This window comes from Vulpes lagopus, chromosome 14 (genome assembly GCF_018345385.1).
Source record: "Vulpes lagopus strain Blue_001 chromosome 14, ASM1834538v1, whole genome shotgun sequence".
NCBI classification, from domain to species: Eukaryota; Metazoa; Chordata; class Mammalia; order Carnivora; family Canidae; genus Vulpes; species Vulpes lagopus.
Window position 1 is genome coordinate 9086231 of NC_054837.1, and position 277006 is coordinate 9363236.

General features: G+C 51.0%; 13 protein-coding genes and 1 long non-coding RNA gene across 28 annotated transcripts in view; 7 read left to right on the plus strand and 7 right to left on the minus strand.

The window, feature by feature from the left end:
* Nucleotides 1–12475: 12475 nt before the first annotated feature.
* On the plus strand, nt 12476–85774 carry MED15 (mediator complex subunit 15). 4 transcript variants are annotated; one of them, XM_041728874.1, is made up of 20 exons: nt 12476–12620; nt 39500–39587; nt 53763–53814; nt 55554–55583; nt 57382–57594; nt 65131–65375; nt 66477–66806; nt 68599–68727; nt 73889–73982; nt 75948–75963; nt 76121–76148; nt 80822–80958; nt 81062–81189; nt 81343–81477; nt 81560–81623; nt 82497–82563; nt 83067–83227; nt 83330–83496; nt 83989–84087; nt 84751–85774. In XM_041728874.1, exons 1-20 carry the CDS (start codon nt 12553–12555, stop codon nt 84885–84887), a joined length of 2388 nt encoding a protein of 795 aa, XP_041584808.1. In that variant the 5' UTR covers nt 12476–12552; the 3' UTR covers nt 84888–85774. The 4 variants fall into 4 exon arrangements, 3 of the variants coding, with proteins under 3 accessions (XP_041584808.1, XP_041584806.1, XP_041584807.1); XR_005983774.1 differs by lacking the exons at nt 73889–73982; nt 75948–75963; nt 76121–76148 and having other exon boundaries at nt 83330–83895; nt 84751–84787; XM_041728872.1 differs by lacking the exons at nt 73889–73982; nt 75948–75963; nt 76121–76148.
* A 719-nt stretch (nt 85775–86493) lies between these two features.
* LOC121475745 (coiled-coil domain-containing protein 74B-like) lies at nt 86494–112503 on the minus strand. The gene is made up of 9 exons (XM_041729285.1): nt 112400–112503; nt 92394–92593; nt 91761–92174; nt 90437–90478; nt 88319–88499; nt 87392–87569; nt 87239–87318; nt 87079–87150; nt 86494–86924 (listed from the first exon to the last, which is right to left on the minus strand). Exons 1-9 carry the CDS (start codon nt 112501–112503, stop codon nt 86786–86788), a joined length of 1410 nt encoding a protein of 469 aa, XP_041585219.1. The 3' UTR covers nt 86494–86785.
* Nucleotides 112504–113869: 1366 nt separating this feature from the next.
* SMPD4 (sphingomyelin phosphodiesterase 4) lies at nt 113870–135187 on the minus strand. 3 transcript variants are annotated; one of them, XM_041728841.1, is made up of 20 exons: nt 135032–135187; nt 131908–131991; nt 130388–130474; nt 129646–129788; nt 129426–129501; nt 128791–128899; nt 128630–128682; nt 127958–128109; nt 125339–125471; nt 124818–124889; nt 121552–121638; nt 118896–119041; nt 118261–118351; nt 117740–117840; nt 117137–117300; nt 116518–116723; nt 115949–116182; nt 115630–115761; nt 115349–115477; nt 113870–115235 (listed from the first exon to the last, which is right to left on the minus strand). In XM_041728841.1, the coding sequence occupies exons 1-20, from the start codon at nt 135104–135106 to the stop codon at nt 114906–114908; spliced, it is 2604 nt and encodes an 867-aa protein (XP_041584775.1). In that variant the 5' UTR covers nt 135107–135187; the 3' UTR covers nt 113870–114905. The 3 variants fall into 3 exon arrangements, with proteins under 3 accessions (XP_041584775.1, XP_041584776.1, XP_041584777.1); XM_041728842.1 differs by lacking the exon at nt 121552–121638; XM_041728843.1 differs by lacking the exons at nt 130388–130474; nt 131908–131991; nt 135032–135187 and having other exon boundaries at nt 129642–129775.
* Nucleotides 135188–136032: 845 nt separating this feature from the next.
* Nucleotides 136033–143204, plus strand: MZT2B (mitotic spindle organizing protein 2B). Of its 2 annotated transcripts, XM_041728845.1 has the most exons (4): nt 136033–136274; nt 136464–136612; nt 137548–137727; nt 142942–143204. In XM_041728845.1, the coding sequence occupies exons 1-4, from the start codon at nt 136111–136113 to the stop codon at nt 143097–143099; spliced, it is 651 nt and encodes a 216-aa protein (XP_041584779.1). In that variant the 5' UTR covers nt 136033–136110; the 3' UTR covers nt 143100–143204. The 2 variants fall into 2 exon arrangements, with proteins under 2 accessions (XP_041584779.1, XP_041584778.1); XM_041728844.1 differs by lacking the exon at nt 137548–137727 and having other exon boundaries at nt 136042–136274.
* Nucleotides 143205–144784: 1580 nt separating this feature from the next.
* Nucleotides 144785–155814, minus strand: LOC121475654 (tubulin alpha-3 chain). Its single transcript, XM_041729132.1, has 5 exons — nt 155650–155814; nt 148609–148831; nt 147567–147715; nt 146556–147236; nt 144785–145167 (listed from the first exon to the last, which is right to left on the minus strand). Exons 1-5 carry the CDS (start codon nt 155650–155652, stop codon nt 144871–144873), a joined length of 1353 nt encoding a protein of 450 aa, XP_041585066.1. The 5' UTR covers nt 155653–155814; the 3' UTR covers nt 144785–144870.
* A 16694-nt stretch (nt 155815–172508) lies between these two features.
* SLC7A4 (solute carrier family 7 member 4) lies at nt 172509–176368 on the plus strand. Of its 2 annotated transcripts, none has more exons than XM_041729558.1 (5): nt 172509–172569; nt 173301–174332; nt 174768–175405; nt 175625–175733; nt 175835–176368. In XM_041729558.1, exons 2-5 carry the CDS (start codon nt 173351–173353, stop codon nt 176011–176013), a joined length of 1908 nt encoding a protein of 635 aa, XP_041585492.1. In that variant the 5' UTR covers nt 172509–172569; nt 173301–173350; the 3' UTR covers nt 176014–176368. The 2 variants fall into 2 exon arrangements, with proteins under 2 accessions (XP_041585492.1, XP_041585493.1); XM_041729559.1 differs by having other exon boundaries at nt 172536–172592.
* A 676-nt stretch (nt 176369–177044) lies between these two features.
* On the minus strand, nt 177045–188621 carry P2RX6 (purinergic receptor P2X 6). Of its 3 annotated transcripts, none has more exons than XM_041729562.1 (12): nt 188514–188598; nt 187570–187720; nt 186167–186238; nt 182102–182177; nt 181827–181920; nt 181671–181751; nt 181429–181570; nt 181232–181341; nt 179339–179432; nt 179188–179253; nt 178926–179003; nt 177045–178839 (listed from the first exon to the last, which is right to left on the minus strand). In XM_041729562.1, the coding sequence occupies exons 1-12, from the start codon at nt 188567–188569 to the stop codon at nt 178672–178674; spliced, it is 1188 nt and encodes a 395-aa protein (XP_041585496.1). In that variant the 5' UTR covers nt 188570–188598; the 3' UTR covers nt 177045–178671. The 3 variants fall into 3 exon arrangements, with proteins under 3 accessions (XP_041585496.1, XP_041585495.1, XP_041585494.1); XM_041729560.1 differs by having other exon boundaries at nt 177046–178839; nt 188436–188621; XM_041729561.1 differs by lacking the exon at nt 181827–181920 and having other exon boundaries at nt 181671–181803; nt 188436–188621.
* An 890-nt stretch (nt 188622–189511) lies between these two features.
* LRRC74B (leucine rich repeat containing 74B) lies at nt 189512–203724 on the plus strand. Its single transcript, XM_041729287.1, has 9 exons — nt 189512–189662; nt 190558–190700; nt 191128–191260; nt 192218–192424; nt 197230–197339; nt 198302–198417; nt 199587–199665; nt 201250–201345; nt 203569–203724. The coding sequence occupies exons 1-9, from the start codon at nt 189512–189514 to the stop codon at nt 203722–203724; spliced, it is 1191 nt and encodes a 396-aa protein (XP_041585221.1).
* An 8611-nt stretch (nt 203725–212335) lies between these two features.
* Nucleotides 212336–216316, plus strand: LOC121475457 (tubulin alpha-3 chain-like). Its single transcript, XM_041728752.1, has 4 exons — nt 212336–212492; nt 213386–213534; nt 213865–214545; nt 215934–216316. The coding sequence occupies exons 1-4, from the start codon at nt 212372–212374 to the stop codon at nt 216228–216230; spliced, it is 1248 nt and encodes a 415-aa protein (XP_041584686.1). The 5' UTR covers nt 212336–212371; the 3' UTR covers nt 216231–216316.
* A 687-nt stretch (nt 216317–217003) lies between these two features.
* THAP7 (THAP domain containing 7) lies at nt 217004–219776 on the plus strand. 2 transcript variants are annotated; one of them, XM_041728750.1, is made up of 5 exons: nt 217004–217487; nt 217660–217861; nt 218103–218258; nt 218752–218892; nt 219090–219776. In XM_041728750.1, exons 1-5 carry the CDS (start codon nt 217061–217063, stop codon nt 219652–219654), a joined length of 1491 nt encoding a protein of 496 aa, XP_041584684.1. In that variant the 5' UTR covers nt 217004–217060; the 3' UTR covers nt 219655–219776. The 2 variants fall into 2 exon arrangements, with proteins under 2 accessions (XP_041584684.1, XP_041584685.1); XM_041728751.1 differs by having other exon boundaries at nt 217450–217487; nt 217660–217739.
* A 719-nt stretch (nt 219777–220495) lies between these two features.
* LZTR1 (leucine zipper like transcription regulator 1) lies at nt 220496–237691 on the minus strand. Of its 2 annotated transcripts, none has more exons than XM_041728749.1 (21): nt 237368–237691; nt 236808–236870; nt 233867–233923; nt 232080–232159; nt 231550–231658; nt 230958–231041; nt 229885–229942; nt 229000–229139; nt 226848–227049; nt 226319–226474; nt 226092–226202; nt 225753–225845; nt 225487–225582; nt 225240–225405; nt 224873–225042; nt 224277–224388; nt 223361–223487; nt 223124–223273; nt 222356–222461; nt 222188–222268; nt 220496–221969 (listed from the first exon to the last, which is right to left on the minus strand). In XM_041728749.1, the coding sequence occupies exons 1-21, from the start codon at nt 237565–237567 to the stop codon at nt 221853–221855; spliced, it is 2478 nt and encodes an 825-aa protein (XP_041584683.1). In that variant the 5' UTR covers nt 237568–237691; the 3' UTR covers nt 220496–221852. The 2 variants fall into 2 exon arrangements, with proteins under 2 accessions (XP_041584683.1, XP_041584682.1); XM_041728748.1 differs by having other exon boundaries at nt 224277–224433; nt 237368–237683.
* Nucleotides 237692–238515: 824 nt separating this feature from the next.
* On the minus strand, nt 238516–258291 carry AIFM3 (apoptosis inducing factor mitochondria associated 3). 4 transcript variants are annotated; one of them, XM_041728887.1, is made up of 21 exons: nt 257982–258291; nt 250407–250580; nt 245972–246185; nt 245603–245712; nt 245306–245415; nt 245175–245219; nt 244853–244949; nt 244664–244776; nt 244290–244376; nt 243782–243873; nt 243541–243671; nt 243318–243433; nt 243153–243224; nt 243004–243067; nt 242384–242460; nt 242165–242282; nt 240842–240940; nt 240423–240498; nt 239784–239888; nt 239110–239130; nt 238516–238882 (listed from the first exon to the last, which is right to left on the minus strand). In XM_041728887.1, exons 1-21 carry the CDS (start codon nt 258133–258135, stop codon nt 238843–238845), a joined length of 2115 nt encoding a protein of 704 aa, XP_041584821.1. In that variant the 5' UTR covers nt 258136–258291; the 3' UTR covers nt 238516–238842. The 4 variants fall into 4 exon arrangements, with proteins under 4 accessions (XP_041584821.1, XP_041584823.1, XP_041584824.1 ...); XM_041728889.1 differs by lacking the exon at nt 257982–258291 and adding an exon at nt 252926–252985; XM_041728890.1 differs by lacking the exon at nt 257982–258291 and adding an exon at nt 251082–251142.
* LOC121475543 lies at nt 257639–259672 on the plus strand. The gene is made up of 3 exons (XR_005983775.1): nt 257639–257730; nt 259127–259193; nt 259532–259672. It is a non-coding gene; the product is annotated as an uncharacterized LOC121475543 (long non-coding RNA).
* CRKL (CRK like proto-oncogene, adaptor protein) overlaps nt 259632–277006 on the minus strand; it is a 37411-nt gene continuing 20036 nt past the window's right edge. Inside the window, exon 3 of the mRNA XM_041728891.1 lies at nt 259632–263300. Within this exon, the coding sequence (XP_041584825.1) occupies nt 263166–263300 (135 nt within the window). The 3' untranslated portion in view covers nt 259632–263165. The remainder of the gene's footprint in view (nt 263301–277006) is intronic.

Genomic DNA, 277006 nt, shown 5'->3' on the forward strand with positions numbered 1-277006 from the left:
TCCTCCTTCTTTCTCTCGTTTCCTCTCTCCCAAATTTCCTCCCTCACTCATCCCTTCCATCCACTTCCTTCATTTCTTTCCTCCTCATTACCGCTCACTCATTCTCTCATTCATTCCCTCACTCACTCATTCCGCCCTCCCTCACGATCCCTTTAGCTCCCGGAGCGTCTGCTGATCGCCTGCCCTCTGCTGGGTGTTGGGGAGAAGAGATTGGACCCTGCCAGCGGGAACGGGTGTTCCTGTTTACCGAGACTCTGGAATAAATCCAATTCCCATTCCAAAAGGCTGGACCCAGCAGTCCGCCGGGAGGCTCTTAGCATTTATTTTTCTACGCCTCACCTGCAAGAGGATCTTGTCCTCCGAGGCTCACCTGTAATTGCCGTGTCCAGAGGTTCCAGCCAGCAGAGCCTCTTGGTAGATAAAAATCGGGATGTCCTACACTGATGTTTATGGGGCGTTATGGGGGGGGGGGGGGCTGTGGGGGAAAGATGTGGCTAAGCATGGCTCGTGGTTAAAAGGGGATACAGGAATGTAGGAAAGGAAGAAAGTAAATGAAAGAAGTAAATGAAAGCAGTGGCTCTGCGGTTTGGCACCGCCTTCGGCCCAGGGCGTGATCCTGGAGACCTGGGATCGAGTCCCACATCCGGCTCCCTGCATGGAGCCTGCTTCTCCCTCTGCCTGTGTCTCTGCCTCTCTCTCTCTCTCTCTCTCTCTCTTTCATAAATAAATTAAAAATCTTAAAAAAAAAAAAAAAAAAGGAAGAGAAGCACTGTTCTGGCTGAGCCTAACGTCTAAACAATGGCCAGGAGAGTAGGACCAGACTCTGGGATCAGGGGTTCCCAATGGGAATGGGCTTCTGGGAAGACTTTCTGGAGGAGGTGAGCCCCTAGCAACCTAACAGATGAGAACTTTTGGGGAGTGGGAGAAGCATTACAGGAACGGGAGTGTCAGCAAAGGCACGGAGACGAGATCCCGTGAAGTGAATAGTCTGGAAACTACCAGAAGTTTCTGAGTCTGAAGAGAAAACTGGAAATGACCCTACCTCTGGAGGTGCAGGTGGATGTGGCCCTGAGGGCAGCCTTCAGTGAGGCCATGGGTTGCAGACTCTGGACTAGAGAGTAGGAGGAGGCTGAGTATGGGGGCAGCAGTGAAGCTACAACCTCTGGTGAGCAGGGAGTGGGGACAGGGAGGTGCTGGCTGAAAACCTGGGAAGGAGGCAAGTTCTCCACTACTACACATGAGTAATGGGTGAGGAAGAGTGAACCCATGAGATGGTGGAGAACAATGAGACTACACCCATCACAAGGAGATTGGAGGAAGAGCAGGTTTGGAGGAAGACAAGGCTCACTTTGGCCCCAGGAAGGGTAAAGAGACTGCAGATGTCCAGCTGAGGACTTTTCAGGCTGGAGGTAAAATCATGGACATATCATACACTTTAGCCAGAGGTGATTCACTGAGCCAGAACAAGTATGAAAAAAAGAGAGTAAGTCGAGGGCAGAGCACAAGGTGTACTGGTGTTCCAAGGGACACCCAGAAAGCAAGAACCCATAGAGGAGACAGGGGAGGAATAATCTCAAAGGTCCAATGGGGCTAGGTATGAGGGTGGCCTCAGTGGGGAGAAGAGGCAAAGCCCCTGGATCTACTCCAGGGAGGCCTTTCCTTGCAGTGGCGGAAGGCAGCCTGCAGGGACTGAGCTATGAAAGGAGGGGAGGACAAGAAGACTGCAAGGGTGGGTCTGGGCTCTGAGATGAGGACAGATGGGACCACAACTTGAGAGACCAAAGAGATCACCTTCAGGATGGAGAGAGGAGCTAGAGGGTGAAGAGGATGAGGATGAGTGAAGGGGAGAAGGCCAGGAGCAAAGTAGAGTAAGGCCAAGCCTTGTCTTCTTGGAGCTAGAGGGACCATCATCTCAAAATATACCCGATCAAGTCAGTGGCTCCCCCACTGGAAAATTCTGGAGGAGGGGAGTGTCAAGGGAAGAGAAAACCCCAGAAGCTGTGGTGTGCAGGATAATCTGGTGTCCTCCCATGGATGTGTTTGCTTTCTAGGAGATCCCTGAGGGTACGAACTTCCACCCAGTCCTCCATGGCTATATTCCCAGAACCTAGAACAGAGCTACCACTGAATAGGTTCTAAGAAAAATAAGTGGAGGGAATCGGGAGAAAAATAAGAGGCTGAGAAACTGGTTAAAGAACTGATACAGGAAAAAAAAAAAAAAAAAGAACTGATACAGGGCAGCGCCCCCCCCCCCCCCCCCCCCCCCCCCCCCCCCCCTCGTGGCGCAGCGGTTTAGCGCCGCCTGCAGCCCGGGGTGTGATCCTGAAGACCCGGGATCAAGTCCCACGTCAGGCTCCCTGCATGGAGCCTGCTTCTCCCTCTGCCTGTGTCTCTGCCTCTCTCTCTCTGTCTCTCATGAATAAATTAATTAATTAATTAAATAAAGAACTGATACAGATGATGGAAAACTTTCTTTTTTTTTTTAAATTTAGCATAGTTTAGCTAATAATTTTCTTTCTTTTTCTTTTTAAATTTTTATTTATTTATGATAGTCACAGAGAGAGAGAGAGGCAGAGACACAGGCAGAGGGAGAAGCAGGCTCCATGCACCGGGAGCCCGATGTGGGATTCGATCCTGGGTCTCCAGGATCGCGCCCTGGGCCAAAGGCAGGCACCAAACCGCTGCGCCACCCAGGGATCCCGATGGAAAACTTTCTAAACTTCAACCCAATGAAAGATATTTCAAAAGAAAAGCCAAACACACTTGTCTGCTACACAATTTGGTCGCAGACATCCTAAACAAAAAATAATTGATGAAACATTTGCAACAAACTTGAGAGCAAGTGTCAAGTACTATATAAAAAATTCATACAAGGGGTACCTGGGTGGCTTAGTCTGTTAAGCATCTGCCTCTGGCTCAGGTCATGATCTTGGATCATGGATTTGATCCTCATTGGGCTTCCTGCCCAGCAGGGGGTCTGGTTCTCCCTCTCCCTCTGCCCCTCCTCCCTGCTTGTGCTCCCCCCCAAATAAATAAATATAATCTTTTTAATTTTTTTAAAGATTTATTTATTTATTCATGAGAGACACAGAGAGTGAGAGGCAAAGACATAGACAGAGGGAGAAGGCTTGGGGGGAGTCCCCTGATGTGGGAATCCATCCTGAACCCAGGATCATACCCTGAGTTAAAGGCAGATGCCCAACTGCTGAGCCACCCAGGTGTCCCAACAAAATCTTTTTTTTTAATTATTTATTTGTTCATGAGAGACATAGAGAGGCAAAGACATAGGCAGAGAGAGAAGCAGGCTCCTTAAGGGGAGCCCGATGAAGGACTCGATCCTGGTACTTCAGGACCACACTTGGATCTCAAGGCAGACACAACTGCTGAGCCACCCAGGCACCCCAATAAATGAAATCTTTTTAAAAATTTCATACAAAACGATAAAAATACTAAGATTCCAATGGTTAGGTGGGAAATGGACATAAATGGATAATATTCTAAAGAGAATAAACAAATTTAATACCTTCAAGAATCATCAACATCAAGGAAAGTGAAAAAAAAAAAAGCAAATGATACAATATATCAGTGAATATCGTTGCAACATATATAGCAGATAAAAGATTATTACCCAGAATATATAAAGAACTTCTAAAAATCGATAATTAATCAATGGGCTAAATGTCTGGTAACAGATATTTACTAGAAACTCACAGAAAAGGGCAGCTCTGGTGGCTCAGCGGTTTAGCGCCGCCTTCGGCTGGGGGCATGATCCTGGGGACCCGGGATCGAGTCCCGCGTTGGGCTCCCTGCACGGCTCCTGCTTCTTCCTCTGCCTGTGTCTCTGCCTCTCTCTCTTTCTCCTCTCTGTGTATTCTAATGAATAAATAAATAAAATCTTAAAAAAAAAAAAAAAGAAACTCACAGAAAAGGAAGTCCCAGTGGATATAAACAAAAGAAGTCAAGTTCAATCTCATTAGCCATCCGGAAACGCAAATAATACAGCACATTTTCATACATTGTTAAAGGAAAAAAATCATTCTGCGACTTGTTAAAACAGGAAGGAAGACTATTCAGGAAGACTATTGCAACAGGGGTATGCCAAGGGAGAGAGAGATTAGGCTGAGCTGTGAATACAACAAAGACAGTTTGGAATTTGTAGGAAAGAGCTGACTGAGGGGATCAGTAGATGTAAAATTACTAATAACAGACATCAAGGGAGGGAGATTTTTGCTAAATTGGCCTATCAGGCTTATCATAGCTGGAGGATGAAGAATTTGACTGGGTATCAAAGGTGGGGGATGCTCCCTGAACTGATTTAGTAGAATTCTTTGCTAAGACTAAACTAGACAGGCCAGGGCAGCCCGGGTGGCGCAGCGGTTTAGCGTCACCTGCAGTCTGGGGTGTGATCCTGGAGATCCAGGATTGAGTCCCATATCAGGCTCCTGCATGGAGCCTACTTCTCCCTCTGCCTGTGTCTCTGCCTCTCTCTCTCTCTCTGTGTGTCTCTCATGAATAAATAAATAAAATCTTAAAAAAAAAACCTTTCCTTTAAAAAATAAAAATAAAAATAAAAATAAACTAGACAGGCCAACATTGAAGCTTGGTTAAGAAGAGAGCTCAGAGGAGCCCGACTAAAGTTTGGTCAAGGAGAGAGCCTTTGTCAACATGAGCACAGCAAATATAAATAAGATGAGATCTAGTGTTGGTTGATGAGGGTGAGAATGTACATACATTGCTGATGAGAACGTAAATCAGAACAGCTAATTTGGAGCGTACAGTGTTTTTTAAAATATATCTGCAAATTCTTTGACTCTCCTCCCTTCTCAAAAGGTAAAGCTGAATCTTCCTTCCTCTTCCTCTGGACTTAGTGACTGTGTCTTCTAAGGACTAAAATGAGGCAGAAGAAAAAGCCTGTGGCTTTCAAGGCCAGGCCATAAAAGATGTTGTTGCAGCTTCTGTCTTGCTCAATCTGCAGGAAGTGAGCCACCATGTCAGGAAGACACACAACCAGTCCTAAAGAGAGACCTCCATGGAACTGAGACCTCTGTCAAAGCCAGCACCCACTTGCCAGCCACGCATGAGCTGCATTGGAGGCAGATCCTCCAGTCTTGGCCAGGCCTTAGTCTTCTGAAGTCCCACATCTGTCTGGAATCTCAAGAGAGACTGAACCAGAGACCTAGTTAAACCTCTCCTGAATTGCTGACCCATAAAAACTGTGAAAGATAATAAATGTTGATTACTGTTGTTTTAAGATGCTTGAATGTGGAGTAATTTGTTAGGCAGCAGCGTTAGATAACTAACCCCTACAACAACTGGCAGTAGCTATTAACATTTAAATAAAATGTAAAGTGTTTCTCTGCAAACCAATGATTCCCCTTCTGGGTGTCTATATTGGAGAAATACTGCCAGAGGGAGGCAAGACAGCATGGCGGAGAATGTTTATTGCAGCATGTTTTCAATTGTGAAAAAGCAGAATCAAAGTGAATGTCCATAAATAAACCATGGTGCATTGTTATTGTGGAATAACCTGCAGCAGGTGATCTAGGGGTGTGTAGCAATAACTTCTATTAAGTGACAAGGACAAACTGTGGAAAGATCCATATCCTATCATTTATTCAGAAAACAACCATCGTTTTGAGGACTAAAGCCATCCTAAACTTTAGTTCACTGTCTCCAACAAGATGACTTCTTATTAGGCCATACCAGGTGAACGAGACTTTATCCAGAAGAATGAAGTTGCAATAATTGTATTGTTTCTTTCAGGAACTTCCTGACAATCCATTTATCTGAACAACAGATTACTCAACGAGCCACCATTAGAAGGAATGGTCCCATGTCGGAACAAAAGATAGCTCAAGATAAGGTATCTTCAAGCCTGTTGACTCTTCAGGGCTGCATCCAAACCTTGCCAGCTGAGTCCATCACTCCTGAACTATTATTTATCAAGAGTTCTGCCCAATTCTAATCAGGCTGCAACATTGAAAGGCCTACCTCCCCTTTTATAAGTGCAGTTGACCTTTAAGCAACTGGATTTGAAACGGACAGATGCACTTACATGTCAATTTTTTAGAGTAGAGTAGAAAATGTATTTTCTCTTATGATTTTTAAATTTTTTAAATTAATTAATTAGTCAATTTTTAAAAAGTAGACTCCACACCCAACATGGGGCTTGAACTCACAACCTGAGATCAAGAGTTGCATGCTCTGCCGACTGAGCCAGCCAGGCACCTACTCTTATGATGTTCTTAATATCATTTTCTTTTCTCTAGCCTACTTTGTTATAATAATAAGGTATATAGGAGATCCCTGGGTGGCTCAGCAGTTTAGCACCTGCCTTCGGCCCAGGGTGTAATCCTGGAGTCTCAGGATCGAGTCCCGCATTGGGCTCCCTGCATGGAGCCTGCTTCTTCCTCTGCCTGTGTCTCTGCCTCTCTCTCTCTCTCTCTCTCTCTCTCTGCCTCTCATGAATAAATAAACAAAATCTTTAAAAAAAAGAATAAGGTATATAATAAGTATAATATACCAAGTATGTATTAATTGACCTTGGTTTTGGTAGGAGTCCCGGTCAACAGTAGGCTGTCAGTAGTTACTCAAAAATTAAATGCGGATTTTCAACTGTGCAGAAGTTGGCACCTTTAAGGCCTGAGTTGTTCAAGGGTCCACTGTATAAACATCCTGCCTTTGACCTCCTTCCCCCCACCAACAATTCCACTCTCACACACACAAACACACAATTAACAGTAATTTCTTAATGTCACCAAGTAGTCAAGTGATCACATTTCCCAATTACTCTACACATGTTCTCCTTTGTCGCTTTTTTTGGGGGGGGTTGTTTTTTCATTTCTAATTTTTTAAAAAGATTTATTTATTTATTCATGATAGACATAGAGAGAGAGAGAAAGAGAGAGAGGCAGAGACACAGGAGGAGGGAGAAGCAGGCTCCATGCAGGGAGCCTGACATGGGACTTGATCCCAGGACTCCAGGATCACACCCTGGGCCAAAGGCAGGCGCTAAATCGCTGAGCCACCCAGGGATCCCCTAATTTCTAATTATTTAAAAATAGGTTCCATGCCCAACATCGTGCCCAACATCAAGCCCAACATCAAGCCCAATGTAGGGTTTGAACTCATGATCCTGAGATCAATACTTGAGCTGAGATCAAAAGTCAGACACTGGGCAGTCCTGGTGGCTTAGTGGTTTAGCGCCACCTTCAGCCCAAGGTGTCATCCTGGAGACCTTGAATCGGTTCCGCATCAGGCTCCCTGCATGGAACCTGCTTCTCCCTCTGCCTGTCTCTCTCTCTCTTTCTGTGTGTGTCTCTAATAAATAAATAAAAGATTAAAAAAAAAAAAAAGTCAGACACTGAACCGACTGAGCTATCCAGGCACCCTTTAGGGTTTGTCTTTGTTTTGTTGTTGCTTTTTGAAGTTTCTTCGAATCAAGATCCAAACTGCATACAGCTGGGAGACCTTGAAAGTCTCTTTTAATCTTCAGGTTCCCTTCCATCTCGTGTTTTTCTTCTTGTTGAAGAAACCAGGTCTTTTGATCCGTAGCTTCACCCAGACTGAATTTTGTAGTCTATAATGTGATGACTGTTGGCAGGTATGCAAAGTGCTCCCTTCTTAGAAAAAAGGTGAAAAACTGTAAAAGTTATGTGATAGGCCCTTAAGGAAAATTTCATACTTCAAGGGAGTACTATGCATTGTATAGAATACACCCTTTTCACCTATCAGATTCCAGTCTTGCCCTAGCTGATTTACAACCGTACAATGTAGATAATAGCAATGCAAAAATAATTCTTGTCCATAGACATGCAAATCATGCCAGGTGGAGACTCAACTGGATTTTCTTCCTCCACTGTAGGAGAGGCCAGTTTTGTCTCATTTACATTTTCATTGCAATATTCCCCAATACTAAAAAAACTAATAAGATGTTACCAGCTTGCTTGCTTGCTTGCTTGCTTTTAAGATTTATGATTTATTTATTTACTGATTGGTTGACCCAGTTAGTAAAGCATCTGCCTTTGACTCGGGTCATGATCCCAGGGTCCTAGGATCAAGCCCCATGTCAGGCTCCCTATGTCAGTCTCCTGGGAGAGCTTGCTTCTCCCTCTCCTCCCTACTTGTGCTCTCTCTCTCTGTCTCTCTCTCTTAAATAAATAAATAAATAAATAAATAAATAAATAAATAAATCTTTTATTAAAAAAGAGATTTTATTTACTTGAGAAAGAGCATGAGCAGGAGAGGCAGGGGGAGAGGGAGGGGAGAATCTCGAGCAGACTTTGCTGAGCATGGAGGCCAACAAGGGGCTTGATCTTATGACCCTGAGATCAAGGCCCAGAGATCACAACCTGACCCAGAACAGAGTTGGACGCTTAATCGCCTACATCACCCAGGCACTCCTGTTATCAGATTTCTGTTCAATGAGTTAATATCTGCATGAAAGTTATGATTTTACCTACTTTATTTTTTTTTTATTTTACCTACTTTATAAAAAAGATTTTACTTATTTATTTTACAGAGCAAGATGGAGAGAGGGAAGGAGCAGAGGGAAACAAACAAGTGGACTCTGTACTGAGTGTGGAGCCAGACTGGGGGCTTGATCCCACAACCCTGAGATCATGAGCTGAGCCAAAATCAAGAGTTGACTGCCTAACTGACTGAGCCACTCAGGTGCCCCAATTTTATCTATTTAAAAAAATCTCTTTTAATATGTGTAATATTTGAAATTCCATCAAATGTAAGAGCTTTCAAATATAAGTCCCTAGAACTCAGGACCCATGTCTAGTGCCTGGGCTGAGGAAATCTTCTGAAACTCTAACAGAGATCTGTGCATAAAGATATTTGTTATATCTTGCCTGTAATAGGAAATCAAACATCCAGAATCTAAATGTCCAAGAACAAGGGAACAAGTAAGATGTGACAGATTTCATAGATTGGTATAGGATACTATTATTAAAATTATATTTTAGGGGTGCCTGGGTGGCTCAATCGGTTAAGGATCCAACTCGATTTCAGCACAGGTCACGATCGCAGGGTGTTGAGATGAAGCCCCACATAGGGCTCTGCGCTCAGCATGGAATCTGCTTAAGATTCTCTTTCTCCCTCTGCCTCTGCCCCTCCTCCTGCTTGGGCTCTCTCTCTCTCTCTCAATAAATAAAATCTTTTTAAAAAATGCATTTTACACTGGTTACAGTTGGTCCTACATAGACTTGCCCATGATGTGGTTTTACAATATAAATTATAACTAAAATTCCAGTTACTAAAGGGTTGTTAATACTTGGGGATATGCTTATGGTATGATGTTAGGTTTACAGTACAGGATCAAATGGCATCTACACCATGACTTGTATTTTTTAAACTAAAGGGTGGGTAGGAAAAGATGGAAAATTTATCAAAATATAAATGGTGGCAGCCTCTGAATGATGGGATTTATAATGTTTGGTCCTTTCTCAAGTTTCCATGTATTGCTTTTAGGAGAAATAATCACCACTGCTCCCTACACACACACCGGCCCTGCCATCCACACACAGAATCGATTGCAGGCTCTATGCTAAACATAGTAGAGGGGTTATATTGAGCAGGTGCTGGGGTGGAAGAGGGTGGGGCACAAATGATCACCTTTCATGGACTTGATTACCAAAGCAAGGAGTGGAATCAGAAGGAGTCCTCATGTGAGTTTGAAGGGAGACAGAGACGGAGGCTCAAAGAGCATGTGCAAGGCTCCCTAGAGGGAAAGAAGTTCATCTGCCCCAGATGCTTCCAGCTCCCAGCTCCTGCAGGGCCCAGAATGATATTCACAAAATGTGTGACTAGTGGATCACTAGTGGATCCACGGCAAGGTAGCCTGCAAGAACCAGGAGGACAGAGACTTAATCACTCTCAAGTCTTGTAGGATACAGGTCAAGCATGGGCTTGGCTTCAGCTTCCTCCATCATTCATCCTCAGGATCTAAACCATCCACTTTCACACTGGGGCCCCAGGGAAGGGGGAAGGTCTATAGGTGTTGAGAGAGTGCAGGTCCATTTCAGGATCCATCTTCTCTTGGTCGTCCTGTTTCCCTAGGCTAAGAGGTCTGTGGCTGTCTCTACCTCCTCTCCTTCCTTTGGCACCCATTCGGATTCTAACCAAAGACCATTGCTATATGAGTTACCACCTCTGGGCCCCAAACAAAGGGACAAGTAGAAATAGAGCTCTGGAGCAAACATTAAAGGGGGTAGAACTTAATTTTATCCCAATGATAAACTCTTGACAGGCCCCAGCCTCTGTCTGTCTGTGAATCTGTGTCTGTGGCTCTATCAGCCTTCCAAAACCAGAGTGCAGAGGGGAAGAGATGTCCTGGGGACCCTATTGGGTTGGACATGATATGAAGTCCACCCTTTTCTTTCAGAGCTCCAGGGAGTCTCATTTGCCAAAGGGTTTGACATTGAGGACAGATTTTGCCAGTGAGATTATGAGACCAATAAATTGATGAACAGAATGTGCAGAGCCAAGGATCTAAATAACAAAATGCATTTGAAGCCCATATACAATATAGGATACACTGCAATCATATCATTGGGAAGGTATTTAGAAAAGTGTTTAGATATCAACCTAAAATGTGCAAGTTGGCTCAATTGGTAGAGTATGTGACTCTTGCTCTCAGGATTGTGAGATCAAACCCTATGGTGAGTGTGAAGTCTACTTTTAAAAAAAAGTTTAAAATGTGCAAGAGAGTGGTGATGGTTGTACAACCTTATGAGTATGTGAACAATACTAAGAAAGACTGAATTGCACACTTATTTTTTTAAAGATTTTATTCATTTATTCATGAGAGACACAGAGAGAGAGGCAGAGACATAGGCAGAGGGAAAAGCAGGCTCCATGCTGAAAGCCCGACATAAGACTCCATCCTGGGTCCCCAGGATCACGCCCTGAGTTGAAGGCAGACACTCAACCACTGAGTCACCCAGGCATCCCTGAATTGTATACTTTAAAGAGGTAAATTATATCCCAGTTTTTAAAAATGTGCAAGAGGAATATAGATAGGGTGATCAATCATGCCTTTTGACCTGAGATGCAGGACTTTCAGAGATAAAACCCAGAGAGTCCTATGCAAACCAGGACAAGTTGATCATCCTAAGTACAGAGTTTTTAAAACGTATTTTTAAGAGAATGAACAAAAAGTTTGAAGATCATGAAAAGCTCTCAACACAAGGCCTGAAACCCTATGGGCAAGAGGGGCCCCTCTGGGGAACCTGCTCACATTCTCTCTCCCAGTGCTCCACACTGCAGCCCCCTACCCCAAGCTCCTGCCTGGGACACAGAGACAAAGGGTGTTCATAGCCTAGCCTGGGCCTGGCACTTCACAGACACCAGTCGGTGCCCACTCACACTCTTTGAGGCCCATGTTGGTGACTGCTCACTTGGCACTTGGGAACCATCTAGGTTTATGATTTTTGCCACCTACCCCCCACCCCAAAACGCCTGAGGCACAGACAAGGGCCACATAGATTCCATCCAGCAGAACTCTGATAATCCTCAAAGTATCCTTGGCTCCTCCCACCCCCTCATATCCCACCTCCAGCTCACTTGCCTCCACCTCCACCCAACAAGTTTGTGTGCCGTCAGGCCTCAAGCAAGGATCTGGACTGTGCTCAAACGAGGACGTGGCTGTTGGGCCAAGCAAGATTGCCCATGTCCAGAATTTTTTTTTAAGATTTCGTTTACTCATGAGAGACACACACAGAGAGGCAGAGACACAGGCAGAGGGAGAAGCAGGTTCCATGCGGGGAGCCTGATGTGGGACTCCATCCCGGGTCCCCAGGATCACGCCCTGGACCGTAGGCTTTGCTAAACCACTGAGCCACCTGGAGCTGCCCCAAGTCCGGAATTAAATAAATGTGGCTTAGGCTCCTTTTATCACCACCCCTTACAAAATACAGTGGGATATGAGATTCCAAAAGGCTAGCAGAAAGAAGCAGTGACCGAAGTCTATGTGGTCACACTTTGGATGTGGCACTGTAAGGTAGTGGTGGAAAGCAGAGCCCAGATCACTTTGGCGTAGTACTTGGGCCACAGTAGGTGCTGCGAAATATGTGATAAATAAACAATCTCCATAGCATCCGCTGTAGACTTGCCAGCAGCTTGGCCGAAGGGTGCAGATCTCGTGCTGGTGGTGAGGCCAGCACAGAGTATGGGTCACAAGAGATTCAGGTGGCCAGGGTAGGCCGGCTGCAGGGAGTACCGGGAGTACTATGCAGCCATGGCTCTTCCACACCGGGTCGGGTTAGCCCCGAGCACCTGGAATTCCCGTCCCGCGCGGTAGGGGCGCTAGAGGAGGGGCCATGGTTTGGGGTACGCGGGAGGCCGGCCGCTGAGAAGTCGCCCTGGGCCGTTCCGAAACTCCATTTCCCACAGGCCCGTGCGCGCAACTCCATTTCCCACAATCCCCGTTCGGCTTCCGGCGCGGCGGAGGCGACTCCGACGGCTTCCGGGTTTGGGCCTGGCGCTGCGGTAGAGGCGGCGGCGGCGGAGGAGCGGGACGCGGGCGGTGGGAGCGGAGGGACCGGTATGGACGTTTCGGGGCAGGAGACCGATTGGCGGAGCGCCGCCTTCCGGCAGAAGTTGGTCAGTCAAATGTGAGTAGGGGCTGGGCTAGAGGGCGAAATCTCCGGACCTTCCCCCCTTAGCCCTCCCGCGCGCGGAGGGCGAGGCCCGGGTGGGATTCGCGGGAGACCTAGGGCGGCCGGACCCGCTGGGGCCTGGGGGTTCCGAGAGCCGAAGGTTCCCGGGGCTCGCGTGAGTCCAGGGCGCGGCTGAGCTCTCGGCTGTCCTTTCCATTCTTGGCTGATATGGACTCTTCGTTAGCTTTCCCGGGGCCAAACTCTGCAAACCCAGCGAGTTCTGGCTTATGAGTCATCGTCCTGAGCGTTCTCATTCGTCATTTGTGTGCTTTGGTTGCAGACTTTCCCCTGCTTTGAATCACACTGAATTCGAAAAAGGAAGGGGGCAGCCCGTGGCGGCTTTAGCAGATCTGGTGTTTTGTGACTCGTCTTTAAGAAAAGCACATCAGAGTGAGAGAAAGAGATTGCAGGGGGTGGGTGGAAGATGAGGTTGGGAAGCTAGTGCTTGGGGCTGTGGGTGGTGGGGGATGGAGAATCTTAAGGGTAACCTGCCTCCCCCGCGCCCCAGTCCCGCCCCAGTGTGGATTTTGCTAATGGTGGCAGGAAGAGGCTGTCAGGAAGCGACCGTCGTTTGGGAGGAGGGAGTGAAGAGCTGGGGTTAATACCTTTTCCCCCACAGTTGCAGCTGCTGAACCCCTCAATGCAGGGGCTGCCACTGCGCCCTAGGCTTCACCTAGTGGAACTCCAGCTCCTCACCACCCACTGCTTGTTTCGTTCAGCAGTATTTTACTGAGCTTACTGGTGTTGTGCTAGCTACAAATTTGCCTAAGACAGCCCCTGCCTGCCCTCTGGGAACGCACTACTATAAAGAAGCAGTTGCAGTGCGGTCTTTCTCCTAGGAAGACCTAGGACAGTTTGAGTAGGGCAGAAGCAGCCTTCTGGAGTAGGTGGCAAATAGACTGTGCCCTAAAAAGACAAGTAGGAGTGTGAAAGGCCATCATTCCAAGCTGAGTAGTGGAGAAGTATGAACTCTCACTGCATTGGAGGATATTGCTATAGGCTGAATTCTGGGGATTGAGGAGTAACGAGGTTCAGGAGATGGTAATGGAATGAGGGTGAGCAGGTGCTGACATGTTAGCGGTGGGAGTGCTGTGCTAAGGAGTTGAGCCTGTATTTGGCATGAGGCCTGCTTTGAGGTAGTGAAATGCCAGAGTTGGGAAGATTCCCGGAGTCTCTGGAGATGGATCAAGAACAGAAGAGAGAGGCCAGTTAGGCCATTTTGAGTTTTGAACTCTTGGGGTTTGAGGACCTGTCATTTTTCATCCTTGTGTTCCTACTGCTAGATCACTGCCTGTCACATTGCTCCATAAAATGGTTGTGGAATGACTTAGTAAGAGAGTATAAAAGCCTGTACTAGACAGTGGTGGAAACTGAAAGAGGAAGATCATTCCAGAGAAAAGGGAGAGCAAGCATAGACAGTCCTTGATGACTAAACTGAATGCTGGGGGGGAGGGCGCAAGGGGTTGGGGAATGCAGCAGCGTGGAAGGAAGGAAGTGGGATGGAATGCTGGGAAGCCTCTTAGTACAGTGGAAGGCGTGGGGACTGTAGAGTTAGTGGCTCTGGGCACTGCTATGGAATAGTCTGGGGGCAATTCTGCAGATATTGCAGAATCAGTGAAGTGTTTTGTTTTGTTTGGGGGAGTTGATCCCCTGGAGTTGTCTATAGATGAAATCATGAGGGATGGCCCACTTCAGGGCTCCGGCAAGAAAAGCCCTTAGGGCAAAGATTTTTCTTTGGGAAGACCTTAGAACCAGAACCATAGAACCAGAAGACTGAGTTGCCATCAAAGGAAATTGGGGGGTTGGGGAGAGTCAGAGGGCAGGAGGGTAATTGAAGAGTCTCTGGGTATCAAGGACTGCCTGGATACTTCATAATTCAGCTTCCTTCTGCTTTTAGGCAAGCTGTATTCTTTCCTTTATTTGCCAGATTGCTGCTTGTGTATTAGTTTTTCTCTTGCTGCTGTAACAAATTACCACATCTATAGTGGCTTAAAACAACACACATTTATTACTTGGCAGTTTCTGTAGATGTAAGCTCTAGGTGGACTCAGCTGAGTCTTCTGCCTAGGGTCTAGCAAGGCTGAAGTCAAGATGTTGGTTAGGTGTGCATTTCTTCCTAGAGGCTCTGTGGTAGAATTTGCTTCCAAGCCCATTTAGGTTGTTGGCCAGATTCATTCAATGCAGTTGTAGGACTAAGGTGTTCTCGGACCTTACTATTTAGTCTTCATTCCTAGAGGTGGCCTGCATTCGTTCGGTCTCATACTTTCTATGTGGCCCCCTCCAACAGGGGGTGGGTTTTTCTATTGCATCTTTCTGACTTCAGCCAAGAACATTCTCTAGTAAAGACTCAGGTTAGATTGGGTCCACTCAGATAATCCAGGATGATGTCCGTATTTTATTTATTTATTTTTAAAGATTTTACTATTTATTTAACAGAGAGAGAGAGCACAAGCAGGGGGAATGGCAGGCAGAAGGAGAGGCAGAAGCAGGCCTCCTTCAGAGCAGTGAGTCTGGTGCGGGGCTGATCCCAGGACCCCGGGATCACGACTTGAGCTGAAGGCAGGCGCTTAGCCAACTAAGCCACCCAGGCACCCTGATGTTCCTATTTAAAGTCTATAATTTGGGGTCCCTGGGTGGCGCAGCGGTTTAGCGCCTGCCTTTGGTCCAGGGCGCGATCCTGGAGACCGGGATCGAATCCCACATCGGGCTTCCGGTGCATGGAGCCTGCTTCTCCCTCTGCCTGTGTCTCTGCCTCTCTCTCTCTCTCTGTGCGACTATCGTAAAAAATTAAAAAAAAAAAAAGTCTATAATTTTATTATAGCTGGAAAGTCCCTTCTGCCATGTAACCTAGCATGTTGACGGGTTTCAGGGATTAGGGCATAGGCATCTTTGGGGAGCCCTTTGAAACTGCTGCAGTTTCAAAGATTGTCTGCCTGACACCATGTGGTGCTCTCAGTTCTCGGGTTTGTCTATTTTCTCCCCAGGATTCGCTTGGAAGAGTCATGATTCTTGGTGCCTTGATTTGTTATGTTCACAGGGTTAAGTCTGACTTCTTCTGGTGTTTATGCTGTTGTTTGAAGGTGGATATCTTGTATAGATGAGTGAGGAAGTAAAGCATAGTGAAGAACTGAGGAGTTTCAGCAGAAGGAAAAGCATCTGATAGCTGGTTCACTGTCTCCACTTGGCTCTTGAGTATCTATTAAGAGAACAGTGCTTCAGATCATGGGGCTGATAATCTAGTCTCTTGGCTACTATGAGAAAAAAGTGATTTTGATTTGGGGCTGGTTAGGAGAGCTCTTGTGTGGACTCTCTAGTATAGCCTCTTAGCCTTTTACTGCCTCTGCCACATCTGGACCCATTCTGGACTGCTCCTTCCCCCTTGCTCTCTGCTGCCCTGCTGAAAACCTGTCTGTGAATTTCTCAGCATTAGAACAAGATTCCAGATGGCCTACTCTCCCAGCTCCTCACCATGGCCTGGCCTAGCCACCTCTTAATCCCCTCAGTTTGCTCCAGCCTCTCTGACCTTTAAGCTTTTTGAACATTCCAGGTTCTTTTTTGTTGTTGTTCTCTCTCTCTCTCTCTCTCTTTTTTTTTTGGTTCTCTTTATTTTTATTTTTTTAAAAGATTTTATTTGTTTATTCATGAGAGGCAGAGAGAGAGAGAGAGGCAGAGACACATGCAGAGGGAGAAGCAGGCTCCATGTAGGAAGCCTGATGTGGGACTCAATCCCGGGTCTCCAGAATCAGGCCCTGGGCCGAAGGTGACGCTAAACGACTGAGCCACCTGGGCTGCCCGGTTCTCTCTTTTTAAACAAGTTATTATGAAGTATTTAGGGTATTCAGCAATGGGTGGACTTCCCTCCACTACATTTATGACCAGTTTCTTTTCCTTTAATTTAGATGTTTGCTTAAATACTAAATACTCCAGATCCTTCTCTGCCTACCCTGCCTAAATTGGGTCACTCTCACTGATATGTTGGATCTCAGCCGTTTGTAGTTTCCCGTGGGCCCCAGTCCCAAGAAGCATGGCACCTGGCATATAAAACACGTGTTGAAGTGTGCAAGAGGAAGTATTTTTCTGAGGGCTGTGTGTGCCGCCCTCTCATACTACAGTGGTCTTCTCTACCTGTGCCAGGATGCATTGTGAAGCTCTGCAACCACCCCACCCCCAACTTACTCCACTTGTTACCAAGTGACCATGGGCAGAGTACCTAACCGTTCTGGATCATCTCCCTCACCTATGAAATGGCTAGAGTCTGTTAGCCCAGTCTGTCCATTAGCCCAGTCCATAGCCCAGTCTATCTCACAGGGAAGATGGGGGGGAAAAAATGAAAAGACTTCCATCGAAGCCCTAGCAGATGCCTCCTCCCTAGGTTCTTGCAGGAGTAGGAGCCTTGGAAGGTGAAGGTAAAACCCCCAAGCCTGGGTAAGGGAATTGGTGACACTTGAAGGAGCCTGTGGGGAGGGTAGTTGTGACACTGTTGGTGAGTTCAAATCATCTCTTCATTGAACGTCCACTCTCCCTACAGCACATGGGAGGATGCCCCCCTTAGAATTCTCAGCCTGGCTTTTGTGGGCCTAGGGCTTTCCTGGGGGATTGCTGGGTTAGTGTTGAACACGTGTCTGGTATGTGGGATCCTAGAGAACAAGCATGTATCTGTAGTAGCCGGCACTATGCCTGACAGGGTAGGTAAGTAGTGAATGAAAGGACTTCGTCAATCAATTCTTCCCCTTCTTTTAAATTTTTCTGCCATCTTATTCTTTAGACTTTTATGCCTCCCACCTCTCAGAACAGCAGATTGCACATATAGACGTGAAATAAATAAATGTCTGTTGAGCTGAACAGATTGCAGAGGGGAGGAGATCTGGGGGTGGGGAAGGGCAGTGTGTATCAGGGCTTTACTCGAGTGCCAGGAGATCAGGGAGCGCGGAGCAGATTCAGGCCAGACAGGTCAACCACCTCTTCTGGTGAAGGAGAAAGGAGATGTGAGCTCCAGGCTGGGACCTAGGAGATACAGAGCTATCTGCTTGGACCATAAGAAGAAAGTTGAGTACTATTTAGCCAGAAACATAATGAAACAAAGCAAAAAAGTCCATGAGGAACAAAGAGCAAACAACTGAACAGCAACTTCCAAAGGCCTGGAGAGGCCTTAGGACGGGTGGGGAGTGCCCTGAAACTTGCATGTCTCGATTCGGCCTGTGGGTTATGTTCTATCCTCCAAGCAGAAGCGAGGGCGTCTCGGCTGAGCCTTGACTATGGCTTATTCCACTTAGGCTTCCCAACAGCCCTGTGCCCTCCTGGTGTGATTCTGGCCTTTATTCTCCAGTGGGGAAGGTCCTGAGCCCCGCTGCTTTCTTCATAGCCTGGTTGGTATCTAAACAACCAGGCTGGCTTGCAGGCTTCTGTGTATAAGCCACCACTATGTCCATTCCCGGAGGCCAGGGGCCTGTCTCTCTGACCACCTCCAAGCCTGACTTCCCCTGATGGCAATCAGGAAGTGATTGTGGAGCCATTGACTTCAGAGTCCTGAACCTTGGCCCTACTGCCTCTTGACCAGGAGTGACAGTGACCTGAGGGGTTGTGGGCCCTCATCTGCTCTGGGGTCAAGGCTTTCTTAATAGCAGCAACAACAGCAGCTGATATGAATCCCCACTGCAGGAGTTGACTATGTTAGCTCATTGACTTCCCGCTTGCGTTGTTAGTCGATGCATTTGTTACTTCCATTTTTAAGATGAAGAAACTGAGGTGTAGAGGAGAAGTCACTGCTGCTTCTAGTTAGCTCTGCATGTTACGAATGAATGCTTGCGGAACCAAAGCAGGACAAGAGAGGCAAACTGCCTTTTAATTTTTGAAAGAGAGGTCCTGCTTTTTAGGCGTAGCAGAGAGATGGCAGCTGGAAGGTGACCAAAGCCAGGTGCTGGCGGGCATCCTGTTGGCAATTTTAGCAACTCCTCGTGGGTCAGTGGGACCCAAACAGTAGCAGAAGGGCCAGCCAGCAAGCCTCCAATGATCTTTGGCCTTCACACAGGCTATAGCTAGGCTCCCAGCAGAGCAGTGAGTCTGGTGCGGGGCTGATCCCAGGACCCCGGGATCACGACTTGAGCTGAAGGCAGGCGCTTAGCCAACTAAGCCACCCAGGCACCCTGATGTTCCTATTTAAAGTCTATAATTTGGGGTCCCTGGGTGGCGCAGCGGTTTAGCGCCTGCCTTTGGTCCAGGGCGCGATCCTGGAGACCGGGATCGAATCCCACATCGGGCTTCCGGTGCATGGAGCCTGCTTCTCCCTCTGCCTGTGTCTCTGCCTCTCTCTCTCTCTCTGTGCGACTATCGTAAAAAATTAAAAAAAAAAAAGTCTATAATTTTATTATAGCTGGAAAGTCCCTTCTGCCATGTAACCTAGCATGTTGACGGGTTTCAGGGATTAGGGCATAGGCATCTTTGGGGAGCCCTTTGAAACTGCTGCAGTTTCAAAGATTGTCTGCCTGACACCATGTGGTGCTCTCAGTTCTCGGGTTTGTCTATTTTCTCCCCAGGATTCGCTTGGAAGAGTCATGATTCTTGGTGCCTTGATTTGTTATGTTCACAGGGTTAAGTCTGACTTCTTCTGGTGTTTATGCTGTTGTTTGAAGGTGGATATCTTGTATAGATGAGTGAGGAAGTAAAGCATAGTGAAGAACTGAGGAGTTTCAGCAGAAGGAAAAGCATCTGATAGCTGGTTCACTGTCTCCACTTGGCTCTTGAGTATCTATTAAGAGAACAGTGCTTCAGATCATGGGGCTGATAATCTAGTCTCTTGGCTACTATGAGAAAAAAGTGATTTTGATTTGGGGCTGGTTAGGAGAGCTCTTGTGTGGACTCTCTAGTATAGCCTCTTAGCCTTTTACTGCCTCTGCCACATCTGGACCCATTCTGGACTGCTCCTTCCCCCTTGCTCTCTGCTGCCCTGCTGAAAACCTGTCTGTGAATTTCTCAGCATTAGAACAAGATTCCAGATGGCCTACTCTCCCAGCTCCTCACCATGGCCTGGCCTAGCCACCTCTTAATCCCCTCAGTTTGCTCCAGCCTCTCTGACCTTTAAGCTTTTTGAACATTCCAGGTTCTTTTTTGTTGTTGTTCTCTCTCTCTCTCTCTCTCTTTTTTTTTTTGGTTCTCTTTATTTTTATTTTTTTAAAAGATTTTATTTATTTATTCATGAGAGGCAGAGAGAGAGAGAGAGGCAGAGACACATGCAGAGGGAGAAGCAGGCTCCATGTAGGAAGCCTGATGTGGGACTCAATCCCGGGTCTCCAGAATCAGGCCCTGGGCCGAAGGTGACGCTAAACGACTGAGCCACCTGGGCTGCCCGGTTCTCTCTTTTTAAACAAGTTATTATGAAGTATTTAGGGTATTCAGCAATGGGTGGACTTCCCTCCACTACATTTATGACCAGTTTCTTTTCCTTTAATTTAGATGTTTGCTTAAATACTAAATACTCCAGATCCTTCTCTGCCTACCCTGCCTAAATTGGGTCACTCTCACTGATATGTTGGATCTCAGCCGTTTGTAGTTTCCCGTGGGCCCCAGTCCCAAGAAGCATGGCACCTGGCATATAAAACACGTGTTGAAGTGTGCAAGAGGAAGTATTTTTCTGAGGGCTGTGTGTGCCGCCCTCTCATACTACAGTGGTCTTCTCTACCTGTGCCAGGATGCATTGTGAAGCTCTGCAACCACCCCACCCCCAACTTACTCCACTTGTTACCAAGTGACCATGGGCAGAGTACCTAACCGTTCTGGATCATCTCCCTCACCTATGAAATGGCTAGAGTCTGTTAGCCCAGTCTGTCCATTAGCCCAGTCCATAGCCCAGTCTATCTCACAGGGAAGATGGGGGGGAAAAAATGAAAAGACTTCCATCGAAGCCCTAGCAGATGCCTCCTCCCTAGGTTCTTGCAGGAGTAGGAGCCTTGGAAGGTGAAGGTAAAACCCCCAAGCCTGGGTAAGGGAATTGGTGACACTTGAAGGAGCCTGTGGGGAGGGTAGTTGTGACACTGTTGGTGAGTTCAAATCATCTCTTCATTGAACGTCCACTCTCCCTACAGCACATGGGAGGATGCCCCCCTTAGAATTCTCAGCCTGGCTTTTGTGGGCCTAGGGCTTTCCTGGGGGATTGCTGGGTTAGTGTTGAACACGTGTCTGGTATGTGGGATCCTAGAGAACAAGCATGTATCTGTAGTAGCCGGCACTATGCCTGACAGGGTAGGTAAGTAGTGAATGAAAGGACTTCGTCAATCAATTCTTCCCCTTCTTTTAAATTTTTCTGCCATCTTATTCTTTAGACTTTTATGCCTCCCACCTCTCAGAACAGCAGATTGCACATATAGACGTGAAATAAATAAATGTCTGTTGAGCTGAACAGATTGCAGAGGGGAGGAGATCTGGGGGTGGGGAAGGGCAGTGTGTATCAGGGCTTTACTCGAGTGCCAGGAGATCAGGGAGCGCGGAGCAGATTCAGGCCAGACAGGTCAACCACCTCTTCTGGTGAAGGAGAAAGGAGATGTGAGCTCCAGGCTGGGACCTAGGAGATACAGAGCTATCTGCTTGGACCATAAGAAGAAAGTTGAGTACTATTTAGCCAGAAACATAATGAAACAAAGCAAAAAAGTCCATGAGGAACAAAGAGCAAACAACTGAACAGCAACTTCCAAAGGCCTGGAGAGGCCTTAGGACGGGTGGGGAGTGCCCTGAAACTTGCATGTCTCGATTCGGCCTGTGGGTTATGTTCTATCCTCCAAGCAGAAGCGAGGGCGTCTCGGCTGAGCCTTGACTATGGCTTATTCCACTTAGGCTTCCCAACAGCCCTGTGCCCTCCTGGTGTGATTCTGGCCTTTATTCTCCAGTGGGGAAGGTCCTGAGCCCCGCTGCTTTCTTCATAGCCTGGTTGGTATCTAAACAACCAGGCTGGCTTGCAGGCTTCTGTGTATAAGCCACCACTATGTCCATTCCCGGAGGCCAGGGGCCTGTCTCTCTGACCACCTCCAAGCCTGACTTCCCCTGATGGCAATCAGGAAGTGATTGTGGAGCCATTGACTTCAGAGTCCTGAACCTTGGCCCTACTGCCTCTTGACCAGGAGTGACAGTGACCTGAGGGGTTGTGGGCCCTCATCTGCTCTGGGGTCAAGGCTTTCTTAATAGCAGCAACAACAGCAGCTGATATGAATCCCCACTGCAGGAGTTGACTATGTTAGCTCATTGACTTCCCGCTTGCGTTGTTAGTCGATGCATTTGTTACTTCCATTTTTAAGATGAAGAAACTGAGGTGTAGAGGAGAAGTCACTGCTGCTTCTAGTTAGCTCTGCATGTTACGAATGAATGCTTGCGGAACCAAAGCAGGACAAGAGAGGCAAACTGCCTTTTAATTTTTGAAAGAGAGGTCCTGCTTTTTAGGCGTAGCAGAGAGATGGCAGCTGGAAGGTGACCAAAGCCAGGTGCTGGCGGGCATCCTGTTGGCAATTTTAGCAACTCCTCGTGGGTCAGTGGGACCCAAACAGTAGCAGAAGGGCCAGCCAGCAAGCCTCCAATGATCTTTGGCCTTCACACAGGCTATAGCTAGGCTCCCAGCCTCACCAGCTCCGTTTTGTAAGAGACCTCACCCATCCATCACACCTACAGCCCTTATATCCATTCCTGACCAGAAGTCTTCCAACTCTTGCTGCCATTTATGACAAGGTGGCTGTGGTTAGTCCAGGCTCCATGTGAGACATTCCCTTGTTGTCACATGATCATCTCCCTGCCACTGTCATGCAGGGCAAGGGAGTGCCCTTTAAAGCATTCCTCAGGGGATCCCTGGGTGGCGCAGCGGTTTAGCGCCTGCCTTTGGCTCAGGGCGCGATCCTGGAGACCCGGGATCGAATCCCATGTCAAGCTCCCGGTGCATGGAGCCTGCTTCTCCCTCTGCCTGTGTCTCTGCCTCTGTCTGTCTCTCTCTTTCTCTGTGTGACTATCATAAATAAATAAAAATTAAAAAAAAAATAAAGCATTCCTCAGGGCAATAATGTCGGTTACATACCAGAGGGTGCATTTTTTTTTTTTGAGGAATAATAATGAACTTTTAAAAATTCGAAATGGAAAGTTTAAATCCTAAAACCAAGTAGCATAGTTTATTTTTTAAAAATTAAAAAAAAAAATAAATAAAAATAAAAAAAATAAAAATAAAAATTTTAAAAGAGTTTATTTATTCACAAGAGACACAGAGAGAGAGAGGGGCAGAGAGACACAGGCAGAGGGAGGAGAAGCAGGCTCTATGCAGGGAGCCCGATGTGGGACTCCATCCCAGGACTCTGGGATTGTGCCCTGAGCCAAAGGCAAATGCTCAGCCTTAACCTAGGCGCCCCCAAGTAGCATAAGGACCCCATGCCACATTCAGCTTCAGGCTATCGATTCTTGCTTCTTGGACTCCACCCCCTGCCCTCAGTTATGTTGATGGTGGGAATGTTTGAGTGGCTGCCCACTGCCTTGGGTTCAAATCTCAGTTTGACTCCCTCCTCCAGGGTCTATACTGGGCTGCCTGTGGTTTCTCAGAGGAGCCCAGCTCTTTCTTGGCCCTGGCTGTTCTGCATCCTTTTTGTTCCCCTGCATGAGACCAATCCCTCCCATGGTGGAACATTGCAGTCCCATCCTGCTCACCCTTCCAGGACACCAGGCCACCTGCTGCCTCCCTCCTCTTCACACGCTCTGTGAAGAGTTACCAGTTTGTGCTTGAATTGCTTGAACACTCGTTTCCCCCAGTCTGAACCCCTCATGGGGATTCCTGCATCTCCAAGAGTGCCGTGGTGCATGGATTCCCAAGCACCACCAGAGAGAGCCCTGCTATGGCTTTGTGGTGATAGTGGGCTAACCTGATGCGTGCTCGCCTCAGAGTTGGAAAAAGTCTTTTTTCTTTCTTTCTTTCTTTTCTTTTTTTTTAAGTTTTATTAATTTAAGTACTCCCAACACCTAAAGTGGGGCTCTAACTTATGACTCTGAGATCAAGAGTCTCATGCTCCAGTGATGCAGACACAAATAAGTACAGGAAACACGGGAAGTCTGAAGGAGGTGAGTGGACAATCAGCATCCACATCCCGGTGGTGACACTGTACACTATAGTTACACAAATGTTATATTTGGGAGAAATTGGGCGAAGTTTACAAAGGATCTCTGTGTTACTTCTTATAACTGCATGTGAATCTACTGTTACTTCAGTAAAGTTTTTAATAAAAAAAAAAAAGTCTCATGCTCTTCTGACTGAGCTAGCAAGGTACCCCAAGATTCGATTTGATTTAATTGACTGAATTTTAAGTAGGTTCCACACGGTACAGGGCTTGAACTCACTACTTGGAGGTAAGACCTCTGCTGAGATCAAGAGTTGGACACTCCACCAACTAAACCACCCAAGTGCCCCTTATTTTTTAAGTAATCTGTAGACACAGCGTGGGGCTTGACCTTATTTAGAACTCCAAGATCAGGAGTCATGTGCTCTTCTGCCAGAGTCAGCCAGGTGGCCCCCCAAGTTGGAGAAAATCTTAACACCAATCATGGGAAGATGCAGGCAAACGGATATCCTCACAAGCTGCTGCTGGAAGCACATAAATGAGGCCATTTTTCTGAAGGCCATTTGGCAATACTCTTTATTCCAGTAAGCTTAAAATGTCTACTTCCTTAGGCATTTCCTCCAAGGCAAAATGCAGGAGAGTATTCAAAGCCTGTTGGCAGTGAGGGTGCTCATGTCCACATCAAGTCAGAAGAGGAATGGGGGAGATAAGACAGCAGTGGAGCTGGGTTAGATTTGTTCTAGGAGCTAGGGATGGTAGATTTAGGGCTGCTGTTAAAAATGACATGGGAATCAGGCATCTGGGTGGCTCAGTTAGTTAAGCCTCCGACTCTTGACTGTGGCCCAGGTCATTATCTTGGGGTCCTGAAAGTGAGACCGGTGTCAGGCTCCCTGCTTGGCAGGGAGTCTGATTGAGTTTCTCTCCCTCTGCCCTTCCCCCTATCATGCTCACCCTCTGTGTGTGTGTCTCTCTCTCTCCAAAATAAATCCGTCTTCCAAAAAAAAAAAAAAAAAAATGACATGAGAGGGACACTTGGCTGGCTCAGTTGGTGAAGCATGTGACTCTTGTTCTCAGAGTTGTAAATTGAAGCCCCACTTTGGGTGTAGTGATTACTTAAAAATAAAATCTTTTTTTTTTTTTTTTTTAAGATTTTATTTATTTATTTGTGAGAGACACACAGAGAGAGGTAGAGATACAGGCAGAGAAAGAAGCAAGCTCCCTGCAAGGAGCCTGATGTGGGACCCGATCCCCGGGCCCCAGGATCACAACCCAAGCCGAAGGCAGACTGCCAACCGCTGAGCCACTCAGGTGCCCCTTAAAAATAAAATCTTAAAAAGAATATGACATGGGAGGTGTTCCATAGCCCTTTGATAATGAGAAGAGCAGGTTAGCAAGTAGGACATGTGGTCCAGAGTGTGTTTTCTTTTTTTAATTAAAGATTTTATTTATTTGAGAGAGAGGGAGCACAAATAGGCAGAGGGGAAGAGGGAGAGGGAGAAGCAGACTCCCCGCTGAGCAGGGAGCCCAACTCAGGGCTCTGTCTCAGGACCCCAGGATCATGATCTGAGCTGCAGGCAGTCACTTAACCTACTGAGTCATCCAGTTACCCTGCAGTGAGTTTTGTTAAATAGATGTTGTTAGCTGATTATCTGAGTAATTTTCATTTTCTTTGTAGCTTTCAGTACGTGTGTATTTTTGTTAACAATAAATATATATTCCTTTTGTAGTCAAAAGTCTTTTGAAGAAGGGGTGGACCCTGTCTGCACATGAGGAGGAGGGAGCCATGGTCATAGATAGCTACCATAAGGTGGAAAATCACATTCTGACGTTGGGGTGGGTGTCCTCTCACCAGGGCCCTGAATGCCACCACAGTCTTCCTAAGATGATTATTTCCTTTCTACCCCTGCTAAGAAGCATTCTTCTTTCAAACTGAAACTGTCCTTCCAGATGGCCTTCCCTCTGTGCTGGTATGAGAGCCCTAGCCAGATGCTCCCTCCTCCATGCCAGGCCTTCTGGTTTCACTCTTCTCTGTTCTTTTCCCCATTGGAGGTTTGGCCTTGGCCTCATCCCCTCTTTATGAGCCCTGATGGCTCAACCCATGGCAATTCTTTCTCTTGAGTTTGTAGGGTCTACATTGAGTGCATCCTACATGCACTGAACAGAAGAATTCTTTTTTGCTATTTTTATACTCATTATAATTTTTTTTTGCCTTGCCAACGGTATTCTAAATTCCTTGAGTGTAGGTCCTGATCTTATACCTCTACATCTCATTGAGCAACTGGCATGGTGCCTTGACTTAGATATGAGGTGCATAATAATAGCAGAGAGGGTGGTGGAAAACAGTGCTGGCTTCTTTTCTGATGGCCTTCCAGAGCTTTCTTTCATCAGTGCCCCTCAACATTGAACCACTTCTCATTTGGAGCTTTTTTTTTTTTTAATTGGAAACATTTAAAAACAGGGAGTCCATGACGGTTACGAGGTGGTTCTTTTTTTAACAGGTAAATAATTGAGGACCCAGTCCTGGAGAGCAAAGAAGATACACTAGAATCCCAGGTGTAATGATCTGGAAACCCACCCTGTGAGGGAGAAACTCCCTTCTACTTTAAAACAACTCTCTTGCTAACCTGGTGGGGGTTAATAAAGATCCCTGATTGAATGACCTCAAGTATCTTGAGGTGGAATGGCCATTACTGAGGGCAGTGACTCCTTGGAGAAGACATTGGACCTCTGGAAGTCTCCATTCTCTTACTTTGAGCTTTTTATTTTGAGAATATTTCAAACATACAGAGTTGTAAGGATAGTACAGAGTGCTCAGTACACCCTTCCCTCAGACTTACCCATTCTTTCATTTATACACATTCTAGTGCTCGAGCTTGATGAATAGCAACTGACTTCTGTCTTGCTCCCTCCTCCTTCTGGACCATGTTTCATCTTACTTAGCCTTTGGCCCCACAGGCTTCTGTAAGTTCTCTGCCTGGGAATCTGCTGGAGGGGTGGGGGGCATGTAGGGAACCAGAGTGGCCCAGCTGCCGGTTAGCCTTTGAGCTGAGCCACTTGCGTCTGGTCCAGGAGAGGGACAGGCAGGTGAGGTACATCCAGGCTGGAGGCCTGGACCAAAACTCCACCCCTTCCACACTCCCAGAGGCTCTAGCGGTGTGGATGGGGTGCTTGTTGGTTAACAAGTGGCTTATCCGCATCCCTGCTTATCCTTTTCTGCTCCCCACCCCTTTCCAACTTTGTTTCAGTCCTCATCAGAAGTGAGGTTTGAGGAAGTGATCTGGTTACGGTTTTGGATGGTGCTTCTGTTATAAAGTAGAAAAAAATGCCAGATTTGCCCTGAGAGGCTCTGATGGATCACCCTGAGCCCTCCAAAAGCTACGGGTCTGCTTTGATTCATGTTGGGGAGGATTCAAGTCAGTGAAAGTACAGAGGGAAACCTGTGCTCTGTACTCAGAATTCAGTCACAAGGCTGTTCCAGTCCAAACCTGGGGATGGGGCTGGGGCGTAGCAGCTCTGGTTGTCTCACATGGTGTGTGGTTTTTTGTTTTATTTATTTATTTATTTATTTATTTATTTATTTATTTATTTATTTATTTATTTATTTTAGAGCGCTCTTGTGTGGACAAACACATGGGGGTGGGGAGCCGAGGGAGAGCAGCAGATTCCCCTCTGAGCACATGGAGGCTGATGTGAGTCTAGATCTTAGGACCCTGAAATCACGACCTGAACCGAAATCGAGAGGCAGAGGCTTAGCTGACAGCCACCCAGGCGCCCTGGTGCTTCTTTACATTGAAGTATAACGGATGAATGTTTACATGTGTAAATGACCCATAGCCATAGCTCAAGCCTGCATCTGGAACAGGCCTGGCACGTAGCACCTCCTCCCTGTGTGCTTCAGCCACTGTGGATTCTGCTCCTACTCTTTTGGCTTCTGGGCCATGGAGACATGTGTTCTTAAATTTCCTGTCTTGGAGTCATACTGTGTCTGCCATCTTTCATTCAGCATGATGTCTGTGATGGGTGATCATCCTATGGGTAGCAGTTCTTATTTATGCCATGTGTTATTCATCTGTTACTTGACTGCAGGTTACTTTTCTGCCCTATGCTTGATGGACATTGGAGTTAATTCCAGTTGTTGGTTATGTGAAGATAGTCCCAGGGATATTCAGGGGAATGTCTTCTGATGGGTATATGCTGGATGCTCTCTGGGGTGATCATCCAGGCTAGGTTGAGGGGTGTGGCCTGAATTCAGCATTACTGTGGTCTGCCAAACAGTTTTCCCAGGTTGGTATGTACCCATTTACATTCCCACCAGCCATGTAGAGGAGTTCCCCTTGTCAGACATCCTTGCCAACATCTGGCATTGTCAAGGAACCACCTTTATAACAAGCACCCTTGTTGATCCTGAAAGCACACTCAAATTTGAGACCTACTCGGTGCCATGGCAATGGGAATGGAGGGAGGGTGATTTAGGAGGGAGAGAGTCTGTAAAGAAAGAAGCTTTGTAATTTGATGACTATGTGTGTGTACACGCAGGAGGAAGGGAGGAGAAAGATACAGGTATGCACCCCTGAGGGAGACGGGCTGTGATTCTGTGCTGCTTCTGAAGGGTGGGGTACAAGGTGATGGATGTGTGGAGTATGCGAGGGTGTCAGCCCTTCCAAGGAGAGAGTCCAGCAGCCAGTGGGTGGTGCAGGGAGCAAACTGGAAGAGCAGTCAGCTGCAGGAGCGAAGTGGGTGGGGGCCGCAGAGGAGGCTGAGCAGAAAGCCCTGGCTGTGGCTCTGGTGGGCAGAGCAGATGTGTGGAGAGACTGGGGTAAGGTGGTGTGGGCACAGGAAGCTAGTCCCAGCAGCTTGGGCCTGCCTCTGTCACTGTGTTCAGGACCAGTGTATACAGTACTTATTCCCTTTCTGATAACATTGTAGAGGATTTCAAAACAGGAATGTGTTTTCTATAATCTCTCTGCCCAGAAAAAAAAAAAAATCTCTCTGCCCAGAGATGGCCATTGGTGACAATTTGATTTTTGACCTCCAGTCCTATTTCTGTGGGTAATACCTTGATATGTATATATCTTAAAATATGTAAATGCATGTATATACCAGTATTTTTAAACTTTTTCTTAAAGATTTTATTTATTCATTCATGAGAGACACGGAGAGAGAGAGAGAGGCAGAGACACAAGCAGAGAGAGAAGCAGATTTCATGCAGGGAGCCTGATGTAGGACTTGATCCCAGGACCCCAGGATTGCACGCTGGGCCGAAGGCAGATGCTCAACTGCTGAGCCACCTAGGCATCCCAATACCAGTGTTTTTTAAGTGGAGTTAGACTCAAGTTCAATTTGAGTTTTGGCTTTTTCACAGCTCAGATTGTGTTTGTCTCTTGGGGGATGACTCTGGCCTGGCCCTGTGTTCCTATGTCCCTGTTTCATACAGGGCATGGACATAGCAAGGCTTCTGGCCAGTGGGACTTTTCCCATAGTTAGGCTTTGTCTAGGTAGTGAGGGACTGGACTGACCTCTGGTGTGGGAGCAGATTTCTTAAAACTTTTATTGGTTACTGCCCTTCAGAGGCCCTAGCTTCTCGATGCCAAGAAGCCTCTGCAGCCAGGGTGACTCACAGTGTGTGGTCCCTCCCTGTGTGACAGCCAAGATGGCCTCCCATTGGGGCACTCTTGGGAGTAAGCCTCCTCCAGGGTCCTCTGAATAGCCATCCCACATGCTTGACATGAGCATTTTATTTACTATCTTGTTAAAAGTTACATTGTAGCCTTTCCCAAACATTCACAGAAATAGAGATAGAAGAATGGTCTCTCAGGTACTTTGAGAGTTAGCAACTTATGGCCCGTTTCACCCATCCGTCTCCACCCCCTCCTGGACTGTTTTCAATCACATTCCAGACACCATATGATTTCAACTGCCAGACCTTGAGTGCAGATCTCTAGAAGATAGGGCTTTTCTCTCCCCCAGATATCACAAAGTCATATGAGATAAGCATTTTAATAAATTCTTTGGGTTGGCAGAGAGCATCTTCCCTGTGTGGTTGCCTGCCGGTGAGTGGGATGTGCTGGGGGCTGGAATTGGGGGAGCTGGCATTGTCCCAGGCCTGGAGCCCAAAGGCCAGCACCTGAACAGGAGTCCCAAGGCCTCTGCAGCTCTCCCGGTCCTGTGGGGAGCAGACCGGCAGATTGCAGTAGATGACAAAGCTCCTGTAGTCTTCTCAACAAGCTCAAATAACAACGTGTCCTTTTAAGGGCAACAGTATTCTCTTTAATAGTTCTTCCATTGATCTAGTTTGTTGGGGATTGAGAAATCTTAAGAGTAGGATTTGGAGAGCTTGATCAAACAAACCAAGAGGAATGTGAAAAGAAACTGCTTTCAGTCTCTTGTGTTTGTGTGATTAAGAAATTTCTTTCCACAAGACTAAAATACTCTTTCCTACATGTAGGTGGCTGGTTAAATTCTGAAATACTTATTTTTATCTGGTTAGAAAACACTTTCTATTTCTTCAAAAAGTCAGAGAACCAGAATGCAGAAGGGTGCCGGCCAAGACAAGGAAGCATTTGCAGTCTGGGATACAGTTTGGCCAACATGCTAACGGCTACCTGTGATGTCAAGAAGGCCAGGTGTTTGCACTGGTTACTGTTGGGGATTGAGCAATTGATGTCTAGTCATTTCCTGCCTCTGAGCTGAAAGTACCTGGGGTCCTGGGGCAGTAAATCGCCACTGCTAACTGCACAACCAAGAGGAGGGGAGGCTCAGGAGGCTGCTCTGGAGCTTTCTAAGGACTCGGTGAAGGTTGGAAGACCCACGAACAGTCCTTCACTGGTGGGGGACAGGGAATGGGCTTTTCCAGCTGGATGGGAGGATGTGGGGGTTGCCTGAGTCTGGAATTTTTTTTTTTTTTTAAGTAATCTCTATGTCTCACATGGGGTTTGAACTCATGACCCTGAGATCAAGTCTTGATGCTCTACCACTGAGCCAGGCAGGCACTGCTAGGAGACTTTCATTAACAGTTGGAGTTCACTGAGTATTTCTCCATGGCAGAGTCTGTAGCACACTTTTCATGTGCATTTTTCATTTAATTTTAATTTTAATTTTTAAAGATTATTTTTTACTTATTTGAGAGAGACCGTGCACAAGCAAGGGAGCAGCAGAGGGAGAAGGAGAAGCAGGCCTTCTGCTGAGTGGGGAGCCCGATGCTGGCTCAATCCAGGACTTTAGATCATGACCCAATCCGAAGGCAGACGCTTAATTGCCTGAGCTATCCAGGCACCCCATCATTTAACTTTTAATTCTTATTTTATTAAAGTAATGCATGCACATGAATTTTAAAAGTCAAGGAATGGTAAAAAACAAACAACAAACAAAAGAACCCAACAAACCAGGCCTCCAGGGTGGCTTAGTGGGTTAAGTATCCGATTCTTGGTTTCTGCTCAGATCATGATCTCAGGGTCATGGGATCGAGCCCCATGTCAAGAGCCCTGCATCAGGCTTTGTGCTCAGTGGGGAGTCTGCTTGGCATTCTCTTCCCCTCCCTCTGTACCTCCCCCAGCTTTCTCTCTCAAATAAATAAAATCTTCAAAAACAGAACAAAAAACTCTGCAAGAAACCATGATGGGCCCCCTCTCACTGAGAACTCCCCTGTGACTCCACTCTTTCTTCTGGCATGTGCCTGGGATTCTGAGTAATGTGCACATGCTGCGGTCTTGGGGCGTCACATTTATGAGTTTCATGAATTATGTATTGACTTTCTCTGTAGCTCCCTTTACACAGCCATTATCTCTGCCGCTCCCTTGTTCTACCAGTATGTTACCTCCTGGGCAACTCTGTAAGGAATACTTATGTTTTATGCCTGCACAGATGATACTCTGCAGACAACCATTGTAGCATACTGTGACAAGTTTTTGGTTTTTAGTTTTTCTGGAGAATAAAATAGTCTTCTTAAAAATGTGCCCAGTTTTCTGTGTACCCATGGCTGACTCTTCCCATACCTTCCTGTCACCTCTCAGTATAGTTATCCCCACGCTAAGCACTGCCAGGCTCTGCTCCAGCTTTTTCCCTGGACTTCTGGAACTCTTGGGGCACAGGCAAGAGGCAGTGCTAGTCTCTCAAGTTGCACGGCTCCAGTGCTAGGTTTCTTGTTTTCTTTATCCTGTAGCGTGGTTTTTACGGGTTTTTTTGTTTGTGTTTTTTTTTTGGTTTGGTTTGGTTTGGTTACTCCTTCATTCCACTGGCTTCTAGAGAAAGAACTCCATTTCTGGAGACCATGTCCATTTGGATGCACATGGGCTTCTAGGTGGGAAGTACTTTCTTGAGGACGGAGAAGTGCATCCTGCAGCTTTCTTGTTTCTGGTGGTGCTGCTGTGCGGGCCCAGCACTTCTCCCAGCGAGCTTCAGGGCCATGTGCCTCACTCCCAGAATTCCTGTTGAGTACTTCAGGGAAAGTTTCTTCAAGTCATATCACAGGGAGCCACATTTCCTCTGCTCTCTGTTCTCCCTCTCTCCCCTGCGTCTGAATGTTGGCCCCTCGATCTCCTCCTCTAATTTTTCCTTTATCTCCTGTATCCATCTCTTTGTCTTTTTGCTGTACCCTCTGGGAGATTTCTTCAATTTTATCTCTGACCTTTCATTGCTGACATGCTTACATGCTTTTATTTCTAAGAACTCTTTGCTTTTCTCTCTCTCTCTCTCTCTTTTTTTGGTACTCTGATTTCCTGTTTAGTGGATGCAATGTCTTATCTCCTTGGAAAATAAAGATAGGTTTTTGACGTTTTTTTCTTGTGGGGTCTTCACCATGTGAGGTTGTCTGGGAGCCCTTAGTTGGTGGCTCACTCTAAGAGAAGGCCATGGGGAAGATAGGTGGACGCTCTGAGCATGAGGGGCATGCCCACTGCCAGCTTCCCCGGAGGTTCATTTAGCTTCAGGTTCTGGGTCTTTCCACCAGAACATGGTCTTCCAAACACTGGGCTGTAGGGTGAAGGCCTGGGTGCCACACTGGAGGAGGCCACAGGTGGGCAGAGGAGCAGGCGGATGGGCCTCAGCATTTAGTTGGATCTACACACTCAGAGGCCACACCGTCTGCTTCCTTCATTATCCTCCCTGTGCCTTCTCAGCTGGCTGGGTTGACCCCTTCCCAGTCCAGTGATTCTCCATTTTACGCTTTTCCAGAGAATAAATCTCCGATGTCTACTAGTGTGGAAGTGGTTACCCAGCAGTTTGAAGTGGAGGAGGACTTTCACTTAGGAACCTTTCCATTTACCCTTGGTCCCTAAGTGCCTGCAACACCCCGTCCAGAGCCTTGTGGAGATCTGGGGCTATCACTGACTTGGCTCCCAGCTCTCCTCGCCGTCCCTTAGGACTCTGCTTTCTTGGTCAGCTTGCTGTGTCTCACCACTGGGCCATCAGCTTTCCAGATTCTAAAATCCTGTTGTTGGAGCCATCACTCCTGTCCTTCCTGGCTTTGTGAGTTTGTGTTAAAGAAAAACAAAATCCCCCCTTTTCCGTAGCTTTAGTGGGGTTTTGCGATGGAACAAAATTAGACATGCAGATTCAGTTTCTTATGCCAGCCTGGAGGTTCATATCTCATTTAATTTTATTTTTAAATGAAATTGTTATAGGGAACATATTTATTTAGACTGTGGCTTAAGCTAGCTTAATTTAAGTCAAAGCTGTGTTTCCTGCTCAGGGGCAGTGTAGTGATTTGTTTTCCTTCTGGTCTGTCTGCATTTCCTGGCCCTTCTGGGGGCAGGCTCACAGGATTCCTTGACTGTAGGGCAGGGCAGAAGCTTCGGGATGAGCCCCAACCATGTGCAGTGCTTGGACCCAGCTGTCATTCAGAGAGGGTGAAACAGTGTTCTCTTGTCCTGGCCTGCACTGTGCCGCAAGTCCTGGAGGCTACCCCCAAACGTACAGGGTCATTGCATAGGAATGGCGCTGCCCCGAGTACCTGATAGGGAAGCAGGGGTGCCAGAGCTTTGCTGCTCGGACCTCAGCAATGGTCTTGAGCTGCCAAGGGCCTGGAGTATCAGGGGCACTTTTTCCTTATCTCTGGTAGATAGATGGTTGGTAAAAATGTGGTGGGAATCTTTTTCAACTTAGCAAGATCTTTTTCCCTATGTGGTATCTACTTTTGATGGTGTGCTGAGGAAGGCTTTCATTATGTAACTCTTCTGTTGTTGTCAGCTACTTTTATGACTGGGGCTTTTCCACATACAGGGTGAAGGGTCACCCATGCAAGCTGCAAGGTCCTGTCCCAGGTGGCTGAACAGACTCTGCACACACAGGTGCCACTTCATCTGGAGGCTTCTCTTATAGGGTGGGGGTGAGGCGGGGCTGGTAAAACTCCTGCCCCATGAAAGGTCAGTTGGCTAATGGGTGTGTGGTTCTCAAATGAGGAGGTGCTTCTCTGGGCAGAACAAAAACCTCACACAGATGGATGGGCCTCCTGTCTACCTGAAGCTAGGAGGGTGAGTCTGACAGAGAGGAAAGAACCTTCCTGCTTTAGGCAGCAGCAGGAGAGCAGACGGAACTCACTGTCTGCGAATGCGAGCACATGGTTAGCACTGGAAAAGGAGGCTGAGCCTGGAGAAGGGGCGGTGGTAAGGAGGGTGCTGTCAGGAAAGGTGGGAAGGTCCCTGGCTGTGAACCAGTATCCTCTGGAAGGGAGAGCGAGGGGAGGGTCAGCAGGGAAGGCTGCCGAATGCTGCTCATCAGCATACCTGTGCTGTGCTGGAAAGGACAGGCCTTTCCTGAGAAGTGTGTAGCCCCCTGGGGCTGCAGAGCTGGGCACCCTGGGGGCACGCTTCCAGGTGGCTCAGCCTCAAGGGGACAGCAGCTCTGCCTGAGGGAGCTGCACGCAGTCACTGCTGTCATCTGCTAGGAAGGGGGCGACACCAGCGTCATTGAACATTGGAGGTATTTTGGGATGCAATCTTCCTGCGCAGTTAGGCAGACTGTTCTCTGATTTCTGTAACACACCCTAGTGCTTCCTGTGTGCCAAGTGCCTGACGTCATTAACTACTATGATCCTCAGACCAGCCCCATGAGGTGAGGATGCATAGGACCCACGAGGTGATGCCTTAATCAGGGTCGCTGGCTTGGGAGTGGAGTGGCGAGGGGCAGGCTGGAATGTTAGCACACCTGGAACTTACATCCATGTCCACCTTCCCAGGACACACCGTTTGCTAGTTTTTTGGCTTTATCCTTTACTGATTCAGATTACAAAGACTAGGAACCAGCTCCAGTTGGCAAATTAAGTTTCCTAATTTGGTGACAGGGAAGAGGTGAACCAGCAGAGCATGCCGGATAGTAGACAGGCACTGTGCAGGCTGTGCCAAGGCTGGGCCTGTCCTCACACCCTGGGCTCTTCTGTGCACCTCCCTTCATCCTGCCACAGCCCTTTGAAGAGAGCTCCTTCATAAAGAGCATGTGTGTGGGGGATGGAGCGCCTTTCCCAAGACCCAGAGCTGGCGAGTGTCCAGGTCGGAATTTGAGCCCTGGTCTGTGTGAGGTCTGTGTGATTCCAGAGCCCAGCCTCTTCTTCTGTCTACTTCCTGCAGGTCCAGTGCTCAGCACTTCCCGCCCATTCCGGCACATACCTTTCCCATCACCCTGGCCTCTGCTGCCTGGATGTGCTCGTTCAAGGCTCAGTTTCCCCTGTACCTGCCACATGGATTCTCGGTTCTGCACGTCATGTCCCATCAAAATGCATGGCATTACCACTTCTTGTGTTAAAAATAGCCACTTATTTGTCTGGTGCTGATTACCGCCTCCTGCGTATCAGTCCCTGCTCTCAAGGCATTCATAGGACAGCAGGGCCGACCAACTGGGAGCCAGCAGTTCCCATAGGAGGTGCCACGGGTGTGACCTGTAAGTCTGCTTACAGTTTCTGTGAGGCAGAAGGTGAGGAGCCCAGTTGGAGGGCCCACCGGACAGGCTGGTGGGATGGTTGGGCATCAACACGCTTGGCAGTAAGCCCCTAGGAGGGTGATGAGGGAGTGGGCTCCACAGCCACCTGCCTTGCTGGTGAGGAGCGAGGCCCTTGAGGCAGGTGGGGACATAACCTGCGCCACTTCGCACTCCCACGGGTAGTCACATGGCTTGGGACACTACAAGTGGTAGGGGTGGGACCTGGAGACAGAGGCCCATCAGGAAGGACCACCACAAATGCAGTGAGAGGTGGAGTAAGGAGTTAAACTTTAAGGAACAGAGATCAGAATTGGGAAGTAAAGAGGGGGTACCCAGGTTTCCAGTGTGGGCAATTGGTGGACACACAGCTGAGGTCATAGGCCAAGTCTAGACAGGCAGGGCCTCCTTCAGCCTCCTGGTGGTGGTTCACAGGGCCTGTGGAATGGATCTGGTCCTTCCCCAGGAGACTCCAGTCTAAACCAGATACCAGTTGAACCCTAACCAGCCCAGTGTAGCCATGGCTACCAGGAAGAAGCTGCACCAGGGGAGCTGCAGAGCCCAGCTTGAAGCAAGGGGCTGCCTGAGCCAGTGTCAGCCATCCGGCCATCTTCTCGGGGCTGGGTACACCCAGGCCATAGCCACCAGACAGGCCCCTCTGTTACGGTATTGGCGCCTCCCTGGCAGCCTCCGGTTTGGGGGCAACTGCCTTGGTATTGGAACTGTGGGAGGATAGCCAATTAGCGTCCACCCTTGTAAGCTGACCCTGGTTTTGCCCCCTGACCTCCCCTGACTGGGCAGGCTCTTGTATTCCTGGCACTGACCTCAGGCTTGCTTGTGTGTGGGCACAGCTCACTAGGACTTGCTGGTTCTTCTAAGTTGTTTCCCTGAAGCTGTAACCATCACCCTGTCCTCTTGTGTGCTAGTTTACCTTTGTTTAGTAATGGTTGCTGGAAGGGTCTTGTTTTCTGGAGACAAAGGCTGAGGAGTGGCCATCCAGGTCCAGCTGCTCCTGTAGGCATCCTGGGGACAGAACAGAGGGGGTTGGGAAAGCAGCGGCTCCTGCATCTGTGCAGGGGCTGCCTGAATGTGGGGCTGGGACCCACGACAGGCTCATGCAGTGGGCATGCTGATCCTTGGTACAGAGGGAGGGAGGGCCACCATCCCTAAGCACTGATGAGAGAAGCTGTTTCCTGTGCAGTTAGAACCAGTTAATGGATGGCGCTGCTGACAAGATGCTGAGCCGGCTAAAAAGGAAAGACGGGGCCTCCTTCGGGGAAAATGTTGGATGGTAACAGAGAGCAGAACTGCCTGGTTTCTTTTTTGCCTCATCTTCTATTTGGTGGAGCATGATCTGCAGACTGGAAGCAGGAGCAAAAAACATTTTTTAAGCTATGACTTGCAGAACTGAAAACAGTGGCCAGGGCGCCTGTTCATTCTTCAGCCAACAAACATGCAGGGCCTGTTGGGGCAGGCGTTGTGTGCGGCAGTGGAAGAGACCCGTATGTGACACGGGCACGGCACTGCCTTGCAGGGCCCTGGCACCGGCTGGAGAGCAGCCTACCTCCTTGTCTCCATAGCTGCGCAACTCCTTCGGGGACATTTATCCCAGTTCTGTTGCCTCGTGTGAAGGTGTGCATTTTGCCTGGTCAAGACAGGCCAGTTTCTGGCCTCCTGTGTGGACAGGGTTCCTCAGGCTCTTTCAGTCACCTAGCAGCCAGTGCCGCCACTGTCCGTGTCATCTGTGATGTTGCTGGCCCAGGACAGGGCAGGGCCCCTCCTCCAGCACATCCTGGGGCATCTGGTGCCTTTGGCCAGGCAAGGTCCCCCCCACCTCAAAGCTATTAAAGCTCGTGTCTGTGTCTCGTCTTTGGGGTTGTGCCAGGTGTCTTTGCTTTGGTCAGGGTTCGCGGGGGCCTGTGGGGCCTGCGAGTCCGCTGACTCCATCACAGTGGCCAGCCACACAGTGGCCAGCCGGCAGCTTGGGGAAGACTGCTTTTAGCCAGCAGGAGCCTGCCTAAGCCCTCAGGGATTGCTCACCTTGGGCACAGGGCCCATCTGCATAACTGAGTCCTTTCTCAGAGCCCTCAGCCCCCCCTCTGTCCTTTTGTGCTTCACATCTTGGCTCCTGGTTCTTCGCTCGACTCATGACCTCTCCACTTCCCCTCAGCCTCCATCACGTCCCCCTGGCCAGCAGTTGCCCTCTTGGCCGTGTCCACTGTTCTTTCCTCCGTTGGTCTGCCGCTTTGTGGCCCTCAGCCCTGGCAAGCCTCCATGACAGGTTTGCCTCACACTGCTCTTGGGAGGTGGGCCAGGGACAGGTATGGCCTGGGGGGGCACAGGTGAGGTACCTTCTGAAAGCAGGTGGGCTCAGTCACTTTTTTTACTGGAAACGCTCAGTGACTTAGAGCCTAACCAGGTGACAACTCTCGATCTCTGTGTGTGGACGCCTGCCTCACGCTGCTTAGGTCCTCCAGGCTTGCCTGCCTTGCTTCCCACGAGTTGGATCCCAAGTTGTCCTCCTGCATTGTTCCATTTGTCCCGCTCTTATGGCCCAGGTCACACTGCCCCTCCTGCCTGTGTCTGGTCCCTCCTGGCTGCCTTGCCAACAGGAACTTGTTGCTGCTGCTTTGCCTCGGTGCAGCTTGGGGAAGCAGACGGGTAGACGCTGCTCTCATGTGTTTAATGAGTTATCCAGCAATGTGGTGGGTCAGCATCATTTTATGCCTCTTTACACATTGATAGAGATTTGTTCAAGCTTTAGCACCTAGCCTCCATTCTGGACTTTTTTAAGGATCACAAACACGATCATGCAGCCCCATGTGCACATTCTTTAAGTACCCTGGGGTTGGTTGGTTCATTTGTTTGGAGTGGTCAGAAGGCTGTCTAGCACCAGCTGGACCCAAGCCTGACATGTCCCTTTTTAACAGACGCACACATGTTCTTAGCTTTGTGTTTGGTGGGGTGTCCCCTGCCATTCACGGTGAGCTCAGGCTTGATGTGCATGGCTCCATCCTAGCAGAGCATCAGCCGGTGAAAACCTGTGATAGCCTTCTATCTCTGGTTGGACATGTTTTGGCAAATATGTTTTTTGTTTGTTTTGGTTTGGTTTTTAAGATTTTATTTAGAGAGGGTGTGGACAGGAAGAGAGAAAGTGTGAGCATCTCAAGGATATTCCATGCTGTGGGTAGAGTCCAACCTCACAGCCCTGAGACCATGACCTGAGCTGAAATCAAGAGGCAGATGGTTAACCGACTGGGCCACTCAGGTGCCTGCTGGCAAATGTGTTTTTAAGTAGTTTCCACATTTGTGGGGTTTATCTCCTTGGTCCTACTTGGAGAACCTGCACACCCCACATAAGGACCTTTGCCTTGGCAGGGACTGAGAGTTGACTTTGCATGGCCCCTTCATTTTACAGAGGAGGAGACTGGAGCCAGGGTCCCACTGTCCTTAATGCCAGAGCTGGGGGGAGGGGACCCAGGCCGCTCAGAGGGTAGGAAATAGAGGATGCTGGCGGCTTCTCAGCCATCTGAGTACACCTGATTGTGTGCTGGTTGTGAACGACTTCTAGGGCCTGGCCCCTCTCATCCTTCGTGTGGGGGGGTAGCTGTTTTGCTTTGTGGTGTCTGCCTTTTCTGTTTCTTCCTTCTCATGGCTCTTCCTTCTTACCTTGCTCAGCTTGCCTTTTATTGCTTTGCTGAGAGTCCCTCCTTAAATGTCTCTCGTAGGCCTTAGCCAGGCTGTTGTACTGGGGGACAGTGGCTCTTCCACCCAGGGGCAGCTGCTGAGCAGGGCCTGCTGGCCAGGAACCCTGTAAGCAGACTACAGTTATGTGTCAACATCTCTTCTTCTTCTGTGTTACAGTGAGGATGCCATGAGAAAAGCCGGTGTGGCCCACAGTAAATCCAGCAAGGATATGGAGAGCCATGTGTTCCTGAAGGCCAAGACCCGGGTAAGGCCCTGGTGGTTGGAGCCCCCAGCAGAGTTCAGAGGCTTTAGGAAGGGGAGGGTGCGAGGCAGACTCTGGAAGCTCTCTGCCTGCGGAGTAGGGGTGGGGTGGCTGGTCACTGATTGACCATGGGTGCTGTCAGCCTTACCTGTAGCATTGCTGTGGATCTTCCCACATGTCCACGCTACAGTTATAGGGAGGGTACTTGGAGGGACATGTAGGATACAGGCCCAGCCTCTGACCACAACCCTATTGCCAACACCCTCCATTCATGGTCAGCTCCCAGGAATCTTGTAGTGTGCTCACAGTGGTCCCAGCTGCTCCTCTGAGTAAGAATGCTGCCCATGGGTCCCTGACATGTGGGCTCAGAAGCATTCCTGTTCTGTTGTGTTAAGTGCTAAAGGTGATGCTTGTGGAGATTGAGGCCTTGAGCTAGGACCTAGGCCTAGGGATGTCACAAGTGGAGCAGTTGGGAAGGATTTCCGCTGTGTGAGTTCTTATCCTGGGCCTGGTGCCGTGGGCTTTTCATGTGACCATCTTGTCTCATCCTTTCATTGGAGTGTTCTCCCCAGGGCAGAGCTGTTTTAGTAGAAATGAAGCAGAACAGGCACAAGGAAGCCAGCGGCTTGTCTAGGGTTACCCAGCTTGTGCAAGGAGGGACTGATGCCAGGGGCTTTTGTTCTGCATCGCGCCTGCCCTGCCTCCCTTGCAAATCTGACTGTGCAGACCCTCCGCTGCACTAGATCTGCTCTGAGCACTTTGTGCCTGAGTTTGGTTTTGGGAGTTCTAGGACATCGTTGGATGTCAAGAATTAAAAGCAGATCCTATTTATGCCCCTTGATGGGATACTGGTTTGGACAAACTAATTGTCAAGACATACAGACGTCAGTTTAGGAAATGGTCTGAGTGTTTATATGAGGTGAACATTTTTCAAAACGGAAAGATAGAGATTACCAGCCAGAAAAAGCAGTTTCCAGACCAGAAACCATCTGTATGATCTGGTCTTAGAGGTTAGAGCACACAAGTATGTATTGGTGACCACATATAAGGAAGAGCTCTGAGCACTGAGGCACAGGGGGGTCTGCACTCTGGTTATGCATAATGAACTTTGTTTTAATAACTTCACTGAGATTTATTTCATGTACAGCACAATTCACTCATTTAAAGTATACAGTTCAGAGGTCTTAAGGATATTCACAGAGTTGTACAGCCATCACCACAATCTGAATTTTAGAACATTTTCTTTTCTTTTTTTTAAAGATTTTGTTTATTTATTCATAGAGACACAGGAAGAGAGAGAGAGAGAGAGAGAGAGAGAGAGAGAGAGAGAGAGGCAGAGACACAGACAGAGGGAGAAGCAGGCTCCATGCAGGAAGCCTGACATGGGACTCGATCCTGGGTCTCCAGGATCACACCCCAGGCTGCAGACGGTGCTAAACCGCTGCACCACCAGGGCTGCCCTAGAACATTTCCTTTTCTTTTCTTTTCTTTTCTTTTCTTTTCTTTTCTTTTCTTTTCTTTTCTTTTCTTTTCTTTTCTTTCTTCTCTTCTCTTCTCTTTCTTTTCTTCTTTTCTTTTCTTTCTTCCTAGAACATTCTCTAAAAGAAACTCCATACCCATTGGCTGGCACTCCCCATTTTCCCCGTGGCCATACGCCACTACTTACCTGCTTTGCATTGCTATGAGTTTGCCTTTTTTGAACTTCTCATATAAATGCAGCCTTATTGTGTATGGATTCTTTCACTTAGCATAATATTTTTCAAGTTTCATCATGGACCATTTTGTAGCATGTACTTTTATTCCTTTTTATTGCTTAATAATATTCTGTTGTATGGATATACTACATTTTATTTATCTGTTCATTAGTTGATGGTCGGTTGGATTGCTTCTACTTTTTGGCCATTACCAATAATGCTGCTGTGAACATTTGTGTACAAGGGGTTGCCTGGCCGGCTCAATTGGTAGAGCATGTGACTCTTGATCTCAGGGTTGTGAATTTGAGCCCCATGCTGGGCATAGAGATTACTTAAAATCTTAAAAACAAAAACAAAAACAACATGCATGTAGAAGCTTTCCTATGGACATAAAGTTTTTGTTTCTCTTGAGTAGATATCTGGGAGTAGAATTGCAGAATCATTTGGTAGCATAACATTGCCACACCATTTTTTTTTTAATTTTTTTTTAATTTTTTTATTTATTTATGATAGTCACACAGGGAGAGAGAGAGAGAGAGGCAGAGACACAGGCAGAGGGAGAAGCAGGCTCCATGCACCGGAAGCCCGACGTGGGATTCGATCCCGGGTCTCCAGGATCGCGCCCTGGGCCAAAGGCAGGCGCCAAACCACTGCGCCACCCAGGGATCCCCTTGCCACACCATTTTTGAAAGCAATTATGTCATTTTACATTCCCACCAACAGGGTCTGAGATTACAGTTTCTCCACATCCTTATCAACACTTGTTATTGTTTGTCTCTTTTATATTTATTTTTGAGATTTTATTTATTGGAGAGAGTGTGCAGGAGCAGGGGGGAAGGGCAGAGGGAGAAGCAGACCTCTGGCTGAGCAGGAAGCATGATATGGGACTCCATCCCAGGACCTTGGGATCATGACCTGAGCCGAGGGTAGATGCTTAGCCAACTGAGCCACCCATGCATGCTGTGTTTTTTATTATAGCTGTCATGAAGTAGTATTTCATAAAAATTGTGGTTTTGATTTGTATTTCCTAGTGACTAATGATATTGAACATCTTTTCGTGTGTTTGTTGGCCATTTGTATATTTTCTTTGGAGAAATGTTTATTCAGATCCTTTGCCCATTTTAAAATTGAGTTCTTGGGGTACAGGGTGGCTCAGTGATTGAGTGGCTGCCTTTGGCTCAGGTCATGATCCTAAGGTCCTGGGATCAAGTTCCGCATCAGGCTCCTTGCAGGGAGCCTGCCTCTCCCTCTGCCTATGTCTCTGCCTCTCTCTCTGTGTCTCTCATGAATAAATAAATAAAATCTTTAAAAAAAAATAATTTTTTTAATTGATTGTAAGAGTTTTTAATGTGTCTTGGATATAATTCTCTTATTAGATGTAGAATTTGGATTGGGAGGATTAGATGTTATTACTGGTTTTGTTAGTTTGTATTAGAATTTAAAGAACGTTGATGAGGGCTTATTGAACTAGTTCAACTTTTGAAATGCAGAACTTGTTGGTTCAGTATTGTTTATTATCTGTTGTTTGATAAGGAACTCCCCTAAAACTTAATGACCTAAAGCAGTAAATTGTTTCTCTTGATTCTGTGGGTCAGCAGTTGGGACAATTGGAGTTGCCTGCCTGACCATTCTGCTGGTCTCCTGTGTGACCTTGCATGCAGCTATAATCAGCAGGCAGCTGTGCTGACTTGGAAGGTCCATAAAGGCTTCACTCACATATCTGCACATCAGTTTTCCCGGCATGGCCTCCCCGTGGTGTCTCCAGCCTGGACTTCCTTAACTGCATGGCAGCTGGCTTCTGAGGAGGAGGAGGTGGAAGCTACTAGTCCTCAGAAATCCTAGAACATCATTCTGACACAGCAGATCTTAAGGGCAGTGGGAATCGCCTTTTTTTTTTTTTTTAAGCTTTTATTTCTAAGCAATCTCTACACCCAGTGTGGGGCTCCGACCCAAAGCCCCAAGATCAAGAATTGCACACTCTACCGAGCCAGCCAGGTGCCCCTCACCTCTGCGTTTGATGTGAGCAGTGGCCTGTTTTTACAGGGAAGCCAGTGATTGTTGGTCGCCCTCTTGAAGATTGGCTATCACAAACACTCTCCTATCTGGGGAATAAGCCTTCCAGCCCAAAGGGGGCATGGGGCAGTACAACAGCCTCCTCACCGTCTTAGCCTCTGCTTCACTGTAGCCCATACTTTAGACCTTAATGACTACAGTCCCATTTCCTTTGATCAAGCTGTTTCTAAATCCCTAACTCCCAAGAGGAGGCCCCAATTATTTGGAAGAGAAGTATTTTTTTTAACAGGTGTTGGAAATTTCTTTTCTTTCTTTCTTTTCTTTCTTTCTTTCTTCTTTTTTTCAGAGACAGACATACTGCTTGGGTATTGTCATCTGATGCCCAGCTTTTTACTACTGTTTAGGCTCTTCATAGCACTGGATACCAGTCAGTGCAGTAAGGCCTTTCTGTAAGGGCTGGTCAGATGGCAGCCCGGGTACTCTTCTTACCTGCCCCTCCCACCGGAGACTCCATCAGAACAACTGTGAAAGAATTGAAAAAGTGGGACCCTAGAGCAGGGGCAGGGATGGGGAAGAGTAATTTATCTGTTTCTGGAGTCTAGGAGGGTCTGGGAGGTATAAGAGGCCACAGAGAAGAGGCTCACCTCTAGGGGAGTCCTGGCAAGCTGGCAGATCCAGAGGTGTCCACCTCGAAGGAAACTGGGGTGTTAATGGGCATCTCAGGCTGCCTGGTGTGTACCCCAAGGCCCTGTTCTATACGCTTTGTGTGTGAGCTCATGTGATCCTACATAAGCTCTATGAGGCAAATATAGTATCACTCTCCCCAGTTTCAGAAGAGGCGGCTCTGGCATACAGATGTTAGTTAACTTACCCAGGAGGTCACAGATCTGGGTAGAAGTAGAGCTGGGAATGGAACCCAGATGGGCTGATATCACCACACTCTTAACCACTTCTCTTACTGCCTCCCATCTGTCAAAGCAAAAAATACCCAAACAGCCATTTTAATTCCTTAGCACCTTTAATTCCTACAGATAGGACTACTCTGCCTAAAGGAGGCTGATGGAAGTAAAAATAATTTTTGTGCCTGAGGATAGTGGGTTATTGTGAGAATAGTGACTCCAAACATTTGAACCAGCCTTTCAAGATTCAGGAAAATTTGGCATCTACTGGATGAGAGCACAGTCGGGTCCCAGAAGCTCTGTGTCAGTGCTTATAGCAGCAGTGTGTGGTGATGGTTACTAAAATTGGGTGCATTTCTAAACATTTGCTTATTACTTGGTTGTTTTTATTTTTTTTTATTTTTTTTTTAATTTTTATTTATTTATGATAGTCACAGAGAGAGAGAGAGAGAGAGAGGCAGAGACACAGGCAGAGGGAGAAGCAGGCCCCATGCAGGGAGCCTGACGTGGGATTCGATCCCGGGTCTCCAGGATCGCGCCCTGGGCCAAAGGCAGGCGCCAAACCGCTGCGCCACCCAGGGATCCCACTTGGTTGTTTTTATATTAAACATGTAAGTTAAACACTCATCTGTTCTTTTGCATTTAATATAGTATTATGCAAAAGTAATATATGTTTCCGGTTTACAGCATAGAAAGGACTAGTACAGAACTAAACCCCCACTGGAAGGCAAGTGAAACATAGGGACCAGGGAGGCTGCGAGCATCAGAAGTGGGAAGCTTCCTTAGGACCAATCAAAGAGGAGGGCCTGAGCTGAGCAGCCAGTCAGCTGGAATAAATAGGAAAAAGCATAGCCTGGAAAATAGGGTCAGGGCCAGCTGTGCTCCCAGAAAGGGAAGAAGAGCATGTCTACGTACACCTGATAAAAGGAGGTGTTTTCCTACCTTCAGCCTTTTTAAGAGACCTCACAGGGTGAGAGTCTGGCTTTGACTGAATCTGAATATACCTTCTGCTCTCCCTGTTTAATCGAGTGTGGCTGTGGGACCCCGCCAAGAATTCAGGCATTAGAAGCACGTCTTAGAGCTGAGAAAAGAACAGCTGTGTACACTGAAAAATGTGAATACATGAAAAGACTGGCATTCTCTTTCTTTTAAAGTAAGCTCTACATGGGGCCTGAACTTAGGACCCTGAGATCAAGAGTTGTATGCTCCACCAACTGAGGTAGCCAGGCACCCTAAGACTAGCATTTTCTTTTTCTTTTTCTTTTTTTTTCTTTTCTTTTCTTTTCTTTTCTTTTCTTTTCTTTTCTTTTCTTTTCTTTTCTTTTCTTTCCTTTCCTTTCCTTTTCTCTTTTCTCTTTTCTCTTTTCTCTTTTCTCTTTTCTTTTCTTTTCTTTTCTTCTTCTTCTTCTTTTTTTTTTTTTTAGATTTTACTTATTGATTCATGAGAGAGGCAGAGGGAGAAGCAGGCTCCTTGCGGGGAGCCCGATGCAGGACTTGATCCCAGGGCCCCAGAATCACGCCCTGAGCCAAAGGAAGATGCTCAACCTTTGAGCCACCCAGGCTTCTCAAGACTAGCATTTTCTTAACAATTGCTGAGATCTGCCAGGAAAGTTGAGCTGGGTGCAGCTAGTTCATGAAGAAGGTTCAGTAGGCAGTACTCCTTTCTCTATTCTGTTTAAATGTGTGACAGTCTGGACTCTTGCACCATCCTTAGTTTACATACTGGTTCAGAAGCTTCACTGTCAGTTCTCATTATTTGGTTTTCACCAACTATGTTTGTTGTAGCATGTAGTAAGGCTGAAAGAAGTGCATAATTTTATCTAGCCCTTGTGATATTTTCTCCCATTTACCTGTGAAGAAACTGAAATGTAGGGCAAGTCACTGGTAGCATGCAGAGCTAGCTTGCTTGTTTACTTGCATTTTTTTCTGTGGGTTTTTTTGGGGGGGGGGATGGGGAATGGTTTAAGTAGGCTCCACCACACCTAGCATATAAGGCTTGAATTCATGATCCTGACATCAAGAGTTGCATGCTCAACGGACTGAGCGAGACAGTTACCTCTCTGTCTTGTTTATTTATTTATTTTTAAGATTTTATTTATTTATTCATGAGAGACAGAGAGAGGCAGAGACACAGGCAGAGGGAGAAGCAGGCTCCATGCAGTGAGCCTGACAGGGGACTCGATCCTACCACCCCAGGACCACACCCTGGGCTGAAGGGAGGTGCCCAACCACTGAGCCACCCAGGCATTCCTGTCTTTTTTTTTTTTTTTTTTTTTTTAATTTAAGCTGGGTAAGAAGAGCACTGGCATTTGTCTTATTATTCATTTTTTGTATGTCTAGGGTATTTTAGAATATGTAAAAATAGAATGTTAAAATACATGACTCCCAATGGGATACATATCAAAGGCCTCCTGTTACCAAGAACACTGGGTCTGGAGCAGCTGCTCAGGGATTTGATACATTTTTCAATATATGAGGAAGACTTTCAAATAGACTTTGTAGAAATTGCCTAAGGAAATTCAAAGGACCCGGAATACTCAAAACACTCTTAGAAAAGGAAACAATCACGAATGAAGAAAAAAAAAAAAGAAAGGAAACAATCAGAAAACTCTTACTTGCGAATTTTTAAATGTACTACAAAGCTACTGTAATCAAGACCATGTCATACTAGCAGAAGGATGAACATACAAATCAATAAGGTAGAATTGTGAATCTACAAATAAACCTTTGTGTTTACTGCTAATGATTTTTTTTTTAACATAGGTGCTAAAAGATTTCAGTGGGGAAAAATAGTGTTTTCAACAAATGGTGCTGGGACAACCTGATTACCATATATAAAATACTGAGGTTGGATCTCATCTTCACACCATATACAAAAATTAATTCAGAATGGATCAAAGACTTATATTTAAGAGCTAAAGCTTCTATTTCTTAGAAGAAAATGTAGGGATCCCTGGGTGGCGCAGCGGTTTGGCGCCTGCTTTTGGCCCAGGGCGCGATCCTGGAGATCCGGGATCGAATCCTACATCAGGCTCCCAGTGCATGGAGCCTGCTTCTCCCTCTGCCTGTGTCTCTGCCTCTCTCTCTTTCTCTCTCTGTGACTATCATAAATAAATTTAAAAAAACATTAAAAAAAAAAAAAAAGAAAATGTAAGCATAGATCTTTGTGACCTTGGATTAGGCAACAGTTTCTGACATGTGACATCAAAAGCACAAGCAAAAAAAGAAAACCTAGGTTAGTTTGACTCATCAAAATTTAAACTATTAAAAAGAATTAAAAACTGTTGTGCATCAGAGGACACCATCAAGAGTGAAAAGACAACCCATGGAATAGGGACTGGTATCCAGAGTATATAAAGAACTTCTTGGGATCCCTGGGTGGCGCAGTGGTTTGGCACCTGCCTTTGGCCCAGGGCACGATCCTGGAGACCTGGGATTGAATCCCACGTCGGGCTCCTGGTGCATGGAGCCTGCTTCTCCCTCTGCCTGTGTCTCTGCCTCTCTCTCTATCTCTCTGTGACTATCATAAATAAATAAAAATTAAAAAAAAAAAAAGAACTTCTCCAACTCAACAATAACAACAAAAAACCCAATTTAAAAAAAGGGGGATAAAGGACTCTAACAGACATATCTCCAAAGAAGACATACAGATGGCCAAGAAATACATGAAAAGCTGCTCAAGGTCACTAGTCATTAGGGAAATGCAAATCAAAATCACAGTGGACATACAACTTCACACTCATGGCTGGAGACATTGGAACCTCCTATGTTGCTAGAAGGAATGTAAAATGGTGCAGTCACTATGGAAACATTGTGATGATTCCTCAAAAAATTAAACAGTTATCAAATGCACACGAAACTTGTACATAGGGCACCTAGGTGGTTCAGTGGTTGAGTGCCTGCCTTCTGCTTGGAGCGTGATCCTGGAGGCCTGGATCGAGTCTCACATCGGGCTCCCTGCATGGAGCCTGCTTCTCCCTCTGCCTGTGTCTCTGCCTCTCTCTCTGTGTCTCTCATGAATAAATAAATAAAATCTTTAAAAAAAAAAAAAAGGTGGTATATCCATACAATGGAATGTGTTATGACCATATAAAGGATTAAAATGCTGACATATTTCTGTAACACAAATCAGTCTTGAAAATATCATGCTAAATGTAATAAAACAGTCATAATGGTCCATATATCACTTGATTGCATTTGTGTGAAATGCCCAGAGTAGGCACATCTACAGGGACAATGTATTAGTTTCCTATAGCTACTGTAACACAGATTAGCAGACTTTGGAGGCTCCAGTCTCCGGGCTTATGGCTTTGGCCTCTTGGCCCAAAACTCTACCCTTGTGGTCATCTTTCCTTTTTTTGAAGAGTAGCATGTTTGCAGCTGAGTCATTTTATCAGCCTGTTTCCTGCCTATAGAATTTTGGGAGTCTAACACCCTTCTTTGATTCCATCCAGTCTCTTTCCTTTTCAGGCCAAACTGGCAGTGTTCCTGCTGGTATAACACGCATACGCCTTCATGGGTCTCCCATGTATGTGACAGGATTCACACCATTAGAAAAGGGATTTCTTCACTGACCTTTCGTGTATGATTTCATCCCTGTCCTTGGCTTCTGTGAGATGACTGAAGGGATTCATGAATACTGCCCTCATTCCCTTTGGCAGTAGCAAAGTTTGTGTCCAGCCACACCCTGGCCTTTTCTCTAAGAATGCACCTTCCTAACAGTGAATCCCCTCAGTTTAGCTTTTTTTTTTTTTTAAGATTTGGATAGCCTCAGAGTTTCCCAAACCATCCAAGTCCAGGTTCCTTTTTTGCTTAATAGTGTTTTCCTCAGTTTGTTTTCTCTCTCTTCTCATATTTTACTCTGACCAGCAAGAAGAAGCCAGGCCAGATCTTCCAAAATTTTGCTTGAAAGTGTACTCAGACAAATATCCAAATTCATTGCTTACAAGTTCTGCCTTCCACACAACTAGGATACAATTCAGCCAACTTCCTATCACTAGACTACAAGGATTCTCTCTGCTTCAGTTTCCAATGACATGTTCCTCATTTCCTCTGAGCCCTTTCCAGAAGCACCTGTAACATTCATCTTTCTACTAACGTTCTGGTTTTAAGGAGCTTCCTCACTTCCTTTGAGTCCTAAGTGGCAGAGGCTTTAGCCTGTGTGTTTCTACCAACAGTGACCCCTGTTGCCTGACTCCCTCCTTTTTGCCTCTTATTTCTTGTGGACTGGGTGTTAGATGGGAAGAGCCCAGGGTGCAGTGGTGTCGAGCAGTAATATGTCTGAGGTGGTGCCCTGTATTCATATTCCCCACAAGACCACAATTGGCCAGGGGTTTAGAGAGTGACAACCTCACTCTTCTCCTAAAAAGTTCCCCATCCACTTCTCATCTGATGGTTCCACTGTTTAACTGAGGATCACAAAATGGTAATTGTCCTTAATTCTATCTTTCCTTACGCATTTATTAGAAGGAATTTTTCTGCATAGAAGGGTTTTCTATCATCAGCCAAGGCTTCTTGGTTGCTTGAAACACAGCCTATTCTGAATGACCAGGAATGCTTTCCTCTCCATCATCCCTCTGTAGCCCAAGGGCTTGATACCCTTGGTTACCTCCAGGGGCGATCAGTAGGGCTTGAGGATGGGAGTGAGGGTGGTTCTTTCCCTGTGAGTATTATGAGCTTGGGGCTCTTGTGCCTTAGTACACTGCACTGGTTCATTTTGATGCTTCCATGGTCCCCTTCCTCACCAGGGGCAGCCCCCAAGCACCCTCCTGTCCCTTTTAGGGCCCCTTATCACGACTCTATTCATCTTTTGCAGCTTACTTGTGTCTTGGTCCCAGAATGGGCCGTTCATCTGTGGAGCCCTGGTTCCTTTTTGAGGGTGAACTGGTATTTCGAGCATGCAGTGTGGACCCTGGTGCTAATGGCTTCTGCACCTTTTTTGTGAAGAGAGCTAAGAAGTAATATATTTTTGTAATAACAGCAGCAACCTCAAAAACCCCATAATTTCACACTGATATTTCCCATTCCAATTTAACCTTACAGGGTTTCACTTTCATTTTAAACGTGTATCTTTTCTCTTAGTATAAATACCTTGGCTTCTAATATTATTAGCATAATTACTTGCTCTATTCTAAGATATTTTTGGGGGGCGCCTGGCTGACTCAGAGGAGCATGCAGCTCTTGATCTCGGGGTTGTGAGTTCGAGTCCCAGGATGGCTATAGAGATTACTAAAAAAAAGCAAATAGACTTTAAAAAATGGAACGAAATACTTTTGAAATAAACAGACTAATATTACCACTAATATTGGGTAACAGATAATAACAAAATGTGGAATGAAGTTTAAGATTTCTTTGCAGCTCTGTTAGTCCTTAAAGTGCATCCCTTCCACTAAGGATGTGCAGGTTTTTGTTTGCTTTTTTTGTTTCTTTAAATAACCACTCAAAATAATTCTTTTCGCTATATAATTCTGAAACCTGCCTGATAGTTGGCTTATACATTTCAGTTTATTTTGAATTTTTTAGGAATTGCACTTTTTTCTTTTGGCTTGTTAGTTTTATGTTCAATTTGGTTAAAAAAAAAAAAAAGTACCTGCTTCCAATGTGAAAACCATAAAACAATGTGTGAAGTCTCATTTCCAGCCCAACCCCTGGTATCTCTGGGGTAACTTTTTATCTCCGATTTTGGTTTATCCTTCCAACATTTCTTTTTGCAGATACAAGTGCATATATGTATTCAGATTCCCCATGTCTTAGACAAAAGGTAGTGTACAGTGTGTAGTGTATGGTGCCTGGAATTTTATATGGAGCCTGTGTGTGTCCCTGCTCCTGCTGCTCCCCCCACGTCTGTGTGGGGAGGCATCCTTCACTCTTGTCATTGGGCCTTCATGCTAGACTTGCACAGGTCAAGCAAGGGTTTAAACTACAAAGCTTTCCCCCACACATTTCTGTCGTCTCATATGCAAACCAGATACCACGCATCTGCCTCAGTAGGTGGTTGGGCAGATTAAATGCATTGATAAATGTAAAGGTTTTGAGCTGTGCTTGGCACCACATTAAGTGCCACAGTGTTAGCTCTTACTACTTGGTCTGGGAATATCCAGCCTCATGTCATAGCCATGACACTTAGATTTTTTTTTAAGATTATTTATTTATGTAATCATGAGAGACACAGAGGCAAAGACATAGACTGAGGGAGAAGCAGGCTTCTTGGAGGGAGCCCAGTGCGGGACTCGATCTCTAGACCCTAGGATCACGCCCTGACCTGAAGGCAGATGCTCAACCGCTGAGCTACCCAGGCATCCCAACACTTAGATTTTTGATGTTGAGTGAGGGAGATGGTAAAAACTGAGTGAAGCTAAGGGACGTCACATGCTATTCAGGCCTTTCTCTGGAGTAGTCCCAGAGAGGAGGGGTGCCTGGGAGCAGAGCCTAGGAATTCCCACAGTGGGGCAGGCCAGTCAGGACTTCTGAGTTAAGAACCAAGGGAATAAAGCAGCCTGTCCTAGGAGACAATGAAAGGTGCAGTCTCAGACTGCAGGGTCTTCTGAGAGAGGAACACTGGCAGCAGATGTGCAGCACTCAGCTCCCAGTGGTTCCTGGGTGGCCTGGCTGGTCATTGTGAGAATCTTGGCAATGTATTTAACCTGCAGGAAAACCTCGTGGCCGCTGTGTAACTAACTGCTTCCGGTGCCCGTGTCTCCTGTCGGGTAGCCACACCTCTCCGTCCTTTCCCTGTCCCCCAGGCCTCATCATGCTGGTCTGGTCTGGTCCCCAGAGCCTCCACTCTACCCACCTGGCAGCGGGGTGGCCTCAGCTGGGAGCAAACCACGCTGGCCATCCAGCTCTGGGCCAGGAACTGCAGCAGGGCTCTGAGCACCCAGTCCTGGTTCTGTATTAAAGACTTTGGGGACACACCCCTGAACCCCATTTTTATTGTATCTTTCGTCTGTTGAAAGTATCTGGTTGGTTTTTCAACATATTTCCTCATTTTATTTTTTATGGAATTAGAGAAAACTACAGATTCTTTTAAGGTATCCCCAATTTAACAGCTGGCCCATGGCCTTAACAAGACATCTTCTTACCCTTGTACTTGGCCACCTCATTTCCTGAGCTTCCTTTGCCCCCCACACCCCACCCTTCCTTGCTTCCTATTCACCACACAGCTGTTCCTCAAGGACCGGCTTCACAGGTGATCCACAGGCAGGAGCCCCAACACCAGGGGGCGCCATTCACCCCTAGATGTTTTCTCTCCTATCAGAAATTGGTGGGGGCAGTTGGAAATTGGGAGTGTTGACAAATACCTGCTAAGTGTCCCTTTGCTCCAGCAGAGGCTCACTGTCTCTCCGTACCTATCCCCTTTGCACGTGCTTGTCATCCCAGCTTTGCCTTTCCCAGGCCTATTCCCCTCGTGTTTGTCTCTGCTGGTTCCCTGAGCCAAAACAGAGCGGTCGGGTGAAATTTGGAGATAGATGAGGAGTAATGAAGATTTAGAAAGTGCCTATATTTTTATATTCTCCTGAGACCACTTTTCCCTGAAGGTGTTTCTTTTGACACTAGGTTTACTGTTTGTTCTTGGACTCACAGGCCTGTGTCCCCGGGGTAGTAGCACAGCAGGTGGTGTGGCCAGGTCCTGGGTTGTATGGGTGTCATCCCATCTGTCTGTTGTTGAGTGGACTCTCAATGCTGCAGTGACTTAGGAAGGAGGGTTGTGGGAGCAAGCCATAGAGCAAAGGCTTTGCCCATTCTGGGATGCCTTGCTGGCGTTTCAAGGAGGGGAAGGATGATACAGCATCTCTGAAATAAGATTTTAATTCAGCCTTCATTGACCACAGGACAAACTCAACAGTGATGACTTCCCCAAAACCCCTGGGAGTGGGTGTCCTTGATTGCAAAGGGGACAGTCGGTAAAGGCAGGCCCTGCTGTGCAGTTCCAGCAGCCAGGCAGCCGAGAAGAAGAAGAAGGCCCTCAGCAGTGGCCTTCACCTGCCACCCTTGCGTGACACTGTGCCCTCTCCCTTGCCTGTGCAGTAAATTCCGATTAACGCAGATCTCCGAAAGGCACAGCCAGGGGCGTACATCCAGATTTGCATGCAAGCACGTCAGCAGTGAAAGAGCAACAGGCCCAGTATTAAAAGCGAAAGTACTTGGATACAAATAGTGCAAAGACAAAAGCAGCCCACCCATGTCTACTGCTGATGTGCCTTGTGACCTCAGGCTGGCCCCTCGTCCCCTCTGGACCGCTGCCCCCTCTGTGAGAGGAGGGGTCCCTGAGCTGGCTGGCAGCCCTCTCAGTCGAGCATTTACCCCAGCGTGGAAGGAGCAGCAGTTTGACGCCTCTCGGTATCCCTCTTGGCTTTTTTGTTTCTTTGTGCTTTTTTTGTTGGCCTGCTGTAGCTGAGCGCTGACAGCTCTTCTCTGAGAGAGATTCCAGAGGACGCCGAGCCAGGCGGGCTAAGAGCCTTTGAGGAAGAACCCTGTGCTCCGCGACACAGCAGCGCAGGGGGGTGGGAAGGGCCATCACACAGCTTTACTTCTTCATCTGGGATTAAAATGCTTCCTGTTTTTACTTTTAGGATGAATACCTTTCTCTGGTGGCCAGGCTCATTATCCATTTTCGAGACATTCGTAAGTAAAAATTTATATTTCTGGGTGTTTTTGATGGCCAGGAGAGGTTGGGCCTTTCTTGGGGCGGTGGGGGCTTTCTTGGCCACAGTTCCTGTGGCAGAATGTCTGTAAAAAAAAAAAAAAAGCTCCTGTTTTCTGGGAAGTTTGATATTGCTTTGCATTTGATTCCATTTCCCATCCTCTCAAAGCCTCAACCTCAAAAATGCTGATTTTGGCATAATGGAAATGTTAGCCTTCAAGTGGTCTGGACTATTTTTGCTTGTCCATGAACATCTCCTTTTTCAAAAGACTGTTGCCTTTGTCTCTAGGCAGTTCTTAAATAAGCCGGGTTTATCCTGGAAAAGAAACTTCCTTCCCTAGGAGTTGGTTTATTGACCCCTGGGGGTCTAACCTAAATGTGGCTCCTGTGTCAGACTGGAGCTTCAAGTCTTGCCTCTGGCTCCCTGCCTGCTGAGGGTCGCCCATCGCCTACTGCATTCCAGCCCCTCTGATTCACAGGGTCCTGCTGGGGTTGCTGGGGTCCTGTCAGCCCAGCCTGGGGGCATCAGTGGCTCTTGAGAAGTATGTGTCCTTGCAGACTGGGCTCAGGAGTCTTGGTGGTCTTGTGTGTTATGCATAAGCCTGGAGGACACTTGAGTATTCCTGGATGGTCACAGTGTTTAAAAGAAACCAGGTTGGCGGGGCCCTCTGGGGTTTCAGTCAACAGCGCCTCCTGCCGGCCTGGCTACAGTTGTGTGACCACAAGAGATGGGTTCCTCTTGACACAGCCTGTCTTTGGAGCACACACTTGGCGGTCCAGTGGCTTCTGTCTGGACTTGTAGAGGTGGCTACAGTTTTAGTCAGTACTCTCAGACAAAAGGAGATGTTGGGAACCCCAGAGCCCCTGTGTGGTCCATAGGTATTACATTTTTCCATACTGACTTTTTACTAGAATGACAGCTGGATGAACTTGATTCTACTCTCTTTGCCATGTTTGGGAAGGTCCTATGGTGTTTAGAACAAATTGCCAGAACTAGGAGCCTGAGGAATGAGCAGCCTGGATGAGACACCTTGATTTGTCGTGGCAAGTGGCTCGGCTTGTCAGGGCTGGGCTGTCTAGGCCTGTTTGGGAAGTGGCTCTGGTATAGGTGTACACAGCCTTGGGGGCCAGGCATATCCCCTGCCTGCTACCGGCTTGTCCCTCACCCAGTGAGGAAGGCCCTAGTGCAGCACGTACCCCCTGGTACTAGGGGCAGCTATAGATCTGACTTCTAGCCAACCTTGGACAGACTCACTTTCCCCATGGAGAAAGTGGGGCTGCTGCCTCACCAGAACAAGCTGAAAAAGGAGGTGTCATGGCAGTCTTGGCACCGTTCCAGGCCCATCGCGGATCCCTACAGCTCTCATGTTTGTTGCTCGGGGCCCCACTGAGAGACCCTGCACTCAGGAAGGACAGAGAGCCAGATTAGGCCCACAGCAAGCTTCTGCCTGGGAGGCAGTTCTCCGAGGCCCTGGATTGACCGTGAGCTGTTCTAGACCCTCTTCCCTCAGACCCCCGTAAGTGTCACTTTTGCCCGGAGTGGACACACATGTACACACGCACGCACGCACACACACACGCTCAAGGTATCTTTTATCTTTTGTTTAATTTCAGCAAATGACCTCTAGGCAAATGCCTCCAAAGCTGACTTACTGTGGAAATATGTGGTTATATAAAACTTTGTTTACTTTGTTTTTTGTTTCTGTTTTTTTAAACACAGATAACAAAAAATCTCAAGCTTCTGTCAGTGGTAAGAGTTTATCCTGTTTGAATTAAAGTTTTATTCTAACCTTGGGTTTGGGGCTGCAAGAATGCAATTGCGGATGCTTGCATGCGCCTGGGTTAAGCTGTCATTAGAGGAGAAAGTTCACAGAAAGAACTCTGGCTGGCCATGAGAATAGAGCCACGCCCAGCCCTCCTCCATGCTTCCTCTTTCCTGGCTGGCTGAAGAGACCTCACCATCCCTTATCACTCAAATACTGTTTTTGTCCAGCGAAAAGATAATTAAAAACTCACATAGTTATGGAGACATTATCTAAAATTTTGAGCTATCTGGAAGAGAATTATCATGGTATATTTACTATAATAATCTGTAGTAGTATTTTTTTTCTTTTTTTTTTTTTTGTAGTAGTATTTTTTAGAGAGTAGCTATGAGTTCATTTCCTCGAGGGACAAAGTTTCTTTGTAAGTTAAGAATTATTATCTTTTTAATTTCAAGACTTTATCATGTGGGAACTGTTGATGTGTGCTGGTGTTGCTGACCAAGCTGCCAGTGAAGGGGTTTAGCAAATCCCTGATGGCCAGCTGAGCTCTGATCTGTTAGGAAGGGAGCCAGCTTGGCATGCTGTTTGTCTCACTGCAGCAGTACAGCTGTAAATGCTGGGTGCCCAAGCTTGCATCGACAGAGCTGGCTATGCCTCTCTGGGTCCAGCCTCCTTGCTGGGCTCTCTCGGCACATGCAGAGATTATCAGCCAGTCAGGGCTGGGTGGGATCAAGAGTGTATGGCCAGGAAAATGTCTGGGTTCTTGGCATTGGAGTGTGGGCTCCTTCAGCCCCCAGTTTTGTTCAGGGTACACTGGCTGGGCCATACCTGTCTCTAGGTAGTTGTTTGCCTTGAGTTTCCACTGTTGCGACAAGAGTCTTGGGCAACTTGTTCCACATCATGGCATTGCTCACTGCGGATGATTGCTCACCGCTCAGGAGCGGACCCCACTGCCTACTGGCAATTGTCAGTGTGCCTCATGGCCCTCTGTGGACCCTTTCCACATGCCTCCTGCACACTTTAGCTTGTTTTGGTGTGATGTCCTGAAAACTCCATAGCAGGGGGTCCTGCACAGACTTAGCAGAGGTGGGCTTCTGGTGTGCGCGGAGACTTGTAACTTCCCTGGAAGAACATCTGTCTATGCCCCCTCAATTCTCTAGCCCACAGGCTCTTTCTTACTATGAAGAAGGACCTGCTGTCCTTTTTTTTTTTTTTTTTTTTAAAGATTTATTTATTTATTTATGATGGGGGGGGTGGCGCAGAGGGAGAAGCAGGCTCCATGCTGGGAGCCCGACGTGGGACTCGATCCCGGGACTACAGGATCGCGCCCTAGGCCAAAGGCAGGCGCCAAACCGCCGAGCCACCCAGGGATCCCCAGGACCCGCTGTCCTTTGTTGTCTTTGGTGTTCCAGCTGTGTCTCATCCAGCAGGAAGGGTATATAGCCAGGAGGGGTGGGAGCTGCTACATGTCTTCAAGGATTTGTTTGTCCCACAACATCAGGACCTTGGCACAGGCCAGACTAGGGTTTTAGATGCATTCCCTACCCAAGAGGGCTCACGATCCAAGAGCAGTGACACACACACACTGGCATTTTGGCCTCTGGGATGTGGTGGGCAATTGGGGGCCCAGAGGCTCCCAGGACTCTGGCCTTTCACTGCTTGGGGCTTTGAGGGAGTCATGCCTGGAGGTGGGAGGAAGTGTGTGCTCTGTGAGGCCTCATAGCTTTCAGAGCTTTGCGGTTCAGCAGGCACTTGGCTGAGACGCTTGCCCTTGTGTTCCCACAGACCCTATGAATGCGCTACAGAGCCTGACTGGTGGGCCAGCTGCAGGAGCAGCTGGAATTGGCATGCCTTCTCGGGGCCCAGGACAGTCTCTGGGCGGGATGGGTGGCCTTGGCACCATGGGGCAGCCGATGCCCCTCTCAGGGCAGCCACCCCCCGGCACCTCAGGGATGGCCCCGCACGGCATGGCTGTTGTATCTACAGCAGCACCACAGAGTGAGTACCATGCTTCTTAGAGAACCTGCCACTTTCTTTGCAGACAATGTGCATTTTATTCCTTTGCTTAGGATGGTATTGAGGAAAGCTTGGAGAAACTCCAAGTAGCTCTGTCTTTTTATCTTTGTTATATATGGGGGGAACAAAGTTCCAAACCTTCTTCAGGCTATCAGAAGGTAAGTGACACCGAGGCCCTCCTACCCCTGGGCAGGAGTGGAGGACTCAGAGGAGATTGGGATAGTCTGGGATTCAGTCCAAGGAGTTGTGTTTTGTAACTGAAGTAATTATGTCTCAGGCTATTCTCAGCCATAAAGCAGTGCTGTCAGCACCTGCACAACCCCCTAGAAGACACCTATCTCAGGAGCCATCCCTTCCATCGTTGCCCTTGCCCCTTGACCAGGCATCCCTGAACGAGATGCCTTGGCCTCTTGGTGCTTCTCTGCAGGACCCGGTCCCTCATCCCATCCATGTAGCTCCTCCAGCTGGTAGTGGGTATGTGGTGCAGGTCTCCCTCTCCCTTCTAGGGCCTGTTTTACTGGACCTTTGATTTTCACAAACAGTGATTCAGCATGCAGAGTGTACTTCAGTACTGTGAGGTGCTTTGGTACTTTTTCCCCCTTTGTATTAATTTTTGTGTGTGTTTTTCAAAATAGTTTAAGAGTCACAGGAAGTTGCGGAATGGCACAGAGAGTGCACACATGCCCTTCACCCAGCTTCCCCAGTGCTAACCTCTTAGTTCATTGTCAAACTGAGAAATGAACGTTGGGACAGTCCTGCCAACTCAAGTGGCCTTTTTTCAGACATCATCAGTTCTTACGTGCATGCTTACCCACAAGCTGACGTGGGTATAGTTCGTGAGGTTTGTAATGCGTGGTATGACCACCACAGTCAGCATGCAGCACCTTTCCATCATCTCTTAATAATTCCTCCTCCCTCCGGCTTCAGGCCCTGGCAACTGCTAATCTGTTCCCCAGCACTATAATTACATCACTTTGCAAATGTTACATCGATGGAATTACACATTTGACATTTTGAGACTGGCTTTTTTTTCACACAGTGTAATGCCTTTGAGATTCTCTAGGTTGCAACAGTAAATCATTCCTGTTCATTGCTAAGTTGTATTCCATGGAAGGGATGTTCCACAGTTTACTTATCCATTGCCCCGAAGAACTTTGAGTGGTTTCCAGGTTTGGGCTGTTACAAATAAAGCTGCTGTGACCATGGTTCATGAACAGGTTGTAACATTTCGATGTATTTTTCTCATGAATCCCTCATAGTAACCCTCCAAAGAGAGCAGCGTCCCTACATCTGCTTTGCCCACAAGAGCTGGGGTCGAACCCAAGCTGCCTGATCCGAGCACCCCTGCTTTTTGTTTTTGTTTGAGTTTCCTGTGGAAGTGTCACTTTGCTCTTCACAGAGGCCATGTGCAGCCTCATTCCCGTCCACTCCTGCCCTGGAACCCCCCCCATCCCCAGGCATCCCCTTCCTTCTCAGATCATCATTCTCTTCTCCTTACTGATGTCTTGCCATCTGACACTCAGCTCGTGTTCTTCATCTCCAGCTCCTTTGTCCCCTCTTGTCTTGTCAGTGTATCTGACATGCATGCAGGGCGGCTCATGGAAGGGTGCCCTGGAGAAGTACCACATCTGGCTCTTTTTTTTTTTTTTTTTCTGTTATGCTCTGCTTGAACTTCTTTTTTTATCACACTTTTATTTTTTATAATAAAAAATAGTTTTAAAGTGTATGAATTTAGAATGCTAGCATTATTTGCCTTGTTGTCTCACTCCTAAGACTTTATCAGTTCAGTGGCAAAGCTTGGGCATCTTGCCCATACCCTCCCTCCCCCCGCCCAGTTTGACCTTGACCCACATCCTGTTTTCAGCTTCTGAGGGACCTGGTCTTCTGTGTAGGTTGATGTGGGTTCTCTACTTCCATGTCCTACTGCTGCCTGTCAGAGTCCTCCCTTTCCGCCTCGGACCGCTTGCCTGCCTGGTCTGTGAAATAGTGGTTGTGGCCTTATGGACATTTGTTATTCCTTTCGGACAGTTTCTCCGAATGCCACTATGGGATTAAGGCAGCTTCAGGGCAGGGCCAGAGGTTTTGCAAGGGTTCTTAAAGAATAGCCCGGGACACACTGTGGTAGTCTCTGGTGACCTGGATTCGTCATGGAAACAGACCACTGACCGTAGGTGAGGCTGGGGGGCTTGAATACAGCATTAGAAGGGAGACCTACTTTTCACTCTACATTTCTGTTCCTCAGTGAGTTTTATATCATGTGTCTGTAAAACCAACTTTAAAAACAAGGCCTATTTCTGGCTGTTTGACAGACTGGATGCTGAGGAACCATCGTCCTTCTAGCCAAGTAGATCTAGCTGCAATTTGGATTGTAGGACCAGTGGAAGGTAGAAGCATTTGCCTGCTGTGCCTTGGCCCACTGCAAGATTGGATAAAGCAAGCCTGGAATCCCTATGGGTAGTGGGATTTGTGCTGGGGCCTTTGGCATACCTCAGTCCCCCAGAAGGAAGAGCAGATTGGAGGACAGTGCCTAGTTTAGCCCTGTGGGAATTGCAGATTAAGGTCAAGCATTGAGCACACAATCAAAGACCAGGCCTGAAAGGAAGTAGAGGCACCAGGAGAAGGAATAGGAACAATGAACAGATGTGGAGATGCCCAGGGACCACACATAGAACCACTGTTAGCTATGGGTGTGGCCTGATTAAAGAAATAAAGGATGGAATTCCAGATGAACAGGCACTATAATGGCTGGTAGAGTGGCCAAGCAGTTTTGAGAACAAACCAGGGAAAACTTGTAGAAATGAGAAATAAAATTATTGAAACTAAAAAGTGGAAATGAATGAACAACAGTTTAGATACAATTAAAGAAAGAATTTGTGCACTGGAGGCAACATTTGAAGACACTATCTAAAATGTAGTCCAGAGGGGTCCCTGGGTGGCGCAGCGGTTTGGCGCCTGCCTTTGGCCCAGGGCGCGGTCCTGGACACCCGGGATCGAATCCCACGTCGGGCTCCCGGTGCATGGAGCCTGCTTCTCCCTCTCCCTCTGCCTGTGTCTCTGTCTCTCTCTCTCTCACTGTGTGCCTATCATAAATAATAAATAAAAATTAAAAAATAAATAAATAAAATGTAGTCCAGAGAAGAGGACATGGAAAATAGGAGGGTGAGAAATGCAGAGGATAAGGAGTACCTGGGTAGCTCAATCGTTTAAACGTTTAAGTCGTTTAAGACGTGAGATCATGCACATCATGCATGATCTCAGGGTTGTGAGATGGAGCTCCACGCTGGGCGTGGAGCCTGCTAAGATTCTCTGCCTCATCTCCAAAAAGAAATGCAGAGGATAAAATTAGAGTCTAACAACTAATAAAACGACCGAGTAGTGAGAACAGAAGCACACCAGTCTGTGAGGAGCTGGTGGCTAAAAACCCCATGGCCCCAAGCAGGATAAATAAGGCATCTCTGCCTTAACCAATTTTCGGGAAATCACAGAACACTAAAGGCCAGAGGAATACCTTAGAAATAGCCAGTTGCTAGAAATGAGCAAGAAATAAACTCAGTGGACTTGGTGATGGTATCAAGAAGAGAGAAGGAGGTTGGTGGAGCCCAGGGGATAGAGCTACCGACCTTAGTCATGTGCCAGCAAAACTCCCAAGGACTAGAGGGAAGCAGACATTTTAGATAAAAACAAAGTCCAAGAGACCCTCACTAAAAGGTTTTTTATTTGCTCACCCTTTCCTCTTATTTCTCAGACTGTCCTTCCTATGATGCCAGATGTAAAGTGATGGAAGAAACTTTTTTTTTTTTTTTTTTAAATTCATGAGAGAGAGAGAGGCAGAGACACAGGCAGAGGGAGAAGCAGGCTCCATGGAGGGAGCCCAATGTGGGACTCGATTCCAGGTCTCCAGGATCAGGCCCTGCACTGAAGGCGGCACTAAACCGCTGAGCCACCTGGGCCGCCCAAAGAAACAATTTTTATGTGAGGTAGCCAGTGTGTGTAAATCTAAGCAGTGATTCTCATCTATTTTGTACCCTGAGGGATATTTGGCAGTATTTGGAGACATTTTGGATGTCACAACTGTGGGAGCACTACTGGCATCTAGCGTAGAGGCCAGAGATACTGGTAAACCTCTTAAATGCGCAGGACAGCCCCCTACAACCTAGACTTCTCTATCCCAAAATTTTGGTCAACACAAGGTTGAAAATCCCTGGTGTAAACAAAAATCACCTCTATAAAATAATAATGCTCCCAGCTATAACTATACAGATGTGCTACAGTCCAAGCACTATTTTGAGTGTTTTACCTACAACAGATTTTTATTTATTTATGTATTTATATATGTATGTATGTATTTAAAATACCGTATTTATTTATTCATGAGAGACAGGGAGAGGCAGAGACACAGGCACTGGGAGAAGCAGGCTCCCTGTGGGAAACCTGATGCGAGACTTGATCCCAGGACTCCAGTATCAATGCCCTGAGCTAGGCAATGCTCAACCGTTGAACCACCTAAGCGTCCCCTATAACAGATTCTTAATTCTTAGTTCAGTGTGTGAAGTTACTGTTATTTTCTCTTCCACTGAGGTACAGAGCAGTGACAGAGTTGGGGCTGGAGTCCAGGCAGTCTGGGTCAGAGGCTGTACCCCAGCCATTATCCCTTCCTGCCTTCTTTTTAAAAAATTAATTAATTATTGATTTTTTTTAAAGTTTTATTTGAAAAAAAAAAAGTTTTATTTGAGGAGGGGGAGAGCACAAGTTGGGGGAGGCAGGCAGAGGGAGTGGGAGAAGCAGACTCCACCGCTGATCAGGGAGCCTGAGACGATGCAGGGCTGCATCCAAGACCCCAGGATCAAGATCAGAGCAGAAGGCAGACACTTAACCAACTGAGCCACTCTGGCACTCTGTCCTGCCTCTTAATGTAAGTGTGCTATATGGGTGTAAGAAGATAAACAGTGACCAAACTAAATGGAAGTCAGGAAGTGTATCCCAAGTACAGATACCAAGTCTATCATGTGCATGTGAAACCTATTTTAAAAAATAGTGTTCTGAGGTTTTTATATTTGGAAAGAGGTTAAAATATGGGTAAATTTTATACTTTGGTAAGTTAAATATGCATGATGAAATTGAAAAAATAATTGCTTTTAAAAAAGAAAAAAGGGATCCCTGGGTGGCGCAGCGGTTCGGCGCGTGCCTTTGGCCCAGGGCGCGATCCTGGAGACCCGGGATCGAATCCCACATCGGGCTCCCGGTGCATGGAGCCTGCTTCTCCCTCTGCCTGTGTCTCTGCCTCTCTCTCTCTCTCTGTGTGACTATCATAAATAAATAATAAAAAATTTAAAAAAAAAATAAAAAGTAATTGCTAAAACAATAGAAATAGTTTGTAAATCCCAAACCAGTACAAAAAAGTGTAATAAAAAACCAAAAATCCAAACAACATGCAAAATTCAGCTCAATCATCCAACAAAAATATAATTCGGAGGGACTTACATGGTCTAGTCGGTGGAGTGTGTGACTCTTAAATCTCAAGGTTCGATCTCTGCATTTGGTGTAGAGATTACTTAAAAATAAAAATCTCTAAATAAATAAAGATGTAAATATACATATGTAATTCAGAAAAAGAAGGAAAAAATTGTCAGTTATACCTCAAAAAGCTGGGAAAAAAAGTGGGAGGGAAAGAAGCTTAGGAAAGAGAAGTCATACAAATAAGTTGAGAAATACAAGCAATCACAATATATGTGAATGTGTTGACAAAACTTTCCTGCTAAAAGATAGGAAATGTGAGATTGTAAATGAAAGGCAACGCTACAGCTATATTGTCTTTACAAGAAACCCACCTAGAATATAAGACACAAAAAGATTTTAAAATGAAAGGTGTGTTGGACAGCTCCTCCTCTCAGTTATTGATAGTTAAGCAGACAAGAGGGGGTGCATCTAGCAAAGATTTGAACAGCATCATCATCTAGGCATGTGGATGGAACAAATACAAGAATAAACCATAAAACAAGCCTCAACACTCTCACAGTAGTGCTGCCGTACACATAATGTCTCCTCGCTGTCAAACAGAAGTCTGTAACGAAAAGAGAAATTTAAAAATTCATACAGCAGCAGAATGGCTAAAATAACACTCCCAAATGCTGGCAAGGATGAGAAGAAACCAGATCACTCGTACATTGCTGGTGGGAATGTAAAATGGTTCAGCTTCTTTAAAAATTAAACATACAACCCTGCAGTCACACTCTTGGTCATCTATCCCAGAGACATGAAAACTTAAATTCCCACCAAAACCTGTATTTGAGTGTTTGTGGCAGCATTATGATAGCCCAAATCTGTGATCACTCCCAAATGTCCTTTATGGTATGAATGGTTGAACAGAGATACCTGTATCATGAAATACAACTTGGCAGTGGAAAGGAAAGAGCTACTGATACTCATTGCATCCTAGATGATCTTCAGGGATTCATGCTAAATGAAAAAGGCGGTCATCCTAGAAAGCCCCCATTTACGTAACATTTTTGAAATGACAAAATACTAGAAACTGAAGACACCTTAGTGATTGCCCAGGGTACTGAAGGAAGTGACACCAAGTGGTGCTGGGGGATCCCTGTGATGTTGGAACTTTCAGTATCTTTGACTCTGATGGTGACTGAATACCACCCCGGTGAGGAAGTTGTACAGAACTTAACACACCAAAAAAAAAAAAAAAAAAAAAAAAAACTTAACACACACAAATGAGCATACATTCTGATTGTGTCATTATGTTATAATTTTGCAGAATGGCACTGTTTGGGGAAACTGGGCAAAGTGTACAAAGGATCTCTGGATTATTTCTCTTTTTCTAAAATAACAAATTTTTGAAATTATAGTTCACATACTTGTGGTTCACCCATTTAAAGTGCAACGTTCAGTGATTTTTAAATGTGTTCACAGAGTTGGGCAACCATCACCACAATCAATTTTAGAACATTTTCATCACCCCAAAAGAAACTGGACCACAGAAAATCCTGCAAATGTTTGTTGATATCAGCATGATTCATAACCACCAAAAGGTGGAAACAGCCCAGAGGTCCATCAGCTGATGGGTGGATAAACGTAATATAGCAAATCCTTACTGTGGAATACTATTCGGCAATAAAAAGAAATGAACTGCGACTGCAACATGGGTGAACCTTGTAAATATTGCCCTCAATGAAAGAAGCCAGTCACAAAAAGCCACATGCTGTGAGATTCCATTGATAAGAGGTGCCCAGAATTGGCAACTCCGCAGAGAGACCGAGAGGAGCTCTGTGGTTGCCAGAGGCTGGGCCTCTTGGCCATTCCAAAGACGGAATTGGCCCTTTTCTTTCCTCTCTCTTGTCAGAGAGAAATTCAGAGTAATAAATTCCATAATCAATGCAGACAGTGTCCCCGGTGCCTCCGTTGGTCTCTCCTACATGGAGTGTGGAGCTCCAGCGCCTGTGGGCGCCGCGGGCCATGGGCCCGCCCTCCCCGCATGGCGCACCGCCTGACTGGCTGCTCTGCCTCCAGCCCAGCTGCAGCTCCAGCAGGTGGCGCTGCAGCAGCAGCAGCAGCAGTTCCAGCAGCAGCAGGTGGCGCTGCAGCAGCAGCAACAGCAACAGCAGCAGCAACAGCAGCAGCAGCAGTTCCAGGCCCAGCAGAATGCCATGCAGCAGCAGTTCCAGGCGGTGGTGCAGCAGCAGCAGCAGCTCCAGCAGCAGCAGCAGCAGCAGCAGCAACACCTGATTAAATTGCATCATCAAAACCAGCAGCAGGTACTAGGTGCCCCGGCTCCATGCTCAGCCTCCCCCATCTGTGGCCCTGGAGCCGTGGACACACGCCAGCCACAGTTCTGGGTGTGGGGACCCGGAGGTGGCCACAGCTCCTCCTGATGCCCAGTGCCCGGGCTTCCTCCTCTGGGGGCTTCCCGCAGAGCCCAGGGCAGGGAGGAGAAAGAGGCCCCAACTTGTCAGGCGGGCACTGGGATGGTACAAGGATGGCCTCTCCATCAGGCTTCATGTCTGGCCGTGGGCCTACTGTGTGCCAGGGAAGGGAGGGGACGCTGGATCCATGGAGGCTTCTGGGTATAAGCGATTCGTGTAGGCATTAACCGAAGCAAGAAGTGAGAAGAGCACTCCAAGGCACAGGGATGCCTGAGCCATCCTATGAGCATGTTTCTGTTGAGTACTTGCATGCCTCCTGTTTTGTCTGAATGGTTTGGTGTCTGGACACAGCTCTAACTGAACCTCCTGTCTCCCACGGGGAAACAGCAGTGTCACATTAGAAGCCCTGCTTAGAAGAAACTGTTTTCTTCCTCCTGTGGTTGGTAGGCAGCATCTAGACATATTAAGCATCCATCGTCAGGTCTGCTCTTGGTTGAGGGAGGAAAGGCCTGAGGGGACCTCTCCACTTGCCCACCCTCCACAGGCCTGGGCTTACTGCCTCTGTTTCCCAGCAGCCACCCTCCTGGGTCTCAGAGGCCCCCTCCCCCAGAGCTGACTATGATCCTCAGTCCCAGTTTTCCTCCTCATCCTGGAAAATGGACATTGACTATCTCCCCCAGGCTCACACTGTTGCCCACTCTAGTGACTAGACAAGCAGCTGTGGGGAGGCCGCAGAGGTCTGCAGCCACCTGAGCATTTACCCCAGCTTCCATGGGGCTGCACCTCTATATAACCCTTCCAAAGCCCTCTGGATCCTTCCCTTCATTCTCTCAGGCTCAGGCATGGCCAGTGCCCGGTGGCCAGGGCACGGCCACACATTTGGTATGTCTTCAGTGTCCTGTGAGGGCAGCGCGGGCAGGTTCCTCAGGGCCGAGGCTGACACAGGGCCCAGAAGTGGGTGAGGTGACTGAGTCTGGCTCCTTCTGCCCGTAGATACAGCAGCAGCAACAGCAGCTACAGCGGATGGCACAGCTGCAGCTGCAGCAGCAGCAACAGCAGCAGCAACAAGCTTTGCAGGCCCAGCCACCACTCCAGCAACCACCAATGCAGCAGCCCCAGCCTCCCCCCTCCCAGACTCTGCCCCAGCAGCTACAGCCCATGCACCACCCACAGCACCACCAGCCACCACCGCAGCCCCAACAGCCACCAGTTGCTCAGAACCAGCCATCTCAGCTCCCGCCGCAGTCACAGACCCAGCCTCTGGTGTCACAGGCTCCGGCCCTCCCTGGACAGATGCTGTATGCCCAGCCTCAGCTGAAACTCGTGAGTATCTGTGGCTTATGGAGGGGCTACAGCCCTTCTCTGGGTGTACATATGGCCAGCAGCTGTTTCTGGGGGTTCGAGGCTAGAGCAGGGTGTGTCCTCTTCAAGCATTGGGATGTCAGTGGCCCTCCCCATGCTGGCCTCAGCATCAAGCTTGGCAAGGGAGTGTGTATACCAAGAGCTGCCGTACTCTGCACAGAGGCGCCCTTGCTGCTGGGCAGCAGTGTTCTCCTGAGCAGCCGTTCAGTGTTCTCCTGAGGGCCTGATTTCAGCAGCAGCCATGGCATTTTAAGACTGGGTGGTCAGGTGGACAGCAGTATGCATGTTCTCGCTGTGAAGGTGGGTGTGTAGCCTCATTGAGTGTCCACAGTGGTCTGCCAACTGCTCGGAATCAGGTTCTGTCATTACCATGGTTTTGAAGAAGAGTATTAATGGAAAATAGTATCATTGTCAGTTTTTTTTAAGATTTTATATATGTATTTATTTATTTTTTAAAGATTTTTATTTATTCATGAGAGACACAGAGAGAGAGAGAAAGAGAGAGGCAGAAACATAGGCAGAAGGAGAAGCAGGCTCCATGCAGGGAGCCCAGTGTGGGACTCGATCCCGGGACTCCAGGATCATGCCCTTGGCCGAAGGCAGGCGCTCAACTGCTGAGCCATCCAGGTGTCCCAAAGATTTGATTTACTTATTTGATACAGAGTGAGAACACAAAGTAGGGGGAGCTGCAGGCAGAAGGTGAGGGAGAAGCAGGCTCTCCACTGAGCAGGGACCTGGAATTGGGGCTCCATCCCAGGAACCCGTTATCATGACCTCAGCTAAAGGCAAATGCTTAACTGACTGAGCCACCCAGGTGCCCCTCATGGTTAACACATTATTTTGTCTTTTTTTTTTTAAGATTTTATTTATTTATTCATGAGAGAGAGAGAGAGAGAGAGAGGCAGAGACACAGGCAGAGGGAGAAGCAGGCTCCATGCAGGGAGCCCAATGTGGGACTCGATCCCGGGTCTCCAGGATCAGCGCTGAGCTGAAGGCGGCACTAAACTGCTGAGCCACCCGGGCTGTCCCATTATTTTCAGTCGTATGCATCTCTGTACAAAGCAAAGCCAGTCAGTGATATACCGAGGACACAATATTGTCATCAAGTCAGGGAGAACTGTATCAGGGGGCTCTTTTAATAGTTTTTTTTGTTTTTTGTTTTTTGTTTTTTGTTTTTTGCTTATTTCCTTGGTTTTTATGGGCTTTTCTTGTTTTGGTTCGTTGAGTGTGGAGAGGGGATGGGCCATGCTTGAACTGAGTAGTAGGCAAATGGGAGGCCCACATGGCCTGGCTGGAAGCCTGGGGAGGGTCATGAGCAGCAAGGCATGATCCCACCTGTCACCTGGGGACCACCAGCCCTGGTCTCATTCGAAGAGCGGGGGCTCTCGTAGACCCTCAGAGTGCTTGGCCCAGAAGTCCAGTAGGCTGGGCTGTGCACTCGGCCTTGGGAGCCACCTCTTAGCTCACAGCCCTAGAGGGTAGTGGTGGCTGTCTGGTGACACCTCAGTGGGAGGGCTATGCCACTTATCATAGCCAGGGGACGTGGGCTCAACCCAGAGGTAGGCTGGTGTGGGGCATTGCTAATGAGCTGTAGGATAAGGTGAGGCCAGCATGGTGTCACCATAGCCAGTGAAGTCATGATGATCCCATCCCTTCTTATGAAGAGCTTCAAGCCTTAGAGCTCCCACAGAGGTGGCGGGTGTCTGCCCTCTGCCCTGGGCAGCTCCAGTAGTGCTCTCCCTTCCTCCCTCAGGTCCGGGCTCCGATGGTGGTGCAGCAGCAGCAGGTGCAGCCCCAGGTGCAGCCGGTGCAGCCCCAGGTGCAGCCGCAGGCAGCAGTCCCAACAGCGCAGGCCTCCCAGATCGTGGGCTCCGGAGTACAGGTGAGGGCTTCCGGAGTCACTGGCTGCTGCCTATCCACCTGTGCACAGAGCCGGACTGTAGACACCACATACATTGGGAGTCCTGCTTGGGTCACGGGTAGTCTGGGAACCAGTCCTTGGTGTCCTCAATGGGGCGATCTCACCTTGGTCACATCTGAGTCCCCCCCACCTCTCTTCAGACCCCCTTCATCTTCCCTTTCCCTCTTTCTCTGAGAACACATGTTGGGAGAGGATAGCACTGTGGTCTCAGGCTCGCCCGGGCTCAGAGTGTAGGGCTGGCGGTTGGTGTACAGCGGGGTTCTGGAAATGGAAGAGCACCGGAATGATGGCGCCTGGCTCCAGCGGACTGCACAGGCTCATTCTGCGACACCTCGTTCAGCTGGCTGCCAGGGCTTGCTCTCTCTGCTGAGAAGTGTGGCGGAGGCCCGTCATGCCCACCTTCTGTATATTGGATGTTGATGGGACAGAGTAGGCCTTGCCCAGCCTTTCTTAGTAGAAGCCAGATTCTCGTTGGCATTTGGGGTTTGAGATCGGGCCTCGTGATTTTCCCACAGACACCCCTCACCCCATCCTACCGGTGCCGAGGAGAGGAGACATCTAGTCTGGGGCCTTGGTTCTTTCTGTCTTCACCTGGCACTGGGGACACTGACTTGGAAGAGAGTGTTGACTTTAGACAGAACACAGGTGCTAGGTGAAGTGCCACCTATCCAGGTGCCGCCTGAGCTGGGCTGCCACCACCACCTTGCTGCGTTCCTGCCCCACTCCTTACCTGTGAGTCAGCCGAGCACCCTGTTGGGTACGCAGCACATGTCAAGCACTCCCGGGATGCTGTATGTTCTATTAGTGCTTGATGATATGTCACCAGAAAGGCTCAAGATCGGCCCTATCTAGCCCTAGCCATGTCACTCCAGTCCATGGGAAGCTGCCTGAGAAGTGTGCTGGCAGAGGGACCTGAGGTATTGGCAGGGGTGAAGCCCTAAAGCAGATGTGCTCTGTACACCCAGTACCCTGCTCTGAACCCATGGGTGGGGCTGTTTTTCCTGGCTGTTATCGTGCTCTCTGCTTCTGCTGGAGGACCAAGCCCAGCCAAGTATGGGAGCTTAACTGTGGGCTCAGTCACCTCTAGAGTAACCTTGATATGTAACCTTCTTCCTCCCTCAGTGGAACTTGGAGGGCTGCTAAAGGAGAACTAAGGTGGGCCCAGGACTCTTCTTTCTACATAGGGACCCTGGGAAACTTGGGGGACTCTGATAGCTGGGGAGGATGAAGGGGGGTCATCACTTGAGTGTCTGTGAGTGGGTTGCTTTTAGGAGGCATGCGTCTTTTTCAGGAGTGATGTCCATTTCTCTCTCATGTATCACAGTTCAGCCTTGGGGAGTGGGTGAGAGGCTCTGTCCTGTGTTGCGTGGCCATGTGGTGGGATCTCCAGGTATTGGCAGTGGAAGGAGCTTGCTTGCTTTTTTCTTTTTTTTTTTTTATTCATAAGAGACACACAGAGGGAGAGGCAGAGACACAGGCAGAGAGAGAAGCAGGCTCCATGCAGGGAGCCCGATGTGGGGCTTGATCCCCGGTCTCCAGAATCAGGCCCTGGGCCAAAGCTCAGGCACTAGGCCACCCAGGTGTCCCATGGAGGAAGCTTTCTTAAAGCCCAGCCATGCACAGTACACATTTGTGCTGTGCCTCTCAGCCCAGATGCCACACCTCAAGAGCTTCTGCTGCTGATCTGCTGGTTTGTCTCTGGGCTCAGGCCTGCCTTGCTGCATTGTTGTAGTAGCGGTAGGGTCCCTGGGGTATGACAGGCCTTCCTAGGAGTGTCTCTGGATTCACAGCCTTCCTTTGCAGCCTGGGTTGGCACAGTGGACAAGACAAGGTTACAGATATTCTAATCCAAAAACTTTATTTACATATTATTGTTTTTTTAAGTAGGCTCCACGCCCAGTGTGAGGCTTGAACTCCCGACCCTGAGATCAAGAGTCACATGCTCTACCAGCTGAGCCAGCCAGGCGCCGTAACCCCAAAACTTTTTTTAGTTTAAGATTTTATTTATTTAGAGAGAGAGTATGCACACGCAAGCAGGAGGAGGGGCAGCGGGAGAAAGAGAAAGTGAATCCCAAGCAGGCATCATGTCCAGTGCAGAGCCCGACACAAGGCTCCATCTCATGACTCCAAAATCATGACCTGAGCTGAAACCAAGAGTCAGATGCCTAACTGACTGAGCTACCCAGGTGCCCCCTTGACCCAAAAACTTTAAAAAATATCTGGTAACTATAGAAGATAGGAAGCTGAGAGACATATAAATAAGGAAAACTGTTCTAGCACAGGGCGGTTTGGCTTTTTTTTTTTTTTTTTTTTTCTGTTCTCTTACTAGTTGAGGTCACAGGGTATATACATAGGATTTTATGTTCGCTGCTTTCCTATTCACATTACAACAGAAGTAAACCATTCTGTAAGGCTCCATGCCCAACATGGGATTTGAACTCACAACCCTGAGATCAAGAGTCACGTGCTCTACCAACTGAGCCAGCCAGGTGCCCCTCTCTTATGATTGAGATCTGCTTATGATTAAAATGCCTCAGTCAGTGCTGTTGTACAGTTGTGTGCACATACACACACGAGTGCTTTCTGCTGTCCTTAAGGATGGTTTTGTCCTTGGACCCTGAAATTATTTCTAGTTTTTTACTGTTACTGATAAAGTACATCCTGATGCATGGCCAGGTTCTGGTGGTTCTGTGAAAGACGTGCTGGGGGAAGAGGGTCCGAGCACGCAGCCCTCCATGCCTCATCTCTCAAGGGTGCCCTCCCAGATAAAGCAGGAAAGAGGTGCCCCATCACGCTTACCAGTGCTGTAACCCTGATGGGTCACTAGGGCTCTGAGCCTGGGGTGAAGTTTAGTATTTTGGGTGTTCCAAGAAAATTGGTGAGCCCTGAGCTCACATACCAGGCTCTGTTTCATCTGACATTACTTGTGTAAATGAAAGGTGATGTCATCGTCCCCCATAGTGGGATTTACTAGAATATGACAGGAGAGCTGCACTAACTTCCTTTTCTCTCCTAAACTTTATCTGTGACTGTAGATAAACCCAGAATAGAAGGTCTCTCCATTTCCAAAAATGCCTGGACTTTTGTCTCTTAACCCTCTATTCTGTTAGTATATGAAAACTCCTAAGTACAATTCTCAAGTTACAAAGAATTGTCCTCAAAGGCACACTTCCCTGATGTGTGTGCATGTGACCCAGCTGCTGTACAGTGACTTTGCACTGAGCTTGTTGAACTTCTCGAACCTCTGTCTCCTCTTCCCAGGCCATGTTGCCCAGTGACCTGTGTGGGAACGGGCATTTAGCCCGTGGGATGGAGTTTGAATTCCTTTCTGGGTAGGTGTGTGTTGGGAGGTAGTGAATATAGATGTTTGTGAAAAAAGGGAGGAGTTGCTGGTTGTTGGCTGCATGGCTCATCTGATCCAGTAAACACTACCGATGTGTTTTCTATTAGGATTTGTGGGTTAAAAGAAAATGAACTTTCCCCCTCGGGAGTTCTCAGTTACAAGAAAAACAGTCAGTAGCAGATTAGATTTAAGCTTTTCATTCCTTATTACTTTTGTTTCTTCTGGAAAAGTTTTCCACCTCTCTCATACCACCTGACTGATTTCTCAAGGCCTTTCCTCCTCTGGAAGGAGCACTGTTGAGCTGCCGGTGGGCTCCTCTCAGTGCATGCTGGTTGTAAATGGACACTGTTCACTGCTGTGCCAGCTGACCACAGGCTGAGAGCCAATCCCAAGGACACTTGCTTTCAGCCCCACTCTCATTCGGGCAGTGCGCCTCCCAGGGGAGGACAGGCATGTGACCCCGAGTACCCTGTGATCACACACACCCCATCAGTGCCCCCATGTTGTGTCTGACAGGCTGGTGGGCTCTATGGGACTGTGCCCGAGTTTTGGCAGACCCTGGGAGAGTGGCTTCCTGGCCTCCTACCCTGGCAGATTCTTTGTTACATGGCTGTAGGAGCATCCAAGCCCAGCAGGTTGGCACCTGCCACTGCTTGTGTCACCCCCGGTGCCTGCTGCATGTGACCAGTGGGTGTGAATGTGAACACGCATGTGATACCAGAGGCCTCTTGGAAGAGCAGGCCTTTCTTCTGCTCCAGAGCCCTGTCCCTGGTATACCTGCCATAGGGACTGAATGGCCGTCCGTGCCGCCCTGGTCTCAGGGACTAACTCCATAAGCCTCCTATGTCAGAGGTTTTGGTTTTTCACTGATCAGTTCTTCCTCCTGAACTTCGTTGTAGTTTAGCTTAGTTTCATCCTAACACTATGAGTGCATGCAGACACTGCTCTCTAGGGACCAGGCACGGGCTCCATTCCCTGACTCAGCCCAGGGCAAGGGCGGCCAGCCCTCAGGAGAGCACCGGGTTCCTGTCAGCACAAGCCAGGCCCAGTCCTACAGTGGTGCTCAGCCTGGCTCACTGCCTTTAGGCTTCTAGGAGTACATGTGGATGAGGAGAGCAGTTCCAGGGCATGCTGGAGTTCTGAAGTCTGCAGTCATCTTGTATGCTTAGGACAGACCTGACCCCATCCTTGTAGAGATGTACCTGGGAGATACAGAGTGCCAGGCTTCCCTTGCCCACCTTGCCACAACTGTAGTTACAGAAGGAAACCAGTTCCCTGGAAGCTGAGCAGAGGCCTGAGGAGAGGCGGATGGTTTGAGTTCGGGCCCTCAGAGGCATTTTAATCAGACATGTGCTCCTAAGAAGGAAAGGTGCCATGAGGGGTCTTTTGTGCACACTTCTTCTGTTTTAACGACAGTTGACTTCTCACAACGACTTTGGTGGAGTACTGTCTTTCACAGTCTGTCCCTAGAGCCTGGTCTCCCAGAACCACCACCCATGGCCCCTGAGGTCTAACCCTGAGGGCTCTGTGGGCCCAAAAACAGATCAGGTTTGTTGAAGGAGTGCCGCCAACAAGGCAGCATTCATGGAGGCTCCTGTGGACCCATGATGCCTACCTGGGCCTTGATGCTGTGGGCTGGGACATTTAGGCCAGGCTGCTCTGAGCCCCAAACACCCCTCACCCATGGGCACTCCTTGTCTCAGAGGCTGCACACGCCTCTCCACCAGCCCACACACTGTTTCTTTTTTGGGATCACTTTGTTTTCCCTCTGTTCTCAAGATCACCACAGCCTTGGCCCAACGTGGGATACAAGTAGGAGCCCAATTCCCACTCCCCACCCCTCAGCTGCCATCCAGTCAAACCTTCAGTGCAGGTATATGCAGCACTGCCCAGGGGCCCCAGAGAACTCAGGGTCCATGAGCGCCTTTGTGAGGCACGTCGTAATCACCAGTGACTTCCTTCACCATGATTCTCAGAGTGACCAACTTCACGTGAGCCAAACTTAGCATGTGTTTCTTGGGGGTATATGAGTAAATACCTGGGTTTATTTTCATTTCAGTACTATGGATAGTTCTAGTATTTTCATTTGCAGAGAAGATGGGAGCTAACTTTCTTCTGAAAAAGTCTGATGTTTTAGAGGTGCCTGGCTGGCTCAGCTGGTAGATGGACATGTGACTCTTGATCTCAGGGTCATAGTTCAAGCCCTGCACTGAGGGGTAGAGTTTACTTAAAAAAATTTAAAAGTTTAGTGTTTAAAAAAAAAAAAAAGTTTAGTGTTTTAGATAGTTATGGTGGTGTCTTTTTTGTACTTAAATGAAACAGTAGCTAGAGTTTTGCTATCTTGAGCTGTGCTGTTGACACTGTATAGCCATCAGCCATATGTAGGTATTTACATTTAAATTAGTTAAAATTACATAAAACTAAAAATTCAGTTCCTTAAGTTGAAATTCAATTGCATATCAAGTGCCCAGGGGAACCTGGCACCATGGCACCATGAGGAAGCCAGTGGCTACGATATTGGACAGCACAGATTATAGACCAAGTCAGTCTGTTATGGTGGAAAGTTCTCTAGTACCGGGCTGTTCTAGAATTTATTGTGTCGAGTATAGGATTTCCTATACGCACTTTTTCCTGGGTATGTAAAAACCTCATGTACATCACACTTTTTCAGAGAGATGAATTCCTGGCTCTCTGTTACTGTATGACATCTGGAATTCTTCCCTGGTGTGGTCGTTTGTTTAACAAATTGTCGTGATGTGCATTCCATGGGCCAAGCCTTTTTCTAGGACTCTGAGAGTAAAAGAGTAAGAAGGTTCCCTTGTCTGATGGGCTTGGGCTTTCCATTTTAGTGGGTTTGCTGGGAAAACCTCAGATTTGCCAAAACTGTAAAATGCCATCTCTCTTGTAAGGCAGGTGCATCTGTAACCCTGGCACACAATCCTGCCCTCCCCCGATGGGCCGTGCGCAGGGGCTGCCAGTCCAGGCCCTGCACCACACCACCATACACCACTGAAACAGTGGCAGGGGACTTCCTGAAGCCAAGGCATTGCTATTTGGCGATATGGTCTATTGTCACCCTTTCTGCCTTCTGACCCCTAAGAGTTGCCCCAAATGTGCCAGTAGCAATTCCTTACTGAATGGAGTGTGAGTTCTTTGGCATTGGCCTCCATTTTGGTAGTCATTGCACAGTGGGAGGCAGAAGTGGCTGGAATCTGCTGGTAAAAAGCCCATTTGACAGTCGCTCGCTAGAGAGCAAGTTTGTGTGGCAGGAAAGTGGGCCCATAACCAAGGTGGCACGGAGGGCTCAGTGGAGCAGGCCCAGCTCCGCATTACCTAAGGCTGCACAGAGTCCTCTGCAACTCCTGGCTTGGGGCTCCATCCCTTGGTGCATCAAGGCGCCCTCAGCCCCGTTACCCACACACCTGTCACTAGCGAGTGTCCCCATCCTGGTCCCTTTGATTCTCAGCTCCGATGGCCTTGAGCAGCTTGTTTTCCTTTCCTGCAGCCTCTGGCTTGGTATCCATTGGGTCGACAGGTTGGGTGTTGGGTGTGAGGGAATGACCATGGCATCAACATGCAAGGCTGATTTTTTTATAAGAACAGAAGTCCCTAACATTTTGAGTATGTGCTACATGGTAGGCCTTGAATTACTTTTGTCTGTGGACTTGTTTGTTCTCACTGCAGCAGGTCACAGGTCACGCATTTAGGAGAACTCCCCATAGTCACCCCCTCAGCAGTGCTAAGTATCAACTGTTGGACCCCCAGCAGTGCTTGAGGCCAGAGGAGCCACCAACCCCTGTAAAATGGGCCAAGACACTCAGTGAAACCCTCGGCTCAGGCTCCGCAGCTTCCCTGTTCCCACCCTGGCCTCTCAGCAGGGTCCTGGCTTCTTCTTTTTTTTTTTTAAAAGATTTTTATTTATTTATTCATAGAGACACAGAGAGGCGGAGACTACAGGCAGAGGGAGAAGCAGGCTCCATGCAGGGAGCCCAATGTGGGACTCGATCCCAGATCCCTGGGATCAGGCCCTGGGCTGAAGGTGGCGCTAAACCGCTGAGCCACCCCGGCTGCCCAGGGTCCTGGCTTCTGAGCACAAACCTGCTCCCTGACACCACCCTCCACCTTGGGCATTTGGCCAGCCACAGACCTGGTTCCAGACTTGGTGTGCAGCTGCTCTTGTGTCTGTGTCTTTCTAATCTTGCCCCTCCAAAGCAAAGCTAGCTTATTCCGGAAATGCATCATTACAACATAGCCAGTGCTGCCCCTGCCATCCAGCAGGTGCCCCAGCAGAACTCTCGGCTGCTGGCAGCTCCAGGCCCTGGCATGAGGTGCTCAGTGCCCACAGTGCCTGTCCTCTTTGTTCCTTCCTTGGGGTAACAAACCAGGTTCAGAAAAACAGGCAGGATAGAAGGTCTGCTCTGTCAGCCCCTCATGAGGCAGGGCTCTCATCTCAGCCACTTCTGTGCCCCCAGCGTGGCCACAACTCTGCAGTGTGTCCCATGGCTGCATCTTCATATTGAGGGTGGGGAGCATTTCATGACTCCAACACCCACAACAGAGCAGGATTCTGTGCTGGACACATGCTGGACACAGTGCCCCTCGCAGGAGTCCAGGGGTGACATGGGGTCCCTGGCAGTGTAAGCTAGTGGCGTCACAGTGGGGTCCATATTCCTCTGCTCTGAAGAGTGACTCCTGGGGACATGTCATGTACAGGGGCCAGGAGTATGGGCAGTCCCAGGGAGGTCTGGTGGGCGTGGGTGGTCCCAAGGAGGCTAGAGGGTATGGTGCCACCAGCCCTCCCGGAGGTTTCTCCGTAGCACTTAGCTCCCCAAACGAGGCTTGCTGCCCCACTGCCCAGCAACCTGGCCCTGCCAGCCACCTTTGTCCAGCTGTGTCCCCTCTGCTTGAACCTTGCCTTCCTCTCCTCCTCCCTTCAGGCCGTTTATTGTGTGTAGGGTCTCTTCCCAGACACTTGTCCTTGCTCGCTAGGAAAGTAGATGGTCCTAAGATGCTTGGACTCCTCTGCTAGTCATGTGACCTCAAGCAAGTCCCTTTCCTTGTAACTCCCACTTCCTACATGTGATATGCAGGTGACAGCAGGCAGGCACTCAGAGCTCCCTCCCCTGGGAGGTGCAGCATTAGCGTCACCGACATGCGCTAGGCACGGTGACAAACATGCCTATGCCTCTGGCAGAACATGCCCAGAGAGGGAAAATGTAGAGCTAGGGCTGCGTTCTCCCCTCTGGAGGGCTTGGTATTTCGCTGAAAGGGGCATAGTCCTCTTGCTCCCCTCTGCCCTAGAAGCTAGGTAGACAGGATGTAAACCTGAAGACTGGGGCAGGGGAGGGTGTTCTCTCTTGTTAGCCGCCTTGGTAAACCATTTCTTTCTTTTTTTTTTTTTTTAATTTTTTTTTTTTTTAATTTATTTATGATAGTCACAGAGAGATAGAGAGAGAGGCAGAGACACAGGCAGAGGGAGAAGCAGGCTCCATGCACTGGGAGCCCGACGTGGGATTCGATCCCGGGTCTCCAGGATCGCGCCCTGGGCCAAAGGCAGGCGCCAAACCACTGCGCCACCCAGGGATCCCCAACCATTTCTTTCTTGACAGAGGCCTTTGGCTTGCCGCTCCTCGTCTTCTTTTTTTTTTTTTTTTTTTAATTTTTTTTATTTATTTATGATAGTCACAGAGAGATAGAGAGAGAGGCAGAGACACAGGCAGAGGGAGAAGCAGGCTCCATGCACCGGGAGCCCGACGTGGGATTCGATCCCAGGTCTCCAGGATCGCGCCCTGGGCCAAAGGCAGGCGCCAAACCGCTGCGCCACCCAGGGATCCCCGCTCCTCGTCTTCTATGTGTCTGTGGCTTCTCGGGATTTGGGAGGCCTGGGAGCGTGGGCTGTCTTAGGAGGGGATCGAAGGCCTGGGAAGGGGAATATGTTCGCTGCCAACTGAGTCAGGCGTTTTTCCAGAGGAGTTGTCAGGTGTTAAGAGATCTGGACTGCCTGTGGAAGGCTAGGGGTTTCCTGTGGCGGCCTGGAGAGTGGCTGCGGGGAGCTCGTGGCTGGATACAAGAGGCAGGCTTGGGGGAGGAAGCAGAAGCGCTGAACATGGCCCCCCAGCCTGGGCAGGCTGTTCCGGTTTGTGTCTTGTGGACTCTGTCTCATGCCCAGGAAGCCATGCGTGCTTGGTGGCTCCATGGAACCTAGAAGCAGAGCGTGTGGGGAAAGATTCCTGGGGTCGGAGTGCTGAGGGTGTCTTTTAAAATACAGCTTCAGGGATCCCTGTGTGGCGCAGTGGTTTGGCGCCTGCCTTTGGCCCAGGGCGCGATCCTGCAGACCCAGGATCGAATCCCACATCAGGCTCCTGGTGCATGGAGCCTGCTTCTCCCTCTGCCTGTGTCTCTGCCTCTCTTTCTCTCTCTGACTATCATAAATAAATAAAAATTTAAAAAAAAAATTAAAATACAGCTTCATGGGCAGCCCGGGTGGCTCAGCGGCTTAGCGCCGCCTTCAGCCCAGGGCGTGATCCTGGAGACCTGGGATCGAGTCCCACATTGGGCTCCGTGCATGGAGCCTGCTTCTCCCTCTGCCTGTCTGTCTGTCTCTCTCTCTCTCTCTCTCTCTCTCTCTCATTTTCTCTCTCTCTCATGAATAAGTAAATAAAATCCTAAAAAAATAAAGTACAGCTTCGGATATTTAGGTGGGAAGTGAACTGTGTGGTGGCCCTCCCGTTGCGGTGGCTTTACACTGGCCTTGCGCTGGCCATGATGCCCTCAGGCACCTCATTTCCCTTCAGAGAAGCCTCATCTCCCTTCAGACTACAGACAAGAGCCAAACACCTTCTAGAAGGGACACCTGCTGGAGCAGTAGCTAAAGCTGAGGCTCTTCCCTGGGGCAGGTGGGGGCAGGTGGGGCCCGCGCCATCCAGAGGGAGGCCAGGTGAGGAGGTTTACACTCAGGAAGAGGGCACATCAAGAGGCAGCTTCAGGGAGCACAGGGCAGTGTGTGGCAGCAGGTCGGGGTGAGGGAAAGGGGAGGTGATGGCGGGGGCTTCATAGGAAACCACACCCAGGAAAGTTCCTGGCCTAGCAGGCCAGGCCCAGGGTGTGGGGCCCAGGGCCTGTACTTCTCCCTCGGCACTGTCTGCTGCTCGGCATGGGCTCTTCCAAGATGGCCTGTTCACCTTCCTAGTCCTGGGAGTTCATCGCTACTTGAGTGGATTCCGGAACCTCTTTTTTAGAGCAGGGGTCATGCTGCCTGCCCTGGGCCTCCTGGTAGCCCAGCACTGTGAAACGCACATCCCACCTAGGAGAAGCCTGCTGCACTTGGTTCAACTCAGCAGCTAGGCTGCCCCAGGGCCCATCTCTGCCCTCGCTAGCAGCATGAATCACCTGGGACCATTTGCTTCACTTGGTAGAACAACTAGGCCCACCAGTTAGGGGCTTGAGCTTGCATGTTCCTGCCCATCCACTCCCTGGCTGGGTGCCTGGTCACAGGTGGTGGGACAGCTCATCCTGTTTGCCCATGGACTGGTGGGCCAGCGGCTTGTCTGGTGCCACTCTGACCCAGCTGTTAAAAGTGTGATAACGTAGCCTCCATACCCTCTGCCACGCCAGCATCCCGTGCAGCTTTGTCCTGCACACTCGGTGGGAGTGGAACGGTGCTTCTTGTTGGGAGTTTGGCCCAGTGGCACTGGGAGAAAGGCCAGGGCCCTCTCCCCAGCCAGCAGAATGGGCAGGCAAGGAGGGTGGGCATCCTGTTTTTCTGGTAGGATCTGTGTTCTTACAAATTTTCTTTTTTGTTCCCTGATTCGAGGACCAAGAGACTAGCAACCCCCAGAGTGAGCCTAACCCAGTCCCCCAAGCAGCATGGCAGAGGAGTGTATGGGAGGGAGCTATGAAACCATGGCTCCAGTGTCTGGAGTGCCCTGAGAGAAGCACCAGAGTGGGTCTGTAGAACCGGACGGTCCCAGAGTTGGGTGTGGGGGTTGTGGGCTGAGCCCCAGGAAGCAGGCTCTAAGGGGACATGCAGCATATGGGAGCTTGGCTAGGGTGTGGGAGAAGCCACCGCTGCTGACCCTTGGAAGCTCTGAAGTGGGCAAGGCCTGTGGGTTGGTCCTGGCTGGGCCCTTATTACGCCCTCACCACGTCCTGGGCGAGGCAGCTGTTTGGGGCTCACTCTGCCAGTCCAGACCGGAGGTCCTCAGGCCACACATGCTGGCAAGGCCTGACACAGGGCCGCTTTGCTCCCATTAAACATGAGACACAGCCTCCCACTCTGGCCTGAGGGCTGAGGGGGCTCGTGGAAGCACGGAGGAAGGTGGTCCCATCTGTCACAGGCCGGGAAGGTCAGGTGGCACCATCCAAGGCCATAGGTCTTCTGTGGCTCCCACACCTGACAGCCAGAAACACGGGGATGTCCTGTCCCAACCCAGAAGCCTGTGGACTTCATGGTCTCCCTGCCAAGGAACAAGGGCTACCCAGCCTGGCCTTCCTGCCAGTACCTCAGTCGTTGTGGACTCATGCGTGTGGATCCTCGGGGTGGGGGGCTGTGCGCACATTTGTATTCATGGGGCAGGGTGTGCGGGTGAGGCTGAGAGGGTGACGGGGCTTCCGTGTGCAGACGATGTCTGTGAGCCTGGGCTGGGGGTGGGAGCAAGGCTGCAGCAGGAGGGAAAGTGACGGGTAAGCACGCTGAGCCCCCTCCACTTCCAGGTCAGCCAGAACAGCCTCACCATGCTGTCCTCGCCGTCACCAGGCCAGCAGGTCCAGACCCCACAGTCGATGCCCCCTCCCCCACAGCCGTCCCCACAGCCTGGCCAGCCCAGCTCCCAGCCCAACTCCAATGTCAGGTAGGCTCGGCCGGGTGGGGGGGGGAGCTCCCCACCTGGCTCCCAGGGCGAGCCTCACCTCGTGCTCCAGCTCACAGGTGCACTGGCTTTTGCTTTGCTGCAGCTCCGGCCCTGCCCCTTCCCCTAGTAGCTTCCTGCCGAGCCCCTCCCCGCAGCCCTCCCAGAGTCCAGTGACGGCGCGCACCCCACAGAACTTCAGCGTCCCCTCCCCGGGACCTTTAAACACCCCCGGTAAGTCGGGCCTGGGGTGGGTGTGGCATGAGGACCAGAACCCCTCGTGTAACCCACACATAGCCCTGCAGGTTGAGGTGCTGAGGCTCTAGATCCCCCACCTAGAGAGTTTGCAGAAAGCCCGGCCTTTGCTCACCACGTTGTATCCTGCAGTGAATCCCAGCTCCGTCATGAGCCCAGCTGGCTCCAGCCAGGCCGAGGAGCAGCAGTACCTGGACAAGCTGAAGCAGCTGTCCAAGTACATCGAGCCCCTCCGCCGGATGATCAACAAGATCGATAAGAACGAAGGTGCGGCTGGACTGAGGCCTGGGTGCAGCGGGGTGGGGGGAACACCCTAGGTGCGTGTCTTAGTGGCCCCTCTCTGTCCCAGACAGAAAAAAGGACCTGAGTAAGATGAAGAGCCTTCTGGATATCCTGACGGACCCCTCTAAACGGTGAGCTTTGCCCCCCAGGCTCCTGGGGGAAGGACGGTGCTGGGCCCGTGGCTGGCTGCTTGGTTGGCCCAGCCTCAGACAGGCATTTGGTGGTGACATGGAGTTTAGAAAAGGGGCCCTGGGGCTCCACTTAGATGTGTCTGCTGGGGCTCCAAACCCCTGGCCCCCTACCTTTGCCCTGCCCCTGACTTACCAATGGCCTTGGGCAAGTGACTCCATCTCAGGTACTCCCTCTGCACAAAGGGGCTCACCTGAGTTGGCTGGGAAAATGAAACAAGAGGATGTTGAGAAGCACTTGTAAGACAGTGGAGCACCAGCTTCTCAACATGGCACACACACCCCCGCGCCTGCCTGCCAGTTGCAGGGCTGCTGTGAGCACCAGAGTTTGGTCAGCGCTACAGAACTGCATGTGGACTGGCCTTTGGGTTACATCCCTATCCCTGCCTCAGCTTAGGCTCTGCTCCCATCTAGAGGATCTCGCTTTCATTTACTGGGCAAAATGCTGGAAACTGCAGAACTAGGCCTCTCAGATCTGGATTGCCCTCCAGACCCTCTTGGATTGATACTTCATTGGGATTATAGTGCTGGGGGGCAGGGGCCTGACCTCTGTCCCTCTCCGCTGATCCATTGCATTTATGCCCTAATCTGCCAGCCAGGACTGAGCAGGCCTGGGGACTGAACCATCTTGCCTTATGCTACAGATCTAGGAATAGCTAGTCAGTGGCTAGGGCTCCTGTGGAGGGTTCTGGTGGCCAAGGCTGGCTCCATCCCCACCAGGGGAAACCGGGCAGGCAGTGCTTGGGACCAGCACTCGAGAGCCACCAGTGCCCCATCCTCGAGCAAGAGGGTCAGCCACATCCCCTGTCCCCCCAGGTGCCCCCTGAAAACACTGCAGAAGTGTGAGATTGCCCTGGAGAAGCTCAAGAATGACATGGCCGTGGTGAGTGAGGCGCCATGGCCTGGTGGTGGTCACAGAGCCACAGGCATCTCTGGGGGGAACAGGGCTCACCCCACAGCAACTCAGAACCACACGCTGGGAGAAGCCTTCACAGCCAGGGGGCACACCACCCAGCCTGGGAACCTTGCCCAGGAGGCTTCTTCTAGGTCAGGTCTGCTGTGGGGGAGGAGAGTACGTGTGGGAACATGGGAGAAGTCACCCTCCCGCTGTAATCTGTGGGTGTTTCCTCCATGCCCCAGGTTCACATCTCTACCATCATGTTTCTATCCGCCCTGCCCACCAGAAGGCCGAGCCCTGGGGGGAGGGGACCTCTGGGGAAGGTCAAGGCCGTAGAAGGCAGGAGAATGCATCCAGGGTCAGCTGTATTTGTCTCCAGGGGGCAGAGGTTATGGGGAAGCCATGAAGTCTGGCTGTGAGGATGAGGACCTTGGGGTCTGGAAAGCCTCCTCGAGAGTGGGCTGCTTGACCCCACTGTCCTGTCGCAGCCCACACCACCGCCGCCTCCGGTGCCACCGACCAAACAACAGTACCTGTGCCAGCCACTCCTTGATGCCGTCCTGGCCAATATCCGCTCACCTGTCTTTAACCATTCCCTGTACCGCACATTCGTGCCGGCCATGACCGCCATCCACGGCCCACCCATCACGTACGTACAGCCCGGGGCTCGGCCTCGTTCTGGGTGGTGGGCGGCGGGCCATGGGCCACAGGCCACAGCCTAGCGGCGTGTGACCACAGCTGCCTCCTCCAGAGCCCCAGTGGTGTGCACCCGGAAGCGTAGGTTTGAAGACGATGAGCGGCAGAGCATCCCCAACGTGCTCCAGGGGGAGGTGGCCAGATTAGACCCGAAGTTCTTGGTGAATTTGGACCCTTCTCACTGCAGTAACAACGGCACTGTCCACCTGATATGCAAGTTGGGTGCGTACCAGGGGGGCGGGGCCGGTGCTGCGGGAGAGTGAATCCGGAACTCCAGCCCCCAGGCTCTGCCGCTGCCCCCAGCCCCAGAGCAGACCCAGCCCAGGCCCACGTGCTCCATCGGGACATGAACTGGGCCTGCCCGGATAGGCACACTCCCACCCTACCCGGGGGCCCACCATCCCCGCATCCTCCTGGATCCTCACACATACCTGGCCTGGGATGTGCCCTGAGCGCTGAGCCCTGAGCCCATGCACTCCCCTCTCACCGGCCTGCCAGGGAAGCCCCCTCACTCCCACGCGGATAAGGCTCACTTGCCTGAGGCCCTAGGGAGATGTGGAAGCCTGGGAGTCAGAGTGATCTCCAGACTTCACAGCAAGCCTCAGCAGGACCTCCTGGGATGTAAGAGTCCTGATTGGAATAGGGCTGTGAGGCAGGGCGGCTTGGGGTCTGGGGCCTGGGGCCAGGTCACAGACGCAGCCACGTGTGTTGCAGATGACAAGGACCTCCCAAGTGTGCCACCGCTGGAGCTCAGTGTGCCTGCCGACTACCCTGCCCAGAGCCCGCTGTGGATTGACCGGCAGTGGCAGTACGGTGGGTGAGCCCAGAAAAGAGCCGTGGCAAGGCTTTATGGCTGCGGTCTAAGGGCCCTGGCAGGTGGGGGTCACTCTGGGCGACCAGGGTTTCCTCTGTGCCCCCGCAGCTGAGGGCCCTCCTGCCTTTTCCTGGCTGCCCACTTAGAGAGAGGGGGTCCCTGTACCTATCATGTTCTTCTGTCCATCTTGCATCTGCAGGGCAGCCATGCTTAGTGGGTAAGGGGTAAGCAGGCCCGGCCCCCCCACCCCACCCCCTGTGGGCCTCTGCAAGGCTGATGCAGGAGCACAGAAGGAGCTAGGTCTCATGGGGACCCATCTGGGTGACACAGCTTCAGACTCGAGGTCCAGAGAGAGCCCTGTTGATGGGGGCCAGTGCCTCTGCAGCGCAGAGCTGGTGCATAGGGCTGAGATCCCAAGGCTCTGAGAGAAAAGTCCTGGGCTCCAGACCTGTGCACATTCTAGCTCTTTACTGACTCATGAGCCTGGGAGGGGAGCCTGTCGGCCACCCCACTGTGTGTGGGAGATGGCCTCCCTGGTCACATTGGCCAGGCAGATTGCCCCAGACGCCAGCCCTGTGACTGCGGGGCAATCTGTTCCTAGAGAGCAGCCGTGCAGCCTGGGGCCGGGTTTGCAGTGCTCACGGCCCGCTGCTCTGTTGCAGATGCCAACCCCTTCCTGCAGTCCGTGCACCGGTGCATGACCTCGAGGCTGCTGCAGCTCCCCGACAAGCACTCGGTCACAGCCCTGCTCAACACCTGGGCGCAGAGCATCCACCAGGCCTGCCTCTCAGCCGCCTAGCCACCCACCTGCTCGGGGACCACGGGGATAGCCGGCAGCCGTGTCAGGGCTGCAGAGGACATGCACCTCGTGTTGGACATTTCTAGGTGTTGGCTCCCTTAGAGAGCCTGGGCTTAGATTAGCTTTCCTGCTTTTATCTTCTGCCTTGGGGACCCGCCAATCATTCTCCCACACTTGTACATGCCTGGGGCAGGTGGCTGTGGAGCTGGCGACATCAGCGGTGGGGTTGGGACTTCCACTGCGGAGTCGGACATGCCACCAGCCCTGTGCGCTCCTCCTCGGGCTGCTGTCCCCTTGGCCTCTCCAAGGCCCATGTCCTTCCTCAGTAGCACGGGGGAGAACTCAGGGTCTTGTTAGAGCCTCTTGTGTGTGTGCCAGAAAATACTTCTTGTTTCTGTGGGGGAACGTGGAGGGCATAGGAAACTCTGTAAACACACACAGAATTCTCTGGTCACGGTTTTGGGTTCAGACCCTGCCACCATTGGCCTGTGGGACATGCCACAGGGAAGCTCCTGGATCCAAGGGCACTGGCTGCATCTCAGAGGGAAGGTCGGCCTGCAGGCCGTTGTGAATCCCCTGCCATCGCCTGGGCCTTATACCTCATGGCATTCTCCCTTTAAGCCATGGGGGTCTGCTCAGCACTGTGGGTGTGCCTGGGTTGCAGGGGCACCTGGGTGGATCCTGTACCTGGCACTGTGCCCACTCAGTGGGCACTTGGGCCTGCTCTTGGGTCAGGGTGGTGTCCTGGGGACCTGGCGTCCTCAGAGCCACTCCAGAGAGCGAAGGCTCCCTGAGAGGGCATCGGCCCTCTGGTGAGGAGAGGTTTCCCCTTTTCTATGTGCACTACCGTGTCATCTGTGGTTCTTATAATAAATTTATTATTCCTGTGTTTGTCATGAATCAGTCACTATGTCCCCTCCCTTCCGAAGGAGGGGGGACCACTGTCCAGTGAGGAATGCTGTTGGGGCTGAGCCGGGTTCCCCTCCTGGGAGGTGGCCATGGACGGCCAGATCTTAGTTCATCCCTTTCTGAGAGTGTCAGTGCCTCACCCTGGCTCACCCCCGGGTTTCTGGCCAAGTTCTGCCTGAAGCGAGAAGAGGCAGAGATTAGCCTGAGGAAACGGCCAGTGGCACCAGGAGCACTGGCCTGCCAGGGGAGGGTGGAGGCCAAACTGACTGCATCTACACCCCCCAGGAAGCTGCGGTTGTGGCGAGTGAGGGGTGGTGAGGACCTCAACAGGATGGGGTGGGAAAGTCACAGGGTGGGCCTAGTGTCCTGGAGAGGCGCACTGTCCTGTGGCTGTGGCCCTCCACAGCGGAAGGCAAGCTCAGCAGAATGGCTCATCAGCTGTGTGTGTCAGTGTGGGGGCCGGATGGTGCCGATGGGGGTGGGTGCCTAGCCCTGTGCCCAGGGACAGGAAGCGCCCCCTGCCCCGAGGAGGGGAGGAGGGAGAGCACGCTGCACCTGCCCTTGTCTACTTGTCTGGTTGCAGGGCAGCCACCAGGCCCTGGATGAGCCCTGGTGAACCCCCCCGGGCACCCCCACCCCCCACCGCCGCAGGGAGCAGAGCAAGGGGCGCAGGGCTGTGATGCCGACAGCAATGAGGGATGAGACGCACAAGTGGAGCTATATTTCAGTCTTCCAACAGGTAGGGTAATATGAATCTCATAACATGTTTTCATGTGAACGCAGAATAGCAAAATACTGAGCAAGAAACTAAACAGTTTCTCAGTTCCGAGACCAAGTCCTTTAGCTGCCATGAGTTTTATCTGGAATTTCGCTTGGTCTAAACGCATTAGAAGTCTTTGGTAATGCTATGCAGAGAGGGTTAGCATCTCCAGCTGGGGTCATGGGCTTGGCCGTGACCTGCCGCACAGACGCACACCGTGCCGCTGGCCTCAGAGCACCGAGCGGTGCAGCCGCCGGCTCCGCACCACCTGCAGCCTTTTCTGCCGCTCAGCGAAGCTGCTCTTCAGGTTCTGCTTCAGCGTGGGCAGCACGGAGCGCTCTGCCACAGGCATCGGGCTTAGAATCAGGCTGTTAGGGCGGAGGGATGTCACTGCAGGTGCCCTCGGGGCAGGAGCTGAGCCGTGGCTGGCAGTGTGGCCCCAGGTGAGGCCCTGGGCTGGCCCAGCCCCTGCCATACTGGGCTCAGAGGCCACCCCACCCTCCCCCTGCTGGTGGGACTCACCATTTCATGGGGACGCCCTTGGTGGGGACCTTGGGGAGCTGCGTGGCTCCCAGATGAGGGGCCTCCTGGTCCCTGGGGAAGGAGTCAGCATTGAGCCCCAGAGAAGCAAATCGGGATGGGATGGGATGGGATGGGGTTGGGGCCGCGCCGGGTCACTCACTTCGGAGAGCTGGGCCCAGCCTCCTCTGGGGCAGCCTTGGGCCTCTGCTTCCCTTCCAGGATGGTCTTGAGGTGCTGCAACTGGAAGGCAGGGAGAAGAGGGGCAGTGGGCAGGACCCACAGAGGCACTGGGGCCCCACGGCCCGAGCCTCACCTCTTGGGCCTGCAGGAGGTTGGCGTTCCACAGCTGGCGGATAACCACCTCACACTGCTGAAGCGTGGTGGGCTTGCGCAGGTACGGCGGCAGGCCCATCATGGGGGGCTGCTTGCCCTTGTGCTGGCCACCTGCTGCGGAGGTGGCCACTGCATTGAAGGTCTCCACTTCTTCATCTCTGGAACAGTCACTGCAGCAGCTCAGAGCCAGCCTCCAGGATTGGTCTCACCACCCACCACCTCTCTTCCGGGCAGCACCCGCACCAGTGTGTCCACACCGCCTCCTTGGGGCCTGGTTCCCTTCTGCTGACCGAGGTGCCCCTGGCACCACTGGGGGGCTCCAGTGCCAGCTGCGACCTGGGCCCGTCCCCTCCTCCCTTCTCAAGCTGCGCCGCTGCCCTCAATCCTAACCCCACATCTGCGGGGCTGGTTGAGTGAGAATCTAAGGATGGGGTGCATCTAAGGAAGCCTGCCCTGCAGGTTGTACTACCCATGGGGCAACGGGGTCTCCATTTTGGATGCAAAGTCCAGGCTCCTTGCTGCGCTCCAGGGAAGTCCCAGAAACTCAGATGTCAGCCCTGGTCTTGCTCCAGCCTGCTGGCTCCCTGTGCCTTGCAGAGGCCAAGCACACTTGCCAGGGTGAGCCCAAGAACCCGACCTACTGTTCTCTTGGTGAAAAGCCAAGTGAGTTTGTCTCGTTTTTGTGAGAAAATGGTTTCGGGGCTGCTGCTGGCACCATCGTGTGGGCTCAGGGCAGCACAGGGACCTTGCAGACTCCCAAGGGAGAGGGGGAGGGCAGTGCCCACCAGATGGGCAAGCCTGGAGCGAGTATGCTTTCACTCAGGATACTGGCCCATTTGGAAAGGCAGAGCGGCTGGCTGGTTGCGGAATGTGCACTTCCTCCCGTGGGGTCCAGGCGAGCCCTTACTTGGCCGGCCCCTGCATCCCTGGGCCTTTGTCCAGCTTGCCGTTGTGCAGCAGGGCAGCAGCTGGGCTCTCCTCTTCCAGGTCCATCTTCTGGGGAACATTAGCTTTCGAGTCCCGCTTCTTGGAGGAGGCAAGCTGGGGCCGGGCCTTGCCTTGAGAGTTGGCTGCAGCCAGGGCAGTCACTGTGGGCATCAAGCACCAGAACCTGAGTCCTCAGGATCAGCTGTGTGTGCCCCAGGAGTGCCCACCCCCTCCCTCAGTTTCCCCTTGTAAAGGAGAGAAAACCAAGCCCCCAGTGGGGGGCTGCTGGGAGACCCAAAGGGGAGGCCTGAGGGCCTGTGGGTGGTGCCTGCTGGCTGTGATAGAAGCAGGCCCCCCACACCTAGACCAGGTCAGGCTCCCAGGCCTCGGGAAGGCCAGGGCCGGGGGTGGCCCTACAGATGTTACCGGACTCTGAAGCAGCACCCCATTTTGGGCAAAATGACACTGAGTGAGAGGTCTAGGACCTGACCTGCACAGGTTTCTTGCCCTGCAGAAAGAGCTGGGGCTGCTCCTGTCAGGATGCCTGGCCTCAGAAGGCAGAGTGGGGAGAGGGGTGATGGGCTCCCTCGGGAGCCTGCTTGGGGGGGGGACACGAACAGGGCTTCCATTAGGCCACCTGTGTGCTGCCACTCCCCGGATGACCACTGAGGGAGGCTCAGGGGCCCCTCTGTGTTTTGGGGTGTATCTGCCATAGGACCTTGTGCCCCATGTCGACACTCCCTTGGTAGCCAAGCCCGCCGAGTTTTTGTAGCCTCTCTCTGGCCAGACCGCAGTCCTGTCACACCCCGCCTCAGCCCACTCTGGCTACTGGGTCACCCTCCTTGGCTCCCTTCAGCCATCCCTTAACCCCTGAGTCCACAGGGCCTGGCAGAGGTGCTCCCAGGCTGTTTGTCCAGCAGAAGACTGCTAGGGGTTTTCAGTGCCCAGGGCCCCCATGGGGCATGCGCCCCTCCCGTGACGCTGAGCTCATGGAAGGTGCCGGCATGCTCACTTGACAACGTCGAATTTGAGACGGACTTGATGGACTGAAAGCTGGAGTTGGAAAAGCTGCTTGTGGGAGATTCTCGCACAAGGTCAGCTGGGGATGGCAGGAGTGCCACTTCCATCCTGGCGCCCCCAGACCACTTTGCGGCCCTTCCCCTCTCCTGGCCCTGCTGGCCTGTGTGTTCACGCAGAGCCCACCCCCCGTTCTGGTGAGGCAGAGCCAGGGTGGGGGAGAGGAGATTTTTTGAAGGGCCATCCAGAAAGCAGTGGGCTTGGGCCCAAAGAAGCAGGCCCTGAAGGAGAATAACCTCTTCTGATGTCCCACTGGGCACCACTAGCACCGCAGGACTGGGACCACTAACAAGCCCTGCCACTTGCTGAGGACAGCTCCCTGAAACTACTCTAGCCCTGTCAGAGGAGGGCTACCACCCCATTCTCTGTGTCCCCCAGGAAGAGAGCCCAAGACTGGGGCATTCCAGGCTAGCACCACTCAGACTTGATCCTAAAGGGAAGTGGGGAGAGCAGGCCCAAGACAACCTGAGTCTCCCCGGGCTGGGCTGGGGACAGGCCAAGTGGGCTACTGTCCGGATGAGGAAGGGCCTTGGTAAGTGGCTATAGGTTTCTGCGTCACCACTTCCTTCCCCAGCCTTCTTGGTCACCTCGGAAGGACTGTGCCCAGAGCCATCCGTGCCAGGAAGTGATGGACCAGAGGCACGGGGCTGGGGCTGCCCAGTGCTTGCCAGCGTTTCAGTGACAGCCTGGGGCCTGCCACAGCAGCAATCCAAGTAAGATAATCCAGAGCACCAAGGCTCGGAGGTGGAAGGATCTGGGCAGCCCCCACCCCTAGCTCTCTGCCTGCTTCCCTACTGTGCAGACCTCAGGCCCTGGGACCTCCGAGAGCCCCACCTGCTGTGCTTGGGTGAACACCCAAACCATGGCTGGGGGCAGTGGCGTCCGTCCAGATCCCCCGGGGCCCCTTCCCACTGGGATAGCACATAGGCAGTACATCTACCTGGGTGGACACAAGCGCTCTGGAGGGGCTGCTCCCGACATCAGTAACTTCCCATCAGGCACCCGAGGGCCTCATTCTTACCTTTCTTTGGCTTCTGATTCATTATTAGCTTGTAATGAAGATCTGAAAGCAAACATATGCTCTGATCATTTTTGAAGCTGCTGCCACTTTGAGAGAAGAGGTCTACTCTGCCCTGTGCACGCCCTTCCTGCTGAACCCCTGAGAGACTTCACACATGACCTTGGCAGTCAAGACCCTGCCCATGGGCCAAGACTTTGCCCTGGGTACCCTAAGGTGACAGCCACCCTGAGCCAGAGCCCTTGGGTATGAGCCTTGCCGGAAGTCCATCCATCTGCCCATGATATCTGTCAGGCACCCTCTGCTAGGTGGGGCCCCAGCTCCAGGATGACCCAGCCCTCCAGGAGCCCCTAGCCATGGATGAGCAGATGTGGTCAGAGCAATGATCAAGTGACACCCAGGCCATGGGCTGGCCACACCCAGCCTAGGCTTCAGGGAGGGACAGGTGGGACTCGAGATTCCTTATGTCAAGAGGGGGAGGCCTGACATAACGGATACCCCTTTATCTCATAGTTAGCACTCCATGTAATGGCAGCAGGAGAAAGGTGGGGAGAAACTGAGGCAGGACTAGGTGTATGGGGGGAGGAGTTCCAGCTAAAATATAAGGGAGAAGAGACAGCGAAGCAGAGTAAAAGGCCTCAAATTCCACTTCAGGCCTAGCCCAGGTGGTGAGGAGCCACCAGGCGCACAAAGTTAGGAAGGCTGGGCCTGAGGAGACACATGGGCCCAGCAGATGTTGGGGAGGGGCTGGATGGGGCTGACACGTGTCTGCCTTTGATTCCAGTGCGTTTAGTTTGTGAAAATCATTGAGCTGTATACTCCGCTTTTTATGTCCATAAAGAGCCTTTTTAGGGGCCCCTGAGTGACTCAGTTAAGCATCTGCCTTTAGCTCAAGTCATGATCCCAAGGTCCTGAGATGGAGCCCCCACATCAGGCTCTCTGCGCGGTGGGGAGTCTGCTGCTCCCCCTCCCCCTGCCTGCCGCTCCCTCTGCTTGGGAGCTGGGCGCGCGCTCCCTCTTTAGAATTAAAAACAAAAAACTGTTTTACAAGAGGCGGTCCTGCCTTGCTTAGAGACAGCCTGTGCCAGGGCCTCCTGTGGGAAATGCCACAAGCAGGCTGCCCGCCGGAGGGTGGGCCGGAGGTGGGCCGGCCCGGCGCCCCGCACTACGACCCGGGCTGCGGCCGGTGGGGGCAAGGAGTCCGCGCCCGCGTGGCGGGACCCGAGGGGGCTTACTGCCCTGTTCCAGAGGCCACGCGTGTCTCTGTGCGGAGGCACCGGGGGCGGCAGGGCCACGTCTGCCTGGGGCCCCGGGCGCCGGGACTCACCCTTGTTCTCCCGCTTGAGGTACTCGATCTCCTCGTGGAGCCTGACCAGCGTGTCGGAGTGCTGCTGCTGCAGAAACTGCAGGCTCTTTTCCAGGTCCAGGACGCGCTTCTGCGCCTCGCTGAGCCCAGCCTGAGCGCCGTGCTGGCCGGGGGGCTGCAGGGCCGCGGGCGGGCGCGGGCGCGACGCGCCCCGGGAGCCCGAGGTCCCGGAGCTGGAGGGCCGCTGCCCCGCCGTCGCCCCGACGCTCATGTAGCCACAGCCGCCGCACGCCCACTCTGTGGCTGGGCTGCCCCGGCCTGGCGCCGCGTCGCCGTGGAAACGGGCGCGAGCGCCGGGGCGGGGCGTTCGCGGGGGCGGGGCGTTCGTGGGGGCGGGGCCTGCACCAAGTCCCGCCCCCGCCCGAGTACCCGGACCTAAAAGGCCCCTGTGACTTGAGGTCCGACGGCCGTGCGCTTTTACAGAAGGTCGTACCGTCCGCTTTTGTACGCTCGTTTGGGTCACTTCCTGAACAGATGCCACGGATCACAGGTGCAACAGTCAAAGAGGTAGAGTTTCCACTTCCAGTAACGCTAGAACCCTCTGCTTATGAAACGCGGACGGAACAGACGAACGCCCCGGAGAGCAAGCAGGACGGAAAGTGGCGGAAGGCAGCTCCCCGAAGAAGGGCCGCTCTCCCCTGAGCGCCCTGGCTGAGGGGACCGAGGACGAGGGCAGCTGGAGCCGGGGGGGGGCTGGGAGGCTGGGAGCCCGGGCGGCCGAGGAGCTGAAGCTGTAAACTGGAGGTTTGCGGCTGGCCTCAGCCGCCCCGCGGAGTCCGGGGAACCGCAAAGAGCTGGAAGGCCAAAGCCAAGAAGAGAGTCACTGGCCACCTACCAGTCCCAGCGGAGACCCAGCTTGGAGTCTGACAGAGGAGCCTGGTTTTCTTTGTAAATGCCTCAGTTTTCCTTCTAAACTCCAAACAGGCCACACCTTGGGAATGGAGACTATGTTCTAGAAGTGACACTTGCTCTAGAACTCAGGGCAACATCAAAATATATCCGCCCTCACAAAACTCAAAGTCCAGCCTCCACAAGTATTTGGTGATGTTCCAGTAATTCAACCACCTAGAGAACAAAACTCAACACTTAAGAGAATTATTTTTTAAAGATTTTATGTACTTATTCAAGAGAGAGAGAGAGAGAGGCAGAGACACAGGCAGAGGGAGAAGCAGGCTCCATGCAGGGAGCCCAGTGCAGGACTCGATCCCGGATCCGGGATAAACCCTGAGCCAAAGGCAGATGCTCAACCACTGAGCAACCCAGACATCTCTTTTTTCTTTTCTAAAGATTTTATTTATTCATGAGAGACGGAGAGGCAGAGGCAGAGACACAGGCAGAGGGAGAAGCAGGCTCCGTGCAGGGAGCCGACGTGGAACTCGGTCCCGGGACACCAGGATCAGGCCCTGGGCCGAAGGCAGGCGCTCAACCGCTGAACCCCCAGGCGTCCCTCTTCAGAGAATTATAACAGAACCCAGAGTCTCTGTGTCACATTATCCATGATGTCTGATATACAATAATAAATAATGGGCATGCAAAGAAACAGACAAATGTGACTGAGTCAAGAGAAAAAATTCAAAAGAAAGAAAAGAAAAAATTCAGATTCTATCAACAGGAATAGATCTGCCAATAATTCTAGATAATAAAATTTATAGGAAAGTACTTTATAATAAATTTTAAAATCTACAGAAAAAAGATGGCTGTAGTAATTGAAATCGTGGAGAATTTTTTATTTTTAATATTTTACGTATTTATTCATGAGACACACAGAGAGGAGAGAGAGAGGCAGAGACACAGGCAGAGGGAGAAGCAGGCTCCATGCAGGGAGCTCCACGTGGGACTCGATCCTTGGTCTCCAGGATCATGTCCTGGGCTGAAGGTGGCGCTAAACCGCTGAGCCACCTGGGCTGCCCAAAATCATGGAGAATTTTTTAAATGATTGACAAAGTATTGAGGGGGAAAAGGAAATCTCAGAATTAAAAATGTATCTGGACTTCTGGTTTCCTGGACAGCCGTTGGAAACCATCACTTCCATCCACACAGGAAAAAAAAAAATAGCTGACCTGGGTGCCTGGGTGGCTCAGCGGGTTAAGTATCTGCCTGATCCCCAGGCCCTGGGATTGAGCCCCTGGTTGGGTTCCATGCTCAGCAGGAAGCTCCCTCTCTCTCTGCAGCTCCCACTGCCTGTGCGTTCTCTCCCTCTCTCTCTATCTCTCTCTCTCCAAGAAAGAAAGAAAATAGCTGACCAAGCTGAAAAGCAACAGCTCTCCCTGGATCCATCAGAGAACTGAGATCACAGGACAAACTACTGCCCCCAAATTGGAGCCACAGGCAGATGGAAAAAGAATTGCAACTCACTGGAGCAGAAAACTCTGTAGGAACCACTGCTGGAGGGGCGGGGGGGGGGGATATAAACTAATTGACAAATTGCTGATGTGGCTCAGAGTGGACAAGGTTGAAAGTTTAAAAAAAAAAGTTCAAGGTTGGGGGGGTCCAATCTTAAGAGGCCCTCGCACCTTTGTGACTTTAACCTTCAGGCGTCCTCCAGATTCTCACGGGGAAGAATGGGGGGAAAATCCCCTTGTGATCCCAGCAGGAGGAGGGTGAAGGAGCCAGTCTGAAATATTGTTCAGAGTATTCTGTTCCTCTTTACATGATTTGCCTTCAAAAGAAAAAAGGGGGAAAAAAAAGAAAAAAGGGTGGCCCCAAATGCCAAACCGGACCTGGAGGAAAAGAAACACATCTCTAGCACCCTTTAGCCATCCCCTCTCTCCACACCTTCCACATCAGTGGGGCTCCTGTGTAAAAATGAGATACACGTGAAAGAAATGCCCATCTCAGACCCAATTTAAGAAGTTTCTAGGAAAAGCTAAGGATAACAAGGAAGACAAATTGAGGGCACCAGAAGAATATTTTGCCTCTGACACCTATGGCTAGAGGAAACAGCAAACATGAACTAAACCCTAGCAAGATAAATATAGAATTTCACACTAAGGGTCTGTTTACCTCAGTTTTTTCCACACAAACAGAGTTGCATCATGTCCAACTTTCAACAAAAAAAAATTACAGGGCATAGTAAAAGAGGAAGAACACAGTTTGAAGAGACAGCAAGCGTCAGAACTAGACTTGGATCTGGTAGAGATGTTGGAATTACTCTAGTGGGAATTTTTTAAAGATTTTATTTATTTATTTGAGAGAGGGTGAGAACCAGAGAAATCACAGAGAGAGATGGAGAAGCAGATTCACCGCTGAGTAGAGAGCCTGATGCGGGGGCTCGATCCCTGGACTCTGGGATCATGACCTGAGCCAAAGGCTTAACTGACTGAGCCACCCAGGTGCCTCCAGATTGGAAATTTTAAAAAACTATAATGAATATGTTAATGACTCTAATGGGGAAAGTAGACAATATGAAAGAACAGATGGGTAATGTAAGCAGAGAGATGGAAACTCTAAAAATAAAAACGAAATGTGAGAAATCAAAAACACTGTAACAGAAGTGAAGGGGGTGCCTGGATGGCTCAGTCTGCCTTCAGCTCAGGCCATGATCCCCTGTTGGGGGCCCTGCTCAGTGAGGAGTCTGCTTCTCCCTCTGCCCCTGCCCCTGCTCGTGTTTTCTCTCCTCCTCCCTCCTCCTCCCCCAAATAGATGAATGAAAATCTTAAAAAGTAATAATAATAAGTGAAGAATGCCTTTGATGGGCTCATCAGTAGACTGGAAATGGCCAAGAAAAGAATCAATCGGCTTAAAGATATGTCAAGAGAAACTGCCAAAACTGAAATGTAAAGAGAAGCGTGAATGAAAACAGAATATCCTAAAATTCTGTGATTATTACAAAAGGTGTAGCATATGCATACTGGGAATACCAGAAGTTGAAGAGAGAAAGGTACAAAAGAAATATTTAAAGCCATAATGACTGATAATTTAAAAAAAAAATAATGAAAGACAACAGATTACAGATCCAGAAAGCTCAGTGGACAGAATAAACACAAAAAATCTAGTCTCAGGGATATCATACTCCAACTGAAGAAAATTAAAGAGAGAGAAAATCTTGAAAGAACCCAAGGAGAAGAAAACAAACCCTCATCTGTTAAGAAGCAAAGATAGAATTACATTGGACCTCTCCTCAGAAACCATGCAAGTGGTAAGAGAGCGGAAGACGATATTCCATGTGGAAAGAAAAAAACCACAAACCTGGAGTACTGGATCAAGCTACATTTTCCTTTCAAAGTAAAGGAGAAATAATAAAGACTTTCTCAGACAAACAAAGATTGAGAAGCTTTGTTGCCAGTAGCTCTGCTTTGTAAGAAATGTTAAAAGAAATTCTTCAGAAAGGAGAGAAATGACGTAGGTGAGAAATGTCTCTACATAAAGAAAAGAGCTCTTTAGAGAAGGAATACATGAAGGTAAAAAAGAAAATTCTTTTTCATATCCTTAAGACTTTATTTTTGTATTTTTTAAGTGCCTCCACACACAACGTGGGGCTCAAACTCATGACCCCAAGATCAAGAGTCACATGCGCCACCAACTGAGCCAGCCAGGCGCCCCTTCTTTTTCATACTCTTAATTAATCTAACAGATAACAGTTTGTTTCATCATAGCAACAATGCGTTTGGTAATTATAGCTTATAAATAAGTGAAATGAAGGACAGCAATATTATCAGTGATGGGAGGGAGAAATTGGAAATATTCTCAAGTCTTGAACTACCATGAAGTGGTATGGTGTTATTCTTTTTTTTTTTTTTTAAGATTTAATTTTTTAATTTATTCATAGAGACACAGAATGAGAGAGAGGCAGACACACAGGCAGAGGGAGAAGCAGGCTCCATGCAGGGAGCCCGATGTGGGACTCGATCCTGGGACTCCAGGATCACACCCTGAGCCGAAGGCAGATGCTCAACCGCTGAGCCACCCAGGTGTCCCGGTATGGTGTTATTCTAAAGAGAATTTGGGGGGCACTTGGGTGGCTCAGCAGTTGAGCGTCTGTCTGCCTTTGGCTCAGCTCGTGATCCTGGGCTCCTAGGATCGAGTCCCACATCGGGATCCCCACAGGCAGCCTGCTTCTCCCTCTGCCTGTGTCTCTGCCTCTCTCTCTCTGGGTCTCTCCGAGCTGAAGGCAGATGCTCAACCGCTGAGCTACCCAGGCGTCCCATAAATAAAATCTAAAAAAAAAAAAAAAAAAAAAAAAGGAGTCAATTCTCCAAGAAGAGTTATTATAACTGTACTCCAGCGAGTCTTACAGTTAGCACACTGGGTGCTTGGTGACTTAAAGCCTTTGGTCCCTAACAGAACTAATTTACTTTCTTTGAGATTTGTGGACTACTGGCCTTGGGGAATAAGGGACCAGAACAGGGGACATTCCCAGGCCACAGAGGTCAGCAAGTCTGTTTGAAGCCCCCTTAGCTTTCTCATTAGCACAGCAGTCTTTTAGAGAAATGTTTTTCCTTTTATTTATTTTTTTATGACTTTATTTATTTATTCATGAGAAACCAAGAGAGGGGGGGGGGGGAGAGAGAGAGGCAGAGACACAGGCAGAGGGAGAAGCAGGCTCCATGCAGGGAGCCCGATGTGGGACTCGATCCCAGGTCTCCAGGATCATGCCCTGGGCCAAAGGTGTTGCTAAACCGCTGAGCCACCCGGGCTGCCCGGTTTTTTTCCTTTTAAAGGTCATACAAATGACCTTACTGACCTCCCTTTGCACATCGGTAGACCTTGCCCTCCTTTGCAGAGAGAACAGAGTACTGTTGCACAACCCCTAGGTACCAAGGAACCAGACCTTGCACAACCTCGGAGCACTGAGATAACCCTGTAGCCGACATCATCAAGGCTGCATAGACTCAAAGAAATGTCACAGACCACTTGCGCTCCGGTAACTGATAAAAACCCCTTTCAAAATCTCTGGACCAAGCAGAGAAGTCGGAATTGACCTTTGGACAAGAGTCCACATTCTCCCCAGGTGGCCAGCCTCCTGAATAAAGCTCATATTTCTTCCCAATCACAACTCTTGAAGAACAAAAACAAACCTCTCTTGAGTATTGGTCTTTCCGGTGATGGGCAACTGAACTTGGGGTTCGGTAACAATGCCAATGTTTAATATGTATGAGCCTAACAATAGGACAGCAAAATAGGTGAGGCAAAAACTAGAAAGAACTTCAAGGAGAAGTCAATGAGCCCAGTCTTCTGGTTGGAGATTTCAATGCCTATCAGTAGTGGACAGATCCAGCAGGCGGAAAGTTAGTAAGGACGTAGTTGAACTCAACAGCACCATAAATCAGCTCACTGACACTGATAGGATACCTCATCCAACAACAGCAGATACTCATTCTTCTCAAGTTTATATCTAACATTCACCAAGACAGACCCCATTCTGGGCTATAAAATACTCCTTAACGGGGCACCTGGGTGGCTCAGTCGGTTTAGCATCTGGCTTTAGCTCAGGTCGTGATCCTGGGGTCCTGGGATCGAGTTCCGCCTCCGGCTCCCTGCTCAACAGGGAGTCTGCTTCTCCCTCTCCCTCTGCCCCTCCCCCCTGCTCATGCCCGCACATGCTCACACTCTCACTCTCTCGCTGTCTCTCAAATAAATAAACTTTTAAAAAATCTTTTAAAAATACTCCTTTACAAACTTAAAAGGATATAAATCATACAACGTATGCCTTCAGACCACAAAGGAATTAAACAACAGATCAGTAACAGAAAGATAGCTGGCAAATACAAAATACTTGGAGATGAAACAGCTTTCTTCTAAATGACACACTGGTCAACAAAGAAGTCTCGAGTGAGACTTTTAAGATATTTTGAAATAAATGAAAATGAAAATACAAAGAAAAAAGAAAATGAAAATACAACTTAGTGGAACTTGGATGCAGTTAAAGCACCTCACAGAGGGAAATTTATAGTACAGAATACATAAAATATTTTTAAATGGTTTTTAACCTTCAGTTAGGGAAGATCTTCTTAAATGAGATCCGAAATATAGAAATCATAACAAAAAGACTGTTAATTCTGACTTTATAAAAATTTCGTGCACCTCAAAATTAAAAGACAAATAACACTTAGAAAAAATATTTTCAACATATATAACAGAGAAAAAAATTAATATGTAGAATACATCACTGATTCCTACATGTTAAGAGGCAAATAATATAATAACAGATAAAATTTAACCCCATAAAGTGATTGAGGAACAAATGAATGAAATTATGTTCAAGAGAAGCTATAAAAGAAATGGTATCAGGCACCTGAGAAAAGTTACTTCTTATTAAAGCAACACAAGCAACACAAACAGTTGACCGATTTAACATTACATTTTTTTTAACAAGGCAAAAGGGAAAGTCATTGTGGAACAGAGTTTTCCTTATCTGGCAAAGTAAACACATTCCTCTTCAGAAACAAATTTCTTTGGGACCAAATTGGAGGGATTTAGCATTTTGGTTGTTTGAATGCGAAACATTGATTTATTGAATAGAATGGATAATGTCTTCAAGGGTGCTTTTCCTAAGAGACAAGCAAGCCAGATGGTGTTCATTTTATCCTTTTTCCTTTTAAATTTATATATTCCTTTAGTAAAATTAATAGATAATAAAGATCTTTTAAAATCTACTATTACAGGGACACCTGGGTGGCCCAGCAGTTGAGCACCTGCCTTTGGCCCAGGGCGTGATCCTTGAGTCCCGGGATCGAGTCCCACATTGAGCTCTCTGAATGGAGCCTGCTTCTCCCTCTGCCTGGGTCTCTGCCCCCTCCCCCCTGTCTCTCATGAAAAAATAAATAAAATCTTTTAAAAAAAATCTACTGTTACAGATGGGCGCCTGGGTGGCTAAGTCGATTAAACATTTGACTCTTGATCTCAGCTCAGATCTTGATCTCAGGGTTGTGAGTTCAAGCTCCCACACTGAGCTCCATTCTAGCCGTGGAGCCTACTTTAAAAAAAAAAAAAAATCTGTTACAGAAAGTCTTCGCCTTCCCTGCCACTACTCACAACTCCCCAGACATAAACACCACATATCTGGGGGGCTCTTTTTTCTCCATGGCTTTCCATGACGTGCTTAGCTACCATTTCTTGATTTATCAAAATGAGCCACATTCACCAGCTCCCTGTTCTAAATAGATGAGGATTTAACTCACTTATGTCACCAATACCACGTTCTAATGTGATCCTATTGTTGTTCTTACTTCCTCTCTTATTTATATGTGTAATCTTACACCTTCATTTTTGGTTTTACCTTACTTTACAGCAAATGAAGTGTGGCCGTGGGCACGTGAAAGCCATTGGCATGTTGCCAATGCCTCTGTTTGACATTCACCCGTCTCACTATGTTTCCCATCACTCTAAAGCTTGCCCAATAGTATGGTGGATTAGACTTTTGAAGATTTGGGTATGGTGCCAGCGGGGTGGAATCACTTCGTGGAGCTGGCATGATGTGCTGTGAGATGCAGGGCATGCTCTGAAGTAGGGACTAATGTATAGTGAAATTTCCCCATAGGAAAGATATCCAAAGATGTCAGGAATCCAGGGGTAGAAAGGGGAGTAGCTCCTTTCACTGTGACTAATCTGACCAACAAAGTTTTGGCTTCCCATCCCCACAACTTTGGGTCTTGCTGGTTTAGAGGTCTTAGTTCCCAGGGATGGGAAGGGACACACTGGTTCCACTGAACAGAAAGCTGAGACTGCCACCTGGTGACTTTGCCAGGCAAAGAAGAGGGTTGCTGTACTGGTCTTGGTGATCAAGAGTAAACTGGTTTGCTACTCCACAATGGGGACAGAGAAGAATACCTAGCACCCAGGAGGTTCTCGTGGTAATCTTACTTAGTACTCCCACAATCCGTGGCAAAAGTTATGGAAAACTCTAGCAAACCTAAAACAGGCAGGACCATGTAAGGCATAGAAACTTCAGGAATAAATATCTAGGTCACAGGGACGCCTGGGTGGCTCAGCGGTTAAGCGTCTGCCTTCCGGCTCAGGGCATGATGCTGGAGTCCTGGGGATGGAGTCCCACATTGGGCTCCCCGCATGGAGCCTGCTTCTCCCTCTGCCTGTGCCTCTGCCTTTCTCTGTGTGTCTCTTATGAATAAATAAAATCTTAAAAAAATAAAGGAGAGCAGAATCAGAAAATAGAGGAACATCTTTCAGAGATAGATAAAGGGGAACTTTGGTTTCCTCTTTGGATGTGGCTGTAGGAAGGATAGGTGAATCATACAACGTGGAAACATGGTGTTCTGAATATCTTTACTAAGAAGTGAAATGTAAAAAAGGAGTTGTTTGGATGCTGAGCTGGCCAAGGGGTAGATTGTGCTGGGCTGGTTGTTAGCTCCACCACCATTCATTTTTAAGGCTAATTAGAACTATATTTTCCAGAATCTCCTTTCCCATGTTTTTTTTTTTTTAAGATTTTATTTATTTATGAGAGAGGGGGCAGGGAGGGACAAGCACACTCTTTGCTTAGCATGGAGCCAGACACGGGGCTCAATCTCAGAACCCGAGACCATGACCTGAGCAGAAACCAAGAGTCAGACGCTTAACCAACTGAGCCATCCAGGCTCCCCTCCCATATGGTTTTGGAGTAGAGTAGGCCAGAGAGGAAGTTGTATGAGATTTGGAAGACTGTGAATCAGTCACAGGCAAGTGTGTGGTTAAACAAGAGATTCACAGCGGCTTCCTGGGGCACTCTCTATCACTGAATTCTCACATGATCAGTAGAAGCTTCTCAGAGATTCTGAAGAACCCCAGTGCTTCAGGCTGAGATCTTTAGCATAGCTCCTTTGCGCTTGGAGACAGCTCCCATGACCTCTGCTCCTTTGGCTCTTCCAACACTCATGGAAGTTCCTAATTCTATATTAAATTCCTTTCACATTCAGAATACATAACGGTCCCAACAGATGCAAGATTTAAAAATCTTCCTGAGAAAAGAACAGATTGCTTACAAAAAACGAGAAATCAGCACGGCACTGAATATAAGTGGCCACATTGGAAACTAGAATAAAGGGCAGCTCGGGTGGCTCAGCAATTCAGCGCCGCCATCGGCCCAGGGTGTGATCCTGGAGACCTGGGATCGAGTCCCACACCGGGCTCCCTGCATGGAGCCTGCTTCTCCCTCTGCCTGTGTCTCTGCTCTCTCTGTGTCCCTCATGAATAAATAAATAAAATCTTTTTTTAAAAAAGAAACTAGAATAGAGCAAAGCTTTCAAAATTTGAAGGGAAATTGATTTCCAGGTCAGAATTCTCTATCCAGCCCGAGTGTTCGATAGGGTAAAATAAAGACATTTTTAGACATGCAAACTTTCAAAATTTTACTTTTTTGTCCATTTTTCCCAGGATGCTAACTAGAGGATATGCAACATCAAAATTAGCAAATGGAGGGAAGAGACACCTGAGTGGCTCAGTGGTTGAGCTCTGGACAAGATCCTGGGGTCCTGGAATCGAGTCCCACATCGCCCTCTGCCTGTGTCTCTGCCTCTTTCTCTGTGTCTCTCATGAATAAATGAATAAAATCTTTAAAAAAAAAGGAAATGGGAAAATAATCAAACAAAAACAAGAAACAGAAAAAGAATCTAGAAAACAAGGAAGCCAATGCAGGAGAGAGGTGCCAAGAATTTAAGGGTTGATGGTGGAGGGAATCCTAGCATGGCCATGGTGCGAGAGGCCTGGAGACCAGTTAGCCAGACTGGGCATGAGGACTGAAAGCTACAGAAGGGAGGTGGCCAAGGGGTAAAGGAAATGGAGTCAGCAGTTCATCTGATGTGTTTGTTTACATTGGGGCATCCTTCCATTCTATGGGAAACTTTAGGAAGATTTAGTAATAGTACTTAGAAAATGAAGCAAATGGGATCCCTGGGTGGCGCAGCGGTTTAACGCCTGCCTTTGGCCCAGGGCGCGATCCTGGAGACCCGGAATCAAGTCCCACGTCGGGCTCCTGGTGCATGGAGCCTGCTTCTCCCTCTGCCTGTGTCGCCGCCTCTCTCTCTCTCTCTCTCTGTGCGACTATCATAAAAAAATAAAAATTAAAAAAAAAAAAGAAAATGAAGCAAATGAACCATTGAGAGTCATTGGTGGACCAATGACTAACTCCTGGAAGAACAACATATATAAGAAGGGAATACAATTGTGCTATAAACACAGCTCATCAGTGAACAGTGTTTACATCATCCCAGTAATGTCAATACTAAATATCAATTTCACCAAAAATTATTACACACTGGAGGAGAGGGTCCTGTGGGAGTGTAGGGGAAGATGAGGAGGTGAGTGGATATTTTTGTAAGGGTGATAGTTTTTTTTTAAGAGTGATAATTTCTAATGTTCCATCAAAAGGTCTGTAAAGAATATTTAAATTAAGGAAGAACTAGATATTAAAGAACATTATTTAGAAATATAGAGACAGGGGGGATCCCTGGGTGGCTCAGCGGTTTGGCACTTGCCTTTGGCCCAGGGCGTGATCCTGGAGTCCCGGGATCGAGTCCCACATCGGCCTCCTGCATGGAGCCTGCTTCTCCCTCTGCCTGTGTCTCTGCCCCTCTCTCTCTCTCTGTCTCTATCATAAATAAATAAATCTTAAAAAAAAAAAAAAAGAATAAGGCAAACGGTCCTTTAAAAAAATAAAAAGAAATATAGAGACAGGGATGCCTGGCAGAGCATGCAACTCTTGATCTCAGGGTCATGAGTTTGAGCCCCATGATGGGGTCAGAGATTACGTTAAAAAAATAAAATAGGGGCACCTGGGTGGCTCAGTCGGTTAAGTGGCTGCCTTCAGCTCAGGTCATGATCCCAGGATCCTGGGATCAAGCCCTGCATCAGGCTCTTGGCTCAACAGGGAGTCTGCTTCTCCCTTCCCTCTCACTGTCTTTCAAATAAATAAATAAAATCTTTAAAAAAAATAAAATAAAATAAAATAAGTATGGAGATAAATATCAGAAGAAATAGTTGAAAGAGTTGAAAGGATTGCTTCCAGAAGGCTGGACTGCTATTTTTTCCCTATAATCTGAGGGGACTATTTGACTCTTTTTTTAATTAAAAATTTTTTTAAATTAAAATTCCAATATAATTAATATACAGTATTATATTAGCTTTAGATATACAATATAGTGATTCAACAATCTTATACGCTACTCAGTGCTCATTACAAGAAGTGTATTTTTTTTAAAGATCTTATTTATTTATTAGAAACAGAAAGAGAGAGGCAGAGACACAAGCAGAGGGAGAAGCAGGCTCCATGCAGGGAGCCCGGCGGGACTCGATCCCAGGTCTCCAGGATCACACCCTGGGCTGAAGGCAGCACTAAACCACTAAGCCATTGGGCCGCCCCAAAAAGTGTATTCTTAATCCCCTTCACCTAGTTCACCGATCCCCCCATCCCCCTCCCTCTAGTGACCACCAGTTTGTTCTTTGTATTTAAGAGTCTGTTTTTTGTCTCTTTTTTCCTTTGTTCACTTCTTTTGTTTCTTAAATTCCACAAATGAGTGAAATCATAAGGTATTTGCCTTTACTATTTGACTTTTATATTGCTTTGATAAAAAAATAAATAAAAATCAGACTTCAGAGGAAAATGTAAGAAAAAATGAACACCGTAGTAGAAAAAAGTAGGCAAGGATAATTAGGCAATTCACAAAACACAAAGGATGGATTGACATGAGAAAACATTAAACATTACACTAAACGGTTAGAGAAATGAAAATATGCACAATAATAATATATGGGTTTTCCCACCAGATTATGTTTTTAAAAATATTTTATTTATTTGAGGGAGAGAATGAGCAGAGGGCCTGGAGGGGTAGAGGGAGAAGCAGACTCCCTGACGGCAGATGCTTAATCGACTGAGCCACCCAGGCGCCCCGGAGATTTTTTTTTTTTAAGATTTTATTTATTTATTCATGAGAGAGACAGAGAGAGGGACAGAGACATAGGCAGAGGGAGAAGCAGACCTCCGGCAGGGAGCCCAACATGGGACTCGATCCCAGGACCCCAAGATCACACCCTGAGCCAAAGGCAGATGCTCAACCGCTGAGCCACCCAGCGCCCCAGAGATTTTTTTTTAAAACTTACTTCTTTTTTTAAACTTACCTTGTTTTCTCAGTAAATTGGAAACGTAATAACACTAGCCTGACAGGATTTATTTCAAGGGTGCCGGGAAATAATGCAGGAGATCTCTAAACACGTTACCTGAATACAAAGGAATGAAAGATAAGAAAGCTACCTCCATGTGGCAAGCCCGAGATATGGCTGAAAAGATAGTGGCAATTTTCCCATTTGACATTCTTTTATAAAAAATAAATAAGTAGGCAGCCCTGTACACACACATCTGTTCTCCATCCGTCTCCCTGCTGACACCGGGAAGGGTATGTATCGTGCACACTGGACTCTTGTCCTCAGAGGCTGGAAAGGCACTGGGTCTTGTTTCAGGATGGCCCCACATCCTGCTTTGTCTGAAACAGTCCCAGTTTATGCCTGCTTCCTGGGGGTAATTACAGCGGCAGCTACTTTTATTCTCAAAGTGGTCTCACTTGGATGAGAAATTACATGGTTGCCATAGTCCTAGTTCCCTAGATTGCAGGGATTCATCTAGGCTAAAATACAGGACAAGATGCTTTAGGTCCCCTGTGGGAAGAGGGTGAAGTTGTTAGGCCATGTGTATTTTTACAGATTGGAATATATATATATATATTTATTTATTTATTTATGAGAGACACAGAGAAAGAGAGGCAGAGACACAGGCAGAGGGAGAAGAAGGCTCCATGCAGGGAGCCCGACGTGGGACTTGATCCAGGGTCTCCAGGATCACGCCCTGGCCCGCAGGCGGCGCTAAACCGCTGCGCCAAGGAGGCTGCCCCACTCTACAGTAAATGTGAGGGTAAAACTTACAACCCCGATATCAAGAGTTGCATGCTCTACCGACTGCGCCAGCCGGGCACCCCACTCATATCCTACTCTTGACGGGAAGTCTTACTGATAATATAAATAGTCACATAAACACATTCCTTGTGAGATATATATATATATATATATCATAACCTATGTTTAAAAAAATGTATGTATTAGTTATATATATTACATACTGTATTCTTACAATAAAGTAAATAACAAACATGTTAGCAGGAAAATCATGAGGAAGGGGCACCTGCCTGGCTCAGTCAGGAGAGCATGTGACTCTTGGTCTTGGGGTGGTGAGTTCGAGCCCTACATTGGGTGTAGAGCTTACTTATAAATAAAATCTTTAAGAAAGAAATCATAAGGAAGATATTATACATTCACTGTGCGGTATTTATAAAAAAAAATCCACATATAAGTGGACCCACACAGTTCAAACCAGTGTTGTTCAAGGATTAGCAGTACTTCACTAAGCTACCAATGCACTGGAAAATGGGAGAGTGTCACCAACACACTAGAAACAGATAAATTAGTGAAAGAGAAAACACAGGCAGCGTCACATTTATACAGCAATGAGTCTGGAAGGAACCTTATCCAAAATAGGTGTGAGAGAACTTCTGCAAAAGTGGAGGATGTAGGGACGCCTGGGTGCCTCAGCGGTTGAGTGTCTGCCTTTGGCTCAGGGAGTGATCCCGGGGTCCTGGGATCGAGCCCCACATCGGGCTCCCTGCAGGGAGCCTGCTTCTCCCTCTGCCTGTGTCTGTGACTCTCTCTGTGTGTCTCTCATGAATAAATAAATAAAAATCTTTTTTAAAAAGTGGAGGATGTATATTCCCAAGGGGGATAAAACATGCCTTGAGAGGCTCCAGGGAGAATACCTGGGTGATTAGTTAGGGCAGTGCTCTTAGAACAGCTTGGCTAGGGATGGAGAGGTCAGTAAGTACCCTGATGGCTGACAAACCCCTTATCTGTAACCTACCAGCATCACTTCTCTAACATTAGCATATTGCCTTCTCCCCCAGAGTTGTTGTCAGCAAGCTGCATCCACAAATAAGGATCCTTAAAAACACAGAGATACAGAGAATCACCCCGTATTTGAGGAAACACGCCATGAAAGTAGAGAGGCAATAAAAAGAATGAACACACCAGGAAACAGAGCTAATAGAGCAACCAGGAAAAGATTACAAAATAAGTATATTAACATCTTCAAAAGTATTCCAAAGGCTGTTTGTGTTCATGAGAAAGAAATAAAACTCCCTGCAAATCAGCAGCAGTTCACCTTCCTCCACCATGACCGCCTCCTTCTGCTTCTGCTGCTGCCCCTGGCCCAGCTCGAGTGTTCAGTGGGTCCCCAGTGGTACTCAGTGTAGCACACGCTCTACTTCCTGCGACGGACGCTGTGCGCACCCTGGCAAACATAAGTCCCCAGGAAAGAGTCAGGAGGCAGAGCAATCTCTTCAAAGTAATGTTCAATGGCATTAGCCCCCTCATAAAACTAAAAATTAGCTTCCCGGTGCTCCAGAGATGAACACCAAGGTGCTAACATGGGCTTTAGGGTCTGTGTAAGGCAGCTCCTCTCTACCTCTTGGTTTGCTCCAGGCTTCTTCTCGTTCTCTCTGCCCCTCACGCTCCCTCTTGGGCCACCTTGGCCTGCGTCTTCTACCTAAAACACATCCCCCCTTTCTTCAGCGAAGTGAGACATACTCTTCCTTCAAACCTTAGGTCAGTCATACTTGAGGGAAAAAATGGGGCTTTTTGACCTCCACGGTTGGGTCAGATCTTCCTATTATTTGCTTAAGTGTATCTACTTTTGGAGCATTTAGCAAAGTTTCACTTTCATGTTTATCTTTCTGACTCTGAACTTTTGGAGGCTGGATACGGGGTCCGGTATTGTTCACCATCATATCCCAGCACTTGCTAGGGTACCTGGATACTTGTTGAGTGAAGTAAAAAGGAACACTCCAAAAAAAAAAAAAAAAAAGGAACACTCCAAGATTTCTGTACAATAAAATTCACAGAGTACAATCTCAGAGTTAAAACACCTAGGATTTGACTTGTTCCATAGTTTATTTTTTTTAAATAATTTTTTTAAATTTTTATTTATTTATGATAGTCACACAGAGAGAGAGGCAGAGACACAGGCAGAGGGAGAAGCAGGCTCCATGCACTGGGAGCCCAACGTGGGATTCGATCCCGGGTCTCCAGGATCGCGCCCTGGGCCAAAGGCAGGCGCCAAACCGCTGCGCCACCCAGGGATCCCTGTTCCATAGTTTGAAAAATAGTTTTACTGAGATATAATTCACGTACCTACAGTTCATCCACTTAAAAGTCTATTCAATTTTTTTGTATATTCACAAAGTTGTGCAAACATTATTATAATCTAATTTTAATGATTTTAAAACAATCTTTTAAAGATTTTAGATCGATCAATAGATGATAGATAGATAGATGATAAATAGATAGATAAATAGATAGATAGATGATAGATAGATAGCAAGCATCGGGGGGTGGGTGGAGAGTAAGAAGGAGAGACAAAATTCAGGCAGCCTCCCTGCTGATCATGGAGCCCAACACAAGGCTCGATCCCAGGGCCCTGAGATCATGACCTGAGCCGAATTCAAGAATTGGGCGCTCAAACAACTGAGCCACCCAGACCCCCATAAACAATTTTTTAAAGTTTTTATTTAAATAATCTCCGTACCCTACATAGGGGTTGAACTCACAACCCCAAGATCAAGATTTGCTTACTCTTTTGGCTGAGCTAGCCAAGCATCCCAAGAATCTAATTTTGGAACATTTTTGTTCTTCCAAAGAAAATCTGTGTCCATTAACTGTCCCTCCTCATCGTCTTTGGACCAGTCCTGAGTAACCAGTAACCTGTTTTCTGTCTCCAGAGGTCTGTCTTCTGGACATTCCATAGGAATAAAATCTCACAGGGGGGTCAGAGCCAGTTAAGCATCTGCCTTTGGCTCAGGTCGTGATCCCAGCGTCCTGGGATTGAGCCCCACATTAGGCTCCCTGCTCAGCAAGAAGTCTGCTTTTCCCTCTCTCTCTCTCCCCTCCCCCCTGCTTGTGCGCGCTCTCTCTCTCTCTCTCTCTCAAATAAATACATAATACCTTAAATTAAGAAAAGAAATAGAACCTCAAAATATGTGGTCTTTTGTGAATGGCTTTTTTTTTTTAAATTATTTATTCATAGATACAGAGAGAAAGAGGTAGAGACACAGGCAGAGGGAGAAGCAGGCTCCATGTAGGGAGCCCAACCTGGGACTTGATCCCGGGCCTCCAGGATCACACCCCAGGCTGCAGGCACCAATCTCTGCACCACCGGGGCTGCCCATGAGTGGCTTCTTTCACTTAGCATCATGTTCTCAAGATTTACTCACGGGCACCTGGCTGGCTAAGTAGAGCTTGAGACTCTTGAACTTGAGGTTGTGAGTTTGAAACCCACATTGAGTATAGAATTTACTAAATAAATTAGAAAAAAAGATGTACTTATATTGTAGTATTAGTACTTCGTTCCTTTTTATGGCTAAATAACATTCCACCGTGTGGATATACTGCATTTTGTTTCTCCATTCATCACTTGGTGGACATTTGGGTTATTTCTGCTTTGGGGCTAATGTGAATAACGCTGCCTTGAACATTAGTGTATACTTTTTGTGTGGACTTGTGTTTTCATTTCTCTTCAGTTATATACCTAGGAGCAGAATTGCCGGGCCATATGTTTCCTTTTTGAGGAATTGCCAAAAAACATTGTACTATTTTATGTTCTCACCAGCAAAGCGTGAGCACTCCAGCTTCTCCACATGTCACCAACTCTTATGATTGTCTTTTTGATTATAGTTGTCCTGGAGCCTGTGAAGTAGTATCTTCTTGTGGTTTTGATTTGCATTTCCCTAATGACTACCAGTGCTGAGTGTCTTTTCTTGTGCTTAGTGGCCATTTGTATATCTTCTTTGGAGAAATACCTGTTCAAGTCCCTCACCCATCTTTATTTTGGATTATTTACCTTTTTGTTCAATTTTAAGAACTCTTTGTGTATTCTAAATAGAAGCGCTTTATCAGATATATGATTTGGAAATAGTTTCTCCCATTCTGTAGGCTGTCTTCACTTTGAAAGTGTCATTTTTTCAATACCAAATTTTTAAATTTGGATAAAATCCATTTCATCTACTTTTTCTTTTGATATTTATGCTTTCGGTGTCATATCTAAAGTACTATTGACTAATGCAAAGTTGTGAAGATTTACTTCTCTGTTTTCTCCTAATAGTTTTATGATTTTTAGGTCTTCTATCTGGGTTTATGATCTGAATGATTGGACGAGTCCCTTCCAGTGCAGTGATCATGCTTTTTTTTTTTTTTTTTAAGATTTATTTATTTATTTATTTATTTATTTATTTATTTATTATTTTTGATAGACATAGAGAGAGAGGCAGAGACACAGGAGGAGGGAGAAGCAGGCTCCATGCCCAGAGCCGGACGTGGGACTCGATCCCGGGACTCCAGGATCGCGCTCTGGGCCAAAGGCAGGCACCAAACCGCTAAGCCATCCAGGGATCCCCCTGATCATGCTTTTCCCCAGTGATTTTTGTTCAACCTTAGAGTGAAGAGTTCCTCCCCCCCCCCCCAATCCTTTTCTACTCACATACAAATTAACTCACCCAAGTCACTCATGTTGTGATTCCTGAGGTGTTAGGGTCTGGATGTGTACCTAATAGGTACAGTATTGTTGGGGTGCCTGAGTGGCTCAGTCTGTTAAGCATTCCACTATTGATTTTGGTTCAGGTCATGATCTCAGGGTGGTGAGATGGAGCTCTGTGCTGTGCATGGAGTCTCCTTGAGCTTCTCTCTCACCCTCTCCCTCTGCCTCTCTTTCAAAAAAAAATTAATTTGTCGAATGTATTCATTGGGCAGCTGCTATGCATTTGCATGGTACTGGAGCCAGAAAGATGAGTAAAAATGTAAGATTTGTCCCTAAGAAGCAAACTGGCTGGAGATTCATTTAGAAGTATTTATCCAGCACCTCAAAGTGTCCAGCACCAAGCAAGTGATAAAGAAATCCCTCTTTACTTTTATTTTTTTTTAATTTTATTTATTTATGATAGTCACACACACACACACACACACACACACACACACACAGAGAGAGAGAGAGAGAGAGGCAGAGACATAGGCAGAGGGAGAAGCAGGCTCCATGCAGGGAGCCCGACGTGGGACTCAATCCCGGGTCTCCAGGATTGCGCCCTGGGCCAAAGGCAGGCGCGAAACCGCTGCGCCACCCAGGGATCCCCCTCTTTACTTTTATTTGCTGAATGGTGGTGATGAGTACCGAGGAGGGCACTAAATCCACGCCAGGGGTGGGGAGTGGAGGCAAGGCAAGCTCTCCTAGAGGAGCTGATCATGGATGGTCTCCGGGCCGGGTGGGAGCCGGCTGAGGGAGGAGGTGGACCACGCCGACCTTCTGGAGACCGGGCCTGAGGAGCAGATTGCACACGTGAGCAGTGAGCGCCAGGCTGTGTGGTGGACACAGCGCTCCTCCCACCCGGAAGGTAGGGCACAGGAAGCAAGTTCCAGGCTGTCTGGGGCCATCCCAGGCAGGAGGCGCACTTCAGCCACTTTACTGCACCTTCAACAATGAGATTTCAGATGCACAGAGTCCGAGCCGTCCCCACCGTGTTCTGTCAGCCACAAGACGCACGTGTCCATTGTGGGAAGTCCACAGTTACCCGGGAGGTTTGGGCCGCTTTTCACCTGAGAATCACAAGAAGTAAGTGCTTTTTGTGTACACAGCGAGAAATGCCATGTCAGCACTCAGGTGGCACAGGTGCCGTGTGGCAGGTCCCATAGGTCCCATTCTCCCTGGAGTGGCTGTTCTCCGAGAGGTGAACGCAGCTAGAGGCAGGTGAAGGGAGAAAGTGAAAGCGATCGTCCAGTTGACTGACCTTCACCTCCCCCACTGCCCATTGGTGCTGGGTGCGGTGGGCCCCAGCTCTCCCGAGTGCCAGCCTTACGCGATTGCTGGAAGGCACTTGCTCCCTTCTCTGGCTTGTGTTCTTCTGACTTAAGGCAGTAGTGACTCACAGGGGCACCTGGGTGGCTCAGCCGGGTAACCGTCCGACTCTTGGTTTTGACTCAGGTCGCGATCTCAGGGTCCTGGGATTGATCCCCACGGCGGGCTCCCCGCCCACTGGAGGGTCTGCTTCTCTCTCCCCCCGCGTCCCCTGCTTGTGTGCACACCCACTCTCTCTCAAATAAATCAAATCTTAAAAAAAAAAAAGCAGTGGTGACTCGTGGATATTAAAGTCACTGCCTGTTCTCATAGCTGGAAGATCAGTTGGGACAAAGTAGGAATTCTTCAGGGAGAGGTTGGGAAATAATTTGATCTATTTTGGTCACTAGATGTTTTGAGAAAACTGTGCTAGGAATTCCGGTTTTCACAGTCAAAAAAAGCTCGCTAAATTTTCAAAGTGAGAGCTACATGAGTCCGCTCTCGCCTCTATCGATAACGTCAGGGTTATCACTGATGGCTGGGCATCCAGAGGGTCTGCTCTACTCTCGGACAACAGAGGGAAAGACCTAGATTCCTCCTGAATCCAGAACCTCTGTCCCTGGTCACTTACACGGAGCATCAGAGCCTGAGCTCCTGGGCTCAGCGGTGGGGCTGGCTGATGCCTGGGGGTCTGATGGATTTGGTCTTGAAAGGCAGTGGGACAGCATGGGCTCCGGGCAGCAGCTGCCCAACTCACCCAAGGGGCTGGCGAGTCTCAGATGGCAGGAGGCCGAGCAAAGCGTCCAGGACATCATGCAGCTGTGCTTCCTGTGCTGAATGCCACCAGAGGGCCCGGGCCATGTGTCTGGATTTGGCCCTCTGGTGGGAGTTGGGGTGGTGGCCAGCGGTAGAGAGGTGAGCGCAGCAGTTGCAGGGACAAGCCAGTTAGCAGGTGAGGCTCCAGGGGGCAGGAAGCTCATCTGACCACCACCCCCCCCCGCCCCCAGCCAAGCCAGGCCCTGCAGCCTCTACCCCTGGGTGTCACTTACCCTTTCCTTGCACTACAGACAGAACTGCTGTCCCCGAGGCCCCTATTCCCCCAGGTGTGACCCCAGGGCTTCTCTGCGGGCACCTCTGCTCTTGTCCCTGTCCTTTCTCAACTGTGCAGCGAGAGTTCTTTACAAACTAACTGGGAGTCACTGTGAAGGTGTGGTCCCCACTGCCCTCACCTGGAAGAGCAGCTCCCCAGCTCGAGTGGGAGCCACCGAGCACTAAGGCTGCCTGCCCTCCCTGACGTCACCTCCCAGACCCTGCCCATTGGAACCGACCCCTCCTTGACCTTCATTATGACTTCTGGACTGGGCTTTACAAGTCCCGCGGCAATGGGAGGCCCACCTGTTTCCTCCGGGTCCCCAGCACAGTGCAGGGGACACATGAGTAGAGTGTTTGCTTTCTAGGCTGTAGGAGAATGTTTTCGGGTGAAAAAAGGGCACATGAGAAACGTGGATGAGGGAAGCCACGGAAAAGCAGAGGGACACCCCATCCTCGTGGACAGGGTGGACATCCATCAGGGGAAGCCATGAAGGAGGCACTGTAGGGAAAGGGTGCCACTGACCTCTAACCCCAGACCATCACCTCAGGGGGCTCACTTCCCTTTTTTCCACCTAATGAATCCGGGAACAAAAGCCACTCACCTGTTAGTGTTGGACTTCTAGAAATGATGACGTGTTATTTCCATCAAATTTGACAAAAGCAACTATCCTGCCTAGGGACAGGGGGACATGAAACACTCACACCGGGCAAGCAAGATGCCACATAGGCCTGGCAGGTGCACAGTTCAGTTCCCAGCTGCACACACAAGCCTCTGAGCTTCCAGAAGTCACAAGTTCGATTCATTCCAGAGTTGCTTTTCGTACTAAGGCCAATTCTGATACACTGAATAGGAGGCAAAATTCTCGAAGCTTAGACCCTGCTTGGGCCTGTGCTGGCTGAGGCTGACTCTGGGCCTGGTTCCCCGAGCTCTAGGGAGCCTGCGCCTTTCCCACTTCATCGTTTAGGTCTGCCTTGGTCTGTTGCTGCTGGAAATAAACCCATTCACTGTCCTCGCCAGTGGACAGTTGGTGCCTCCTCAGTGGCCAATGTCATCTGCTGCCATCCCCAACCTTTTGGGTGATGTGCACCTGTAAGGGCAACTGCGCTGGAGGCCGAGCCCCAGCACCAGACAAGCCAGGAGCAAAACAGGTTTATTCAGATCTGTGGTCAGTTACAAAGTTGGTTTGATTTTTGGTCACGCGCCCCAGAATGCGTATTCTCAGTTTACATCAAAACACAAAACTCGACATTTACAGTTTGAAAACTTAAAAACAAAGGCTTTGTTTAAAATCACTGTTGAGACATTCTCTCTGGTGCATCACCCATATGACAGACCAAATTGCTCGAGACCCTACGGGGACGACTTCTGACAGCGAACATGTAATTGAACGTTTAAACGTCATCAAAATGTCAGGGCCTTTGCACTTGAGTTTATTGAAAATACAAAAAAACGCCTGTGACCATCTTTGGTTGCAGACTAGATGATGCTGACTCCCACGCCCCCGCCATGTCCCTGCCACGCCCCCTCCATCCACGGGGCATGCAGGCCTGTCCTGGACTAGGCAGTGAGGCTGGGGTGCCACCAAGCAATGTGCTTAATGGCTTGGGGGCGAGGAGGGAGGCGGGGGTGAAGCAGCGTCCCACTGAGCAGCTGTGTTCCCGGAGGATCTTTTCTCGGAATGGGATGACCCAGCCTCAGAATGGCTGGGCACGCGTGGAGAATGACCCTCACTTTACCAAACGCGATGGCAGCATCTCGCTTTAAAGTCAGGAATCAGAACCACCCTCCAATGTTCTCAGGAACCTCTACGGTTTTGGGAGCAGAGGGTGAGCTACTGTCCTACTGTCGCCAGGGAGCACTGACTCCCAAGCTTCATACGGCTCCACCCAGGATGGTCAGAGCACAGAAGGCCCTCAAGAGCCACGTCACCGCAGCCCGAGGGCCAAGGGCAGCAGGGGGAGGGGGAGCAGTGGCTGGGTCCAGGGTAGCCCCCCGAGACTAACAGGCCCTCTGATACCACTCCCTTCCCTGTCCGGCCTGGACCACAGCCTTCCTGTCTTAGCTTCTTACATATGGCTCTGTGGCTGTAGGAAAACACCCCGGAGCTCAAAGGTGGCCTCCTGGGCTCAAGGGAGGGGCTGTGCGGCCCTCTTGCTGGCTTGGCCACGGCTCAGAGCTGGTGCAGCTTGCTCCGCTCGGTCAGCAGCGTCATGGCCACCGCGTAGAGGAGGTAGCCCAGCATGAGGAGCAGGGCACAGGGCAGGGGCCCGATACAGAACAGGGAGGCCACGAAGAAGGCCAGGAGCAGTGAGAGCAGCGTCCGGTAGCTGCCCAGGAAGCGCAGGCTGAGCCTGGGGCCCCGGGCACGGCTGGCCGCACTCTCCCGCGCCACGGGACTCAGCAAGTGCCTGCCCGTCACCCCAGGCTCCGTGAGGTGGTATCGACAAAAGCTGCCAAGGAAGTCGGCCCGGGAACACAGGGCTGCCATCTGGCCTGCAAACTGGGGCACAGACAGAGGCGTGAGGAGTGGGCGCGGGCAAGGCCACATGCCACCCCGCCGCTCCCTGAGGGTGGCCGGACCGGAAGTGGGATGGCCCTCTGGCCGGCACTTACCCTGCAGTTGATGGCGGACGACAGCCGGAAGAGCATGCGGACCAGGCTGGCGATCTCATAGCTCCGGATGGGCTGCAGCTCCAAGTCACCCTGGTACTCAATGTCAAACCTGCGCAGCCCGTTGATGATCTAGACGCAGCAAAAGAGGCAAGCCGCAGGGGAGACCCGAGCCGAGTAGGCAGGCCCGCAAACACCAGTGCAGATGCATCAGGGGGGTTTCTGCTGCGCGAGCTCCTGGGACAATGGGGGACAGGAGGGGCCCCCCAGGACATGGACCTTACCTGGTACCGGCCCAGGGGTGTGAGGATGAGCCCGTCCTCTCCCACAATGCAATCTGGAAGCTGCTTCTTCCCGTTCTCATCTTGTGTCGTCCCCAAGGCAAGTGTGAGCTGGGCGAGCTGGGCCTCACTGAGCTGTTAGGGAGGAAGCACCGCGGTTTTCCACTACCTGCTTTCACTTCCAGGTGAAGGGAGGAGACGGGGCCACACTCTGGGCCTCTAACAGCAGGGGGCCCAACAAGACATCGCAGGAACAGGTTCCACCTCCCACAATCCGGGTGGGGAGGGAACACCAGGGAGGGGACAGCCCCACTGCTCGTACCCGGAACATCTGGCACAGGTACTCCAGGGCCTTCTCTAGGTACTCGTCTGTCTTGCGGACACTGTCCTGCCCCATTTCATCCAGGTCGTTGGCTGGGTAGGAGCCATTCGTGTCTGTGGAGCAGAAGCCCAGCCACGACAGGAAGGGGTGGCCGGGCGTGCTCTCCCCACATTGGTCAGAGATGGACTTGGCGGTCTGCTTGGCCTGCGTGATGAGCTGAGCCAGGCGCAGGACCTGTGGGGTACATGGACAGGTCAGCCGGCTCAGGGGGGCCACTTCATGCCACCCAGCCAGCTAGACACGGGTAGGCGGGCCTGGGGAAGTCCGACAGGCCAGGAGGGGGGCGGACGTTTTTTAAGACCAAAACATGCATATTCTGAACGTGAAAGCTTTCCAACAAACGCTGCCTTTATCAGAAAAACCTTAGACCTCAATGAAAAAAGGCAGGAGTAGAGCAGCGTCCAAGCAACACCTACCTTCCCTCTGCCTGAAAGGCACATGCCCTCCCCGGCTCTACTGTTCCTACAGCTTCAAGACGGCCATGTGGCCCCAGGGGAGCCCCAACTCACCAGCGTCCGGACCTCGGGCCCAAACATCGGGGTGTACTTGCAGTCCTGGCCCTCCAGGCTGTACACGTGGCTCTTCACCCGGAAAGAGGTGTCGGTGACGGCCGGTGGCCACGAGGACAGGAAGCTGCCAGTGAAGGTGGGAGCCGTGAAGAGTCGGTGCTGGCGGTGCGGGATGACAAGCTCTGGCTCCAGGAACAGCTGCTCCCCTGGAAAGCAGGAGACGAATCTGCCTTCAGCTTCCAGGGCATGAACTACCTAGTCACTGCTGGCAGGCTTTCTGGGCTCCTGCGGAGGCTTTCGAGGGGCAGGGGCCCAGCTCCTGATGCCCCCAGAGCCCCTGCCAGTCTCAATGGGTAGGCCAGAGAAGCTAACACCAGACAATGTCATCTCAGACATGACACGAACTGAGACCACTTTCCAATGCCACCAGGGTGCTCTGTCTCCCTCCAGCACTCCCCCCACGGGGAAGGCACAGTGCAGCCAGGCCCCGACCTCTACCCCACCACTGTCCACCAGGAGTCGCCATGCCACCTTCACCAGGCCACCAGTAGCCTGTGAGGCACACGCAGGGTCTGTGGGTCCCTCTCTAAGTGCTGCTTCCCACTGACTACGGACTTACCTTTCTGGATCATTTCAGCCAGGTTAGGCTGGGCAAAGACTTTGGCCACTCGGAACACCATGAGTGCGTTCTTGGGGCTGACCAGGTCGGTGCGGAGTGCGCGGCTCAGGAAGCCCACAAAGAGCTTGGTGTACATCAGCAGGTTCTCCTGCACAAAAGGTGCCCTGGGGGCCGGGCCATGCATCAGGGGCCACACCTCCCACCACGTCCCCACTCTTCCCTGTGTTTGACTCTACCCAGCCATGATATAGTGGTGGCTGAGGGCCCAAGGAAGTGGGGGAAAACTAGGCCTCCTGCGGACCACACAATCCTCCACAGGATGAGCCCCTCCCCAGAAGACAGGGCCTCTGTGGCAGAGGCTGGCCCGGCAGCAGAGGCTATAGGCAGAGAGCACTAGTGAAGGAGGGTGGAGGGTGTCAAGGGCAGTTTGGGGGTGGGGAGTGTGAACGTACATCTAAGCAGACAAGAAGGGCAAGGGGACAGTGCAGAGTCATCAGCTGTTTCCATGGGAGGTCAATCCCAGGCAACGCAGCACAGTCGAGGGGCAGCTCGTGCCCACCCCGAAGCAGGCCCCCCCAGGGAGGACAGCGTGCCAGGGCTCACCATCTCTCTGACACACACCGGGCCTGGCAGTCGCTGCTCGGGGCCGGCTTCTCAGGTGCATACCTCCAGGGCTGCAGGTAGCTCAGCCACATCTCCAGAACCTGGTGAGATACACATGTCCAGAAGGCCTGGTGGCTGGTACTCTGGTGGGCTGTGGGGCTGGGGCTTTGGGCCAAATCCTGGGGTGGCCTGGAGCCCAGCTTCCAGGAGGCAGCTCAGGTGAGCAGGGGTAAGCCTAACTGGGGGAACACAGAATGCTTCCATGGCTGAGCGAGGCAGGTGCAGCTTGGTGAGGCTGGGAACCCACCCAGTGTGGACACCTGGGTTCCAAGTCAGGGTGGACAGAGCTTTTCTGTACCTGAGGGTTGGCTTTGGAAACTCAAACGAGCAGAACGTGACCCTCAAGGCTTCCCCACCAGGCCTTTGCACTAACAGCTGAATCTTGCCTGTGTCCGCCCCATGGGACCTCCCTTACCAGGCACACAGAGGGCAAAGGCAAAGAAGGCGGGGCTGACACTCACAGCTCTGAATGACGCGTCCAGGGGCCAGTGGCCGAAGCAGTGCTGCAGGAAGAGGTAGAGCTTCTGCTGGACAAACCTCGGGACGGCGGCCCTGCAGGGGACAGGGGGAGAGGATATCCTCTTTGGTGAGCCCAGTGGCTCCTATTTGCAAGGGCCAGCTCTGCCAGGGTGAGCAGTGGGTACCCCCGGGAAGTAAGGCTTGTTTTGGGCCCCATTTCTCAGAAGAAGAAACCAAAGTTCAGAGAGGTTAGGTAAGGTCCCAACCACACACAGCACACTTGTGGATGATCTACTGAGGCTTCTGTGACCACCTCTGCTTGGCTTGCCACACACAAGTCACCTGCTCTGCTGGCCCCATTTGGCCTAGGAATCAGGCCACCATCCCAGCCCTTCTTATAGAGGGAGAGAAGGGGCAGAGGAAGAGGAGCCAGTTTGGCTCTTTCTGCCAGGCCTGGAAGGAAAGGCGGTGGCAACCAGGTGGCCCTACCCACCTGTGGGGCCAGAGTGGGGGTGGGGAGATAAACCCAAGAGGGGTCAAGATGATTTCCCACCTGCCCACCCTGCAGAGACCTCACATGCCATCTCTCACAACAGAGGGACAGGTCACTATGGCCTGTGCACAGCCCTGTACCCACCGTTTGAACTCCTCCAGAGGGCTGGTGGCATGGGAATGGGCAGAGGGAGAGACCTGCTCGGGCTTCAGGCTGTTGGAAAAGGCGTGCAGGTGCTTTAGCAGCAGGCGCACCACTAGCACATGCTCCTCGGTGGGTGTGAACGACTCCTAATGTTGGGCGGGGGGGGGGAAGTGGCGTGAGGGCCCAGGCAAGTCTGGGGTGAAGCCCCCAGGTAGGGCCATGTCCCACCCACACCATTTCTCCCTGCAGGATGCCCGGGCCACCCCCAGGGCCCTCCCCATGCCTTGCACCAGCAGATCTGCCTTGCTCGCGGGCTCTGAGACCTGCTAAGAGCACTGAAGCCTGCACAGGGTAACCCTGGGACAGCTTCCTAAAACAGACCTGTGGGCTTCCCGGGCCATTGCCACCCAAGTCCTCAGGGGTCCCCAGCTGCTGGTCAGCCAGAGGAGCAGCAGCAGGAGGCACACCAGGCCAGTATCCCACCCTGGATCGGGATTCCGGGTTTCCTGCCTGCCTCCCGGGTGTGTGGAGACAGCTCTCTGGGGCCCATGGCTTTCCCTTTCAGGTACAAACACTCCCCGGTCCTCCTGCTGCGACCCCCCCTTTCCCATCAGCTTCCCGTTCTGGACACAACCAGCTGGGGGCTTGACCCAGGGTGGCCTTTCTCTTTTGCTAACAGACCTGTGGTCAGCACAACCCCTAAGACAAGAGCACTCTCAATCTTGTGGGCTGAAACTCCGATTCATAAAGTTCACGTAGGATCTTTAAGACCCAGACTGGAGAGGACAGCTTATCTACTGGCTGTTCTGTGATGGAGAATAGGGCCGGGGCTCCTGAGTGGCAGGGAATGGCACTGGCAGGCCCCACTGCCCATCAGCTCCCAGCCCTTGGGTGCCCATACACACTCCTCTCCCCACACTCACCCCCAAGGCCTCTGAGGCCTCCACAGACTTGATGGAGGAGCTTTCGGAAGCCTAGTCGAAATACTGAGCAACGCTGAGGCTGGCACAGGCCATGCCTCCTGGCACAGCCCAGGGACCCAGCCCCAGCCTCGCCACCGCCCACGAACTGTCCTCTCGGCTATCCCCACCATGGATCTGCCTCCGCGGGCCCAGGCACACATCCCACGGCTCCGTACACACGGACAGGGAGCTATGGGGCCTTGTGAGGACATGTACTGCTGCTTTTCAGTACACTTAAGTTTTTGTGTGACGAATTTGCATCGTTTGAAGGAAAAGATATTTTCACAGTAATGAAATTTCAGAAAGCACTGATGCCAGGCTGTAACTGCCCCTCAGGAGCCTCCCTCTTTCTCATTCCTGGTCCCTCACCGACCCTACCACTGTCTCCCTGACAGAGGACAGGGCATCCGTGCTGAACTGGAACTGTGCCCCCTCCTGTGCACAGGCCCTTTCCATCACACTGGAAGCCCCTTGGGCTATCTTCCTGTGGGTGGGGGTGGGGGTAGGAAGAAGCCAGACCTTCCCTCTGACACCCACCCCCTCAAGCCAAATCCCCATAGGAGCCTGACCACCGCTGTACATGGCCTCCTCCAGCTGCGTGCCCTGGAGGGACACGTTCCCAAAGCCTGTGGCATTTCTCCCAGGGCCCCGACCTTCTCATCTAAGCAACCCCTCCTGCTGAGGACGTTTCTCCAGGGATCCTGCTCTTAGCCAAGTAAGACCTTCCCCAACACAGACTGGAGGGGTAACCATCTCTGTGCTCAGGCCAGCCCTGCCAGCCTTCCTGAACCATTCTCTTCCTTCCTCCCCTCCTCTCAGCAGTTGCTGCTTCTGGGTGGGACCCCTGTGTGCGCTCACCACCCCATCCCACCAAAGCGGACTTCTCATCCTCTGCTCAAATATCAGATTAAGGGTTGTTGTGGGCTTCCACTGAGGGGGAACTGGACGATCCCTGACCTCGAGCACGAATCTAGACGCAGGCTTTCTGCCCAGACCTTGGTGGCATTCATCTCATGAATCTATGACCCACCAGACTCCATCAGCCCTAATAGCCTGCAGGTCTGAACTCCCCCTACCAACCTCAAAACCGTCCACACCGGTCATGTCGACCTAAGCAGACCAGTCTTTATGAGGCTCTCATCCACTCCTGCCTGCCTCTGGAGGAGCGCACAAGTCCACACAAGGCCCAGCATGCTCAGGAATCGACAGCATCTCTAGGCCAAGCCCTTGTCCTCTCCGCCCCTTGGCCTCACACAGGCTTGGGGTCGGCAGAACCACGCAACCACGAGCCCTGGGCCTCCCTGTGCTCGGTCAGTTCCTGAGCACCAGGCCTGCACTGCCAGGTGAGTGAGGCCACTGCAAAGGCCTTGCTGTTCCCACTCCCTCAAACCGGGGCCAAGAGCAGAAACTCCCAAGAGCTTGCAAACTCCAGCTGGCTTAGGGTTTGGCCAGGAAGATCTGGTGGCCCTACACCCCACAGCTGGGCCAGTCTGCCAAGCTGAAGGCCAAGCCACGCTGAAGACTGATGCTTGCCACCATCCCACACACACACTGGCTTGCTCTGTTTGGAACTGGTCTGAGTCACCCCAGCCGGCCCCCCGCCGGCCCCTCGCTTTACCACTGCACTGCCATGCGCTCCATGGCTCACACCACAGGGCAGGGGTGAAACGGAACAATACGAGAGCGGCCAGTACTTGGTAGGCGTGGAGGGCCTGGAGGCTGGGTTGGGCAGGGCTGTGGAGGGCGCTGGAGACACTGAGTCGGTAGTGCAGAACCTCCAGCTGAGAGACAACAAAACAGAGAAGCCGAGAAGAGGCAGGGAGGGCAGAGGGCAGGGGACAGGAGGGGAGAGACCAGGGAGGGGACAGCAGGGAGAGAGAGACAAAAGTGAGCCCAGAAATAAGGAGAGAAAACAAAAAACAAAAACAAAAACAAAAGCACATCAGTGACAATCCACACAATCAGAGCCCCGCAGCCTCAGGCCAGTGGGACACCACCCTCTCAGCCGCCCTGACAGGCCCGCCTGATGGGCAGACCAGAGTCAGGCCCAAGGACTGCTCTTTCACCTGCCGGGCAGAGAGACAGACAGACACTCAAGGTCACCTGGACAGCCTCCTCCGTGTCACTGGGGCCTGAAGGGCTCTCTAGCACCCCGAGGTAGGCCCGACTCGCTCTCCTGCCAGAGGGTCCTGCCCTCCCCTGACCCTGAACACTCTGTGTGCAGCATGTGCATGCTGCAGCCCGCCAGGATCGCAGGGGCCTTGCTGGGACACACTGCTAGCCACCGAGGCCCTGAAGGCCCCAAGGCTCAGAAAAGAAACTTTTGAGGAACCAGTTTAATGGAGAACTCTGCTCACAGAAGAAAACACGTAATTTATTGGACTTCCCCTGGTTATTCCAAACAGAAATTTACCAAATTGATATATGATGTGATCAGTTCTTAGGTATCAAAGTCCAGTCAGCGGCCCCTCCTGAATGGTTCTCTCTGTGGGGGCTGATTCCCAGGGTGGCGCAGAGGCTTAGCAAGGCTCAACCCCCCAGGCCTGATGCCCTCCACACTCTGCATTCTGTAAATCGTTAAAGGTGGCACAAACACTCATGGGTTTGAATTCTGGGAGACCCACCTCACCAGGACTCCCCAACTCCAGATACACAGAGCCCTTCACCAGTCCCAACAGGCCCCAAGATATTGGCCATGGCCACATACATCCAGAGGCAGTTGGAACCCTGAGGCTGGGACAGCCTGGGACATGGGGGATGACGGCTGAGTTGGCACAACTGTCCACCCCCCCTCCACCCTCTGTACCCCCTGCAGTGACAAAGCCTGCTAAAGTAGTCCCCTTCAGCCAAGCACAGCCCAGATCCGGCCCTGGCACACATCCTGCCCTGGGAGGGCCATGCCTCCCACTGAGTACCATGCTTCACACAGGAGAGGTCAGAATGCGTGTGCCAGACTTGAGGAGACAGGCACAGCTAGAGACACGCAGAGCAAGGACAGGAAGGAACACAGCAAGTTGTCCGCCCTTCAAGGTCTTCCTCTGAGCCAGACCCGGGGCTCAGCTACAGCTCAGTGGGAATCAGGGAACACGTGGTTCCCCTCCTGGGTGCCTGCCCAGCCTACAGGAAAGCAGGGCAGGCCCCATAGTGGCCGGAGTGTGCAGTCTTTAGCGACCACCTGCCTCTCCAGAAGCCCTGCTCAGTAAGCTAGGGTGGAGCAGAGGCCCAGGCTCTGCAGAGCAAGCATCCACCCAGGGGATGCATTAAAGCACTGTGGGACTTCTCAGAGCTGCACTTCCTGCATCTCTAATATCAGGAAAAGAGTGACCCCAAAACTAGGATTCCACATGGCAGCACAGGCCTGGGTAAATGTAAGGAGCCTCGGATAAAGGAGACCTCCATGGTTGTCTTTCTCCACTTCCCACACACCAGGTTTTCTGAGGTTTCATTTTCAGCCTCAATAGGAGGCCAAAAAACAAATAAAAACTCCAAAACCCTCTCTGGGTGTTTGGTGGGGTTTCCTGGTTGTCCCCTGACCATCACCAATCATTCTGAGCAGCTTTGATCCACCTTGTGGTCTGGCCAAGAGGAAGCAAACGTGGGGAAGAAGGGGACGCTCCCCCCACCCCCCGCTCTGGCAGGTACAGCCCACCACTCCTCACAGGTGACAGGCAGATCTACTAAAAATTACAGTGAATGTGCTCCCACTGTCTCAGAAGACAGAATGAGCAAAGTAGCCTCTGCAAGACCAGCCACATGCACAGGGGCTGAGGGAGCCCCCCAGCACCACAGGGGAAAGCCTGGCCCCCTGACCCCCGTGCACCAGCCAGGAACATGCAGCAAGTCCACTCTGGAAGCAGGAATGGCAGTGCAGGTGATCAGTGACTCGAGAGGCCCAAGATGGAGTCCTGGCTTTCCCTCTGTCCCATGTGGTGCCAAGGACAGAGATCTGGGGTACTCTGTACTTTAAGAGAACAGCAGTTGGGGGCTATTCCCCAAACTGGTAATCAGCAGAGTACCGAAGGTGAGCTGGCTGCTGAGACTCTGCAACAGGAAAACAACTGCTACTTGCTGGAATCACAGAGGGAAAGTCACAGCCCACCCTTACGAATTTCAACCCACAGAGTCTTAATTTAAGAACTCTCTCAAGAACTTGCTCTGGCTTCGACAAAAGCAAAGTCTAAGAAGCAACACAGAAGCACACAAAAGCGCACAGAAGCCACGGATCGCACAGTTGGTTACAAGCCAATGCTGCCCTCAGCAGGGCCTGGGTTCATGTGTTTCAGGTTGTTTCATAGAGTGTGAATCTAGGCGCCCACCCTGCCTCTCATTAAGCGAACAGAGCTGTTCTACCCTGACGAGTCCAGTGGGCTGCCAGCCCAAGCGATAGCAACCCAGGGAAGGTTTCAGGGACACAGCTGCAAATGAGCATGCTGCCCTGTGAGGGAAGGTTAGGAGAGGAGGAAATAGGCCAGGCCACATGCAGGAAGGCACCAGATCCCACCCACTGCACAAGGGGCTGCCTGCTGCGGCTCCAGAGGAGGTGGAGGGCAGCGTGGACGCCCAGGTGAGCAAAGTCTGCCAGGGGCCACCTCGGCAGGAGAGCAGGAGGCACTGTGACAGTAGAGGGGACAGCCCCAGCTGTGACTCCCAGAGGCATCTGCAACTCTCCTGCCCCCAGAGCACGAGCACCACAACCTCATCCATTCCAGCTGCCGGGAAGCAGGCTCTTGAAGTAGCATGGGGAGGACCCCAGAGAGGACAGGCCTCCGGCTCTCATGGTGAAAGCCCACCACAGAACAAAACCCACCTGCTGTCCAGCACTGGAGTAAGGGGTGATGGGGAGTTTCTGCTTCCCACAATCCAGCCCTTGAAAACTAGCTGAGATCAAGGACAAGAAGTAGCAGGCAGACCAGGCACACCAGGGCCAGAGCAGATGGAACAAAAAAGTGCAGCAACGTACCTTAGCGTGAGGGGACTGCATTTTTTGGTACATCTCCAAGGAATAATGATGAAGCCACATTTCAACAAAAACCTGCAAGAGAGCACTGGATGGTCAAATGATTTTCATCTAGGGTGGTGTGAACAACAACAAAAAAAACCCCAACCTCTGGGGCAGGGGATTAATATCCAAATGATGGTGGTCACAGGAAATCTCTCCAGCAATGAGGGAGCGGGAAGATGTGGGGGTGGGACAAGCTTTCCTATGGATCCACTGGACACTAAGCAGCACTCGGTCATGAGAAAGTCAGAACTTGATGGACAGGGAATCCTAAGATGAAAAGCACTGCCGACGACATACGTTAGACAGGTGGCCATGTTTCTTCCAGTCTCGGATTTCTACATGGCACAGCAGGAAAATACCAACAATTTTGAAGCCCTCTCAGGCTGAGGACAGTGTTTAGGCCTCTGTCCCCTGGGGGCAGAAGGCAACCGGGCAGTTTATTTTCAAACAGAAGATGAGAAGGGCCTCCTCACTCTCACCTGGAGTAGAGTTTCAGACCTCCAGATCTCATGGGAGGCGGGGTCTGCGTTCACAGATGTCTGGTGAGAGACGTGTCGCTTCAGGAGGCTGGTGTGGTGGAGGCCATAGGAAGCAAAGGGGATGGCTGGTGTCCTGAAGGACACACAGAAACAAACAGGCCTTTGTTAGGGGCTCCTGATGGCACAACCAGAGGCAATCCGAATGTGAACACTGGGTGGCAAGAGTAGCCATTACACCTGCTGAATCACAGGATGGACCCCGTATCCATATGGATATACACAACCAATGAACGGGAAAAGTCTTCCCTACCGCAGCGTGCACTGATCAATGTAAGGGAGGAAAGCAGAAAACCACCCTTAGGCAACCATCCTATTAATAACTGATTTAGCCAATGATCATCAAGGGACACTAATACCAATAATTACATAGTCTTAACCTTTCTTCCCAACAAACCCCTCCTGCTAATTAACTTAGGCACAAAGAACCCATTTAATCTCACAGTAGGAAAAGCTGGCCAACCAACACCCCTCCACTCCCCCAGCCAGTGATCAAAACAGTATCACCAGCATACAGACTCCATAGCCGCTGGGCCTAATTGCTAAGAAACACCAGAGACACTCAAGATAAAGGCATTTTGCAAACCTCCGGGTTGCAAGCTTCCAAGGTGTCAAGGTCAGGAAAGACATGGGAAGACTGAGGGACTGTTCCATACTGTAGGGGGACCAGAGACAACCACACACAGCGAGCAAGCCTGCAATGGATCCCAGCAGGGGAGCAGACATGGGTGGGGTAGCTAGTGCAGCTCGAGGGAGTCTAAGGATGAGATAGTGGCCTGGCTGCAGTACTAATTTCCTGATTTGGATAAAAGTGCAGTGGCTGGGGGATCCCTGAGTGGTTCAGCAGTTTGGCGCCTGCCTTTGGCCTAGGGCGCGTGGAGTCCCAGGATCGCATAACCCAAGTCAGGCTCCCGGCATGGGGCCTGCTTCTCCCTCCTCCTGCGTCTCTGCCTCTCTCTCTCTCTCTCTCTCTCTCTCTCTCTCATAAATAAATAAATAAATCTTTAAAAAAAAAAAAAAAGTGCAGTGGCTGTGTAGGAGAATGCATTTGCTTTTAGGAAATACACTCCAAAACATTAAGAAATAACAGGCATTGTATCATAATCCACTCAAATAGCCAAGAAAAAATACATACAGAGAAATAGTAAAATGATTTAGGTACACCTAGGTAGCTCAGCAGTTTAGCGCCTGCCTTGGCCCAGGGTGTGATCCTGGAGTCCCTGGATGGAGTCCCACTTCGGGCTCCCTGCGGGGAGCCTGCTTCTACCTCTGCCTGTGTCTCTGCCTCTCTCTCTCTGTGTCTCTCATGAATAAATAAAAAGATCTTTAAAAAAATAAACAAAATGATTTAAAAATGAAGACGAAGCCCCCATGGAAGTTGTTTGTTATTCACGGCAAGTTTTCTTTATACTTTAGGTTCTATGTTAAAATAAGCCAACAAAACTGGACCCAGGAAACAGCTTGGCGGCTGAAACGTGTCTCTGAGACGGCATGAACCTGACCAGTCCGGCTCCTTCTTGGCCGTAGCATTACCAATGCCTGGATCCCTCTCCCCACTGCCATGCCCCCACCTCCCCCTCTAGTCCCCTCTCCTTGGGGGTATCTGTACACACACATTGAGTCCTGGGTCATGGCACAGCATATGCCAGCAGCTGTGGGGCAGACTATGCCTACCTCCCAGGGACAAAGGTGCATGAGCTGAGGACGGTGAGGAGCACAGGTGGCAGCTCCCGGGGTAGGAGCGTCTCCTGCAGGGATACGGCCAATTGACCCCTGGCTGAAGGCCTCCCAAGACCTCAGTTCACCTTTGGGTTGAAGCTGGCTGCACACTCCCCCTTCCTGCATGGTCCAGCCACAGCCCAGCCTATTTGGATTGGCACAAAAGGATATTTACCCCAGGGCCTCTGGCTCAGGCCAAGACCTGGTCCTGCAGCCTACACAGATCCCTCCGGTTCTTTTTTTTTTTTTTTTTTTAATATTTTATTTATTCAAGAGAGAGAGACAGGCAGAGGGTGAAGCAGGCCCCATGCAGGGAGCCCGACGTGGGACTTGATCCCGGGTCTCCAGGATCAGGCCCTAGGCTGAAGGTGGCACTAAACCGCTGAGCCACCCAGGCTGCCCCATCCCTCTGATTCTTATTCTTCCACATGTCAGCCCTGCAGTGGCTTGCCTACAGGCCCTTTCTCTCCAGCACCACCAGCCCAGTGGCATCAGTCAGCTCTGGAAACACAGCTTCAAGCCACTACTTCAGTGTGGGGCTTGGATGTCACACGTAGGGAGGGCTGCCATGGGCAGAACACAGTCCACTCTCAAACCAAAGCCAGGCCTCATCCATGTGGCTGTAAGACCTGCTCACTGAAAACCCAGACACAGACATTCTCCTTACCCCCTGCCCTCCAGTCTGTGCCAGGTAGCTGGGGTTGGGGGATCTCAGGCATAAGAAAAGTTGGAGCAACTTGAACAAAAGTGGTACTACTGTCCCACGAGCAATGCCCGCTGACCAGGCTACTCCCTCATGGAATGGCTACCCCAAGCCAAGCCAGGGCAGCCAGAGAGCCTTACCTGGGAGCTGGTGAGGGACTGGGCCCCCCGGGACTGGAGGAGAGTTGGGGGAGCACACTGCCTTCTGTGGGTAGGAACCAGGACAGGTACCTGTCCACGAGGATGAAATAGGCACAGTCTGAAGTTCGGATGTGGAGGGCCCCAGGGAGTGGCTGGAAAAGCAAATCTGTATTGGTGTGTGACTCTGGGTGCCGCCCCTGGCTGCTGACCCCAGCAAGTGCAGGGCTCAGATCAATGCACACGAGCCCTGGGACATGGGCCATATGCCAGAGGTTAGACCAGAGGCACCCCAGGGCAGTACTAGGAGACAAGTTCCCACCACAGGGGGCCTGACTAGACCCCAGAGTCCTTTTCAGCATGCAAACTTCCTGGGCACCTCTTCCCTGCCCCATGCCCAGCAAGCACTTCCTGCAGGAAGCTAAATCAATTACCACCCGGGGCCCGGATCACCCCACGTTGCCTGTCAAGTCTGCACAAGTTCGTCATCCCCACTAAGTGAGGATGGCCTGAAGAATAAAGGCTGGAGGAGGAAGCAGAGGAGGAGCTGGAGAAATGAGGTGGGAAGGGAAAAGAAGTGGAAGATAAAGGAAGTCCTAGGTTGTAGCACCACCCATCGTGGGGTGGGGGTGGGGGGCTTTGATCAAAAGCTGCTCAGGGTCATCCCTTTTATACCTTTTGGGTGATGAGGCTCAAAGCAAAGAAGAACATGTAGTATTCGAACGGGTCTGATGGCAGCATCAGGAGGCAAACAGGTCTGGTTACTGGGCCACCCCCAGCACTGTGTCCCACCCACTCAAGGCCTCCCCACCCCTGTGGGCACTGACAAAGGATACTGAGGGCCAAGTTTAGGCCAAGGCCCCCTGTTGTGGGGAACTGGACCTTGTTGTGGTACAGAGGGCTGTCGGGGAGTACGCGCTCCTGGATGGATGCCTTCACAGGGCCCTGTGGAGACAGGGCACTGGGCTTGTGGGCAGGCTCCAGCAGGGCACTCCCATGCTGTGTGGAGGCCACCAGCACAGGGACCCTGCCTGGGGGAGCAGTGCTGTCTTCCGGGTAGCACTGGAGCAACAGGGCCTCCACTCAGAATGGCTCGCGTTATCCTCAGGAAGACCCTCAATCAGCAAAGGCAGGAGCTCTGGGAGTTTCTGAGCCTCGTCAAGCACTTCACATTCCCCATCTTCTTTGCTTCTCATACCCACCCAACACGTCACCCCTCAATTTGCCTCTAAAGGACTGGAAACTCAGAAAAATAGAGCAACTGGTTACACAGCCCTGCCTGCCACTCAGCCAGGCACAAACCAGGCTGTGTGGTGCTTTCTCCATGGGCAGAGTTTGGAATTATGCCTCCTGGGCCCTGAGCAGACCGCAGTGCTCTCCTGCCCCCCGAGCCCTGCCCAGCCCCCATCACCATAGCCGCTATGCCGGGCACTCTGCCCCGAGCACGACTCTCACTCCACTGCTTACTTACAGGCAGGTAGGAGACGGGAAAGTCAAATTTATAGTCTTCGGCCTGAAGCTTATAAACCAACTTCATCATTGGGCCACTGAACATGAAATTAAACCGATAAAAACAGGACAATGAACTGTAAACCATTTTGCTGTTTCTTAACTTTGAAAAATACAGCACTTTAAGAATGGGATCACCATGAGGAAACATCTAGCCCCTCTTAGGTGAAAAACCTACCTACCCAGGGTCTAGAAATTCCATTGCAATGCTGTACTCCACAGGATTCACGCGTCCCTGTAGGCAGCGGAGGTTCCAGCCGACAAGGACACCGTCTAGGCTGCCGAAAATGCTCTCCACCAGCCATGGGAAGATGGTGTGCAGTTCCTGAAACAGTGTGCAGGGGAAGCTTTGGGCAGGCTTGCTGAGGACCAGTACCCACTGCCAGGCTGCATAGGCCTCCTGCCCAGTCCTGCCCTATAGCACAAGTTCCCCATCTCCTTCACTCAGTGTATACACATGAACTGGAAATTTCCAGGGTAAGAATATTTGTCCAGGTTGGCTTCCTGGATTTATACCTACTACTTGATAATTCTGGGTGTGATATAAATAAAATATATTTTTTCAGTATGAAAACCAGGATTTCTCAATCTTTTGGGCTGGACACGTCTTTCGGGGAGTTCTCTGGGAAAGTTACCAGCATGACTGGCCTCTACCCACTTGATGCCAGTAACACCTTCCCCTATGTGACAACCAAAAATGTCTCTAGGCATTGCTAAGTGTCCCATGTAGGACAGAAGTACCTGCAGCTGAGAATCCTTGGTCTACATATTGGTATTTTTAAATGTGTCTATAAATGTGATAGTCACAATACTGGGTCAGACCTCTGTGCGGGACAGTGCTCAGAATTGGGAACCTGGGGCTATAAGAATGTTTTTCAAAGAGTATATGAGATATGCCCCAAAGAGATGCTAGCAGAACAGTACCTTTGCTGGAAAATCCTCGATGACTTTAACCAAGTCTTGGCACCGCTGTGCAAAGGGCTTATTTATAGAGTCAGCTTTCAGGCTAGCCTACAAGAAAGAACAAACCGAAAAAGTCATGAGCATATTCACTTGGCAGCTTCTGCGGTTATTCTGGCTCAAACCAAAACAAACTCAAATGATAGGTAGGAGTCAGACACTGCATGGGCCTGGTTCCCCAGCATCTGATGTGTCAGGTCATGCATGTGTCGGTGGCCTAAAGAATGCAACTAGGAGAGCAGGGGTCCTTTGCTCTCTAAATATTCAACAATCAGGATTCTTCCCTGCACCCTCTGTCAGGCACCCCCAGTTACAGCAGGGCACTGCAAATTTTCATGACAGAAGTGACTTCCACCCAATCCAGAAGGAGGGGGCCAGCTCCAGGGTCAGCCTCACAGCAGAGGACCTTATTGTATATGGCATCCCTCACAGACCAGAGTACTCACTGAGTATGTACACATGAACTGGAAATTTTCCTGTGATGACACCACTGTGATCATCAGTGAGGATGCTCAACAAAATAAGGGTGACAGCAGAAACCCTCTTAACCAAGCTGTCCTTTATTCCTTTGGTAACAAGCCAATGAATTCATTACCTTAAGAAATAAGGCAGCCTAGAAATAACAAATGGCTTTAACCAAATGTCAACATGAATCATGAAGGTGATGGGCAGGCCAAGGAACATTCAGGACAAGAATGAAGGAAATCTACCCAAGGTCAGAGGTGTGGATTAACATCTGGAGAAAATGCCAGAATTTGAACCAAGAGGGCTTTGCCCAATGATATCTAAGCCCTTAGCCACCTCTAAATGAGGGCAGTGTCTCAAATCAGAAGTAAATATCTGGGCTGTTGCAGCCACACACTGTGGGAAGGCTCCCCCATGCCTGGCCTCTCTACCCACTCGATGCCAGGAGCACCTCATATGTTGGCTCGAGAGGGTACACCAAAGTAGGATGTCCTTCTGAATAAATGTTTACAGAAAGTATCTTCTGGGAACTAAAACTAGGAATCCTCACCATGGCTATCTGCCTCACACCTAACTTCCCAGTGTCATGTTTCATACCGAGAGTGTAGTCCTGGTGCCCCCAGGGCAGCAGTGTCCTGCCTTCACGGATGACAGTTAAGATTAGAATATCCCATTGAGTATGTAAAGACTTACAAGACATGAAAATTCTGATATATATCCTTTCACATGCTCCTCCACATGCCCAGGAAGTAGTGAAAATGGCATTTGAACCAACTTATCTTGTAGGTGAGAAACTCATCTTATAAATGAGAAAGCAGGGCTCAGAGGTTGAGTAAACCCATGTCCTGCACTGGTATGGGGCAGAGTCAAGTCTAAGGATTCTAACCCCCAGGCCAACTTCCTTCACATCCCCTCAAAAAACCACCAGCAGAAGGTTCAAGCCAGGGGAAAGCACTCACAAGTCCCTGAGCTGCAGAACTATCATCACGCTGACACTCCCACAGGCAGCCAGTACTTACCAGCAGGAAGCTGGGCTGCTGCAGGTGAGGGAACGCCATAGCAGCCTCCTGGCAGCTGGTGAAAACGGCCGTCTTAGGAAACCACTGTTTAAAAACAAAGGCGACATCTCAACATCTGCCATTCAACAGAATACTATATTGCCTCACAATGTCCAGGGGAGTTATGTGTATAACTCAACACACACTGCACTGTCCAGTTTCACGTTTTATAGAAATGCCAGTCAGATGCAGTCCATGGCAACCAGCTTCAGAGCTAAGTGTGCGGTGGCAAATCCTTGGTAACGCTTGTACGGCACTTGTTAGGTGCCACACCTGTTCTAAAGACCCTCCATATATTTCCTCATTTAATCCTCAGGGGTAGGCAAAATTGTAAAGATAGCCTTTCCAGAATCCTATCCTTGGGTATTCAATCAAACACTCATCTAGGTATTATGAAGGAATTCTGCAGATGTGACTGAAGTCTCAAGGGGGTGGACCATAGGTACAGAGCGGTTCCAGCTGCCAGCCAGAAAGGAAATGGGGACCTTAGTTCCAGAACCCGAAGGAAGGAGATTCTGCTGGTAACTTGAATACGCTTAGAAAAAAATTCTTTCTGAGGGCTTCTGGGTAAGAGCAAAGCCAACCAACACTTTGATTTTAGTCTTGTGATATCTTAGGCAGAGAACCCAGCAGAGCCTGCCCAGACTTCTGGACTATTTAACTGTGAGATAAGAGTGGATACGGTTTTAAGCTGCTAAGTTTGTTGAGGAAGAACTGAAAATATATCCTCCGGGTGCATGAGTGGCTCAGTGGTTGAGTATTTGCCTTTGGCTCAGGTCATGATCCCAGGGTCATGAGATCAGGTCCCGTGTTAAGCTCCCAGCAAGGAGCCTGCTTCTCCCTTTGCCTGTGTCTCTCATGAATGAATAAATAAAATCTTTAAAAAAAAAAAAAGAAAGGGGGCACCTGACTGGCTCGATCGATTAAGCGTCTGCCTTCAGCTCAGGTCATGATCTCAGGGTCCTGGGATCAAGCCCCACATGAGACTCCCTGCTCGGTGGAGAGCCTGCTTCTCCCTCTCTCTCTGACCCTCTTCCCTACTGCGCTTGCTCTCTGTCTCAAATAAATAAATAAAATCTTTAAAAAAAATAAAAAATAAATGTAAAGAAGGAAGGAAGGAAGGAAGGAGGGAAGGGAGGAAGGAAGGGAGGAAGAAAGGAAGGAAGGAAGGGAAAGAAAGAAAGAGAAAAAGAGAGAGAGAGAGAGAGAAAGAAAGAAAGAAAGAAAAAGAAAGATAGCTTGATCCCTGGGTGGCTCAGTGGAAAGAAAGAAAGAAAAAGAAAGAAAGAAAGATCGATCGATCGATCCCTGGGTGGCTCAGCGGTTTGGCGCCTGCCTTCAGCCCAGGGTGTGATCCTGGGGTCCCAGGATCGAGTTCCACACTGAGTCCCACATCCCCTGCATGGAGCCTGCTTCTCCCTCTGCCTGTGTCTCTACCTCACTCTCTCTGTGTCTCTCTTGAATAAATAAAATCCTTAAAAAAAATTGAGAGAGAGAGAAAGAAAGAAAAAAATATATCCTCACAACAATCCTGCAACGTCAATACAGATAAAGAAGTAGAGGCAGAGAGGAGGTAAATCACTTGCCCTCACTCAGTTGGTAAATGGCAGGACCGGGCAGCCTGGGTGACTCCACGGTTTAGAGCCGCTTTCAGCCCAGGGCGTGATCCTGGAGACCCAGGATGGAGTCCCACGTCGGGCTCCCTGCATGGGGCCTGCTTCACCCTCTGCCTGTGTCTCTGACTCTTTCTCTGTCTCTCATGAATGAATAAATAAATAAAATCTTAAAATAAATAAATAAATGGCAGGGCCAATATTCTAATGCACAGACCTCCTAAGACAACTCCTACCGAGACAGGTGGGTAAGTCTCCTGAATGTCACCTGTGCTCTGTGAGGATGAATGGAGGGGATGAGCAAGCTCAGTTGTGGGAGGTTGTTTTCTTTCTTTTTCTTTCGTGGGAGGTTTTGAAGAAGTCATCAGAAAATTAGGAGCAACTCTCTAGATTCCTATCTCTCTGCCCACCTAGGTCAGAAACTGAAAATAATCCAGATGTGGACTGAACAGAAAGGGAGCCTGACACTGCTCTGCCCACAGCATGAGTAAGGGTGCTGAGGCGGTAAATGGAAGTGTATGTGGATGAGGAAAGACCAGGTGCAAGGAGGCTGTGAGGCAGTGGAGGAGTTGACAGATGTGCATCTCTGCCTCTTGGCAATAAAAACACCTCCCGGGTTTTTCCAATTCTTAATAGTATTGGCTATCAAATCCAGTTTTAAAGACCTAAGAGGCCTCAATACTGAACCAGGAGAACACTGCGATTAAAATGACCAAAGCAAAATGATCAGAACAGCATAAAATCCTGGCCTGTTTCCAAGGGCAGAGCTTTGGCGATGCTGAGGTGCGAGGGCCTCCTTGCTCAGAGGCAGCCTGCACTGGCAGCCGCCGAAGGCCTGAGGCCCAGAAGAATCTTTCGGAGGGCGGGCAGCGTCTCCTGCGCCCTGTCCTCTAACCCAGCCGCAGCCAGGCTCCTCCATCACACACCCTTCTCCACTGTGTATCAAGGGTTCCCTTCATCCGCCACTTCACATTCACTTTCGTCAGTGGCTGCTCCGGATCTTGTTTGGGGTCTCAGAGCGGCAACGCCAATCGCACTATGGCCAAGGCCTCCCTCTGGCTGCGCTCTGAGCCGCGGAAGCAGAGCAGGCTCCCATTAGCAGCTCACAACTGCCCTGAGAAGGGAGCATCGGGATCTTCATATTACAAATGAAGAAACTGAGGCTCGGAAAGGCCGGCCCACACAGGGAGGAGTCGGGTGAGAATTCATCCCCACGGCTCAATTAACTCGAATCTCTCCTTCCACCAACTCGTACAACGGACGTTAACCGAGCACCCACCAGGACCGGGTGTGCGGGGCGCACGGGAAGGGGGCATGAGCGCGCAGCCGAGCCCCTGGCTCCCCAGCCTGCCGGCCCGGCTCGGGGCACGGACCCCGACGCCCGGCCCGAGGCCTGCGGCTCGAACAGGAAGTGACACGCTTCGGCGGAGGTTCTGGGGGCGGCCGGCCCGCACGCGGCTCCCCCCACTCACCTGGGGGACCCATGAAGTCGCTCGCCGAAGGGACGGAGACCGCCATTCGGCTACCCGGCGCCGAAATGTCGTCATCAAGCTGCGCTTGGCGTCACGCCTCCGCCGGCCCGGCGGGAAACGCACCGCGGGCTCCGCGCGCAGCTATCTCAAGAAGGCGCGTGCGCACAGCGCAGGCCGGGTTCATAGGGTTACACCTCCGAGTGCGCGTGCGCAGCGGGGGGCAGCCGTCGCCCTTAAAACCCAGCGTTCCCGGGCGGTAGGAGCTGGAAGGAGCGCGCGTGCGCAGAAAGAGAAGCTGTCAAGACGGTCCTGGAGGCGCGCCCCCTAACGGGGAACCGGCGCGGGATAATTACACCCCTCAACGACTGACTTTTCTTCTGACGGGTATTTATCGAGCGCCTACTACATGCCAGGCACTGCGTGGGTGCTGCTGCCCAAGGGAGAATGGCCAATGCCGTCTGACCCTGCTTGCCCAGAAACGGGTCTCCGCGGTGCCACAGGATCCCGCACGCCCTACACACACCCCTGTTGTGGGATCACTGAGGACGACCGTGGAGAGGGAATTCTTGAGACTATTGGTGCAACTTAGTAAGTTCATCGAAGTAGCACAGGGACAGGAGGAGCCGTGGGCAGAAGCTGCTGCACTTGTGCTGAATGAGGCTGGCGGTTCTATCGGAGGGGCTGTGCAGGGATTATTAGGTCACAAATGTCTTCTTGGGATTTCTCCTTCTAAAACTACTTTCGCAAGGTTTCTCTGGTGCGTATCATTCAGCTCGGTAGTGACTACCCGTGAGACGTACCGGCAGCCAGGAGACCTTTGAGGATGTAGCAACCGGCCCTTATCTGATCTTTATCAAAGCTATGCAGGCTGTCGTTCAGCCTTCGGGCTAGAGACGAGCATCTTCCTGCTTTTACCCCTCCTCACCCCGCAGGGAAACGTCTGCGGTTGGAGCGGCGGAGCGGGGCGCGGCGGGGAGAGGACGGCGGGCGGGGCCGGCAGGGGGCGCTGCGGGAGCGCCGGGGCGCGGCGGCGGCGGCGGAGCGGCGGGAGCGGCGCGCGCCTCCCCGGGGTCCGGTACATGGCGGCGCCGGGCGCAGGGCCCGGGCCCGGAGCGCCCCCGGGGCTGGAGGCGGCCCTGCAGAAGCTCGCGCTGCGGCGGAAGAAGGTGCTGAGCGCTGAGGAGATGGAGCTGTATGAGCTGGCGCAGGCGGCGGGCGGCGCCATCGACCCCGACGTGTTCAAGTGAGCCCGCGCGGGGGGGTGCGCGTCGTCCTGCCCCGGCCCCCCCGCCCCGGCCCCTGGTCTGCAGCGGCCCCCCGCACCTTCCGGGCCCCTGTGGGCGCCCACAGTACAGTTGGGGGACCCGAGGGAGGTGGCCGTCCTAGGCCCGGGCGGGGAGGGCTCACAGCCCACCGCCTGTGTTCTCTCCAGGATCCTGGTGGACCTGCTGAAGCTGAACGTGGCGCCCCTCGCCGTCTTCCAGATGCTCAAGTCCATGTGTGCTGGCCAGAGGCTGGCGGGCGAGCCCCAGGACCCCGCGGCCGTGTCTCTGCCCACATCCAGCGTGCCCGAGACCCGAGGTCAGAGCCGGGCCCCGCGCTCCGCCCCCCCCCCCCCCCCCCCGTGGCTCGGCGGTGGGTGGCGGGGGAAGGGAGCGGGCAGCGCCAGACACGAGGCAGGCTTGGCCCTGAGCGGCAGGGCGCTACTGTGGGTCTTCTCCCAGCACCTGCAGGGACCATCCAAGGGCTCCATTCTTGGTTTCCAGTCCCCAGCTTTGGCTTCGTTGCTACCCTTCACAGTGCCCGTGTGCGAATCCAGATCAGGTGGATGCAAAATGGGTGTCCAGGGTGCCCAGGCGGGCTAGGGCTCATCTAGGATTGCGGCTGCCGCGCTGGGTAGAAGTGCTTTCATTCCACAAAGACAGGAGCAAGGTGGTGTTGGTTCCTGTTCTCATGGTGTGTACAAGCCTCCAGGAAAGCGCTCAGGGAGTGGGGCAGGCACAGGCCTTCCTGCACCCTCTCCATCTGTGGGCCACCTGTGCCCAGGTGCTGCTCAGGAACATAGCCAGCCGAGCTTCCTTGCTTGGATTGCAGGACAGGGGTCAGCGTGGCAGCCCTAGGCTGCCCTAGACGCAGGGTACACAGGCCTGAGTGGGCACAGCACTGGGCTTCAGTTTGAGGGGCCTCCTCACTCTTGAGAGTCAGGACTGGGGGATAAGCTGGCACTACTAATGAAGGTGTCACAGTGGAGCTCCAACTGCATCCTCCTGGTGTGTCGCATCTGCTCCCAGTTTCAGAAATGCTCTGAATGCTTGGCCAGAGCCCTCAGGCACTCACAGACATCCTGAGAAGGGGCTGGTGTTCGGGCTGAGGGCAGGCTGGGCCCCTGTGGGTGGGAGTGCCAGGGCCCTGGGTACCTATGTCCCCTGTCCTGAGAGGCCCTGGGCCCTGGAGCGCAGGCTTCCTTACTGATCCACGCTCTGTCTACTCTCTTTGTGTCTCTCTCTGACCTCCAGAGACCTCCTTTCTCTCTGCCAAGAACCGTAGTCCCCCTGCAAGGCCCTCCTTTTCCTCGGCCCCGCGGCCTGCGGCCTCTCCGGTTCTGCTCCACGGCCCAGCTGCCACGCACTCGCCTCTCTCTCCAGGGCCCCCCGGTTCCCTCCGGTTCTCTTGCTGCCTGTTCTCTCCTTTTGCAGGTTGCGTTTATTGGTTTATCTCTGGGGGTTGGTGCTCTCTCGTTTCTGTGGAAACTGCTGTGGCCCCCAGAAGGAAGAGCAGCTTCTAGAGGAGCTGCAAGGGCAGGACCTTATGGGCCATTCCTGCCACACAACTTAAGAGACCGAGACAGGATTTCATGCCTCAGTTTATTAGAGACAACCTGCAATATTTCTAGAATGGAACCACCACCCCCTGTACTCTGTGGAGGTGCTCTCACCCCAGAGGAGGATAGTAGGCAGAGGGGCGGGAAAGCCTTTACTTTGCTATAGAGAGTGAAGCCTTAGGTATGAGAAACACTTTGGCCTCTTAGATGCTGTCACCCACCCAGACCGGTAGCCTAGAGGATAAGCTGTAATTGCCTTTTCCTGCCTGCCTCCTAAGCCAAGGGTACCTTCCAGGTATTGTCAGGTCTGATGAGGCTGGAGGCCCAGACCAGGAGGGTATGAGGGCCTGAGATCCCATAGGTGCCCTGGCTGTGCTCTCCATGCTCCTCCCCATTGCACCCACCTCAATGTTCTAGGTGCCACCTGGAGTTCAGGCTGGGGGGAGGGGGAGAGAAGGCCAAGGGGCCGGTCAGGGTAGAGGTGGGTAGATTACAAAGCTGAGTTGAGGAATCCGTGGACAGAAGGAGGGAGAAACTGGAATGGAGCCCTTCTGATTTGAGGGGGTGTTTCCGCTCATGAGTGCGAGGCTGGCTGTCAGTGCTGAGGACTCAGGGGTTGTGAGATGAACAGGTCCTTCCTCCAGTGAGGGAGATGACTAGATAAATCAATGGTGAGAGACAGGAGGAAGCCAGTGTAGCTGGCCTTGCTGGAGCAGCAAGAGTGAAGCAGACTCAGAGTCCTGTTGCCCTGCAGCCCTTCAAGGTAGGGGTAGTGGGTGGGCTCCAGCCACAGATGCAGGCCCAGGCCCCTGGCAGAAATAGGCCTGAGCTTGGAGGGGGGATAAAGAAGAGGGTGGGGTGGAGAATCAAGAGGTAGTGTGGGTTTGGCACTGGGAGCAGTGGCATAGAGCGGCTCTGAGAGAGGTGGGGGAGGAATCCCCAAGCATGGAGAGAAGAGTGGCATGGAGTTCTGGGCCCCATGAGGACTTCTCAAGTGTTTAGGCCTTGGGTCTGCTGCCAGCGATCAGGATATGAAGACATAGAGGTCCTGGGGAGATGCCCAATGGGGACAGAGGGCAGCCTGGAAAGGAGGTTGGTGGGGAAGCACTGAAGGGGAGTAGAGCACATGAGGGGCCATGCCAGGAGTGCACTGTGGCCATGAGGCAGAGGCAATAGAGGACAAGAGCTCTGAGGCCACATATCACATAATCTGTCCACACAGACCTTGGGCAGGGTCTAGGGTAGAGAAAGAGGAGAGATGTCAGTGATCAGTTGGGGGACTGTGGCAGCCTAGGATCATGATGGGGTTTGGGGCTGTTGGGGCTACCTGGCCTTAGATTTCATATGGAATTGGGGTGTGAAGCTGCTGCAGACCGGGGGCTGGAGCCCCACTCAGGTGTTTGATCTGGTAAGCTGCAGCAGGCAGGCACAGGGGTCATCTGGGTTCTTGTCCCCTGGCTATCCAGGTGGGCTGTGGGGACTTTCACTTACAAGCTTACTCAGGCAGAAAATGGAGAAGCAGAAGACCCAAGAGCACAGAGGGGTAAATGTTTGTCTTAGTGAGGGTCTGGTCACCTAAGGAAAAATAAAATTCAGTTGAGTGTTCTCTGCTGAAGCTTAGGGAAACTGTATACTTTAAAAAGATGCTCCTCCGGAACGTGTAAGATGAAGTTTGGTGTGCCGAAGCTGTGAGCTGCGTTGTCCAATATGGAAGCCATGGGCCCCCTGGGGCTGGTGTGACTGAGACTCACTGCAAGTTTAAGTACACCTCAGATGGCCAGATGCCTAAGAACTGGCACAAAAAGAGAATACCTCACAAGTAATTTTTGTACCTATTACATGTTGAAATAGTAATATCGCATATTTTGGGTTAATTAAAAATACATTATTTTAGTTAATTTTGTTTCTTTTTACTTTTTTACATGGCTACTAGAAAATGAAGGACACATGTGGCTCATATCGTGTATCTATTGGACAGCGCTGCTCCAGAACAATCACAACGACACTTGCCTGAAACACTGAGTCCAGGCATATGTACATGTGCAGGAGGGGTCACACCTCCCAAGAATCATAGGCTACATTAAGAGCTAAAAATGCATGTGTGCATGTCCCTGGTGCACATCAGTCCTTGTCATTCTATGTGTTATGTTTTCTGGAAGCACTGATTATGCCCCTCCTGTGTACTAGGCCAGAAGGGGCAGCAAGACTGGCTGATGGGTTAGACCTTGCGGTGGGCTGTCCAGTAGCAGTGATGGATGGTCCTAGCTGCATACTCACCCTGGCCATCAGACCTTGCCAACCAGCCTAAGGATGTTGGGGCAACCACTGTGCTGCTTCAACCCCCCCTGTTCTTTTCCTTCCTCACACAACACGCATCCAGTGTCCACCTGGTCACTAATATTTGGCCTCAGCGGCCCCTCTGGCCCATTTGAGCACTGCCACCATGAAGGAGAAAGGCCGTTCCTGGGAACCATATGCGGGATGGGAGCAGCAGCCCACATTCAGGCTGTCAACCCTCGATCCCCCCACCCCTGCCAGGATTGCTTGCAGGGGATAGGGAGTCAGGACCACATGAGTCACACCAGATGTAAATGGCACAGTGGGTCCCACTGGGGTGGGCCAACTCCCCAGCTGTAGGGGGTGTGTTTTGGGTTGCATTTGGGGTTTTGCTTCATCAGAGCAGTCAGGTTTTAGGAGTAGGAGGAGCACCAACTTTATAACACAATACGCCAAGCTTTTTAACGTTCAGTGATCGTCTTCAACTGTTTGAGGCCCCCTCAGGCACTGGGTCTGGGGACATGTCACCCCTCCTACCTTTGGCTCAGCCTTGCTCTCCAGATTCCACCTGACCCTAATTACCCCACCACAGGGAGCTGGGGCAGATAGGACCAGCTCCAGAAAGTCCCTTGCAAGGTGTAGGGGCGCATGGTGGAGTCAGGCTTAACAGAACAGATCTGTCCACTGACAGGCCCTGCACACCATTCTCCTGAGACCAAAGTGTCACTCTCCTTAACTTCCCCAGCTCTGTCTAAAATGAGGCCTGAGTGGGTCTCCCAACTAACAGTGAGAGCACATGATTACTGAAGGTTCTAAGAATTGCAGAGAGCTGGATAAGTGGTCTACTTTCATTCTTAGATGATTTTCTTATGCCTTTTATGGCTCAACGTTACATTAGTGTCTTATTTCAAGGGATTATCAGCTTCAACAAGTTAAAGATGAACATTATTTGCTGTTTTCTCCTTTTCTCTCATCCTTGAGCTTCCAGAAGGGCCCTGGTCACTATGCTGAGGGGGAGAGGAAATTTAGGTGTGTGCCATGCTGAAGAAAAGCTGCAGACTCAGGCCCACATCTGAGATCCACCCCCCCCCTCTTGCCATTTGCTGTGGGTGAGCTGTGCTTGAGCTGTACTTCCAAGTCCTTCAGGTGGTGCCCCTAGCTGAGCTTGTGGGGCACCTAAGTACCCAGGGTTAGGCCAGCCTGGAGAGGGACATGGGCTCAGAGTGGGCACCAGCCTGTGGCGAGCTGCAAGGCAGTGGGCCTAATGCACTCATAGGAGACTGGGTCCTTGCCCACTGACCAGTCAGTGGGAACCAGAATATCAGCGTTTGTAACAGGAAAAAGGAAATGTATAGTGACGCCTCTCTGCTTTGTGTCTGTCTTTTCTGTGAGTCACTGGTAGGCTGATTTGGCCCACCTCACCCCACCACATGCCCTCAGCCCTGGGTAACCCGTTCTTACATCTTTGTTGAATCCACTGTCTGCAAGCAACTGAGTGTGAAGCCCAGGGTGGCAAAGCAGGGGAAAATCTGAGTCCCAAGCGTGCCACCACTCTAATAACCCTTTCCAGCCTACTGAGCAGCAGAGTCCCCCTGTTCCGTAGAGGGGAGCTGTTCAGAAATGCTCTGAAGGAGGGCTGTCCTAAACTCTGTAGGAATCTTGGGGGGAGCGTTGTTGTACCAGAGAGCATGGAAAGCAAGTCTAACAACCTGGAGAAGCCAGAGGCTGCAGTACACTGCATGTGCAGTTGCCTCCCCTTGTTCAGATGGCAGATAGTGAAACAGGAATGTCTTAAACATCCCCCGCAAGGAACCTCATGGTGTCTTTTCTCCAAAAACCTACCAGTCCCCAGGGCAGGCTATTTATTTGACTAAGAACTGACCTTGAGCTTGAGGGTCAAACACAGGACACATACCTCAGTCAGAGTCTGCAGGGTGGACCCTGCCAGACAGGAGTAGCGAAGAGCCCTGGCCAAGGGAAGCCCATGGGGAGGGACTGGGACCCAGTGGGCGAGCCTGCTCCCTGGGCATCTTTTATCCACTGTGGTGTCCTCTCAGTCTTATGAATGCTGTCAACACCCTGAGGTCCAAGTGTGGTTTCAGATTTTCCTGTCTTCAAAGAAAGAGGGTAAGGTAAGTAAATTCTAAGTCAAGGGCTATCTGCACCAGTGGTCTTCATCTGAATGTAACTACTTGTGGTCAGGGCAAGTCTCGTTGAGCAGTCAAGCCTTGATAGGAACTCAATCACAGGGTTGAACTTGAGAGCGAGAGGCTTGACCACCAAATGTTTGCAAAATACTTTCGGAGGTAGGCAGAGAAACGCCTGTGAGAAGGAGCTGCTGAAGTCCAAATCCAAAAGCCTGACTTCTGTTCTTGATGGATGTGCCTCCAGCATTTCAGCTGTGGGTGATCTGGAGCGGGGAGTGCTAGGGGAGGCAGGGAGGCAGCAGCCCTGCTGGTGAGTCTTCCAGCACTGCTGGTGGTCAGCAGGGTCCTCACGCTTTCCAGGGCTAGAGTCAACCAGCTGAGCTTACCTTTCCCAAAATGGGCCTCTCGGACTCTCCTTATTGCTCCTTGCACTGCTTCTGTCCTAGGACGCATGCTTGAGGGCCTCCTGCACTCTGCTGAGGACTTCTCTTGGATATGCCATTTCCAGGCAGTCCTCAGCCTCAGAGCTTAAGGTTGACAGAGGGTTCCTGGCCGAAAGGTCAGACAGAGATGTACTAGACATAATATGCAAGGAACACAATGCAGTAGATGTGATGACTGGATTTTGCCCTGGTTCCTAATGATTGTGTTCTGTGTCTGCTCAGGGAGAAACAAAGGCAGCGCGGCTCTGAGTGGAGGCCCAGCACTGGCAGAGCGCAGTGGCCGGGAAGGATCCAGCCAAAGAATGCCCCGACAACCCAGTGCTACCAGGCTGCCGAAGGGGGGTGGGCCAGGGAAGAGCCCCACTCGGAGCAGCACCTGACATGGGCAGACTTTTCGTGTGGCCCAGCTGTGGGCTTTGGCAGCCTCCTGATAGAGGCTACATGGGGTTCCCCCCAGTTGGTAATAAAGCTTTGTGGGAAACCGAGGGTCCATCCAAGCTGCTTGCTATCACCTTTTGAATATATTAAAACACAAAGATTTAGAATCAGTTCTGCATGGTGGGCCTCGCTGTGCTGCAGTTGAACTAAGTGACTTAAGTGATTTCACCTTCCTGTACCTGATTTTCAGGTTGGAAAGACCGTATCTGTACAGTTGGCCCTTGAACAACACAAGGATTAGGGGCACCAATCCCCTGCATAGTTGAAAAATGAATGTAACCTTTGACTTCCCAAAGCTTACCAATAGCCTACTGTTAACAGGAAGGCTTATCAATAAACAGTTGATTAACATATTTTATGTATGTATGATATATTGTATTCTTAAAATAAGAAGCTAGAAAAAAAATCATAAGGAAAAGATATTTATACTGTAAAAAACCCACATACCTGCACCCTTCAAACTCATGTTGTTCAAGGGTCAACTGTATTACCAGATCTTTTATAAACCGACAACACCATGTTTTGCTAAAGGGAAAGGGGCAGTGCTTTTGCTGAGACTGTTCCCGGGGTGCTCATCTGCAAGGGTGTGAGCATGGAGGTAGAATGATGTCATATAGGTTATGTGCACAATGAAATCAAAGATGATGTGTGTTGTAACCTAGAGCTCACCCTGTGGGCTGTGAATGCCATGCAGAATTCAGTAAGACTCCTTTCCCCCTAAAAATGTCCTCGACCCTACACACTTCGCCCACAGTATTAGGGACTTGTCAACAACCCCCTTCCAATGTTCAAACTCCAGTTCCTGACTTACACATTAGTCACCATGTGCTGTCAACAGAAAAGCCTGAAAAATGACAAACCCAACTGAACTTCTCAGTTTACCTAGAATCTAGAAATTTTTTTTGCTTTGAAATCTGTTTGGAAATCGTTTCCCTGCTTCTACCGTATAACCTGGGACAGCCTTCCACATGACCCGGCAGGCTTTGGGGTCCTACCTATCCCTGCAGGCACAGGAGTGTGTCCCAGCTGCGCATCACAATAGAAAGGTTTCATATAGAAACTCTGATTGTAAATAACTGGAGACCAGCTGTGCTGCAGGGTAGCAGAAGGGGGTAGGGGGAGAGGAACACATGCCAGCCCCGCTCCCATTCAGTATTCTTCCCCTTTGCTCCTCCCCACTACTCCTGCTCACTTGCTTGCACTCCAAATAATCTAAAAAAAAAAAAAAAAGATTTAAAACAATGCCCCCCAAAACAAAGGCCTTGCTGAAAACGGAGCCTCAGTAAGAGTTTGTACTAGGGCAGGGCTGCCTCCCTGGACCCTCCCACAAGACTGAGTTAAAGTGGCCATTCCATGATTTGGAAAAACAAACCAGGTTACAATTCCATTCTCCAAAGGAGCATCAAGAACTAGTGAAAGATTTAAAAACAACCAAAGCATTTTTCCTAATACCCTCAGCCATGACTTTTGAAGCCTTCTTCTAGGATTAATGTGGTAACTAAACATACAGACATGCTTAATTTTTTTTCTGAAAGGAAACCTGTTTTTTCCTCCCTGGAAATCCACTTGGAAAAGACAGGGATCTGGATCAGAATTATGTCAAAATGCAGGACAAGGTACACGATGCTTCAAACAGAAACTTTAATAGGTAAACCTATCTCGTAATGTTATAGTGGGGGCGATACAAAGAGATGGTTGCCAGCTCCACTCCGGTCAGTATTCTTCCCCTTCTTCAGCCTCTGCTTCCACAGAATCCACGCCCACCTCTTCATAATCTTTCTCCAGGGCTGCCAGGTCCTCCCGGGCCTCGGAGAACTCCCCTTCCTCCATGCCTTCCCCCACGTACCAGTGCACAAAGGCTCGCTTTGCATACATGAGGTCAAACTTATGGTCCAGGCGGGCCCAGGCCTCAGCGATGGCGGTAGTGTTGCTCAGCATGCACACGGCCCGCTGCACCTTGGCCAGGTCACCCCCGGGGACGACAGTGGGGGGCTGGTAGTTGATGCCCACCTGCCAGAGAAAAGGAAGAAAGCAGTCTGTGAAGCTTCAGTCAAACCCAGAAATGGTGGGTGCTTTCATGCAAACAGGAGACCGGCAGGTGCCTTCTTTGTGCCAGGCAAAGTGTCAGGCGAGCAGGGTGCTGGTTTCTAGACAAGGACAACAGGGAAAAGGGCCAGCCAGCCTGGCTCGGTTCCAAGCTGCCTGAAGGGCTGTGTCCCAGCCTCTGAGCCATGTGATGTGCTCAGGTAACAGGATGGTTTCTTCTAAAAAGGAATAATGCTTTGTATGCCTTAGATGGCATTTTCTCCATAGGATTCTACAGACGAGGATTCATTGCTGTAGCTGAAACCTCTTCTGCTTGAGTCACAACACTATGGTTTTATTATGAGGGGAGATCATCCTCCCACCCCGGTCTCCCATTAAGAGAGCTAGCCTGTGAATCCAGGACAACAGGATTGCTGTCAGAGGTCTGAGGACTGCTGCTACCACTGCAACAGGAGGCGGCCTAGGTGTGCTAATAGGAGAAAGGGGGTGATAATCCAGGGCTGGGACCAAAGGAGAGGCATTCCAAATTTCTAAACCAGGGGACAGAGGTTTGGGTAGCAATACACAGGGTCACTTAGAACGTCAAGGGCAAGACAGTACATATTCTAGGCTGGCGGGGCCACATGGTCTCTGTCACAATTACTTCAGTCTTTGTAGCACAAAGCAGCCACAACAGCACATCAATGAACAGGTGTAGCTGTGTTCACATGAAATTTTATGATGGAAAGCCTTGACAGGGCTTAGTATTTAAACTATGGACAAAGCTGCAAAGTGACATCAAGTTTCCTATCCTGTATCAAATGGAAGGTGACTACAAACTATGCTGGAGGCAAACTCAGGTCAGAATTGCTAAGCTTACCAAAAGAGAGAGAAATATGGCATCATATTTTTCCCAAAAACACGACAGTTTTTCTCTAAATCAAACATTGCATGCGATATTTAGATTGGGTTAACTTCTATGTGCCAGTGGAATGAAGTGTTTAGCGACAGCAATGTTTGTATTGTATTAATGCCCCAATTTAAAATATCCATATAAATTCTCAAAATGCTTCCAAAATTTCTGCATTTCTAAACCCAAACTACATTTTCCACACAAATTAACCACCCAAAAGAGGAAACAAAAATTGTTCTAAAAATTTCCTGTTTGAAGTTAAAAAAAATTCTCATCACATATATATATAGTGTGATAACTAAGGAAGGAAGTTCAAAAGGCCCCACTGAATAAATTATCACTCAGGCTCAGATGACCAGGGGCTGGCTGCCATGGATCAGGGGTATCCTCCACAAAAGGCCTTCTGTACTTGGTCGGCTGCCCCTGACGGGAGAAACCTCACATCATCACCCAGTCCTACCTTAAATCCAGTCGGGCACCAATCCACAAACTGGATGGTGCGCTTGGTCTTGATGGTGGCGATGGCCGCGTTGACATCTTTCGGGACCACGTCCCCCCTGTACAACATGCAGCAGGCCATGTACTTGCCGTGCCGAGGGTCACACTTGACCATCTGGTTGGCCGGCTCGAAGCAGGCATTGGTGATCTCGGCCACGGACAGCTGCTCGTGGTAGGCCTTCTCGGCTGAGATGACCGGGGCGTAGGTGGCCAGGGGGAAGTGGATGCGGGGGTACGGGACCAGGTTGGTCTGGAATTCTGTCAAGTCCACGTTCAGGGCCCCATCGAATCGCAGGGAGGCCGTGATGGAGGACACGATCTGCCCGATCAGACGATTGAGGTTGGTGTACGTGGGTCGCTCGATATCCAGGTTGCGCCGACATATGTCGTAGATGGCCTCGTTGTCCACCATGAAGGCACAGTCGGAATGCTCCAGGGTGGTGTGGGTGGTCAGGATGGAGTTGTAGGGCTCCACCACGGCCGTGGACACCTGGGGAGCCGGGTAGATGGCAAATTCCAGCTTGGACTTCTTGCCGTAGTCCACCGACAGCCGCTCCATGAGCAGAGACGCAAACCCAGAGCCGGTGCCGCCCCCAAAACTGTGGAAGATGAGGAAGCCCTGCAGCCCCGTGCACAGATCCGCCTGAGAGAAATCACAGACCGAGAGTCAGTGCCGCCAGGGTGGGAGCCACACTGCCAGCCTCTGATGAGCCACAGTCACTTCTCTTTCCCTCTGCAGGACACCACGCATTCAAACCGTCCACAGGGCACCCGTGTGATGCTCAGAAGCAAAGAGCAGGGCAGACGTTAAGACGGATGGGTGATGGAGGAGGCACTGAAGCCACACGCGAAGGAAGACGTGGACTCGAGATTCTGGCCTGGGGTTTTGTCCAAGTCATCTCCTGGCCGCCATCCCTGCCCACCCTCCTGTCCAGGGCAACACCCACAAGAAGCTTCCTTAGCGCCCTCTTACCAGTTTCCGGATCCGGTCCAGGACCAGGTCAACGATCTCCTTGCCGATGGTGTAATGGCCTCTGGCGTAATTATTGGCTGCGTCCTCCTTCCCGGTGATCAGCTGCTCTGGGTGGAAGAGCTGCCTGTAGGTCCCCGTGCGCACTTCATCTGCAAAGAGGACACGTGGGCCGTCGGTCTTCAAGGCCTGTTGTTAACTCGCCAAAGGGGATAGATTCGGGGACCCTTTGGATCTACCAAGCACATGCTGTTCCTTGGGGGGCAGCAGCATCAGGGTCTCATAGAAAATGTCTGTGCAACATGCAGACCACAGCTGCAACCTATGGCTCTAGTAGGTCACATCAACTGGAGATACCAAGTCCAATCTGACTGGTCCCCAAAGAAGGGAAACCACTCACACCCTCACCCATGGAATTATTTCTTCAGATCTGGAGCTACATCCAAGAGTCTAACTAAAAAATCCCTTACATCCTGGACAGTCACCACGTCAGCATGACTTTGCCAGGCAGTCCCATTGGGGCACCCTATGTGGCCTGCGCCTCACACTTCAGGGTGACATTGTCTTCTCCTGGGTGGCCGCCGAAGGTGCTCTCTCTTTGTAGCTCTCCCTGAGAACCACCTCAGGCTTCTAATCTGCAGGATCCCAACGAATCTTCTCTAGTTACCTTCTATGTCTAAGATGCAGGTCAAGACTCTTGTGCACCTGTATCAGATGTGTGCAGAGTCAGGGCGGGGCCGGTGACTGGGCACCCTGCAGGTGGGGTTTACATAGCCACCCACCTGGCTCTGAGGCGGCCACAAGTGAATCTAGTCCCAGCCCATCTTTGTTCTGTACTTTAGGTTCTCCTAAATCAGGAGCCTCGGTGTCAAGGACACTTTAAGCACTAACCCCGTGGTTTCTCACCTAACACAGCCACGGGCATATACTTGTACGTCTCATCCATTCTGCAAAAGGATTGGAAGGAGCCCAGGGGACATGGATGGGGCTTCAGGGAGTCTCCCCCACTCTCCCAGCAAAGCCACCCAAGTGCCCCAGGACCTACCGACCACGGTGGGTTCCAGGTCCACAAACACTGCTCTGGGCACATGCTTGCCAGCCCCAGTCTCGCTGAAGAACGTGTTGAACGAGTCATCCCCACCACCGATGGTTTTGTCACTTGGCATTTGACCATCAGGCTGAATTCCATGTTCAAGGCAGTACAGTTCCCAGCAGGCATTGCCGATCTGGACACCTGCCTGCCCCACGTGGATAGAGATGCACTCGCGCTGGGGACCAGAACATAAGCATTGAGACCCCCTTGTCTTCAAGGCAATCAACACTATATTGCATGCAAATGAAACCAAACATCCTAAGTTAGTCTTTCTAAAATATTTTGTTGTCTTAAGATCTCCTCAGACATTATATCCCATGAACTTCCAATGATATTTATATCTGAACACTTATCTACACAACATAGAGAGACATACACTTAAACTATGAATAGTAATAGAACCATGGTAAATTAGTCTTCCAAGCCATCAGCAATGTTAAAAACTGGTAAACGATGGCTTGGAAAATCAGACAAAATATATGAAATAACACTTTATAGTCATTGGACAGCAGGCAATACAAGACAGTGATTCAGACAATGTAAGCCTTAGCATTGCCCCCAGACGAGTGCTGGGGAGTTTCCAGGCTACATTTGGGGGAAGGGGCAGAAACCAACCCAGGGATCTCCCCAGGTTGAGAGAGAATTCAGTGTTTAAGGAGGCTAAGGTATCTAGAAACCATGTCGCTAATAGTGGAGGGGAGAGAGTTGCACAGAAAGAGCTCTGTGGATGTCAGCAAAGAGTCCCACTTGAGTCCACAATGGAGTAGCACTCAGCACCCATGTGTGAGGGACTCTTGAGCTCTCAGGCGTCTTGAGGGAAAGGCCTCCTAAGTCACAAAGAACTAAAGGGAGCCCTTCCTTTAGTAGTGGGACCAAATGAGACCTACACTAAAGGCTCACTTTTAATGTCAATCTAAACTTACCAGGTATAAGCCCGCGTGCGCGCGCACACACACAAACACACACACAGAGAATATATGACCACATGAAAAGAAAAAATAATCAAAACAAACTGACCCATAAGTGACAGAGATGACAGAACTAGTAGGCAAGGACATTAAAATAGTTGTTACATACCTATCCATATCCCAGGAAGGTAGAGAAGAAAATGAGAAATATAAAAAAGACCTAAATCAAACTGCTAATGATAAAAAAGAATACCTGAAATGCAAAATACACTGGATAGAATTAATAGCTAATAGGGAGAGCCTCTGCATTGCTGAAAGATCAGTGTATTGAAAGACTTGTTCTAAAATATTTTCTCAGGGGATCCCTGGGTGGCTCGGCGGTTTGGCGCCTGCCTTTGGCCCAGGGCGCGATCCTGGGGTCCCCTGATCGAGTCCCTCATCAGGCTCCCGGCATGGAGCCTGCTTCTCCCTCTGCCTGTGTCTCTGCCTCTCTATGTCTATCATGAATAAGTAAATAAATCTTAAAAAATAAAATAAAATAAAGTATTTTGTCTGTGGACGCCTGGGTGGCTCAGCGGTTGAGCATCTGCCTTCAGCTCAAAGGCGTGATCCCAGAGTCCTGGGATCAAGTCCTGCACTGGGTTCCCTGCGAGGAGTCTGCTTCTCTCTCTCTGTCTATGTCTCTGTCCTCTCTCTGCGTCTCTCATGAAAAAATAAGTAAAATCTTTTTAAAAAATAAATATTTTGTCTACGGGCACCTGGGTGGCTCAGTTGGTTAAGCATCTGCCTTTGGCTCAGATCATGATCCCAGGGTTCTGGGATCAAGCCCCACACTGGGCTCCTTGCTTCTTCCTCTGCCTGCTGGTCCCCCTGCTTATGCCCTCTTTCCCTGTCAAATAAATAAATAAAATCTTTAAAAATAAATAAATACTTTGGATTTTATTGCATTGAGAAGTTTAACCATGTAATTGGCAGTTTTCTAAAATAAAAACTTTACAGAAATACTAACCGGTCAGTAATTACAACACAACAATAGATCAAATTTTACTGAGTTAAAAAATACATAACTAGGGATCCCTGGGTGGCGCAGCGGTTTGGCGCCTGCCTTTGGCCCAGGGCGCGATCCTGGAGACCCGGGATCGAATCCCACGTCGGGCTCCCGGTGCATGGAGCCTGCTTCTCCCTCTGCCTATGTCTCTGCCTCTCTCTCTCTCTCTCTCTGTGACTATCATAAATAAATTTAAAAAAAAATTTTAAAAAAAAAAATACATAACTGTTAAACCTTGTCAAATTATATACTTTGTTTTTATTTTATGACCCTGACAGCTCAATGAAACTGAGAGAGAGAGAGAGAGAGAGAGAGAGAGAGGCGCAAAATACTTCACCATTCAAAAACTGAGGGAATGAATAATCAGCAGATCACTATTATAAGAAATGTTAAAAGAATTAACTAGAGAAGGAAAATACTAGATGGAAAATTCGAACTACACAAAGTAATAAACAACTCCAAAACTGCTAAACATGTGGGCAAACATAAAAGACTTTTTATTGTATTTTTAAAATATTGAACATTAAAGCAAAAACAATGATTTATTGTGGGGTTTATAGCTCATATAAAATTAAAATATGGGATGCCTGGGTGGCTTAAGCGGTTTAGTGCCTGCCTATGGCCCAAGGCGTGATCCTGGAGTCCTGGGATTGAGTCCCACATCGGGATCTCTGTGTGGAGCCTGCTTCTCTCTCTGCCTGTGTCTCTGCCCCTCTCTCTCTGTGTCTCTCATGAATAAATAAATAAAATCTTAAAAAAAATTAAAATATGACCAATAGTAGCACAGAGCCCAAGGAGGAGAAATATAAGTATTTTGCTGGGACGTAGTATAATATCACTTGAAAGCAGACTGCGACAGACTGAGGATGTGCTCTATAATCCCCAAAACAACCACAAAAAAAAAAAAAGAAGAGGTACAGTCACAAAAGTAATAAAAAAAATAATATGGAATCATAAAAATAATCCAAAAGAGGCAGGAAAAGAGAGGAAAGAGGGAACAAACAGGAGATAAACAGAAAACAAGCAGCAACGTGGTCGATTTATACCCAACCCTACCAATAACCACAGTAAACATCGTTACAAATTAAGTGTAAATATCTAATTAACAGGCAGATTGTCAGAGAAAAAGCAAGACCTAACTATAAACCAACTATAAGAAGCCCAAAGATGGATTAGAAAGTAAAGGATTGAAAACATATACCATGCTAAGCCTAAACCAAAGGCAAGCTAGAGGGGCTAGATGAACAGTACAGTTTTTATTTCATTTTATTTTCTGCTGACACTGCTTGCTATTAGCTTAGACTGACCTTAGGTCTAGAAGAAGAGAGCTGGGATGGATGGGACAGGCAAGCTGCCAGGTGTTCCTCCAAGCAAGTTTATTTATTTATTTTAAAGATTTTATTTATTTGAGAGAAAGAGAGAGAGCACAGAGGCAGAAGTAGACTCCCTGACAAGCAGAGCCTGACGTGGGGCTCCATCCCAAGAGAGCAAGATCATGACCCGAGCTGAAGGCAGACACTGAACAGGCTGAGCCATCCAGGTGTCCCTCTCTCCAAGCAAGTCAAAAGGAAATACCACCCTGGATGAGGCTGGGCAGCAGGGCTGGGAGAAGTGCTCAGGCACACAGCAGGGCAGTGACATCGCTGAGGCATACAGGGACAAGGTGGCGAGTCTGGAGCCTTCCACTCTGCCACTCATCTCCCACTTCTCCAAAAGCACCAGTGGGCTCCAACCCACTGCTGAGTATACTAGTGGGAACTTACAGTCTCTACATTCTCAGCATTCTCCCTGGTGAGGAGGCAGCCTGGGTCACACCTGGCTGACATGACAGCACATTGCTCACAGGGAGCCCAGGTGAATAAGGCACTCAGCCTGGTGGTGGACAGCAGGGATAGCAAAGCCCAGGACCAACACTGTGGCTTTCAAAGGAAAGAATTTTACTAAAGAATGAGGGTCATTTCATAATGATAAAGGGACCAATTCAACAGGAAAAGCATAATAATCCATAATGGTTATGTATTATTAGAACCATAGCTTCTTGATACAGAACTTCAAAATATACAAAGAAAAACAGAACTGGAAGGTGAACAGACAATCCACAATCAAAGACTTCGAGATTCTCTCAATAACTGATTCAACTAGATAGACATCAGTCAGGGTAGAGAAGACCTGGACAACACTATCAACAATACCGATCTAAATTACATTAGAAAATACTCCAATCCACACAGCAGGATACACATTCTTATACACACAGGAAACATTTGCCAAGTAGACCACATTCTCTGTCACCCATAAGACAAGTCTAAATAAATTCCAAATAATTCCAGTAAGAGTTTGGTCTGTAGTGGGAGGGGAGAGTGGACCCCAGAGCCCTGAGCACCCATGCTCCTGCCACCAATCACCATTATCACACCCCTGAACAGCAAGGCCAAAACCCTCAGCTGCCTCCACCCCCAGCACTCCTGACAACAAGCCCAGATCTTTTTAACTATGGGTATTATTTTCCTATCATCTAATTATGATCACATTACAATTCAGAAATCTCAAACAATTTCAAGTTGTTTCTAATTTCCTAACCTAGCACTGTCATCTCCTAATCTTTAGGATTGAAGCTCTGAAGCCTCCAAACTCGGCTTCTGGTCTTGTTTTTATTACATGAAAGACAAGGGCCTAAATCACAGCTGATGGTCTAATTCTGATTCTAACCAAACTGCAACACTGAGCCCCCCCCCCCCAAAAAAAATTGCCTTTAGAGGCAGGGACAAATTCTCCAGAAGATACTAAACTTGGTGATGAGGCTCAGGGATGCACAAAGTAGGATTTTATTTATTTTTTGAGATTGATTTATTTATTCATGAGAGACATAGAGAGAGGCAGAGACATAGGCAGAGAGAGAAGCAGGCTCCCCACAGGGAACCCGATGTCGGGACTCAATCCGGACCCTGGGTTCTTGCCCCAAGTAAAAGGCAGATGCTCAACTGCTGAGCCACCCAGGCATCCCCAAAGTAGGATTTTAAACATAATTTCTGATGCTGGGATTCCCATTAAATTCTTTTTAAGATTTTATTTATTTATTTGAGAGACAGCATGTACCTACACACATCCCACTGAGCGGGGAGACCGACATGGGGCTTGATCCTAGGACTCCAGGATCATGACCTGAGCCAAAGGCATACGTTTGCAACTGAGCCACCCAGATGACCCTCTACTAAATTCATCTTCAGACACAAACTCTTCTAACAAAGTACCTAGAACAGCCAATATTTTCTCAGAGAATATCAATGTTAAGTTATTTGAGGTTATATTCACAACTTGTCACCACCTCTCCCTCCCCGGAAGTTTCCTAATTGAGTTGGTTCAATTACTATGAACTTTAAAAATCAAATTTTAGGCATTTCAACTTAAGAAGATTCTATCGTATCAAACAACAATGGTGGAATAGCTCTCTGAAAGTATTAATCATGGTGTTTTTATTTCTTAAGATGAAGCCTTAGCTAAAAAAGAAAAAAAAAAAAAAGCTCCTGAAAATGATGAAATGCACAAATTATCTCCTAATCTTAAAGCTTTCTTTTACCTGTCTGGTAACAGAAGATAGCTTTCCTTTATACTTAAAATAATTCACTTCTACAAGTAATTCATTTGAGCAGCTTGATTTCAGGCTGTGCAATGACTGATAAGAGAAGCCTCAAAACCAACTTTTACAAAGGGAGAATGCAGAGGTTAGTATGAATTATTATATAGTAAATTATGATATAGTTTGTATATATAGTTATACACAGACACACACATATATAAAGTTCGGAATCTACCACAGTAATCAGGAGAGGAAACAGGATGAGCTCTCAGCCTCAGTTAAATGAAACTTGAACTGGACCACATGAACTCCTGTTGGAGGACTGTTTTGGTGGCTCTCCACCTAAGGCTGTCCTTCTTGGGCACTGCTTATTTGTCTTCCAAATAAGCATATTATTTGGAAATGCACAATGACACAGGTGTTGGCTGGGTTCAACTGATGTGTAAACTATTAATGTGTTAACAACTACCTAGTAAATCTATAAATGAGGATATAAAAATGCATGAATTAAAGACAGAAGCCTATGGGCTGCCTGGGTGGCTCAGCAGTTGGGTATCTGCCTTCGGGTCAGGGTGTGATACCAGGATCCAGGACTGAGTCCCGCCGTGGGCTCCCTGCATGGAGCCAGCTTCCCTTGTCTCTCTCTCTGTGTGTGTCTCTCATGAATAAATAAATAAATCTTTAAAAAAGGGAAAGACAGAAGCCTAGCCTGCTGTGGAAAGACACGAATTCTCGTGTATTGCCAATGGAAGAGAATCTGACAAGATCTACAAAACCACAGCCATCCACTCCTGGCACCCCATGTACACCTACATTAGGTAAGAAACAAGAAACAGCACATGCACAGATTACTCATCGCAGCTCCATGTACAAAAGACTGGGAAAAAGTCCAAGCACCCAGTGACCCCGAACAGGTTGTATAATCTACAGCCACACGCTCGAATACTATGCAGCCGTAAACAATGAAGATCTTTGTACGGCGATATGGAGGGCACTGGATTTTTTTGTGCAATGCAAAAACAAAGTGCAAGAGTGTGCACTGTGTGCTATTTCTGGCGCAAGAAGGGGAATATGAGCACGTCTATTCCTGTTTGCTTGGTTTTGCTCTAAGAAAATTCTAAGTAGAAACCAACCTAAATAAATAAATAAATAAATACCCCATTTAACAGAGGAAGCAAGATTTTTCAGCATCTAGTGTTTTCTACCATTCTTATTTCAGGACGCTGTAATACTGCCTACCCGTGCCCCCTCGTGAGCCCACAAGTAGGAGACACAAGTCGGAGAACTCGAGTGCAGCACTTGGGTTGCTCCAGGAAGAAAGAGTCGGGAAGGGCCAGCGCTGCGGGTGCCACTCCCGGGTGGCACAAGCGTCCCGGAGCTGCCGCGTTAGGGCCCCCCGCCCTGCGCCCCACTGCCATTTGGGCCTGCCCCCCGCCCCCGCCCGAGGCCACCCGCCATACCATGGTAGTCGCCTCCTGGTCGCACGCCGGGCTCCACTTCCTCTCTGTGCCACGCCACGCGCCCAACTGCTTGCCCGCCACGCCGCGCTCCGCATCCTGATTGGCTCGCTGCTCGAGCGAATGCTATTGGTTCCGACCGCTTCGGGGGGGCGGGTTCCAGGCAGGGACCTCAAGCGTGATTGGCCATTTTCTTGACCGGCGAGATTGCTTTTGATTGGTCGTCACTTTGGGCGGGAAGCCGCGACCTGGTGGCGGGAACGCAGTGGCTGAGTGTCGCTTGCAACGTTGGCGGGAACCCGCGGGGCTCATGCCACCGAGCAGCCGTGGAGCGGTGGCCGCAGGGCGTCCCTAATGAGGGGTGGAGGCCTTGCTGTAACAGCTTACACCTCCCCCCCGCCCCGCCCCCGTGCCCTACATGTTCATCTGTAAAATGTAGTCTTCGGACGTTTTCGTTTTGACTTGTGCGAGGGTATTGGAAGTGACAAGAGCTGTTAAGGGTGAAAGGGGTTTGCAGACTTAAGCTTGAGCAGATACATTTAAGGGTTATTTTGTTAGCAGCCTTTTACCGATGCCGATGTTAGTATCCTGGGCCGGTAAGAATTTTTAAGAGGAGTAGTAGGTGGCAGGGGCAGAGCGACAGGGAGGTCTGAGAGTTGCAAGACTCAGCCAGAGGCCCTTGGACTGCGGTGAAGAGGGTGACATTGAAGGCTGTGGGTGGGGTCTGCACGACCGTGGCTAGATTGAGGAATCTGGCTTTACTGGGTTGGAAACCAGCCGCAGATTCACAGACTGGCCATTTAGAGGACGCATGAGGCCTCAGGGGGAGGACCGGGGCGGGAGGCCCCACAATGCAGAAAACCAGGGAATTACTCACCCACCCCCACTCACACACCTTGGTGAAAGGACACAGATTTGCAAGGTTCCTGGAAGGGAGGCTGAGCCCTCCATTCACTACCCAATTCCTGCTGCTGGTCCATGGAAGAGTCTGTGTTTACCCTACAAAAGACAAGTGCCCCTTCTCTTAGCTCTTCTAAGTACTACCTAAGGGACACCTGAGTGGCTCAGTGGTTAAGTGTCTGCCTTTGGGGATCCCTGGGTGGCTCAGAGGTTTAGCGCCTGCCTTTGGCCCAGGGTGTGATCCTGGAGTCCCGGGATCGAGTCCCAGGTCAGGCTCCTGGCATGGAGCCTGCTTCTCCCTCTGCCTGTGTCTCTGCCTCTCTCTCTCTCTCTGTGTCTATAATGCATAAATAAATTAATTAATTAATTTTAAAAAAAAAGGCAGGACCAAAAAGGAGTTAAAAGTTGAGAATATAAATAAATAAATACAAGGTATATATAATAAATTATAAACATAAATTACATTATAATAATTTATAAATATAACCTAAATTTTTCAAAAATGCAGATGCAAAATGCAGATTTCCTGCCCTGCCTACCGCTTCTAGGTCAATGAAGGGATGAAGTAATATTCACAGTGGCAGTTCCAATGGTCTGGGTTTGAGCAACACCTCCACCATGCATTCAGTAGGAACAATTCTTCAGCTCCATACTCCCTTCTTGCTTTGGCAGAATTCAGATAGAGTGTGGTCTGGAGGTAAGAAGAACTAGTGTGTTGAGAAGCCCAAGGTGGTGTGTTGAATCAAGAATATGTTAGAGGTGCCTTGCTGGCTCAGTCACTGGAACATGTGACTCTTGATCTTGGGGGGTGAGTTCCAGCCCCACTTTGGGTATGGACTAAAAAAATAATAAATAGGGCAGCCCAGGTAGCTCAGTGGTTTAGTGCCACCTTCGGCCCAGGGTGTGATTCTGGGGACCCGGGATCGAGTCCCACGTCAGGCTCCCTGCATGGAACCTGCTTCTCCCTCTGCCTGTGTCTCTGCCTGTCTCTCTCTCTGTGTGTATCTTATGTAGATATGACCTGATGACTAAGGTAAGGCCACGAGCCACACACACAGGGGAATGACAGGTAGCTCCCTCAATATTTAAGCTCCCCCTTTGGAAAAGTGAGACCCAAAGAGTCGTTTTTATCCAAGGGGCAGTTTCAGTATACCCACACAAAAGAAGAATCACAAGACTTATTACTCGTGCACAATTGAGTGGCGGCAGGGTCGGGCTGTGGGGTAAGGAAGGACAAGTCCTCTGTCTAGGGTCACAACACACCAGGAGATAGGGAGCAGGGTAGCAAGCACCTATGACTCATAAGGTGGTTGTGGTAAAGGTCACTAACTTTTCCCAGATTAAACTTTCAGTAGATATTGTTATTATATATATATATATATATATATGTACATGTATACATATATGTACACATAATATATTTCTAGAAAATACATATTTAAAATATATGTTTAAATATAATTATAATAAATATTATTTATACATAAATAAATGTTTTAAAGATTTATTTATTTGAGGGGGAGGAAGGGCAGAGGAAGAGAGAGAATCCTGAAGCCAGCTCCTCGCTGGGTGTGGAGTCTGACACTGGCCTGATCTCAAGAGCCTGAGATCATGACCTGAGGCCAAAATCGAGTTGGACACTTTACTGAGCCACCCAGGTGCCCTTGGTGGATATTTTTAAAAGGTGTGGGGTAGGGGTGCCTGGGTGGCTCAGTGGTTGAGTGTCTGCCTTCAGCTCAGGGGTCCTGGGATCAAGTCCCACATCGGGCTCCCTGCATGGAGCCTGCTTCTCCCTCTGCCTATGTCTCTGCCTCTCTTTCTGTGTGTCTCATGAATAAATAAAATCTTTTTTTTATTGAGGTAGAGGGGTAACTAAAGCTGGAGCTTATGAACAGAGTTATCTTGCCTAGATAGCAACTCAGAAAACAGGTTTTTTCCTCATCCCAGTCAGGCAGCTAGCTGGGGTTTCCAGGAAGTGGTGTTTGGAAAGCCCTATTTGGGACTCTTCCCAGGGAAGCCTAACATAGTGGGTGCATGGAACCAGGATCAATTTTGGACAGAGAAGCTGATAGGAAATAGGGGGAGCTGGGAGGATGCACCCCCTGGTAAGGGCTGGAGTGGACAGGGACAGACATGACTTCCACTGGTGAGGAGTTTGGGGGATAATTTTGGAGAGATAATATGGGGCAACAAGCTGTTGGGCTTTGAATGGAGGGTTTGGGCTACATTTGGCCCTGAGGAGAATAGCAGCCTGGGGAAAGGGAGTGTCCATCGTAGGGACAGAAAGGACAGAGGCTGCAGGAGATGGACAAAAGTGAAGGAAATGATAGCATTAAGGACTGACTTGGGAGAAATTGAAGATTTCTTTTGTCCCCATCCTCACCCCTCAAAGGACACTCAGAAATTGGGGAGGGCCTGGACTACCGAAATAAATGAGCTGATCTGAGCAATCCCATGGATACTAACAGAAGACAGAAGGACAGAGGGACATCCTGGGTCACATGAGCCATATAGACTCAGTGATTAAGAGTAATGCCTGGCCAGGTGCCTGGGTGGCTCAGTCAGCTAAGTGTCTGACTTCAGCTCAGGTCATGATCTCAGGGTCCTGGGATCGAGCTTCCAGTTGGGCTCCCTGCTCAGCATGGAGTCTACTTGAGATTCTCTCCTCCTTTTTCTCCTACTAGCTCTCTTTCTCTCTCTCTCTCTCTCTCAATAGAATAAATAAATCTTTAAAAAAAAAAAAAGGATAATACATTGACTTGAGTCAGGCAATGCGGAGGGACCAATTTGTGGGGAGGAATAATGGTCTCCAGAATTCTTTCTCTGTTCCTCTATTCACCAGGCTTCATCTTTCTCTGGGCACTCAGTCCTTCCTGCCCCTGGAGTTCTTTCTTAGAAAAAGTTGGGTGATTTATATTTTATTTTTACTTTTTTTTTTTTTTAAAGGCTATGTGAATAGTTTTTTTTTTTTTAATTTTTATTTATTTATGATAGTCACAGAGAGAGAGAGAGAGAGAGGCAGAGACACAGGCAGAGGGAGAAGCAGGCTCCATGCACCGGGAGCCTGATGTGGGATTCGATCCCGGGTCTCCAGGATCGCGCCCTGGGCCAAAGGCAAGCGCCAAACCACTGCGCCACCCAGGGATCCCCTTATTTTTACTTTTTTAAAGATTTTATTTATCCATTCATTCGTGGGAGACAGAGAGACAGAGACAGAGACATAGGCAGAGGGAGAAGTGGGCTCCCTGAGGGGAACCCGATGTGGGACTCGATCCCTGGACCCCGGGATCACGACCTGAGCCAAAGGCAGACACTCAACCACTAAGCCACCCCGGTGCCCCTCTTTTATTTTTATAACAACTTTAGTCAAATACTATATGTATACTTTATTCATATACTATAATACTCACCAACTTAAAATGTATAGTTCAGTGGTTTTTAGTATATTCACAGAATTGTGCAATCCTCACCACTATCTAATTTCAGAAAATTTTAATCACCCCCCAAAATGAAAGTGTGTACCTGTTAGTGTTCATTCTCTCCCTTCATCTCTTAGAAACCACTAATCTATTCTCTGTCTCTATGGTTTTGCCTATTCTGGACATTTCATATAAATTAAATTGTACAATATGTGGTCTTTTGTGACTGGCTTCTTTCACTTAGCATCATGTTTTCAAGATTCATCAGTGTTGTATCACCTCTTTATTTGTTCTAATGGGCAGATAATGTTCCATTGAATGGTTATTTCACATTCTATTTGTCCATTATCAGTTGATGGACACTTGGATTGCTTCTAGTTCTTGGCTGTTAGGAGTAATGGAACTATGAAAATTCACAAGCAGGGATCCCTGGGTGGCGCAGTGGTTTGGCGCCTGCCTTTGGCCCAGGGCGTGATCCTGGAGACCCGGGATCGAATCCCACGTTGGGCTCCCGGTGCATGGAGCCTGCTTCTCCCTCTGCCTGTGTCTCTGCCTCTCTCTCTCTCTCTCTCTCTCTGTGACTATCATAAATAAAATAAAATAAATTAAAAAAAAAAAAGAAAATTCACAAGCAAGTTTTGTATGGATACATGTTTTCATTTCTCAGGTATGTACTGAGGAACAGGGTGGCTGGATCAAACAGTAATAATGTAGTTTTTGGAGTATGTTGTTGGGGGTCCAGAGCCAATGGCCAAGAAAGAATTCTTGAGATGTATTTGGTGCAAAAAAGATGATTTGATTAAAGCACAGAGACACCTGCGGGCCTATACTGGGGTTATGAGGAATGGTTGATTATGAGATGGGGGAGGTAAGGAAAATGGGAGGTGTCCAAAAGGACTTTCATTTGTTAGAGAAGACTCTCAGGATCCTGCAGTCCTGGCTATTGTCAAGCTAAGGTTGTTTTCCCCTCTAGTAAGGCATTAATATTAAGACAGTTGGGAGTTTTCAGGAGGAAAGTTAGACTCTACCTGTCTCAAGTATTTGTCAGTGGGGTGCAGGTTATAAAGAAATTTAGTTTTCTTTACATTTCCTTCTGCCTTTATTTTCTACATCATTATGGAGGGGAGGATGATGTTAAGGCTCCAGGAAATGGGGTCTATGGGTTTCTGAAATTTTGGCTATTGATAAAAATGCTTCTTTATAAATCACTAAGACATTGGTAAACTGATAGAGACTCATGTCCTGCAGGACTGTGATCTCTGTCAGTGAACCATTTGTCTTTCCCTTCCCTTAGTTTTCGGACAGCCAGAAGTGCCGGAGGAGTGTCACACATATCTCACTGGGAGTGGGGAACAGGGGTTGCGGGGTGTCAGCTTGTGCGTTGTCCTCAGCTTGCCTTCTGCTCCCTCATCAGTAACTTCATGTTTAACATTTTGAGGAGGTGGCCAGCAGTTTTCCAAAGGTGCTGCACCATGCCACATTCCCACAGCAGTGTATGAGGGTTCCAACCACTTCACATCATCAACACTTTTTATGACCTGACTTTTTGACGAGAGCCATCCTAGGGGGTGCAAATTGTGGCATCACACTTTGGATTTTATTTGCTTCTTGCTAATGACTAATGATGATAAGAATCTTTCTTTTTTTTTTAAGATTTTATTTATTGATTCATGAGAGAGAGAGAGAGGCAAAGACACAGGCAGAAGGAGAAGCACGCTCCATGCAGGGAGCCCGATGTGGGACTTGATCCCAGGTCTCCAGGATCACACCCTGGGCCGAAGGCGACACTAAACCCCTGAGCCACCCAGGGGCTTTCCATGTTAAATCTTTCCATGTTAAAAAAAAAAATAATAATAATCTTTCCATGTGTTTATTGGATGTTTGCATATTTTCTTTGGAGAAATGCCTCCTTACATCATTTACTCATCTATATTTATATTCTTTTTTACTGTTTGAGCAGAGTTGACACACAATGGTACATCAATTTCAGGTGTACAATTTAGTGATTTGAAAAGCTTATAAATTATACTATATTCACCACAAGTAGAGCTACCATCTGTCCCCATTACTGATCCTTTACTCATTTTTGGCCCCTCCCCCACCCTTTACTCATTTTTAAGTTAGGCTATTTATCTTTTTATTGTTGAGTTGTAAGAATTCTTTATATATTCTGGATACAACCCCCTTACCAGATAAATGATTTGCAAATATTTTCTCCCATTCTGTGAATTATGACTTTTTCACTTTTTTAAAAAAGATTTTTTATTTATTGGGGTGCCTGGGTGGCTAGGTGCTTGAGTGCCTTTGGCTCAGGTCATGATCCCAGGGTCCTGCTTCTTGCTCAAGTCCCACATCGAGCTCCTCCCAGGGAGCCTGCTTCTCCCTCTGCCTATGTCTCTGCCTCTCTCTCTCTCTGCAGCTCTCATGAACAAATAAATAAAATCTTTTTTTTTAATTTTTTATTTATTTATTTATGATAGTCACACACAGAGAGAGAGAGAGAGAGAGAGGCAGAGACACAGGCAGAGGGAGAAGCAGGCTCCATGCACCGGGAGCCCGATGTGGGACTCGATCCTGGGTCTCCAGGATCGCGCCCTGGGCCAAAGGCAGGCGCCAAACCGCTGCGCCACCCAGGGATCCCCAAATAAATAAAATCTAAAAAAAAAAAAAAAAGATTGTTTATTTAGTTGAGAGAGAGAGCACAAGAGGGAGGAGCAGTGGAAGAAGGACCAGTCTCCGCTGAGCGGGGAGCCTGATGAAGGCTGATTCCAGGACCCCGAGATCATGACCTGAGCCAAAGATAGACGCTTAATCAACTGAGCCTCCCAGGTGCCCCGCCTTTTCATTTTCTTGATGGTGTCCTTTTAAGCACAGAAGTTTTAAATTTTAATGAGGTCCAGTTTATCTATATTTTTCTTAGGTTGCTTGAACTTTTTGTGTCATATTTAAAAAACCATTGCCTAACCCATGGTCATTAAGATTTACTCTTACGTTTTCTTCTAAGAGTTTGTTGTGAGTTTATCTAAATTAGTCCGTAATGTTGCTGCCTCAGCAACTATTTTGTGTGGCTAAGTAGCCTGCAGGGGCCTTAAACTGATCCTGGCCCCTCACAAGAGTATATGCCCTAGATAACAGCCCACAGAGTCACAAGTAAATGTAAGTTCCTGATATGACTCTGCTAATAGTCCTTGTTATAAGCATTCTCCCGGCCCCTCCCAGGGCCTTCCCCTTGTGCAGTCTTGAGATAAGACCTATGCAAAGTTTGTCAAAACTCTCTCTTTTGAGTTTTAATTGACAAATCGAGACTTAGCCTGGGAATCTCAGAGCATTCCAACTATAGACCTTAATAAAGGCATGTACCCCATGTTCCATGGAACTCTCTGCTTGTACCCTGCCTTAACCTCCTGGTGTGGCCCTTCAAGGTATGCTATGTACTCCTTCTAGGACCTGTGAGTAATAAACATCTCTATTTCAATTTTTAAAATGGTCTTCTGTTGAACCTAGACTCATCATCCAGTGTCTTCGGGGCTCTATTTAACAAATGTGAATGGGCGCCTCTATGGCGCAGCTGGTTAAGTGTCCCACTCTTGGTTTCAGTTCAGGTCAAGATCTCAGGGTCCTGAAATCTAGCCCCTTGCCCTCAGCGCAGTCCACCTAAGTTTCTTTCTCCCTTTTCCCCTGCACCTTCCCCCACCCCCTGCTTGGATATTCTGGCTCTCCCTTTCTCCCTCCTTCTCAAATAAACAAATAAATCTTTTTTAAAAATGTAGTTCAACAAAATCACAATAGAGTTTTATAATTTCAGCTCTTACATTTAGGTCTTCGATTCATTTTGAGTTAATTTTTGTGAGTGGTGTAAAGTAAGAATCCAACTTCATTCATTTGCATGTGGATACCCAATTGTGCCAGCATAGTTTGTTGAAAAGACTATTCCTGGGATGCCTGGGTGGCTCAGCGGTTGAGCGTCTGCCTTTGGCTCAGGACGTAATCCTGGAGTGCTGGGATTGAGTCCCACATCCAGTTCCCTGCATAGGGCTTGCTTCCCTTTCTGTCTATGTCTCTGCCTCTCTCTGTGTCTCTCATGAATAAATAAATAAAATCTTTTTAAAAAATGAAAAGACTATTCTTTTCCCACATTAATTTCGCTTGCAACCATTGCCAAAAGTCAATTAACCACCAAAAGAATAAGAAGACAAGCCATAGACTAGGAGAAAATATTTGCAAAACATATATATGAGGGGATCCCTGGGTGGCGCAGCGGTTTGGCGCCTGCCTTTGGCCCAGGGCGCGATCCTGGAGACCCGGGATCGAATCCCACATCGGGCTCCGGGTGCATGGAGCCTGCTTCTCCCTCTGCCTATGTCTCTGCCTCTCTCTCTCTCTCTCTGTGACTATCATAAATAAATAAAGATTAAAAAAAAAAAGTTGAAGAAAGAAAGAAAACTTAAAAAAAAAAAATAATAATAATCTTTCCATGTGTTTATTGGATGTTTGCATATTTTCTTTGGAGAAATGCCTCCTTACATCATTTACTCATCTATATTTATATTCTTTTTTACTGTTTGAGCAGAGTTGACACACAATGGTACATCAATTTCAGGTGTACAATTTAGTGATTTGAAAAGCTTATAAATTATACTATATTCACCACAAGTAGAGCTACCATCTGTCCCCATTACTGATCCTTTACTCATTTTTGGCCCCTCCCCCACCCTTTACTCATTTTTAAGTTAGGCTATTTATCTTTTTATTGTTGAGTTGTAAGAATTCTTTATATATTCTGGATACAACCCCCTTACCAGATAAATGATTTGCAAATATTTTCTCCCATTCTGTGAATTATGACTTTTTCACTTTTTTAAAAAAGATTTTTTATTTATTGGGGTGCCTGGGTGGCTAGGTGCTTGAGTGCCTTTGGCTCAGGTCATGATCCCAGGGTCCTGCTTCTTGCTCAAGTCCCACATCGAGCTCCTCCCAGGGAGCCTGCTTCTCCCTCTGCCTATGTCTCTGCCTCTCTCTCTCTCTGCAGCTCTCATGAACAAATAAATAAAATCTTTTTTTTTAATTTTTTATTTATTTATTTATGATAGTCACACACAGAGAGAGAGAGAGAGAGAGAGGCAGAGACACAGGCAGAGGGAGAAGCAGGCTCCATGCACCGGGAGCCCGATGTGGGACTCGATCCTGGGTCTCCAGGATCGCGCCCTGGGCCAAAGGCAGGCGCCAAACCGCTGCGCCACCCAGGGATCCCCAAATAAATAAAATCTAAAAAAAAAAAAAAAAGATTGTTTATTTAGTTGAGAGAGAGAGCACAAGAGGGAGGAGCAGTGGAAGAAGGACCAGTCTCCGCTGAGCGGGGAGCCTGATGAAGGCTGATTCCAGGACCCCGAGATCATGACCTGAGCCAAAGATAGACGCTTAATCAACTGAGCCTCCCAGGTGCCCCGCCTTTTCATTTTCTTGATGGTGTCCTTTTAAGCACAGAAGTTTTAAATTTTAATGAGGTCCAGTTTATCTATATTTTTCTTAGGTTGCTTGAACTTTTTGTGTCATATTTAAAAAACCATTGCCTAACCCATGGTCATTAAGATTTACTCTTACGTTTTCTTCTAAGAGTTTGTTGTGAGTTTATCTAAATTAGTCCGTAATGTTGCTGCCTCAGCAACTATTTTGTGTGGCTAAGTAGCCTGCAGGGGCCTTAAACTGATCCTGGCCCCTCACAAGAGTATATGCCCTAGATAACAGCCCACAGAGTCACAAGTAAATGTAAGTTCCTGATATGACTCTGCTAATAGTCCTTGTTATAAGCATTCTCCCGGCCCCTCCCAGGGCCTTCCCCTTGTGCAGTCTTGAGATAAGACCTATGCAAAGTTTGTCAAAACTCTCTCTTTTGAGTTTTAATTGACAAATCGAGACTTAGCCTGGGAATCTCAGAGCATTCCAACTATAGACCTTAATAAAGGCATGTACCCCATGTTCCATGGAACTCTCTGCTTGTACCCTGCCTTAACCTCCTGGTGTGGCCCTTCAAGGTATGCTATGTACTCCTTCTAGGACCTGTGAGTAATAAACATCTCTATTTCAATTTTTAAAATGGTCTTCTGTTGAACCTAGACTCATCATCCAGTGTCTTCGGGGCTCTATTTAACAAATGTGAATGGGCGCCTCTATGGCGCAGCTGGTTAAGTGTCCCACTCTTGGTTTCAGTTCAGGTCAAGATCTCAGGGTCCTGAAATCTAGCCCCTTGCCCTCAGCGCAGTCCACCTAAGTTTCTTTCTCCCTTTTCCCCTGCACCTTCCCCCACCCCCTGCTTGGATATTCTGGCTCTCCCTTTCTCCCTCCTTCTCAAATAAACAAATAAATCTTTTTTAAAAATGTAGTTCAACAAAATCACAATAGAGTTTTATAATTTCAGCTCTTACATTTAGGTCTTCGATTCATTTTGAGTTAATTTTTGTGAGTGGTGTAAAGTAAGAATCCAACTTCATTCATTTGCATGTGGATACCCAATTGTGCCAGCATAGTTTGTTGAAAAGACTATTCCTGGGATGCCTGGGTGGCTCAGCGGTTGAGCGTCTGCCTTTGGCTCAGGACGTAATCCTGGAGTGCTGGGATTGAGTCCCACATCCAGTTCCCTGCATAGGGCTTGCTTCCCTTTCTGTCTATGTCTCTGCCTCTCTCTGTGTCTCTCATGAATAAATAAATAAAATCTTTTTAAAAAATGAAAAGACTATTCTTTTCCCACATTAATTTCGCTTGCAACCATTGCCAAAAGTCAATTAACCACCAAAAGAATAAGAAGACAAGCCATAGACTAGGAGAAAATATTTGCAAAACATATATATGAGGGGATCCCTGGGTGGCGCAGCGGTTTGGCGCCTGCCTTTGGCCCAGGGCGCGATCCTGGAGACCCGGGATCGAATCCCACATCGGGCTCCGGGTGCATGGAGCCTGCTTCTCCCTCTGCCTGTGTCTCTGCCTCTCTCTCTCTCTCTGTGACTATCATAAATAAATAAAGATTAAAAAAAAAAGTTGAAGAAAGAAAGAAAACTTAAAAAAAAAAAATATATATATATATATATGATAAAAGGCTATTATCCAAAACATATAAAGAACTCCTAAAACTTTACAATAAGAAAACCAACAACCTGATTAAAATGGGAAAAAGACCTGAACAGACACCTGACAAAAAAGATATACAGATGACAAATAAGCATATGAAAAGATGTTCAACATCCTATGTCATTAGGGAATTGCAAATTAAAATAAAGAGATACTACTACATACCTATTAAAATGGTAAAAATCCAAAATGTTGACATTACCAACTGTTGCTGAGGATACTGAGCAATAGGAACTTTCGTTCATTGGTAGTGAGAATGCAAAATGGTATATTTTGGCAGTCTCTTAAAAGACTAAACATAGGGGCATCGGGGCGGCTCAATGGTTTAGCATCTGCCTTGACCATTAAGTTCCACATTAGGCTCCTTATAGGGAGCCTGCTTCTCCCTCTGCCCATGTCTCTGCCTCTCTCTGTGTGTCTCTCATGAATAAATAAATAAAATCAAAGAAAAAAAAGACTAAACATATTCTTATCATATGATTCAAGAATCACACTCCCTGGTACAGGTATACCTGTACCTGTTCTATTGTACTTCACTGTATTGAGTTTTTTATAAATTGTATAAATTGCATTGAGCATCACTACCCTTCATTGAGTAAGTCTATCAGTGCCATTTTCCCAACATTTGCTCACTTTGTGTCTCTCTTTTTTTTTTTTTTTTTTTTTATGATAGGCACACAGTGAGAGAGAGAGAGAGGCAGAGACACAGGCAGAGGGAGAAGCAGGCTCCATGCACCGGGAGCCTGATGTGGGATTTGATCCCGAGTCTCCAGGATCACGCCCTGGGCCAAAGGCAGGCGCCAAACCGCTGCGCCACCCAGGGATCCCTCACTTTGTGTCTCTTGTCACATTTTGTCAATTCTCATATTTCACTTTTTTGTTATTATTATACCTTTATGATGATCTGTGATAGTGACCTTTTTTAAAGAGATTTTATTTATTTATTCATGAGAGACACACAGAGAGAGGCAAAGACACAGGCAGAGGGAGAAGCAGGCTCCCTGTGAGGCATCTGATATGAGACTTGATCCCAGGACCCTGGGATCATGACCGAGCCAAAGGCAGATGCTCAACCATTGAGCCATCCAGGTGCCCCTGATCAGTGATCTTTGATGGTACTATTGTAATGGTTATGGAGTGCCACAAACCATGTCCATATGAGATGGCAAACTTAATCAGTAAATGTTGTGTGTGTTCTTACTGCTTACCAACTGATGTTTCCTCATCTCTCTCCCTCTTCTCATGCCTCCCTATTCCTTAAGACATGACAATATTGAAATTAGGCCAATTAATAACTTTGCAATGGTCTCTAAGTGTTCAAGTGAAAGGAAAAGTCACAAATCTCTTCCTTTAAATCAAAAGGAAGAAATGAGTAAGCTTAGTAAGCAAGGCATGTCCAAGGCCAAGATAGGCCAAAACCTAGGTCTCTTGTACCATACAGTTAGCCAAGCTGAGAATGCAAAAGAAAAGTTCTTGGAGGAAGATGAAAGTACTGTACTATACCGGGGGCACTTGGTGGCTCAGTCAGTTAAGCTTCTGCCTTTGGATCAGGTCGTGATTCCAGGGTCCTGAGATCAAGCCCTCCTTGGGCTCCCCACTCAGCAGGGAATCTGCTTACCCCTCTCCCTCTGACCTTCTCCCTGTTCATAGCTTTCTCTCTCTGTGTGCCCATCTCAAATAAATAAAATCTAAAAAATAAAAATAAAAAATATATATATAATAAGGCTATAACTACCATAGATAATGATATAATGATTCCATTGATGGGCCTAGGTGGAGTAGAAAACCTTGTGGAAAAGATCCACCACCCTAGATATCATTAAAGCCATTTCTGATTCATGGGAAGAGGTCAAAATATCAACACTAACAGTAGTTTAAAAGAAGTACGTTCCAGCCTTCACACACAACTTTGAGTTCAAGATTTCAGTGGAGAAAGTAACTGCAGATGTAGTAGAAATAGCAACAGAACTAGAATTAGAAGGGGAGCCTGAAGATGTGACTAAACTGCAGCAATTTCATGATAAAACTTGAATGGATGAGGAATTGCTACTTACAGACAAGCAAAGAAAATGGTTTCTTGAGATGGAATCTACTCCTGGTGAAGATGCTATGAAAACTGTCGAAATGACAGGGTGTCTGGATAGCTCAGTTGGTTGGGGGGCTGAGTCTTGATTTTAGCTGGGGTCATGATCTTGGGGTCATGGAATTGAGTCCCATGTTGGGCTCTGAGCTCAGTGTTTGTCCCTATCCCTCTGGTCCCTCTCTTATTCTCTCTCTCTCTCTCTCAAATAAATAAATAAAATCTTTAAAAAAAGAAAATTGTTGAAATGGCAACAAAAAACCTAGAATATATCATAAACTTAGTTTATAAAACAGTGGCAGGGTTCGAGCAGATTGACTCAATTTTGAAAAGAGTTCTAGTGGGGGTAAAATGCTATCAAACAGTAGTGCACATTACAGAGAAATTGTTTGTGGAAGGAAGAGTCCATCAATGCGTCAAACTTCATGTCATCTTATTTTAAGAAATTGCCACAGTCATCCCAATCTTCAGCAACCACCACCCTAGTCAGTCTAGCCATCAACATCAAGGCAAGACCCTCTCCTCCAGCCAGAAGAATGACTCACTAGAAGTTCATATGATATTTAACATATTTTAGCAATAAAGCACTTTTTCTTTTTTAAAATTTTAAAAGGATTTTATTTATTTGGCAGAGAGAGAGAGAAAGAGAGAACAAGCACAAGCAGGGTGAGTAGCAGAGGCAGAGGAAGAAAGACTCCCCACTGAGCAGGGAGCCCAATGTGGGGCTCAACCCCAGGATCCTGGGGTCATGACCTGAGTCAAAGGCAGGCACTTAATTGACTGAGCCACCAAGCTACCCTTAGTAGTTTTTAATTAAAGTATGTACGTTGTTTTTCTTTTTTTTTTTAAGATTTTTTTTTTTTATTATTCATGAGAGACACAGAAAGAGAGAGGGGCAGAGACACAGCCAGAGGGAGAACCAGGCTCCATGCCGGGAGCCCGACGTGGGACTTGATCCCGGGACCCCAGGATCACACCCTGGGCCAAAGGCAGGCACTAAACCACTGAGCCACCCAGGATCCCCTGTACATTGTTTTTCATAATGTTGCTGCACACTTAATAAATCATAGTGTAGTGTAAACATAACTTTTTTTTTAAACATAACTTTTAAATGCACTGGGAAACCAAAAATCTCATTTGACTTGCTTTATTGTGCTACTCTCTTTATTCAGTGAAATCGAACCTGCGGTATCTCCAAGATATTCCTGTATTCACCCAAATGAGTTTCCAAGTTATGTCCACATCAGCACTTGGTCATGGATGTTTAAAGTAGCTTTATTCCTAATTGCCCAAACTGGGAAACAACCAAGGCGTGCTACAGTACATGCATGGATAAATAAACTATGGTACATCGAGACAATGTAATATTATTCAGCACTGAAAAGAAATGAGCTATCAAGCCATGAAAAGACATGGGGGAATCTTAAATGCATATTACTAAATGAAAAAAAATCTAAAAAAGCTGCATACTGTATAATTCCAACTACATGACATCCTGGAAAAGGCAAAATATGGAGACAGAAACAATAAGTGGCAGCCAGGGGTTAGGATGGAGCAAAGGAGAAATTGGCAAAACACAGAGGATTTTTAGGACGGTGGAATAATTCTGTATGATACAATAATGGTGGATATACAAATACATTGGTCAAAACCTGTGGGACATCAAGAGGGAACTCTAATGTAGACCAATGGGCCATGAGTGATAATGATGTATCAACGAAGGCTCCCCAATTATAACACATGTAGCATCACTCTATAGGGGGGATAGATTGTTGGAAGGGGTGGGCTGTGCATGTGTGGGGGTAGCAGATGTGTGGGAACTCCAGCAATTTTGCTGTGAACCTAAAACTGCTCTAAAAAATAAAGCCTATTTTTAAAAAATCATTTTGCCATAGATTTAAATTTGACAGAAATTTGTAAAATTTAACTAGTTGTCTTTCTGGATTTTCAGTTCTTTTCCATTGATTCACATGTCTATTTTTTCTGTAATACACTGTATTGAATACTGTAGCTTTGTAGTCAGTTTAGAAATCGAGAAGTGTTAGTACTCTGACTTTGTTCTTTTCTTTTTTTAAGATTTTTAAAATATTTAAAGTAATCTCTCCACCCAATGTGGGGCTCCAGTTCACAACCCCAATATCAAGAACCACATGCTCCACGCCTGAGCCAGCCAGACGCCCCTCCAACGTTTTTTCTATTTCAAATTTGTTTTGGCTATTCTGACTCCCTTGCATTTCCATATGATTTTAGTATTAGCTTGATAATTTCTGCAAAATAAGCAGTTGGGCTTTTGATAGGTATTACATTGCATCTGCAGACAGATTTGGGGAGTAATGTCATCTTAACAATATCATCTTCCAGTCTTTGAACATGAGCTGCCTTTCCACTTATCTAGGTCTTCTGTAACTTCTTTCAATGATGTTTGGTAGTTCTCAGTGTGCAAGTTTTACATTTCTTTGGCTGAATTCATTCTAAACATCCCTTTTTCCAGATTTATTGAGATATAATTGACTTATATCAATTAAATTATTCTAAATATCTTTACAAATATACTTATTCTGGGACACCTGGGTAGCTCAATGGTTGAGCATCTGCCTTCAGCTCAGGGCATGATCCCGGGTCTAGGGATCCCTACAAGGAGCCGGCTTCTCCCTCTGTCTATGTCTCTGCCTCTCCGTGTCTCTCATGAATAAATATATAAAATCTTTATAAAATATATATGTACTTATTCTTTCTGAGACTACATAACAAAGTTTTTTTCTTAATTTCATTCTGGAGAGTCCATTGCTAGTGTATAGGAATACAATTGATTTGGGGATTTTTTTCCAGCTTTATTGAGATATAATTAACACAATTGTAAGATATTTAAAGCATACATCACAATGATTTGATTTACTTAAACCCAGTGAAAAAAATTCTTCCTATCTAGTTCATTAACACATCCATTGCATCGCATATTTACTTTTTTGGGGTGAGAACACTTAAGTCTACTCTTAGAAAACAGCTGAATGGAGTACATATGCTGGGGTGAAGAATCAAAGAGGGTTATTGCAGCAGTGGCAAGCTGGTGGGTTCCAGATCCCTCCAGACCTGGTCCTTAACCTTGCCTGCCTCCCAAGGCCACTCCAGTGATCTGGATTAGTCGCTTACCTGGTGTCCTGGGCCTCCTCATCTGTGAATCAGACACAGGAATAGTGTCACACTTCTCCAGATTCGGGGAGCTCAGGTCTCTGTCGGGTGAGGTAAGGGTTTGGTGGGCTATCTGGGTACTGGTGTGACAGCGAGGTGGGTGGGGCCTCGCTGGATCTGGCGCAGGAGGAGTGGGGGCGGGCTCTGGGTGCAGGCGGCGCCACCCAGGCAGGGCCGGCACAGCGCGCAGAGCAGCGGCAGCAGGGACAGCAGGTGAGTCTCAGCGACTCCTGCAGGTACGTAGTCTGGCCCGAGAGGAGGCAAAGGCTTGGATACCCGAGTGGAACTGGCTCTGGCTCTGGCTCTGGCTCTGGCGGCGGTGGCGGCGGTGGCGGTGGCGGAGGTGGCCTGTCGGGGCGGGGGCAGGGCACCGAGCTTTGGCTTCGGGGCGCCGGGCCAGGAGTGCCCCGCCTCCTGGCCGGGTGCGCAGATACCCAGGCCCCGACGGGCGGGGCTGTGTGTGTGCGCGCGCGTGCGTGCGCGTGTGCCCGTGTGTGTGTGTGGGGGGGGGGGGGTGCTGGTGGTGAGTGCCACTGTCAGAGGCCAGGTGGCTGCCTGGTTCACGCCCAGGGCAGCGGAGCCCCTCCTGTTCCGGGTCCTGGAGGCCTGGAGGCCTGGCTCAGCTCCCGAGAAGTCTGGGGTTTCCACCTTGCTCTGGGGTGCCAGACCAAGGAGCAGTTTCCCAACCCCACTTCCTGGAGCTGCACCCTTTCCATGCTCAGGCCTCCCCACCCAAATGCGCCCAGGTGGGACTGCACAAGGTTCCCTCACCTGGCCGGAGGCAGGCAGGACCTCCATGCTTCCCTGTGACCTCCTGCCCACTCCTGACCCATCCCAGCCCTCAGGCGACCTAGCTGCGCAGGCACTTGGGTCCCCAGGGGAAGGGACAGCGCGGACTGAAGCCTGCTCGGTACCTGGTTGGGCAATCTGTCATTCCCCCCCAGCCCCTGGTAGGTGCCTGCAGCTGCCTTGGTGCTCCTCTCCGCCGCCCACCATGGCCAGGGGGCTGCCCAGCACTGCCAGCCTGGCACGCTTCTGCCAGAAGCTGAACCGGCTGAAGCCACTGGAGGAGTCTGCCATGGAGACGCCCCTGCAGCGCTGCCTGTCCACCCTGGACCTGACCCTGTTGGGCCTGGGTGGCATGGTGGGCTCGGGCCTCTATGTGCTCACAGGCACCGTGGCGAAGGAGACGGCCGGCCCCGCGGTGCTCTTGTCCTTCGCTCTGGCCGCCGTGGCCTCCCTGCTGTCAGGCCTGTGCTACGCGGAGTTCGGGGCACGCTTACCCCGCACGGGCTCGGCCTACCTGTTCACCTACGTGTCCATGGGCGAGCTGTGGGCCTTCCTCATCGGCTGGAATGTGCTGCTCGAGTACCTCATCGGGGGAGCAGCCGTGGCCCGCGCCTGGAGCGGCTACCTGGACTCCATGTTCAGCCACCGCATCCACAACTTCACCCAGGCCCACATCGGGACCTGGCAGGTACCCCTGCTGGCCCACTACCCCGACTTCCTGGCTGCTGCCATCGTGCTTTTGGCCTCCGCCTTCATCTCCTGCGGGGCCCGGGTCTCCTCCTGGCTCAACCACACCTTCACCGTCGTCAGCCTGCTCCTCGTCCTCTTTATCATCATCCTGGGCTTCGCCCTGGCCCGCCCGCAGAACTGGAGTGCTGAGGAGGGTGGCTTTGCGCCTTTTGGCTTCTCGGGCATCATGGCTGGCACCGCCACCTGCTTCTACGCCTTTGTGGGCTTCGATGTCATCGCCGCCTCCAGCGAGGAGGCCAGGAACCCAAAGCGAGCCGTGCCGATAGCCATCTCCATCTCGCTTGGCCTGGCAGCCGGCGCCTACATCCTCGTCTCCACCGTGCTCACCCTCATGGTGCCATGGCACAGCCTGAACCCCAACTCCGCGCTCGCTGACGCCTTCTACAGGCGGGGCTACAGCTGGGCGGGCTTCATCGTGGCGGCCGGCTCCATCTGCAGTAAGGGCCCCGATCAGGCAAGGGGGGCGTGAGCAGGGCCGGGGCTGCCCTAGGCTTCTCCGTCTGGGTCTTTTTCCAGTTGCATAACGGGCCCAGGAAGGTGCTAATCATGAGACTCTCTTGTCTTGTTGGAAGGGCCCTGTTCACTGCCCCCTCCCAATTGTACATAAAATGTCAGTTCTGAGCAAGTCCTTTCCTGGGAGAAGGACCCACTGCTCATCAGATTCTCTGATGGGCCTGTCACCTAAACCAGGGTGTCCCATTCTTGGGGGGTGAGGTAACAATCCAACACCCCACATGCACTCAGGCTCATTCTGATAACCCAGACAAACTCCTGTTGGTGTTCCCCAGGGTTGACGGCATGCCCTGGCTCCCAGCAGAGGCCCCTAGTGGGCCTGTCCACCATGCTGACCAGTTCTCCACTCTCTGCCACAGCCATGAACACTGTCCTGCTCAGCAGCCTCTTCTCCCTGCCACGCATCGTCTACGCCATGGCCGTCGATGGGCTCTTCTTCCAGGTGTTTGCCCGAGTGCACCCCCGGACACAGGTGCCCTTGGCGGGCATCACTGTGTTCGGGAGCCTCATGTCTTTACTGGCACTGCTGCTGGACCTCGAGGCACTGGTTCAGTTCCTGTCCATCGGCACACTGCTGGCCTACACTTTCGTGGCCACCAGCATTCTTGTGCTACGCTTCCAGAAGTCCCCTCCATCCAGTTCCCCAAGCCCAGCCAGCCCTAGCCCCAGGGTCAAAGAGTACCACTCTTTCTCAGACCACACCCAGCTGGTGGGCACTAATCAGGCCTCAGCCACTGAGCCTGGGCAGCTGCGGCCAGCCCTGAGGCCCTACCTGGGCTTCCTAGGTAGGTGCAGCCCTGGAGCTGCTGTGGCTTGGGCACTCAGCATCCTGGTGGCCTCGGCCATCACCCTGGCTTGTGTACTGGTCTTCGGGGATTCAGTCCTGCACCTCCCAAACTGGGGCTACATCCTGCTCCTGCTGCTCAGCTCTGTCACATTTCTGCTCAGCCTCTTCGTCCTGGGGGTCCACGAGCAACAGCAGAAAGATACATTCCAGGTACCTCCCCCAACCAATGCCCGCTGCCTGTCATCCAGTTAGCTCCCTTTGCCCCTTCCTCCTCTGCTGTGGCAGGATGAACCAGGGCTCACAGGGTTGGGGAGGCCCACGCACCCATCCCCCTCTCTTTCTGCATGGCAAAGTGGATGCTTGACAAACCAGGCCCTGCGCAGCAGACCTTCCCTGCAGCCCAGCCCCGCCCTGTTCTTGCCTTGTCAGATCCCCATGGTGCCCCTGACTCCAGCCCTGAGCATCCTCCTCAACATCTGCCTCATGCTGAAGCTAAGCTACTTGACTTGGGTGCGTGTCTCCATCTGGCTGCTGATCGGTGAGTGGGGGATCAGGCTTGGGGCCCTCGGTGGACCGCAGGAAGGCAAGGAGGGTGAGCAAGGCTGGGACCTGCCCCTCAGTCTCCCACAACTCCTGCAGGACTCGCCGTGTATTTCTGCTATGGCATCTGGCACAGCAAACAGAACCGGCAGGAGCCACCAGAGCTGACCACCTCACACTACGTGGTGTTCCCCAGCACCAACCTGGAGGAGTCTGTACAGACGGTGCAGCCCCCCGCCCAGGAGTCCAGCCCCACAGAGCAGCCCACCAGTCCATGAATTGAGCTGGAGACCTGTCCACACTTGCTCTGCCCACCCCACCTCCTTGGGGGCCCAGAGGGGCTGGGAGACCCTTCTATCTGAGCCAGCTCAGGTTTGCCGGCCTGCCCATGCTGAGAGGGGTCCTCGAGACCTTAGGGCCTTAGCCCAAGTGCCTGGTTTTGGGTTTTGGGGAGTGGGCCCTGGCCAGTACTGGTAGGGTGAGTATTTTGCCCAGCATTTTCCTGTTCATGAACAACTACAGCTATTTGGGCAGATGGGGTGGGCTGAGGTGGGATGGGGTGGGCCAGGAACAGGCCCATAGCCCCAGATATCCATAATAATAACCTCTTGGCCAGCCACGTGATCTGCTGCTGCATCCACCATTGTGTTCTTTGTGGCACTGAGTGAGTGCTTTTCTGTCCCTGGGAGCCAACTGATTGTCCCCGAACCATAGCAAAGATGCCGAGGTTTGGCAAGAGGGAGGCACCAGCTTTGGGACAACCCTGAATCACAGACAGCTCCTGGCCTGGGTCCTGGGGTCCTGCCCTCAGGCTGGTACCCTCTGCCCAGGGGACACACCAGGGGAAGAGGCGTCTGTGAAAAGGGCAGAGTTAGGCTCCCCCTACAGACTCCCTACATGTCCCCTGGGCAGGGGGATCCAGAGAGCAGAGCCTGGGCCCCAGAAAAGGTCGCCTAGAAAGGGCAGTGGAGTTCCAGGGTCCTCTTGGGTTCCCAAGGCTCCCAGAAAGCGTAGCATGTCCCTGAGGCCTGCCTGGGAATGTAGAGGCACACTGCATGGGCACGTGCAACTCGTGGGCATGTGCCCACATGGCCACACGCCTGCCTTGGTGATGCACACTCATATGCAGTCTGAGGCAACAGCTGTTTCCAACCTCAGGCCTTGGCCACAGCTGTCTAGCTGTCACAGCTGGCACTCCTCTCTTTCCCTCCCCCTTCCCTCAAAGGCTTTGCAATAACGGCTCAGGATGGTACATACGAATATGGCATACATGCCTGTGTACAGATGTACAAGTTCCTGGGCCTGCTTCAGGCACCTCCAGGCCCACTGGTCTCCCTAAAGCCATACTGTGCCCATCATAGAGACTTCCAACTCCCCACCCCTGCCTGTAAAGACTACACAGGAAGCTGCTGGTTTTAGCAGGCTTTACTCCTTGACTTTCTGCAGTTATAACAGCTTTCTCTGGACCCAGAGGACAACTAGGTACATGTGACCCCACTCCGATAACCAGGCCTCAGAGCCATGTTCTCTCACCTTGGTTCTTCTGAACCTGCCTCCCCATGGACACTGCTCTGGGGATTGAGAAGCAGCAGGGAGCCCAAGGCTTTGTTGAGGCTCCAGGTGTCAGATGATTCCAGATGCTAGTCCAGCCTGAGCCCCAGCCCTGGCCCTCCCCAGCTGGTCTTTGCTGCTCCACCACCAAGCTGCCAGCACACCCTTGGTCATCAGAGACCCAGGAGAGAGAAGCCCCTTACCTCCCTAGGGTGGGTACTCCCAAATTCCTGCCTCTGCCCTGGAACCACAGGGCATTTGACTTCTGCAGCCCCTGTTCCTCCCCTCCTGGCAGGGAGTCCTGGCAGGGGACTCCAGGGCAAGGGAATTTCTCCAGTATGATACCAAGCCAGCCTGCTGGAAGCCTTTGTGTCCTTTGTTAGGGACATTCCTTCCAGCCACTGGGCTCTAGGGTGGGGGGTTATGACCAAAGCCACCTGAATGCAGTTGCCTGAGGCCGGGACAAGCAGATGTCCTGACACATTCTTAGATATGACCCTAGGTAGCAATGAATTCCAGATGTACAGCCTCCTACCCCCATGGGTCCGGTGAGCAGGTTCTAGGGGTTGGGCTTGTGTGTGTATGTGGGGACGGTTAATGAAGAGGCTACAGAAGATCCCACAGGACCTAGTGACCACCATCTCAGCTCCCCCCACCCTCTCCTCCCTCTCCCAAGCCCCATAGCCTGAGGGCTACCACCAGGGAGGGGCTGATGCTCATAAACTGAGCAGGTGTGAGACCAAAGGATGTGCCCTTGCTTGAGGTTCCTAGGGGTTGGATCATCTGCCTACCCACTCTTCATTCCATGGATGAGGCCCAGAGTTGGGTAGGAACCTGCCCCAGGCAACCCAACACTGGAGCAGCTGAGACAACCCCTCCAGTCAGGCTTCTTTCTACCTTGCTTCAGGACTCCAATTTGCATGGACCCCAGTGCAGCACAGCTGAGAAAGAGGGGCTCTGCCTACAATAGGAGTCCCAGCAGAGGAAGGAGGGCTGGAGTCTGCTACAGCCAGTGGGAGGGCTGGTGATGACAGCTGGTGAGCAGGCCGCTGCTGAGTACTGATGGTGACAGAGAGTGGGAGAGAGTTCTCTAGACCTAGACATAGCAGGAGCCCCTCTGGACCACTGCCTTGCCACGTGGGTGCCCTAGGGTCTCCCCTTCTCCTTGACTCCTGTTCTGCTGCGGGTCTCTATGCAAAACTGGTTTCTGTGGCTCCCCAGGCAGCACCCTGCTAAAGCTGGTGTCAAGGGAGGGACAGCCTGTCTGAGAGTGGAAGGATGGGATTCTTCCCCAACCCCCCGACCCTAGTCCTGCTGGGGCTTTATCCAGCAGGTCCCCAAGACGGGGCCCCCACCCTGCACCCAGCAGCAAACAGCCACAGGCCTCAGGAACAGGCCCGTGAGGGGAGGCCGGAGCCCGGGCACGGCCACTCTGCTGTTGGGGTCTGGTTCCCAGACTGGGTCCCCTCTAAGACACCTGGGCAGCCGCATGCGGGGGGTGCAGAAGCTGGCTTTGTCTGCTCAGGGGTGGTGGTCACCTTCGGGGCCTTTGCCTACAGATGAGAACATCAGATCTGGGCTCAGTCAACATCCTCCAAAGTGTCACAGAACCCAATGTCTGGACGGGCCTGCAGCTCACCTCCTCATACTTGGTACTCCAGTAGAAATGGGCTTCTTCATCCACGTACAAGAGCAGCAGGTCACAGAGGAAGGTGATCTATAGAGAGGCAGAGGACACCTATGTCCTGCCCCTTGGCCCTGTTTCTGCCGCCTCCCCAGCCCTCACCCCAAGACTCAATATCATGCACAGTGCGGGGGTGGGGGGTACCCAGGTGTGCCCTAGGGTGGGCCTGGACCCACAGTCACTGCAGCCAGAGGAAGCCCACATTGCCCAGACTCACCACACCCAGCCAAGCTGCTCCGGTGCCCAGAGTGATGGTTGTGGGGATGAGCCCGAACTTTCCTGCCTGAGACCAACCTGGACTGAGCCTCGGGGGCGGCGACTCTCCCTCCCACCCCCGCCACCCATTGCCCTCAGCCAGCACCTCCTACCTGCCCAGTGACAAGGATGTCAAAGCGGATCCCATAGAGCTTGAGCAGACTCCGGGCCTCCACACCTGAGGCCTTCCACCAGTGAGAGGCTGTCCTGAAGGCAGGAAAGGGGGTCTGGTGCTTTGCCTGCTGCCACTCCTTGGCTGGGCTGGCCCTCCCAGGCCTCCTTACTCATCCATTGACTCTATAAATCTCCAGCCCCAGCTGTTCAGCCCTGTGTCATTGCTGAGGACACAGGGAAAGGCAACTTGGGACCCACCTGCCTCTTGGAAGCTCCCTACCTGCTGGGGGGGCAGAGGGGACAGATGGGTCCCTACACTGGCACTGGTAGTGGGGGTGAGAGCAGGTAGGGAGCCAAGCCCTGGGCCATGAGTCTAAAGGGTGAGGGGGAATCCACTCTCCCCTATGAACTGGGAAAGGCTTTCTGCAGGGTACACTTTCAGGCTGGTCTTCCAGGGGTCAGGAAGGAGTGCTCTAGGCAGAGAAAGTAGGACAGGGAAGATCACAGGGGTGTGGAAAGCAGAGTGTGGGCAGGGAGTTGCAAAGGGCTGGGAAAGCCAGGGAAGCCAGACCAGGAAAAGCCCACTGAGCAATGTAAGAGGCACCATCTCCAAGCCTGGGGGCTGTGTGTGTATATATGTGACAATGACCAGGTGACAGGAAGTGACAGGAGGATTCTAGCAGGGTGGGGGAGATCTATTTAAGAGACTCCAAGATGTGATAATAAATGCAATGCAACATCCCTGAGTACATCCTGCTTTGGAAAATAAAAAGATATAGGACTATGGGGCATCTGGGTGGCTCAGTTGGTTGAGCGTCTCCCTTTGGTCAGGTCGTGATCCCGGGATCCTGGGTAGAGCCCCATGTCAGGCTCCCTTCTCAGTGGGGAGTCTGCTTCTCTCTCTCTTTCTCTCTCTCTCTCTGCCCCTCCCCCTGCTCACGCACGCTCTCTCTCTCAAGTAAATAAATAAAATCTTTTTTAAAAAAGATATAGGAGGGATCCCTGGGTGGCGCAGCGGTTTGGCGCCTGCCTTTGGCCCAGGGCGCGATCCTGGAGACCCGGGATCGAATCCCACATCGGGCTCCCGGTGCATGGAGCCTGCTTCTCCCTCCGCCTGTGTCTCTGCCTCTCTCTCTCTCTCTCTGTGACTATCATAAATAAATAAAAAAAATTAAAAAAAAAAAATAAAGTTTAAAAAAAAAAAAAAAAGATATAGGACTATTATCGGCATAGTTGGGGAAAGTTAAATATTAGATTTGTCCTGCCGATGTTAAGCTCTTAGAGTGTGGCAATGTGCGGTCATGTGGGGCAGGTCCTTATTCTCTCGACAGTGTGACAGTGTCGGGAGGAAGGGTGTCAGATGTCCACCATTCATTTTCAGATGGTTCCTTTGAAATCTATCTAAATATATCCGCTCACTCTAGAGAGGGAGAGAGAAAGCAAATGTGGCAAAATGGTGAAAAATAACCCCCCCAAAAAAACCCCCAAAAAATCTAAAAGCCCAGATAAAGAGTAAATGGGTATAGGTGTTCACAGTACTAATCTTTGAACTTTTCTATAGGTTTTTGAAATTGTTTAGCTAAAAGCTAAGGCACAATTAAAAAAGAAACCCCCCTGTGCTGAGGAGGGAGATACCAGAGGTAGGGTAGGGCGGGGGAGGGGCTGAGGTGGGGAGTCCCAAGGGACAGAGGGGGACCAGCTCAGGAGAGAGGCTGGACAGAGCCCAAGCTGGGGGACCCGGAGCTGAGATCACCCCTCCTGCCCCGGGGGCCTCCTCACACACACAAGGGAGTGTCCAGAGAGCTGGGCCGGGTACGGTGGGTCCTGGCTGCCACAGGACAGGCGGAGGCCAGAGCCCACAGGGAGCAGCAGGAGGGCAGTGGGGGCCGCACCTGAAATTGTAGCTCCTCTCCTGCAGCTGGAAGGAGTAATGGGGCCGGCAGTCAGAAGCCCCAGCATCCAGGTCACAATCCCAGTGGACTCGGACTCCCACAGCACCTCCCTGCACACAGCACATTGCTGCTTCACCAGCACTCAGGCCCTGGGCCCTCCCCCTGAGCCCTCTGGAAGCCTCCCCCCATGGACTCACCAGCAACGCCAGGTCCTCAAAGACCCCTCCAGCTGCAGCCACGAGGTCCCCAATGCGGAACACAGGGCAGTAGGGGCTGTAGTGTGAGTCGTAGCGGCAGCGCTTGAAGTAAGTGGCATCCCAGGTGTCCAAGGCATTGGATCTGGGGGGGCGGAGGGGGGGTTGGACAGTGCGGGGGAGGGGGGTCAGGTCAGGTAGCAGACAAGGAAGGTCTGGGACCCACAGGACCCACCCACACTTACTTGGAGAAATTGAACTTGTTGAAGGTGACTGTGTTCTTGACAAACAGGGTGAAGTTCTCTGCCTGGACCAGTAGTGGCTTCCTGCAGGCAGAGGGCACGTGAAGGGCATGTCCTGTGGTTCTGGGGCCCGACCCTGAAGGCGGAGGGGACACTTACACGGGCACAGTGCCGCTCTCCACGGGGCACCAGCCCTGGATCTCACAGGTCCTGTGGGTCCCATTGAATTCCACACACTGGCCTGTTTTTATGCCTTGAAAACACAAGACAAACTCCAGGCCTCCAAGTCTGTCTCCACAGGCCCGGGGGGGTGGGGGGCGGTGTTGGGCATCGACAGAAAGGAGAGATGGAGAGGCACCACCAGGCCTGCTCTCAAGAGCCACCCAGGGTCCCAGCCCCAGAACCCCAACCAAGAGGACAGGGCCCACAGTTACCGTGGCTGTGAGTCCCCGTCTCCCCTTCAGGACAGTCCTCGTCGGCCCAGCAATTAGCCAGCGGGATGGAGGGGTGCTGGGGTGGTGGTGGAAGCAGAATTGTCAAGGGCCCAGGGAGTATCTCCCCTCTGTGACCCAGCCCTGAAGCCTACAGGGACACAACCCTCCAGCCTTAGCCCCAGAGAGATGCCTGAGTTCAGGGGGCACATGGGCAAGCTGGAGGGTACAAATAAAAGGATGTGGTCAGAGGAGGGTGGTGATCGGTCCCCCAGCCAGTTAGGGATGCAGGTGCTGTATCCAAGGCAGAGCAAGCCTCCTTCGTTTCTGAGTTATCTCCCCTCCAGAGGCCCAGGTCTTCTGGTCCCACTTAGATGACAGAACTAGGAAGGTGAAGGGACTTTGGAAAGGGCAATTTTGTGCCAGGGTGGAGGTCCTGGGTGCGGTGAACGAAGGGCAGGCCCCTGGTTGCAGGGATCTGGGTGGGGAAGTAGGTAGCAGCACAGAACTGAGGGACCACAGGCTAGTCCCTCCCCTGCTTTTTCTTCTGTAAAACCTGCCACGAGGGCCCGCACACTCGCAGTATTCTAGGGACTAACAGAAAGGGAGGGGTGGCATGCTTTCTGGGGGCCCTAGGCCCTTGAAGAGGAAGGCACAGTCCCACAGACACAGTTCTGCCCCAGGCTGACAATGAACACCACTGTTCAGGTCACCTAACTCACGAACAGCAGGAGGAGCACAGTGCCAGGGTGGCGAGAAGGGCTCAGGGAGTCCGAGCCAGGTGAGACACGGGGATCGTGGAGGGTCGGGACCACGATAAGGGGGCAGAGGACAGAGTGGGGCCACCTGTGTCCTGAGTCCGCCCTTCCTCTCTGAGCCTGGTTGGGCCACCCTCCCCTCCTATCCGACTCCATGGTGTCCACCACAGGGCCTGGTCTCTGCATCATCTGCCTCCATTCACTCAGCAGAGACCATCTCTGGCTCCGCCACGCTCCTGTGATCAAGTTCAGCTACTTAGCAGAGTACACAGGGCCCCTGAGATCTTGGGCTACCTGCCCCCCCTTGCCACCTCAATCCCAATCTAAGCTCCAACCCCACTCCGTAGCAGGTGACCCCGGAGGAGCCTCATCTCACATAGCTTGGGGCCTTTGCTCACACAGTTGCCTCTGCCTGGACATTCTCAAGATCCCACCTGAGACTCGAGTCCTGTGGGAAACCCTCCCTGAGGCCCTGGGCTGGCAGGCACGCCTCCCTGGGTCTCCAGCTATAGCTCTGGCCGCATCACAGGACCTGCTACCTTGGCTGGGCTGCCCGTGCAGGTTGCTTGAGGTACAAGGGGTGGAATTTTGCATCCTCAGCATCGGGCCTTGCCCCACCCCCACCCTGCCCCAACCTGCCCAGAGACTCAGCAGGTGCTTGCTGATGGCCTGACTCTCCAAGGAGAACAGTGCATGTGTTGGGAGGGACCAGAGGACCAGGACCCCTGAGAGGAGCTAGCAGGAACCCTGGCTAGTCTCAGGAAGCCTCGTGGCCCGATCTGATGAATTGCTTCCCAGCCCCAGAAGTTTCCTGGGAAGAGCTCAGAGCCAGGACACGAGGCAAAGAGGAATCACATAGATTCCAGAACACATGGAATGATGGCTTCAGTGAAATTTCAGGACAGCCTATAAACCAATCTGATTAATTAGATGTCTTCGGAACATTTAGAGAAGGAAGGACACCATGTGCATTTGCACATCCTTTGTCCACATGCTTCACCTCCTCTGCGGGTGGGGCCAGCCTGGGACATATGACACCCCTAGCATCTGTGGTGGCACCAAGAACCAGGACACAGGGAACAGGGGACCACACAGTTACTCTCCAGCCCCATAAGCAATCTAATGTTAGGCTTGATTTAAAAAAGAGGTTACAAAAAAAAAAAAAAAAAAAAAAAAGAGGTTACCATGGAGGTAAGCTTCCAGGTTTATGTCCTGTGTCCCAGCTGCTCAAACAAAATCCACAGCTGGACAACCATATGCTTAAAAATTGGTAAGAACAGGGATCTCTGGGTGGCTCAGTGGTTTAGCGCCGCCTTCAGCCCAGGGTGTGATCCTGGAGACCCAGGATCGAATCCTACGTCAGGCTCCCGGCATGGAGCCTGTTTCTCCCTCTCCCCGTGTCTCTGCCATTCTCTCTCTCTCTCTGATGAATGAATAAATAAAAAAATCTTTAAAAAAATTGGTAAGAACGTAAGTTTTATGTATCACAATAAAAATTTTTTTGGAAAAAAACCCACAGCTGGAGGGAAGAGCAAGTGTGCTCTGTGACAGATACTGGATCCATGGGACATCCTTAGGCAAGGGGAAAAGGTGAGATTTCAAGAAGTAAACCTGCGATTCTGGATGAGAAATAGACAAGAATAGGGGGTGAGAGGCTCCAGTGTGACCACAGTTGTAGTTAAAAATATCCAAAGATCAGAGATCCCTGGGTGGCGCTGCGGTTTAGCACCTGCCTTTGGCCCAGGGCACAATCCTGGAGACCCAGGATCCAGTCCCACGTCGGGCTCCTGGTGCATGGAGCCTGCTTCTCCCTCTGCCTGTGTCTCTGCCTCTCTCTCTCTCTGTGTGACTATCATAAAAAAATATATATATATCCAGAGATCATAGTGACCCTGAGCTCAGTAAGCAGGAGTGTCCTGTGTTTGTCCACAAAAATGAAAGCTGACTTGGGACACATTAATAGAGACTGTGCATAGCAAAGAAGTGGTCGGAGCACCTTGGTGGGGGGGGGGTTCACTCAGTTAAGTGGTTGGCTCTTGATTTTGGTTCAGGTCATGATCTCGAGGTCCTGGGATCAATCCCCACATGGGGCTTCCTGCTTGGTGGGGAGTCTCCTTCAGAATTCTTCTTTTCTCTCTCTCTCTCTTTCTGCCTCTCACCTGACTCATGTACACCCTTGTACTCTCTCTATCTAAAAATAAATAAATAAATCTTTAAACAAAGAAAAAAGAGGGGCACCTGGGTGGCTGAGTCAGTTAAGCATCCGCCTTGGTTCAGGTTGTGATCTTGGGGTCTTGGGATCGAGCCCTGCATTAGGCTCCCTGCTCAGTGGGGAGTCTGCTCTTCTCTCTCTCTCTGCCTCTCCCCCTGCTCATGCTCTCTCTCAAATAAATAAATAAAATCTTTAAAAAAAAGAAGAAGAAGAAGAAGAAGAAGAAGAAGAAGAAGAAGAAGAAGAAGAAGAAGAAGAAGAAGAAGAAGGGCAGCCTGGGTGGCTCAGTGGCTTAGTACCACCTTCGGCCCAGGGTGTGATCCTGGAGTCCTGGGATCGAGTCCCATGTTGGGTTCCCTGCATGGAACCTGCTTCTCCCTCTGCCTGTGTCTCTGCCTCTCTGTGTGTCCCTCATGAATAAATAAATAAAATCTTAAAAAAAAAAAAAAAAAGAAAGAAAGAAAAAAGAGGAGGTGATTTTCTAGCTTGCCTCTTGCTATTAGAGCTCACCTGAGCCTTGTACCCAGTTCTGGGTGTTACACTGACAACCTGGAGGGTGCCCTGAGGTGGGACCAGGACAGGAAGGGGCCTGGACATCTCACAGGGAGCTATGGTGGAAGGCTCCAGAGGATTGCTCAGAGGCTGCACAGCCTCGAGCATGTGAGTCTACCCTGCCAATACCCTGTCTTCTCATCTTTTTTTTTAGATAAAGATTTTATTTATTTATTCATGAGAGACACAGAGAGAGAGGCAGAGGCACAGGCAGAGGGAGAAGTAGGCTCCATTCAGGGAGCCCAACATGGGACTCGATCCCAGCATCTGGGATCAGGCCCCAAGCCAAAGGCAGATGCTCAACTGCTGAACCACCCAGGCGTCCCCCTGTCTTCTCATCTTAAATTGGATCACAGTAATTCCTACCAAGCAGGATATTTGTGAAGATTAAGTGGAACGATTCACAAAAAGACTTTAGCTCAGTACCTGGGATACAGTAGCACATACTGAACTCTCAGCTAAGAGAGCTCCCTGGGGTGATGTGGCTGGTGACCCAGGACTGGCAGAGGACTAGGGGCCCACCGGAGAGCTCCTGGGAAGCCTTACCTCTGGGCATTTGTCCTGAACTTGTTCTGGTGTCACAAGAAAATTGGTCACCAAGAAGAACGTGTTCTCTCCCTAGAAAGCAAGTGTCAGGGTTGGTCCTTGCTTTCCTTCCCCAAAGGGTCAGGCCAGAAGTGGCAGCTTGGCTTGTGGGGAAGAGGGTTCTGGCCTGATCGAGTCACCAACTCCACCTCAGGAGAGTACCTCCAGTGAGGCCAATTGAAGTAGAGATCAGAGGCTGGCTGGGTTTCTGGCCTTTTCTAAGTCCATAGCTGCTTCTTTGAGACAAGTGTACTTTTCATGTTCCTACTCATTCTCTCTGCCAGAAATGTCCACGCACCTCCTGCTTCTAGGCACTGAAGATCCAGAGCTGAGATGAACTGGGGATGTGCCTAGGCAAGTGGGGAGGTGGGCCCCTCATTACATGCATGGGTGGGGGGTGGGGGAGCAGGTGGTGAGCTCTGCGTAGGCGAAGGGTGGCTAAGGAGAGGCAGGGTGGCTGACACCCAACTGCTGTGTGTGTGAGCTCAAGTTTGGGGCAATGAACACCCAGGAAGGAGAGAAGGCAGCAGTTGTGATAATGGTCAAGATCTGGAAGGATTTAGTAGCCACCACCATGGAAAGGGAGTCTTCCCAGGGTGGAAACAAGGGCTGGTAGGGTCTGAGTGATGTCACATAGGACGCTCAGGCTAGCTGCTGGGTGGATTATGCCGGGGAACCCACTAGAAGATCATGGTCTCATCCAGGTAAGACATAGGCAGCCGTGAACACTACCAGGTGATGGAATGCACAGGGGGCACAGGTCCAGTTTGGGCCCTCGTTGGATGAAAAGAGGCCACACTGGGAGAGGGTGACGATTTCTCTTTGGACAGGAAAGGTGTGCCAGGAGGCAGCCGTACTGGGGGTAGGTGGTTGATGGGGCTACAGTTTTGGCATTGGTAGGATAAAGGTAGAAACTGAAACTGTAGACAATCTGGGTGGAGGAAGGAGTTGGAAATACTGCATGGGAGCGACAGAGGAGGAGCACCTGACAGCAGTGCCCCAGGTCAGGGAGGGGAGTATTCAGGAAGCCCCAGGCTCTGGCCTCCCATGCTTCTCCAGCCCCAGCCTCAGCTCAAACCTTGTTCCTAAACATTCCACTCTTCTAGGTGCAGCCTTTGTAAAGGCAGTTCCTCTGGCGTGGCTACTTGGTCCATCCCCTTGTCCACCCCCTTGTCCACCTAGAAACCTCTCACACATCCCAGAAAACCCTGTCCAGGGACCACTCCTGTGTAAGGCCCTTCCCAAGCCCAGGCCTATGATCGTTCCAGCATCCCGCTCAGGCATCAGGTGCCTCTCAGGCACATGCTTGCTGCAAGGGTGGTATCAGAAGTGTCACCGCCTAGCAGCAGAACCAAGGCACCTACCTGTGGTGGCTTCACGAAATCTGCCACGTCCCACAGCCGGTTACCCAGCTCCTTGATCTGGGTCACAGAAACCCCTTTGAGTTTGGTGATGACAGAAATCTGGGGGTCCAGGTCTCGCTCCTGGTATCCTTTCTTGGCGAGGAGAGCCCACCTTAGGAAAAAGCGATGGGCAGTGTGGTATGTCCCTGGTCAGGGTGAAGAGTGGCAGAGTGGGCCCTACCCTCTTGGCCTTTCTCTTCACACATCACACAGGCTCCCAGCCCAGCATTTAGGGCCTCTGCCTCCCCTCCAGCTTCATTTCCCACACCAAACACCCTGCACAGCCCAAAAGGTCCAACCACAATCAGAGAGCCAGTGCCTTTCATGCGTGTCTCCTGTCAGGCACTCATGGGCTTGGAGATGCCCACCATCACCTGCTTCACCGGTCAACACCCTCCCTCTACCTGGTTAGGCCCAACTCTTCCACAAAGACTCCTCTGACTCAGCTAAAACTGGTGGTCCCTATAGGAATTTTAGTATTCCAGCTCTCCCAAGCATCAAGGACTGACTACCTTCTCTCCCACCAGGGGCCTCCTGGGTACAGATAGGGACCCATCTTGCTCTGTGCCCAGACATCAATATGGGCTTGGAAACAAGACACAAGAAAGGAGGCAGGTGGGCACACGGGAGGACACAAGCACATAGCTTGCTCTTGTATCCACTGGCCACTAGACAAAAGATCATCCCTTCTGCCTACTTCTTCCCCTGTCCCAACCTGCTCTGCTACCACCAGCTCAGCCCCTGAAGTGTCAAACCCTCTACCCACAGGCCCAGAAGGACCAGTCATTATCCCCCCAGCCAGCCAGGCCCAGAGGCCATTCTCTTACCCCACCACGTAGGTCATGACCCCGAGCTGCAGTAGCCTCTGCAGGGCGCCCACCCGCCAGTTCCTGGTTATCACATACTTCTCCGTTTTGTAATCCAGAAGCCCCCAGCCTGCCAAGACCCCTGGGAACCCCATGCTTGCAGTTCCTGCCGGCTGCTGGGGCGCATGAGTCAGCACAGCAGCTGCAGCCACAGCTGAATAGGAGGTAAAGCAGGCGCCCAAAGCGGACCAGGCCAGCAAGCTATTAAAGGGACACTTCCACTGGGGACAGGATCCAGCCTCCACCACCAGACCCAGACCCAGGTTCAGCCCTAGCAAGGAGCTGCCCTGAGTCTCCCACCCTCTCCCTCTGAGGGGGCCCAGGGCCAGGCAGAGGAGCAGCCCCTGCACCCTGCCCTCTGGCTTCACTTCCCTGGGGGAGGAGAGGAGGAGGAGAAGACAAGTGTCACAGGTACTGTGAGAGGGCATCTTGGGGGCTGCAGGAGCCCAGAGGAGAGGTCAAGGAAAGCTTCAGGAAGAAATGACCTCTGAGCTGACACTTGCAGATTCTGAAGCTCAACAAGCAAAGCTGAGAGAAAGAAGGTTCCTGGTGGCTGAAGCAGCATGTGCGACGCTAGAGCATGAGAACTAGCACACAGGGTGAGAGCCTGACTCTGGCTCCACAGAGGAGGGTGACCCAGCTTTGCAAGGTTCCCCAGCTTCTCTGGCGCCACGTGCGGGGGAAGCGGAGGGACAAAAGCACAGGCTGCGGAGTCAGCCACGTTCCCCAGTCGGTGAAAGGTGTGGGGGCGACGCTCTGCTCGAACCCGGCGCGCGCACGCTCACCTCCGCGCAGCCTGGTAGTAGGCTAAAGGTCGGCCCACGCCTGCGGCCGTTTCCGTAGCAACTGAAAACACCGGGTTGCCCGGGCGACTGCCGCCGGGGAGGCGCGCCTCTATTGGCTGCAGTGGGCGTCTGTTCGCGGCGCGCCACATTCGATTGGTCAAATCCGTCGAAGGGTCCGCCCACATCCCGGGGCGGTGCTCCAGGCGGCGCGCCGCGCTCCACAGTGCTGGCCTCAGTGCCGACCACTGAGAAATGAGCGCAAGCGTGAGGGGTCCCTGCCAGAGGTCTGGGGAGAGGGGAGAGCGGTTGGAGGAGGAGGCAGCGGCCGCTGGGCGTCTAGCAGAGGCCCCGGAGGCCGAGGAGTGTCCGGACGTTGATTCAGACTCTGACTGGGAGATGGAAGGTGCTCCCGGGAAGGGATGGGGGCGGGCCTGCCTCCTCCCCTGGGGAGCTTCTCCCGCAGGGGTTGAGGGGCCAGGCTGGGGCCTAGTGGGCAAGGGGCCCCTGTCCGGCAGGGAGCGCACCCCTCCGTGGGACACCTTCAGGACAGCAGCGGCCCCTCCGGCCCCTTGCCCTTCCCGCAGTGCTCGTGGGGGCAACAGGAGTTCCACTATAGAAAATGCCTCAAAGTGAGTGACGTTAAACCCCGCCGAACAGTGTGAGAAGAGGTGTCTCACCCTGCAACGACAGCAGGGCTGGGGTTTCCCAACCCACAGGGAAAACTAAGCCCATAAGTATTTATTATTTATTTATTTATTTATTTATTTATTTATTTATATTAAAGATTTTATTTATTTATTCATGAGAGACACATACACAGAGAGAGAGAGAAAGGCAGAGACACAGGCAGAGGGAGAAGCAGGCTCCATGCAGGGAGCCCCTTGTGGGACTCAATCCTGGAACTCTGGGATCATGCCCTGGGCCGAAGGCAGGCGCTAAACCACTGAGCCACCCAGGGATCCCCCGCCAATAAATATTTAGAACTTAGAATTGTTTCAGTTTCTTCCCCCATGAAATATTCTCAAAACATACGTGTTCTGTAATCCAGCAGGAAAGACACAGCAGGCACTTTGGCGTCAGACAGGAAAGGTCCTAACCCTGACTTTGCCAGGATTGACTACTACTAGCTGTGTGACTTTAGGGAAAGAATTTGTTTTCTCTGACCTTCAATGTCCCTACTAGCACAGGGAGAAATGACTTTAGAGGGAAATGCAGGCTGCATGGTGACACAGGGCAGGGGAGTAGGCTACTGGGTCTGGAAAGGGATCCATATTCATCCTCTCCCTGTCTCCTATCAGGCATCCAGGGGCCTGGAGAACTGCTCAAGGACACCCTCTACCTGAGGTCCTGCCAAGCCCATAGTGTTGTGCCTGCCTCCCGCTTTCTGCACCTAGGGAGCACCCCAGAGCTGAACCTGCGGCACCGTGGCCTGGGGTCTCAGGTAACCCTGGAGAGACCCTGCGGTCAGGCTTGGAGTGACAGGACCTGGGAAGCAGCAGCCATGGGAGTGGCCCCTTCCTGAGCCCATAACACACACCCCCCTGCCTTGCTGCGTGCTAGGCATATCCCATCCCCTCATTTGGGTGTCAGCAGGCATCAAGGCTATGACAATTCAGTGTAAGGGTTGAGGGGCTTACTGGGAGATGCTAATCTGCTGGCAGTGGGGGATGATGGTCAGGGAAAGTTCCAGAAGGTGAGGTCTGAGCAGAGCCTAGAAGGGTAAGAAAGTGTCCCCTGGGCATGTGGGAAGGGAAAGGCCTTCCAGTTAGAGGGCTGTGCCCTGGAAATGAGCCAGGATAGTGGCTAGCTGTGTCTGAGGCCTTCACCCCTGGGAAGGACCAGGTCCTTCAGGCCCCTTTTTGTCCTAGGGTGCCCAGACTTTGGCTTCAGCATTGACCTCTAATCCCTATGTCAAGCGACTGGACCTTCGAGACAATGGGCTCTGTGGGGCTGGTGTGGAGGCCCTGGCAGGTGCCCTGAGCAAAAGCAGCAGTATCTGTGGTAGGTGCTGAGCCTGGGGCAGGTGGGCAGATTTGAGTCCTCCCTTCCCTGAGGGGTGTGGGCCCCCTCATGGCTGGGCCTTCTCACCTGGGGTGTATTGGTGTTGCCATGGCAGGGGCCTCATCACAGGGTGGGGTGGTTGGGGGTGGAGTTAGACTCTCTGTGGTGCCCCCAATGCTGCGTGCTATTCCTCTCCTGATCCGCCCCCCTCCCCCAACTCCTCTCCTCTGCTGGCCAGCTCCCCTCTGCGTGTGGTTGCCTCCCATTGCCTAAATGCAGAATGAGAGAAGTCTCCAACAGAGAGGCAGGGGATGGGCCATGTGAGAGGGTGGAGGGTTGGGTGGGAATGAAGTGGGGCTGGATACCAACGCCATCTCTGTCACAGAGAGGGTGCCCCACCCCCCCCCACCCCCCCGCAAGCTGCTCCACCTCGCTGAGCCTTAGTTTTCAATCTGTGAAATGGCCCCAACAATAGCACTTAGTCCTTGGGTTTTTGCTGAGTATGAAATGAAACCACATATGTGAAGTGCTTAGCAAAGCTCCTGGCTCACTTATATGCTCCATGCATGGCCACCTGGGCTGCCTTTGGCAGTTCCCAGAAATGAATTAGTGAAGACTCTGTGGGTGTGTTATACTGCTGCTAAGCACGAATCATCCTTGGGGTGGCTGTATCACCATTGCAGGCATCCTCTATGGCACCATGAAGTAGGCAGTTTGAACCCTTTGATAAAGAAGCTGTGGATGCATGGGGAGGGTGCGGGCATCAGAGAAGCTGCCTCGGGCTGGAGGGGTGGATGCAGCTGACGAGAGGCAGAGTCACCATGCAACTGCAGGATAGTCTGGCTGCATAGCCTTGTCCACTGCCTCAGGCCTGGAGGCTTGGGGGATAGAAGAAGGTGGAAGAGGGTGGTACCTGCCTCTGGATCCCACTGACTGAGGAGTGCTGCCAACCCCTAGATGTGGACCTGTCGGACAACCAGATGGGAGTGGTGGGAGCTCAAGCAGTCTGTGCTGCCCTCATGGTGAATCCAACCATGCAGAAGGTACAGCTGGCAGGGAATGGCCTGGAGGAGCATGCAGCCCAGTACCTTGCTGAACTCCTGCTGGCCCACACAGGCCTGAAATCGCTGGACCTAAGCTATAACCAGCTGAATGACCAAGCAGGTAACATCTGGCCAGGGCCACCATGGGGCACTCAAGCCCCTCCTCCTGTGGCAGAGGTGGGTGGAGGTTGGCAAGACCACTCTGAACATTCATACTCTGGCTCCTGTTTCCCATGTCCCACTTTGGCCTGCCCCTCTCCCACTCCTTCTACACAGAACTCTTAATCCATTCCACAGATTGCCATTGCCTGCTGCTGCATGTGCCGGATGCTAATTTAGCCACTAGTGACCTGGTTGTGAACAAAACAAAGTCCCTGGCCTCGAGGAATACCTATTAACAAGATAATTCTCTGTAATTATTGATGCAACAAAATAAACAGGGCACAAGTCTAGAGAAGAATGGGGATCCCTCGTCTTAGAGTAGTGGCTGGGGAGCGCTCTGAGATGACATTTAAGTTGAAATGAACAGGGTGGGAAGGAGTCAGCCATGGCAAGACCAGGGAGAGAACATTTCAAGCAGAGGAACAGTGAACCTGCAGGTTTATTTCCCAGACTGATAGACACCAGTGTGACTGGACTAGTGAGCCAGGAGAGAGGGAGTAGGCTATAGGATGAAGAGACAGTGGATGGTGCAGGCCTACAAATCTTGGCAAAAGGTATGAAGATTTTATTGTAACTGCTGTGGAAGACATTGGTGGGATTCCTTGATTTCACCACTTTATTGCATGCGCCAGGGCCTTTGCACAAGCTATCTGCTTTGCCAGGAACATGTACTTCTACCTGTCTGTTCTCAATCACTCCAATCAATTATAGGAATCACCTGGGATCTTGAATTAGGAATTCAGATTTCTGGGCCCTGGACCTGCTGAACCAGAGTCTTGGTGGGGCAAGGCCCATGCATCTACATTTCAATGGCAAATCTACATTTGCCCTAGGAGATTTATCTGATCAAGAAAGTTTGAGAATTATTATTCTGTCTCAAGCAGCTTAGAGTGGGAGTGGTACCAACCTTGGCCTTTCAAGATCAGTCTTAGAATTTAACTGCTGGAGAGCATGTTTACCTTATTATGAGAAGTCTGTGAAATTAGAAGAGAAGTTCAGGGGCACATGGTTAAGCCTCTGACTTCAGCTCAGGTCATAATCCCAGCATCCTGAGATGGAGCCCCACATTGGGCTTCCTGCTCAGTGGGGAGTCTGCTTTTCCTTCTCTCTCTGCCCCTCCCTCTGAGGGGCATTCTCTCTCTCTCTCTCTCTCTCTCTCTCGCTCTCGCTGTCACTCTTGCTCTCTTTCTTACACACACACACACACACACACACACACACACACAAACAAACAAAATCTTTTTTAAAAAGAGAGACAAGGGGATCCCTGGGTGGCTCAGTGGTTTAGCACCTGCCTTTGGCCCAGGGCGCAATCCTGGGGTCCCGGGATTGAGTCCCGCGTCAGGCCCCCAGCATGGAGCCTGCTTCTCCCTCTTCCTGTGTCTCTGCCTCTGTCTCTCTCTCTGTGTGTCTATCATAAATCAATCAATCAATCAATCAATCAATCTTTTTAAAAAGTAAAAATAAATAAAAATAAAAAGAGAGACAAGTTCATTTCAGATTTGCAACACGCTAAGTATAGATGTCCCCCTAGGCCTTCACAGTGAAAAGTCAAGCATCAGAGAGGCAGCCAAGATGGAGGGGAGGGAAGCTAAGGCCTCCTCTGAAGGTGGTGCAAATATGCTGTAAGGAGGACTTCAGCTCAGAAAAGGACAAACTCAGCAGGACCATTTTGTTTTCCCAAGTGGGGATCTGTAGGTGGGCCCGACTCCCTTGAAGGGTGTAGGGCTTGGGTCTCAGTCTCCCCATCTGACCCATGGTGAATGAAGGTAGCACCTACCTCCTAGTCGGCTGCAGAGGTCATGAAGGCCAAGCATTGGAGTTTCAAGAGGCTGATTCTTGTGCGTAGAGGAACCTTCTCACCCTCTAGTTCAGCAAAGAAAGGGCTTCCCTAGAAAGTGAGGACCACCGCCCTCTCCTCCCAGCCCTAGAAGTGTCAGGAGGGGTGAAAGTACACCTGTAACCGAGAATCAGCGGGTGTCAGACCCAGTGCAGGGTTTGGAATCCAGAGCCCTGTTCCAGGGAGGCTGCACAGGGGAGTCCCGCTGCCTTGCAGGGAGCTCTCCGAGGTGCTAAAGTATATTGCTGCAGTGGTTCTAGCCTAGCAGGCTGTAATTTTCTTTTCTTTTCTTTTTTCTTTTCTCTTCTCTTCTCTTCTCTTCTCTTCTCTTCTCTTCTCTTCTCTTCTCTTCTCTTCTCTCCTCTCCTCTCCTCTCTTCTCTTCTCTTCTCTTCTCTTCTCTTCTCTTCTCTTCTCTTCTCTGTCTTCTCTTCCTCTCTTCTCTCCTCTTTTCTTTTCAAACTTATTTTAAAATAATCTCTGCACCCAAGATGGGGCTTGAACTCACAGCCCCAAGATCAAGAGTCCCATGCTCTACTGACCAAGCCAGCCAGGCACCCCAGAGCAACCTAGTCAGATGCTCGGTTAGAGCATCTGTTTTTCCTCTGTGCATCTCTTCAAACTAGCCTTACTAACCCACATGAGGAGCTAAGGTGGAGAGGGGTCATATTCAGATCCATGGAGAGGGGTCAAATTCAGATCCTTGAGGGACTCCCAGGCTGGTGGGAGAGACTGGCTGGACAAAGGGAGATCATTCAACCAGAGCGTGGAAGGATAGAAGCATGGTGGACATGGGGCCCAAACAGCACAGCCTCACTGGGCAGGCAAGGTTTCCTGATGCCGTGAACCCAGGTTAGAAGGATGAGGAGCTATTAGCCAGGTGAATGAGGAGGGCCAACAGTTCTACACAGGGGGTAGCCCAGTTCTACACAGCATCATGTCGGTGCTGGTGCTTTTGAGCACTGGGAGCAGGTCAGATTGGCTGAATCCTGAAAGAGTGGAGAGCATGATGGGTGGGTGGGGCTTCTTCTGTCCATCTTTACATGCTAAAAATCTCTCAAGATTTCTTACCCTGCACTGCTCCCTCTTTCCTATCTCTGCCACAAGTGCCTCCTCTCTACACAGCTGCACCAGCTTCATCACTTCTTGCCTATAGGCTATGACACAAGCCTTCCAACTGGTGCCCTGGGTTCTCCTCTCTGCTCTCACCCACCTCAGTCCATTCCCTATACCCGCCTCTGAGGAATTCAGCTTTGTCATTGTTTTTTAGTATTTTATTTATTTATTCATGAGAGACACAGAGAGAAGGCAGAGACATTGGTAGAGGGAGAAGCAGGCTACCTGCAGGGAGCCTGATGTGGGACTCAATCCCAGAACTCCGGGATCACCACCTTAGCTGAAGGCAGAGGCTCAACCACTGAGCTACCCAGGCTTCCCACCTTTGTCATTTCTTAAAGCCTCCCTGCCTACTCACCACTAACTGGCTGGTGCCCAAAAGCCTTGGCCCAGCATTGAAGGCCACTTGGCATCTTTCCAGTGCCCGTTACTCCTACCTCGTTTCACTGGCTCCCACCCACCCACCAGGCCTGTGGGCATTTCCACAAGTGTTCCATGCTCCCTCGTGCCTCCATTAATTCAAACTTTGCTGTGTGTGTTCTCTGCTGTGCATGCACACACACGGTGAATCCCTCAGTCTTCAAATTTATCTCCTCTGTCCTCACTTTCCTGACACCCGCCTAAGGCAGGATTAGTCCTTAACCCTATTTATTTCCACATTTATGTAGTCTATAATAGATCACATCCTATTAATTTGTATTTACAATTGGACAACATGGATTTGAACTGCATGGGTCCACCTATACACCTTTTAAAATAAATGCAGTACAGTATTTTTTAAAGATATTATTTATTTATTCATGAGAGATGCAGAGAGAGAGGCAGAGACATAGGCAGAGGGAGAAGCAGGTTCCCTGTGGGGAACCTAATGTGGGACTCATCCCAGAACTCCAGGATCATGACCTGAGCCAAAGGCAGATGCTCAACCACTGAGCCACCCAGGTGTCCCCAATACAGTACAGTGTTATATGTGTATTTTCTTATGACTTTCTTTTTTAAAGATTTATTTATTTATTTATTTATTTATTTATTTATTTGAGAGAGAGAATGATTGGGAGCGTGCAGAGGGGGGAGGGGCAGAGGGAGAGGGAGAGAGAGAATCTCAAGCAGGCTCCACACCTAGTATGGAACCCAACATGGGGCTTAATCTCATGATCCCCAGATCATGACCTGAGCCGAAATCAACAGTCAGATACTCAACCAACTGAGCCACCCAGGAGCCTAATGATTTTCTTAATAAAAAAATTTTAGGGCACGTGGGTGACTCCGTCGGCTAAACATCTGCCTTTGGCTCAGGTCATGACTCCAGGGTCCTGGGAACAAGCCCCACATCAGGTTCCCTGCTAAGTGGGGAGTCTGCTTTTCCCTCTCCCTCTGCTATTCCCCCTGCTTGTGCTCTCTGGCTCTCTCTCTCTCTCTCTCTCTCTCTCTGTCAAATAAATAAAAATCTTCAAAAAATAAAATTTTCTTTAGCTTACTTTTTTATAAAAATACAGTGTATAATGTGTATAACATACAAAACATGTTAATCAACACTATATGTTCTTGGCAAGGTCTTCTTTCTGGTCAACAGTTGAAGTATGGGGGAGTCAAAGTTATATGCAGGTTTGGTGCCCCTAATCCCCATGTTGTTCAAGGATCAACTGTATCTCCCCCATTAAATGTGAATTCCTTGAGGACAGGGCAGGCCCATATTGGCTTCAACTTAGTGACCCTTGTGTCCCAAAGAGACTCTGGCATGCAACAGTTATCAGGATTCTTTTTTGAAGGAATGAACAGAGAATAAGGTCTGTCTTGGTGTTTCTGAAGGGGAGATGCTCGGGCCGGCCCTGGCAGAAAATACAGGACTCACTGAGCTTAACATAAGCTGGAATCACCTTCGAGGACCAGGAGCTGTGGCCTTTGCCAGGGGACTGGAGGTATGAAGACCCCTGCTGCCTATCTACCCTTCCGCCTGTCCTATGGGGACTGATTTCCCAGGTGCCCGCTCCCTGTCTTCACAGGTCTTCAGAAACGAGCCTTGGATCTTTTAAGAAGAGCTTTAAAAACATTTTGTTTGGTGACTTTAATTTTCCCAGCCCCATTACATGACTCCAAAACACCAGGCTCACTCTCACGACACTTACTGAAGGGTCTTGGGTTGAGCGTTGCACACCTTCTCCAGATATTATAGATATTACAGACATGGGGCTGGGGGGAGGGATATCGTGCAGTCTGGTGAAACATGCTCACTGTGGGCATATGCAGATGCCTCCCTGAGGAGACACCCTGCACCCTTGGGTCCCAGCACACGCTCTCAAACATCCCACCTGCTTCCTTAGATGTTGTGGTTCGTAGGCCTTGGGAATGAGTGGCTCCTACCTGCCAGGATGCCCCTGGTACCGGCTACATTTGTGGGGCCCTCTTCAGGAAATGGCAGCAGGTGCCTTGCTTCCCCCACCCCCAGGGTGACCTGAGGATCCTGCTCCACAAGTGGTAGGTCAGGCTTTGTCTTCCCATTGCAGCCACAAGCTCTTGCCCTTCTCCCCACCACAGTCTCCAACAACCCCTCACTGGAGCCCATCTGAGATCCTGCTCTGTACCTCAGAGTACCTGCCTTTGGGTCCTCCAAGTGGGCATGGAGCCGGATCACTGCCTCTCTGGGGTCTGCTGCTAGGCAGTCTCTGAGGGACATCCACACCCACACCCACGTTTGGTGCTGTGCTTCCAGTCATTCCGTTCTCCTGGTCACCATCATTCAAGCCACAAGATTCTTACCTGGAACCTCTGACCTTCTGTTCTCAGTCTGTGCTTTTTGTACCTTGGGCCTCCTGGCCTCTGAGGCTATGGCCCCAGACCACCGACACGGGAGGTCTCCTGGCTTCACTCTTTTGCATTCCAGGCAAACATCTTCCTCAGAGTCCTGGACATCTCATACAATGGCTTTGGAGATCCTGGAGCATCCGCGGTGGGTGAGGCACTTAAGACCAACAATGTGTTGGAGGAACTCAACATGAGGTGAGGTGCATAGGATGGTCCCCATGTCACAGCCTCCAACTCCAAAGCCACCAAGGGATCAGGGACTCCATGATCCTGCTGCTGTTTACCACCTTAACTCCCAAACTTATTACAGTCTACCTATGATGGGGCTTGGGCCACAATCCAAGAGGACTCAGCCCTTTCTCACTGAAGTTCATCATTGTACCTTGCATCTCATAATTGCTGCTGCACAGGCGGGGGCTGGGAATTGAAAACATGCATGTAAAACATCTTCAGCAGGTAGGCACCTAGGTCGCTCTGTCGGTTAAGTGTCCAAATGTTGATCTCAGCTCTCGGCTGGGATCTTGATTTCAGGGTGGTGACTTCAAGCCCCACAGTGGGCTCCATACTGGGTATGGAGCCTACTTCAAAACAAAACAAAACAAACAAAAATCTTCAGCAGAGCTTAGTGTGGGGTGAGTGCTCCTGTTCTGCTCAGCACATGACGTCTGTGAGCTGCTCCTCCCAGCCTCAGCAAGTAACCAGAGCAGGGGCCGCAAACCACAGAGAAAGAGAGACTGAAGCCCTACAGGTCCTGGACTTGTGTGGCTGAGCACTTGCCCCAGGGGGGCAGGGGGCTGCTGCGTTGAGCAGGGTCTGCTCAATTCTGCTGCAATTCTGTCCTTCCCATGGAAGGAGTCAAGGCCAGAAGAGGCCACAAGACATGCTGGAATGTGAGGGCAGAGCTGGAGTGTGAGAGGTCAGAGGGTAGTGGGACTGGCTCCAAGATAAAGAGGCCAAGAGAGGTGGTGGGGCCAGAGTTTAGGTCCATCTTGAGAAGCAGGAGGAGAGAGCTGAGTGGTTTCCAGGACAGATGCTGTCATGGTGATAGGAATGGGGTGCTGACTGGGGCAGAACATGTGGGAGGACCTGCTGAGCTCTGAGGGCCTGGGAGCAGCAGCTGGCCTCCACGAGGTGGGAAGAATGCTCTAGGTGTGTTTGCTGAGCAATCTCCCTGAACACTAGGAGCCTCCAATGAAGGAGCCTTTACATACTGACCTGCCCAAGGTCCCTGAGGCATCAGCGGATGCTGGATCGGGAAGCCTAACCAGGTGGATGCACCAGCAACACCAGCTGGGACCCTGGGACAGTCTGGTGGTGCACAGCTACTCAGAAGGTAGCAAAATGCACGTGTCTTCCTGTTGCAGCAACAACCGCATCTCTGCAGTGGGAGCCTTGAGCCTGGGCCTGGGCCTCCGGGTCAACCAGACACTGAGGATTCTTGTTGTGAGTGCTAGCCTGATGGGGGAGGCCCCAGCACAGACCTGCCTATGCATGTCCACACATATCCCTCCTCTCGTAGTGGGGTACACAGGTTCTAGAGCCCAGAGAAGGGAGGGGGCCTCCTGGTTTCCTCTTATGACCACTTATTTCCCTTGCCATTCAATCACCCACCTTCTTCAATCATCCATGTACTTCTTCAGACTCTTCCTCACCCATCCTTCCCTCCCAGTGGTATCACTGCACCTCTCAGCTGTCCTTATTCTTTTTCAGCCCACAGGGTCAGCCCAGGTGTACTGTTGGCCATGCTCAGACCTACCGGAGGCCTCGTGTGCCCACCAGGGGTTCCCTTCCTTCAGGGTTGCAGTGGGGTAGGAATGGCTAAGTAGGGCTGAGAGCAGAGGACAGAGAAGGGAGGGTGCAACCGAGGGTAGAGCAGGCCCCTGAGGGCCACTGTGCCATCAGCAAGTGCTCAGAGTACAGTACTGTCAGGTCCAGGGGGCATCCAGCACTGCCTGGCTCTCAGCTCCCTCAACTGGCAGAGGAGCCCCCTGTAGCATTCCCATCCCCAGCCTGAGGTTCACTCCTCTCCTACCGCTCCACCCCGACCCCTGCCTACAACCCAGACCTCTCTTAAGCTCTGGATCCCCATTTCCAGCCACCTGCTGGACGGTCCCCTGGATGTCTCATGGGCACAAAGCACAACTTGAAGGCATCACCTCTCTCTAGGGGCTGCTTCCTGGGGGGGAGGGGCTCCCCATCGAGTCAGAAGCGAGAGCCCCATGCTACCCCTCCCTCTTTTTCCCACATCTTCCATCCTTCACCTTCCTTCCTGCAGAGTACTCAGGCTGTCTACTCCTCACTTCCCCTCACATTCTGTGCTAGTTTCCCATCTCTGGCCCTTCCTTCCTACCTACCTGGTGATCTTTCTAAACTAGAAACATGCTCCTGTCCCCTCTTGCTTTAAATCTGTCAGCAGCTCCCTCTGGATAAATCCAAGCTGAGTAGCATGTCATTCACTACACATGCTCTGGGCTTTGCTAAAAACCCTCTGCCTTCTGCCTGTGAAGCTCATTCTCTCCCCCTCAAGCTGCTCTGAATTTCCTGCACATGGTGCAAGTTCTCCCCTCTGTTTTGCTCCTCCAGCCCTCCTTGCTGAAATACCCCGCTCTGTCCACCTCACTTGTAAAGCTCAGGGCAGGTGTTTGATCGTCTGCCTAAGCCTTACCTCCCCAGGAGAGCTGATGCACACTCTCATTGCACTGCGTTTTCATGACGTTTCCTTTTCCTCTCTTCCCCCTGACAGGTGAGCTCTTTAAAGGCAAGATGTGCCCTGTGTGTCTGTATCTTTGGCACCCAGGACAGAGTTGGACACAGCCAGTGCTCAGGCAGTGCTTCGCCCTCTCTCCTCTTCCCTGGCCCCACAGCCTCACTCAGGGCATTCTGTCAGTGGAGACAACTTCTGAGCTGGGACAGTGGGGCTGTCCTGAGCCACTTGTCATCAGATATGAAGAAGCCCTCTTTCCCTTTTGAGTTGCTCCACCAGCCTCCCTGGGCTCGGTTTTGCTCAATTGTATGCATGTTTCTCAGATCTCCAGGAATCCCATACGAGGTGAAGGCTGCTTTGGAGTTCTGAAGTCCATCCGGGATAATCCAATGTCCGCCCTAGAACTTCTGGATTTCTCTGTAAGGGCTTTTAATAAATCTCATCTATGATCCTTCCAACAGCCCCACACGTTATCATTTAGAGGAAGAAAATGGGGATTAGAGAAATAGAGTGTCCTGCCCGGATGCTCAGTGGGGCTGGGCCTGAGTTCCACCCCAGGCCTTAATGTCAGGTCACAGTGCCACTCTGGCTCTGCTCCCATGCCTAACGGGAGGAGGGGGGTATCGCCATGGCCTCACCTCCAACAGTACCTGGGGTTGTCATTGGCTGAGAGACAATAGGTGGCTCAGAGGACACAAAGCTCAGTGTTCTCTGATGTTTGGATTTGCAGGTTCAGTACTTGTAAGGCACCTCACCCTGCCACCTGGCCTGTTCTGCCTGGAGGTGGACATGGTGCTGGAAGATTCACTTATGTGGCTTCGAGGGAGACTAAGATTCCTTTTCATTCGACTGTGCCTTTTTAATATAGAAAATTAAAAGCAGTTAAACATTAAGGAGAGAATCCCCAAATAGAAGTATTAGAAGGAAGTCTAGTCACAAATCACTGCTTATTCTAACCTTGGTTTGTTTCTTTTTTATTTTTTTTCCTGTTTTAATTTCTAGGATGGTAAGTATTGATGGCTCTAACCTATACAAACAAAGCCTTTCTGGAAAATTTAAGAATTTTTAAGAATAGAAAGGGGCTCTAAGCCAGAGAGTTTGAATAAAGGTTGCATGTGGTGAAAACATCGGGATCTGAGGCTTCTTATTTTTATTTGTTATTTAAAAAAAAAAAAAGATTTTATTTACTTATTTGACACACAGAGAGAGAGACCACAAGAGGGAGAGTGGGAAAGGGAGAAGCACACTCCCCGCTGAGCAGGGAGCCCCACGTGGGGCTTGATCCCAGGACGCCAGGATCATGACCTGAGCTAAAGGCAGATGCTCAACCAACCGAGCCACCCAGGTGTCCCTAACTCTGGTTTATTTCAACCCAGATTTGAGTCAAAACATTCCAGAGATGTGTTTTTACAGTTCCAATCCCTCAGGCTTTGGACAACTGATGACAGCCTTATTGCTTCCTTCTGCCTTCCCAGAGATTAGCTTGCCTTGACCATTTTCCTTCTGTTCTGAGAATTCCTGTCAGCATTGGATTCTATCATTAAAAGAGATTGAGAGAGAGAGAGAGAGAGAGGCTTGGCCGTTTCAGTTGGAAGAGCATATGACTCTTGATCTCGGGGTTGTGCGTTCAAGCTCCATGATGTTGGGGGCAGAGATTACTTAAATAAGTAAATATTTCAAAAAAACAAATAAAGGAATGATATATGAAATGTTTCTGCAAATATACGTGCTTATTTAATATAAAGTATGATTATTATCAGGAGATTTAATGTAATGGAAACACCACAGAGGTAAGAGTCCGACAGTCCTGGGACCAAATCCTGAGTCATCAACATGGGATATTCTGAATTGGAGAATGATACTAGTTTAGATGCAATGCTATATTTCCCTGTTCCTTTGCTCTTTTTAATGTAATCTCCCCAGCCTTAGATTTTCTCTTGCGGTTTAAGGGAAATACTTCTAAATCCTGACAGTTCATGTAAAACCCTTTCCAGGGCTCAGCTTTGTCTTTAGATGAAATGGGGCTGAAATATCCCAGCCAGGCCCATTGTGAAGAGGGGATGAGCTAGCAGACCCCACAGGAGAGGTCTGTGTAGAGATGGACCCCACTGGTGCTAGTATTCTTTCCCTCACTCCCCTTGGTCTTCATTTGTTATTGAGGAATAATATTTATTCTGAAAAGAGCACATGGATTAGGGCTGTGAATTTTCTACAAACAGCACACACCTATGCAACCAGCCCCCAGATCAAGAAATAGTGCAGGCCCCAAGGAGCTCCCCTGGAGCCCCTTCCCTTCTCTATTTTAATGGTTTGGCGAGTAATGACATTGTCATCCATAGCATAGAAGCTGTCCTAAGGAGTTTCTTCTTTTTTTAAACATTTTATTTATTTCTTTATTCATGAGAGAGAGAGAGAGAGGCAGAGACACAGGCAGAGGGAGAAGCAGGCTCCATGCAGGAGGCCGATGTGGGACTCGATCCTGGAACCCCAGGATCATGCCCTGGGCCAAAGACAGGTGCTAAACCGCTAAGCCACCCAGGGATCCCCTAAGGAGTTTCTTCAAAACCCTATGTGTATAAGTGAAAAACAGTAAAGTTCTCAAAAGGTGATGATGTACTGCCTTGTAATGCATTTCTTCTCAGGATATCCAAGTGGACAGAGAGTTTGATGACTTCACTAGCTCCGTGAAGGAAGTTCTTCCAGCACTCCATGTAAAGACTGCTGCCCACGGACTGGAGTACAAAAAAGAGTTGCCACCAATCTTCGCCCTGTCCCTATCAGCATCTGCCCCTAAGTGACTATGGTATGTGGCTTCCTCATCTCACATTGGCCACTTCAACTTCAATGCTGGGGGTCCTTGGCTTCACGATGCCTTATTACCACTTGAGTCTGCAGTGAGCCCCCATGTCAACCGGGTGGTAAGTCCTGTGGAGCCTATCTTCACAATGACTCAGACACCTGTATTCTCCTTTCCATCCCATGGCCTCTGTCAGTGCAGAGACTGGGCCTTCCTTTGGTCACACCAATTTGTGTAACATGAACTTTTACCATGCACTACACATTGAGCTGGGTATGGGGTCAAAGATGTCCAAAGTCCCTGCCTTGGTGACCTCGGGAGACAATGAAAGTACAAACTGAACTTGCCAAAATGCAAACAGACACAACTTTTTTGGAAGGCAATTTGTCATTATACACCAAGAACCTTAAAACTGCCTGTGCTCTTTGATTCAATGGTCTGATTAATCTGCTCTGCAGAAGTAGCCAGAGCTGCATAAAAAGATTGATGCCCAAAGGTGTTCACTGAAATACTATTTATAATATTTCAGTTGGAAATTATCTAAATGCCCAGTAACAGGGAATAGGCTAAGATTTGGAAGTCTGCAAACATTAAAAGCCAAGTGTTCAAAGAATATTTAACAAGTTATGAAAATGTACATGGTTAATGTTAAGTGAGAAAATCAGGATAAAAAATCATATGGTTTGTCTGATAGTTCCTTAAAATACTAAATATGTAGTTTATCATAGGCCCAGCAATTCCAATCACAGAGAAATGAAAACATATATTTACACAAAAACTTGCACACAGATGTCCACAGACACTTTGTTCATAATATCTACAAGGTATAAATGTCATCAACCGATGAATGGATAAATAAAATATGGTATATGCATACAATGGAATATTGTTTGCCCACAAAAAGGAATGAAATTTGGGTTGATAAAAATGTTCTGGGATGCCTGCGTGGCTCAGCAATTTAGTGCCTGCCTTCAGCCCAGGGCATGATCCTGGAGTCCTGGGATCGAGTTCCGCATCAGGCTCCCTGAATGGAACTTCTCCCTCTGCCTGTGTCTCTGCCTCTCTCTCTCTCTCTCTCTCTCTCTCTCTCATGAATGAATAAATAAATAATCTTTTAAAAATTTCTAAAATTGAAAAAAAATAAATTTCTAAAATTGACTGTGGTATTGGATGCACAACTCTGACTAAACCAAAAGTAATTAAATTGTATACTTTATTTTTTTTAAAGATTCGTTTATTTATTTTAGGGGTAGAGAGGGACAGAGGGAGAGAGAATCTTAAGCAGACTCCTTGTTGAGCACAGAGCCTGTCGCAGGGCTTGATCTCATGACCCTGGGATCATGACCTGAGCCTAAAACAAGAATCAGACGCTCAACTAACTGAGGCACCCAGGAGCCCCTGAATTGTACCCTTTATTTTTTTCTCCTTATTTTTTTACACTTTTAAAATTTAAATTCAATTTGCCAACATACTGAATTGTACACTTTAAATAGATAAATTGCATGATTTGTGAATTGTAGCTCAATAAAGCTGTTTATAAGAAAAAGGAAAGAAGTATCGTGCTACTACAGGAATGTATCGTTTATCAGGAGGACTGTGTCATGGTACAACATGAACGAACCTTGAAAACATGATGCTAAGTGAAAGAAGCCATTCACAAAAGACCACATACTGTATGATTCTGTTTATATTAAATGTCCAGAATTGGCAAATCTATAGAGGCAGAAAGTAGATTCGAAGTTGCCTAGGGCAGGGGTGCCAGGCTGGCTCGGTCCATAGAGTGTGTAACTTGATCTCAGGATTGTAGGTTTGAGCCCCATGTTGGGTGTAGAGATTGCTTTAAAAAATAGAAAGAATAGGGTTGCCTAGGTGGCTCAGCGGTTGAGCATCTGCCTTTGGCGCAGGGCATGATCCTGGTGTCACGGGATTGAGTCCCTCATCGGGCTTCCTGCGAGGAGCCTGCTTCTCCCTCTGCCTGTGTCTCTGCCTCTCTCTCTCTCTCAGTCTCTCTCATAAATAAATAAATAAATAAATAAATAAATAAATAAATAAATAAATCTTTAAAAAAAATAAATAAATCTTTTTAAAAAATATAAAGAATAAAAAAAAAATAAAGAAGTTGCCAAGGTCTGGGGATATGGGAGGGACTGGGAGTTGACAGCAAAAGGGCATGGATGTCTTTGGGAGGTAATAAAAATGTTCTAATTGTGTTCTGATTGTGGTGATGGTTGCACAACTCTTTTTTTTTTTTAATTTTTATTTATTTATGATAGTCACAGAGAGAGAGAGAGAGAGGCAGAGACACAGGCAGAGGGAGAAGCAGGCTCCATGCACCGGGAGCCTGATGTGGGATTCGATCCCGGGTCTCCAGGATCGCGCCCCGGGCCAAAGGCAGGCGCCAAACCGCTGCGCCACCCAGGGATCCCCACAACTCTTAATATACTACATAACCACTGGATTGTACACCACTTTATTTATTTATTTATTTATTTATTTATTTATTTATTTATTTATTTTTGTACACCACTTTAATTATGGGGCGCCTGGCTGGCTCAGTCGGTAGAACATGTGACTCTTGATCTCTGGGTGTGAGATCAAGCCCCACACTGGGTTTAGAAATTACTTAAACATAAAAAAAAATCTTTTAAAAAATGGGTAAATTGTATGGTATGTGAATTATATCTCAAGAAAGCTGTTACAAAAACAAATCCAACGTATTGTTAGATCCAATTGTATGAAACACCTGTAGATATGCAGGAAAAAAAAGACTAAAAACTCTGATATACTAATAATGTTTAACTCTCAGTTGTGGGTGAGGGGATGATTTTTATTTTTTTTATATTATCCTTCATTTTCCACACTTTTTACTCTGAATATGCGCAACCAGCAAAATAAATAGTACTTTAAAATGTGAGAGGCGCCTGAGTGGCTCAGTTGTTTGGGCATCTGACTCTTGATTCAGCCAGGGTCATGACCTCAGGGTCCTGGGATGGAGCCCTGTGTCAGACTCCTTGCTCAGAGGGGGTCTGCTTGTCTCCCTCTCCCTCTGCCCCTCCCCCTGCTTGTGCTCTCTTTCTAAAATAATAAAAAAATCTTAACAAAAATAAGATGTGATGGGCAGCCTGGGTGGCTCAGCGGTTTAGCACTGCCTTCGGCCCAGGCCATGATCCTGGAGACCAGAGATCGAGTCCCAGCTTGGGCTGCCTGCATGGAGCCTGCTTCTCCCTCTGCCTCTCTCTCTTTCTCCCTCTCTGTCTCTCATTAATAAATAAATAAAATCTTAATAACAACAAAGGATCATGACCTCACTAGTTTACTGACCAAACAAGCAGTTAGGCACTTCTAAGCAGCTGATCAGCACAATCGCAGACACAATCACCAGATGTATCTAATGAAATCTCTAACTTAAGAAATACTTTTTCAGAATCTAAGTCTCCCGAGATGGAGCACACTTCGGGGACTAGAGGAAGGCACTCAAGTCACAAAGTAACATCTGTGAACATGAGGTCATAGGCCTCCGATCAAAAGCGTCCACTTTCTCAGGAGACCCTCTGACCCAAATTTTGCCCATAAAAACCCTCACTTATGAGCCATCAGGGACTTTGAGTATTGGTTTCCTGTTCTCCTTCCTGGGTGGCACCACATCAATAAACAGTGTATCTTCACGACAAAAGCTCAATGCGGTTTTTTCACGGGCTTGCTGGGCGTGGGTGGGTGGCGCAACTCTCCTCCGGATTGTTTACAGGTGGGTGATGGGCAGGCCTCCTGGAGGCAAGTCGTGTTTGCAAGGACCTGAATCAGGAACGGGCAGATGGATGGGCCTGGAGCTCCCAGTAGGAAGGCAGCGTAATCTTTTTTTTTTTTTAATTATTTTATTTTTTAATTTATGAGACACATACACACAGAGGCAGAGACTTAGGAAGAGGGAGAAGCAGGCTCCCTGCAAGGAGCCCGATGAGGGCCTCAATCCTGGATCCTGGGGTCACGCCCTGAGCCGAAGGCAGACACTCAACCGCTGAGCCACCCGGGCGTCCCAAGGCGGTGCAGTCTTGACCCGAAGCCGTTCGCACGTTGGGGACTTGCATGCATGGAAAAGTCCCGCGTCCCACGCAGGTGAAACCGTGGCCACTCCAACCTAAAGGCCGAAGACGCACCAGGATGCTCCGCCTTTGGCTAGGCGCAGCCTTCCCGCCAAAGCCCCATCCAATCAGAAAGCGCCATGCTCCGTGAGTCAAGCCACGGCCAATCAGAAGTGGCCTTCCAGGCCTCGGTCCGCCCCGAGGCGCTGCGGACCAATGGGCGGCTGGGCAGCGACGGGCCAATCCTCGGCAGCGTGCGCTCGGCGGCGGCGGCGGCAGTTGGGCGCGTGGCGTCTGTGGCGGCAGTTGAGGTCTAGGAGCAGCTTTGGGCAGCGGCGGAGCTCACCATGGTGAGGCCCCGGGGCGTGGTCCGCGGTGGCGCGACCACCGCCACTATTGCTGCGTGAATGCCCGGGCTGGAGGGTGGACGACGCCTGTCACGTGAGGCGATAGGCTGGGGCACGGCGGGGACGGAAGCCAGGGCCGGGGTGCGCCCGGGAGGCCCCGGGCTGCGAGGCGAGCGGGCCGTGTGCTCTCACTTGGCCCTTGGGCGCGTGGGCCCGAGGGCCGTGGCGGCCTGCTTCCCGGGGGTCGGCAGGTGCAGGCGGTCCTGCAGAGATTGCGCCCTTCTCCAGCCAGGCTGGCCGCTGGGCGGTTGGCGGCCTCGGTGCGGTCTCGGAGAAGACCAGCCGCAGTGGTGGGTTCCTGAACACGGGAGGGTCCTTCTCAGACTTCTGGGCCCCAGGACATCCCTACGGTATTACAAGTTATCCAGGACTCCAGAAAGCTTTTGTTTGTGTGGGTTACATCCATAAGCATTTGTCATGTTAGACATTAAAAAGTGGGACACTTTAAAAATATTTGTTCACTTTAAGGCAACGCGTAAATAACAAACATCCAAGTCGTAATAGCCATAGATTGTCAGCTCTTTGTAGGAAAATAACATTCCATGACAAAAGCAGCTAGTTCACTTGGCAACCCAAAACACACAAATGCTGTTTCTCGAGAGCTGTATTTTAGCAGATGCACAAGTACTTTATGGATACTTTATATTTTGTCTTAGTTCTTGAGAGCGGAAATTTTATTTATTTATTCATGAGAGACACAGAGGCAGAGACACAGGCAGAGGGAGAAGCAGGCTCCATGCAGGGAGCCCGATGTGGGACTGGATCCCGGTCCCCTGGGCTAAAGGTGGCACTAAACTGCTGAGCCACTGGGGCTGCCCTGATTTTATTATTTTTAAAGATTTGCCTATTTATTTTTAGAGGCAGAGCCTGCGGGCAGGGGCCAGAGGGAGAAGAGAGAATCTTCAAGTAGACTCCCCACTGAGCATGGAGCCCAATGCAGGGCTGAATCCCAGGACCCTGAGATCATGACCAGAGTTGAAATCGAGAGTTGGCTGATTAACTGGCAGAGCTACCTATGCCTCATGCGGGTATAGATTTTAGAAAATTAATAATTTTTGCTTCATCATGAACATTCTTAAATGAAATTGACCTTTTTTCCCCTTTTTATCTTGTTACCATGTGTTCATAAAGGTGGAGAATCTATTGAGTGCCGGTACAGTTTGGTGCTGCTACCTTGATTTGTGCTCAAGCACCAGCAGTTCTACCCACTTCTGATTATGTACCATTAGTGTAAATGTGAACATGGTGAGACGGGCTGTCCTACTATGAAACTGCTTTAATTTCCATGTACCCTGAATAGGTGTTTGGCTCTCTAGTGGCCTGGGAACTCCAGATTACTTTGAGGACTGTTGCTGGGTTGGGAATCAGTAGAAACAATGGATCCAAGGAGGATGGATTCCTCCAAGGAGGAAACAGAGCTTTATTGTAAAGTAAAGGAATGAGGAAAGCAGAAAGGTCTGCACATTTGCTGGCTGGAAATTGAAGCTTCTGGATAAGTAGGGAATAAGGTTATCTGCCAAGAATACGAAGAGAGCAGTTGGGCTGGCGCCTGGAAAAAAAAACAGAGGAAGTTTCAAATAATTTTTTCAGAGGAGATAAAACAGACTAAAGGAAATGTAAAATTTTAATGATCCACGTGAGGTTGGCAATGAATTTATAACTTATATAAATTTATAATTTCTGTTGAAAGCTAGGAATGATTTTCCTGATTACTTTTGATTAGTCTCATTGGTTAGATAATCAGATGAAAATGACCTTGCAAATCACATAGCACATCAGCCCCCATTTTGTAAAAGAAATTGAGGCATTTTCTCAGAGTACAGAGCTTACTGTCATCATAGTGCGGCTGAATAAGTAGAAAACCGAATCAGGCACTCTGTGAAGCACAGGCTGCTTGGATTTAAGTAAGGCAAAATGAATAATACAGATTTGCAAATGGTGTGATTGGGTGGATTCCAAATGACTTGCCAGAGTGTTGCTGGGTTCCTTTTCTGAAGGATTGAGCTCTTGTCATTGGAGAAGTTCTTTCTGGAACTGAATGGTTCCTTCTGGATGGATTCTTGGGGGTTTGCAGCATTGTGTGAATCTCTGTGCTCCTAATTTGAACTTTAGTGCTTGTAATATAAAACAGGACTTCAAGTTCTCGGTATATTTTACATTAGGATTTAGAGTAGGTGGGACACCTTGAATTTCATTTGAGTTCCTCTAAGGATAACATGTCTAAAATAGAACAAATGATTAATGACTCTACAGTTAGGCTCCTGGCAGGAAAGATATGATACTGTCAAAATAGGTATTTTGAGGAGAATCATTAAAAAGGTACTACCTAGGGCAGCCCCGATGGCCCACCGGTTTGGCGCCACCTTCAGCTGGGGGTGTGATCCTGGAGACCCGGGATGGAGTTCCACATTGGGCTGCCTGCAGGAGCGTGCTTCTCCCTCTGCCTGTGTCTCTGCCTCTCTCTTTCTCTGTGTGTGTGTGTGTGTCTGATAGATAAATAAATATATACATACATACATACATTTCTTTAAAAAACAAAAAAAGGTACTATCTAGGGATGCCTGGGTAACTCTGTGGTTGAGCATCCGCGTTTGGCTAAGAGTGTGATCCCAGGATCAAGTCCCATATCGGGCTCCCTGCAGGTATCCTGCTTCTCCCTCTGCCTGTGCCTCTGCCTGCCTCTCTCTCTCTCTCATGAATAAATAAATATTTTTTAAAAAGGTACTATTGGGGATCCCTGGGTGGCTCAGCAGTTTGGTGCCTGCCTTTGGCCCAGGGCGTGTTCCTGGAGTCCCGGGATCGAGTCCCGCGTTGGGCTCCCGGCATGGAGCCTGCTTCTTCCTCCTCTCTGTGCCTCTCTCTCTCTCTCTCTCTCTATCATAAATAAGTAAATATTAAAAAAGGTACTATCTATAAAAGTATGGGCAGGGTCTAAGGAAACCACCAAAGGACAGTGCAGTAGCATTTGTGATGTCTGGTAGCTATTAACTCCTAGCTTTGAAGGTGAAGAGGAGTGGTTACTGGAAGGTGAGAAGGAAGCTATATGAAGAGCACGGACTGCTGACAGTTTGTGGCCTGATAAACACACTCAAGGAATCCATGGCAGTCTGGCAGTGAGGGAGCACCCTGACCACACTGTCCTCTAACCTCCCAGTCTCCTGCTGATACCTGCCATTGCCCAAAGGAATGAGAAGCCAGGGGCAAGGGAGCCCTTTAAATACAGTTCACATGGGTCAACCTCCCTGAGCACAGACCTAGATGGGGAAAAATAGAGGTTAGATGTAGGTGGGCATATAGAAGTCACACATGCAGTGCCCACCAGCCATGGGCTGTGGTGACCTGTGTCCTAGTTCACTTTTCCTTCCCTGAGTCTATATTATGTGTTGCCTTGCCTTTGGAGAGGACACCATCAAAAACAAATACTCTCAGGTGGCTCAGTGGTTGAGTGTCTGCCTTTGGCTCAGAGCGTGATTGGAATCAGGTCCCACATCAGGCTCCCTGCATGGAGCCTGCTTCTCCTCCCTCTGTGTCTCTGCCTCGCTCTGGGTCTATTGTGAAAAAATAAAATCTTAAAAAAAAACTTTTAAGGTCTTAGGTAATATTCATGAGAGACACACAGAGAGAGAAGCAGAGACACAGGCAGAGGGAGAAGCAGGCCCCATGCAGGGAGCCCGAAGTGGGACTTGGTCCTGGGACTCCAGGACCATGCCCCAGGCCGAAGGCAGGCACTAAACCACTGAGCCACCCAGGAATCCCTTAAAAAATTTTTTTAAACCTAATATTCTCTAGAGAATAACTTATGGTTAACCATAAAGTGGAGTTTACTAATGTTACATGAGTGGTAGGAAACACTTTGTATAGGGGCTAAGTCTGTACTTAGTAGCTAGAGTGATTTAGAGCACCTGTATTCATAGGGACAGAAGGATCACATAAGCTTTCTGGGAAAGGTTTGTGAAAGCCTTAGAAAGTGAAATACATATATGTATTATGTTTTCCATGCCACATAGTATTCATTGCCTTGAAGACAAGGGAGTCTCAATGCTTATGTTCTGGTCCCCAGCGCGAGTGCATCTCTATCCACGTGGGGCAGGCAGGTGTCCAGATCGGCAATGCCTGCTGGGAACTGTACTGCCTTGAACATGGAATTCAGCCTGATGGTCAAATGCCAAGTGACAAAACCATCGGTGGTGGGGATGACTCGTTCAACACGTTCTTCAGCGAGACTGGGGCTGGCAAGCATGTGCCCAGAGCAGTGTTTGTGGACCTGGAACCCACCGTGGTCGGTAGGTCCTGGGGCACTTGGGTGGCTTTGCTGGGAGAGTGGGGGAGACTCCCTGAAGCCCCATCCATGTCCCCTGGGCTCCTTCCAATCCTTTTGCAGAATGGATGAGACGTACAAGTATATGCCCGTGGCTGTGTTAGGTGAGAAACCACGGGGTTAGTGCTTAAAGTGTCCTTGACACCGAGGCTCCTGATTTAGGAGAACCTAAAGTACAGAACAAAGATGGGCTGGGACTAGATTCACTTGTGGCCGCCTCAGAGCCAGGTGGGTGGCTATGTAAACCCCACCTGCAGGGTGCCCAGTCACCGGCCCTGCCCTGACTCTGCACACATCTGATGCAGGTGCACAAGAGTCTTGACCTGCATCTTAGACATAGAAGGTAACTAGAGAAGATTCGTTGGGATCCTGCAGATTAGAAGCCTGAGGTGGTTCTCAGGGAGAGCTACAAAGAGAGAGCACCTTCAGCGGCCACCCAGGAGAAGACAATGTCACCCTGAAGTGTGAGGCGCAGGCCACATAGGGTGCCCCAATGGGACTGCCTGGCAAAGTCATGCTGACGTGGTGACTGTCCAGGATGTAAGGGATTTTTTAGTTAGACTCTTGGATGTAGCTCCAGATCTGAAGAAATAATTCCATGGGTGAGGGTGTGAGTCGTTTCCCTTCTTTGGGGACCAGTCAGATTGGACTTGGTATCTCCAGTTGATGTGACCTACTAGAGCCATAGGTTGCAGCTGTGGTCTGCATGTTGCACAGACATTTTCTATGAGACCCTGATGCTGCTGCCCCCCAAGGAACAGCATGTGCTTGGTAGATCCAAAGGGTCCCCGAATCTATCCCCCTTGGCGAGTTAACAACAGGCCTTGAAGACCGACGGCCCACGTGTCCTCTTTGCAGATGAAGTGCGCACGGGGACCTACAGGCAGCTCTTCCACCCAGAGCAGCTGATCACCGGGAAGGAGGACGCAGCCAATAATTACGCCAGAGGCCATTACACCATCGGCAAGGAGATCGTTGACCTGGTCCTGGACCGGATCCGGAAACTGGTAAGAGGACGCTAAGGAAGCTTCTTGTGGGTGTTGCCCTGGACAGGAGGGTGGGCAGGGATGGCGGCCAGGAGATGACGTGGACAAAACCCCAGGCCAGAATCTCGAGTCCACGTCTTCCTTCGCGTGTGGCTTCAGTGCCTCCTCCATCACCCATCCGTCTTAACGTCTGCCCTGCTCTTTGCTTCTGAGCATCACACGGGTGCCCTGTGGACGGTTTGAATGCGTGGTGTCCTGCAGAGGGAAAGAGAAGTGACTGTGGCTCATCAGAGGCTGGCAGTGTGGCTCCCACCCTGGCGGCACTGACTCTCGGTCTGTGATTTCTCTCAGGCGGATCTGTGCACGGGGCTGCAGGGCTTCCTCATCTTCCACAGTTTTGGGGGCGGCACCGGCTCTGGGTTTGCGTCTCTGCTCATGGAGCGGCTGTCGGTGGACTACGGCAAGAAGTCCAAGCTGGAATTTGCCATCTACCCGGCTCCCCAGGTGTCCACGGCCGTGGTGGAGCCCTACAACTCCATCCTGACCACCCACACCACCCTGGAGCATTCCGACTGTGCCTTCATGGTGGACAACGAGGCCATCTACGACATATGTCGGCGCAACCTGGATATCGAGCGACCCACGTACACCAACCTCAATCGTCTGATCGGGCAGATCGTGTCCTCCATCACGGCCTCCCTGCGATTCGATGGGGCCCTGAACGTGGACTTGACAGAATTCCAGACCAACCTGGTCCCGTACCCCCGCATCCACTTCCCCCTGGCCACCTACGCCCCGGTCATCTCAGCCGAGAAGGCCTACCACGAGCAGCTGTCCGTGGCCGAGATCACCAATGCCTGCTTCGAGCCGGCCAACCAGATGGTCAAGTGTGACCCTCGGCACGGCAAGTACATGGCCTGCTGCATGTTGTACAGGGGGGACGTGGTCCCGAAAGATGTCAACGCGGCCATCGCCACCATCAAGACCAAGCGCACCATCCAGTTTGTGGATTGGTGCCCGACTGGATTTAAGGTAGGACTGGGTGATGATGTGAGGTTTCTCCCGTCAGGGGCAGCCGACCAAGTACAGAAGGCCTTTTGTGGAGGATACCCCTGATCCATGGCAGCCAGCCCCTGGTCATCTGAGCCTGAGTGATAATTTATTCAGTGGGGCCTTTTGAACTTCCGTCCTTAGTTTTCACACTATATATATATGTGATGAGAATTTTTTTTAACTTCAAACAGGAAATTTTTAGAACAATTTTTGTTTCCTCTTTTGGGTGGTTAATTTGTGTGGAAAATGTAGTTTGGGTTTAGAAATGCAGAAATTTTGGAAGCATTTTGAGAATTTATATGGATATTTTAAATTGGGGCATTAATACAATACAAACATTGCTGTCGCTAAACACTTCATTCCACTGGCACATAGAAGTTAACCCAATCTAAATATCGCATGCAATGTTTGATTTAGAGAAAAACTGTCGTGTTTTTGGGAAAAATATGATGCCATATTTCTCTCTCTTTTGGTAAGCTTAGCAATTCTGACCTGAGTTTGCCTCCAGCATAGTTTGTAGTCACCTTCCATTTGATACAGGATAGGAAACTTGATGTCACTTTGCAGCTTTGTCCATAGTTTAAATACTAAGCCCTGTCAAGGCTTTCCATCATAAAATTTCATGTGAACACAGCCACACCTGTTCATTGATGTGCTGTTGTGGCTGCTTTGTGCTACAAAGACTGAAGTAATTGTGACAGAGACCATGTGGCCCCGCCAGCCTAGAATATGTACTGTCTTGCCCTTGACGTTCTAAGTGACCCTGTGTATTGCTACCCAAACCTCTGTCCCCTGGTTTAGAAATTTGGAATGCCTCTCCTTTGGTCCCAGCCCTGGATTATCACCCCCTTTCTCCTATTAGCACACCTAGGCCGCCTCCTGTTGCAGTGGTAGCAGCAGTCCTCAGACCTCTGACAGCAATCCTGTTGTCCTGGATTCACAGGCTAGCTCTCTTAATGGGAGACCGGGGTGGGAGGATGATCTCCCCTCATAATAAAACCATAGTGTTGTGACTCAAGCAGAAGAGGTTTCAGCTACAGCAATGAATCCTCGTCTGTAGAATCCTATGGAGAAAATGCCATCTAAGGCATACAAAGCATTATTCCTTTTTAGAAGAAACCATCCTGTTACCTGAGCACATCACATGGCTCAGAGGCTGGGACACAGCCCTTCAGGCAGCTTGGAACCGAGCCAGGCTGGCTGGCCCTTTTCCCTGTTGTCCTTGTCTAGAAACCAGCACCCTGCTCGCCTGACACTTTGCCTGGCACAAAGAAGGCACCTGCCGGTCTCCTGTTTGCATGAAAGCACCCACCATTTCTGGGTTTGACTGAAGCTTCACAGACTGCTTTCTTCCTTTTCTCTGGCAGGTGGGCATCAACTACCAGCCCCCCACTGTCGTCCCCGGGGGTGACCTGGCCAAGGTGCAGCGGGCCGTGTGCATGCTGAGCAACACTACCGCCATCGCCGAGGCCTGGGCCCGCCTGGACCATAAGTTTGACCTCATGTATGCAAAGCGAGCCTTTGTGCACTGGTACGTGGGGGAAGGCATGGAGGAAGGGGAGTTCTCCGAGGCCCGGGAGGACCTGGCAGCCCTGGAGAAAGATTATGAAGAGGTGGGCGTGGATTCTGTGGAAGCAGAGGCTGAAGAAGGGGAAGAATACTGACCGGAGTGGAGCTGGCAACCATCTCTTTGTATCGCCCCCACTATAACATTACGAGATAGGTTTACCTATTAAAGTTTCTGTTTGAAGCATCGTGTACCTTGTCCTGCACTTTGACATAATTCTGATCCAGATCCCTGCCTTTTCCAAGTGGATTTCCGGGGGCTAAGCAGGTTTCCTCTCAGAAAAAAAAAAAATTAAGCATGTCTGTATGTTTAGTTACCACATTAATCCTAGAAGAAGGCTTCAAAAGTCATGGCTGAGGGTATTAGGAAAAATGCTTTGGTTGTTTTTAAATCTTTCACTAGTTCTTGATGCTCCTTTGGAGAATGGAATTGTAACCTGGTTTGTTTTTCCAAATCGTGGAATGGCCACTCTGACTCAATCTTGTGTGCCCTGCCCCAGTGCAAACTCATTTAGTGAGGCTCTGTTTCTAGCAAGGTCTTTGTTTTGGGGGGCTTTGCATTCATTCATTCATTCATTCATTCATTCATTCATTCATTTTTAAGAGAGCAAGGGAGTATGACCAGGGGGGAGGAGTAAAGGAGTCCCAACTCCTGCCAGACTCTTGGACCCCAAGGTCATGACCTGAGTTGAAGGCAGATGGCTTAACTGAGCCACCTACATGCCGTTCTTTGTTTTTTTAAAAGGTTTATTCATTTTCATTTTAGACCCAAGTACAAACAGGAGGGGCAGAGGAAGGCTGAGGGAGACTCCCAAGCCAAATGCATTGGCCCAGGGGGTCCATCTAAGGACCCTGAGGTCATGACCTGAGCTGAGACCAAGAGCAGGATGCTCGACTGGTTGGGCCACCCAGGTGCCCCTAGGCACTAATGGAGCGGCTTCCCTGCCAGAAGGAATTACAATCTGGCCTTCTGCCCATTTTTCCGGAGTGTGGGGAGTGGCCACCGCCCGCCTACCCCATTGCCGGCACCTCTCCCGGAGTAGCTGTGGGTCCTGTACTCTGTCGGGTCCTTTTGATTCGCATCTTGGCCCCCTTTTCTTCTCGCTGGAGCTCCTTTCTTGCAGTCCGGCCAGCGTGGGTCCCGGGCGAATCCTTGGGTGCCGAGGTGTTACCAAAACACAAAGAGGGACCGCGTGCGGGACGGCGCACCCCCGGCGGCGAGCTGAAGTGCGGGCCGCTTCCGGGGCCAGCCCCGCCCCTCGGCCGCGCGCCGCGCTCTTCCGAGTCTCTATGGTACCAACTTCCCCCGCGCGCCACTCCTCGCGAGACTTCGGCGGCGCAGCAATGGCGAGACCGTGAGTGCCGCTGACGGGAGTCAGGAGAACGGGCTGGGACGGGGCTCGGGCAAGATCGGGCCGGGGAAGATCCGGCAGGCCTGGGCCGCGTGGCGCGGAGCGGTGGCTGGGGGCGCGAGGCCCCTCTGGGCCTGGACAGCCGCCCACGACCAAGCTCCCGCCTCTTTCCCAGATGCCGCGTCACTGCTCCGCCGCCGGCTGCTGCACACGGGACACGCGCGAGACGCGCAACCGCGGCATCTCTTTCCACAGGTCAGCGCGCGTGCGTGCAGGCGCGCGAAGGCTCGCCTGCGCATGCGCCCGTTTTACCCTCTTTGTGGAGCCACGATTGCGCACGCGCCTTCCTCAGTTTGGCGCGAGGCTTGTATTTGTAGGTGGGAAGGGGTGACGGGGGCGGTGCCGGTAGGACCGGCTCTAGACAGGAAGGTGGCGCGGGCGGCCCGCCGGCCTGGGGCCTCTGCCCTCTGGCCCTTACCTGCCGGGTGATACCCAGGAAGTTGCTCTCCTTGAGGCCTGTTTCCTGGCCTGGGCCTGGCAGGTGGCGGTGGGTGCCCGGCCAGCCCTTGCTGCCCGGAGCGCGGGCACCCTGGTGCTCACTGGTTTGTGGCTCTGCAGACTTCCCAAGAAGGACAACCCGAGGCGAGGCTTGTGGCTGGCCAACTGCCAGCGGCTGGACCCTAGCGGCCAGGGCCTGTGGGACCCGGCTTCCGAGTACATCTACTTCTGCTCCAAACACTTTGAGGAGAACTGCTTTGAGCTGGTGGGCATCAGGTGAGCTCCTCGGCGGCCATGGCGGGGCAGGGTTTGAGGAGCTGGCCGCTGGGGGCGGCTGCAGGGCCAGGAGAGGAGGCTCCTGAGTCACTGGCTGGGGGACAGCGTGGCTGCCTCTCCCCAGCCTCGTATCTCAGGGACCGCCAGACCCATCCCCTCGGGATGACTGTGCCACAGGCAGAAAAACACGAGCTTTCTCAGAGGCCATTCCTTGCAGCCCAAGTCCTGCCAGCAAGTCCATAACGAAATCATTCTTTTTGGCTGGTCAGCTTAGTTCTTAACTGTGAGGAGTCCTGCAGGGAAGAGATTGGTGTAACTGTCTACCTTGGCATTCCTTTAGCTACGTGCTTGCAACATGTCTATCCACCTCCCACAGCGCTAGCATGGGAAAGCCTGATTCGGGGTGCTGGAGGCGTGGTAGTTCTGTGTCCCGCAGGTGGCCCCGGGTGGCAGTATGTGTTGTCCATCTCATCCAGGCTGCTTTCCCCTACAGTGGGTATCACAGGCTGAAGGAGGGGGCGGTTCCCACGATATTTGAGTCTTTCTCCAAGCTACGCCGGACGACCAAGACCAAGGGACACAGTTACCCACCTGGCCCCCCCGACGTCAGCCGGCTCCGGCGATGCAGGAAGCGGTATGTGTGCTGTGGGTGGAGGGTGCCCTGCTCCCACATCAAGTCTGAAAGATTGGGCTGTGTTTAAGGTGTCAGCAGTCTTGCTGAAGAGGGTTCAGCACCAGCAGCATGGACTCTGGTGGGCTGGTGACTTGGGGTCTGGCAAGGCCTTGGCCCACCCCATTAGTCTCTCTCTCCCTCTCTCTCTCTCCTCTCAGATGCTCTGACAGCCGGGGGCCCACGACTCCATTTTCTCCACCTCCACCTGCTGATGTCACCTGCTTTCCTGTGGAAGAAGCATCAGCTCCTGCTGCTTTGCCTGCCTCCCCCACTGGGAGGTTGGAGGCTGGCCTCAGCAGCCCTTTCTCAGACCTCCTGGGGCCCCTGGGTGCCCAGGCAGATGAAGCAGGCTGCAGCGCCCAGCCCTCACCGGAGCGGGAGCCAGAGAGACAGCCGTCCCCCCTTGAGCCACGCCCCGTGTCACCCTCAGCCTATATGTTACGCCTCCCACCCCCAGCGGGTGCCTACATCCAGAATGAGCACAGCTACCAGGTGGGCAGCGCCCTTCTCTGGAAGCGGCGGGCTGAGGCCGCACTTGATGCTCTGGACAAGGCCCAGCGCCAGCTGCAGGCCTGCAAGCGGCGAGAGCAGCGCCTGCGGCTCCGGCTAAGCAAGCTGCAGCAGGAACGGGCACGGGAGAAGCGGGCGCAGGCCGATGCCCGCCAGACTCTGAAGGAGCACGTGCAGGACTTTGCCATGCAGCTGAGCAGCAGCATGGCGTGAGTGAGGGGCTGCTGGCCCTGGGGCTTCGGGCTCTTCCTCCCTCAGAATCCATCTGGAAAGGGACCCGGTCTGAGCTGTGTCCACCAGACCTGCCAGATGCCATAATAAAGTGGATTCTAGGAGGCCCTACTATCTGCTTCAGCTGGGGCTGGGGTCCCTCCCCTGGAGTCCAAGCTCTCCACTGTGGAGAGCAGGAAGTCTGGCTCTTGCCCGCCCCTGCCTCATGCAACTCCAGGCCCCACAGGTTCTCTGAAGGACAGGATGGTGTGAGCAGAGGCCAGGGCCAGCACCAGGAACCTTCTCCTTGGTACCTGAAGCAGCCTAGGCTTAAACAGTCTAGTCCCTTTGCAAATATTCGTGAAACCCAGGCCAGATGCAGTTTGCGAGGACACCTGCGTGGCTTCCATCTGCTGGCCCAGTCTGCCCAGCAGTCAGTAGGGTGCAGCACCTGAACACCAGCCACCCCCTCACCACCGGGCTGGCTCATCTAGAAAGCGGACAAAGATGGCAATTTCTGATCGGGTGCTATAGGCTTGGCAAGTAGTAAGGGCCCACCCAGAAATGACCGGTCTAGTCCCCAGAGCTCTGGGAAGACGTAGGGGAGCTTGGAGGCAGCCATAAGGGCAGCAATCCTGGCCTCAGCCTGAGTTCTTCAAGTTGACTGGAACGTAGGCTTCCCCACATCTGTGACTGTGGCAAACAGCTCGGTGTGCAGGGTGGTTTTACTTGCACACGTGGCCTCCCTGCTAGGCCTCGGCCACTGTAGCCCCTAGAGCATAGCAGAATTGTCGCCAGTCCTGGAAAGTGCCACGCAGTGTTCTGAAATTGGCTTTCCAGGGTCCTCGGTGTGTAAGTTCATTTATTCATGTTTAGGAGAATCAAGCGACCGGTTACAGGGTCCACTGTAGGGCAGGGTTTGCAGATGCTTCCTGGAGTTTCCAGGCCCCCAGAAGCTCATCTTGTGCCAGGTCATTTCCTAGCTTGTGGCCTTATGGACTCCCCTTGCCTGAGGGTGCCCACCTGCCACTGGGGCTCCCATCTGTTTATACACGACACCTGCCGGTGTTCAGGAAGGGCTGGGGAGTGGTAGGTGCCATGTCCCCAGACGTAGCTTACTGGTAGCCAGGACAGAAGAGTCCCTGGGGTTCTTGGTGCCAGAAAGGAGGCAGAAGAGTGCTTTCTGTGTTAGGGTGGGCTCACAGGGCCTTCTGCTGGGGGAGGGGAAGGATGCAGTGGCCAGTCCTTAGTGCCCCAGCCTAGGCAGGAGCCTGCAGTGCAGGAGCAAGGTAGCCTTGGGACCTTAAGGTTCCCCTTGGGAGGGAAGGGACTAGCCTGGATTTCCACCACACTCTCCCTTCCCCATGACTGGGTCACCCCAGATGGGGCTGGGAGCTGCTGACATGGAGAACTGGACAGGACTGGCTGGTCGCAAGCACTTGGACCACATGATCAATCCTCCGCTCAGGGAGGGACCATACCCATGAGGTGTGTGTAGTGGATTAGCACTACTGTCGTCTTAATGGCATGTCTAGGACAAAGAATAAATACTTAGGAACAGACGGGGACCTAGGGGGCACCTCCCCTGACTTCTTCCTGGCACAGCTGGGGGCCCCTGATGTGCTCACAGTGGGGTAGAATCCTACAACCCTTCTGGAAGCCAAGTCTAGGCCAGAATGGCTAACCTCTCAGGCTAGGAACTGACTCACGATCCTCCACACCCCAAAACTCACCCAGAGTCCGATTCCATCTGCTCACCCACAAGCTCTGGGTGATCATAGGGGCCCTTGCAGCAACCTCAGTGAAGGTGAGGAGGTACTATGTATCCCCCAGGTCAGACGGGCCTTGGCAGTAGGATCAGTGGCCAGATGGACAAGCCAGGGACAGTCCCTGCTGGGTGGGCTCCCACTGCTGGGCCCTGCCTTCCCACCCATACCTCCAGCCGGGGAGAGGGTCCTGCCTGGGGGCCTGTCTCACCATCTGCTCCCCATGGGACCTGTGTGTCCTCAGCAGTGAAAGGGGGCGCTCAGAACCCCCTGGCCCCTCTCCCTTCAGAGGCTCTGGGCCCCCTGCTCCGTGGCTGGCAGGCCCGACGACTCTGCCTCAGGCCTCAGCGTTGCCAGCATCATCTGTGGCAGGTGGGGCAGGGGCCGGCATGGTCGTGCTCCTCAGGGGGGAGGGGGTTGGTGCCACGTGCACCCTCATATGTCGGCGCCCAGCTCTGCGCACTGCTTGTCGGAGATGTGGGAGGCCAGCGAGTCTATGATGTCGAGCAGCAGCTGCTGACTCAGTGAGCGCAGCGTGGGCAGCTTGGAAACCTGCGGGGGGCAAGGGGCCAGCACAGGATAGACCCGGAGCCCCGCGAGGCCAGGGTGGGCTCAACCACGCCAGGGCATGGCCACCCCAAGCGGCCAGCGGGGTCTGCTGCGGGAGACAGACTACACTTCCGCCCCCCAAGCCTGGCCAAGGCCAATGCAGAGGGGAAGGGGTCCCTGAAGAGGGCAGGCAGCAGGTGCTGGGTGGGGAGGGCCCTGACCTTGGTGAACTGATGCACGATGATGTGCAGGCAGTGCCGCTTCATGTCCAGGGCCTGCGTCTTGTCGGCCGCCTCCAGGATCTGGAACGTCAGGTTCCTTGAGGCACTGCTGCATCTCTCACCCACCCGCCCAGGTGCAGGGAGGCCCGCGGGCTCCAGGTGAGCTACCTGCAGTACGTTCTGCACGGTCACGTTCATCTCCAGGTTCTGCTTGCAGTACGCTTGCAGCCGGTTGTTGTAGAAGCCGTAATAGTAGGGGGCCGCAAACAGGTAGCTGGGGACTGGTTAAGGAGCTGCTGCCCAGAGGAGCGTGTCCTCCCGCCATCTCCCCTGGGAGGGTGCAGCTGGAGCCCCAGGCCCAGCAGGGGCGGAGAAAACCTGAGCCGCCTGCTGCTTGCTCAGAACCCGGAAACCCACCTCAACGCCAGGGACCGATCTAATCAGGACACTGACTTGCTCTCTACGAGGGACAGTGAAGTACTTAGGGGGTTGAAGGCCCTAGTCCAGACCCAACGAAAACCCAGGAATCTTTTCCCAGGAAAACACCCATATGCACACTTCCAGAACCAACCATGGCCTCACAGAGGCCTGAAAAACATCTTGCACCCAGTTCAGACCCCCAACAAACGATGTGACCAGGAATCACTCCATGGCCATCTACTCACCTGTCACATAGCACACAGATTGACCCCTTCCTCTGGGCGCGGAGTCAAGGGTCGTGAGGGTCAAGCACCCACCCACCCCTCCTGGCTGTGAGCCCCTCTCTGCCTGCCGACCAGCTGTTTCAGTGAACCCTGGGAGAGCACCAGGGACCAGAAAATCCTTGGGAGAGCGCCCAGCCAGGACCAGCCTGCCAGTCTCCAGAGCGGCGGAAGGTGAGCCCTGGGACCTCCAGTGGTGACCCGGGAGCACCCCCCGGGGTGGGGGCAAGGATGCAGAGAGTCCTCCGGCGGCATGTTGACCTCCCCGTAGTAGATGTAGCGCAGCATGGACTCAAAGGCCTGCCTGCTGGGCACCATCTCCCCGATGGAGATGTTCACCTGGCCATCCTCCGGCATGAAGGACCGGAACATGGCCTCAAAGTAGCTGCAGACAGGGGCGGTGGAGTCCTGGCTCTCAGCAAGTGCAGGCAGGGCTGGGGCCTGCCCTCCCTGCCACCACACCCCCACCCACCTGGAGCGAGCGGCCAGGATGGCCTTGTGGGCAGGTCTCGGGTGCCCATCCAGCAGCAGAGTGATGTCACAGAACTCCGCACCTGCTCCCTCCAGGTACGCCTTCATGTCCTGAATCAGAGACGTGCCTGGTGGAGAGGCCAGGGGGTAGTGGGGGGTACCTTGAGCAGACACCTCCCGCCCCTCAGCAGACTCTGAGCCATCTGATTCAGACCCAGGGTTCCACAGGCACCGCTTCTTGCTCATCTGCCCATATTGCTGCCCTAAAAAACCTCCCAGAGGCCAGCAGCCCTACTCTGACCCGCCCCCCAGAGTCTGATCTCCCCAACTCAGCCCAGTGAGCTCTCCTCCCCACCCTGGTGCTTAAGCCCCGTCTGGGCCTGGCAAGCACCCTGCCCTGCCACATGTCACTCCAGGCCAACGGCCAGAGGCACCACAGGCCCCAGGGAGTCAGGGGATGGAGACTGTGCTGTCCCTTCCCGGGTTGGGTGGGGACAGGGAGGCACCAGGAACATCCGAAATCTCTGGACTGCGCGTACCCCTCACTAGACCCCAAAGGGTGGGCGCACCTAGAAGAGCAGCTCAGCGACTGTGAGCACGCTGCTCCGGACGGAAACCCTCAAACCTGATGTCGGTCAGGGCGGCCCCCCTTGCCAGGCAGGGGCCCTGTGCCCACCTCAGAAGCGGGCTCAGGAGATTCCAGCCCTCAGCCACACAGCCGGCAGGACACCCCATGGGTCGGGGCCTCTTCCTTCCAGGGAGCCCGAGTGGACTGAGTGCCCATGCCCCTGTGCCCCAGGAGCACTACAGGGGGAGCACTACAGGGCCAGGCAGGTACTTCGGCGGCTCCCAAGTCTCCACCCAAGATGAATGCCATCCCTGTCTGCTGCCCTCAGGGCTGGGGACGAGGTCCCTACCGATGTCCATGGGCTGCTCTGAGGGGGCGCGGGGAGGCGGCTGCTGCTTCCGCCGAACGATCTCCACAATCAGTGGGGAGGAGAGGCGCTCGAACTCCTTCATCATGATCACCTGGTTGAAGTGGGACTCCTTCACCACGAAGTTCAGGCAGTGCTCCTGGGACACACAAGCCGAGCAGGCAGGCAGGGTCAGGCCTTGGCCGGGAAGGCAGCCGGGCTGGGATGGCTTGCGGGCCGGGGCTGGCAGCAGAGGACAGGGGGGCGGATCTGGTGGCAGAGAGCGGTGGCCTGGGGTGGGGGGCTGGCAGTGGACAGAGGGCTGGTGGCAGAGGGCAGCAGCCCGAGGTGGGGGCTGGCAGGGGAGGGCAGCGGCCTGGGGGGGGGCTGGCGGCGGAGGGCGGCGGCCTGGGGTCGGGGGCTGGCAGCGGACGGAGGGCTGATGGCAGAGAGCAGCGGCCCGGGGTGGGGGCTGGTAGCGGCCTGGAGGCGGCTGGTGGCAGACGGGGGCTGGCAAGGGAGGGCAGCGGCCTGGGGGGGCTGGCGGCAGACGGGGGCTGGTGGCGCAGGGCGGGTGGGCAGTACACCCCCGGCCGCACCTTCAGCTGGCCCAGCTGCAGCCTGGCGGCGCTCTCACACACAACCAGCACGTTCTGCAGGTCCACAGAGGCCTCGATGTACTGGCGGCACAGCTGCTCCAGGCGGCACAGCTGGAAGCTCAGAGCCAACTTGTACACGTCCATGATGAGCAGCACGTCCTCCACGTGGCCTGCGCCCAAGAGCTCCCTGAGCCTCAGGTATGTGGGGAGGGGGAGAAGGTGCGGCACAGGGCAGAAGGGAGGAGGGGGCTCCCATCCTGGAGGACATTAGGCAGCAACTCCACCACACTGCGCGTGTGTGAGGCTGTGGCCCCTGAGCCTCGGGATGCCCCCTCACCCCGTCCACCTGGCTCCCTCGCCAGCGCACCTTTCCGCGGGTACTTGATCTTGTCCGTGTAGAGGAACTGCATGAGCACCTCAAAGGGCCGGGCCTCGGCCTCGCGGATGGCCACGCGCAGCAGGGGCGGCCGGGCCCCCCCCACGGCCCCAGCAGGGACCTCCCTGGGAGCCGGGCCCGCCTCCTCCTCTAGCTTCTGCAGGGAGAGAAAGGGGAGCTCAGGGGTGTGTCCGCAGGCGCCGCTGCCCTGGCCGGACGGGGCCGGGCGGCACCTCACCTGGCCCAGCCGCTCCCGCGCCTGCACGATCTTCCTGCGCAGCCAGCGGCTCCGCGCCGTGACGATGGCCACGTGGCCCTGCACACACTCCTCCTTCTGCAGCAATAGCGACACCTCAGTGGGGAGCGCAGGACCCTTGTCCTGGCAGGGATGGAGGCCCAGCTGGCCAGGGCCAGGGGAAGGGGTCGGGGCCTCCAGGCCGGAGTGGGAGGCACGGCCTCCACTGTGCAGCATGCGGGCAGGCCGGGCCGAGGGAGGGCACCCACCTCACCCAGCACAAACTCCACGTCACAGAACTGGCGGCTCTCCCACAGCCGCCCGTAGTCCTCATGCAGCGTGCACTTGGGGTAACAGGAGAACTGCGAGAGGACACCCAGTGTTGGCAAGGGAAGCCACCACCGGCCCGGGCTCTGGCCTCCTCTGGGCCAAGCACCCCAGCCCCGCGAGCCCCGGAGGCTGCCCACCCCCCAGCCTGCACTGACGTTCCTGCGCTGCCCCCGCCTAGAGTCCCAGCAGACGCAGCCCTGACTCTGGTGCCCTCCAGCCACGCTGGGCCTCAGTGTCCATCATCCGGGGCCCATCCGCCCTGGCTGCCCCCTGCCCACCTGGAACCTGTACATCTCCCCGCTCCGGATGTTGTTGTCCACGGTCCCCCCGAAGATGTACATGGCGTCTGAGATCACAGCAGCCGCGTGGAAGAGCCTTCCGCTGGGCAGCTGGGCGGAAGGGGGTATGTGCACTCCTCTGAGCCTCAGCCTCCCCTCTGTGAGAGGGGCCGACCTCAGGGCCCGGCAGCGGGGGCGATGCAGAGCAGGCCGGGCACCCCCCTCACCTCGGAGGCCGGCGGGCCGGGCTGCTTGGCCGTGCTGGTGCCGAAGTCCAGGCCGAACACATCCCGGGACTTCTTGAAGCCGCCCCGCTCCTCAGAGGGCAGCGCGGGCGCCTCCTCGGACGCCGATGCTCGCTCGGGCACCTCAGCCCCACCGACCTGGAGGGGAGAGGCAGGCGGGTGGGACGGTCAGCGGGGCCGGCGCCGAGCTCCTGCTGACCCTGACCCGGAGCCGGGGCTGTGCATGGTGTGGGCCGGGCCGGGCTGCAGTCGGGCCGCGCGGCCTGGGAGAGCACCCCCAGCTCCGTGCAGACGTGATGCGAACGGAAATGCTGAGAGCCCGCAGGCAGCAAGGACGGAGCACAGGGGCCCAGGGCCTCGGGCCTTACTCATCCTGGCCTGGCTCCTGCTGGCTGTGCGGAGCCCTGGGCCCTCTGAGGCCGTGAGGAGTGGCAGGGCAGTGGGAGCAGGTGAGTCAGGAGCCCTTGGGCCCCCCTGGCCCCCCTGGGCACCGCAGCCCGGCAGCACTCACCTCGCTGTCCGAGCTGGGCTGGACCACCTCCCAGGTCTGGAAGTCCACATCATAGCAGTGCAGCTCATTAGGCAGCGTGTTGTCTGCTGCGCCCCCAAACACGTAGAGGTGGCGGTCAAAGGCCACCATGGTGTGCCCATAGCGCCGCTGGGGGGGCGGTGGGGAGCCTCGAAGCAGGTGCTCGGTGGGGATGCGGGTCCACCTGGGGGCATGTGACAGTGAACCGGTGCTAGGGTGGGGGGTCCTGCGCCCCCACGGCCTCCACCCGGGTTCTGAGGCCTTCCAACAGCAGGCCTGGGCAGGGGAGAGCCCTGCAGCCCCCAGGAAGAACAGCTGGCTCCAAGGAGGGTCTGCAGCGCATCCACCCAGCGCCCCTCATCCCCTTTCACTCTGGTAGCTGCTCGGCCTGGGTGCACTCAGCCCACCATGGGGTCCTGCCTGAACCCCTTTCTGCCCCCCAGCCATAAAGCAGGCAGGAGGGGTGGCCTCTGTACCGTGATGCAATCCCACTCTCGGGGGAATGGAGGCATATCCACTCTCTGCCATGTGGGATGGTCCCCATAGCCAAGTCCTCACTCCCGGGAACTACCAGGACCCCCCCCTTCCAATGCTGCTCCTACAGTCTCTACCCTCCCAGGACTTCCCAACACCTCCCAGCACATCCTCTCTTTGACACCCACAGGATCCTGGTTAGGCAGGCATGCCATTTGGCTCCATGCTGCCCCCTGTACCCGGCACATGCTGGGCTCACTGGGGTGCCCTGCTGCCCCTGCTACTGGGGCGGGGGGGGGGGGGGGGGCGGTGTTCAGTACGCAGGAGACCTGCCTGGGCAAAGCCCATCTCCAGAAGGCAGGGGCACTGACTGCCCATCTGGGGGTGGGGTAAGGTGGAGGTGCTCTGTAGGAGACCTCAGTACTAAGCACCTCAGAGCAGCAACCTCTGTGTGCCGTCATTGGGGGTGGCACCCGTGCAAGGCCCATAGCACGCACCTACGCACGGCCTAGAGAAGGCCAGGGTGTTTGTTTCCACCTCTGGGGGCGGGGGAGCAAAGGGCACAGGCATGATGTTGGGCAGGTGGCTGTCTGGGGGGCTGGAAGCAGGCCAGCCTGAGGAAGGTGGCACCACACTGACCCCGCCGCCTGGGGCTCCTCTGCTGCCAGGGGCCACTGTGGTCTCCTGACACCTGGCCTGAGCTGCTACCTGTGGCCAGACTGCCCCTGATTTTCTTCCTACCCCTGTCCACTCTGCCCCAAGCTGCAGCTCTGCCCCCGGCTCTGGCCTGGGTCCCTCACGCTGCAGCCCTCCACTCCGTCAATGCACCTTCCTGAGCCCCCACACCCCCGGGCAGCCCCCGGGCCCTGTGTCTCCCCCAGTACGGGCACCTCCCCGAGAACCCTGCACAGATTAGCCACCTTCCACCTGGCCAGAGATTGCGTGTCTGCCCCTCCCCCTCCCCACATCTGGGCACACCTGGCCTCTGCTTCCAACATCCCTCACCTCTCCAGGTCTCTTCCTACTGGCTCTGAGCCATCTTTACTGGCCCCCCCCCCCCCCCCCCCCCCCCCCCCCCCCCCGTGAGCACCGAGGCCAGGACAGAGACACAGGCCTGTGTGCGGTATGGCTCTTCTCTCAGGCCCGGCCAGCCCGAGACAGGAGGCCTGGGCGGGTGTCAGCAGGACTCCCCCTGCCTGGGATGTCCTGACCTTTCTCCTTCCCAGCCGACACCACTGGCCCTCAGGGCAGCTCCAAGTCCCCTCTCCAAGCCTCTATGACCAGCAGAAGCTCCCTGTTCCATCCCCTCCATTCACTCCCAGAGCCAATGCCCTGCCTGTGCCACCTCCAGGGCTCAGTCCCCATCACGAGGGCTGGCCAGCAGCCAAGGATGGCATAGGCTGGATGCTCTCAGGTCCTGAGCACCCCTCCAGTCTTCTGCATCATATGAGCTCTACGCTGGCCACATCTGTTACCGGTGGCACCGACCAGGCCATCCGCAGGGCAGGAGCCATCCTTCGCACTGGGCAGAGAGAGGGGCCCGGCCTGCACGGTCTGCATGGGGGTGCCCGCATCTCCCCGCTTTGGAAGGGCAGCTCCTGCTGCGCCAGGAGCCCAGAGGACCGCTCCACACCATGCGTCCCACCACCAGGGCACTCACGTCTTGTCCTTGAATTCAAACTGGAAGAGGTTGTTGGTTATCTTGGCTCCGCTCTGCCCTGAGAACACAAACATCTTGTCGCGGCACACGGCCACCGGGAAGTTGCAGCAGGAGGGCGGGATCTCGCCGCTCTGGGCCACCTGAGATAGGGAGGAAGCTCAGCCACAGGCCCGGGCCGGGCGCAGGGCTCAGACTTACACTGCTGAACTCGGACTTACTTTCATTCTTGAAACTTCTGTAAATGAGGTTTCAGAGATTGATTCCTGGAGAACAGCTTAAAGTCCCACCTCACCCACCTAAAAATGGGCCCAGTTTTTAACAGTGGAGGCTAAGAATCCTCACCACCAGGGAAAGACACCCCAGGGGAAAGACGGCAGGGCAGTCAGATCGACTGGCCAGAAACGGCAGCTAGCAGGACACCCGCCAGCAGGCTGAGCTCGTTGTGCTCAAATCACAAGTACCCAGGCTGCACCAGTCACCAGGACCAGCTGCCATCTGAGCCACAGAACCTTTATTTATTTATTTATTTATTTATTTATTTATTTATTTATTTATGTTTTATTCATTATTCATGAGAGACACAGAGGGAGAAAGCAGGCTCACTGTGGGGAGCCCGATGCAGGACTCGATCCCAGGACCCCGGGGTCACAACCTGAGCCAAAGGCAGACGCCCAACCCCTGAGCTACCCAGGCGTCCCAGAGCCTTTCGCCAGTACTAGGTCAGTGCGGCTGGAATTGGGCAGGAAGTCAGCAGGGACGGTGAGGCCTGGCCTCCACAAAGGGGGAGAAAGCAGCTCCTACCCCCGCCCACCCCAGCCCCCCGCCCTGTGCCCCTTACCTCCTGGCCTCCCCTGCCCCCCGATTGCCTCTCCCTGTGCCCCTCACCTCCTCCCAGCATGTGAGCTCCCGGTCTTGGAGGCCAATGGTCCACATGTCATTCAACCTGCATTAGGACGGGGGGTGAGGGGGGGCATAGAGGGACAAGTGTCAGGATCTCCACAGCTGGGAATGGTGGCAGGGTGGGCTAGGCCCAGCCAGGAGGGACGGCTCCAGGGAACGACACATCATGCAGGACTCTGATCGGGGCCTGGGGAGCAGCCATGAGGTGGGAGGTTCAGGGTAGGGGGCTGCACTGAACCCTTGCTATGTGGGCCCCCAGCTCCCCGCCCAGGGACACGCACCATCATTCACAATGTCTCACCAGTGTGGCAGGGTCAGTCTCACTCGGCTCACCCCTGGGGCTTAGAGAGGACTTCAGAGGCAAAGCTCCCAGAAACCACCACTAACATTGCCACCTCTTGGAGCTGCTGCTTCTTTTTTTTTGTTTTTTTGTTTTTTTCTTTTTTTTTGTAATCTCTATATCCAACACTTAGCTCAAACTCACAGCTCCAAGACCTGAGCCAGCCAGGCGCCCCACCCCTTGGAGTTTCTATAATGCTGAGATCTTAGGGAATGAGCACATGCTACTTTTGTAACCAGAAAAATGCAGCGAAGCCAATTTTCTATAGGAAGGCGGTAGATCCAGTCCCTGCTACGTAGGCAGGAACCCCATGTTGTCGTCCAGAGAGGAGGGGCCGGGTCTGAGCCCTGCTGCCACCACCTGCTCACCTTGAGCTTGAGTATTTTCACCTGGGCAATTCAGACGCACACCCCCCTCCCCCAGCTCTGACACCAGCTAGGCCACCTATTGCCGTGGAGACCAGCACACTCTGAGACAGCGGCACAAAAATGGGCCAGGCTTGCTGCCCCCTCGGATGCCCCCAGGAGGGGCCTCAGGGCTGTGGGGTTGGGTGGGAGCTCCACTCAGCTCCCCTCCACCTCCATCCCACCCTCCCCTCACTCCTGTCCACAACATTACCCTCCTGAGAAACCCCCAGCCTGAGCCTTCCCATGCCAGGAAGGCCCCCCTCGGTACACTTACAGGGCTGCCCAGAGGCCGGTGCACGGGCACCACCTACCTGGCATTGCCGTCATAGCCAGCAAAGATCCACAGCTTGTCGCTGTACACCGTGGCGCCATGGGCAGACCTAGCGACTGGCAACCTGCAGCACGGGGAGGGGGTGAGGAGTGAGGCCACCCAGCACAGACCCGAGCTTCACAGCCCCAAGCGGCGGGCCAGGACCCCAGGGTTGCCATGCCTACATCTGCCAACACCAGGGCTCTGGGGATGCCAGCTGGGGGTCATGAGGCTGGGCTCCTGAGGCGGGGCAGTGGGATGAGGAATTCAGATGTCCCATGTCCCCAGGGTAAAGGCCTCTCCCAGTCAACACAGAAATATCAGAGTCAAGGGAGAGGGAGGGTCCTGGCAAAACAGGACCAGAGAAGGGCCCATCAGTGCACCGGGGCTCCTCTGCTCTCTGAGAGCAGGGAATCCAAGAGCAGGGAGGAGGCCTCAGACAGTCACAGCTGGGAATGAGCACGACTCAGGCCTCCCTGAGCCTCGGGCTCTCCTGTAATGCTACAGGGCCCAGATCGCAGGCCAGCTGCCACCAGCAACCCAGCACCGTAGCCATCAGGACAGCCCCCAAAGGTTTCAGCAAAGTCTCTCACCGTCCTTCAATTTTCCACTCTGTCCACTGGCCAGTTGCAAACTTATATTCAAAAAGGTCGTTTTTATTCTTCAGGTTAGAATTGGAATAAATGTCCCCAGTGTAGCCCCCTGGGTAGAGAGAGCGAGAAACCATCACACCCAAATGCAGGGAGAGCAGAATCCAGCCTCACTTAAGATGTATTCCGGGACTCCCTCCCTAAGCCTCAGGGAGCACCTACCGCGTGCCTGACTCTGTGCTAGGCTCTGGGGACACAGAAGTGAACAGACTCCTGCCCCTGCCCCTGGCAGAGTGACAGAGGAGGGAGGAGAGCCACCTTCCCGAGCAGTCACCCCGTGAGATCGGGACAATGAGGGAATGAGCCCCTTGAGGGGCCCCCGGCCCAGTGCAGGAACTCAGAGGACTCTGGCAGAGGACAAGGCGGGACAGAGGCTGGCCATGCACAGCACGGGAGCCCCAGGCCTGGTGGCGGGACAGGGGAGCTGGAGCCCCGAAGAGGGCACGGCACCCAGGAGATGAGAGGCAGCTCACCAAAGACAAACATGCTGCTTCCGTAGACAACGGCCGAGTGGTGGTAGCGGGGGGCTGGTGGGGTGCCAGTGGTGAAGGCCCTGGTGGGGGGAAACGGGACAGCGGGTGTCAGCGGGGCTCAGCTGTGCAGTCCACGCCACACCGGCAGCCCACCCCCGCCCAGGATTCCTTTTATATTTGCATCTGGTAGACAATACTTATCTCATTAGACAAACTTAAAAAAAGAAAAGGTTTTTTTAAAACCTTTATTTTGTTTGTTTGTTTGTTTGTTTTTAGTAGGCTCCATGTGGGCCCAGCGTGGAACCTAACATGGGGCTGGAACTCATGACCCTGAGATCAAGACCTGAGCTGAGACCAAGAGTCGGATGCTAACCAACTGAGCCACCCAGGCGCCCCCTCATTATAGAAACTTTTAACAACAGTTGCTGATAAGGAAAAAACACAAAACCAGCACTGAGACTTCCATATAATCCCTTTGCCAGAAACCACCATCCATACCTTTAGGTCACCCCTCCACACACCTTTCCTATGTGTATTTATGTCTCTGAGTAATTTTCTAAGTGGAGTCATGTGGTAGGTATCTTATGACACCTGCTTTTTGAACTAAACAGTAGAGAGTGACTAGGTCTTCCGGCTACTCCGGGATCAGCTATCCTTGTCCTTTCATGGCGGCACTGGCTTCCATCCGCAGGGGTCAGCCACACACTTGACTTAGTGAGTTAAAAACCCCTTTATACTGCTTTCCTGGGGCTGCTCCTTTTCAGAGTTTTATCCTTAAGCAATCGTTAGTAAAGGATTGTACAGTTTGTAGGGTGATTTTTAAAATTGATCCATAACTATGGGCTATGTTATGAAACCCAGGGTGAGACGAACAACACAAAAACTTCTCTCGTGATCCCAGAGCTACGGAGGTCTCCTGAGCAGAAGGTGGGTGGTGCACAATGATGCCACCCTGATTTGCCAGGCTTGGAGGGTGTGGGTCCTGGGCCTGGATGTCCTCCTTCACCAAAGAGGGGCGGTGAGACCCCACCACAGAGGGGACTCGGGGGACTGAGGGCTACACCAGAGCTCCTGTGCAAAGCGTGGCAGCCAGGTGGCTGGATGGGTCTGTACTCCTGCACGAGCAGATGGGAGAGCTCAGGAGGAAGCCCAGTGTCTCCTAATCCTGGGATCCCTTTTCTCCCCCTCAGCTGAGAGCTACCCCCTGGGCAGGCTGCAGACTGGAGCCGATGGGTACATGTATGCCATGAGCAGAGAGGGCAGGTGTCTTGGCCAAGGCCACACAGCTGGGAGGGCCATCTGCAGGAGGCAGCCAGGGCTTGCATGCTGCCCACTACCCATGTGGGGTCTCCAAGCAGAGGATGGGCCCCACAGGGGCACGGAGGGGAGGAGAGCCAGTGCTGTCAGCCCGTGGGCAGCATCCTACAGCAGCACAGGGTCGGTCCTGGAAGGACCCACAAGCCGACGCCCCCCCACCCTGTGTCACCTCCCATAGCAGCCCCTGGCCCAGGAGACAGGCCTAGTGATGGAAGGGCTCTCCGGAGGCAGAATTTGAGGACTTGCAACCAATGAAACAGATGTCTGTAATTAACAGGATTCAGAATAATCAAAGTTGGGACTGGAGAAGGAACCCAGGAGAGAGAGAGGAACACTAAGGGCCACTGTTTTCTCCTCCTCGAAACTTCTCTCTAGCTTTCCCCAGCATGACTCCGCTGGTGGTTGGGGCCTGGCACAGTGCTACCGATTTCTAGGGGGAAGAAGGTGCTTAGGGCTCCGAGGCCACCTACCTGCACCAGGAGCAGTCCTTCACGTCGAACCGCAGGAGGTCATTGAGCATGGTCTTCCTGAAAGACAGCCAGGGACAGGTGGGGTCGGTCCTGGGCCGATCGGACACTGCAGCCCAGGGGTGGGGACCGTTGTGGGGACTTGGCCAGGGCGAGGCAGCCAGCTGATGCCCGAAGGACCAGAGAGGTGACCACAGAGGAAGCTCCCCAGCTGGTGCTGGTACCAGGGCTGCAAGGTACGTGGGACTGGCCTGCCTGCAGTCGGGTCCAAAGCATGACCCTGGCCACCCAGCAGGTGGCCCTGAGGACTCACACCAAGGCAGGCTCCAGAACCCCAACTCCCACTCCCAGTCCCACATCTCAGAGCCTCCTTTCCTGAGGTTGTGCCACCAAAATGCAGAGCTTCCCAGATCTCAGGGGAGGCCCTTTCCTCCTCTCTGATCTTCCTTCCACCTCCCTGTTGCAAAGCCAATGTAACCACATTAAAGATACAATCAAATGGAAAACAAGTCCAGTGACCACCTAGCAGGACCTGCATGTTTCCACTCAGCCCTTGTCAGTCAGTAAGAAGGAAGAAGGGAGTCAGCCAACAGGAGCCCAGCACCCCCTGCATGCCAGGCCTATACAGGGCACCGCCCTCTACTCTTCCCTCAGTCTGCACCAGGGGCTCCACCTGCTTTGCAGAAGAGGAAGGGGCCCGGGACATAAAGGGCCTGCCGAAGGCCATGCAGCCATGCAGCCATGCAGCCAGGAGCTGGGAAGCCGAGATGTGACCATAATTTCTCCCTTCTCCCATCTGCTCCTTCCTCCCTCTTTTCCTCCCCCCTCCCAGACGCTGTACGAAGCTGTCTTTCTCTGCACCCAGTGGATCTCTACAAAATTGCAACCAGGGTGAGACAAATCTGTACCCTGTTTCTTGGTGCCACATTGTAGCAAATTATTTCTGCTGGTTGCTACACAGTTGCCATGCCAACTCTACCTGCTACAGAACTCTGGGAGGGATGTTCCCACTTCCTGCTCTGGGCTGGACACCAGGCCTTGTCTGGTTTGGGGGGGATTGTCATTAAGGCAGCAGGGAGCATCTGTAGGCAGATGCCTCTTCCTATTTCATTCTTTCACATGACCCACATTTATTGAATTGTCTGTGTGGCAGGTACAGGTCCACCCCTCATGGAGGAGACACATAAACATCTGTGTGTTCTGAGATAACTCTGAGGGTATCTGTGGGATCGGTGCTCTTACCATGGGGCCGGCAAGAGGTGCAGAAGGGGAGGGGAGGGCCAACAGCTGGTCCAGGTGGCCGGGAGGGCCTCACTCACAGTAAATTCAGAAGAGAGGCAGGAAGGGCGGGAAGGAGGGAACAGCCAGCACCAGGGCATGAGCAGGAGATGCTTGGTTCACTCAGAACACAGCAAGACAGGGGTGTAGCCCAGTGCCGTGCAAAACAAAGGCAGAAACGCAGGGCGGGCGCAAGCGTAAAGGGTCTTACGGACTGCCAGGACAGCTTGGGCTTGTACTCAGAGGGAGGGGAGTCCCCAGGGCTATGTGCTGAGGAGGAACACACTGAGACTTGCATCTTCAAATGGGTCCCTCTGGCCGCTCATGGGGAAAGAAGCTATTGGGGAGACAGGCTGGAGACCAGAGGCCATGCCCAAGGAGACCACACTGTTGGTCTGCAGGTCCTTGTGGGGTCCTGTGTACCCCAACACCTCCAAGTCAGCTCCCTCACCCCCAGGGAGTCCTGAAAGACCAAGGCTGCAGAACCGATCAGAGGCCAGCCCTTTTTGGGCTTCAGGCCAAGCCCTGTGGTTGAGAGGCAGGGATGGACTCATGGGCAGAAATCGGTCATGTGCAAACACTGCATCCGCAGGACAGCCAGACCTCTGTCTTGAGCCCTTCCCAGCTTTGTGCTCACTGACCCTGAGGAGCACACTGCAAAAGCAGAGCATGCGGGCACCCCCTATACAGAGGAGGAGATTTAAGCCACCAACCGGAGCCCAGAGTCACAAAGCTCTAATTTGAACTGAGCTCGGTCTATCCAGATCAAGCTTCAAGCTTCAGCCCCACGTCTAGCAGGCTCCCAAGCCTCCCAGAGCCCTGGTGGGCATCCCTGGCCTTTCCTGAACCACATCAATGAATGAATGCCGGAGGGAAGCCCTGTCCAGACTCTAGGCCTGGTGCCATTCTGCATCCCCCAATCTCCGGGCCATTGCCCATGCTGGTCCTTCTGCCTGGAACACTCTCTTTTACCTGACTCACTCTAACTTATCTTTCAGGTCATCAACCCCTCCAGGAAGGCTTCTCTGCCCAGACCAGACCCCTTCTCTCCAAGCATGTCTGCTATGCCCACGCCCCGTACTTAACATGGCCTAGCCCGTGATAAGAGCTCTTTCCCTCTGGGAATGGGTCTTAGGGGAACACCACCAGAAGGAAGCAGTCACACAAACCAAAGGTTTACCTCAGCCATTATCTTTAACCAAAGGAGACCAGCCACCACTTAAGAACAGTTCGTGGGATAGAAGTGTGTCCACCAACAAAACATCAGGAAAGTTGTTTCCCAGGAATTTATGGCAATGTGGGAACACCTTTGCAAAAAGGTGGAAAATATGGGAAATTTAAAAACAAAACAAACAAACAAAAAACTGTGCCCTCTAAATGCTGCCATGTGAGCACGTGGATAAAGTCCAAAGAGAACTGCAGAGAAGGAGAAGTGCCAGGTGAGGGTGGCGGCCAGGGCGGATGTATTTCTTTCAAGGCTGTGTCCACTCATTCAGAACAAGAGGCACATTTCTGTGTCCCATCATGTGTTACCCAGTGAACGCTGTTCTGAGGGAGGGAGGGAACCTCACATGGAGAAACTGAGGCTGAATGCTTCACCAACCCGGTGGGAACCACCATGTTTCTCCCTCCCCCGGTTCTAACACCCTGATGCATACTCACTCACCCATTGTCTCCACCAAATACATAGATGGCATCTTTATAGGCCACCACTGTGTGCTTGCTGCGCCTGGAAAGAAAGAATGGGTGGGCGGCAGTGAGGTCAGGACCCTCCTGGGGGCGCCCAAGGAATGAGGCTAAGCACGCGGGCTGCCGCAGAAATTAGGTAACACCTCTCGACTGCTAAGACGGATAGAGGTCCCTAAATTCCACCAGTACCCCAGGACCCTGTATACAGACCCCTGATATTGCCGGGGGGGGGGGGGGGGGGGGGGGGGGGGGGGGGGCTCTCTGGACTCCGGGCCTCACTGCAGAGCTGCTGGGACCCCAGCTCCAGACCCACCAACACCACTTGGCTCTAGTACCTGCCCGGGGCCCCACCCCGCCCCGAGACGCCCTCTGCACACCCCCTCCGCTCCAGACATCTTCCTGGGCACCATCACTTCCTCCCCACCCCCCACTGCCAGGACCCAGGGCTGGACTCCACGCCCTGGCCTCGCCCCTGGGCCCCTCCCCGGGACCTCCCAGACACTCCCGGTCCCCAAGACCCCCTCAACTCCGCCGTACCGGGCCCCCACGAACTCGTCGCAGGGCGGGAGGCGCCGCCAACGATGCACTGTCTCGAAGGGCCCGAAGTTGAGTGTCAGGTACTCAACACTGTCAGAGCAGCTGTGGTCAAAGTCCACGCTCGGGGCTACCTTGGACCGTGCGCTGCCCGCCAGGGCCCCGGCCCCGATCGGGCCTCCCGAGCCCCCCGGCCCAGCCATCCCGGGTCCACGCCTGACCAGCAACCCGGTCCGCGGGACGTGCAGCCACCGCCCCGGGCCGCCCCCGAGGGACTACATTTCCCGGCGAGCCCTGCGCCGACCGCGCCACACTTCCGGCCTGCGCCGCTCGGCCGCCCGCCCCTCCCGGCAAGCTGAGCGCTCCTCGTGAGTCCGCGGGCCGGCTCCACCCCCGGGAAGCTGGGAGCGGGTGACCCTCTGGGAAGCATTTCCCGCCCAGTACGCGCGGCCGCTGCCCCTTTCCAGGGAAGGCGGCGTCCGGTCCCCAGCCCCGTCCGGAATGCACTTCCCCGGCGCCAGCCAAGCCCACGCCTGCGGGAGAGGGGCCACACTTCCCGGCATGCCCTGTTTGCGTGGGGTTTGGCCTTGACGGTCCGCCGCCCCCGGGATCCCGGATGGAGGGTTCCGGGCTTGCAGCGACCTAGGAGGAAGCCCTGCGCCCCCATTTCTGGCTGCCGCGTCTCCCCCGCGGTATTCCTTTTGGCTCTATGAGAGGCTCTAGATTCTCCTTCCTACTTAATGGCAGAGCCTCATTTTCTTCCCCTGCAAAGTGGGGATTCAGGGAACTAGCTGCCATGAAAAGCATGGGCTCTGTCTTAGGACCCAGGCCCTACTGCCCTAAGCGCAGGCACATGCTCCCAAACTGCCAAGCGAGCTGCCTCTCACCCCCGAGGAAGCACTTCCCATCTCAGACGCTTGGCACATGCTGTCCCTTCTACCTGAAGTGCCCTTCTTTCAAAATCCAGATCCAAGACACTGATGGATGTCAGTGCTTAGAGAAGCCTTCCCTAACCCCAGGGACAGAATCAGTTGCTATCTCCTCTGAGTGTGCTCAGAGACCAAACTTCCTTGGTGTGGCGCTGAGCACTGTGTGCTTGTGCTTTCTCGCTCATGAGTGTCTGTCCAATTACAATGGAAGTCACACAGATCTGCAAATGTGTGCGTTTTAATTTTTTAAGATAATATCTAATATGTTGCAGGGTCCTGCAGGGGACCAGTCTCAAGAAAGGGAGAAGAGGATAGGCCTGTCCTGCCTGGATTGCCAGCCATCAGTGGCAGCTAGGCCTCAGGGAGTAAGCATCTCCTGGAGGCAGCAGAAGCCTCTAGAGGTGAGCCAGGCAACCGAAGGCAAGCACTGGGAAGGCTCAGGTTCTGCCCTGGGGGATCCTGGGAAATTGGAGGTTGGCACCTGCCCCCAGGGCTTGGCCTCTGTCCCTGGTGCCCAAGCGTGCCTGCCCAAGTCTGCTGCATGCGAGCTCAGGATCCTTTCCCTGTGAGCCAGGACATGTCGCCGGTCCTGCAGGAATGAGGGGAGGAGGAGTCAGGGTAGAAGACAGCAGGTTACCCACTCAGCACCATGAACAGGTGATCCCCGAGGACAGCAGGAGGCCTGTTCTGTGCCAGGCCCTGGTGCCCAGCAGGAATGGGTACTTAGCAGAAAGGGGAAGACCATGGGGGTACAGGCTCTGGGCTGAGGTGGGAAAGGCTCAGAATGGTTGACAGGAAGGACAGAGGACCACGTACTTGCTGTGCAGCACAAACAGCCTTTTCGAAGGCAAGAGGGAGAGAGACAGAGAAGGCCGGGGAGAGAATATGTCATTCATGTTCCCTCTTGGTTCTCCATTGTTTCCAGCCTGAGGCCTACTCCTGTCCCTTGGTCTCCAAGCTTTCCCCAGTCTCTGGGCAGGGGGAGGGGACCTCTCTGTAGGCAGTTTGAGCCCATGGGGTGACTTGCATTGGCACCATCCTGGGGTGAGGGTAATGGCTGACATCCAGTGTCCCCCCACCCCCGGGCCCCAAACAACTACCCAACATCTCTGTGCAGGGTGTCCCCAGAGGCATCACTAGCTGCCTTCACCACTACCACCCCCAGCTTCTGTCAGGCTCAACACAAACAAGTCCAGTTGGGTGTCCCAGGCCAGATGACTGCCCAAGCAGTGGCTTTGACCAAGGGCTTTGACCCCTCCGCACAGCACTGTCCCTGTCCTTCTAACCCACAAGAGCACAAATAACCAGCCCATTTGCAACCACAGCCCTTGCCCCACACCACCCCATAGTCCTGATGCCCCATAGACTGATGTGGACCAAGAATAGGGGAAGGGCTCTGTAGGGCTATGGGGGTGGATGGCAACCAAGGGCCAGTCCCTTGGGGGAACCTCCCCACCACAACCCACCAGACTTCTGAAGCCCACACTCACTCCACCTCCCGCTTTCGGATGGCCCGGCCGGAAGCCAGCACCTCAGCCACCTTGGACACGATGGGATCGTAATTCATGCTGGCCACAGCAATCACCTCATCGCCTCTGCAGGGACAAAGTACCTGAGCCTGAGGGCTGCCCAGCAGTGGCCTTCCTTGGAGACCCTGATGTGCTCCTCTTCCACTGGGGCCCAGGGAGGGATCTTACCCAGGACAACAGGGCTCTTCTGAGCCCCCAGCCCTCCTTGCTTTGCTTGGCCCACCAAGGGGATCCTGCAGAAGGCCCACGGAGGCTCTAGCCTTCCTCCTCTAGGGAGTTCAGGGCTGAGCTCCAGTCCTGGGATCACTTCTACCTGTGTGACTTTCCTCAGTGTAAAAGTGCCAGTGGACAACACCCACCTCAAAGAGCTGTCCTTAAGATAGAATGTCCCGCCTCCAAGCCTGGCTGCTGGACTCCTTACTACCCCACCTCACCTCCTCACTCGTCCGTGGCGGGTCTCCTGTCTAGCTGCCTCCCTGGGTCACTCGGGGACCTATCGGGCAGTTCCCCTCCCTCTGGAGCAGGGCTCCTCTGGGAGGAGTTCCCCTTCCCGACCGAGCTCCCGCTGCTCCGCACCGCCTTCCACCCAGTTGCTCTCACTTGGTGTAAAAAGCCACGAACTTGAGATCTTCCAGATCCCCCTGGATGATGACGTCGTCAAAGCCTTCTCCGTACCCTGGGGGCCGAACAGGAGATGGGGCTCCCCCGGGTCAGCGCCCTGAGCCCTCCTAAGTCCTCCCGAGCCCCCCACCCGGCCCCGCTCCCTCGGTCCTTTCAGGTGGTTCTCAGTGCCGCCCCCAACCAGTTCTTGCTCTCCCTCCGCAGGGCGAGGCCCCGCCCCGATGATGCTCATGGCCCCGCCCTCCCCTCCAAGCCCCACCCTCCCTCCGCTGGGCGAGGCCGCGCCCCCGAGTGCTCTCGGCCCGGACCCCTCCCCCAAGCCCCACCCCTCCCCCAGCTGGGCGAGGCCCCGCCCCCGAGTGCTCTGGGCCCCGCCCCTGGCCGGCGCCCCCGGTTACCCGCGTAGCGCAGGCTCTTGCCGAACATGGCAGTCCACAGGTAGGGCACGGTGCTGATCTCCGCCTCCTGCGCCAGCATGTTCTGGGCCGCCACCCGCCCTGTGGGACCCAGGGTCGTGAGAGCCCCGACCCTAGCCCGCACCACCCCTACACTCCCTGCTCAAGGGCTCTCTGGGGCTCCTCCGCCTCCTGGCCACCCCCGCACCCCCCACCCCGAGGTCAAAAGATGCACCATCACCCGCTGCCCACTGTCGATTGGTTGGTGCGGAGGGGACACCTGGCTCAAAGCCAGTCAGGTCGCTTCTCTAAGAATCTAAATGAAGTGCCCCCGATCGGGGAAGGTCGGCTTCCTGGGGTTGTGGGGGCTGCGCGCCACTTCAGGTGTGCACACAGCTAATCAGACACATCAGGTATGAGGAGGGCGGGAGAACGGGCACGAGTGCCCGGGGAAGCAGAGAGGACAGCCAGGCCCGGGCCCCAGAGAACAGCGTGGGCGGCTTCCCCGTTCACGAGGCCCGCTGGACTCCGTAGTTGGCTGTGCTGAGAGTCCCTAGACCCTCTCGGTTAAACCTCAGTGATAGTGGCTGATGAGTGGCCAGCCTTTGGTTCCTTAAAACCAGCACCAACGTTAGACCTTGGACCTGAACAAGAACTGATACCGGAAATGGGATTTCAGGCAGCAGATGCTGAGGTAATGTGAGGCCAGAGAGGAGAGGGGAGTGCGGGGAGTCTGGTGATGGATCCTCCCCTTGAAGGCAGCCCACCTGCTGGCACCTACCTCTTAGGGACCCAGACCCGGTATGAATAGTAAGTGAGGCTTTAGGGACTTAAGGGGTGGGGGGATTCCTCAGAGAGCACAACAGCTCCCCACTGAGCCCAGTTTCCAGGCCCAGATGGCTGCCTTCCAGGGGCCTGCGTGAAGCCATCCGGTTCACAGAGCGAGTGGCTCAAGGGAGACAGAAACACTGAGTGGGAAGGCGGCCCATATCCTACTACGTCCCTTTCTCTTTCCTTGGGTGACTGCACAGGTTGGTGAGGACAAAAGGAATGGAGAGGCTGGTGGAAGGATGGGGCGGGAGGCTGTGGCTAGTTGGATGGGGTGTCCTGAGGGCACAGGAAGGATGTCTCTGGATGGGCCCCAGGGCTTGCTCGGTCAGCTGGCTCCATCACCTGGAGGAGGCTGGTCAGACAGGCCACCACAGAGCCTTGAAAGGCTGACCCAGGACCCAAGGCCAACAACTGGAGGGGGGGCAGGGAGAAGCTGAGACCTTGGGACCGCTCCCCATCTCCCCCTTCCCCATCCTACCACCGGGCTGGTCATACCCTGGGCATGAGCCATCTGCCAGTGTGGGATGTTCACTTTCCGATTGTTCCTCCAGGCCAGGGGGAAAGTGACAGCATCGCCGGCTGCAAACACGCCTGGAACGTTGGTCTGCATCATCTGTGGGGAGAGGACCCAGGGCTCTGTGCGTGGGACGGGGGCCTGGGCGGGACCTGCTGCCCCCCCCACCCCTGCACCCTGCTCACCCCTCCCAGCCCCACCTTGTTGACAGGGATGAAGCCTCGGGAATCCAGATTGATGCTGCTCTGCCTCAGGAAGCCCGTGGCTGGCACCGCGCCTGAGAGGGCAGGGGCCACCAAGTCCATGCCCTGGCCCCTCCCGTCTCCCTCCTCGTTGTCCTCCATGACCCATATCCTTCCCTCACTACCATCCAGCCTCAGGCCGATTGTCCAACGGGCTCCCCGCCCAACGGCCTGTCCCCTCCACCCGGACCCCCGCAGACCCCCATGCCTCACTGCCAAGCCTCCCCTCCGGCCTCAAGCATCACCTCCCCTGAGACGCGGTAAGGCCCTGGGGGGGTGGGCAGGCCGTACCTCCCAGCTCCATCCCTCCCCAGGAGCAGGGCCAGTTAGAAGCTGGTTTGCGTCCGCAGCCACGGGGAGGGGGGGGGGGCAGGCCGTGGAGGGGTCTCCGGGAGGGCAGCCCTCCCTAGGAGCATCCCCCAGGCCGAGCCCTGGCTAAGTGTGCGCTCCCCACTCCCCAGTAGCCCTGTGAGGGGGGTACCGTCGGGGTGGCGCTCTTACAGAGGCGGGGACCGAGGCTGGGGAGGGAAGGGACTGGCCCAAGGCCGCTCCTCGCACCTGCCTGCCCACCCACTCACCAATGCCCACCACACAGACGTCGGCCCGCACAACCTTGCTGCTCTTCAGCACGACCTCCTTCAGCTGTGGGGAGGGGCGGGTGAGGAGGAGGCAGGCCCAGCTCCCCAGCTCCGGACAGGGAGAGAGGAGGGCAGGAAGCAGGGCCCACCTTTCCCTCCTGGGCCCGCAGCTCCGACACCTCTGTCTGCATGTAGAACTTAACCCGGTTGTTCTCAAACATCTGTCGGGGCGGAGGGGGGAGGCAGGGGGGCCGTGGATGAGACAAGGCCTGGGGTTCCGAGGGGCTGGGGGCTGGGCGCCAGGGTGGGCTCACCTTCATGAGGGCACGACCCACACGTTCCCCCAAAAATCTCCTGAAGGGCGTCTCCTCCAGCTCCACCACGGACACGGAGTGGGCCTTTTCAGTCAGGTAGGCGGCCACCTCCATCCCTGGGGCCGGGGTGGGGGGCGGTGGGCAGGTGCCCCGCACCTCCCGGGGCCAGTCCCGCCCTGGACCCGCTACCACCGACCGCCGCCCCCCAGCTCCGGCTGCTCACCCAGGAAGCCAGCTCCCACGACCACCGCGTTGCGGCCTCGGGCCAGCCTCACCACACGGTTGGCGTCTTCGGGTGTCCGGATGGTGAACACGTTCTCCACCTCCTTGCCTTTGCAGCTCAGCGTCTTGGGGCTGAGACGCGGCCAGCATCAGTGGGGGGCTCCCGGCACCCCGAGCCCTCCCACCCCTGGCTAGTGCCCTGCCAGGTGTCCAGCAGGGGACAAGGGGAGCCACCGTCCCACCTGCTCCCTGGTGCGAGCAGCAGCTTGCTGTACTCCAGCTTGAAGCCATCCTTGAACACGACTTTCTTGTTTCTCACATCCACTGTGACCACCTGTAACACCCCCCCACCCCCGCTGGGCAGCATGGGGGCCTGGGCGTGGACTTGAACCCAGCTCCCGCCAGACCCTCTGAACAGAAGGTTCCACGGGGGCTGTTCCTGCTACGTGGGTCATCCTTCCTCCTGGCTTCTCCTCTTTAAACTTCAGACACCACCTTCCCCTCAAGGCCATCTTTCCGCTCTCCCACCCCAGCCCCGGCCCGAGCAGATGTCTGCAGGTGCCCATCATCCTGCCGGGAAGAAGATCCAGTGCTGCCTTCCAGGCCGGGAGCACCCCCAGGTTCCCGGACAGCAGGGCCAAGAGGGCAGGTCACCCCGCACACACACCTCCAGGGGCTTCGGTGGCCTCACATCATTTGCGGTCCCCCCTAAGCCTTCCCCAGGCTTGTTTCCTAGTCTTGGCCCCATACCTGGGCCTCGGTGAGCACCTCGATGCCATAGGCTCGGAAGAACTCCTTGGGCCTCAGGGCCAGCTGCTCAGGCTGGGCGTCCAGGGACTGCAGGAGATAACTATCTTGAGATAAGGCCAGTGGCCATTATTCCATCTTACAACAGAGAACTGGAGGCGGGGAGGGGGGCTGGGCCCTGTTCACAAAGGGGCTGCAGGATAGAGTTCAACAAACCCACATCTTTGTGGGGTACCACCGATCGGACTGGCGTGAGCAAAGAGGGCAGCCGGCCGGACCCCCGAGGGGTGACAAGCAAAATGCTGAGAGGGCCTGACCGTGCCCAGAGGGCTAGGGGCCTGGGCCCAGCCCGGGCCCCCGTCTGCCCCTCCTCCCACCTTGCTGAGTTTAGGTCTGTCATAGGGGAGGTGCCGGTCCAGTGTGCATAGGACGATCCTGTCTGAGAACCCCTCCTGCCGCAGTGTCTCCGCACACACTAAGCCAGCTGCACCTGAGGGGAGGGTGCGGTGGGTCAGGGACCACCTCTCCTCCCACCCCACCCTGCCCCTCAAAACCCCACCACCAACCTGCGCCTACAATGAGCACGTTGGTGCTGCTGCTGTGGCCAGCGCTTGGAGAGATACATTTGGCCATCACCTTGGTTCTTCGCTGTAGCTGCAAGGCCTGGGGGTGGCCAGAGAGTGGAAGGCAGCTGGAAGCTGGTCCTGGACATCCTCCCTGTGCCATCATCCCAGCAGGCCAGGTCCTGCTGCTGCAGTCCAGCCTCACCCCCACCATGTAGCCTTTCACTCTGTTCCCCAGCCAGAGGACCTTTGCACATGCTGATCCCCAGGCTAAGAAGCTCTCCTCACTTCTCCCTTTTGCCTGAGCCCCAAGCCACACCCTCACCTGCTTGCTGGCCCGGACGTACACCTTCTCCTTCTCAATCTTCACCTGCAGGGGCAGTGTTGCTCAGGATCAGGTTTTGGGGTCCCCGTCCCCTTCCCTGCACCCCCAGGCTCCCTCCTCACTGGCCCCACCTGGAATTTGTGCAGACTGTCCAGGCCAGGGAAGTCCTCCAGGTCCCCGGTGCCGATGTTGAAGCAGGCACCATGCCAGGGGCAGCGCACTCGGCCCCGGGACAGCACGCCTGGGGGAGGCAGTGCTGGGCTGAGACCACCAGTGACAGTCCCTCTCCCCTGTGTCCCAGCAGCTGCTGGCTCTTCCCCACAGCCCAGGAGACCCCACTAGTAGATGGGGCCCTGGAGGCCCAAGGAGGACCAAGCACCCTAACAGGGGGTCCCGCGCCACCTCCTGTGTGTGCTGGGACAGCTCACCTTTCACCAGGGGTGCGCCGTAGTGTGGACACTTGTGGCCCAGGGCGTGGAACTCCCCGTTGTCCTTCACCAGCAGCACTTTCCCCCAGCCCAGCTCCACTTCCCGCATCCTGGGAAGGGGCGGCACTCAGACTCCAGGCCAGACCCCAGGCACCAACCGCCTCTGCTGGGTACCACTGCCCAGAGTCCGGCTTTCTGGGGAGCAGGCCCGGATCTGGAGAGGCCACAGCGGTGGCGGCTGCAGGAGCCGGGCGAGGCTCCTTCCAGCCTCCCAGTCCACCCCATCCATGGCCTGCACCTTGCCTTCCCATCTTGGGCCCTCTGATTGCCTGCCCCCCCACCCCGGTTCCCCTGGGGTGCAGCACCCACTGGCCATTCTCCAGGTCCTTGACGTGGCACACGGCGGCTTCCACACAGTCCTGGGGGCCCGGATAGGGGTGCGGGGCGGGCAGGCGCTCCTCGGCGTGGAAGTGGCGGGCCGTGCCGTTGCCCTGGTAGGCCCGGGGGCTGCCCTTCCCGCTGGCCGACAGCTCCTCCTTGCCCCGCTCCTTCTCGGGCAGCACCACCTCGATCTTGAGCTCCACTGTGGGCAGGCGGGACAGCACGGTGACCCCCCAGCCCGGCCCACCTCCCTACCCACCCCTCAGGCTCCCTGGACTGGCTCCTTGGAGTGGTTTTTGCTTTTTTTTTTTTTTTTTTAAGATTTTATTTACTGATTCAAGAGAAACACAGAGAGAGGCAGAGACACAGGCAGAGGGAGAAGCAGGCTCCACGCTGGGAGCCCGATGCGGAACTCAATCCCGGGACTCCAGGATCACGCCCTGGGCCAAAGGCAGACGCTCAACCGCTGAGCCACCCAAGGATCCCATGGAGTTTGAGTTCTCTCCCGTGCCTCTGCCTTTCCAGAAAGCCACCTGCACCATCAGCAAAGAACCTCCAAACCAGCATGAAGCAGAGAGGAGGCAGCAGGAGGCGGAGCTGGGTTGGCCAGAGTTAGTGCCTGCACGTTTCCTTTTTCAGTAACAAATTAGTGAGGGGGCCACTATTGGAGCTCCTTTCACCCTGAAATTGCCTTTTCTCCAAGAAATCAAGGTGGAGGAGAGAACCCTGGTGCACTGAGTCCTGCTCTGACTCCAGCTGCATGGCACCCCCTGGAGGAGGAATCCCTGAAGGATCAAGGCAGGTGTAGAGACTCAGGTGAGAGCAGGGTGTTTGAACCTGGGTGTGGCTCTGGGGGACCAGAGGCAGAGGGTTTGTTCTTCTCTTTCCCGTAGGTTTGAGTTTTGTTTCGTATTTTATAATTTAAAAAAGGGGAGAAAAAAAAATAAAAAATAAAAAATAAAAATAAAAATAAAAATAAAAATAAAAATAAAAAAGGGGAGAAAAAATGGGACTCCTGAGTGGTTCAGCGGTTAAGCGTCTGCCTTCAGCTCAGGCCGTGATCCTGGAGTCCCAGGATCGAGTCCCACGTTGGGCTCCCCACATGGAACCTGCTTCTCTCTCTGCCTATATCTCTGCCTCTCTCTGTGTCTCTCATGAATAAATAAATAAAATACTTAAAAATAAAAAGAAAAAATGTACATAATATATTTTCAACTTCTTAAAACAGCTCTGTTCACCAATTTAAGAATCCATGATTTGCCAAGCCCTGGTTTTTCAGTGTTTTCATGTGCAGGGGTGTGCCTTGGGTGTGAACCGCACCCAAAAGGGTTGGTGCAGAGGGTGCATGGGGCGCTCACACAGAAGGTACTTCCCCAGAGTGCTCATGGGGCCTACTCTAGCTGCCAGTGAGCTAAAGACTGTCATTTTCGTCTTTCTTCTTTTCTGCATTTTCTAAATTCCCTACAATGTGCCTGGGGTATTTTTCTAATTAGAAGGGAACAATAAACAGAATTTTTAGCAGCGATAATCTGGCCTCCTGGGCTGAGTGATGGAAGCTAAGCCCTTGGCACAGCAGGGGCCCGATGAGGAAGCAGGAGGTGCCTCTCCCCACTCCCAAGGCACCAGAGCCTCCAGGCCTCTCCCCATCTCACCTCCACCCCAGACCTGACACTCCAGAAACAGAGGACACGGAATCACACCTCTGGGCCTTTGCCTATGCAGTTCCCTCGCCCTGAATGGCCACCCTTCCTGGCCCCAAGTCACCCCTGCCCATCCACCTGGACAGCTCAGGTGCTGTCTCCGCTGGCTGCCCATTCTCTGCATGTGCCTCATCTCGTGCTGGGCTAATCTCCCACCCTGGCCTGGCCCGGAGCCCAGGAAGGCAGGCCCGCACCCCCTTAGCATCAAGTCCCAGCCCTTAGCCTGACCCGGGCACGGCAGGGGGCAGGGGTAAAGGTCTGCTCCAGGATTCCAACTGGGCAGGAAGGGCCCCAGAGCACACCACCACAGTGCTAAAGCTGTTGTGTCAGGTGGGGGGAGGGTAAGGGAGGGGGGGCCTCTTTGCCTCCACTTTCCATACTTTATGTAATGGTGTTAGAATGTTTTGAGAAGAATTAAAAAGGAAAATACTCCCAACTCAGCTGACACCAGCTATGAGAACTGTAGAGAGGAAGCTCACAGGAACAGCCTGGCAGGGGCCCAGATAACAGCCAAGCCAGACTGTTTGCATCTTCCACCTCCTTCCAGAAGGCTCCAAGGAGCTCGCTGATGCAGTCTAACGGGAAGCCATTAAGTCAGAGGCAATAGTGGAAAGGTGGATGGGGAGGGGGTCTCTGCTCACCCACAGAGCCAGATCGGACCCTAGCTTCATGATTCCCAGGAGTCCATGTGACCATGGGCCCCTGCCTTATCCCCTTGGGACCTCAGATGCCTTCATTATAAAACAGAGAGAACAGTGCCTACCCCTTTGGTGATAGTGAATGCTGAAGGATTTAAGATATGTAACTTAGATTAGAAGCTGAACAGATGAAGTTGGGTAGTAGCATTTTACTGGTTAGCTCTGAGCCTCCTGGCAGCCATGGCAAAAAGGGAAAGCCTTTAAGAAGCACTTGTGCTCTAATAAAAGGCAAGTGACTAGATGCCAGAAGAGCTGCACTGCTTCCTAGTTCTGAGCTTAGCAAGGGTCTGGCGCACACACTTCTTATCACGAACACAGAGCCCATGCAACACAGGGAGTAGAGTGAGCAAGCTCAGAAAATGTGCTGATGTGCTCCAAGCCAGTCAAGCAAGATCGAAGGTAAAGAATTTGCACAAAGACCTTCGGCTTGCTCTGGTCTCCCTGCAGCCCCTCCTGACCCCAACTGAACTTTTATGGCCCAAATGCTCACTCATACACCCTGAAATTCCCTGAGCCTCACCATTGACCTGTCCAGCATGGGTGCCTGGGGCCTAAGCTCCTGCCCCCCTGCCACAGCCCCACAGGGGATCTTGAAAGCAGAGTCTACCTCCCAAAAAGAAGTGATAACTTTCTGCACATGCCTCCTTCCTGTGTGCCAGGTGTGGTGCTAAGCATGACAGTCTGCAGGGGTGGGGGTGGGGGCAAATTTATCCATGAGAACACAGAGGCTCAGAGACGTGAAGTCACCTGCCCAAGGTCACACAGCCAGGAAGGGGTAGGGCTAGATTTGGGCTCGACAGCAAGTTCTTACTGCTGCCTCTGAGGTGGTGAGACCTGCCGGCTCCCGACCCGGGAGCGGGGGGCCAGAGTTCTCAGGCAGGCCAGGCTGCTGAGATCCTTTAAAGGAAGCTGCCGGTGGTCTCCTCTGCTTTTGGCCTCCTGCCAGACCAGCTAGCATTTTCTTGCCCACTCCTGATAGGGGGAAGGCTTCATTTGCCCAAGTCATATGCGGAGCCAGGAAGGGTGGTGGGATCGGGCCCGGGGCTGGGCACCCAGAGCATGGGCATGGGAGGAGGGGCAGCTGGCTCCTGAGGCAGGTGCAGGGGGTTCCCCTCTGCCTGGCAGGGTGTCAAAGGTCTCCTCTTGCCCCCAGGTTCTCCCTCAGACCCAGGAAAAGGAGAAAAGGCTAGTGTGTTCCAAGGTAATGGAGCCGATGGGTATCAGGTAAGGGGAGCTGGCCGGGGCAGGGTGGCCTAGGTGGCAGGCGGGCGGGGGCACTGACTGGGCCTCCATGTCTTCATCTGTGACAGGCCTCTGTTCTTTTGGTTTCCTGAGTGTTGTGAAGAGAGAAGAGGGCAAGTCGGGGGGCAGGAGAGAGAGCCCAACAGACAGAAGTCTCCATGGAGTGCAGACCCAGGCCCTCCCTCAGCGCCCAGGAGGCCCCACCTTGGGCTGGAACCCCTTGGGCCAGGCAGGGCAGGATTTCCTGCACAGATGGGGAAACTTGGCCCCAGGTCACACAGGGCATCAGAAGAGGTGGAGAGGGTTCTGACCTGTCTATTCCACCCTCATGGCGACTTTGAGAAGAGGTCAGGCTCATTTTGTAGAGAGGGAAACTGAGGCTCAAAGAGGTAACTTGCATGCCCCGGGTCACACGGTGGCTGAGGGTATCCTGGAAGTCCCTCTTGGCTGCCCCTACTCTGAAGCATGAAGAACCCTACTTCTACCTTCCCAGAAAGGTTCAGCTGCTATTCCCACCAGAAGCCCCCAAAGCCCCAAATAAAGAGGGGGACCCACTGGACGGGAGCCAAGAGAAGGCTCCAGGCCCCCACCCCCTCCTGCCTGCAGGGAATTAATATTCAGAGCAGGCTGCTGCCCAGCCTGACCTACTTCGGAGGCGGAGGGGGGAAGGGGAGGAGGAAGATGGCTGGAGAAGGGAGGGAGGAGGGAGGAGGAGGGAGGAGGAGGGAGGGGGCAGGGAGGGGGCAGGGAGGAGGAAGAATGAGGCGTGAAGGGAGGAGGTACCTGGCTTGGGCTTGGAGAAGCACCCACCCATGGCGAGTGGCCCACAGATCAATGGGGGGGCAGGTACGCAGATGGAAGGCTGTGGGAGGCCTAGGGTGCCCCGGGTGGGGCTGGACTCCCCATGGCCCTTAGAGATGCTGGAGCTGCCATTCCTGCTGGAGCTGCCTCCAGGACCTGCAGGGGAGACAAGGGGCATCTGTAGGGACCAGGGCTTTGATGGGGGTTGTGGGGAGAGACACGGGGCGGGGGGGCTTCCAGAAGATGTGTGCATTTGAGCTGGGAAACACTGCATATGTAGGGGACCCTGGCAGGTACCTCCCTTTGGAGGCCCTCCAGGCTCGTCTGGCTACCCTCACTCTCCCCTCCCATCTTTGCCTTGGGGGCTGCACCCCCAACGGGGCCCTCTGCTCAGATCTCAGCGTCTCTTTCAGGTCCAGCGCCACAGCTGCCTTGTTGGGTAAATCCTGATTTCGGGAGCCCACTGGAAATCCAGCAGCCTAGGAGCCCTGGGATCCTCCATTCTTCAGGGAGGCCACCACGCCTGGGGGCGGACCCTAGGTCTCCTCAGGCAGATCAGAGCCCTCCTGATCCTGCGGTTTCTCCTTCCTACAATGGGGGTCACATTTAGTTCTGGGCCCTGGCTCCCACCCTGGCTGGCAGCCCCTGGATACCCACCTCCTCCAGGGGCAGCCACTGCTTCTTCCTCCTGGATGGAGGCTTCCCAGCCCTGGAAGGCAGGGCAAGGGGGGGCAGGAGTCCAAGCCTCCACCCCTCCTCCCAGTTGTGAGTGAGGCCAGGAGAGACTGGGTGGGTGCAGCTGGGCCAGTCCACTGTCCCCAGGGAAACCCAGCTCCATGGTGAACAGAAGTGGGCGGCCAGCCCAGGCCTGATGGGGTTGGGGGAACGGGAGGCCAGGCACACTGCCCATGCCCAGCAGCCATGAGCTCCCACCCTGGACACAGCCCCCCCCCTCCACAAATGCCCTCCGGGCTGCGGTGCTGAGATCACAACCAACAGCAGATGGAGAAACTGAGAGGCCAAGGGCTTGGCAAGGTCAAGCAGCAGGCAGGGGCAACCAGGCGGCCTCCCACCCCCCTTGGTTAGTTTCAAGATGGGCAGGGACCCAGGAAGCCCCCATAACACCCTGCAAGAGACAGGGCTGGGGGAGAGGTCACCAGGTCAGCAAAGAGATCCCTGCAGCCAAAGAGTTCTCATGGCCACAGGGTGGGCCTTCCAGAAGATACAGCTTATAGACTGGACTTTGGAAGGATCTGGACAAAGGTGTAGCTGCCCTGTTTACAAATGACCTCCCCCTGGTCCGTCCCACTGTGTTTCCCCTGGAAGTTCTTCCTGAAGTCTAACTTGAGGTGGGGCTGGGGCCTCTTTGGTCTTGCCCAGATCCCAGCAAAGGATTTGAGTGGGTGCCTGAGAGCAAGGGGACCAAGAAGACAGGAGGAAAAGTGGGGAGGGATCGTCTACTGCCTGGCATCTGATCTTACCTACGCTAGACCCACCCACTACAGTTCAGGGGGCAGTGGCACCCAAAGGCCATTTGGGCATACCGCTACCGTTTCCCCCCTTCACCACACCAGACTTGGCTCCCACCTGCCCCACCTGGCCCCTCCCTGGGCGCAAGGGGGCCCCTCCCCAGATTCCTGCTTCTCCTCTGGCTCAGCCCTGCCCACCTCCTTCCTGCCAGGTCTCAGGCTTCACCTGCTGGGCCACAGGAGTCAGAAAAGTTGGGACCTCCGCTCGCTGCCAGGTCCCTATCTAGGCTGTTTCTCCCCAGACGCCCAAATGTCTTAGACCCTCCTGGGGCCTGGGGTCTGGAAAGATTTGCTGGGGGTTGAAAGGCCTCCAGGCCTACTGTGTGCAGGCTGGCTTGGAGCCCTGCGGCTCCACAGGCAAAGGTTCTTGCCTGTGGAGCAGCAGGAGGCACCCCAGGATTTTGTGTGGGGTGCTGGACCTTGCCCACACACTACCCAGTGCTGAGAAGTTGTAACACGCGCAAGGGCTAAGTGCCCACCAGGAGCCTGTGTCCTGTTCCCCTGGGCGCCGCCCCCCAGGCCAGTGCAGGCTGGGCAGAAATGGGGGGATGCTCTCCAGTCGGGGCCCTCCGTGGCCTCCAGCCTCCCTGGGATTGGCAACGGAGTCTGAGGGTTGCCCGCCCTCACCCGCTCCCCCGGGGCCGGCGCCCGCCTCCCGCGCACTCTCCCGGCCCTTGCACGTGCGATCCCCTCGCTGCGGGAGGACCTCGCCGCAGCCGCCCGCCGCCCGGAGCCCTCGCCCACGCGGGCGGCCGGGAAGGGGGTCGGGCACACAGTAGGGCCCCGCGGCGAGCGCGGAGGGGGCAGCGGGGAAGGGGCCGAGACGCTCCAGCCCCGCTGGTCCCCCTCCCCGGCCGCCTACCCCAGCCCCCATCGCGCGGGGCCCGGGGTGCGGGGCGGCGGGGCCGAGGGCCGGGGGTGAGGGGGTCTCCCAGGACCGGGGGCCGGGGGGTCCCCGGGGCGGGCGCTCACCTGGGCTCGGCGCGGGCCTCCGCTCTGGAGCCGCTCGGGGCCGCGGCCACGGGGGGGGGAGCGGGGGGGGAGGAGCGGGCGGGGGCGGGGCTGGCGCTGCGGCGACACTGCGGCCGGGAGCCCGCGGCGCCCAGCACCGCCCCGCCGGGTCCCTGCGGGTAGGCGCGGGTCGGGGTCGGGCCCGGGCGGGGGCGGGGGCCCTTCTGGCCGCGGACGCCCCCAGCGGGGTCTGGCTTCCCGGGGATCCCCTGGACCCGAGAGGGGCGCCAAGCCGGGCGGCGCGCCGGGTCCCAAGCCCGTTCCTCCTTTCCTAAGTCTTTCGAATCCTGAGCGACGTGAGGAGTGGGAGTCTAGCCTCCCCAAGAAGGAGACCCCAAATCCCCTGCGAGCGACTGCTCCGTAGGTACCTTGACTCCCTTTGGGGGCTCAGTCTCCTTGGTCTCTTGGCTCCCTCCCCTCTCCCCACACTTCATAAGGTCTATCTTAAATTATATTTTATTACATTTTCTTTTTCCCATCTGTCATCATATCAGGAGAACTTCCCGGATCCCTATAAATCATGATGCGCCCTGGGGTTGTGTCCCCTCTTCCAGGAAGCCCTCCCTGACCAGTCTTCCTAGACTGAGTTGATCAGGTGGGATATACTCGCTCCTGGTTACCTCGTGTTTCAGGGTCCCGATTGTCTCCATCTTTGCACTGTGTCCAGGCAGAGCTTGTACCTCCAGCAAACGGACCCAGTGACTATGTGGGAAATGAATGAATGACACTTTCCAGGGAAACAATGTCACATCTACCATTAAGTACATCAGAGCCCACCAACTCTGTCCTGTTTGGTGCCTTCTGTTGGCTTTTTTGCCCCTTCTCCCCTTTCTGGGCCTTGGTGTCCTGTAAGGATGACCAAAAAGTGACAGGGGTAACAGTCACCTGCACCAGGCAGATCCACCTTCAGAGGAAGACTTTTATTTAAGACCTACCCCCAAAATGAGGGGGACAATCACAACACCCCCTCATTTTACAGAAGAGGAAGTCCAGAAGGTTGAGTCTCACCCAGGGCCTGCATGGGTCACCCTTATGTGAGTGGGTGTGGGGCCCAGACCGTGGAGGGGACATGTGGCTCTGCTCCAGCCATCCCTCTGAGGCCACGTGTGTGGTTTCCACAGCGTGATTGTTGCCAATCCACAGGAGAGACCTCATCAATGGGCAGATGGTGGATTGGGATTGGGCCTGGTGTCCTCATCCTCCAAAAACCCAGCCCCCATTCTACACACTTGTTGCTTTTGCAGCTCCAGCCCCCTTAGCCAGGAAGACAGAGCCATGGCTGTGTGTTCACGTGCATTTCTTCCTTTTCTTTACAACAGACTGAGGAGGAAGTTTCCCTGTGTATCATCTTCATTTTACAATTGGGGAAACAGGTTTAGAGAGTTTAGGGACTCCCCAAGACTACCAGTCGGTGAGTGAGAGCAGAGACTTTGAATCCTGGCAAGCTGGCTAGGCTGTGCTGGGCTTACAGGTGGAGGGGTAGCAGTGGGAGGGGCGAGGCCTGACAGGGCTGGCCAAGGCCCCAGTCTCCAGGGCAGAGTTCGCGTCCTATGAGGGACCCGTTTGTCAGTGAGCCCCTGTGCCTCAGGCTTCCCGGAAAATGTGGGGGTAACTGCAGTGCCCTCCTCCCATGTCACCAGGACAGGTGCGGAACCACAGGAACTAGAAGGTACTCAGGATGTGGGGCAGGGGCTGCTAAGTGTGGGGTAGCAGAGATGAGACGAGGTCAGTGTGGGAGCTGTGAAGAGGCCAACAAGCTGTGACATGCCCCAATACAGGGTAAGTGCAGCCTTGATGTGGGGCAAATCCACTGTGGCCTCCTTGGTTCTAGAGATCAGGGTGGAGATTCCAGCTGCCCTGAGGGGGCGGCAGAAATTGCACGATCAGATCATCAGGGAGCAAAAGCCAACACCAAAGATAGGCTAGGAGTGCCACCTCAGAGAGGCCCTCAGACCTGGGGTGGTGCAGGTGGACAAGGGAATGGAGGGAGACTCAGGAGGCCTCTGAGCCTTGGGCAGTCTGAGGTCCTGATCCGGCCCTTAGGATGATTCTGGCAAGGCAGTAACATCTGGTTTGGAGAATACCCACCGGGATGATCACAAAGAGGGAAATGGAGCTGCAGGTTGAGATGTAGTGAGGTGACCCCTACAGCCAGTAGACACCCTGAAGGGTGGGGGTTGCCAGGGTTTGAGAAGTGTGTGTGTGTGTGTGTGTGTGTGACCCCTGCCCAAGCCTGTCTCTGTTTTCCTTCCGTCCAACCCCTCCTGTCAGTTTTCCTCTTCCCCATTCCCCTCAGCCTAGGGCCTGGAAGCCAGGGTGCAGGATTCTTCCGACTGAGAGACAGCCTCGATGCTTAACCTTGGGATTGACACTGGCGCACCCTGGAGGCCACTCTGAGGGCCAGCAGGGCCTCCCTGAGCTTTGAGATCCCGGGGGCGGTGGCTGCTGAGACAGGAGTGCCCTCTTCTCTGATAGATTTAAGTGGATTTCCAGATCCGGAGACCTCAGATTTACTAACTGATTCCCAGGAAATATTAGGGGGCTGATACAGCACAGTCAACGCCTGAGCTGAGGCCAACTGTGCCCAGAGACTCGCTGTGACTCAGGCATAGGGAAGCAGAAGGTGGGGAATCTCCAGGTTGGGAAGCCTGGGCTAAACTGCACACCCCAGACTCATTCCTGACTTCCTCTGGCTCCTGCACCCCAGCCTCCCCCTAGCCTGCTTTGGTTTACACAGGCTGAACACGGTGTACTTATTAGCACCCTCTGTGGAGGCCGGCTCCAGCTCCTACTGACCTCTTCAGCCCCCCTTGGTACTCCCCAAACTGACCTGTTCCCAGGCTGCGGAGTAACCAGTCCTAATTCCAGTCCTTACAGAAGGAGGGAAAGTTCAGAAGGGCTTTTCTAGGAGGTGGCAAGGACCCAGGACAGACAGGTCCTTAGGAGTTCACTAGAGAGAAGAAGGGCATCCAAGCAGAAGGACTGTCCCAGCATAGGCAAGGAGGGAAGATGGCAAATTCCAGTCTGGCTTGAGTGCTGAGTTCTGTGCAGGGAGGTATTTTGTGAGCCCAAAGAGGAGTTGGGTGAGAGATTTTGGTCACATGTTTTTTAGTAAAAAAACAAAACTAAACCAAAAACCATAGCAGTAACTAGGGCTGGCACTGGAGTGGAACAGGGCACAGAGGCCGGGAGGTCAGCAGACACCTGGGATGAGCCTGCGCCAGAGTCAGCTGGTGGCCTGGAAGGTGGGCCATGCCTCTGCAGCCCTTACTTAGACCTGAGGATTTTCTATCATCAGAAGATTGGCAACAAGCTCCACACACCTCAAAGACAAATGTGCTAGCTTAAACTACGTCAGCCACGTGAAGGAATATTGTTCAGCCATAAAAGGTGTCTACAGAGAATTTGTAAAAATGTTATAAAGATTTTCTTAAAAAAAAAAAAAGATTTTCTTATACATTGCTGACAGAAGTATAAATTAAGGTAATCCCTACTAGGGCAATTTGGCAACACTTCTCAAAATTACAAATGCCCAGAGTCTTTGATCTGGCAATTGGAGCGGCACATTTTAATGCATCTGACCCCCTTGCAAAGGACCTCCATGTCCATCAATAGCGGACTATTGAGAGTGGCAGTCCATCCATATCATGGAGTACGATACAGTGATGAAAAAGAACAGAGACTCAATATGCAGATTCACAAAAATCTTTAAAACAGATTGGGGAAATAAAGTGAGCTGCAGAACAGTATCTATGCTACCTTGTGCAGAGAAAATATTTAGAAAGGATATTTACAGAGGTATTTGCTTGTATGTTATAGAATAACTGTGGATATATAGAATTATATTAATATATTATAAAATATATATCATAAACTGGAAACAGGGAGCTGCTGGAGAGTGGAATGGACAGTGGAGGGCACGGTTCATCAGATGCCCGTCTTTTGAATGCTGCATCCTATGGATGTTTTTCCTCCAACCTTGATGCCAAAGTGGAATTTTCCAAACTCCTCGGAGCTGTTTTGGGAAGCTGGGGTGCTCACTGGATCTGGTGCAGCCCTTGCCCAGGTCTCTCCTCGTGGTGGCGGCCCACGATAGATCACTCCCTCCCTCCCTCCCTCCCTCCCTCCAGAACCTGGCTGCTGGGCAGCTCCTGGCGCCCATTCCGAGGGCCTAACCCCCTTCCCCTTCCGGAGCCACTTCCTCAGACTGCTCAGCCTCAGGGCAGGTTCCGCCCGGCTCTCCGCGGCGGGCGGGAGCGGGCCGTCCTCCCAGGGCTCCGCCTTAGCCCCGCCCCCGCCCGCCCCTCCACCAGGGCCCGCCCCCACGCCAGCGAGGGCGGGGCTAAGGCGCTCCGGCCCCGCCCCCGGGAGCCTCCCGGGCACAGGTCCTTCAGGGCGGGGAGCCCAGGAGGCCCGGGAACCGTCCGGACAGGGGCCGCGCTGACGGCCGCCGGGCCCCATGCCGGCCACCCCACCCGGCCCTCGGCCCCGCCGCCGGGAAGCCCCGGCCAGCGCCCCGACCCCGCGGACCGCAGGGGGTCCCCCGGGAACCACGCACTCTGGACAACGTCCGGGAAGGGGCAAGTCCTTTCTGGGACCTGAGGGAGTGGGGGGGTGCGGCGGGGAAGCTCCCGGGTCCCCGGAGTTTACGTCCTCCTCCTTCACCCCGCGCAGGGTCATCCCTCTCGGCATCCCTCCCCGCGTGACTGTCCCCGCCTGTCCCGGGACCGACGGCTGCGGCGGGGCGTGGGGAGTGCTGGAGCCAGGTATTAGGGGTCTGGTGGACCTGGCGGTAGTAGTGGTCCCCAGAACCGGCCCGCGAGGTGGTGGAACGGGGGTCTAGGTGAGGCGGCCCTTGGCCTGGCGCCCAGGATGCCTCCAAGTACCAGGTGTGTGGCGCCGGGGGCCCTCCACCCTAGGGCCTTCTCCATAAAGGAGGGGCAGGGAGTGCTCCCAGAAGGGTAGTCCTCCCACTGGCTCCGGTCCGCGCTCCCGGGCGGACTCAAGCCTCGCTCACCTATGACAGGCATCAGTGGATAGGCCACAGCTCCTTGGCCCAGGGCTTCCGAGAGCTCAGGAGGGAGTTCATTGGCAAAAGTTCTCCAACTTGGCTGCATAACAGAAAACTCCGGAGAACTTAAAAAAAAAAAAAATCCAGCGTCCAAATCCATGAAATCAGAACCTGGGATGGGATCCCCAAGGTCTCCACTGTGCAGCGAAGGTGGAGGGCCAACGGTGTTGATGAAATCAGAGGGACCAGGAAGGGCAGGTCACTCGAGGTCTCAAGTCAGCAAGGCATCTCGGGCCAAGACAAAGCCAGGGAATGCTCCAGCCCTGAGCTGCTCCCTAGGCCTGGATTACATTTAGTTCCCCTCCCCCAGGCAGCCAGGAAGCCTTCCTGAACCTGTCGGGGTTCATTGTCACAAATTATCTTCGTGCCAGGAGCCTTCCAGGGCAGGGCAGGGCAGGGCAGGGCAGGGCAGGGGTCCCCTCTGTGCTCCAGCTCAGGGAACCAGGGTGTACGCACAGACTCCAAGGGCAGGGTCAGGTCTTTACAGGGGGCTGGGAGAGAGGATCCATGACTAGGCAAGTTAGAAGGGCCTCCCAGAACACGGACCAGGGAAGAGACTATATGCAAAACCCAGCAATGTCCCGGGTTTTGCTGTGGAATGAGGTTTCAAGATCTGGGCAATGGCCTCTGTGGGCCCGCACTGAGCCTAGCTTAGCAGAGGGAGACTATACAACATTGAGCAGCCCCCCACACCTGGCCCCATTTCCAAGGGTTTCCCTGCCACAGAGGAACCCAGCCCAGTACTGCTGATCAAAATACACCTTTTCAACCTGAAAGTATTCAAAGGGGTCCGTCTTTAGGGTGTTTCTTTCAGAAACATTTAACAGTTTGGTATTTCCACTTAAGACAAACTTTTCTTTCAAATTTTGCACAATCCTGAATGTAGGAGCCAGGGAGTACATTTTTGCAGCATAGTTCTATATAAATATGGATTGGAATCACTTCCTGAAACTAATTTCCGGAGGTTTTACTACAAGGAAATGTGGACCTCTCAATAGGCACAGAAATACCTGGAGGAATGGGGCTCTGGCTGAGGGGGATGTCAAGAAAATCACTGTGGTGTGCTCTGCCCCTCAACTGTCTACCTGCAGGTCCCTGGAGTTCATCAGGAAGGCTATATACAGATGGGAAGAGAAAAGAATATAAAAAGTTAAGCAGGTATCATGCCCTAACTTGGGATGAGGCTGCTTGTTTTCTAGGACTTTTACTTGAAACCACTGAATGCTGGGTAGCTTGTGAACAAATATTTAACAGAAGCCTTCAGATACAGGTGCCTAGAAGGGAAAACATCCAAGTTTTCCTTGGTGACAAAGTGTGGCAACTACTGTTTCATCTTCCAAAGGGGAACACAACACCAGCTGCTTCTCTTTTGGGTGGGGGTGGGGGGCTGAGGGTGGGGAAGGGCCAATGCAAGACTTTTTTTTCAGTCAGCAAGGACAGGGGTGGGCTGCAAGAGGCATCCCTGGAGAAGCACTGGTTATTTCTGTGTTTCACAGGCATCCACCAGGTGCTTAATTGCTTGGGAGGCTGATGTGGGCTGAGAGCCTGCAGGCAGCACTGAGGAGACACCGAAACACCAAAGCCGCCGCTGCCACCACCGGCTGATGCAAGTTTTATTGAGACAATGTACAAACAGGCCATGGAAACAAGGGTTCTGATGCCGGGACCAGTAACGTAAAATGAATACAAAAATAAAAAGGCACTAATCTGTTAAGAAAAGACACTCGATGTTCTAAGAATATAAGTCATTTAATACTGTTAATTTTATAGCACAAAATAAAACAAGCTATGATCCCCAAAAATAATTTTAAAAGCTTACACAGAAAATATTATTGCCTGAAGTTTATGATCTTTAAGTTACAGGTCAAAAGTTTTGTGTTGTTGTTGTCATTTTAAAACACACAGTGAAGACCGTCTAGAAGCAAGGCCACTGTTCCTCCTGCAGAGACAACGACCCTGTCTCAGGGAACTGTCCTTCTACTCCTTTAGAATATACAACCAGCTCAGTTTCCACACTGATAGCAGTTAACCAGGGACAGAGGTCTCTGGTCCCAGAGGGTGGAGTTTGAGGCAGAGCTCAGTGGTGTCCACAGAAAGCATTAGTCTTAGGTACTGTGTTAAAACAATCGAAAAGTCACTCATTTTAAGAGGTTAATGAACATAATATTAAAGGATTAAATTATAAACACCTGGCACAAAAACACATCATCCCTTTTCAAAAATAAAATGGTCATATTCCTCTGAGCAAACATTACAAGAGCAGTGGCCGTCTGCCTTGGCCTGTCTTGTCTGTAAACAGCTGTAAAAGAAAGCACGGAGCCAAGGATCCTTGAGCTCCAAGGAGGGGAGCAGCTGTCCTTCCCCCCTTTCAGTTTTCCAACCATGAGCACAGGTGGTGTCTTGTATGGGTGATCAAAGTTGTCAAATGGCAGCTTGTCGACACGTGCTCCTCTTTAACCATGCCATCAGGTGGTACCACACCACAAAGAAATGACAAGGAGGACTCCTGTGTTGGAGGTCCTTTTCAGGATAAATAAGTTTTGAGTCAAACTGTCAATGCCCTTTAGTTCGTAATTTGTTCAGTTCCCAAGTGAGTTAATTTAACATCCAAATATTTTCTTAAGTGACACACAGTAGAGCAGAGCAAGTAGCAATAATGAACAATCCTAAAAGGAGAACAACCACGGAGGGAAGGCAGCTCCTCTGGAAGAAAAGCATCGCTTTCTGAAACAGGAAGTTTTCCCCAATCAGTGGGGAACCCAAGCACGAAGCTGAGGTGAGTGCTGTTTTTTGTCTATTTAGTGTGATGAAGAGAAATTCCCTGCCTGATAAAAAAAAACTAATAAGGTCCTAAGTCAAAAAGGTACTACACTTTTGGCACATATCTGGAGAGTTCAGAACTCAAGACTCACCTTATTTCAGGCTCTCAGTCTCCTGGGCAGCCTTGGAGACATGTACGTAGGTTGAAGTGACAAGCAGACTTATTATGAAGCCAAAGTAGGTTTGTGGGGTGTTCTGATTCTGAAGTGCTCCACATGAGGTGGGTCTTGTTATGGGTCAGCAGACATGGCTGAAGGGAAGTCTTGCTTTCCAAAATGCCCACATACTTCCTGAGTACTCCGAACCAACTACTGTCACCGAAAGGTGCTAAGCCCCTCAGCTAAACTTGGTTTAAGAAAGCTGTAAGGTTTGTGCCCTCTCTGAACAAGGCACATAGCACATACTCCACCTTCTGTGGGACAACCCCTTTAGTACCGGGCCACTGGCTGCAAGGTGAACACTGCGTCCACGCAGGTAGAGGGAACTGCTGCCACATGTGTGCCACTTACTGTGGGAGCTGGGGGGGGGGGGAGGGCTAAACTCAGAATAAGAGGCAACTACAATGGACAGGCACCTTCAGAGCAAGACGTGGCCACAGTGCTCACTGATTAGGGAGAGCAGACTGCATTTTTATCAGGAAAACCAGACAGGTAGCCACAGTAATATTTTTTTCCAATTGATCATTATTAACTTTGTCATGGGAACACTTCCAAGATTCTTTAATATGGCAGTTATCTACCTAATGGAATACTGATTTAAGGGGAGATTGAAAAAATGGCTGCTTTGCTGGTTCTGTCACCAGAATATATACATATACTGCTATAATTCAAAACCTAAGACCCTTAGGAGACAGGGCCAGGGCTATAGCAGCCGCTCAGCAAATGATGCAGTCACTCACTCAGTAGGTGGCTGCTACATTTCCAGGTCTGCTCTATTCATTCTGAGCTGAGGCATGTCTTCATCAGTTTCCAGAAGGGAGAGCAGACTGAACTGCATGAAGGTTCCAGAATCCTAGTCTGCTATGTACACCAGACAATGAATCAGCCACACCTTTGTACCAAGCTGGCTTTGTATGAACAGCCCTCTTTTAGCTAACAAGGAAATGTTTACATCAAATTGCTAAATCGCTAATGGTTCTCCCAAGTCACTAAAATCTTAGACATCAGATGCATTAACCAATTTCCAGAACTTGAACTTTCTTTGCCTGGGAGCGTCTCAGACACAGAGACTGGGGAACCAGTATTAGCAGCACCATCTTTCTCTGGCAGCTTTGTGAGCTTGGCCTGCAGCAGCGAGGAGTGAGCCTCAGTGAGTAGAATTTAAAGATTCATTAATGAAGTCAATGATTCTATGAACAACCTCACTTTTTAAAGAAATTTAATTCCTATACCTTAAAGGGGTGTATTCACTGAAACACTGGACAGAAAACTAGCCAAGTGCTTTCCCCCATCGTTCCTGTCATCACTGACAAAGTAAGCAAAGCCTTCCCCAAATCACCCCCTACTCTGGTGCTTTTGGGGAAAATGTAATCCAAGGAGCCAGGCACACAAGCTTGGCACATTACAACTGACTTTTGTGGGTTGTTTACTACATGGCAAAACAGGTACAACTGGCAGCCAAGACAATAAAGGCCTCTGCTTCAGGGTTGTGTTTTGTTTTGTTTTGTTTTTCCATATTCCTTTAGTTACAGCAGCTTCAGTTTGGGAAGCTCAGAGGCACGTGTCATTCCTTACAATATCACAAAAATCCAACCTGCTACTTAAAAACCTGTTCAGAACACACAAGTCTAATTAAGTCTTCCAAAACCAAACGAAAGGAAAAAAGAAGAGCCAGATTTGGGGAGTTTAGGACAGAATTCCCTCTTCTTTAAGGTTCATTTGCTCTGTTCTTCAAAGGAAAAGCAAAACGGTGACTGAACCATTGCTTTGTGGAACAGCAACGTGCAATGTCTCACCATGGCCTCAAGCTCCATCTGATGAACATGACAGAATCAGTCACAAGTACAAACAGGGCAGTGACGAGAAGACCGACCCTTTCCTCATCAACTTCTCTCCACTTGTGTGCTTCCACCAGTATATCCAGTTTATGATCCAAAAGAACTCTAATATCTGCTACTCTTTGACAATACGACTATGATACAAATGCCGAGGCAGCCACTGTGCATTCCAAATGTGTATGAGAGACCGCCACTCTGCAGAAAGCTGGACATCGGCAATGCAGTGTAATTGCCTATGAGAGAGAATGCTTTCCCACTTCAAAGGAGACTATGACAGGCAGAACAAGGAAGCAGCAGGAAACAGGCAACAGCAATCACTCGTTTTCATCAGGGTTTTGAGGGTCAATGATTTTGACATGCGTAAAGGGGAAAAGCCCTTTGCGCCCATTCACTTCGCCTTCCCATTGGCCATTTATATTCATCCTTGTGACTTTCACAATGTCACCAACCTGTAAGGATGGAGAAAGAAGACACAGTCAGCATTTTCTCTGCAAACTAAAAAAAAAAGTTTAACCCATACACACTGTTCTATCCAAAGGAACCTATAGAATTTTTAAAGTTTTTTCTTGGGGGGTGTGTGTGTGTATGTGCATAAAACCTAAAATCAAGCAGTGCCAAAGACACAATGTGGGGGGACCTGGGTGGCCAGTGGTTGAGAATCTGCCATCAGCTCAGACTGTGATCCTGGGGTCCTGGGATCGAGTTCGGCATCAGGCTCCCCACAGGGAGCCTGCTTCTCCCTCTGCTTCTGTCTCTGCCTCTTTCTCTCTGTGTCTCTAATGAAGAAATACAAATCTTAAAAAAGAAAAAACAAAAACAAAGACACAAGGTGCTACCATAAGCGTGCTGTCCTCCTCAGCTGGTGAGAATGTGTATTAAGTGAAGGACCTTCTGAGCACAAAAGCAACCTTTTTTCTCCCTATGTCAGTTATTAACTCCCAACAGGAAAGAAATGAACACTTAACTACTCTCTCAGGATGGTTTAAGTGAAATCACACAAAAAAAGGGTATTAAAAAAAAATCTATCTCCACCCTAATTTACATGGGGTGGAAATGCTGTCACCAACAAGACCTCAGTTACCAAGCCACTCCCCTCTCCTGCCCCAGGCAGCAATAATGTCTCCCTGATTTGTCCATTGCCTGCCCCTCTGTGGGGCCATCACAGGGAAAGGAAGCCCAACTCTGGGCATCTATCTTTTTCGGCCTACTTTAAACTTCAGGGTGGGAGGAATTCTATCTATTGTGAGAGGGACTTTGGGGGGGTGGGGCACCAGTTAGGGACTGCTCCACTCATTAAGGAGAAGGCGGGAATTTTGTTTTGGAGGTGGTTTTCAAATTGTTCTGGAGACCCACAGAACTCTAGGGAGGTATTTTAAGGGCCTAACAAGTGTCTGGGCTTTCAACTTTTTAAACCTTTATTTATAAAGTTATAATAGAAAAAAGTATACTGAAATGCACCACTGCTAAACTAACCTGTGGTGCCTGCTACCTGCTTTTCATGCAGATCTCCCTTGGAATGAAACTGCTTTCTCATCATGTATTTGACTGAAGACTCCTCCCAAATGACAAGGTAAAGGTTAAAAGATTCCTATCACTGCTCCAACAACACACATTCAGAAATAACCTGGGTGCTGAAGTGGATATCAGACTGCATCTGTCATTCATATTATTTCCAATTTTTCCTGCCCATTCTAACAGTTAACTGTCCTGACTTTTTAGCAAATTCTTAGAAATCTCAACTTTAAATTTTTTTTTTTAACTTTAAAAATTTCATTGGGAAAAAAGGGTCTTCTGCTAAAACTATGGTCCAGCAAGCTTGACTACTAGCCTGGATTCCAGAGGGGACAAGGCAGCTTTAGAAGTCCACCGGCACACAGCTCTGCTGGCACACTTTGTGTGAAGTGTGCCAGAATGGCTTTGCTGCCCTTCGTGTGAAGGCCAACCTCCTTCCTCCTGCCCCATTCCTGCTCCAACCCCCTGAAGCTCAGAGGCATTGGGCCCAGCCCCATTGCCTCTCTTGGTTACCAGGGAGGTCAATGCCCTCTGAGGAAAAGGAGGTATGTTTTCTGAGGCAAATATGAAAGTCATTTGGATTAGTTTATAAGATGGCTAAGACTCAAGCAGAAACACTAAAATCCAGTAATGTGGTTGTTTAAACATAGGTATCTATAAAACAGAACAAAACAAGAAACAAAAGGCTAAAACAAAAGGGATGCCTGGGTGGCTCAGCTGTTTGGGGGTCTGACTCTTGGTTTCAGCTCAGGTCATGAACCCAGGGTCCTGGGATCGAGCCCTGCATTGGGCTCCCTGCTTGTGGGGTGTCTGCTTCTCCCTCTCCCTCTGCTAGTGTACACTCTCTCTCTCTCAAATAAATAAATGTCTTTAAAATAAACAAATCCTCAAAAACCAAACCAAACCAAAAAAAAAAAAAAAAAAAAAAGGTAAGGTGCATAAAATGAGGAAAACTTCAATTAACAGAGACCTAAACTCTAGACTCCAACACCTATTTAGACCATGGTCCAAACAGAAGATCAGCCCTTTCTTAAGATTTTATTTATCCATTGGGGGGTGGGGCACCAGCAACAGTGAGCAGTGAGGGAAAGGGAGAGAAAATGAAGCTGACTGAGCACAGAGCCTGACATGGGGCTTGATCTCCCAACTCTAAGATCACGACCTCAGCTGAAACCAAGAGTTGAATGCTTAACCAACTGCACCACCCAGGCAACCCAAGATCAGCCATTTCTTTTTTTTTTTTTTAAAGATTTATTTATTTATTTATGATAGACATAGAGAGAGAGAGAGAGAGAGAGAGAGAGAGAGAGAGAGAGAGGCAGAGACATAGGAGGAGGGAGAAGCAGGCTCCATGCCGGGAGCCTCGAGTCCACGCGGGACTCGATCCCGGGACTGCAGGACCGCACCCTGAGCCAAAGGCAGGCGCTAAACCACTGAGCCACCCAGGGATCCCCAATCAGCCATTTCTAAGACAGCATCAAGAAATTTATAGGGGGGGGTTTACAGACATGTTGCCCCAAGATTTTATTTATGAGATAGAGAGCACACGAGCAGAGTGAGAAGCAGAAGGAGAAAAGATTCCCCGCTGGGCAGAGAGCTTGATGTGGGGCCTGATCCCAGGACTCCAGGATCATGACGAGAGGTGGAGGCAGATGCCCAACCCACTGAACCATCCAGACACCCCCAGGCCTATTTTGTTTTGTTTTGGTTTGGTTTTTCAATTCAATGGACACCATGAGTCAGGGACCCATTTTCACAGAGGTTTTTACCTGCAAAGCTTCTTCAGAGTTGTTATTATTACTCTTGATCCCCAATGTACACTAACGTTCTATAAGGCAAGACAGGCTGACACAACAGATATAAGAGTCTGAACCTCTCCAACATCACAAAGTGCTGGTTTATCACAAAGCAGAGGTAAAAAACCAAGGAGCATCCAGTGCTGGTCATCTGTGTTCTTGCCACCTTGCAGAGTGTAAAGGCAGCATGGCTTACCTGTACCTAGGACCACTCAACCTTCCACTTTCAGCCTCTTCTCACCGAGACACTCACTGCTTTTAATGGTCTATCTTCACAACTTCCCCTGTGATCGCAGACCGACTGCTCTGAATTTTCTACCTCTCTGCTCTCCATTTTTTATTCTACCATTCTACTTGTGATTCTCCAAATCTACTGAGAAACAAAAATGCAGTAACTATATTTAGGTGGAAAATAGCACTATTAACAAACGAAACCTCTCACACCTTGTGGAAACCAGCTTGAACACTTGACAAATGAAAATGGGAAAAAAGAACTTTAAAACCATGAGGCTCCCTGGTTATAACATAGTATAAATTTAGTTTTTTTTAAAAAATTGCCCTAATAAGTTCCTTTCTAAATTGTGACTCAAATGCCTCTATAGGAGCACCACTAATTCAACTCCATGGTAAGATGCCTTATAAAGAGTTATCTAGTAATTAAGAATTAGATTCTGGGGTGCCTGGGTGGCTGTCATTTAAGAATCCAACTCCTGATTTCAGCTCAGGTCGTGATCTCAGGGTCATGAAAATCGAGCCCTGTGTCAGACTCTGCACTCAGCACAGAGTCGGCCTGAGATTTTCCTTTCTCTCTCTGCCCTCCAAACCCCTACCCTACTCATGTGCACACGCTCTCTCTAAAATAAAATAGATAAATCCTAAAAAGAATTAGATTCTTAAAATCTTTTATTTTTAAAAGTAGGCTCTAGGTCCAATATAGGGCTTGAACTCATGACCCTGAGACCAAGAGTTGCATAAGAAGTTCTGAGACAAAATAAAATGTACTCTAGCATTCATATTTTTGTAGTCAAGTACTAGATATATATAGGAGAAAGAGGGTGTAAAAAGCCAACTACATGTATTTATAGATTAGCAGATTATTACAAATTATTTTCAAACTCATGTCACAGGCTCAACAGAAATAATTCACTTAATCGAACAATTAAATTTTCTTTTTAAAGATTTTATTTGGGATCCCTGGGTGGCGCAGCGGTTTGGCGCCTGCCTTTGGCCCAAGGCGTGATCCTGGAGACCCGGGATCGAATCCCACGTCAGGCTCCCGGTGCATGGAGCCTGCTTCTTCCTCCGCCTGTGTCTCTGCCTCTCTCTCTCTCTCTCTCTGTGACTATCATAAATAAATAAAAATTAAAAAAATATATATTATATTAAAGATTTTATTTATTCAAGAGAGGCACACACACACACACACACACACACACACACAGAGAGACAGACAGAGAGAGAGAGAGAGAGAGAGAGGCAGAGACACAGGCAGAGGGAGAAGCAGGCTCCATGCAGGGAGCCCAACGTGGGACTCAATCCCGGGACTCAAGGATCACGCCCTGGGCCTGGCCAAAAGGAGGCACTAAACTGCTGAGCCACCCAGGGATCCCGAATAATTAAAATTTAAAGGGAAAGACCGATAATTCTATTTTTGAGATTTGCAATAAAATTTAAGTTGGCCCTTTCACAAAGATGGCGCCAAAGGCGAAGGAAGCCCCTGCCCCTCCCAAAGCCAAAGCCAAAGCAAAGGCTTTGAAAGCTAAGAAAGCGGTGCTGAAAGGCATGCAGTCACCAAAAAAAAGATCCATGTGTCACCTACATTCCAACGACCCAAGACCCTGCTGTCTCGAAGGCCCAAATATCCTCGAAAGAGTGCCCCCAGGAGAAACAAGCTTGATCACTATGCCATCATCAAGTTGCCCCTGACTACTGAGTCAGACATTAAGAAAACAGAAGACAACAACACACTTGTGTTCATTGTGGATATAAAGGCCAATGAGCACCAGATCAAACAGGCTGTGAAGAAGCTCTATGACATTGATATGGCCAAGGTCAACACCATGATCAGGCCTGATGGAGAGAAGAAAGCATATGTTTGACTGGCTCCTGACTATGATGCTTTGGATGTTGCCAACAAAATTGGGATCATCTAAACTGAGTCCAGCTGGCTATAAATCTAAATACAAATTTTTTTCACCATAAAAGAAAATTAAGTTGTAAAAAATATTAATTTGTAAAGTACCCAGTGGAAAAAAAATTACAACTGAAAAGACACGTTTCTCTGATTTTTGTCTTAAAAGGAAACAATAATTTGATGAATAGATTTTTTTTTAAGATTTATTTATTTATTCAGAGACAGCGAGAGAGAGGCAGAGACACAGGCAGAGGGAGAAGCAGGCTCCATGCAGGAAGCCTGACGTGGGACTCAATCCTGGATCTCCAGGATCACACCCCGGGCTGCAGGCGGCGCTAAACCGCTGCGCCACCGGGGCTGCCCCGAATAGATAAGATTTAAATAATAAAAATTAAGGACGCCTGGGTGGCTCAGTGGTTGAGCGTCTGCCTTCGGCCCAGGGCATGATCAAGCCTGCTTCTCCCTCTGCCTCTCTGCCTACATCTCTGCCCCCTTTCTGTCTCTCTCATGAATAAATAAATAAAATCTATTAAAAAATAGTAATAAAAACTAAATTTTAAATATTTGGGACATACTAAAGACTTCCGAAATATAGATTGTTTTATGATTAGTGCCTGGAGTCCAAGTATTGCTCTTTCTCCAAATCATAATATTTTGATTTATAGATAGTAGAAAACGTTTTTCTTATTCATACGTGGGGAAAATCATACCAATTTAAGAAAAATTTCATGTTCCTTTATAGAAAGCGGACCAAGTAATTATATTATTATGAGAGAGAGAGAGAATATGCTAGCGCACACACACCAGAGAGAAAGCACTCGCCTGATTGGGGGGTGGGAGGGAGAGGAGGAAAGAGAATCTTAAGCATGCAAGCATGCTCCACGCCCAGTGCAGAGCCTGACATAGGACTCTAACTCACAACCCTGAGATCATGACCTGAGTCGAAATCAAGAGTTGGTCATTTAACTGACTGAGCCACTCAGGTGTCCCTTTTGAGCCTTTTTCAGTGCAGGAACCTGCTATCTCATGTTTGGAGCACAAAGAGGCTAAGGAGATGAAGAGCTTCACTGTCTGACCTTTCTCTCCAACATACAACATTCTTTACCTCCCTTTGACCCAAGAAAACAGACTGTCTCTGTCTTTATTTTTAGAATAATGAAATAGGGGGATGCCCGGGTAGCTCAGCGGTTGAGCGTCTGCCTTTGGCTCAGGGCATGACCCCAGGGTCCCGGGATCAAGTCCCACATCAGGCTCCCTGCATGGAGCCTGCTTCTCCCTCTCCCTGTGCCTCTCTCATGAATAAATAAAATCTTAAAAATAATAAAAATAAAATAAAATAATGAAATAGGAGAGCACCTGGGTGGTTCAGTTGGGTGTCAGACTCTTTGTTTTAGTTCAAGTCATGATCTCATGGCTCCGTGCTTGGGGTATCTGGTTCCCTTTGGTCTGCTTAAGGATTCTCACCCTCTGCCATTCCCCATGCCCCCCCCCCAAATAAATAAATAAATCTTTTAAAAAAAATGATATAAAGAAAATCATGGATAGAAAGCTACTGATATCATTCTAAATTAACTTCTAGTTATTGTTAATGATCACAAAGAAAATACAATTAATGTATTAAAATATCTATACAACAAGGCAAGGACAAGTAAGAGAATGTGTAGGTATAAACGTGTAGGAGAATTCTGTGACGAAAATTTCTGTGACGAAAGAGGGGACCCAGGTGATCAAACACCCAGGTAGACTCTGTGCTGTACAAAGGATGATGGCTTCAGGGCATCTGGGAAGTCTGTAGGTAGTGAGCTGGCACTCAGAGCTAGATCCAGTTCTGCCAAGATGTTACATGAGGAAAAAAAAAAAAAAGGCTAAGGCAAAAATGAGCTGAAACTGAAAACAAAGCTACTGTTTGAGGTTGATGAGTGTTGTTGACAGATAATGGGCCCAGCAACTTAAGTTTTCGTTAGGTCCACTCATTTGATGTCCTACAAAAAATACTTTGGAATTTTGTAATTTTATCTATGCTTTCTCTATCTTCAACTGGACTCCAGGTGCCCAGAGAGCATACATTTTGCCTGAAGTCTGTAATCTTAGCCTGCCCTGGCTGATGTTTGATAAAATATGAAAGAAAACAAAGTCTTACTTTCCTGAAAACCTGGCCTGGGGCAGCCCTCTTCCACATCTTGGGTGAGTGCACCCCTCCAGCCTGGGGGCAAGGAATATGCTCTGACCCCAGGTTAATGCCTCCTCCCTGGTTTTCCTAGCCTCTCACTACCTGGCTTTATCAGTGTAGCCATCTTACCCTGATCTGTCTTCTATCATCTAATGTCACCCAGCCCAATCAGCCCAATTCCCAATCACTCTGCTCTCCTACAGCCAGAACCTACCGACCACACTCTGGCTATTGCTCCCACCATTTCATCATCAAGGAATACCTGCTGGTCCAAAGTTAGCAACACCAAGTCCAGTTCTCTACCTCTGGTGTTTCATGGCACCTAATGTGGGAGACTTCACCTGCCCTTTTCACTCTCTGCTGCTCAGCTCTCCATTTTTGCGGTATTGTATAATATAACACTACTGCCAGGGGGGTACTTCCCATATGCATTTGTGGAAAGTAAAGCTCTGTGTGAGGTCAGATGCCTTGTTCTCCAGGATTCTGGCAGACTAGACCAAGGAGGCTCCATTCTCTGCTCTTCCATGGTCACCTCTTGGCTCCCAACACACACCACACGGCACTCTCTGAAAAGAAGAAACTTGTTTTGCTTATTTTATACTCCATGTCACAGCTCTTTTGTAAAGTACTTTCTGGAGAAGTCTGCAGAATCAAGGTTTAAAAAAGAAGAAAGGGGCAGCCTGGGTGGCTCAGTGGTTTAGCGCCCCCTTCAGCCCAGGGTGTGACCCTGGAGACCGAGGATAGAGTCCCACATCGAGCTCCCTGCGTAGAGCCTGCTTCTCCCTCTGCTTGTCTCTCTCTGTGTCTCTCATGAATAAAATATTAATAAATAAATAAACAAACAAACAAACAAATAAATAAAATAAGAAGAGAGGAGTGCCTGGGTGGCTCAGTCGGTTAAGCGTCTGCCTTCGGTTTAGGTCATGATCCCAGGGTCCTGGGATCAAGTGCCACATCAAGCGCCCAGCTTATTGGCGCTTCTCCCTCTACCTCTCCCCACTGGTCGTGTTCTCTCTCTCAAAAGAGAAAAAGAAAAATGCAGGTTGATGTCCCCCATCTGCTGGGGATACACAGATGGCCAAGTAGAGAAGAAAGGTCTTGGGAGGACAGCAGTAACAGGCACAGGGGTCTAAGGATAGTAGAATACAGTCCCCCACCTTTTTTTTTTTTTTTTTAAGATTTTCTTTATTTGAGAGAGAGAGAGAAAACACACGATAGAGTAGGAGCAGGGGTAGAGGGAGAGAGAGAAGATCTCTCCCCGCTGAGTAGGGAGCCAGATGTGGGGCTCCCTCCTAGGAACCTGAGATCATGATCTAAGCCAAAGGCACACATGTAACCCACTTAGCTACCCACGCACCCCATCTCATGCCTTCTAATTAATTTATGATTCTGACAGTCTTTATAAGACACTTTCCACACCATTCTACATCATCAATTTAATAAGATTTACTGCATATCTATTGCAGCTCAGTTCTCATCCTCAAGGAACCTCTGTCTCACTGTGGGATACACAATAACCTACTGTCCAGATGTGGTAGATGTTCAATGAATGTTTGTTAGAGAATAAACAATACAAAAAGCAGCAAGTGGAAGAAATACAGTACTGAATCCAAGCTGCAGAGCACAGGAGCAGGGAGCTATTGCTTTGACCTAGGGAACCTTGACCAGTAGAGATAAGTCAAGGTTCAGGCTAGGAAGAGAGAATGAATGGGAGACATGTGATGGCCACCTGACATTAAAGCCACATTCTGGCCTTGAAGGAGCTCTCACATGTGAAAACATAGCATGTCATTCTTCATGCTATTTCTAGCTCAGTCCAAGACCCTTCATATGGGGAATAACCCTAGAATACCAACACAGAAAAGATGCCCTGGCTGTGTTATGCTGCCTGCTGCCCACAGTTACAGGCCTGGCTATGGACCAGCTTCTTCACTGCTCCACTGAAGAATGCTTGGGCTCAGATGCCATCTTGCTGCTCCTCTCATCACTCCTGATTCTGGTACAATGCCCTTCCTTTGCCTTCACGATAGAAGGACTGAGCCCAAAGAACCACTCACTTCAGAGAGCAGATTGACCTCAAAGTTGGTGGATATCAACTCAGTTAAAGGAGCACTCTAAGCCTGGAAGATAATGGCTGATCCTATCAAAAGATCAAGAGGAGACACATATCTTATTAAATGTCACCCTATGACAACTCTGATTATTACTAAACTGCCACACTATTATCTTTGTACCTGGGTGCACTCAGCACTTGGGAAGTGCACACATCAACTCTAAAATCAAGCACACATCAGTAGGACACCCTAGTCACCCTCATGCTTTGTGTCTAGTGAGGACCATGCAAGAAGGCAAGACAACACTTCCAATGCTAGCAATAGTTTCTACAGCTCTACTCGTCCAGAGCATAAACAGAAGAGCACTGGCAATACTTCTACAGCCTGACTTCTGGTACTTGAGTCCAAGAGCAGTCAAAACCCTCGAGGGCCCAGGTACTGGCTGCCACAGCAGCTTTCTGCTTCCCCTGCTCATTCAATCCGTCTCTTTTCCCCATTCAGATATTTTCAGACTGTATTCTCAGGTTACATAAAAATAAGATCAGAAGCAGAGTAAGTTACAATGGAATCAGAAGTTCTAACTTGGGTGACATGAACATGTCTCAGATATCAAAGAACATCCCGAAGTATATGCAGAAATGTATATAAGTGCATTAATGCGTTTGTTTTCCTGGAGAAAGCTATCTTCAGATTGTAAAAGGGTTCCATGACCTCAAAAAGGTATAAAACACAACAAAAATCAACATCTTGCAACCACCAGGCAGTTTTAATCCTGCAATTTGTGGCTTTCATTTACTTGTTCAACAAATAGTGATTATTTATGTGCCAGGCCCCAGAAGGGTACAACAGAGAGCAAAGCAGATAACAGCCCTGCCCTCACGGAGCTGCCTGGGGTCTTCACCTGTTTTAACACTTGCCCTTGTGTTCTCTGTGCACCAGTACCTGAATTAAAGCTACCAGAGCTGAAGAGGCTTTTAAGGGCTGCAATGGTCCTTGTCCATGTACCCTGAGTAGCAGTCAAGTAGTCTCAGGTACTCTCTCCTAAAACTGATGCTACTTACTGGTTTTTAACACTGAAGACTTGTTCTATTCCCATTATCCTCCAGGGGAGCAATATGATTTAAGAAGGCTGTTTACCAGTTAACACTTTTTATGAAAACAGGGATTTTATTTTAAGATGGTCCAGGGGTTAAAGGTATCACAGGCCAGTATGCTGTGATGCAAGAGAATGTGGGCTATGGAAAGGAAGGAGTAAAACTATCTCCATCTGCAGATGACAAGATCCTATATATAGAAAATTCCTAAGATTCCACAAGAAAGCTATTAGAGCTAATAAAATTCAGCAAAGTTACAGGGTACAAGATCAACAAACAAATACCAGTTGTGTTTCTGTAAGCCAGTAATGAACAATCAAGAACGCAATTCCACTGAGAGGTGCATGGCTGGCTCAATTGGTGGAGCATGTGACTTGTTGATCTTGGGGCTGTGGGTTTGAGTCCCACGGTACAAAGATAACTTAAAAAAAGTAAAATCTTAAAAAACAAAAACACAATTCCATGTACAATGCCATCTAAAAGAATAACTGGAAATACATTTAACCTAAATAAAACACTTGTACACTGAACACTACAAAATACTGCTGGAAAAAATTAAAGACGACTTAAGTAAATGGCAAGACATCTTGTGTTCATGGATAGGAAGCCTCAGTATTATCAAGATGTCAACACTAACCAGAGATCTACAAGTTCAACACAATCCCTATCAAAATTCTAACATTTTTTTGCAGAACTGGAAAGGATGATCTTCAAATTCACGTGGAATTGTAAGATACTCTGAATAGCTAAAACAATCTTGAAAAAGAACAAAGTTGTTAGACTTCTACTTCCTGACTTCACAACTACTACACGAAGATATAGTAATCAAAAAAGTGGTCCTAGAGGGACACCTGGGTGGCTCAGTGGTAGGCATCTGCATTCGCCTCGGGCTGTGATCCCAGAGTTCTGAGATTGAGTCCCACATGGGGCTCCCTGCAGGGGGCCTGCTTTTCCTTCTACCTGTGTCTCTGCCTCTCTGTGTCTCTCATGAATAAATAAAACCTTTTTAAAAAAGTGGTATTGGGGGGCACCCGGGTGGCTCAGTCTGTTTAGCGGTCGACTTTTGATTTTGGCTAAGGTCATGATCTCAGGGTCATGGGACCGTACCCTGGATACTTCAGCTCCACACTCAGCAGTAAGTCTGCTGGGGATTCTCTCTCTACCTCTTTCTCTGCCCTTCCTCCTGTTCATGCACATACTCTCTCAAATAAATAAGTAAATCTTAAAAACAAAATACTGTGGTATTGGCACCCAGACATACATATAGACCAATGGAATAGAACTGAGAGTTCAGAAGTTAACACATACATTTATGACCAAATGATTTTTCTTAAAGATTTATTTATTGGGGGCGGAGGGGGGGAGAGCATTGGGGGTAGGGGTAGGGCAGGAGAATCTTCCGGCAGACTCCCTGCTGAGTGTGGAGCCTGACATGGGGCTCAATGCCACAACCCATTAGATCACAACCTGAGTCAAAACCGAGTGGGACACTCAAACAACTGAGCCACCCAGGTGCCCCTAATACTAAATGATTTTTGACAAGAGTGCCAAATTCATTCAAATAAGGAAAGAACAATCTCTTCAACAAATGGTACTGGTACAATTGGATTTTCACATGCAAAAGGAAGGATTTGGACCACTACATCAGACCACATACCAAAATTAACTCACAATGGAGAAATAATTACATATAAGAGCTAAAACCATAAAACTCTTAGAAGAAAACACTGGGTAAATCTTCATGACCTTTAATTTGGTAAGGGATTATTCGGTATGAATCAAAAGCATGAGTAGCAAAAGGAAAATCAGGTAAATTGGATTTCATCAAAATTAAGAATGTGCATTGGGGCATCTGGGTGACTCAGGTCATGATCTCAGGGTCCTGGGATTGAGTCTTGCATTGGGCTCCCTGCTCAACAGGTAGTCTGCTTGTTCCTCTTCCTTTCCCTCCTCTCCCTCTTCCTTCTCCCCACTGCTCACATGCATACTCTCAAATAAATAAAAATCTTTAAAGAAAAAAATTAAAAAAGAACATGCATCGAAGCAGACTATCAAGAAAACAAAAAGAAAACCTACAGAAGGGGAAAAAACATGAATTTAATATCCAGAATATATAAAGAACTCCTAAAGTTCAACAACAAAAAACAAACAACCTGATCAAAATATGGGCAAAAGACTTGAGCATTTTTGCAAAGATATAAAAAATAGCCAAGCAGCATATGAAAGGATGTTCTATTTATTTTATTTTTTAACCTATTATTTTATTATTATTTTACTTTATTTTTTCATGAGAGATGGGGGGGCGGGGAGAGTAAGAGAGAGGGAGGCAGAGACACAGGCAGAGGAAGAAGCAGGCCCCATGCAGGGAGCCTGATATGGGACTCGATCCCGGACTCCAGGATCATGCCCTGGACCAAAGGCAGGTTCTAAACCACTGAGCCACCACCCAAGGATCCCTCAACATTATTATTATTAATTATGGAAATGTAAATCAAAAATTTAAAAATGGAAAATAGTAAGTGCTGGTGAGGACATGGAGAACTAGAACCCTTGTGTACTACTGTAAAATGGTGCAGCCACCGTAGAAAACAATATGGTGATTTCTCAACAAGTTCAACATGGTTACCATATGACCCAGCAACTCCACTGTTAGGTATATACCCCAAAGAACTGAAAATAGGTATTGAAACAAAATTTGTACATGAATGTTCATAATAATACTGCTCAATTTCCAAAAGGTGAAAATAACTCTGATGTCCATCATCTAAAGAATGTATAAACAAAATATGATATATCCATACAATGAATACTATTTGGCCATAAAGAGAGTAGTGAAGATACAAGCTACCACATGGATGAACTTTAAAATATTATGCTAAGTGAAATAAGCCAGACCTAAAGGCAAATATTGTAGGATTCCATTTATATGAGATATCTAGAATAGGCAAATTTATATATACAGAAAGGTGGTTACTAGAATTTACCAGGGCCTCATGAGAGGGGGAATGGGGAGTTACTGCTTAATGGTTACAGAGCTTCTGTTTGCAGTGATGAAAAAGTTTTGGAAATAGATAGTGGTAATAGTTGCACAATTACGAATGTAACTAATGTCACTGAATTGTGTATACCTAAAAATAAATTGTTATGCTATTTTACAATAATAATAAAAAAACAATGTAATACACCAAGACCCCTGAACTGTAGGTTAAAATGGGTAAATTGGGGGTGCCTGGGTGGCTCGGTCAGTTAAGGGTCTGCATTCAGCTTGGGTCATGATCCTGGGGTCCTGGGATAGAGCCCTGCATCAGGCTTCCTGCTGCTCCCCTTACTTGTGGTCTGTCAAATAAATAAATAAATCTTCAAAAAATAAATGGTATACTGTAGAATATGTGAAT

Excerpts from the sequence above, each read along its gene's own strand:
- LOC121475457 (XM_041728752.1), top strand. The coding sequence starts at position 212,372 with ATGCCAAGTGACAAAACCATCGGTGGTGGGGATGACTCGTTCAACACG. Across the intron at positions 213,535-213,864 it reads TGGACCGGATCCGGAAACTG|GCGGATCTGTGCACGGGGCT; the intron begins GTAAGAGGACGC and ends GATTTCTCTCAG. Across the intron at positions 214,546-215,933 it reads GGTGCCCGACTGGATTTAAG|GTGGGCATCAACTACCAGCC; the intron begins GTAGGACTGGGT and ends TTTCTCTGGCAG.
- LRRC74B (XM_041729287.1), top strand. The coding sequence starts at position 189,512 with ATGAGCGCAAGCGTGAGGGGTCCCTGCCAGAGGTCTGGGGAGAGGGGA. Across the intron at positions 190,701-191,127 it reads ACCGTGGCCTGGGGTCTCAG|GGTGCCCAGACTTTGGCTTC; the intron begins GTAACCCTGGAG and ends TTTTTGTCCTAG. Across the intron at positions 199,666-201,249 it reads AGACACTGAGGATTCTTGTT|ATCTCCAGGAATCCCATACG; the intron begins GTGAGTGCTAGC and ends CATGTTTCTCAG.
- MZT2B (XM_041728845.1), top strand. The coding sequence starts at position 136,111 with ATGGCGGCGCCGGGCGCAGGGCCCGGGCCCGGAGCGCCCCCGGGGCTG. Across the intron at positions 136,275-136,463 it reads ATCGACCCCGACGTGTTCAA|GATCCTGGTGGACCTGCTGA; the intron begins GTGAGCCCGCGC and ends TGTTCTCTCCAG. Across the intron at positions 136,613-137,547 it reads CAGCGTGCCCGAGACCCGAG|AGACCTCCTTTCTCTCTGCC; the intron begins GTCAGAGCCGGG and ends TCTGACCTCCAG.
- SLC7A4 (XM_041729558.1), top strand. The coding sequence starts at position 173,351 with ATGGCCAGGGGGCTGCCCAGCACTGCCAGCCTGGCACGCTTCTGCCAG. Across the intron at positions 174,333-174,767 it reads GGCGGCCGGCTCCATCTGCA|CCATGAACACTGTCCTGCTC; the intron begins GTAAGGGCCCCG and ends TCTCTGCCACAG. Across the intron at positions 175,734-175,834 it reads CTCCATCTGGCTGCTGATCG|GACTCGCCGTGTATTTCTGC; the intron begins GTGAGTGGGGGA and ends CAACTCCTGCAG.
- LOC121475745 (XM_041729285.1), bottom strand. The coding sequence starts at position 112,503 with ATGGCCCGGGCCCTCTGGTGGCATTCAGCACAGGAAGCACAGCTGCAT. Across the intron at positions 90,479-91,760 it reads CCTCAAGCGGGAGAACAAGG|ATCTTCATTACAAGCTAATA; the intron begins GTGAGTCCCGGC and ends GTTTGCTTTCAG. Across the intron at positions 88,500-90,436 it reads GAATCAGAAGCCAAAGAAAG|TGACTGCCCTGGCTGCAGCC; the intron begins GTAAGAATGAGG and ends TGATGCCCACAG.
- AIFM3 (XM_041728887.1), bottom strand. The coding sequence starts at position 258,135 with ATGGATTTGGACGCTGGATTTTTTTTTTTTTTAAGTTCTCCGGAGTTT. Across the intron at positions 240,499-240,841 it reads CAAGAGCCTGCGCTACGCGG|GGTACGGAGAAGGCTTTGAC; the intron begins GTAACCGGGGGC and ends TTCGGCCCCCAG. Across the intron at positions 239,131-239,783 it reads ATCCGAAAGCGGGAGGTGGA|GCTGTTTGTGCTGCACAGCA; the intron begins GTGAGTGTGGGC and ends GCCTTCGAAAAG.
- P2RX6 (XM_041729560.1), bottom strand. The coding sequence starts at position 188,569 with ATGGGGTTCCCAGGGGTCTTGGCAGGCTGGGGGCTTCTGGATTACAAA. Across the intron at positions 182,178-186,166 it reads TTCAGGACAAATGCCCAGAG|CACCCCTCCATCCCGCTGGC; the intron begins GTAAGGCTTCCC and ends CCACCACCCCAG. Across the intron at positions 181,342-181,428 it reads TTGAGGACCTGGCGTTGCTG|GGAGGTGCTGTGGGAGTCCG; the intron begins GTGAGTCCATGG and ends TGCTGTGTGCAG.
- LOC121475654 (XM_041729132.1), bottom strand. Across the intron at positions 147,237-147,566 it reads TGGACCGGATCCGGAAACTG|GCGGATCTGTGCACGGGGCT; the intron begins GTAAGAGGGCGC and ends GATTTCTCTCAG. Across the intron at positions 145,168-146,555 it reads GGTGCCCGACTGGATTTAAG|GTGGGCATCAACTACCAGCC; the intron begins GTAGGACTGGGT and ends TTTCTCTGGCAG.
- LZTR1 (XM_041728748.1), bottom strand. The coding sequence starts at position 237,567 with ATGGCTGGGCCGGGGGGCTCGGGAGGCCCGATCGGGGCCGGGGCCCTG. Across the intron at positions 236,871-237,367 it reads GACGAGTTCGTGGGGGCCCG|GCGCAGCAAGCACACAGTGG; the intron begins GTACGGCGGAGT and ends CTTTCTTTCCAG. Across the intron at positions 231,659-232,079 it reads AAGCAGCATGTTTGTCTTTG|GGGGCTACACTGGGGACATT; the intron begins GTGAGCTGCCTC and ends CTCTCTACCCAG.
- MED15 (XM_041728874.1), top strand. The coding sequence starts at position 12,553 with ATGGACGTTTCGGGGCAGGAGACCGATTGGCGGAGCGCCGCCTTCCGG. Across the intron at positions 68,728-73,888 it reads TCGTGGGCTCCGGAGTACAG|ATCACCACAGCCTTGGCCCA; the intron begins GTGAGGGCTTCC and ends TCTGTTCTCAAG. Across the intron at positions 82,564-83,066 it reads TCAAGAATGACATGGCCGTG|CCCACACCACCGCCGCCTCC; the intron begins GTGAGTGAGGCG and ends GTCCTGTCGCAG.
- THAP7 (XM_041728750.1), top strand. The coding sequence starts at position 217,061 with ATGGAGCGGCTTCCCTGCCAGAAGGAATTACAATCTGGCCTTCTGCCC. Across the intron at positions 217,488-217,659 it reads GGCGCAGCAATGGCGAGACC|ATGCCGCGTCACTGCTCCGC; the intron begins GTGAGTGCCGCT and ends CCTCTTTCCCAG. Across the intron at positions 218,893-219,089 it reads CTCCGGCGATGCAGGAAGCG|ATGCTCTGACAGCCGGGGGC; the intron begins GTATGTGTGCTG and ends CTCTCCTCTCAG.
- SMPD4 (XM_041728841.1), bottom strand. The coding sequence starts at position 135,106 with ATGACGACATTTCGGCGCCGGGTAGCCGAATGGCGGTCTCCGTCCCTT. Across the intron at positions 128,110-128,629 it reads TGAGCCTCATCACCCAAAAG|CCACTCCCTGGGGCCCTCCA; the intron begins GTATAAAAGGGA and ends TTGCTTTTCCAG. Across the intron at positions 125,472-127,957 it reads AGTCCCTCACCAGCTCCCAG|GACACCAGCCATCCCCTTTG; the intron begins GTAAGGCTCTCT and ends TGTGTCCTTCAG.